Source organism: Empidonax traillii, unplaced genomic scaffold, assembly GCF_003031625.1.
Source record: "Empidonax traillii isolate 1590-97213 ecotype Southwest subspecies unplaced genomic scaffold, ASM303162v1 scaffold9:size3134949, whole genome shotgun sequence".
Classification (NCBI taxonomy): Eukaryota; Metazoa; Chordata; class Aves; order Passeriformes; family Tyrannidae; genus Empidonax; species Empidonax traillii.
This window is the reverse complement of record NW_020955202.1, coordinates 2,566,284-2,783,175: the sequence shown is the minus strand read 5'-3', so window position 1 is coordinate 2,783,175 and position 216,892 is coordinate 2,566,284. Positions and strand designations below refer to the sequence as shown.

At 38.4% G+C, this 216,892-nt stretch overlaps 4 protein-coding genes across 23 annotated transcripts; 2 read left to right on the top strand and 2 right to left on the bottom strand.

The window, feature by feature from the left end:
• Positions 1-32,626: 32,626 nt before the first annotated feature.
• RNF17 (ring finger protein 17) lies at positions 32,627-84,402 on the top strand. Of its 9 annotated transcripts, XR_003571346.1 has the most exons (38): positions 32,627-32,659; positions 33,224-33,309; positions 33,942-34,033; positions 34,677-34,735; positions 35,729-35,784; positions 37,084-37,183; positions 38,255-38,347; positions 39,717-39,814; positions 40,574-40,745; positions 42,072-42,148; positions 44,201-44,275; positions 45,298-45,389; positions 47,061-47,222; positions 48,111-48,300; positions 48,730-48,895; positions 50,189-50,379; positions 50,894-51,032; positions 51,514-51,661; positions 52,361-52,476; positions 53,036-53,156; positions 53,901-54,018; positions 57,180-57,401; positions 58,284-58,434; positions 59,507-59,625; positions 60,244-60,334; positions 61,139-61,254; positions 61,579-61,871; positions 63,084-63,247; positions 64,008-64,127; positions 65,745-65,825; positions 66,489-66,614; positions 67,999-68,109; positions 68,663-68,819; positions 69,765-69,900; positions 71,217-71,406; positions 71,752-71,853; positions 72,748-72,824; positions 84,392-84,402. XR_003571346.1 is itself a non-coding variant. In XM_027884846.1 (37 exons), exons 2-36 carry the CDS (start codon positions 33,233-33,235, stop codon positions 71,848-71,850), a joined length of 4,503 nt encoding a protein of 1,500 aa, XP_027740647.1. In that variant the 5' UTR covers positions 32,627-32,659; positions 33,224-33,232; the 3' UTR covers positions 71,851-71,853; positions 72,748-72,928. The 9 variants fall into 9 exon arrangements, 8 of the variants coding, with proteins under 8 accessions (XP_027740647.1, XP_027740637.1, XP_027740656.1 ...); XM_027884846.1 differs by lacking the exon at positions 84,392-84,402 and having other exon boundaries at positions 38,270-38,347; positions 72,748-72,928; XM_027884836.1 differs by lacking the exon at positions 84,392-84,402 and having other exon boundaries at positions 38,258-38,347; positions 72,748-72,928.
• CENPJ (centromere protein J) lies at positions 73,984-93,635 on the bottom strand. 5 transcript variants are annotated; one of them, XM_027884881.1, is made up of 17 exons: positions 93,540-93,635; positions 91,528-92,034; positions 89,468-89,591; positions 88,383-88,679; positions 87,651-87,795; positions 85,283-85,388; positions 83,371-84,991; positions 80,621-80,753; positions 79,670-79,835; positions 78,375-78,614; positions 77,667-77,766; positions 76,397-76,494; positions 75,635-75,733; positions 75,381-75,521; positions 75,170-75,254; positions 74,962-75,082; positions 73,984-74,385 (listed from the first exon to the last, which is right to left on the bottom strand). In XM_027884881.1, the coding sequence occupies exons 2-17, from the start codon at positions 91,903-91,905 to the stop codon at positions 74,193-74,195; spliced, it is 4,047 nt and encodes a 1,348-aa protein (XP_027740682.1). In that variant the 5' UTR covers positions 91,906-92,034; positions 93,540-93,635; the 3' UTR covers positions 73,984-74,192. The 5 variants fall into 5 exon arrangements, with proteins under 5 accessions (XP_027740682.1, XP_027740692.1, XP_027740699.1 ...); XM_027884891.1 differs by having other exon boundaries at positions 76,400-76,494; XM_027884898.1 differs by having other exon boundaries at positions 73,985-74,385; positions 87,651-87,705.
• A 6,746-nt stretch (positions 93,636-100,381) lies between these two features.
• MPHOSPH8 (M-phase phosphoprotein 8) lies at positions 100,382-122,050 on the top strand. Its single transcript, XM_027884727.1, has 13 exons — positions 100,382-100,667; positions 103,233-103,388; positions 104,290-105,132; positions 108,039-108,135; positions 108,605-108,730; positions 108,817-108,905; positions 110,093-110,233; positions 111,037-111,123; positions 113,028-113,182; positions 117,042-117,196; positions 118,026-118,153; positions 118,808-118,891; positions 119,699-122,050. The coding sequence occupies exons 1-13, from the start codon at positions 100,410-100,412 to the stop codon at positions 119,738-119,740; spliced, it is 2,361 nt and encodes a 786-aa protein (XP_027740528.1). The 5' UTR covers positions 100,382-100,409; the 3' UTR covers positions 119,741-122,050.
• A 2,063-nt stretch (positions 122,051-124,113) lies between these two features.
• PSPC1 (paraspeckle component 1) lies at positions 124,114-184,679 on the bottom strand. Of its 8 annotated transcripts, XR_003571335.1 has the most exons (10): positions 184,181-184,679; positions 182,327-182,628; positions 179,700-179,795; positions 178,468-178,664; positions 173,446-173,530; positions 172,413-172,521; positions 130,976-131,228; positions 127,922-128,024; positions 124,917-125,091; positions 124,114-124,713 (listed from the first exon to the last, which is right to left on the bottom strand). XR_003571335.1 is itself a non-coding variant. In XM_027884747.1 (9 exons), exons 1-9 carry the CDS (start codon positions 184,565-184,567, stop codon positions 139,718-139,720), a joined length of 1,434 nt encoding a protein of 477 aa, XP_027740548.1. In that variant the 5' UTR covers positions 184,568-184,679; the 3' UTR covers positions 135,928-139,717. The 8 variants fall into 8 exon arrangements, 6 of the variants coding, with proteins under 6 accessions (XP_027740548.1, XP_027740591.1, XP_027740539.1 ...); XR_003571333.1 differs by having other exon boundaries at positions 127,922-131,228; XM_027884747.1 differs by lacking the exons at positions 124,114-124,713; positions 124,917-125,091; positions 127,922-128,024; positions 130,976-131,228 and adding exons at positions 135,928-139,747; positions 150,117-150,286; positions 154,384-154,441.
• Between the last annotated feature and the right edge of the window lie 32,213 nt (positions 184,680-216,892).

Genomic DNA, 216,892 nt, shown 5'->3' with positions numbered 1-216,892 from the left:
CTCTGCCTTTTCGTAGCCTCCAGCCACTCCAACACCCAGTGATTCTGCAGACCACAGGCCTACACATCTTGTACCCAGAAGCTGCTGCAGACTTGGAGGTGAGAGAAATTAACAGATCTCTCTCACACACTTTCTTACTTGGCACTTTCACGTTTCTAATTTAACTTCTATCATCTGTTCTCTGCTAAACAAGAAAGGTGATTGCATTGACACAGGCCATCTGTATACTGCAAGGTGTAAGAATGAAAAATCTTCTTCTGCCATCACAGAAAACATTCCAAGGGAGTTAGTTGCGCTTTAGGTATTAGAGTTAAACTTGTCTTTGAACAAACATACATTTGGGGTTTTCTGTTACCTCACGAAAGTTCCCTTCAGTTTTGTCCTAATACTGTGCAACTACATTTTAAAAGAGGCTTTGGAATAACAGGTCTATTAATAATAAGCACAATAAAAACATTTTCTCTGCTTATAAATATCTCCCCTCTGAAATTACTGAAAGTCCCTTGCTGACATCAGCTCTGAGGAATTCCTGATGCTAGTTAGATTTACATCATTCACTACTTAAAGTAGGGGAATTTAGCTAGAATTACACCAATATAACAACCCAAAAACTCCTAGGCTAATTATTTGCAAGCTCAGTACTACATACTTAATTCCAGGAACTGTCATTTGCTCAATTTGTATTTATTTGCATTCTGATTTATCTCTTTATACTTACTTGAAGACTTAACTTTTGTAAATATGAACACATAAAAATAAAATGGTTGTTAGCAATGTTTTCTTAAATGATCTGAAGAGTTTATTTTGAGAGAAGTAAAAGTGTTTGGGCAAGAGGACTGTAGACCTAGGATGACATTTAAGGTGGCATAGAGATAAGTGTTCAAAGGAGGGAAAGAACGTCACCAGAAACTAAGTGAAAAACAAAAACCAAATGCACTATAAAGAAAATAAGGTAGATAGAACTGAAATAAACCTGAGAGGCCAGGGCAGCTTTTGTACATCTCTTTCAGACACCTCACTTCAATGCTAAAATAACCCAAAGACACTCTCTCTCTGCAGATGCCATCAAAGCCACTAGCAATGAAGCACAAGCACCACTAGCCCTGAGAGAGATTTGAGTGGGCACCAATATTACACACCAGTATCTGCAGCACTTCTGATTATAAAAGGATTTATTTCATGACACACCCATACAAGGCTTCCCCACACGCAACCTTTTTGAAGAGAAGGAATGAAGATTCTGCTGGAATGGCATAGCATATGCATACATCATGATTCTTAAGTTGTTTGGCTTCATAATGGTGAAGCCTAGAAGTAAGAAAGGAAAACCAAGTGCTGAGAGATTATTTTCAAAGATGATAAATACTCAAGCACGTAGTGATTGAATGAAAGAGTTAGTATTAAATTAAATTAAACCATTATTAAAACCAAAACATTTTTCAGAATGCTTATTGTTATACATCATTTTGAAAGGTGTCAGGAAAAAACTGGTTTTCAAAAATGGAAGAATTCTTATTACTTGAGTAGCATGCCTAGGACATAACATGTTTGACTGAAGTAACGTGATATTACAGTATTTTAGAAGAAGGGTGAGTTCATTTTATTAATTAACTTGTAATTCTTTCCAAAGCTCCTAATCCACTTTAATGTGATACACATCAACAAAGACTAAACCTGACTTTACTATATGACAAGGAATGCATAAAAGAAACTATATTGTCTTCTGCTGTGTCATTCTTGAAAATACAGGTCTAAAAGAATTGAATTCATCAAAATATGTAGCAGGATACACCTAAGAAAGAACGAGCCCATTCAGATATGATATAACAAATCCACTGAGTGATAATATGGGCAAAGAGAACTAAGTTTTACTTCACTTATATGACAGAGTTCTGAGGAAATATTGGCAATTGCAGTTAAATATCGTTATCACACTGTATTGAAAGACTACCTAAGCTCCACAAACAACAAAATCAAATATGTTTGTGAACCTAAGGTCTGGAAAATACTTTGTTACAGCCAACCCCACATATTCCCTTACAAACGGTGAATCAAATCTGAGATACTTGTGGAATCTTACTCAAATGAAAAAGTAACTGCGCATTCATATGGCAATTCACACATAAAGCAGTTTGGACTAAACAAAACATTTAAGACGAAAAATTATAAAAAATAACAAATGACTGAAAATTGTAAAGAGAATATGAAGATAATTGTTTTACAGGCACTGAAAATAACTAGCTCAAGATACTTCTTGAAAAGGGAGTTCATAGTATTCAGTAACGCTGATGAATAAAAGTATGAGACAACTTAGTCATATGCAAGTGTTTACTCAGATTTTGGAAAAGGTAACATTATGGCAATCCTCCACTAGCCAGAATTATCCCTAATTGTGTTATCAACAGTAACCCACGGGCTTCATATGTTCTGCTATTTTTAATCTTGATCTCAAAACACTAAACTCTCTATTTCAAGATCATGAAAAAAATGTGCAAAGTATGGCTGAGCTTCAACAGAAACTATTTTCAAGGATTATGTTTGAAAAATCAGAATGTTTCCTTTTATTGAAGAAACTTTGATAATAAGAGAGAATTTTCACAGGAGTGCTGACAGTAATTATGGAACATGGAGGTATTAAGCAACTTGTTTGGTTTATTTATGTCATGACAAGTTTAACCATATTTTATGGGGAAAAAAACCTAAACAAAAACAAAAATCAGAAAAAAACTCACAAGGATACAGTTCATGAATCCTGATAAAGTTACATTTACAGTATTATAAATGCAGAATTTTGTCCACTTGCCTATAAAAAAATGTACAGGTGGAGAAGATGAAGTATCAGCTGAATTCATTTTGTAAGAATTTGATAGGATCGATATGGGAGAACAAATAAAAACTCTTAATTGTGAAACACCAAGTGGTAACACCAAAATTAATTCCTAAGAGCCCAGAAATTCTTGTACATGAAATTTTTACCACTGGCAATGTGAAAGTTTCTGAGTCTATGTGTTTCTCTAAGAAGCTGTTCTCATTTAATACAAGTAAATGTCTTACAGAGTAAATGAGTGTGGCACCTGTAACTCTCAAAGCAGCCACATTCAGGTACAGGATTATGTACGCCCACAGGAGAAGAGTAACTTTCCATTTTTCATTTGTAGATAATGAAGTCAGTCACACGGAACCACTCATAATTACATTTCAATCTATGGTTCCTTGGGTTTTATGAAATCAGTTTCTTCTGATCATCTGAATTTACAGGCTCCTGTACCTTCTGGAAAGGAAGTCTCAAAATTTAAACAAACCCTCAAGTTACTTTTGTTTGAACTATTCCTGTTATACCTGGTCAGGAATCACTCTACAGTCCCTATTTGGATTTTAAAACAACTTTTTCATTCAGTGGCTAAATGAAGTGCGTGAAACAGATGGTAGACTATATGAGAAAAACACAAAAATAGCAAGATGTAGAAGCATTCACACTGGGATTGTGGAGGAAGCGTATGCCTCCAAATCCAAGAACCAAGTCAGAAGGCTCTACCTTATCACTGCCAAAACTTTCCAGTTGGATGGGTGGGACCGCAAGTTCTCTTGCACACTTGTGTTTTGGTTCATACTCCGACTAGCACGGTGCAAGAGCTCAGTGTCTTCCTCAAGCCCATTTCAGACCAGAGAGTAGTCCCCTCATGCTGTCATTTCAACTTCATTTAAATGCCGGTAGGCAGAGTTGTAACTGTTCGAAGTTGCAGATGTGCAACTTCTGCAGGTGTGTCAGAGCCTGAAACTGAGTGAAGTTGTGTCCCAGCTTCTTAGCAGGACGCTCTAAATAAGCAAAGCTTTTCATATGGATTTGAAAGCAGTAAAGCATCTGGCTTGGTCCAAAGCTAGAGGAGGTCCATCAGAAAGACCCATAAAGCCCGCGGAAAGCCACTTGCCAATTTCAGTGAGATTTGGATCAGGCTTTTATTGCATTACTTATAGCTCTGGAATCCACAGGGGCAAAGAAGCCCTGCACACAAATCCTTAAAAAAGGAAATAGAAAGGGAACGCCCTGCGATTTCTCATTCCAATTACAAATTTTGAAGCTAAGGCAAATAGTCAAAATAAATAAGTGTTTTCACAGCTGCTCATGATAGCTTAAAATATATAAAACTTGAGTTATAAGTTATTTTTCTATTTTAGAAAGGCATCATAACTTCCGCCCCCACATGCATTTGCTCAGAGAGCCTGCTAAAAGAATATGCCAAGGAAGGGAGTGCAGTGCCATCTGCTAACAGTCAAATAAGACTGGAACAAGCTTAACCCACTTCTTTAAAAAAAATCTTATCTTCATATTGCCATCAATCTATGCTCATCCTCTGACTTGATGTACCTGTTTTCAGTTTCTGAATGAATCCTGGGGTCATGAATATCAGGGAGAATAATAACTTAGGCAACAACATATGGATTTGGCAGAGCTAGGTTAATGGTTGGACTAAATGATTCTGTGAAGTCAGAAAGGAAGAACACTAAGTGGGCAACAAAATATGCCTCCTCATAACTACAGGATTGCACTTACATTTTCTTATTTACCGTTGAAGTACATTTTACAGCCTGCCAGTTTTCAGTGTTGCAAGTCTCTGTGTTCCTCCCGCTTCCTTTCAGAAGTGATTCTGTAACCTAACAGCTCTCATTTCCACCAAGCATTTCTTCATATCATGTGAGCATTTAGGATGAGCTTTGACTTACATATCTAATTTGTTGCTTACTTCGGAGAAGTTTTGAATATTTTGTATCATATAGCTGACTCTCAGAGGAAGGAAAGCTTCCCTCATTGCCAAAGTTAATAAGACACTGGGCTCTGAATTTACCTATCCAGCATTTCTAAACAAGGTTCCAGTGTGGACCTACACTAGTAATCAGACCTTTCTTTTTCATAGTGGGAACCATCTCACCCATCATGAACAGCATCCCAACTGTTCTGAGTACTGCTGATTTAATGTTCTGATCAATGAGAAGAAATCGTGGGACTTCTGCTGCACAAAACGAAGACTCCAGCAAGCTACACAGCCCAAGGCTACAATCAGATTCCTTCAGTGAAGGAATATATAAGCAAAAGCTTATAAGCAAACAATGGGTGCTGCACCCTTTCAGACTTGATTAGCCAGCTTGTGTGATGTTCATGGATGAGCCTTAGAAACAAAAGGCCTGAAGTGCCAGTATTGCCTGAAGAACAGGAAAACACTTCACTATGTACATCATGTGATGTACTGGGATATGTTCCTCTTGTTTTCAGTACTATTATTCTTTCCGGTATTCCTCTAGCTGAAAGCAAGAATTACAAGCCTAAAATTTCAAATGTTCTTAGTAATTTTGTGCCCCATATTTTGGAAGTCATCTGGATGACCTTAGCAAAAAACAAGACAGTCAAAAGTGAAAGAGTGGGTTTTTTTCCCAAAATTATGTGTCTAGAAGAACAGAACTGCTTGGACTCTAGTTGGTACAAGTGACTATTTGGATCACAGCTTCTTTGCCAAAGCATGCACAGTCCCCTCACTTGGCTTCAGGGGCAGAGAGGAGGGCCAAGTAAGCATTTGGGTACAAAGTTTTAGAGATACCAAGTCCTGTACTGTAACCTTGAACATGTGTCACACATTTGTTAAGTTCTGAATCAAAAAGGGGATCAAAAAGGGGATCAAAAAGGGGAGTTGGGCTGAAATTTTATGTATCATTATTTCTTCAGTGGAGGTTGATGTACAACCACATCCTGGGGTTGCTAGATCAAGAGATGTGGGATTATTGGATTTAAAGGTAACAGAAATGCTTTGCAAATTGAAGGTTTGTAAATCTTCTTTTCCTTTAAAAAAGGTCACTTATCAACTCTACTGATTTTAGTGTTGTTCTTAGCTTGGCGTTTCATAAAGGAGAAAAGAATGAAAAGCAGAAATTTACACAAGCAATAGTTCTTGTGATGATAGATGCAATACTTCATCAGAGTTCAGGTACACAGAGAGAAGAAGTGAAATAACTGGAACTGAAACAAGGCAAGGAATAAAAACATCACAAATTTTCAAGCACAGTAAGAATAAAGAACATATTAGAGACCCTGCAGAGACAATGGCTACAAAAGAAAGACTCCGAAAAAAAAAAAAAGTAATCATAGCAGAAAAGATAAGTGTATTTCTTAACTGCATTTGATGGAGGAAGGGCAGGGGTTGAGGAGAGGATCAGAAAACTTTTCTATGCTAAGCACATGGAAGACCTGTCTCAACCCAAGGTGTCAATAGCAGTAGTTATGGAGTGAAAAAAAGAAAGAGTGGCAACAACTGGACAGGACAAGACAGTAGGAACTTGTGATTTTTAAAGGTATTCTCAAGGATAAAAAAGCCAAACAGCTAAATCCTTTAAAACTGCCTCACATCCAGAAAGTAGCAATAGTTTTTACAAAGGTTTTCAAAAAAGATTTGAGGAACTATAAGCAAATAATCTCAACATTACACTGAGGAAATTGGTAGCAACCCTTCTAAGGAATAGCATTAGCAGGTACAGCGAGGGGAAGATCAACACAATCTTCACAGAGGTTGACCATCACAAATCTGCCGAAATTCTCTGATTATACTTTAGTAAATGTGCGGACAAAGAAGATGTATTTGATATAATATACTTCCATTTCCGAAACACATTTGGCCGGGCTTACTGTGAGATACTCCTATAAAAGCAAACTAAAATGGACAAGAGGAAAAGTCCTCTAGACACGGCAACATAACTAGAAAACAAAGGGCAGGAATATTTACTCAGTTTTCATGATGTAGATGGAGTCACTATGAAGCCCTGGTTTAGGGCCACATTGGTCACCATGTCTCTAAAGAGACAGATAATATGTGTAAGGGTCATCAATGTTTGTTAACAATAGCAAGCTGTGCAAGGTAATACAGCTGCCAGCTGACTGCAGAAATGCAGAAGGGTCTTACCACTGAGAGACTGAGGGAGAAAATGACAGATCAAGTTTGGTACAATTAAATCTAAAATTACACAAAGGAGGAAAATCATAACTAAGAGACATTTTTCAATGGTTAATATAGCTCATGTCATATCCCAGGGGTTGTGTCACAGTAATTTCCAAACCCTGTGTGTGGTAAAAGCATCTGTGAAAATTATAAACACCCACCCTGAAATGGGAATCTTGAGTCAAGCAAAATTACCTTTTGGAAGTGAATGACCCTTATTGAAAATAAGCCAGACTCCTGTAGATGCAAGTGGAGGAAGAACTTGGATTGCTTTAGAAAAAAAAATCAGTAAGAGCAAGTGTTTTGCAGCATACTATGTACCAGAGCTGCAATCTGATCACTATATCCACTCAGTCCTCTGAAACACAGAATATCCTATTATTTCACAAATAATCAGTTAGTATCATTCTTAATAGTGTGAATTTCTCTTAAAGAAAATTAGAATGTTTAATAATGAACTGTCTTATTTTCACTTGTGTGTCTCTAGCGGAAAGCAGTATCTTAATTCGACACTTTAGGATGCCACAAGTAAAACTTGAGCAAAATATGTAAGAATAGGGGTGAATAAATATATCTCCTCTTTATTAACAAATAAGCACACAAAAATCTGATTCATATATATTAATTGTAGAAGCTGCCAGACCTTTGACTAGACAAGATGCTCCTAATGACATATCTCAGTGTTTCACAGAAGCATAAGGACAGAAAGGACCACCAGAGCACCACAGAGTTCCTGCAGAGGCCAGTGCTCTCAGGTGATGTTAACAGCAGCTGACTTTCTCCAGGGAGAAGAGAATCTGCTGATAGGGTGAAGACAGCCTTCCAGCTTGTATTTCCCTAAATGCTTCAGAAAAGTCTTCAGGTGAGACGTGCTGAATAACCAGGGGATGCTACATGGATACTAGAAGATACCTTTGAGACTTGTTGCTGCCTGAAATTTGCAATGGAGGATGGAAATGGTTTATTGGCTGTCATGCTAGGGAGAATTTAAATAAGTTTAACAACAGAAGGAAAGTGTGCATGCCAGCGGCAAGGATATAAAAAATTTAAATGGCCAGCTGTTTTTCTTGATTTCATGGTCTTCTCTTTCAGCTTTTAGACACATCTGTCAGTTCCCTTGAAAAGGCTGCCTCATGGAGGGAAGGCTGCCACTCTGCACTTCAGACCCTTCAGAATCCTCTGATAAACTTCATAAAGAACAGAAATTACCAAAAAGGTGCTTGCCAAAATCTGGACAGAAGAGTGTCTACTCTGTCATCTCAGCTAACTGAGACAGAAAAAGTAAGGCCAGCATTCTATAAACTCAAAATTCCAACATGAAACAACATCATCAAATCTCCTTTGAGGAGCTTGGGTCTTTTCTGAGTAGTCACGTTGTCCAAGCACTACCTGCAAGATGCAAGCCCCAAAGCCCTCTCAGAACTGCACTTATGGGAAGCTGGCTTTGGAAGTACGGTCTTTGTTTTAGAGGAAATTGGTAAATTTTTTTCCTCAGTCTGACTAAAATCCCCCAAAAGCCTTTTCCTCAAGAACACCATGGGAGCCCCCGGTGGTCCAGCGGAAAATACACTGCACTGTCACTGCAGAGACCCGGGTTCGATTCCCGGTCGGGGCCCCTCCCCGGGCAGATGGAGCTCGTTAGCCCGTAAGGCAATCCATCTACGTCCTGAGGACCTCACTGCCACCGTCCAAGCATGCTTGGCCCCGGCAGATGAACCTCAGGATTAAAGGGTGGGCTCAGTTCCGCGCACACTGTGTCTCACCTAAAAAACCCAATGCGCAGGCTGGAAGGTGGAAAGACCTTCCCCGGTTCTTCGTTCGCGAAGAGACTGGCCATTCCATGGCAGGAGTAAAGTGCAAATGGGAGCACATAAGAGACATGGGTTTTAGAAAACAGGCCTCTTGTTCACCATTTTATTCTTTTTACTTTTTGACAGCTTCATTTCAAAAAATACAGATTTTTCAGCAATCTTACTTCTCTCTCCGTTAGCAGTAATCAAAACATGAAGCTGAGGTAATAGGTGTTACTTGGAGAAATTCAGAGCAGGTACTACACCATCTAAAATCCCTTGTGCAGTTCTTTATTCTTTACTTTGGACCTTTTTCCTTATTGCAGACTGTATTTCAGTCTTTAGAGGTTTGACAGGTAATATATATTTTTATTATGTGTCCATGGCAACACTTATTTTGTTCTAATACCGTATATGCCACTCTGGCAACAAATTGACAGTGCCTAAACTAATTCCAAAAAATAATAATTACACCTTTTCCCATTGTCAACAAAGAGATCACTGTCAACATCCCCAGCCTTAGCTAATTACTCAGTCCGTTCCTGCGCTTAATTTTGGTCTAAAACTAACCTATTGCAGGAAACATCTAAGCGACTGTAAAGTCTTGTATTATAATGCATTGTTGCACTAAAGAGTCAACAAAATAAGTCTGTAGTGAAGAAAGAAATTAAGTGACTATGAGACCAGAGGACTTTACCAAGGATCTCAGATTCACATTTCAAAAACAGAATCAAATGACTTTTAATGAAGGTAGTGTGGCTGCATTCAGCCTTCTCACACATTAATACAGCTGGAATAAATTCCTCCTCAGTGCTTTATAGGTTAATATTTACTTTCTTGAGCTATTTCTGTGATACCAGTGGGATTTGAAATGCCCCTAGCCATGGCCTCATTCTCATCTAAACAAAGGATAATTAGGTATGCTGATAGCAGAATGTGTTTCCTTCATTCACTGCCTTCTTTTTTGGATCCTGCTCAATCCTTGCATGGCCCAATGCTCTCCTCCAGGTTAACTCTGCCAAGAAAGGATTTTGTTGTACACAGTATATACAGTACTAATATACTGCTAATGCTTCTAAGTCTTGCCTAAATACATGCTATCTCCCATATTCCTTTAGGAGCATGTTTAGCATGTTTTTTCCTGGAAAGCATGCCAACACTGTTCCCAGGAGCAGAGTGACTTCCTTGCCAGGTGAAGACAGAGATGATATTCCGCTTCTTGTTAGGAAGATTAAGTACAAATTAGCAGATCATTGGCAGAGCAGTTCAATGAAAATTAATTAATTCATGTCTTAATCCAAATGGACATTGTTGCCAATGCTGACTTCTAAAACTGGACTACTCTAGAAAATATCCATAATGCATAACCCTTCCTCCTCACTGGAAACTGGATATCTTATTAAGTATATCCTATCAGTGTTAGACTTCTGCACCTTTGGCCTCTCACACATCAGACCAGGTAGAAAGGTGTCTAGCATGATGTTGAAAAGCATATTAATCTTTACTTAGATATTAATGAGGTTGTAGCGATCTGACGTGTAATTCCAGCCCATGCCTCCAAGATAAACATGTGTAAAGCAGTTCAGTCATCAAGATGAGATGATTAAAGATTTTGACTAATTCTATCTGCCACACACCTGTCGTACTAGTCCCATTTCCTACACTTTATTAATGAGTGCACCATTGGAAAATCTGTTATCAATGTTCTTATTATGCAAAGGTCACAGACTGCATTAGCATTTGCAATACAGTGTTTTTTTCTAGAGGTTGTGCAAGTCAGTCACTTGCCAGACAAGCTACCATACAAAGAACCCATCAGCTTTCTCACATTCACTCCTTCCCAGGCTCAGAGCACAATCTATCAGAAGTCAAGTATCTCATGAGCATCAAGAAGTCAGTTTTATCTATACTGCTCACACTTTTTCTGTGACACTCATTTTCTACAAAAATGAGATGTGGAGATCTGAAAAACAGCACAGTTGAAATTATCTAGCTGTCAGCATGTCTCAACAAGTTTCTATATGTTTGTTTTCAGGATGTGATTTTGTGCCTGCCACTAAGTTCTCAAACAAATGTCAGCGTTGTTCCCAAAGCAGCAGAAGCTCTACTCAGAAGACAAATGGGAGGGAACACACAACAGCTTTTTTTTAAAGTTAAAAATCTTTATAGAACTCAGGTCAAAGGATGATGACATTCAGATCTTGATAATGAACATGACATTTTCACAGTTACATTATCTTCTCTAAATGTCAGAACAGAGTATTCCAGTCACAATATATCAGTGCACTCAGAGAGGATTTGCTCTTCCATTCCCTCACAGCCATTTCGTACCAGTTTGACTTCATTTACATTAAGAGAATTGTAAAATAAGAAATAAATTTTTGAAAATGTTTAAAAAAGGAATACAGTAGAGGGATGGAGCAAACAATGATTTCTGAATTTCCACAGGAAACATTTCTCTAAGTAAAATATCTTGGACAGTTGTAAAGACAATTATATTTGAGGAAGAAATCAACTCAGCCGTTCTCTAATATTTCAGACAGCTCAATGTCTGGGGCTGTTCTCAGATGTAAACTAAAACTGACACTTTCCCTGGTGCTTTGTGCCTCTATAAATGACCCTGAAAATTTGAACCAGACTTGCAGAAGGAAAGTTACAAACTGGTAAGCAGAAAATGGAAAGAGCAAACCAAAAAAAAAAAACCAATCCCCAAAATATTGATTCGTCCCCCTTCAGCCCTTCAACCCACTCAGTTCAGAAACTTTAGCCTTTTAGCTCAGAATACTTGTTTAAAAATATCAGACAAATATGGGTACATGGACAGCTAGAGGAACTATACTGCTAAGACCATCTCTCACACCACTTTTTGGTGCACGTGCAAAACCCCTTAGTGAAGCTAACACAGTCTCTGGCTCCTTACCTCTATTTATCTTTGGCACATCACACTATTAGATCCAGAACCTGTAGTACAAGAACAAGGAATAAGAAGGGAGGACTAAAACTTTCGATTTCTGCTTGTTCCCACACCTGTCCCCCATACTGTCAAAACAATAACTCTCATGATGATGCTTTTTACTTGAGTACCTTTTCAAAGGTATAACTAACTAACTAACTAAATATGTAACTTTGACAAACCTGTGTGTCTGCACACAGTGAGAGAAAAATCAAATTTGTGTAATTTGGCAGATGAGAAAGCAGAGAAAACGACAAGGATGTGACAGAGTAACCAACTGAATATGAACTGAGAGTAATTTCATTTTAGTTGAGGGCAACTTAATTTTAGCTGAGAGCAAAACGCAACCTCACAGTGCATTAAGAGACACTATACAGTTGAAGTGGTAATAATTCAGAACATAGCACGTTGTCTGTTACTCACGTCTTACAGACAAATATTCAAAAAGCTGTTCAAATGACAGTGGCACATTGAGATACAGCTTTGTTGTTGAAGAATTAAAAGCATGATCTATTCCGTTCCTCTAATGAAAGGCAAACACAGAGCTTGCTCAGTCTCTAGATATCTATACAGCAGAGAAACTCCTGAAAGTAGATAGATCCTAAAGTTCACAAAGACATCATGAGATTCAATATGTAGATATGGAAACTGGAGACTTTGACCTAAAAATGAGTGGAAACCATTAACAAGGAATTTAAACGATTTCTTATAAATGTGATGTTTTCTTTAATTTACAATATTTAAAACAAACCTAGGTGCAGTTCTAAAAGCTTATAACACTCATGGCAATTAAAAGGTAGCACAAAAGACAGTGAAGAAGTGTAAGAGGGTTTTTTTTTTGTAAATAACTGGTTTATTTAATTTAGCACATGTTTAAATCATGCTTACCATAATTGGTAACAAAAGTTACATGATGTAAAAATTATTGCAAGGAATTTCAAAACTACAGTATTATGACTAAACATGTTGGCATAGAACATATTTGGAACAGTTTGACTTCCAGTTGACTACTCTCTCAAAACCCTAGGCTTCTCACTCCTTCAAGAAAATCACACATTGCAAGCCTATTTCCACAACTGCTCAAATGTATTTTCTCTCTTGAAGATAACCACTAGCAATAGAAATTAAGTAGTCACATTATGTACAGAGAAAAAGTAACAAGAAAATGTCCATTCTCAGATGAGACAAATGGAGCAAAGAAGAAGAGGAAGAAACTCCAACCAAGTTAATCCTGGTCCAATAAAAAACTTCACCTATCCAACAGCTGGACACACCTCAGCAGGATGCACAGATATGAGGGTTAAGGCAAACTGAGATCTCACCACCAGAAAAGTAAAAACTGTGAGCAGTGTCTTCTCCTTGCTTCCATAAATAATGTGAATTGCTTTTGTACAATGAGCCTGATCTGCTCAAATAAGTTCTGCTTGGAACAAAGCATAGTTCTCGTAGATGATGTCTTATATTAGCATAGTTATCAAGATAAAAGCATTAGCTGTTTTTTATCTTGTAAAATATCACAATTTTTGGCATTCAAATTCTATTGTTTACAAATATTAAGTTACTCATATCTGCAATTCAACATACAGTGATGGACACAAAAAAAATACAGAAATAAAAAGAACTGGTAAGTGCAATATTTATTAAAATGCTTTAATAAATATTTTCTGACATAGTCCTTTAGATCTTAGTGGTATTATTTTGAAGTGTTTGGATCACTGGCAAGTAAGTATCCTCATATAGTTTTAGCATTCTCTTCGGAAACCCCTTCTTCATCACTTGTTAGTAAAAAGGAGACAGGAACATACAATGCCTTCCAGGCTTAAAGATCAGCTTTAAATGCATAAAGATGGGGGGTTTTCTCACAGAATTTCTATTTCCCACACTTTTCATTTCTGTCATAATTTTTTAAGATACCCATTTCAGCATCCTGGGAGGAACCACTGCTCATATTGAATGGCAAAACTGCAGACCCAGTTTAGTTTGCAAAACCAGTTTGATCACAGCACAGCTACCAATAACCTTGACTGCATATAGCTATAGATGTATTCAGTAAAACTCACTTGTTAGACTGTCTTCATCGTGGATTCTGACACTCAACCAGTTCATTACCAAATTTATCATTTTGATCCAAATATTTTGTTCTAAATTCTCAAGTATATGGGGAATGCTTTCGAGATGTTACATATTAAGATTGTAGGAGTAGTGAGACCACAAACCCACTGAGAAGGCTACTATAAGATCCCTCACCTAAGCTCACAAAACCTGTGCTCTTCACAATTCTAGTGGGGACAGCTTTAACTAAACTGCTAGAGGCAAATCCCTTGCTGCCTTACAGACAGGCAATTTTACATCAACAGGACAAAACCCTGCTCCCAGTGGATTATCTGCTACAGGATTGATCTGACAATATTTTGTATATCTTTGTGCATTGCTCACTTTTCTAAAGGGCACTTAGTTCCTGAGTGGCTGGTAGCCTCTGGCAGACTCAGTATTTCGAGAACTTTTTCACCTTCATGCAATAAGAAGTATGCTACTCCACTTGGAATTAATTTCTTTATGCTTCTATAGTAACTACTTAATATGGCCTGCCTGATATTAAAAGGTTTTATACAGTCTTCTGTTTATTTATTTTTCTGAACCTTCTCTCTCCTCCTTGTGTTCATTCTTCACCATGAATAAAACTGTTTCACATGAGTTATGTAAGACGAAAAAAGACATCACAGAGAATAAAGACATGGTAAATCTCTTAGTAGAAAAAGAAAAATTAATCCAAAACTTTTGGGCAATAACAGTGATCTTCTCCTTACCCAGTCCAGTCCTGGGTGCCTTATATTGTGACAGTAAAGGTAATTTCCTTCCTCCTATTTTTTTAAATGAAAAATCCATGCTAAACATTAGATTAGATTAGATGATTAGATTAGATTAGATTTCTCTAGCTGCTAAATTTCTTATGTGTGGATTTCTTATAAGTGGAAGGATGCATTTATGAAAATCCATCCCCTTGTGTGTTTTTGTCTCTCCTGCAATGAGCTGAGTGCTGGAAGCCACAGTGTACGGCAACATAACGGTGTTCAAAATAGCTCTGAGAGGAAAGGGGCAATTGTTTCAAAAAGATTCTGTCTTTTGTTTCTCCACAGAGATGTAGTGGAATGCCTTCTTTTCCTAGTTTTTTAAAAATAAAGCTATTAGAGAAAAAAAAAAAAGTGGATTAATTCTCAATACTTGTCCCTCCTAACCTATTCTACCTCCCAGTTTCTTCGGAGAGGTCTTCTCTGGGGCCTTATGCACAGCAGTATTCTTGGGGTATGCACTGCACTGCCCTGAACTATGAGAGCATACTGAGTAGCTTCTATGCAAGCCCTATCAGCTCTGACAGCCAGTACTAGCACGCTGTTGGACTCGTGCATGCTCTCCTCATCTCTCCAGCACAGCAGGCCAGCCTTCATGCTCAGTCCAAGCAGCAGAGCTCCCACCAGGAAAATTATGATGGTGGAAATGCTGAGAGATGCTTTCTGACCTTCTCCATATAGAAAAAGCAAGATACTTACTCCAGCCCTCCCTTGTCCCTTAGGCTGAAAATATCCATCTGCTTCAACTCTGTCACACATGGGAAAGCAGTGCTCACTGCACACTTGTCATCTTGTAATTTACAAATCAGCAGACTCACAAAGGGCCAGAGGAAAAGGAAACCTGTGAAGGTAGTGCTACTAATGCATTGTGGCTCTGTAGGATACTGGGTTACCCCCTCTGTGTCTGGTTTTGGCTGTTGTGCATGTATCTCATCATCCTGTCAGTGCAAGGAAGGGAAAGCTTTTCAAAGGAAATATTCCTAACTCCAGTCCCTCTAACTTTTTAGTTTAACCGAGTGAAACCTCTTTCTCCAAAGCTGCCTCTATGGACACTTCAATTTTGCTGAAAGGACTACATTAATGTTGAAGTGCAATCTTGGAAACAAATGCTCCATCACAGGACCTCACACATAAATTCTCACACACGGGCCCTCTGCCTTTCTTTCTACTGGCCTCAATGTGAGTAGAAGTAGCAAATCTGGGCATAACAAGGACAGAAGTGAATCAGATTGGGTAGTACACCTGCAGCCCAACTTATGGCACCATAAACAGCCAGCTGAGACAGACATGTGGGCACAGGTAAGGAAATCTACAATATCACACAGAACATAATGGCTTGAATTACCCAGGCCCAGAAGAGCTGTGGCTACAGAGCTGTGCCCAAGCTAAAGGCCAAATGAGTAGACTTAACTTCCACAGCCAGCCATGCACCTCCCACATAACGCATGGAACTTTTGACAGAATTCAGCCTTTCTAACATAATTTCTCTGTCTTGCTCTGTTTCACACATTTGTTTCTTATTTTTCTAATTTCTTTCAAAAATGCAGGTAATTTTAAAAATTGCACAGAAAGAGCTGGAGAACTTCCTAATACATCAAGTTAAACAAAAAAATAATGTTCCAAACTAGTGAAGAGAAATTCAAGAAATTAAAGTTCATAATGAGAGCTCATTTTAAAAAACAATATGGATTGCATCCAATATAACTCAAGTTAATCCTTACCCAGGTTCTTTGACACAAAAACAATCTTTACTTCAACTAGATCAGGACCAGATACAAAGCTTTGTTATTTTTGGTAGTGATCGGAGTAACCGCATCAGTAAAAAAAGAGCTTTAGTAAATTAAATGGCATTTCAGGCATTTTTAGAGGCACATTTTATTTTTTACATTATTGAAAATTCATTAGTTATTCATTTTGTGTTGTTTGAGGAAAGCTTTAAGAGTAGTTGTATAAGATTGTAACACAATAGATGAATTAGATGGTGTTGTCGAAGTATAAACACTTTCTAATATTAGTCTTTGCACTGTATTATTTTAAATTCACATGGCTTTACAGAAAGGTTTTCAAATGTGAGAGATGCTGCAATACATTTACGTAGCCCCAGATGAACATCAAGACCTCTATGAATCCACCAATAACCTTTTTTTTATGTGTTAGCATTTTTCAAGGTTGCAGAGAGCCTCACAGACATGAAGCGATTTCATCCAACATTATTTTCCCACAGTCCTAACTCCTCCTTTGCTGGAATACTGTCTTTAAAGTCATCTGAAATAAAAACTCTCTCATCAAAAGCAGTCATATTATTGGTTCAGGTAGGGTATGTACTGGAGTGAAAATAGCTTTATTAGCAGTTGAGAGTTACACCATGGAGGGAAATGCTACAAAAACAAGACAGAAGCCTTTAAAATACAGTGAAGGGAAAGAAGGAGCAGAAAGATAAAAGTGAAGAAAATACAGCAGCAGACCAGATTTTCTCAGTGACTTGCAACTGTAAACAAAAGGCACTGAATATTAAAAGGACCTAAGTCTTTAGTTAGTACAGAAAGTCACGTTCTCCATCTGATTCCCATGGAACCTTCCTACCAATATCAATGGCTAAGAACTCAGTGCTTTGGGGAATTCACTGGTCTGGTTTAATAGTTCTGGCTGCATGAATTATGTTTTGCATAATCAAATTGTGGCATTCGTTATCACAACATGCCAGAGACATTATATGCATAAAAGGGTTTAAAATAATTAAACAGATGTATGCAGAGAAGATCTATCAATGACTATTAAACATTATTAATGTTTAACCTACTGATTCCAGAAGCTAAAAGGACAAACCAGGAAAAGGTGCAATGTGTACCTCTGATGTTTCTCTATGCACCCACTATTTACCTCTACTTGATAGAATCGGAGATTGGGATAGGTTGGAAGGGATCTCTGGAGGTATCTACTCCAATATACCTGCTTAAAGCAACATCATCTAGAACAGACTGTGCACATCTGGGTTTTGAATATCTTCAAGGAGGATGACTTTACAGTCTCTGAGAAACCTTTTCTAATGTTTGACCACCTTTATAGTAAGAAAGCTTTTTGTTATGTTCAAACAGAACTCCCCATTTTTCCACTTGTGCACATTACCTCTTGTCCCATCACTGGATACCACTGAGAAGCCTCTGCTCCATCCTTATTCCCTCCCATTGGATATCAACACTGATTAAGACCCCTGAGTCTTCTTCAGGATAAAAAGTTGTAACCCTCTAAGCCCCTCCTTATATGGAAGATGCTTCAAGTGCTTAACCATCTTCATGGCCCTTTGTGGACTTTTTCCAGTCTGCCCATCATTTTCTTGTACTCTTCCTTCTTGTCTTCATAGCTTGTTTTTCCAATCCACTGCAGTTATCCCATCATGCTGCCTCGGTCACAGTGAGATTTAACCCTGCAGGTAGATGTAGTTTTGTAATTTCCCCTGTTTGCTCCCCACAGAGCTTGCACTAGCATACAGGCACTTCAGAGAGGTACTTGGTCATGCTGATTTAGTGCCTTAGTTCAGTCTTTGATATGATCCTGAAAAAAGGCCGTTTTGGTTCAACCCAGACACTCGCTCACTCTCTCCTGCTGGTGGAATAAGGGAGAGAATCAGAAGGGCAAAAGTGAGAAAACGCATAGGTTGAGATAAAGACAGTTTCATAGTTAAAAATTAATAACAATATTAATCATAATTGTGAGGGGGGGAACAAACAAACAAACAAACAAAAATAAATCCCAAGACAGACAAGTGATGCAAATGAAAACAGTTCTTCACCACCCAATGACTGAAGCCCTGCCAGTCCCAGGGTATTGACCCCCCTGCCCAAACTCCTGCCCCAGTTTTACGATTGACCATGACATCACATGGTCTGGGACATCCCTTTGGTCAGTTGGGGTCACCTGTCCTGGCTGCGTCCTTTCCCAACTCCTCGTGCACCCCCTGACCACTCACTGGTGGGGTGCAGTGAGGTGAGAGGCAGAAAAGGCCTTGACTCTATGTAAGGCCAGCTCAGCAATAACAAAAACATCCCTGTGTTATCAACACTGTTTCCAGCACAAATCTAAAACACAGCCCCATATCAGCTACTATGAAGAAATTTAACTCTATCCCATCCAAAACCAGTACAGCTACTCTTACAAACTGGTGCTGTGAGTTTTTCCCTTTTGCTCAATGTTGTAGGTAGCTGCCATAAAATCATAGGCAATCGGTAGAGAAAAAAAACATTAAAAGGTTATGGTCCAACACCTTGCCCTAAACTAGGGTCAAATATTGTTCCTGAGAAATGTGTTTTTAATATAATCTTAAGGTTTGCAGTAGTTTCAAATACCAATTATCTCATTAAGTGCTTATCTCTCCTTAACATTTGAACTTTTCCACAGTATTTAACCTAACTTGTCTCTGCTTCAGCTAAAGTCTAAATTTTCACTCTTATTTGTGTTCCTTTCATTTTCTTTTCATTGGCTGTGCTTTCCTGTCCCCTGACAAGTCTGGCTGCTTTCACTGGCACACCGTCCAACCAGTCCATCTTTTTCTTCATGTTCTTCCCCAAAACTGGCATAATAGAGCAGTGAGACTTGCCAAACAGAGAAAGTACACTATGAGTCTTTCAGATGATACTTGCCTTGTTCACAATAACGTACTAGTATGGACTCCCATTTACTTTGTGATTTCTAAACTGCATAATTTCAAAATCTTTCACAGAAAGACACAGGCACAGTTGTTAACAGGCACAGTTTACATCTTAGTTGAGGACACCTACTATGCAATATCTGATGGAAGAAAGTGGTACTAATGGTCTTGGGACATGACAACATCTGGAAAAGGTTGCTGTCTGGAGAACAGGTAGGTCACAGAGGAGACATGGCACAGGCAGGAGAGGACATGTTACTTCTATGTAGCAAAGTATTTGTCTTTCCCAGAAACCTATTGCACCATTAAGCACTCAACTCAGAAGACTTCCTGCCTTTCTCTGAAGTGAATCTAACTGCATCACTTTGTATGAACATAGTGTCCAATAGCTATTATCTTCCATGTTATTGTTGAAGATCAAGCCCACAAGAGCCACCCCAGTAAGTGAAATCTGTATGTCCTCATGTGTTTGTCACAAATCGGTGCAAACAACTTCTCAATATGAATAACCTGGTTTTTTCCATGACTCTTTACCGATGGGGTAGCTCCTCTGTTTCTTTCAAAGAGAAAATGTGTTCGGTCACTCTACTTTCTCTGGCCAAAACTCCCACTAATTCAGGTTAAGAGCAATGTGAAGCAGAGGTCCTGTATCTCTCACTCAGTCGTATGCAGTTTTCCAAATGGGAGAAACCAAAGGGACTCCAGTGATAGTGGATCAAGGGTTCGACTTGATGATATCAAAGGTCCTTTCCAAACCATCTGATTCTATGATTCTATGATACTAAAGCAGGTTCACACTAGAAGATGGGTGAAAGCTGCCCTCCTGACTCCAAGGATTTCTAAGCACCAACACTGATCAAAACCAAGTATGTAACAACATTTCTTGAACTTTGCTTAAAAAGGTTTTCAAGTTACATTTTTTATGAAGTAGATCAAGTTTATAAGATCTGAGGGAAAGATTAATATTTAAAAGTATACATATTTAGCTCCATAGGAGCTGTCAAAAGTTTGTGTTTCCACATGTTTCAATAAAGTGCTAATGCCACTGTCTTCTACTGGTCTTCTGGAAGTGCAAAACTTCTCAAAACCAGACATGTCTAAGCTATTTTTAACACAGCAGATTAATTACATTAAATTAGGTCACCTTGTCTTTTAATGATCATTTTCATTTTCTCCTTTGATGCAGCACAGAACTTGAACTTTCCTTCTGAGCAAAAGCTCAGATGAGTATTAGCATTATAGTCAGAGCAAGGATAAAAGACATAAATAAAGGGGAATAGCAGATACATTTGGATTCTGAAGGGAATTATGAATATTACAAAGATACTGTACTATTCAGGCCTGGAACCTGGAACTGAGCAGCTCTGTTCCTCCTAAAGATTAGGTAGGTGACTGAGGTAAGATGTTCACAAATTTAGGTAATCTTGGAGGGAAATCCTTCTATGAAATTAGGTTCTCTGTTCCAAGGAAGAGTTATTACAGATTGTCAAAGTCTTGCTATTTATCAGTCACCTGCAGATTTCTTTGTTGTGGACAAAAAAACAAACAAACAAAAAAAATAAAATAAAAAAAATAATTTTAAAATATTACAGTGGATACTTTATCCTAAGGAGAGAACAAACAGTGATATCCATTAGTCTTTAAATCCCCTTGTTTACTGCACCACTAGACTTTATGTAATTTTGTTTTTCTTCCTGAAATGTGTCTGCCAGTGACATGAAATGATCACAATGTAATATCCTAAATGTTTTCATCGTGTGTAATTATTTATTTTCATGCCATTCTGAAATCCTAGGCAGATTGCCGGCTTGATGATCATGTTTTCCCCCACAAAATACTTACTAGACAAGAGACAAAAGCCTTAGAAGGATCAGAAATAGAAATGTTTACATAACCTGCCACTTGAATCATCTGAAAGCAAATGCTATATCTTATTAGAAAAACACAAACAAGCTTTTTGTGTCCATGGCTTTTTATTAATTGTTTGCCATAAACCTTTATCAACTAATTACTGTAATAATTACAAATAGAAAACACAGTGAAACAAAGAAACAAAGAAAGTAAAAGCCAAGTTGTCTGAACTAATTTTTAATATCTTTGCAAAACCTGGCAAAAAGCTAATATGTAATTCCAGCTAATGTTATTAATTTAATTGAATGCTTCTAGAACTGCAGTTATATTAATCCAAATTACAGTAATTTGCAAATAAATTTACAGTATAGGTCCTAGTTTTTAAACTCAAAAGAGAGAAATCAGTAATAATGTCATAATCCCTTTTATTTTGGGGAAAAAAAAAAAGCCATAATGTGAATATTTTTTAAAATAATATGCTTTAAATTCTCATACCAGAACAACAATTCTGAAGCCTGCCATCAGAGTGGATAAAAACACATGATCTCTTTAATACAGCAGACTGAAAAGCGCTCTTTTTGCTACTCTGCTAAGAGAAAGATACACTGTAAGTGTGCTCCCTGTGGTCAGATTATTTTACCATTTGGGTTGAATTAATTCAACTTTGAAAAGTCAGTTGCTGGATGAGCATAAAGTGAAACCTTTCCTTTTTTTTCCTAGGGATTGAGATTTCAGGCACCCTCGGCACTTCTGCACACTGCATCAAAATCTTGTTTGTAGTAACCAGTTGCACTTTGGTCTTTTCTCAGTCACACTTGAAAGCATTAATAAATCCCAAACTCAGGACATGGCTAATGTGCATGGACAGAATGCAAAAGAACTTGTACAGACTGAAGAAAAAGCTCTTCCAGACACATTATTAGATAGCAGAATCATTTGGGCAGAATTCATCTCAGCAAAAGGTTGTAAGGTAGATGTCCCAATCTCAGCTGCCTCTCTAACCCTCTTATAGCCAGTAGAGAAAAGCAGGAACTTTTAAGTGTGATTCATCAGTCTTGCTTTAAACATCTCCCTGAGAGTGCAAAGAGTGGTTTTCTAAAAGTGCCTTCTCTTAACTAATACAAGAGGGTGGTCAGCTGAATCGTGTCCAGGTTGCACAGATTTAGGAATCCACATGCTTAAAACCTGACCTTTGAGGTGACAGCAAATGCCTATTACAGTTGCAGACATAATAAATCTTCATCACAAGCAGCAGAGAGCTGGTATTCTCCACTTCTCTGTGTCCCATGTCATTCTTGTCATCTTATTCATAACTAATGGTTAGGCAAGCCAGTTTATACATAACTAGGACTATAAAAGGGCTTAAAACTGCACTCGTGGAGTGTTTGCAGGGAACCAGCCCCATTTGGAAAACATTATTCTGCATGGGCATTTCTGCTCAGAATTCTCCTGGTCCCAGTTTTCTTCAGAGCTGGGTGACAAGGGGGAGAAAAGTAAGCCAGACACAATATGCTTTCAAACCTTTCCTTGTGATGTCTTCAAGAATCTTCCAGAAAGAACCTAGTGAAGTCATGCTGCTATTTTGTCATCTTCATTTCTTCCCAGTCTTACCAAAATAACAATTATAATGGAAAGCAACATTAGCTTAACAGTATTCTGTATAAGATTTGGAACTCCTTTTGAAGTTGTACCTTTAAATAATACCACAGGAAGACTGGAAAATACAATGCTTTTATTAGCTTCAAAAATTATTAAAACTTAGAGGCTCTTATCAGTCCTAAGAAGAGTTTCTACTGCTACATCAGCAGAAAACAAAAAACAAGGTAAGTAAAACTAGGTAATATTTTCAGTAGACTATTTTGGGCAGGGATTAATACACTTTCTATCAAGCTTTCTCTCCTTAAGTCTTTTCTTCCCACCTACACCATCACAAACACCACTGATCTTTTCTTTTACATTCTCAAGTAGTCTCTCTCCAAGTCCTCATCCAGAAGCTGTGGAGCCAACCTGTCTTACCTGATGATATTCCTCAACTGCAAACTCCATGCAAAACCCCATCTGAGATAGATGTTTTTTCAAAAGCACCTGAAAAACAACAACAAACAAACACAAACAAACAAAACAAAACAAAACACACACCACAGCCAACTACACTTTCAAACCAATGTGTAGGCTCTTTCCCGAACTCATTAGCAAGTCCAGGATAAGAACAACTTGATTTGGGATTGTAAACATGTGTCCAGGACTCTTAGACCTACGACCTGCTTGGAAAGACTGAAAACAACTGACCACGGATGAACTGATCAACTTTGTCTGGAATGTGACTTAGCTCCACTTTGTAAATACATGGAAATGTACTCTGACGAATTTCTAGCATTTCTGAGTCTATCCTAGAATTTTCCATTATTTTAACTGAAGTCTGCTTAAAAAGTTTGGATTTGTTTTTCTCCTTGTTCCAGTCCCTGCTCTACCACTCCAATCTGGCTGTGTATGTTGTTCAGTTTAGAAGAACAGGTTTCACATTTTCCATTTAGGACTCCAGTGATTCCTGGAATATAGGCAACTTTCAGGGAAGAGCTTCCATGCATTGTTTCAGCCTGACAAGTGTGACCTAAAAAATGGAGAAAATAACATGGAGAGAAAATCCAGCAAAGCCTTTCCTTCGCAGAAGACAGACACTGGAAAATGCTCAGGTTTTTTTATCCCTTGATCACAAATATGTCATAAATTTTCATTTTATATTCTCTAAAATGCTCCAAACTTGAGGCACATTTTAAGTATTCACAAAAAAGTTCTTGTCTGAATTAAATAACGTGCCAGAACAACTACCATATTGCTCTTCATGATTCTCCACTGCATTCCATCAGCAAGTCAACAGCCTATATTGGAAAGATTATATCTTCATGTAAAAGAAGATTTTTCCCATTCTTTATTCAAACAGTGTCATCTTTGCTGAAGCCGACATATTGGCCAATATGTTAATTGGAATGTTTGCCCAACCAGGCAGTACACCAAAGCTCAAAATGTATTTTAGTGATGATATCAGATGATGTATAACTACTTAGTCACTGCTAACACAAATGCACTAGTCACAAATGCCTTTAAACTATGTATTAAAAACTAATCACACACCTGAAATAAGTATGTGTGTGTTAAAATTTTCTTGTATGTATACTTAATTATCTTGTGCCACGGCTGAAATTAACTCTCCAAATCACAGTATTAGTAATACTGTGATAATACTGTAATATTAACTCTGGATTAAACCTTTATTAGATTCTTGGGGTCAGAATCCATCAGCATGGAAACAAAAGCAAAAATATACCGGTCCATACAAAGGGACAATTACAGATGTGGCCATAAGTGGGTGTTTGGAGCAAACATATAAAAATAGGACAGTATGGAATGGTGATTCCTTAATAAAGTCTCTTGCTGTAAGTACTTAAAGACTAAAAGATCTATAATAGATCATGTGTGCACCATCCTTTTTAACTACTTTTTAACTACTGGTCTAATTCGTGGACCATAAAACTGACTGATCAAATTTTAATACATTTATAATCCTGCAGGAAGTAGTTTTTAGTGTTAAATTATGGATTGTTTTCAAAAGTGCTTCTTGCTAATGTAAGTCTGTCATTTTATCCTTTCATCAGGTGCCTTCTGGTTCCTTCATTTCTTAGAAAGAATGAACAACTATGCCTGTCCGTGTTCTTGCAGAATACTCTATCCTATACTCTGTTCATCAGCGACAGTAATCCTAAGAGTTACAACCCATGTAGGCCTTTTCTTACAGAAATCTCTGCATATTTCAAATCATTCACAGTGATTTTTACCTTCAAACACAAAGAACAAATGTGTATTCTCCTGCAAGTGATTTGGAGCAATTTTTATGTGTGATTATCAAGGAAGATAATTTCTGGGAACAGTAGGCAGAAGAGGCATACAATCATATCCTTCCATGGAACCACAAATACAGTGTTTCTTGGATTTTTAATATTATACCTCGTGTAGACTGAAAATTAGAACACTCACAGTCCTGAGAATGTGCCCCATCCACTTAGCAGTCACTTCAAATTTAGATTCTCCATTTGTCACTGATTTCATTCCTTTCTCTTTATGCATGAATAACATAGAAATCTTCAGACACAGAGTACCTTCCAGTAAAATACTTTATCTTTCCTAGAATAGGCAGAATTAATTTGAGTTTAATTACAATGACAGGTATTGGAATGGATGTGCCACAGGGTGGTAATCCTGTTCTTTCTAAACAGCATCACTTTTATCGGTAAAGCAACATAATTCAGAACCAACAGGGTGTGATATTTTCCATCCTAATAGCTTCTCCAACTCCACTGTCTTCAGTTTTGGAGAAAACATTACAAAATAGCCAAAGTAGACAAGGGGAACTGATGGTCAAGTAACTAACTAGCTCGAGATCATACAAGGAGTTAGTGGGGGAATATGGTTCTAAACTGTCATTTCAGCGGTCTCAGTATCCAAGCTCATAACCATCATACAAAGCCTTATGAACTGCAGAAATAATCCATACTCTCCCTTCATCAATACCCATTTTCAATGCATTATGAATCCTAACCACTATGTCCTCTAAATGCCTTCTTAGGAGATCAACAATTTTCTTATGTATTGGTTATAAAAGACAAAGAAGCTAGTGGTTGGGTCTCACAGAGAGATCCAGTAAGGGACACCAAATCTGAGCAGTCCAGAAGGATGCTGGGAGGTTTATACAGACACACATGGGAAATCATATTTGCAACACTCTGCTGTGAAGGGAATATCATTGCATATTTGCACCTTGAAACTACTGAAACTTTGTGTACAGGCACTGAAAGAATACTGCTGATCTTTTCACTTTCATCTCGCATAGGTGATTAAAAAAAATCTTCTAATAAATTTGTTTCTCAACAAAAACATAATTTGATGGGAGTGCTCTTTATCACAGGAAAAGATCATTGCATTTATCCTACCTTCCAGCATGGCCTACAGTGCATAGCTGTTGCCTTAGAAATACCCCACAGGAGAACTGAGAGAAGAAATGTCCATTTCAGGTGAGACATTCTGACTACCCTTAACCTTTGCATACAAAGTCTCAGTGTAGGTGATGGACCAAATCTTCCTTCAGCCCATTTTCCATATGCACCCTCTACGGATACAAGAGGCCATGCCTGTTTTCCAGCATGGTTATGCTCTTGCTAAGCCTTTGCCTCCGCCGCCTCCACTTGTGACAGACAAATCTTCACCTTTGTCTCTCAATAATATACATATTACAGCAAGGGATGCAGATGCAATATGCACATAACTACCTTGGATTCAAACAGTTCTGACAGCATTAACAGATGAAGATGACACCACGAGCCTCAGTGTGCACTGTAAAGTTTACCAAGGAGCCTGGTTCCCCAGGTTACCATGTCTTCACTCTCTTGCAAACCAACTCTGTAAAACATAGCTGCAGCAGTTCTTTCTATGTATGCATGAGCAGAAATACAGTGGTCAAAACTACAGGCAGCCTTTGCAGCACAGTGTATTTCGTTATTTTCTGCAATGTTACATTCCACAGACTATGGAATCACCTTAAATATTGCCTCTATTCTCATTTGGTTTCTGAAAGCAGTGGCACAGAGAGCCATTCTGTTTTTTTTCCTGTAAAGTTTATAGTAATTCTGGACTACAAAAGCATGTATGCAGCTGAAATACCGGCTTCCGAAAAGCTTACCATTTGTCAGTGTTGGGTTCACATGTTATTCAAATACTACTAGTCTCCTGAAGGCTCTATGAACCTTTACTATTTTTGAAGCTGCGTTTTAAAATTGCTTAAGCAGTAAAGGGTGACCTTACAGTTACCTTATATGATAGGGTAAAAAGAAATAACAAGCCTGCTCACCACGTTCCTCTTAGCTATGTGTTTAGACCCTAAAAGCCTAGACTTCCCGTGCCCCCTCCCTCCCCCATTATACTAACTAAGCAATAATTTATGCTCCAAAAATTTAGACAGGAAAGAATATTTCATCAATAATTTCAGAAAGGATTTTTGCTGTGACACCAGGCTTCTTAAAGATCTAAAGAACAAAAGAGAAAGCTTGGTTTGCCTAGAGACAGAATTTCATCTTCAGTGAGACGAACAGTGGCTGATCTGTGAAAAAATTTCAACCTCTTTTACACCTCTCCATACACACAAATGTAACTGAAAGACCCCCAAACTTCAGTGCCCACACAGAGGTTTCAGTCAGATCCCAAAGGACACAGCAATCTCTCTATTTGATACCCATTTCTGCACTGGGGCCCAAATCTGTGTCTTGCTACAGACATATTGAGTTCCAGAGGTTGAAAGCTGAGTTCAGAAAAATATTTTCTCTTTGTTTAACAAGTCTTTATTTCCATAGATCCCTATTTATACTACGTAGTCAAGGTGCACTGTAGTCTTTTCAAGAGCAAATTAAAATTGGGAATACACACACCTCACTACTGGACCTGAAGAGGTGGTGCTTCAACTGTCTCACTTCTGTCAGGTTTTCAGATTCAGCAGCTGAGCACAATGGAGAAGGTTAACTCTGACTGCTACTTCCCTATGTGATAAAAAGGGAAGGAATTTAGGCAAACAGTACTGTTATGCTTACAGTAAAAAGCTTGTGGGAGACCTTTAAAGGATGAAAGCTTGATTCGAGCATTAAAGATATCTTATTAAAAGTCACAATAATACTTTCAACTAAACACTCTTATCCCTATGAATTTTCATGTCATATTTTTACTATTAACATACCTGAAAACAGACTCAGCAGATTTCCTACATTGTGCCTAAGAGAGAAAAAAAAGATTCTCTAGAGAAAAGAATCAGTGTGAGTTCAGTATCAATGCCACAGAAGTACCTAGGACCAAAACCGTCCAGCATCACTATTATAGATTTTGTGTTTGTTTTAACCAACAGGATGTATAATAAGAAAGTAACTGGCATACTTTGCAAATAATTTCATTCATAAAAAAATAGATAAATAATAGCTACTGAATATATGCACCAAATAACCACTACTAAATGGTTACTGGGTATTGGTACCACTAAGCCCATGTAAGAACAGCCACTGACTGCATTGTCAAATGCAAGGGTCGAAGCCTCTCAGTATAAATTATGAGGGAACTAAGTGGTTACTCAACAGCAACCTCTATATCCAGCTCACTGTATGGCTCCAGAAACACTAGTGCCAACACAAGGAAAGGGTGAACACACACCTTGGACAAGAAAAAAAAAACACCTACCCTTTCAGCAACAGCACTGACTTAGATAATCTTTAACTGGTCATAAGAAGTCATTTCAGCCACAGTGATAAAAGCAATGTATTAACTGAAGATGAGTAAGCAATAACTTTCAGTTTTTATTTGAGTGACTGTTGCCATTTACTACAGCTGTAAAAAATAACTATTTATAATGACAGAAAATTCACTGAAGAAAATACCAGCTGTATTGTTAGAGTAGACACTTTGCACATTGGGTAATTCTAGAACTCAAAATCATGTACGTTCTGGCTAAGAAGAAATCTGATGATCTTGAAGTTTAATCTCTTTCACAGTGTAAGTAACCCAAACCTGTGACACTGCAGAAAATAATTATAAGTATTATGAGCCAGAAACAGTGGGTGAGCAGATTAAGTGCATTTCCCTCAGGAATCAGTGTCTCTCTTTTAGACCACCACAGTCTTGAAATTACTTGTCTAACATGTAAACCTCTAGTTGTTAATGCCACGTAATTAATGGAATCATACTTCCAATACATCTGCACAACCTCCACCTACAAACTTTTCTGAATTGTGGCATTTGGCCCCACCTGCAGTAATATAACATGCACACATGTAAGCCCTCACACAGCATTTAGGGAAAAACCCTTTTTCTGCTTAGCATGGCCTATTATAAGAAAAAAAAAAATACAGTAGTGATGACATACCAAATAACCAAGACACACATTTGGAGACTCCATCATCTAAAAAAAACCAAACCCACAAACAAACACACACCCACACACCAAAACAACAAAAAAAACCCCACATCCAACCAACAACAAACAAAAAACAAATCCACACCTGGCCAGTTTTAGTGCATTTAGTAACTGAACTTCGAAAGCAGAAGTTGTTGCTGAGAAAAGGCAAGATAGAGACAATGAGAAAGGAGGATGCGTTATGCACTCGAAGGAATAAAAGCTGCCTGGAAGGAATATCAAGAAAATATGGAATCATAGAATAGAATCACAGAACCCTTTAGATGGGAAAAGACCTCCAAGATCATCAACCTGGCTACAACCTCCTTTCAGGTAGCTGCAGAGAGTAATAAGGTGCCTCCTGAGCATCCTTTTCTCCAGGATAAACAGTCCCAGCTCCCTCAGCCACTCCTCATAAAACCTGTGCCCCAGATCTTTCCCCAGCTTTGTTGCCCTTCTCTGGACACACTCCAGCACCTCGATGTCTTCCTTGTCATGAGGGGCCCATAACTGAACACAGGATTTGAGGTGTGGTCTCACCAGGGTCGAGTATAGAGGGACAATCACTGCCCTGGTCCTGCTGGCCACACTGTTGCTGATACAGGCCAGGATGCCATTGGGCCTTCTTGGCCACCTGGGCACACTGCTGGCTCATGTTCAGCTGCTGTCAACCAGCACCCTCAGGTCCTTTCCCTCCGAGCAGCTTTTCAGCCGCTCTTCCCCAAGCCCTGTAGCGCTGCGTGGGGTCGTTGTGATCCAACACGTGTTTTCAAGCTGCATTTGACCACGACTTTAAAACACAACTGCAGCGTTCACACTGAAGACACCCCCTCTGTTCAGCAGCATCTTTCACACGCAGTTTTTACCACGTCCAAAGCCGAGGCCCGCCCAGGGTAAGGCCATGCTGCCACCTCGTGGGGACTCACACGAGACACACTGACTTTCACACAGCCTGCACTTCGAACAGCACCGGATAAAAATGAAGAAACGTCGGTAATGTTTATAATTACATTCAGAACTCTAACCAAGACAAACCTTCCTATCATTTCCCTTTTCCTGCTACACCCACAACAGGTCTGCCATCAACCACACCCCGCATTTTACCCCCCCCCCCCGGCTGTTCCTCGTTATGGTCTTAAGAAACTGTTTATGAGTTAAATTTTATATGGGAATTAAAACAGACTAAAGAAGAATAAGACAAAAATTTGGGTGCATAAGCCTTTCCTCAACTTGGAAGTAGAAGAAGCAATTTCCAAAGCTAAATACATGTTGAAAAAACACCTTCATTGCAAAAACTGGTTGGAGAATCTGAGAGGAAAGATGACTGGTATTAACAGAACAAGGAGAAGGAAGTTTAGCTCTTATAGGACAGAGAGAAGTGGTTCGTTTGTTTCCTTCTGAGGAAAATTATTTACAAGCTGAATCAGTTTGAGAATACAGTCTGGAAAGTTCCAGCCCTCACAAACAAAGCAGGCACATTCAAGTGTAGATAAACAAAACCAATGCAAGTGTGTCTGATTTGGGTGTTTTACCAAAAAGTAGGTGAGAACCTAGCTCCATAAAACTGTGTAATTTTTAAACTTAACTCCTATTTTCTTCATGCTTTCTTACCCATTGTGCCTGCAATTCTTCTGCCTTTTCAGCAGACAGAACTCTCCTCTTTTGGCTCTTTTCTCCACAGTTACTGTTTGCTTTGGCCACACCAACTGCAGTACTCCCTGCTATTAAGAAAACCTCGAGCAGGGTTTGTGTAACCTGTCAAACTCTACCTTGTTATCTGAGTCAATAAACATGTAATAAACACTCACTTAGTACATTTAAAATTATAGGTGCAGAGTAGATCCTAGTGTTACTGTCTAAAAAGTGCAAAAACATGAATAAACTGGGTTTTGTTAGTAAATTTGAGCATTGGAAAGCTGGTCTAGTTCATGAGTTGGCAAGGGTCTAAAAGTTGCAGTGTGTCTAAATATACAATCACTGCCTGAAGTGTAGCAACAATTTATACACCAAGATAAAGTATTTCTATTTCTTTATTCTAGTCTGTGCAAAGCAGATAGCTGGGTGGTAGCCCACAAAAGGCTGGAAATCATAAAAACTTTACACCATTTATACATTTCAGCAAAGAAAGAAATCAGGATTTATTAGCTTCAAGCTACATCGCTGTTACTGATTAGCATTCTACCTTCTACTGGTTAAATCATTCTCTCTCTTCTCAGGCCCATTAGCCTGCATGCTCAGTCACTCTCTTGAGTTGGTGGATTTTGTGACTTGGTGGGCGCTGAGTCATGGTCGCAATTTCCCCCTACTGGAATTATGTTTTTCCCAGCTGGAGCTGATTCCTGCACAGTTGCTGAGTTGGCTTATTAGTTTCTTCCTTATTTTGGGAGTTCTGCCAAATGTCCTTGTGGCTTGTGAATTCTGCATTCCCAGTGCCCACTTGTCAGTGGTACATCCTTCTCCCCAAGCTTTGTTAACCTGCCCCTGGTTCTGAGATCACTGAAGCGTGTCAAGCCCTCAGCCTTAAACAAGGCAATTCTACTGACAAGAAATTTATCTTTCTAACACCTGGACATCAACAGGGAAAAATCCACGTATTTCTAGTTTTAAAGCTTAGCTGTTTTTTACTAGGTGAATAAACAGAGAGCTGGAGAGTACCATGCTACAACAACTGAAACACAAGTGATAAAACACTGAAAAAACATCTCTTACTTATTCTGCCAGTAATGGAAATGGACATAAAATAAAGTAAGCCCAAAGCATGAACTTAATGGCTTCTAGCCCAGCGTGCTGGTTTTGGCTGGGGTAGAGTTGATTTCCTTCACCACTATGGCTGGCATGGGGCTGTTTTGGATTTGTGCTGAACTGAGTGTTGGTAATATGGAGATGTTTTTGTTATGGCTCAGCAGTGCTTAGACAGAGTTGAGGCCTTTTGTGCTTTTTGTACTGCCACGCCGGCGAGGAGGCTGGGGGTGCACTGGAAGTTCGGAGGAGACACAACAAGATCAGGTGACCCCAAACGGACCAAAGGGATATTTCACACCGTGTGACATCGTGCTCAGTATATAAAGTGGAGGAAAGAAGAACAAAGAGGGGGGTCGTTTGGACTGCTGGCATTTGTAAAGTAAACACTGCGTGCCAGGGGGTCCTGCTCTCCTGCAGAAGGCTGAACGCCTGCCTACCCACGGGAACCACTGAATTAATTCCCTGCCTCGCTTTGCTTGTGCGCACGTGTTTTGCTTTCCCTGTTAAACTGCGAATCAACGCAGTTTTCTGGGCTTTACCCTCCCGATTTTCTACTCGATCCTTTTGGCGGCTGAGTGAGTGAGTGAGCGGCTGCGTGGCACTCGCTTGCTGGCCGCAGCCACAGCCCCGCACCCCGGGAACGCGCTCCCTTGAAGGAGCGCCCTCAGCTCCCCCGGCACAGCGCGGAGGGAGCGGCCCGGGCAGCGCCCGCGGCAAGAGCCGCGCCGCCCCTCCCGCCCGGCCCTGATTGGCTGCGGCCGCGCTGAAAAGGGCCCCGATTGGGCGGCTGCTTTGGCGCGCGAGGGGCTCCGTGAGGCCGCGTGTTCGCCGTCGGCGCTCGGCCGGGCCCGGCTGGGAGTGTCCCTGCGCGGTACGTCCCGCTCCGCCACCCCCTCGGGGCAGGGGGGGGGAAGAAAAAAAGGGGAAAAAAAAAAAAAGCGATAAGAGCGGGAAAGGAGGAAAAGAGGGTAAGACAGTAGGAAAGGGGAGGCGAAGACGGCAAAGGTGCTCGGGTCTAAGTAAATCTAGAAGGGCAAGCCAAGTGGCCAGATAGCAGCAGTCCTTAGGGACAAGAGCTGGGGCTAGCAGACGCGGTGGGTTGAGGGCAGGGCGTGGTTCTGCACCGTGGAGATGCTGCGGTAAGAAGTCACCCTTCGGGGCATACGTGCTCGGGGAAGGAGGTTTGAACACCAGGAGTGGTAAGTTTGGGGTGGAGGAGCTGAGTAGTGCGAGGCAGACCACTCTTCTGTTGCGGTGTTGCGTTTAAAAGATCTCCTCCTCAAGAAAAAACTAGCGTATGTATGCCTTTATGATTGTTGTGTCCGTCTCTTTCCTTTTGCACCTTGCAAAGTGATGTGAATCTGTAATGCTGGCTCAAGTGATGAACTCGGTTATGTTATAGAGAATTTGTCGCGCTTTTTTCCCCCCCCCAAAGTCAGACGCCATGAATAGAAAGAAAGAATTCTGCTCGTTGGATGACAGTAATAAAGAACTTAAGAGAAGAAAAATGAAAACTGTGAGGTATGTGAGTTTTTGAGATTAGTGGCTTTAAAAGTTCTGACTGTACATTTGTCAGAAACTAGAATTGAGAAAATGCAGAAAATAATGGTTGTATTTTGCAGAATTGGAAGTGAGTCTTTTTTTTTTTAATGTATGTGAGTAAACTGCACAGGTTGTGAAAAGTTTTGGCATTTGTAGTAGGTTCACGGGAAAAAAAAAAAATTTTAGTTGCAACTTGTTGAATAACGACTTATTAGGCTACTAATGCATCACACTGATCTGAATGTATTTTTACAAGTAATTAAATCGCTGTTAATCTATTCAGTATATTTTTAGTTAAATAATTACGATGATTATAATTAAAACTGATTGTATTTATTAGCGCTGTTTCTAGTTATTTGAAATACCAGATACAGAGAAGCTGTAGTACTACTTTTATGTATAATGAATTCAGTATCATAGAGCTAAAGTACCTCTCCAGTTAAGACGATAAAAAATTTATTGCTGTGTGATGTGTGTGTGTTTGGTTAACTGCACTTTCTTCATAATGCCTTTTGGTAAAAGTGGGCAAGCTTAGTTCTAAGAGAGCTGAAAGTCAAAATTCTTTTTTCATTGATATCCCTGATCTTAAATCTTTGCTTTTACCTCTGAAGGCAATCTCCTAAGCTATTAGAAGAGGATTTTACAGAACCAAATCAGACAAACAGTGATTTGTGCCATTTGTCAAAAGCTCTGAATGTGGAAGGTGAGGCTTTTGGAGCTTTCGTTTCCAGCAGGCTTTTTGTATGCACTGTTTACTATTATTTTGCATTTTAAGTGGTCTGTTAAGGGCAGAAGATGTGCTGCCACATTTGAATAACACATTGTTTATTTAATGAATTTCAGGTAGTTAAGAAGAACAATCAATGCCTTTTGCTTCCTCTCCTGCTATTTTTCTGGACAAAGCTCTTGACAAGTTTGTTCTAAAGCAAACCTAATTTTTGTGGAATTTTGTGCATGAGTAGCTTTTTTCCAAAATTTTGTTGAGTACATAGTATTTATGTGTGCTTTATGAAACAATTTTTTTCTTCTACCTTAGGCACACTTTTTAAATGTGTGATTTCTTTTTGCCTCCTTTGTGCTTAACCTGTCCTGAATGTAGCAGCAACATAATACAGCTAATGATGCAGATAATACCCTAATCATTACATGCAACTCAGGCTTGTAATTCCCAGATAGTTTCTGTATCTGTATATCTGGAGTTTTATTCCTAGCTTTCAAATTCTGTCAGTAAAAAAGTCAGTGCTCTGATTCCTGTTGACTTGATGAATGCTATCTAGGAGACTACTCCTGCGATCGTGTATTCATGTTACCTCATGGATTAGGATGCCCTGTGCTTGCTTTTACAGCATTGCATGGTGATGTGAAGGATGAAGACACTGATTTTTTTTGCTTCTCTTCTACAGAAGTAAGTTGATCTAAAGCTTTCTGTTCAGTAGTCACTGTGGCGGTTTGAAATAGTGATGTTACAGGATCTTGAGTGTGATTAAAGTAAGCTCAGGTGCCCTCTGAGCTAAGGGTCTGCACTCTGACCACCTACTTGCCCAGCATTTCTCGTTGTGCAGTGGTGTTGTGTAGTGCACATGGGACGTCCAAAGCCTGGCTTTAGGAAGGTGTTTTTTCATATTTCTAATTAGTGCCCCATGTTGCCATCTCTGTTCCACCCTCTTGTCTGCACACAATGTACGAGAAAGCAGCTGATGCATATGAACACTTCATCAGCTCCCACATAAAGATTTCTTTTAAAGAAAATACAGTTTCACTCTGCCCAGGAATACGTGAGTTATGAATGTATTTCTGTTTCTACATTGAAAAAATGTAGAGTGAGTCTGTGTTAGAAATAAAATGCATGTGAGTCTATGTGATAACATGCTAATGCCATTTGTTTCACAGAAATCTGTATTTTGGACAAATAGTAGGTGCTTTTTTTTTTAAAATTTATGCAAAAGCTAGAGTGTGGCCAGAATTTTTGGTTTAGGAAATTCAGATTTAACATTTATTGCAAAATACAGATGAGTCAAATCTCTGGCATTTAAACCCTGCAGTTAAACTTTATTGCAAAAGTCATTTCTAGAGTCTGGTTCAGTAATGCAATATTACAAATTTTGCATACTAGTGGGTAAAATACTAAGAGCAAACAGGAAATCGAGATTCCTTTTACTAGGAGTGCTTTTTATTTATAACAGAGGTGCACTTAATGGCTGCAGAACTTGTGCTTGGAAGCTCTTTCCTTAGATCTCCCCTTGCACAATTTAATAGCTCTTGTTTTGAAGATTGATCTAAGTGAAATAGGGGGCAGGGATGGGTACTGAAGGCGAAAGCAGGTTTATAGAGCATTTTTTCCTGGGACTTGACTGTAACCCTGTATTTGAACTTGCTACCTTTTTCTCTTTGAATCTAGACCAGAACTTACTTTAAATTTGGGCTTTGTGGTGGCAACTCAGAAACAGCAGCAAGGTAAACCTTTATTAAACTTTTTTTATGTATTTAGCTGTCAGACTGTGAGGCGACTTGACCAGGTAAACATTTCTCGACGTTTTTGTTGGGCTCAATTTTTTTTTTTATGTTCTTTAAACTTTACTAATGTGTACTCAGCATGGTTGTCTAATTCTATGGGAGCACATTGAGTACAAATACGGTTTCATTGAGAGGCAACAAGAAACAAATTGGTTTGGCTTGAAAACGTGTGAAAACTTTAAGCACCGTGGTAAATCGTTGATAAGTGTTCAGCGGGAGAGAAATGCCGGGCTGTGGTAGCAATGACTGTAGCATTAAAACGCCTCCTTCCCCCGCCCCCTACTGATACCACTGCACCTTCTGCTTAGGTAACCAGTCACAACTATAAAAAGATCGATGCCAGCGATGTTTTGTTGTGGTGTCATGTCTAAAGTACATTCACTTGCTTAATTGTCGAGTCGATGTGAACCTGAAAGAGGTCTTAAACCGGGTGTCTTTCCCTCCACTGCTATTGCTGTGGACACTAATGTTTGTACAACAGAGGATAGTCCCAAATAATGCTTTCAGATGTGTTCCATAAAGGACCTGTTCTGAAAGGAGGATGTAGGAAACTTAGAAGATAAGTTTGACACACGAAACGTGCATTGCTAACCTTGCCCAAAGTGGAATAGAAACTCAGGATTTCATATATGGCTGTTGACCTCTGCAGCAGTGCTCTCAAGATCTTAGCCTGTCAGAAGGGACGAAATGAACACAGGAAGAACAACACAATGCTTCCTTCCTGGAATGAGGCTGCTTTTATGTTTTTGTGCAAGTCTTGTCAGCTGTTGCAGAAGAGCAAGCATGGGTGATCATACAACTGAATTTAATAGCCTTCCTAAGAGGTTGCCAGTAGATGGTTTTGATATCATGTCGTATATTCCAAAGATTTTAACAGCACAATCGCTATCTGAGAAGAAAAGGTTTGGGCAACAAATGAGAAATTAATCCTGGAACGTCAATAGATGTGGAATTACTCTCACTGAGGATAAGAATCGCTACTAACTATTAAAGTTTTGTTTAGCCCTGCATAAAATTGTAAAATGAAAAATAGTTACTTTTAAGAGGATTCTAGTAGCAAATTTTTTGAGAAGTGCGATATCTGCTGAATATCAGTGTCAGTTTAAACTGTTTCAAAAACAGGTGTGAATGTATTTAATGACAAATTTTGAAATACTCATGTGTGTAAAGTATTTATACAAAGTTTGATATTTTATTTAAAATGCGTAGTTTTTTTCCTTAAAGGATTTTGGTTTGCAGGCCCTTCAGTCACAGTACTGAAGAGAAAACCGTTCATCGCCTGTTTTCTTCAAATTATGGGCTGAGAGATGAACCAGCTCCAACTCCATCAGCTGACATGGTGCGTTAACGCAGAATTTCCTTATATTCTCACTGGGTTTTGTGTATGCGTGGTTAATACTGCACTTCTTAAAGCACAAACCTCTGCCACCTTTAATAGTTTATGTGCTATTATTCCATCTTGTCATTGAACTGATGTGCAACTACAGTGTTAAATAACTTGACAAAATGAGTGCAGCTCAAATCTCTGAGTGGGATCCTAGCTGAAGAGTGTTAGTTGTATTCAGCTGGCTGTGAAAATATGTGTTTTGAATGTGGCTTTTCTTATGGTGTCCCATGCTTTACAATATTGGGTTTGGGACTTCTTTTTTAGTGTTTGAGATGACTGCATGGCTCATGCATACCTCCTTAGAGCAGTATTTCAGGGCAAAAAGGTTGTTGAATGAAGGTATCTTTTTAAACATTCTATTAAATTTCCTAACCTGATCTTTCTGAATGAAGTTTTAGGCCAGGGGAGCTAATGTTGTGGATATTTTAAAATTACAAGAGTAAACGGGAAAGGAATGATATATCCAATGCCAGTCATATTTTCTTCTGTGGAGGTTGTCCTCTACACTGATCTTGAAAGAATCATAACTTGCAGATGTCTGTCATGGTTTCTTAGGTGGTTTTGTTGTAGTGCCCATTAAAGTTTGAAAACGGTTGTCTTGCATCAGCATAGTACTGGGTGCTTACTATGGTTTTGGTTTGGGTTTTTTTCCCCAAATGATATTCCTTAACATTTTACTTTTTCCTAGACTGCAGTATTCCCATTCTTCAGTCTTCCATGTTTTTTGTCCTCTGTATTATAACTTTATTTTGCATTTCTTTTATGTACCTGTCATTTTGTGTGTGATTACACAAGTAAATTATGTGTATTTAGAACACAGCTCTAGAACCTGTTTTGTAAATACTATAATGTAAATATTCTCAGTGAAATTCAGGTGCACTAAGTATTTTGGGCTTGTTGGTGACTATAGGCTTGCTCAGAGTATTAACATGCATCTGTCATCCACAAATGCCTCTATGAGAATGGCAAATGGTTACAGACCATCTTGTCTTTTAGTCATACGAGCAACTTTGTGTTCATTAGCAAATCTTTCCTCAGGAGAACACTGGACAAGATATTGAGGAAGCTTTGTGTATAGCTGTTTGTAATCTTGGCCACTTCCATGAAGCAGACAAGGTGGGTGAAAATCAAATAAATCATGAAATAGGTAATCATATCCTTTATTGAAGGATGTTGTTACGAGTAGGCACACTTCAACATGCTATTTAAATGTGCTTTTACTGCTTTTGTTCTGGTATCTCTTTAGTCCTTCAACTGTTCATGCTATTTCTGTGAATATACAGCCCTAAACTCCAAGCTTCAGCCTGGAGGAGTAGTCTGTAAAGGAGTACACAAGGTAATTTAAAGTTAATAGGTCAATACAAATATTTAGCAGAACCACATGAAACCAGTCTTTAAATACTAAGTCTGTATTTCCTCGGATCAGGGTAAAATTCGGCATTTGGGTTTGCTCTAACAACTATGCTAACTTTCTACTTTGCTTTTTTCTGGATTTAAAGGCAGAAAAGAAATTATAGGGCAACAGGAATAAAAAAGGTAACGGGCAGAATATGCAAAAACATGTAAATCAAGTAATACATTTTTAGCACAGTATAAAACATAGGAAGAATCCTGAAATACCAGATAATGCTGTTACTAGATTTAGAGTCACTTTTGAACTTCATTAATGATAATTATTTCAACTTTAACTCATATTAAATGTGCTGTAGAAAAACTTGCAGTTCTGTCTTTGTCACTTATTTACATTTTATTTGTATTGTAAGAGACATGGGTATATGTAAGTATTTAATGATTCAAAAGCTTCATTCTAGGAATCATGTTTTAAAAACCTGTTCTCCGTTCCCTTTCTAACTTACTTTGTTGCAGTGGCCAGTCTGTCTGTTAAACAAAGCTATGTTGAATTCCTACTGATACACTAATAGAATCTTGTAAAAATGTACCATTTCAGCGGCTTTAGTATATAGAACTCAAGAGCGCAACAGTGGTCTTGAAACAGCTTTTCAACAAAGATTGGAATTGCCAAAGCAGTGTTGCATATTTTTTTCCGTAGTCTCTTCATTAAATGTAACTATAGTGACAAAACTGATGTTTAGCCAGAGGAGGAGTTTATTTTCACTTTATGCTCACAGCGAGCTTTAAAAAACAGTAGAAATCTCAGCATGCTGGTTTTCTGTGTTTGGTGCTATGCTGGAATGTCAAGTAAGGAAAGTGAGGCAGTGGGCCCAAGATCTGCCTGTTTCTTGCCTCATATAGACTGAAGTGGTTCAGTTGAGGAGGTTCCAAACAGTGTCAGGTAACTTGAAATCAGAGAAAACAAAGAGCTGTAATGGGCTGTAAGTGGTTTAAGTGTCACTCTTTCTGTGGAGTATTGATTACCCTCTTACTGTTCATTACTTCTGTTCTGAATTTTAAAAAAAGTCGTGTGAGAATAAAGTCATGAATAATGAAATAATAAATGCATGTTTCTTCATACCAAACAAAATAGATGCTGGAATGCTTGGAGCTGAAAATGAAGCACGAAAGAGACAAAGTTACAGAAGCTGCAGATAAAACTCTTGATGAACTTATTACTCTCCTCTCAAGGTAGTAATTTAGTTTTGTAGTTTAGCACGGGTGAGCTACTTTTATTAAGAACTTGTTTCTAATTCAGGTAGAAGAATTCTTAACAAAATTTTAGTCTCTTGTAGCATTATTTCATAAAACCTGTGTTTTAATTTTTGCGCAGTGTTTTTGCCCTTTCGTTGTGGCATCTTGAAGGTGGTTTGCATGGTTGGAAAACACTAACTTATGCAGCCTCTACTCTTTAAGAAAAAATAGTCATAATGTTAATTTTCTTTAAAAGCTCCATTTTGAAGGTATTTTTAATACCGTCATTAGTGGAGGATCAGTTTAACAGCAGGAATAACTTTGGTTTTTTCAGTTAACTTTCTGCAAATTTTCAAGCTGCTAGAAACCCAGGGACACTTCATTTTCTTATTTTCAAAAATATTTGTATTTTCAGATTTAAGGGAGAGAGACACGTCAAAGCTTAGGTTATTAAAAGAGCCTCTGAGTGGGGGATCTGGCTGAATGTGTTTGGAAATATCAGGAGGCTTAAATGGGAGAGTACTTCTAACATTTGATAAAAAAAATATTTCTCTAAAAAAGTGACTTTTCAGTGTAAACTCTTTTGTGATTCCTCCAGTTATGGAGAATGTGTCCCATGCTTCTGCTTGGGGAAGATGATCTGGTATGTGAGATGTATCCGCTTTGTGGTATGATTGGTAGTTGTGTATTACAATTTGTTTGAATCTGTACAGCTGAATGCATATTAAATTCTGAAAAGTAATGTTTTTAATACAGGAGAAGGAAATTGTTTGCAGAATTGATGGAGAACATCAACAGCTACAGTGCTAGTATTGCAAAAGCCAAAGAAGTCATTGAAGAGAAAAAAAAGCACTTGATTCGTGCCATTAGGACTGCAAAGGAATTAAAATTCTCACATTTTCGAAGAAACTGTTGTGATCTCTCTAAGGTACTTACATTCTTGTACTGCAAAATAATTTATTTTCAAGGAATACATTCAAAATTGTATTGAAAGTTTCTGTGATCCTGGTTTGCTGACTTCAATACTGATGTTTTTGCAGTATTGTATTCTTACCCCACCTTTACACATCTGGTGACTGATGTGATGCAAGAAAGGTGGTTCTTGCCTTGTGAAGAGTATGCTGTCTGAAACAACAGATGGAGGGGGAAGACAGGAACACTGTGACACAGTACTGATCAGTGAAAGGGTGATGTTTTCATCACTTCAGAAGTCTGTCAAATCTTTTCCATTCCAGAGCTCTCGAATCTTCTCACAGAACTGCTCCAGAATTAATAGCCACACTCTCCTGACCCTCTTGGTCCCAGGCCTTTACTTTCATTCCTCCTCCCCATCATATCTGCTGTTCATAGAAGCCTGTGCTACCTGCCATGCTGTATCAGACCAAAGATCTGTCCTGTGAAGTCTCCTGTCTCTGACAACAAAGAGGAAAAAAATGCTGGGGGAAGCATCTAAGAAAACTGGGCATTTAGTGAGTATAGGAAGTTGAAGGTTAACAATTTTAGAATCACCAAGATACATCAGGGTCATTACACTGAACAGATATTACCACCTTCTGTCCTAAGCTTGCGTAGTACTTTCTTGAATGTCTTTGTAAAGCTTGTGGCAGTGTGCATGAGTGTGTACATACGTGCATTATATTATATGTATGTGTTCATATGTGGCAGTGAGATCCACATTTTACTATTTAAAATGAGGTGTACATAAAATAGCTCCCTCTGTTCTTTCAAAATGTGCCACCCAGTTCTTTCATTTGGAACCTTTATAGCTCTTGTGTTGAGAGAAGGAAGGAATAATTGGTTTCAACGTTCTTCTTGAAAGTGTGCTTTTCAAAGTCATGTGCCCTGCATCCATTCATCATTTTCCATATGAAGAAACTGACTCATCTGACACAGAAGTCTAATCCCTTCTTTTTTTTTTTTTTTTTCCTGTCATTTGCTTCCATCTTACCCAGTGTGATCTTTTTGGAACTGGCACCCACCACTGTCTTCTTACTTAGAAATCACTTTCTTCCTGTTTGAAACAAAAGGGGTGTCTGATTTCTACTTGTGCTTACGTGCTAGCATTACAGAATAACAGCCATTAGTTCTTAGCAAGGTAAGAACTATTTGAGAGTTGTCTATCAGCTAAACCGTTTGGTTTTTTTCCGTAAAATTTAAGGTGTCGTGTTCTGGCTTTGTCATGGTGTACATCATGGGAACCTATGTAACCTGCTTTCTGTATAATGGAACCTAAGATTGTATTTCTTAATTTCAGGTTATTTATGACTTAAAGTTGCCAGTTGAGGCTGAGCTCTCAAGAGTGAAGAGTTTGAAGGAAAAAATATTTTCAAGGTAAATGACTGAAGTAGGAGATATTGGGATGTACTAGTTATGTTAATTACAAAAAATATTCATGTAACAGCTAAACAGCAGAGATTGAGCTTCTTCACTTGGAGTTTACTGAAAAACTACTACTTCAGACATCAGTATGAACTCCTCACTAACTATGCAATAGCCTTCATCTGAGGCATCAGGGAGAAAGCATGTATGATTTGCTGCCATGTAAACAAATACACATGCATTTTAAAACTTCTTGACATATTTCTGCCACTTTAAAAAAACTTTCTCCTTCCATTATAAGTAGAAATAAATTGGGGGAATAACAGCTTTTTTTTCTTTTAAGTACTCAATTTCTGACCTTTAAGAAACATTTATATGCTTTTTTTGGGGTACTGATGTCTGAAGAAATCTCTGAAAAATCCCAGTTGCCATGCAGACCTCCCTGGAAGTGACAGATATTTCTGTTCCAGCACTGAGGAAGAAAATAGGTCATGGCTGTGGTACACCTGACCCTAGGCAACTTTTGATCGTAAGACTGGTCAGAGTGCTGCATTAAAGTCCACATTTGCAAACAGTGAAGGAGGGACAGAACAAAGATTGTGCTAGTTTGGAACATCTTTGGGATCCTGTTCCATGTCAGGACATGGAATCACTCTGGGGAATAGAGTGAGGATGTGCCATCAGATTCTGACTGGCACAGGGAAATGTAGCTCAAAGTTGATTACTTGCATGCATGAGCAATTATTGTACAATCCTGGAATCATTTAGGTTGGAAAAGACACATAAGATCGGTGAGTCCAACCATTAACCTAACCAAACCAAGTTCACCTTTACTGTGTTGCTGAGTATAAGGTCTACATGTCTTTTAAATCACGGAATGGTTTGGGTTGGAAGGGGCCTTTGAAGGTCATGTAGTCCAAAACTCCAGCAAGCAAAGACATCCTCAATGGGATCATGTTGCTCAGAGCCCCATCCAGCTTGACCTTGAACCTTTCCAGGGATGTGGCACCTACCACCTTTCTGGGCAACCTGTTCCAGTGTTTACCCACTCTTGCTGTAAAAAAACTTCACATCTGGTATGAATCTGCGCTGTCTTAGTTTAAAACAGTTACCCTTCTCTGACTGCAACAGCCCCCATCAGAAAATCTGTGTGATCCTTTCTGGAAGGTGCTATAAGGTCTTCCCCAGTACCCTCTCCTCTCCAGGCTGAAGATCCCCAGCTCTCCTAGTCAAATGCCTCTAGGGATGGTGACTCAACCACTTCTCTGGGCAGCTTTTTCCAATGCTAGACAAAAATTAGGATGACTTCTATCACCTTGAGTTCTTCAGTTAGCATGTGGATAAAGAAGTCTTGAAAATGGTCTTCTACCAAACTTAGGCCCAACCTACCAAGTCACTACTTTAAAGACAATGTCATTGATGAATCCAAATTTCACAGGAGTCTATTGCAATGCACAAGGGCAGCCTCTCCCAACTTAGAAGAAAACTAAAATGTTGCAGAACCAAAAGTAGGTGCATTCCTGAAAGGGTGGTGAGAGGGAAGCACAGGTGGATGTTCGGTACTGTTTACAATTCAGTTTTCATAAGCTATCAGTTTTTAAAACTGGATGACCAAGCTAAGGATTTGAGTGAAATTATATTTACAATTCTATTAGCCTAAATGTAAAGGCTTGAGCACTTTTCACTGCTAAAGAAAATAGTTAATAGTGTAACAATAAAGAGAAACATACATTTTGGACTTTAGTTACAGTTTCATTCAGGAAGAAAAGAAAATTCTTTCTCTCTGTGCAGAATAATTATTGAACCAAACTGAGTACAAGTATGAAAACAGTAAGTGAATGTTGCAGTACTTTGTGCATGAGGGAGAATGCAAAAGGCAAGAGAATTTTTAAGTACGAATGGGAAGATAAATGAGCAGCCAAATCTGTTCTTCACAGGAGTGGAAGAAATGCAACAGACTATGTAATTAATATCTTTCTGTGCTGAAAAATACCATGTCTCAAACTGTCAGAGTGATTTAGGTATTCATGTCACCTTCTATAATACTTATTCTCTTCTCTTGAGCCTGTTCCTGAACAGTGACGAGATTATATCCTCGCTAGAAAACTTGGGCAAGATTAAATGGGGAATGACAGAAAAGTAAGTATTTTTCTTATAAAAGAGGATATGTACGGTAACTTACCTGTTCTTCTACTGGTCAAGTATTTATTGGAGATTAAATTAAAAAATTGTATATGCTTATGGAATTCTAAGAGTATACTGAATCAAAGTGAAACTTTATACGCTTAGGTCAGCATTCCATTTAGTCCAATTTGTGTTTCAGTTCTGTCACTTTGGTTTTGGTGTTTCACCCAAGTATATTTTGCTGTATCACTTAAGTTATCCAGATTTTTTTTATACTGAGTACTCTTCAACTTTGCTTGGCATGTAATGATACAATCATAGAATCACTTAAGTTGGAAAAGACCCTTAAGATGATGGAGTCCACCTGTAAACCTAACAATGCCAAGGCAACTGCTAAACTGTGTCCCAAAGTGTCGTGTTCTACATGTTCATAATATGTGTAATAGAGATGTTTATCACTTAAGCATATGAAAATTCTTTCATGTAAATGTAAACAAATCTCTTAAATTAACAGCCAATACTGAAATTGTAATATCTTCAGTTTACAGTCTAAATTGCTTTTATTTTATTAGTCCCCTTTATTTTTTTTTGTCTGACAAAAACTTGAGAAAATAGAACAATTGCTGTGAGAGCAGTTGTAGATAAAACTGACTATATTAAGAAAGGATTATTGCATACTGTAATATTTGAAAGTTCTACAGATCAGGATGAAGAGTGTACACTGTTAACATTTTTTCAAATAGTTTGTATTTGTACTTGTGCGTTCTGATCATCTAAGCAGGGCTAGCTCGTGCACTTGAACTGTGCCCAACAGTGTGTGCTGTGTCTGTGCCAATTCTTTTTAGGTTTCAGAAAGCATGTCACTCTTTGTTATCTTGGTATTCAAAAACTTAAAATGGTTTATTCTTAGCTCTTATGAGGTGTTTTCTTGACATAGTGATGCGTTCTTGATAAAACTTCTGCTTTGACTCGTGCTTTTCTGGAAAAAGACTGAATTATATTAATTTGTCTTTAAATAAAATTTTTCTCAAATACAGTGAAGATAATGGACAAGACACATTTATCCTCGGTGACCAAGAAGAAGTGCCTGATGTCATAATAGAGGAAATACTTGAAGATGACTTGGAAGGCAAGGTTTTTTTGTACCTGATGCTTTCAATGTTCCACTGCCAAGCATGATGTTATTTTTGTGTCTTGTATTATTTTGTGTGTTTGTAGTTACATTTGGTTCATACAAATGCTTTAATGATGTCTATTTAAGTTCCTTTGAGCTAGCACTTTTTTTTTTTTTTGTCCTGTTTAGCTTAGTGAAAATTTTGTCACAGCTTCTCTCAGAGGGGTCATGAGTTCAGTATCTGCCTTGATGATTTTTTTTTTTTCTTTTTTTTGACTTGTGGTTGTTGCAGTCACCCTCAGAGTTTCTGATATTGGCTCCAGGAGAATTCTTTTCTGTCAATTGCCTCAGCTTACTGAATCTTTTCCCAGGCCATTGTCCTACTTTAGCTGTGAGTAACAAATAGGTTCCTCAGCTTGTCAGATTTTTCCCTGGACTGTACTACTTAGAGTGTAGCTAACAGGTCCATGGAGGGATCTTTCCCCTCTGTTAGGCTCTTGGGAGACTGAATCTGGAGTGCTGTGCCCAGTATTGGACCCTGCAGTACTGAAAAATCACTGTCCTACTAGAATGAGTCCAGCAGAGCCTACCAAGCTGATGTCCAGGAAGTGCTCAGGGTCTTAGAGGTCTTTTCCAACCGTAATGATTTCATGATTCTACATGTAAGATGAGATAGGTGACTCATCACATCATCAGAGATGGTGACCATGGGTGATCCAGAGCAGCTTGTGCACCTGTTGGTGAAATCGTTCAAGTCATTCAGACGTTTTATTCAGATACCATCTTACCTAGTAGAAATGCCCAGGAGTGATCTTGCGTCTGTTCTGAAGGATGCATTTCCTAAACTTGGAAGCACAGTCCTACATACCCGCTCAGAGTGTTTCAGGTGCCGCACTCTTTACACTCTTTATAGTCCTTCATACTCTTTATATTTCTTTGCCTGTGATCTGTTAGAGTTCAGAGATGAGTGCAGAGGTGGCATTGCTTGAGGATGCTACAGGTCTGTGTGTCTGGTGTGCTCTGGTCAGTCATGCAGCTGATGTGGAATTTAGATGATGATGTCCACCCTTTGCAGGAAGCTTTGTGGTGTAAAATACTCCTGTAAGAATTGGGTTGCTGGCTTCTAAAACCCTCTGACCCATTAACAACCTTTGAGTAGCTTCAGAAAGAGAAACTTGCCTTTTGTATCACCAGTGGATGGAGGTACCTCCAGTACAAAGGATTTGGATGCTTAGTTACAAGTACTGTCTTACATAGGGTCATCTCTTCGCTAGCTTTGGACCATTCCTTTATCTTCATGCATTAACACTGATTAACTGTACAAAAGTATATATACCTATTCTTAAAGATAGGAGTCTTAATCTCTAATTTGCTTTCTAGAAACTTCCTAATTCTCTGTTGGAATACAGACTCTGAATTACCTACTTAAATTCAGGCTGCCAGTTTGTGAGCAGTGACACAAGCCTTTTGTTTTGCAGGGTAGTATTAGGGAGGTAGTTCAAAAGAGCATTTTCATCAGAAAGCAAACATGTTAATAGTTTGAAACAAGTGTGAGCAAGCTTGTCTGATTAAAATCTATTTGAGGTGATGTTATGATTAATATAGCATCAACCAAATCATATGTCTGATAGTATCTGTTGGAGTCACTTGGAGGGTGTTTGATAACTTGTTTTATGTCTTGCTCAGGTTTGACAGAATTGGTGTTGGTAAGCCATGTTATAAATCCCAGCCATTTCTATGTTCGGAGATACTCACAGAGGAAAGAAGCTTTGGCTTTGGAGAAGAAATTGGAAAACTTCTGTTGTAATAAGAGTTCTTACCTCTTACCTTCAGACACTTTGGAACTAGGTAAACAGTTAATTTTTAAAAGTCTTTATGGCTTAAAATACTACCCAACAATATGCATTCCTTAATATCATGCTCCTTTTTTCTCTCCTCTCCCCTGCCCCTTTATATAGTAAAGCAGTTCTTATATGTTCTGGAATCTACAATTAATTGTTTTATAGAAGCATTGTACAGGTGATTTGATAAAGTAGGCTTTTATTAAAACCTATAAATAAAGCCAGTAGAATTAAAGAAGACTCCAGTTCTCAACCTCAGTAGACTGAGTGCGTTGAGTAACAAGAGCAGTTGAAACACCTGGCTGCCAACTTCATGTTTTCCAGCATTAGGTGGTAATGGTTAACTGATAGCTTTTTCAGCTTGTAATGATGAGCCTAGTTCTTTAATTATCTCAGTAAATCAGCTTTCTATCATTCAAGAAACATCCCCTTCTTAGTGGATAGATTTTTTTTTTTTAAATTCGCTGAATAGAAACCATTCTAGAAGTAAAAATACAAGGTAATAATACATTGCTAAATCACTAAAATTATTTTCTAACCCACATAATGATAATGTTGCCTGCTTCTAGAATATGTTTAGAGAACTGATTAAAAGTATGTGATAACCTTATATATTTTTGGCACTTTACTTAGAGGTAAAGAAAGCTTGCCAGTAATGACTTCTTAATAGAAGCCAAACACTTCCTGGCCTTACAGACACTGTAAATGAAGGGGGGGGGGAATTTCTAGTGGCTGTTGAGACTAGGTTTTTACTATCTGTTTGTATTTTAACAACGGCACTTTTACTATGTGTGTGGAGGATGGGAACAATGGAACATTATGCATAACTGTAATAATAGTTCTAGTGTGAAATACTTAATTCTGAATTTAGCCGTTTTTATTTGCTTCCATATAGGTGCTAGAATTTTTATTAAGAGCAAGGAAACTGGAATGTGGTGCCGTGGAACTATCACTGAACTAACTCCCCTAGAAAGTAAAAATCAGAGGAAGCCTTGTGGTCCAATAATATACAAAGTGTGTGATGTTGCATTGCTGAAAGTATTCCTGATTGATGTTGGAAGCTCTGTAGTTCTAACTTTCTCAGGGTATGTTTCCAGAGAGAGGTTTTTGTCTGCAGTTGTTGTCCTTAACTGTTGTTACTCAAGAAGATCTCTACTGAGAAAGTCCTTCCTCAGCTTCTCACAGATAACCAGATACCCAAATGACATTAATATTCTCTACATGCGAATTTTCCACAGAAAAAGTGGCAGTGTATTTAAGTACACAAGTGTACAAGCCTTCATAGGTTGAAATATTTAACTTAAACTTGTGTTGTAAAAGAGAGCACGTGAGTCTTCAATGCTTAAAAAAGAAAAAAGAATTATTGAGACTTTCTAGTTTGTTTCATTGACATAACATTATGCCAAGTACTGCAATAATGACCTCTGTTGTAAGTCTGGGGTTTGGTTTGGGGCTTTTCAGGTATTGGGTTTGGTTTTTTAAGTTAGTACTTCATTTATTCCCATTGACATTAGGTATGATCCCAGTGAAAGGCCTGATCCTGCTGCTCTGCAGACTATTGAAACAGATGACATTTGTCTGTTTGTAAGGAAGTCTGATCAGCGTATTGAGGCAGAACTTGCAACTATTCCTCCTTTAGCAGTACGGTGTTCACTGAAGGATGTTGTTCCCAAAAATACAGTAAGTACAAGCCGCTTGAAATATTTCAGGAGCCTTTTTCCTTAAGATTTATACTAAAGAACTTTAATGTGTAATTTAAAATTACCTTATTTCACTTTAAACAGAATTAAATTTAAGAGTACAGATGTAAATAGATAGGTTGCATTGCTTCCATTGGAAAGGAAACAAGGTTATAGCAGTCTGTCTTAAAAAGCCTCTAGGTTTACAAATACATATTTATATTTGCTTAAATCTCACTGCTCTTTAGACATGTTCTTTTGTCAAAAATAAAAACAAATTTCAAAACTGATACTTTTATTTCATATCTACCTGATAATATTATGCAAGTAGTAATTTTCAGAAATCACCCAGAGAGGAAATGGCTTCAGAGTATTTAAGAGAGTCTTTTCAGGGATTGTCCTTTTCTTAATTAAAATTTTTTGCCTCATACTTAGAAGGATTTGTTCTCTTCCAGTATAATAACAAGTAAAGTACTGTCAACCTTTATTCTATTACAAAGAAAGGGATGTATGTTGCAGCATTATTTTCTTCAGTATTCACTTTTTATTAGGTTTCCTTTATTTTTGCCACATTCACATGGGAAGGAACTATGTCCAATGCAGCTGTGTAGTTCTGACAGTATCGCTGCTGGTCAGTTTGATTGTTGTGGGTTTTTTTTGTTTTTTTTTTTTTTTTTTACCAGTGTATTGTTGACTGAAATAACTTTAATAGGAAAGATCTGAAACAGTTTTCACAAGTGTGGATAAAATGCTTTCCTTATATGTGCTTTCATTTTCTTCACACCTAAAAGTCACAGATTTGTGGTATCAAATGAGAAATGCATTGACTTGATCCCAGAGAAATAAATTCCGACAGGCTTTGGGGTAGACAAAACATCATACAAGATGTTGTGGAGAGGAGGAATGTGTAAATTGCCCAAACTCTGTTGTAAATTTATGTAAAGACGTAAGATAATAAACTTTCACAGGAATTGGGAGAGCAGAAATACAAGTCATGAAATGAAAGAGCATGAGACACCTCTAGTTGATCTATCAGAACAATCAGAGGGGATGAAAACTCAAATCTTAGGAAGAAATATGCTGGGAACTGCAGCCCTTTGATGTGACTCAGTTTCATACAGTTAAATACACTTATTAATCCATCATAAAGAATTCTAGTTAGTGCTGTCCTGACTACAGACTAGACAGTCTTGTGTTCAGTATTTCATCCATGCCTTCTTACTTTTATTTTAATTACCGTTTATATTTTTTGTTTTAGCATTTTCTGACATGTATACAACTTTTTCTAACACAGGGTGAAGGTTGGGGAGAGGAAGCAAAGAAAAAATTTTTAGAACTGGTAAATAATAAAATTGTTTCCATGATCATATTTAGAGAAGAGGATGGTGTTCTCATTGTGGATTTGAGAAAACCTCCATTCAGTGAAACAAGCAGTAACATACCAGCGTCTCTCAAGGATGCATTAGTTTTCTTAGATTTGGCAAGGTACGTGTTTTCCTTTAGTTTATCCTCCTGTGCCATAACTGATAATGGAATAATACTTGCGAAGTGAAGCACGCAGAGAAAGGTCATTGTTTATGTTTGAGCATAACTAGTTATGGTGGCCGGAGCAGTGGGAGATAATTTTTTACTGCATTTGTGTTCCTCAGTTAATTGCTTTTACTTTTGAGGAAAAGGAAATCTGGAAGAAAATGATTTGTCGGTGTGTAGCGGAATCTCACCTTCTACTTTTTCTTTTACGATGTAAAATGTACACTACTGCATCCCAAATAAATGGTTTTTAGGAGCCAGCTGCTATATATTGTTCTTCATATGTTACATTTGTGATGGGAGGAGATAATGGACTGTACCAACTGCAAGAAGGAAAGCTTAAGCTATAAACATGAAACAAGTTACTTTTATAAGACCATTTTGTGATTTTTTTTTTTATGAATATAAAAGGGTTCCTTCTCAGTTAATTTTAACTGAATTTATTTGAGATTTCATTTTGTTTACTTAGGTTTAGACTACAGATTCCCAGTCAATTAGAAAATAATACCGTCTTGCACTACAGTCCACCTAATATTCCAAAAGAAGGAGAAGAAGTCTTTGCTGTAGTTTGTCACATTAATAGTCCAAGTGATTTCTACCTCCATTTGGTAAGTTTAGAAATAAAGTCTTTTTTAAATAAAACTCCGAACAAACTTTTTAATGTTGAGCTGCTTTAGTCCACACTAAATAAGCTGTAACTTCCACTATGTTCTGTCACTTGTTACCAATGTTAGGATTCCTAGAATTAACAGATAATATTAATTCCTACAATCCTCGTTTGGTCCTAGGTTAATTCCAGGAGTTCTTAAAATCCCGGGAGGTTGACATTTTTTGCCAGTTATGTTACATGGTTAATTCCTATGTGTGCATGTCGTGTTTTACTGTTAAAAATGGTGATTGAACAGAGCAATACTTAGCAGTGGTTAGGCTCTTTAATTTACTTCATTTATTCAGAACCACTTCTTGGTTCCGTGAGGAAGACAAGAAGGTACACTACTAGAAAAAAATTATCCCTTTAAAGAGCAAAAATGCTGTGAAAGAAGAACATCAGATGTGTATATATGTTTTGGGGTTTTTGTTTAATTTCAGAGAGAGAACCTGGAATCTTTTCCAGAGAAAATTCAGGAGTTAAATAACCATGATTATGGAGAAAACTCAGAAATTTTCTGCCCAGTTGAAGGCCAAGCTTGTATTGCAAAACAAGAGGATGGGAATTGGTACAGAGCACAGATTATTGGTGAGATTTTGATTCTTTCACTCTTAATGCTGGATTGCAAAATCAGATGTGCTGCTAGATCAGAGTCACACGCTGGATATAAACAGTAACAAAGAACCATTATTTTTCCTCTGCATTCTGGTGCTAACAGGTTCATTAAGTTGGCAGTATTAATCCAAATTCTTTTGCTATTAATAGACTGGTTATACATCTGCTCTTTTTTAAATAAAAAGGAGCAGTATACTTCATTTTCTAGAGATTATTGAAATTCTTTGATATAGTTATTTTAGTATTTCCGTTACTATTACAGTTTGATCTACAGATTTGGCTATTACAGCCAGCCCACGAGTGTATGTAGTGTTGGTTAATAATTCTCCGTAGTAATTCCAAAGGGGATTGAGGGGGGATGTGCCTGTGCTAAGCTCTGTGTTGTATGTATGGGCAGTGTAGCATGTCTGTTTGCTTACATGTCTACTGGGCATGTGTTTAGCGTCCCAGTGTCTCATAAAGTGGTTAGGTGTTAGGGGACCAATATGCCAACACCTTCATTTTGGGAACCTGAAAGGGCTGGCCCTTAAAGAAAATTTTATAGTGAACTATTACACTGTGTAAATGATTACATGGTGGGAAATACCAGTTTTGCTCTGAAATTCTGGTACTTTTGACTTGCATCAGATAACTGTTTCTTTGTTCTAGTAACTTGGGTTGTTTTTCTTGAAGGGCTGCCAAGTTGTCAAGAAGTTACGGTAAAATATGTCGACTATGGCAACACTGCTAACTTACCTCATAAAGACATACGCAGAGTAAAAGAGGAGTTTCTGAGCTTTCCAGTAAAGGTAAATAAGTGCTTGCCTGGATTAAACACTCAAAATTATTAGAATCTCAGTGAGTGAAAAGGAAATAGAGGGTTGTTCACATTCTGAAATAAATAATATAAATAATTAGGCAACTTCCTTTTTGTCAGGTTCTATCATCTGACTGACTTGGTATGTTTTGGGTGTACACCTTTGCTTTTTAGATAAATTAATTTTTAAGGATTTAGAGTTCTTTGAAACATGAATTAACACAGGATAGGAAAGTCAAGCATTCAGAAGGTAAGAGTATCAGAAAAGAGGCTGCTTCTGCAGCATTATCCCATTGCAAGTAAGCATTGATAAAGCAAAGAGAAGTAAGCTCTTTCTATTTCAGCAAGAATTTATCTGAATTTGAGGTTCATGCTCAGCTACTGGGAAGAGAGGGATCATTTTAAATTAAAGCACATAGTGGTAATGTGGAACCAGAAATCAAGGTCATGCAGTCTTGTATGAATGCAAAGCAGAGTTTGTGATTTGGTTGTGATGACATGGTCCTGATACATTTATTATATTGGATACATCATTTTGGGTTATTCCTCAGGCAATCAGGTGTAGGCTGGCTTGTATTGAGCCTTTTAAAGGGACAAATGAGTGGAACAGAGAAGCCAAGAGAAGATTTGAAGAAATTACTGAAGATAAAGTTATGCTGTGTTCGGTTATTGGTAAGCTATCAAGAGTGTATTAATTTCTTTACATATTATTAAGTTGACTTAAATATAGAAACGTGCATTTTCATATTTAAAGTAGTATTTGTTTGAAATGCTTATGTTCATACATGCTGGAGGTAGCCTGGAGTGACTATATGTAACCGTGAATTACTTGGAGGAGATGTCACAGATGTAACAACTTCTGACAAAAGCTGGGTTTGTCTTCTCCTAAAGACCACACCAACATTAGATGATAAAAGTATTCTGGTACATTCAGATGGGCTTGTTTCCATAAGTACTAGCTATTCTTGACACTTCCTGATTTCGCTGGTAGCTGGGAGTGGGAATGCTGCCACTCTAAAACATTGCTCCCCCCCCAAAAAAAGGAATTTCAGATAACACGTACATGCCTTAGTAGGATTTTTCTTAATACTGTTTATTGTTCACATACCGCTCATTACTTTTCATCCCCTATGGAATGGTGGTTTGGAACTCACAGAATAAATGGAATTAAATGTAACAGTTTGTTTCTTTGTACAACAGTATTTTATAGTGATTGTTGTATTTTCAGTGACATTTAGATATGTGCGGAGCTAAACCTCTACATATTGTTGATGTTCAGAATGAATTATTTTATATATCAAATGTAATTTTACGACATTCTGTCTTCTAGTACCATTTATTGCACCTCTAAAATGACAAGTAGTGCCAATCAATGACAGTATAAAAACTAACTATGTTTATATTATTAATTCACAGAAATTTTAGATAACAGCATCTTATCTGTTGAACTCTTCAATTCCTCTGCTGATAATGGGAGAAAGTTAAGTATTAACTGCCAGCTAGTTGAAGAAGACCTAGCATCCTACATACCTGGGTAAATACACTGTACCTAACTTAAAGTATTTGGAAATACTGAATTTGTGTATTGAAATTACTGGCTTCCGTATGTCACCTCCAGTGGCTGGAATTTACCACATTTGTGATAAATGAATTTACAAATCACATTCATCAGCTGGTATAAGCTAAGAGTGTAACTCTGCAGCTTGGTAGTTGAATTCTCAAACTAAGTCTCGACTAACATAATGTGTTGAAGTTGTAATTGACTGAAAAGTTGGAGATTAAATGTTTTCATCATACTTGTAGTGTCCTTAAGTGCCAAATCTCCCAGAAGTGTTCATTGTTAAGGTTCCCATTCCCCTGTAGTAAGAAATGTGTGCGCGTAACCTGCTTCTAAGATAAGTCATCTTTGGAATGTTACTGAAAAACACTTGTGTAACCAGCTCTGATAGCAACAGGAAGAGTTGGGAAGTGTGCTGGGGATAATGAGGCTCATAAGGATATAACATGGCTGCATTTAATTTGCTGGCTTTCTATAGAGATAATCCCTGACCTGTATTCATGAAAATCTACGATTATTCTTCCATTAATAATGTTTGAATACTGGTGGAAATAGATTGTTCAACGGGAAGTTTTTATTCCAAAAGGAAATTCCTATATTTGCTTTTTTCAGGAGGAAGCATAGAAGTGGATTTTCATCTCTTAGCTCAGAAATACAACTAAATTGTAGTAACACTGAATTCTTGTACTTGTCATGGCCACAATTAGTAGTAGGATTTCTGTAAAGTTAAGCAGCTTTATTTTTAAACCTGAACAGCTGAGTTGTTTTGTCACTGTCACTGAGGTATTTTGTTGTGGTGCATCTATACTTAGATGACTGCTTCCAGCATTCAATCAAGGGTATATCATTTTAACATAAGTTACTGTGTAACACTGATAACTTGACTAATATTGATTTTTTTTGGTCACTTACTCACTTCTCCTTTAGTTCAACTGGGGAGAAAAAGAAAAAAACAGGAGCAAGAAAACTCATGGGTCAATATGAAGGCAGAGAAATTGGTTACCAAGTGCTGTTGCAGGCACAACAGACTTAATTTAACTTAGCTATTACTTTGGTACACAAAAAGACAAACATCTATAGCACCTACCCTCCCCCTTCCCCTGGATCAAGTTTACTCCAAGCACCTCTCTTTCCCCTCCTACACTCAGGTTACACTGAATCACTTCAGGGAGGCAGTGAGCAGTGCAGGGGATTGGTTTCAGGGCACAGGAGTTTTTCAGTGTTTCTCCTTCCTTCTTTTCATCCTGTGCTTCAGCATGGATCCTATACAGGCCTCTGACCCTCAGGAGTGGGCCTCATACTTTCCAAAAAACCTTCTGTTCTTATGATCTTGGGGTTCCCTAGGTTGTCTCTTCAGTTCCTCTTCTCTCTCTCCTTGGTGTTTTCTGCCCTTCATAAAATTAGCAGTGCCATCAGCTTCACGGGGGGAAGGGCTCAGCCATGCCCTGGGGAGGGAGTGTTGCAGAGCTACATCTGCCATGGAGCAGCACATGGCCTCTCCTGTCACAGGTCACCCCTTCAGCCTCTGTTCCCAGCTACCAACACAATGCCAAGTGCACCATGTTTTTTAGTTGGGATTATGTTCCTGTTTGGGAGCAGGGGCAAAGGGGTGTCTTGTGGGGGCTTCTGGCTTGCTTTGTTTTCCAGTGTGTGTGGGTATCTAGCTGTTCAGAGATCATTTGTTTTTCTCATTGAATTTCCCATTTGTGAAGATGAATGTCTGCAAAAAGGCAAGACTGGATAATGTAAACTTACTTTAGGTCATTTAGAGTCACACTTGTGACGTATAACACATACCACACATTGTGGTATGACTACCTTCAGTGTTTAATGCTGTTGAGGGATACCCAAGCCTCCTCTGAACTGCATAACAAAAGCAGGAGAACACAGTGCTCTGTTGAAGCTGACTTGCCTATAGGCAAACATCAGTAACCCTCCTCTTGTATTGGGATTGGAGGTAGACCATACAGAATTCCAGAATGAGACCTTGGAGTCTGAAATCCATTCCAAATTGATGGCTTTTTTCCTGATGGATCTGCAATTATAATGCCATTGTGGAGTTAATAGAGAGGGGGTTGTAAGGCATGTAAAATTTATTACATTTGGGAGAACTCTCCGTGGCAGATTGTCTCTCTCCATGTCATAATGCAGACTAGTTGTTCACAAGGCAAGCATATTTCTGAGCTATGTGTGCATTTCTTTCCTGGTTCTACAAGTTAACTGATACCCAGCAGTTTCCAAATACCTGCATCAGAAAGGTTTGCATAAACAATTGTACCTGTGTAGTGGATGATTCAGTACTTAAATATTAAGGAATTTTTTCTCTGACAAAGCACTTCACTTTATTCTCCTAAAGAAGACAGGTGTTTAGGTCTCTGAAAAGAGAAAATAATTTCCTTCCAGAGGCCCAGAAATGGCCAGCAGTTAAACTCCGGTTTCTGTCTCCTTCAGTCAGTGCTGTTTGCAAGAAACCAGTTCTTTTGCATTAAATGTTTCTTCATCTTTACAATCTGTTACAATCTCTGGGTGGCACAATCCATGGAGACTTGTACTGAGGTGGGCTGTGGCTCAAAAGACACACCGGGCAACTCTTGCTGCTGGGCTTTATTTTATCCAATCCACGTAATTTAAACAAGTTTTCGTTAATGTGTTGCCATGCCTGTACTTCATCTAACACTTAGGAAAGTGCTAGCACCAGTTAATGTTGTATTTCCTTAGGGAATGCTAGAAAGGTAATTGTTTTGCTAACGTTAATATTCTTCTGAAAGGAATATTTTCACATTGTAGGAGTTGAATGTTGCAGCTTTTACTCGGGCAACATTGCTTTAGAGAAGCATGATCCTGGTAACTTGATATCTTTAAGTCAGATGAAAACAGTGGGGATCAGCTTTCACTGGCAGCCTGGAATGCATAGTGTTTCCATCTGACATAAAAACGTGCCATGAAACCTTCTAAAGGAGAAAAAAAAATGTTACTATCATGAGACTTTCATAAGTATCATTTATAGATGTTCATCTTTTGGTGGGATTTTTTCCTGCTTTTTAAAGTTATGATTCCTGTCATGTCAAAGTGGGATTATTGAGCGCTTTTCACTTTAAAATGCGTTTAAACTTTCTATTATTTTGTGCTCTTTACAGGTACACCAAAAGTACTGCAGTAGGGCCCAATGAAATATGGGATGATCCTCTAGAAGAAAATCCTAAAAGCTCAGAAATTTTCAATCCTATAGACATGGAGCCTGTGGATGAAGGACTTTTCAGATTGGTTTCTAACAAAGACATACATGGGAGAGTTAGTCACGTTGTGTCTCCTAGTAAAATATTTGTACAGTTGCTGTCATCGGAAGGTATACTGAAAAGGTACTAAACTTCAAAGAACTCTTCTTAAGATGTTCTTATTACAGAGTGGTGTGGTATAGTTAGAATAATGACTTGTGTTGCTATGTTGAGGAAAGTATAGGAACAAAAGACAAGTTGGCGCTATTGTAGTTTATTAATACTTCTGATTCCAAATTAAGTATGTGATCTGGTTCCTGTTTCAAATCAGTTTTAATGTAGTAAGTATTGGGGCCAATGCAACACTGTCCAGAAAGATTGAATCTTTTTGTTCTTTAATCTTTCCTGTTCCTTCATTAGAAGTCTGGTTAAATAATATCAGTATCCTAAGTCATAGAACTACTATAGTAGTAGTCATTTTTTTCATCGTGATTCCAGTAAACTGTTGGGAAGTTTAAAAGAAAATTTCTAGACACAGTGTATCAGCCTTCTTTTGATAGATAGTCAGGTATCATTTAAGTAGTAGTGCATGCTGTTTGAGGACAGTTAAATGGACATGTCGTGGCTTACTGTAAGTTGCTTATTTTCTTACTTATTTTCTTTTTAATTTTTATTTAACTACCTAGAGTTCCATTTAATTAGTCATGACACTAAATGAGCGCCACGCTCTCGAGCTGTCAAGGGAAAACACTGGATCTTTCAAATAGTGCTATATAATGTAGTCAGGATCACTCAGATTAATTCCATGGTTTAAGAAAACATGATGGTTTTACAGAATATTTATCAGGGTATATGTGGTTTGTAGCTCCCACTTCATGTATTTCTGTGTCCTGAAGAAAAACTGCAATAACTGTCTGTCTATTAAACAGCTTCTGAAACTTTACTGTTGTATGCTAGTTTGACTCAATAAGCCCTTTATTCACTCTGTAAAACTTAGCTACTAGAAAAGTGTCCTTTGAATGTTAGTTTACAGGAGGAGATGGCTTCCATTTACAAAGAATCCCAGCCACAGTCTGTGAAGTGGAAAAGTGGCATGCACTGTGCTGTTTACATACGTGATGTGGGACAGTGGCAAAGAGGTCAAATAAGCAGGATTGTCTCCGAAACAAGTGCAGAGGTAAACCTCTTAGCGTAACAGGGTTCATGCTTTATAATTTCTAAACTTGTAAGCGTTCATTGATTAAGATAAGGTCAAATCTTTGCTTCTTACTTCTGTGTTAATATTTTCTCGTATGGTCTCTTGCTTTTCTGGAGAATTAAGTTGTACATCTCTACAAATGAACTGACAGTCTCATCAAAGCCCAAATGCCTCTAGCAGGGAACCTGGTAGTTGAGGAAGGCTCAGGAGGTTGACTTCCTGTATGTTTACACTAGATTTTGGAACATGGTGCAGATTCCCAAGCTATAGTCTTAACGGTTTAGATTGGATTCCGGAAGGTGTGTGAACCTGAAGGTCACGGTAATTCAAATTTAACAATCCTTGTTAAAAGACGGTGCCTGTTGAACCAAGTGCAACACCACAGAAACACATGTAGTCATGCTGTTGCTTGAACCCTAAACTGATGGTGGTGCACTTTGCCATGTAGGTATAACATCTTCCACAGTAATCTCTCACTCAGTGCTGCTTTAAATGTATTTTGTTGCACCAATTTGAAAATAATGAGCATCAGAAAAAAAACATTTTGGGACCAGATAGTTACTTGCTTCAAAAGTAAGAGTGGCTTTGTAATCACACAGATAATCTAGGACTGAGTTACCATTGGTTGTCTCCACCATCAGTGGGTTATGCCCAGGGGTCTTCTTAATAGGAAGCAGAAGTGGGACTTCCTATACTTCTGGTTTGCATCATCTGCTTTCTGAGCCTAAGAGCCCTCAAACAGCTGTTTTAACCACATCAGAATAAAAAACTGAGGTTGGAGGGGAGCTATTTCAGCAATTTTTGGTTTAAAGAAAGGTTTGTAAGTTCATTTAAGCCCCTTTAAGCACAGTTGTGGGGTTTGTCTACTTGCCTATGCTGTGGTAGTCATTTGTATTGAGTGATGAACTATTTCATTGTAAAAGCCATTTCTTGAATCTTGGTAATGATTAACATTTTTTTAACCTCTTCAGGCATGCTTTGAATTATGTCATTCCTTACAGATAACACTGAGAGTGTTTATCTGTTTGAATTTGTTTTTTGCCTGTAATAGGTAGTACTTTATGATTCTGGAGCTGAAAAAACCATGGAGATCAGCTGTCTAAGAAAACTTGAGGAAAATATGAAGATAATTAGGAAACTAGCAATAGAATGTTCATTGACAGATATAAGGTAGGCTTTCCCTTACAAAGATGTGCAGCGTTAGAAACTAATAATGATGTAATTTATTTTATCAGTGTGTTAGCACTGATTATCTAAGATTTGGATGTGGTTTCCCTTTTGAATAAAGAAGAAATGAGGTGGTGGCTGTGATCTTGTTTTTATAAAGGTTTGGGGTTTTTTTCTAAGGGTTGTACTGCATACCAGTAAAGCAGAAACTGTGTTACAGAAATACATAATATTTATAGGATTATAAAGTAGTGAACACATTTATTTCACTGCATTTTTTTTTCCTTGGCTCAGAATTTGAGATGAATCAAATCATATGAAACTGCACAGAAAGTCTATTCTAGACTGTTAAGACAGGTGTCATACTTCTTGAACTCATGGTCCTCCTCACTTAAAAGTTTTGGGGTTATATTTTTTTAATCCTTCCTGTCGTAAAGATCCAGAAATGAATAATCATTTCATTTTACTGTTCATTAATGGAGATCGTCTTTTTTTTTTTTCCTTGAGAGTTCAGGAAGTTTAAAAAAAAAATCAAATTCTTGATAAAGGGGAGGGTTTGTGGTTACGTTCAGGAGATGCCAACTTCTCTTGTACTAGAGGTTATCATTTGTTCTGTGTTAGACCAACAGGTGGAAGCACACAGTGGACAGCAACAGTGTGTGAATTCTTATCCTATTTCCTAACCGGAGTACAAGTAAAAATAATTATACAGGTTTGTAATCAAAACCAGTAGTAGTTATAAAATTTCTGCCAGGCTGTCTGTTAATTCAGTTTTTTTCTGAATATTTTACTGTTAAAAGTCCTCAATGGAACTTGCTTAGATAGCTGTTTGCTGTAGGGAAAAAGGTGCATTTTTCTTCTTTCTGCTCCACTTGTGTTATTCACCAGAGCATTGGAGCAGTTTGGTTACCCAGTGTGGAAAGAACTTAGTCTTAGATATAGTTAGTTACTAGAGAATATTATCTGTATCTTTGGGATCACTGGGTGCTGTCCATCTTTATGGACAGACAAGCAAGATGCTCAGGTTCTTGGTGAGAATGATTTCATCAGTTACCGTATCAGTTTTCATGAAAGATGAAAAGAATCCAGTGCTGTATGAACATCATTAGTAGTTGATTTTTTTCCCCCTATTAATAAAAATACTAATTTAAGGGTTTGATTTGATTAGTGTCTGTTGGAGCTTTACAATATGTAAGAAAATAAAAGCAGTGAAGGTACTTATGAGTAGGTTTAAAGCTCTTGCTGGAGGAAAGCAAGTGTCTGGCAGTTGATTCTAATAAAACAAGGGACAAAAGCAAGGTTTTACTTTTTTTTTTTTTTTTAAGGTAACGTTCAGAGTAGTTGGTAAAATAATGGGAACTGTCACATGGATTAAATAGAATTTGTCTTCTGATGTGGGCGTCAGTTGTTCGAGGATGTCTGATTTGCAATCAGTACCAATAAAGTTAAAAATATGCCTGTAGTTTGGGGGAAGTGCATATTGTAATATGTTGTCCGGCTCTCGCGTTTCTTCCAGGAAACTGATGGGGCATGTGCATTGCCTGTGAAAATTCTTTGCAAAGATGAAACAGGAAAAATGATCGATACTTCTGAATACCTTATTAAACAGGGTTTGGCTCTTAGAAACAGGAGGTTTGGATACTTTTTATATTCTTTCAGACTCTGATATTCACATTGGGATAAGCTAATAGATACTTTAAAAATTTGGATTGTCCTCTACAGCATATGTAGCAACAGAACTCTGTCTTCAGTGAATTTATTTAAGCATAACATTATTAGTTGTATCCATTGCACATTTCAGTTCTCTTAAGTTGGTAGACAAGATGTTTGACAGTATTTTAACATGCATTTGTCACCTTTGTGTGTTTGGGTTTTTACTTCTATTATTTTATTCTTTGGCACTTCTCAAGTTATTTGTCAGTTAATGTATTGTTATGACTTGATTGAATCTTCTAGAACTGATACAGCTGGTGTGGCATGCTCAGTCTCCAAGGAACATCTGAAAGTACACGTAGAGCAAGAGAACACACAACTGGATGGTTATAACTCCAAAACTGCATGTGCAAGAAACAGAGCCGTTCCAGAGGAGCACATCACTGTTTCAGAGAGTGAGCAAAAATCATTCAAAACACATTCAGGAGTGGATGAAACATATAAATCTCCTGCTGTACCTGAAGCAAAAGTTTTTCAAGCCATAGTGAGTTGCATTGGAGGTGATGGAACTATTTACATAATCCCAAAATCATTTGGTAAGTTTACGTAAAGGAAATTATGTTTGTCCGTTAATCTGAGCACTTTGGTATATCAGAATATACCAGATCTGTGTTCTAGTATACATGTTCTATATCAGAACACAGTTCTAGAAGACTCCTTTTGGGAGGGCTGCTGTTGGGAAGGTGATGTGTCCTTTGGCATGAGGGGTGAGGGGCAGGTGCCTGTCTCCCATGGGTAGAGTTCCTGCAGCTGCCTGGCAGAGGAAAGCCAAATCTCCAGGAGATGTCGCTCTGTCCTTAAGTCAGCTCTCCTGTCCTCCCACCATCCCAAGAAATCCAAAAAAAACCAAGCATTTGGATGGGCAGTTTACTTGCCTTTCTTCTCTAGGCAGCATTTGGTAAGGCAGGAGGTGCTTTATTTTATCCTGTTGAAATTGTGAAACATTTTACTAATAAAGTAAATGAAGTAACTTCAAGTAACCAAGATACAATCGTAGAGATTCTTACAAATTAACCTGGTTCTCATATATTACTCAATGTTTTTCCTTCAATTTGAGCTCAGTACCCAAGTTCCTTGGGCTATTTACTTGTGTTGTGATAGACTCTGTACCTCATAACATTTTCTGGTGGAAATTGATTCATTTTCATCTGACAGATGCAGTATCACTCCTCAGTAGCACAATAATATATTACGCTTTAGAAAAATGTTTACATACAAGAACATTAATTTATGTGTTTTGCTCCACAAGTATACTTAACTACTAGATCATACCATAAAACTTTGAAATTCAAAGTACGGGAACCCCACTTGCACAGGACTGAATTGTTCTTGCAGTTAGTGCTGTAGACTGTACCCACAGCAGAAGAGGTCCTGCTGGACACCTGCTTTGTGTTGTTTCATGGTGTCCTACCACTGTCTCTGACAGTCTGTCTTGTTTGTGCTTTGTATGGCTCTTGTATTAGTCCTGCAAAGGTGCTAGTTACAAAATTTATAGACCTTTCTTCTCTGAGTTTAGAATCCAGAATTAAGGGCTTCAGAATTAGAAATGCAGTTTAAGTAGTAAGTTGTCAACATTTAATAGATGTTGAACATACATATTGTATCAGTGTTGGAAAATGTTTTGTAGCAGCATGTGTATTTTATGTTTATATATGTCTTCATCTGAATCTGCTGGGTTTTAGTGATGAAAATACTTTGTGTGAATATGTTAGACTATTTTGAATTTTTTTATTTCCCCCTCACCCAAGAAATTGCACTAAGCAGTTTGATGACTGAAATACAAAATACCTTCAAAGGCCTTGGTCTTCTGATACCCTACTGCTGGAAAAAGGGAGAAGCTTGTGTTGTAAGAGGATCAGATACCATGTGGTATCGAGGTCAAGTTGTAGAAGTCTGCGGCAGTACTCTCCAGGTAAGTTTGATTATGGGTGGGGTGGGAGGGGGGGTGTATGAATATATGCATATGTATGTTAAAAAAAGGTAAATAATCTAATCTCCTAAACTAAACTTAGGATCCCACACCTTTTCATTCAGCTGACTTGACAATGCAGATGCTCATTCTGCTTAAAAGTGTGATTTTTTTTTTTCCTGAATTTCACGTTCATTTTAAAGATGAATTCTGTCTACCTATTCAAGTTGTCACCATTTTTCCCATAGTTTTCCTAATAATGGTAAGTTTCCTTGAGTAAAAATCTACTCTTGGTCACCTGTAAGATGTTAGGTTTTTTCTTCTTTTGTTGTTCTTACCATATGCAGAATGCTTTGAAAACAATTAGGTTTAGCATCTCCCTGCCCTGTCCCCACCCAGAAAGTAGTGGCTCTCTGTTTTGAATTCTTTCTGCTGCACAGGTGTAGAGCTACTTTTTCTCAGTAGCTGGCAATCTTACCTAACCTTTTGAGTCTGCTCATGATTTTTTGAATGTAGGTTTGCAAAGTCTTGATGCTCTCTTAGTTCACAAATTCTTGCAAGAGAAGTTTAGAAACTGGACTTCTAATCTGCCATACCAATTTTCTAATGTTTTCCTTCCACTTCCACTTTCACATCACCTGCTTACCATCACACCATTATTTTTTTCTCTAAAAAAGTGGATGCTGTAAACGAACACTTCCTCTTATTAAACTTTATTGAAATTATTCCTGTTTTTTTAAGTTGAGCTTTGCATTTCATATAGGTACGGTACATAGACCGTGGTTACATAGAGAGCATTCCTCAGTGTCATCTGTATCCAACTACATTTTATACTGGCATTCCTCCATTTTGCATCCCATGTCAGCTCTACAAGACATTACCGGTGAGTAATGGCAAATTTGTGTTAGTAGGTAGCTATTCACATCAATGCACTGTTCAGTCATAGGAAGGTTTAGACTAGTTGCTGCTATTTTTTCTTGCCTGCAAGGCTTCAGAGAAGACCTGATGAGGAGCATTTCAGTAAGGCAGCCTTTTATCAGGAACAGGCGTTATGAAGGGACGATGCTTCAAAAGCAGCTGTCGTGGGAGTTAAAACCTTTGTGAGGCAGGACACTGCAGTAGTTGGCAGGGTGATACTCTGATGTGGCAGTTTGTTTTGTAATAACAATAAAAATTAAGGCTTTGATTTCTTATGCAGAATGGCCAGAAAATCATAGATCTTCAAGTCCTGCAAAAGTGTTTCTGTCGTTCTGAACTCTGCTGTGTAGGAAACAATCTAAGCTAATACAAGTGAATTGTTTCAGGGGGTTTTGTTCATAAGTAAGTGGTATGTAAATAACATCTTCACATATCATCACACCTTGCTTGATTTGTATGGTGCATTTAGTAAATTTGAATTACTGAAATTACTAGCTAACTTTTAAACTTACTTTTAAAGAAAGCCTTTTTATTGCTTTAAAAGCAGTTAAACAGATGAAGAAAGGCTGCAAGTCTGGTGAGGCCAGGGGGGTTTGCAATATCTGTCCTGCTGGTGCAGACGTCAGGCTGCAGGAAGTGCCTGGACCTACCTCCTGGGGCAGGGACAGGCAGCAGACCTGCCTGCAGAAGGTGTGCTCATGTAGGGGACCCTCCTGCAACAGGTGGCTGAGCTGCAGGAGGTAGTGAAAGGTCTGTGTAATTGTCAGGGAAGCTGAGAAGGAGCTGGATAGCTGATTCCAAGTGCAGTCTGCAGTGGACCTGCAGCTGGCAGCTGAACAGCCGAAAGCTCTCCCAACGGCACACACAGAAGGGGTTGGGGGGGCAATAATGCAGAAGAATGGAAGCTTGCAATGGCTAGGACCTGCAGGAAGGAGAGACTTCCCCCAGGGTTCGAGGTGCACTCACGGAGCTGCTTTGGCATTCTTGCAAGCTGACGAGGACAGGTCTGTCACATCAGCCGAGTAAGGCAGCACCATCTGCTCCCCGTGCAGCCTCCAGTACAATTAACAAAGAACAGTGGGTGCTCTCTAGAGAGGTGTGCTGCCTGCTGGGAGCTTGTATCAGGGATGTCACAGGGCAACTGCCAAGCGTCGTACCATCCACTCACTATTTGCTGCTGCTGTTTCATGTTAGCCCCAGAGACAGAGCTGGGAGCAGTCTGAGAAGTATCGAGAAAGGTTGCAGATCCCAAGAGCAGTAGTGAGGTCTGTGGAGCCCTGGTAGTTTTTTCATCAGTCCTGCCTGTGAAAGGGTTGGGATTTGAAAGGGCCAGTTCAGTCTGGTGAGTTAAATGTTTATGCGATTGGTGCCACAGCTAGGGGTTTGGCTGCTTGCTCCGTGAAGTTTTAATGCACCAAATAGAAGATAATTCCTAAACGGTTGTAGAAAAATCAGACTAATGATGTGTGTTTTCAAATAAGTTTGTTTAGCGATAGTCATGTGTTTTCACCTGTCTTAGGAATAGGAAGAATATTACTTATCAGCATCTTAATGTGTGGGTTTCTTGCTTTTCTCCAAATAGGTTGGAAATTTTTGGCAGCAGGATGCAGTAGGTTGCCTTCAAGAACTACTTACAAACGAAGAGGTTGAAATACATGTTGAGGTAGCTTGCTTTATTCATAGATGTGGAAGCTTATTTTTCAGGTTTTTTTTTTCCCCTTTTAACTGACCTTAAGAATAATATATGAAGGAGCATAGTAGTAAATGTATTTTCTTACAAAAGCAAAACTAAACTTGTTGCTCTTGTGACTTGACCTTTATTACGGTTTTCAGGCCTTAAATGTGTCCCTTAGAGGTAGTCACACTTTTTCATCCTGTTTATATTCTGTGTTGTCATTCTGACAAGTAACCTAGCTAGCAACAGCATAAATTCTTCTAAATTCTAAGTGATAAATTTTTATATAGCTAAGTAAGGACATGCTTAAATTTTTATCTTAACATAGGGAAACATCATCTTTATTGCGTGAAAACAAGCAATTTCAGATAGTTTAACTTTTAATGATAATTTGTGAAAAGAGAAGGGTTTGGATGAGCAAACATGGGGTAATATTTCAGTGTTAGAATGAGTAGCTAATACTGCCATTCCAGAGATAGATATATTCCCATTTGTGTCATAACTTTCATTAGTAACCATCCTTAGTTGTTTTGTATCCCAGTGAATGAATATGGTGCATGTCAGCATGAGAGGTTTGAATTTCCTGGTCACTGTTTCTGAAACCTGTCACACTATTACTTATCATATACCTGTTTTGTCTTGCGTAAACAGAAATTACCGGATAACCCAGGGGACAAATTGTCCATCAGCCTGTATTTTGGTGGGATTTCGCTTTCATCCTTCATGGCACACCAGAAGTACTGCGTCGCTGAAGGTTTTCAGGATATACAAAAGGTGGTGAGACTTGTGTGTGTGCATCTATTTCACTGTTGTTATTCCAACATTGAAAGGATTACTCAGTTTGTTGTGACCTCTGGGGATTGATCTGTACTGTTTTTGTGATGTAAACAGCAGTAAGACAAGTACGCAGGTCTGCAGCATAGGAAGTGTAGGTACGACATGTTGATAAGATTGTATGGAATAGTGGGTTGCCAAGAGTTTGTTCTTCCATAATGAAAAGAGATTTTTGCATTCCTGTTTAAAGTCCAGTTAGTTTTTGTGTTCCTCTGAAACATAAAATGCCAGCAATAGGTTAATATTTTTATCACTTGAAGGGATTAGTGTTATTCATAGAAATATATCCAAGGATGGAGATAATCCAAAGTAAATTGAATCGGGTATTTCTGCATAAACCCAGTGATTTCTAAGGGAATTACCTAGGTTCTTTATTCCAAATGTCTGAGATGTTTATCTTTGGGGAAGGATTGAATTTTTACCTGTCTTCATTGTCTTAAATCCTACATAAGTAACTTCTCTGTATTTTATTTAAATTTTGGAATCTGAGGATCAGGTTTATCTAAATTGCTAAGACTCTTTACTTCACTTTTCTTAGTTCTGTTTCAAGCCTGCCAGTGTATTTTTCTTTCCAACATGCATCTTTTCTTCAGAAGATAATTTTACAGTAGCGTACGCTGCTGTCGCTGCAGAAATTGCACATTTTGTTGTGCTTCCTATTGAAGTACGAGAGAACAGGAACTGCATTTGTGACCTGTGATCCAGCTGACCTGTGTGCATCATTTAATGCACCAAGGTTTATTTTGTTGTGAACCAAAAGCATTAATGACATGTAGAATTTCAGACTGTGAAATGCATGGCTCTAAAAGAGGACACTGTGCTGCTGAGAAAATATGTATCTGTACTTTATGTGTTGCCTTTTTGAAAGAGTGATAATTGTAGTGGCTGAGGAGTTCATTTATTCTTTGCCTCGCTCTTAAAGGATAACTTGCTCTGACAAACTGCAGGAACACAGGGGCATGGCATTTAGGGTTATCTGTGCTAATTAATTGCTATAATTTTATGTTTTCTTTATATTTTTTTTTCTCTAAAGGGAATACATTTTTAAATTACAGCATGTTACCATGTCAGTAGGTTCAGATCATTTCAAAGATATATTCTTTGTTTTAAAACTGTTAATTAGTTCTCTTATCTTTTAGCTAAAGCTTTTTAAAAAATACCTCGTAAGTGTTGAAAGGAAAAGTTGATTAATATTTTTTCCATCAAGGACATGTTGTTTATTATTATACACATTCTTAGGTAACTGCTTTGAATCCAGAGTCATATCAAAGCTAGTTTCCATTTTGTTACTAAATGTGATGCTCAGCTGAAGTCTGTCTTGGTCTAGGGGCTCCTTGCAGGAGACACTTGTGTTTCGCGTTCATACAAGTTGCCACCACTACCGGTGCCAGGAAATCCCTTTCCTGTCAGAGTTACCCATTTGGTGTCCCCTAAGGAGGTAAGTCTTGTAGACATCTCGCATATGTAGCAGTCCCATCAAGCTGGTGAGCAGGGCTTACAGTTTTAGAGCGTTATAAAGGTTGCAAAATGGTCCTGACGCAGGTGGTTGTGCAGAGCAGGATCTGAATGAACTCTTACTTGAAATACCTGCGTGGGTGGGGGCAGAGAAATACAAACCATTTCTCTAAAAAAGAGCTTTGAGAGTTAAAATGTTTCTTTTTGGTACACACCCTGTTTAATAAAAAATGAGGCCTTTGGATTTTAATCTGGCAGAACAATACTGATTTCTGTGTAAGCCCACACAATTTTCTGTAGTTCTAGTAGTCTCCCAGGCAAAAGGCAGAATGTAATGTGTGTTGATCAAATACAAGATTCCCATGTGGACTTTAAATTTTAAATGATGAAATAGAGAAGAAAAGGGGGTGAGGATGTGCTGAACCTTTAAAAGATGGGAACAAGTAATCTATTAATAATTGTTGATCACCAATGGCATTTGAAGTTTTTAAGTCATTTTGCAAAAATGGTAACATGAGGGCCTTTTCTTTGAGTAGGTTTATATTTGCTTTGATCCTTCTGAGAACTCTACAAAGCAGCCTGCCATAGACGTAGAGAGAGCTTACAGCAGTGACTCAGAGCGCCTTGATGAAGCCCTGAAGTGGTGCAATAAAATTGTGGAGTGTCTTCCTCTTCTAACAAACTTTGAAAAAGGTACGTTAATGTGTTTATTTTCCCTGTTGTTTCATGTGGATATACCAAAAGCCTGAATTTCTTTTTGAAGAATAGGAATATTTATATTTCTATGCATCTTTAAATAAAACTTTCTAAGAGTAAGGAATAACGCTGCACTATAATCATATAATACACTATAATCATGGTTTTTACTTTTAAATTGAGGCTTTTGTGTCATTCTGTTCCATTGAAGAATGATGGACAGAACTCAGTTTTGATGACATTTGGTAGTAATAGAACTTTTCCCTTAAGGAGGCTGTCACTGAAGCTATAACTGTGAAAAGCTTGCTATTAAATATTCCAAAGACAAAAATTATGTATGGAAAATCATGTAACCAAGGTTTAGAAGCTAATGTGAACCCTAAGGAGCATCATTTTAATTCTAGATTTCTCCATTTAGGTGGAAAAATGGGCTTTAATTCTCTTGTCCACAACTGTTGGGTCTAAAATATCATAAAGTATGGGGATCTAAAATTTTGTGAAGAAAACAGTTACTGCTTGTACTTCGTTCTGCTAACAAGTAAAATTCTGGTTCAGGTTTTAAGCAGCATCTCCCTCATGTCCTCCAGACTTATATTTATTCTCTTACAGATCAATCTTCTTACTAACTGAAATGTGCAACTGAATCCAAGTTAAAAAGTTTTAACATTAAACTGTTGGGATCATTATCTTTACCTAGGAATTTGCTGTTACTTCTCATCATTGCCATGATGAGAAGTGTGACTTAAATTGCATACTAGTGATTGTGAATTGGAGTTCAGAGAGAATTGGGGGATGCATAGAACAAAATCATAGCATGAATTTAAGAAGGAAAAGGAAACTTAATCTCTGTCACACACAGTGGATTTTCAAGTTCACTTTGTACTACTGCATTGAGTATTCTGGGGTGTTTTGTGGTAATTCTTTTTTTTTTTCTTTTTACAGAACTGCCTTGCCTTGCAGAATATGTGGATGGCTTATGGTACAGGGCAAAGCTCCTCTCTGTTATACAGCTTGTCCCTGTTCAGATTCTGGTTCAGTTTGTTGACTACGGTACTTATTTAGTTGCCCCAACAAACAGGTAAATATATTAAGAAAAAAATGCACTTCAAATGTCTGTGTGTGTGTATATATACACTGGTATTATTTTATATGTAGTTATAAATAATTTTACATCTATTATTTCTTTTTATATAACTACATGTATGTTGTTTATAACTCAGCGTTGGATTTCAGTTGCGGAGACAGAAGGTTGGCTGGTTAAATAATTTGTCTGCAGAGCGTGGGGTTGTGCACCTGCGTCTGTCTCAGGTGGTTCTGAAAAGCCCATTAATATAAGATCAGATTTCTCCGTTATCTCCAGTTACTTAACCTGTGAGTAGGCTCAGGAGTATAATCTGCTTCTGCACCCGAGAAGCTTACTCCAAACGAGGTGCACAAACAAATCCTCTGATCCTGTGCGAAGTGCAGTCTGCACAGAAGATAGCTGGGGAATAAGATAAGGGATAGGAGAGTATCTGAGCGGGACACACTCTGTTCTGCTTGGTGCTGAGCAACGCTAAGAACTGTGCTCCCGTGCTGACACAGGTGTCACCTCAGTGTATTAAACACACCAGGCTTTCAGGGTCCCCTAAGCTTGTCTGAATTTCTCATAGATACATATATATACACACTGTATGTATATGTGTTGATAGTACTAGAGTACATCTATATATAATACATATATATATAGTGCATATGTACATATTTTTAATATGTACTGCATACTCACACTGACTTGCTCTTGAGCTCACTGGGGAATCTCCACGTCCTTGCTGAAGATGAGACAGAATGGTATTTGAACAATTTCCTGCTTCACATACTATTAGGGTCGTGGGAGACAGGGTTTTATTTCAGGGTTGCATTTCCTGCTCTGCTTCCCCATTCCTTTGCTTTTGGGATAGAGAGATAGAAGAATGGGAAGACACTAATACAGACCCAAGGTACCTATTTCCACTAGTGTATCTAGAGCACATTCAGGCATGAAGCACTTTGTACCACAAAGGTTTGTGGAGCCTGCAGTGTGATGATTTGTACTTGGATTCCTGTGCTCAGATGTTTCTTAGGCACTGGAGACTCCTCCCCAAGCGCTGTGGTCGGGAAGCAGTTTGTGCCTGGTGGGCCAAGAGGTCTGTAGGATGCTGGACTGCTTTGTGATAGTTACTGTGCTAAGAGCTGGGCCTGCCTCCCAGAGGAATTGTTCAGTCTGACTCTGGCATTTTACCACAGAGCGGGGAGTCTGATCCCCGTTTCTGCCCAGTAAACCTACTGCATGAACCGTTCAGCAGCCCATCCTTACTGAGAGTGGAGCTTAACAAGTGGATTGTTGTGGGCAAACACTTGTCATTTTTGTTGTAGATTGCGTCACATACCTTACTGTCTCCTGAAGTACCCCGCTCAGGCAGTCCGGGTTCTGTTGGCTGGATTTAAACCTGCTCTAGATGACACAAACATGAAAAGAATTCCTTATTCCCCCGAGTGGAGCCTCAATGCATTGTGGGCTATGGTGGACTGCGTGGAAGGAAAACGTCTCTCTGCTTCCATACTTGTGAGAATCACTTTTCTTTTTTTTCCTTTCCCTCCTAGTTCTTGCTCAGCCTAAAATTCTTACTAGCACTCTAAGGATTTATTTTACTGTGTACTCTCGTAATTTAAAACTGAGAACCATTTACTTTAAAGGAAGGCTAAATGAAGAGAGAAAATGATGTGGTCCTCTTCCTAATCCTGCAGTCAGAAAGTTTTTGAGCACTCCTGCTGTTTTAACACCAGTTTTCTTTACTTAAAAACAAAGTACTCTTTGTGTATTAACAGTTCCACTTAAGCAATAAGTATAGCCAGTAAAATAACTAGCTTGAGATTTAAATCTGTTACTGTCAACTCTGTCAACTTGCAGACTCTTTCACCAGAGATCAAAATTTGTTTGTATGGAGATGACAAAAAACTGGTTCATATGAAGCTGATAGAAATGGGACTTGCAGACTTTGACGAGTGACATGTAAGTACAGTGACTATGAACTACAGATTCATACTGTTCTGGAAGGATGATTTCAGAAGTTTAAAGCAAAGTATAAACTGCCAGTAATGTTGGCAACTAGAATTTGTTTTTTAAAAAAATCCCTTCTGTGCCCTTCCACTCTATTAATGAAGTATTTAATATAAAACCAAAAGCTGTTAAAAAAATTCTTTTCATACCATTACTGAAACCCACAGTTACTGGTTTAAGAACTAACAGGTACAAAGAAACAGGAGGCAGAGACCTAAGGTGATACAGCATAAAGAGCCTTTGCTGCCAGTCACTGAGGAAGGTAATTTGCAGATGTGTGACAGTGCACTTTGCCCATATAATAAAAATTAATTCTATTTTAGGTGTTTGATCTCAATGGCAGGTGCCAGTGGTTACTCAGGCAAACATCCATGAATAGCATATTGATGTCCATATATCTGGCAAACATGGAATATTTTTAATTAGGAGCTTTACACTGTGTTATCCATAGAGAATAGCAGAGACTTAGATTTTTAAATTTCTTGACTGACTCTCTCTTATCTAGTATTTTTCCCCCCTCCCGTTTAATAAGCACTCTTCTAATAGATGTTTACAGATGATGTTCCAAACACTTTTTGATCTTGAAATAGTGAAAATTTATATTCACATCTCAATCTTTTTTGACCATGGAGCCCCAAGTATTGTTCTATGATACCCTTTTCACCATGGAGCCCCAAGTATTGTTCTATGATACCCTTTTCACAGGAGTAGATGGAACTAATGTACAGTGGTAAAGAAATAAATAAAAAGCTGATGCTGGGCACAGTTGTTCTAGTATCTTGTTAGAAGACTTGAAGGGAAGATGATACTTTTATTATTGTGACATAACTTCTCTTTGTGTTTCAGGTTTATCTGATGACAGACGTCTTCAGCACCAGTCTAGGATAGGGAGCAAACAGTTGGGGTGGAGGGGTATTACTGTAGTTGTTCACTATGTTTGCATTGTTGCTCTTTTCTGTTTGTGTTGTTACACCTCTCCTTCACTTCAGAGTTCAGGGAATAAAGTTGGTTCAGCATGCATCTGAAAGCTTGTTTTCCTTCACTGCTACAGTGTGTAAGGTTTCTTTGGATGTCTCTATTGTACTAAATCCCCTACATGTAAACCTCAGCCCCTTTCAGTCTCCCCATGGAAGGTTTTGTTCTAGATCATGGAGGAATGAAGACTCCACAACCTCTCCAAGAAACCACTTGCAGTGCCCAGACACCCTCACAGTAGAAAAGCCTCTTGCTGTTCAGAGGGAGCCTCCTGTGCTCCAGTCTGTGCTCATACACACATAGCCTTGCACCACATCTCTTCCCTCAGGCTCCCATGAAAGCAAGGGTACAAAGCTGACCTTAGCAGTGGTGCCCAGGTGTGCTGTAAGGGCACCTTGCCAGGCTAGACAAGCCGTTCTCACTGCTTCCCATGAGTACAAAATGGCATGGACACAGTAAGGACAGAGCTTGCTTTCACTAAGGAGAGAGGGGAAGGGGAGCAGAAGGGACAAGGCAGAGAAAGTAAATACCTTCTACTGTGCAAGGGAATTGATATTTTTTTGGCATCCACAGAAATGGAATTGGAACAGCCAGCCTGGCAGCAACCCTTTGCTAGAGTAAGTATTTTAAAAGACAAGTCAGCTTAAAAACACCTGTGAGGTGGAAGAAGTGGATGGGATGACCTTTGTTAATTTTCTGGTGTTTCTGAGTAGCTTGGAGAATTAACTTGTTCCCCAGTCTCAACCTGTGCTAGCCTTATCAATATAGATGAGCAGTTTATAGAACAGATTTTGTGGTCTGCCAATGCTGTTGCCTCCTAAGTGAGAAACTGAAAAAAAGGGTATTACAAAGGAAAACAAATAGCCTACAGCTGACTGAAAAGGAGTGCTGCCATTCATTTACTCTCTTAAATCAAGCAGTAAGTAAACTGACACCCTGATTCTTAAATCTGGCCACCTGCTGTATTTTCACCACAGCAGGGGTTAAAACAGCATGACTTGGATTGAGGAATCTTCTCTTAGATGTCTAAAATAAGGTAATCTACAGCTATTAATTTCTGACAGCTGATTTTAAAAAAACAGCCTTTAAACCACACCTGCCAGAATACAGAATCAATAAACTGCTCCTTAAAAGTGGGAATGGGGAACAAAATAAGCAAAAGCTCTGATGATGTAGCACCCACTTAAAAATAAATTTATTTTGTAAAAACTATAAACAGTATATACACAGCAAGCGTAAAGGGGTTTCACTTCTTGTTTACAGGAATGTACATTATTTTTGCTGATGTCTTAACATTTCAGCAGTTTTGACGTTGCCTACAACTTAGTGTCCATGATAATATTCCCATCCTTGTCCTTTACTCTGACTCTCCCAGAGCCATACTTTGTTTCCTGCTGTCCATTCATGTACACAGTCTTGACAGAACCGTCTGGGTATTCCCGTCTCTTGAACTGTGCTGTGTGTAGTTCTCTCTGGCCGTTATTGAACTCTATAGTTTTGCTTCCATCTCTGTATTAAAGGAGGAAAAAAAAAACAACCCATACTTTGTAAGGATCAGACATAGGCTTAAGATTAATCTCAGAACAGCAGTTGTGCAAGCCTAAATGAAGGAAGAATTCTAAAAAATACAGTATTTGTGGGAAAATCTGTTAAATATCATTGCAGCTGGTTCATACTCAAAAACCTGTTTCTGTAAAACTGACATGACTTTTTTATACTTGTGAGCCTCTACTGCACTTTCTCTGCACTAAATGCATTGCTGCAACAATCCAAGCAAAAGTTTAAAACTCGATGTTTTGAGCACTATCAGTTATCAGCTGTCAGTCAGACCCATTTTCCAGTCACATTCTCCTGTGTTTTTTCAAATTATGTACAAATCAGAGAAGTCTCCCAGGTCAGGACAATACACTCAGGCATTAAGTCTTTGTCTCCTCCAGGCTACCCAAAGAAAACCCCAAAACTCAAGCAGCTGTACATGTTCACAGTACAGTACATTCCAGTGTAAACTGGTAGATCGAGATCTGTCACCATAGAGCGCCCCCTGTCCCATCCCCAGACCGGGGGACCCAAGAAGGGAAAGCTTACGGCTGAACACGAACAATGGTACCATCTGGAAGGATACTTTCTTCTTGCCCATCCGTAAATAAGTTCTTAATAGTCTGATCAGGGAAGGTAATTTCCTTCTTGCCATCAGGGTAATGCTTCTCTGAAATGTATTTTGAGACAAGATGCTTATTACACAAATACTGTTATGGGCACTAATTCTGACAGTTGGGTTGGATGTTTTCTTTACCTATTTGTCCATTTGAAAACTGCAAGACCTCTAAGCCATCAGAGTATGTAGTATGTGTAGTCTTAGCATCAGCATAATAATAAATCTGCAGAAAACAGTTCAGATTTAATGTAACTAGTGAGAAACTTTATGTTTGTACATGTATTTAATAAGTGTTAATATATATTTAATAAATACTTATTGAAAAAACCTGAAGATGCAGGGTACATACCACTGTTTGATCAGGCATAACCTGCTTCACATCCCCATTGAAGAAGGTTATAGTGACAGTCTTTCCATCAGAACCCACTTTTTTCCACGTTCCATTGGGAAAAAATACGAGGTGACAGCCATTTTTCAAAACTTGCTCAACCTGATGAAAACATTGCAGAGACATCAGTATTGAGCCGTCACACTTTATGTTGTCATTCATTGTGCACAACAGCTGTCCTGCTGAATTTCAGAGTGCCAGGCTCTTTATTTTACCTTTCCATCAGGATAAGCAGTTTCTCTCTCTATCTCTTCACTGTCCACATATGCAGGACCAGATGGTAGTGACACATGAGCTTCACTAGGAGAGATGTCCTGATGACAAAAAAAAACTCAAATCAAGCTTTGTATGCGTTTTTTTTTTCCCCTAGGCTGACAGGTATTTTAGGAAGTGAGAAAGATAAGTGTGGGAAGGCATAAACACAACCTGGAGTTTAAGCAACTAGTGTAATTCAAGTGGAAAAACAGACAGACTCAGCAAAAATTGGATGTCCGTGGTCAGCTGTAGTCTGGACTAAAGTGGAATTCAGTGGTATGTTGTAGCATGGTGCTCAGATTCCTTAAGACATCCACAGTAAGGTATGAAACGAAGTTCCATAAAGCCTGAATGTTACCTACAGCAATTAATGTAAGAAGTAATTCAACTATTTACAAGATCCTTGCACAATTGCCCTACGTGGAGGGCACCTGTCTTTTTTTAACTCTCTTAAAGGGTAAAACCTTTTGCAAAATTCAAAAGAGCAGGAGATTATTAGTTTCTTTCCTGAGCCAAAGAATAATGCATCTAGTAGACCTCGGTAAAACACTCTTCATTGACTAGCCATTTTCTGGTATTACAGTAAAAGTTGAAGAACATAAGAAGGTGAGTCAACCGCCTTATCAGTCACCCTCCAGACACTCATTTAAGTACAAGTAACATTTTCTTCTAGACGTTTTCCTCCCCCTTAAAAATCAAATCAAGATTTGATCAGGACTTACTACCATGAAAGTCTTAGAAGAATCTTCTAGTGCTGTCATTGTCTCAGAGTTGCTTCTGTCATTAGCAGGTCCTGATGCAGGTGTTCTAGAAAGTTTTCCTACTCAGATACATGTAATAGTTAAATTAGACATGGAAATTAAAGTATGGTTTGAGTGTTGCCATTATATATGAGGTCCAGTTGTACAGGACACCTACATTTCTTAAGTGCAGTAGAAACCGAGAGCAGCATATTTATTAGAAGAATCAGCATGTGCCATTAAAAGAATCAGTCACTGCCATCGCTTCTTGTGTCAGCAAGAATCTACAACTGAAGAATCATTGCAATAGGCATAAACGCACTTTCTCTTCTATTTCATCTCTGTAGATTTACAAAGGGTTCCCTCCCTTCGTCCCAGGAATTTAGACAACATTTTAGTTATGCCTTGTAATGAATAAAGTAAGATTAATACAATAACAGGAACTGATCAGCATACTTCTCCCATGTCTCTCCTGTCACATTACCAAAATAAAAACACCTCCAGCTCTGGAACATATTCCTCTAACGTATAACACAATGGTTGGTTGAGCTGTCAGAAGTGTCAAAAAATAGCCTGCAGTTACTTTCCATACATGATTATTCGTTAGGAAGGCAAACAGGCTTTGCTCCTAACTGTGAACAAGGAACACCTGCTACAGCATTGCCCAAAGGATTACAGATTCCGACCACAGAAGATTCAGAAGAGACAGAGCAGTTCCCATGCTCTCAACACAGTCACGTAGAAATTAGGAAGAAGCTCTTCATTGGGAGGGTGGTGAGGCACTGGAACAGGTTGCCCAGAGAAGCTTCCACTCCCTGGAAGTGTTCAAGGCCAGGATGGATGAGGCCCTGAGCAGCCTGGTCTAGTGTAAGGTGTCCCTGCCCATGGCCGGATGGTGGAACTGGATGATCTTTGAGGTCCCTTCCAGCCCAAACTGTTCTATGATTCTGTGATCTAATCAACACCTGCAGCTTGGAGAACACAAATGATGAATGCTATTTTGGATTACAGAAGACAGCTTCTGCTATGCTCCAGACCACCAAATAGGACCAGAAGCATTCTCACTCTGAGATTGGTCTCATCACAGCTTTCTCCAGAATCCCACCCTACAAGGTATTTATCCATATGCTCAAGCCCGTTACAACTATCACTGTCTACGTCTGAGGCGGTGATACACTCCACAAAGCAAAAATTCACATTAGTTTTACTTTAAAGACTTAGAAGAATTCTCTGATCAGAAAAAAATTTTTACCTTTTGCCTGTGAATAACTTTTGCCATTCATTTTGCTGCACTTTTGTACTGGAAGAAGCAGAGATGCAGTTTGACTTTTGGGCCCTCTATTTGGTAGGCACTAAAAGAAAGGGAGTAGCTGTGGTTTACGTGACTTAAAACTGTTCATACAGCATCAACAAAATTTATTGACCAAATGACATGAAAGTTACTGGAAGCTTTTTTCACCAACTATGCATTTTTGAGACTTGGTCAGCAGAAAGGCTTGTGTGATGTAGCCCAAGCTGCACTTTGGAACTCTTCCTCCATCTGCTCCCTCACTACCAACCACTACAGAGAGTTAATTTGGTGCAAGCAATCCAGATTAACAGTTATAGTTTCAAAACTTAATATAACTGCTTTAGACAGTTGTGAACTCCCTGCTTTTTGTGGTTGATCCTTAAGGGGCAGAAGGTCACAGGTTAGAGCCCACCAATGATTTTTCTCTTATAACTGCATCACTTTGAATTTCTAAGATGAGTTCCTCAACAAAAGGGATGTTGCACATTGTGAACATTCACATCTGGAGAGAATGTGACATTAACAAAATTCTCTCTCTGTCACCACTACTGTAGTCCCCACACTAGTAAATTAAACAGCTAAGTTGTAGCTATTGGAATCCAAGCATACGACACAAAACCCATGAGTATTCACATACATATATGTAAAACACCAAGATTAATAACATACAGATTCTGCTCTTTTTAGAGCCACTGCAGAGTTTTCTACTTTCCTCTTGCTTCCAGCAGCTTCTATTTTCTTCCAAGCTTCTAGACGGAACTTCTCCATAATTTTGACTTCTTCTTTTAGCTCCAAGTTCTCATTTACTAAAGCTTCTATTTGATCTTTCAAGCGCCGATGGGTAGTTGACCATTTTGCCTCTTTTCGTTTTAAATCTTCCTGTAACTCTGCAATCTGTTGTTTTAAAGCCTTAGAAAAATGCACATTTATAAATTAAAGAGCTTTAATTTTTTAATATATTAATTTTTAATTTTTTTTAATTTCTAACAGAAATACAAGCACACAAAAGAAAGCACACAAGTGGCAAAAAAGTTAGGTTAACTTAGTAGTGCAGAGGGTGAAAGACAGGAGTTTTCTTCCCTGGAAGAGATTTACCTTACCAACTTTATAAGCTCAACTTTTATCACAGGAATTGTTTTTATTGCTCTCTTGGCATCCTTTACTCTTCATAGATTGGCCAATACAAATACACTTGAGACAGAAACATGAAATCCTTAAGGCTACCCTTGGCAGGGCCTCTCAGAAATCTTGGCACAGGAAAACAGGGAGGACACAGTCACACAAAACACACGTAAATCTGCACAGCCAGTTCAGGCTTTGGAAGTAAGGAAAAATATGTGGGAAAGGACAAGGGAAATCCCTGTGTGGTGTTTAATGTGACTTAATAATCCCTACATCTCGTACATGATACGTCCTGACAATGAAAGAACAAACAGATCCTGTTTCTTACATCTCTGATACCAGAAGATAAAAAATGTAACTCTGAAAATTGTAGATTACTACAGCAGACTGTACAACAGTTAGACAGAATAAAACTCCTGTGCAGTTCTAGTTTGCATTTTGGTCCACTACCACGAAGAAAAACTTACAACTTAATATTTTAACTTCGGTGATTTTGTTTCAAAGTAGATCATTCTATCATAGTCATGAGCAGTTTTTAGTATGGAAATGTGACAAAAAGATTTGCTTGTTCGGAGTTTTTGCCTTAAAACCATCAAACAACCTCGTGAAGACTGTAGTTTGCTTCCTCAATTAAAATTATTTAGATTGGAAAAAACCTTTAAGATCATGGAATCCAACTATAAACCCAGCACTCCCAAGTCTACCCCTAATCCATGTCTACTACTAGTTCCCACCTTGAAATCATTTGTAAACTTTCAACTATGTTAAAACACAGTTGTTGACTGCCTTTAATTAAATTTCCATGTTCCTGCATGGACTAGAAGAATAATATGTTCTAATACCTGAATTTCATCACGTTCTTTCTTATCTGGAATTGCTCTAGCTTCTGTGGCGTATTTTTCAAAAACTTTCCGCTCCTTTTGCAGTTTTTTCATTTCCTTTTTTTTATATTCTTCTATTTCAGCCAGTTCTTGGGCTTTCTGCTGCTCAAAGTCTGCAATTTCTTTCCTATAATTATGAAACAAAGTTGTTTTAGCCCAAATCTACTTCAAATATGGATTTTAAGAAAAAAAATGAAGACTCAGTATTTTGTGGTCATTGATTCCAACACAACATCTGTTACCCCCAGGAAGACTTACCTATAAATGGTATTACTTATTTAAGGAGTAAGAATTGTCACACAGTTAGTGTTTGAAGTCCAACAATTTATATTTTTATATCTTCTAGTCACAAAAGTTATCCTGAATTTAGAAAAGGTTTGGCTAAAATCTTCATTCCCCTAAAAGTACCAGGGAAAAGAAGCTACTAATAGCAGGAGATCCCAAATCAAACATCAGTCAAAGACACAATACTGTTTCCAAACAAAAGTGGCTGTGGTATGAACAGGTGTGGCACGTTTAAGTCATCAGAGGCAATTATTCTACTCTACATGTTGCTTATAAATGCCCCAGTACAAATTAAAAGGTTCTCAGTATGTACAAACATCCAATCCAAAGCAAAAGCATCAATTATGTCAGTGTGAAGATCAGTTCTGCAAGACCAATTTAGGACTGTGTTATCCTGCAGAGAACCAAAGTACACAAATTCTCCCAAGTATAACATTTAATGATATCATATTATCCTAGCAGGGGTTCTTAATACTATAATTTCTGTGTAAGTTTCTTGACCAATCTCCACTGTGCTCTGATATACATGAACTGTTTACCTGTGCTGTTGGTAACTAACTGGACATCATGACAGTCTGTAACATACTATGTAAGTGAATGCACCAAAATATTTCATTTAAAAATTACCTGATATTTGCCAAGGCCTGCTCTCTTTCTTCACGGAGTTTACTTAGAGTTGTGTTTTCAGCTCGGAACCTCTCTATTTCAGCTTCCAATTCAGTGAGTCTCTCTCTCAGTAGCTGGGATGGACCTGTGTTTCCTGTCAAAGCACAGCCAGAAGCACGTTTTCTAAGTAGCATCCGTAAGACTGAAGAAAACAATTATCACATACCAGCTTAAAAATTATAAAAAAAAAAAATAAAATAGTATTTCAGGGACAGTAGTAATATTGTGAACTCTTCTACTATTCAAATAACACAGAAGTTAACATTTTAAAGCATTCTGTACTATTTACTGAAGTACCTCAAATATTGAGTATCCTCCCTGTAGTACTTTTAAGTATTGAATACAGTGGTAATCTTCATAGAACTAAATATATATTTGGAACTGGAATGTGAAGGGCTTCACGTCACACCAGAGAAATAAAATGAAGGCATAAGGGTATAATGAATGTATATGGTAAAAGTCTATATACATACTATATATATGTACCAGGTACATGTATACAGTATGAAGGCATATCAAATAGGGAAGTTTATGGTTGTAAGTTTTTTCAAGTTTTACTTACAAGGAAGTCTGCTCACACTCAACACTGATGTGAAATCTCTTGCAGAAACTGATAATAGGGAAGCTTTTTGTGGGCTTTTTTGCCATCCCAGTTTGCTGTTCAGTCACTACTTAACAAGCACAAGGTTTTAAGTCTGAGTATGCAACAGAAGAGCCTAAATATTGATGTTGCAGTGTAGGTAGTTGCCTTGTTCATCCTTAAATACTCTGAAATTCTGTAAAAAAAACCCTACCCCTCTTCCTGCAAACATCTAGCAGGCACCTTTAAACAACCCTACGCAATCCATTCTCAAAAAAACAGTAAGTAAAAGTAGCAGCTTTCATATGAATCATAGAATATCCTGAATTGGAAGGGACCTGCAAGGATCATTGAATCCAACTCCTGGCCTTCCACAGGACAATCTGAAAAATCACACCATGTGCCTGAGAGCACTGTCCAAACATTTCTTGAACTCTGTCAGGCTTGGTGCTGTGAACCATTTCCATGCAGAGCCTGTTCCAATGCCCCACAACCCTCTGGGTGAAGAACCTTTTCCCAGTATCCAACCTAAACCCCCCCGACACAACTTCAGGCCATTCCCTTGGGTTCTACCCGCCTGCCCCTCCTCTTCCTCTCATGAGGAAGTTGTAGACCGTGATGAGGTGTCCCCTCAGTCTCCTCTTTTCCAGGCTGAACACACCAGGTGACCTCAGCCACTCCTCATACGGCTTCCCCTCAAGGCCCTTCACCACCTTCAGTGCCCTCCTTTGCCCCAGAGCAGAGCAGGACAACCCCTCCCTTGACCAGCTGACCATGCTTTGCCTGATGCCCTCAGGATATGGTTGGCCCTCCTGGCTGCCAGGGCACTGCTGACTCATATTCAACTTGCCATCAACCAGGACCCCTGGGTCCCTTTCCATGGCACTGCTTTCCAGCATCTCATTCCCCAGTCTGTATGAACATCCAGGTGCAGAATCCAGCACTTTTCCTTGTTAAACTTTATATGGTTGGTGATTGCCCAGTCCTCTAATTTGTCGAGGTCTCTCCTCAGGCCCTCTCTGTCTTCGAGGGAATCAATAGTTCCTGCCAATTTAGTATTTAGTATCATTAGCAAATCTACTCAGTGTACCTTAAAGTCCTATGTCCAAGTAATTTATGAAGACGTTGAAGAGCACAGCGCCTAAGATGGAGCCCTGCAGAACCCCACTGGTGAGAGGTCTCCGGTCTGATGTTACCCCACTCACTATGACCCTCTGTGCTCAACCCCAGAGCCAATTGCTCACCCACCACATGATGTGTTTATCCAGCTGTGCTGGACATTTTGTCCAGAAGGATACTGGGAGAGATGCTATCAAAAGCTTTTCTGAAGTCCAAAAAGATTACATCAACTGGCTTATCATAAAAACCTAAACAAAATCCTAAACATTCACTGGAGAAGAGTTTGAAACCAAGATCACAACCTTACAGATAAAAGATTTAAATAGGAGGCTGTGCCTTCACGTTTTCATGGAACAACTCCATTTTTTACGATAGCAGAAGCACAACAGCTTCAACAGGAAGTTTTAGAGGCAGTCCTCTGCAGACTGTAGCCATATAGATGAAATCAGCTTGGGCAAAGCAGAAAAATGAATCCACATTTCCCATATTCCACATGAATTCTCTAGATACTATACTACACTTTAATACTATGGACAAGGCTGCCACTTCCTTGTATTTTATAAGAGGAACAAGCTAACCTAGCAGTGCATAGCATTAACCTACTGTAGTGTAAATGCACAGTGTAGTGGAAAGGGAGGTACCAATTCATTTTTGGCTTGCCTTTCATACTTTCCTTGATTCAGAAACAGCTCCAGATCAAGTTCCTTCAATGAGCTGATCCGACAAAAAACTAGCCTCCAGAGGGGGAAAAAAAAAAAAACCCACATCATAAAATAAAATAAAAACAAAATGTTTTCACCAATTATAGTCATTCTGCAATCTGCATAATTGTCAGACCTGCCATCAAATGTGCAACCAGAGGAGATTTAAGGGGAGAATAGGGCCATTCCCTGCAGCAGAAGTCTGTACTTACACCCCTTGGTGTAACGTCAGGTTGCAGCTTAAGTGCTAGAAGGAAAGAGTTGTAATACATGTCCTCATCAACATTTCCTACCAGTTGCTGTTCTCTCACCTCCTGGATCCTGTTCCACATTTGATTTGGTTTCACGTTCCAAGCGACAGCCTGCCTTCTGTTTCGGTTTCAGTGAAGGAAAGAGTTTCATCATCAGGTTTGATACAGGAGGTCCATTTGAATCACTGTCCACTGCAGACTCTTTGGACATTTCATCTGCTTTCTTTGAGGCAACTTTTCTCTTTATTGCTTTATCTGGGACAGGTGAATCATTCTTTCTGGGAAAGTCCATCTGTGAAGGTATTTTAGTGTATTTTTCAGGTAAATCACTGCTAACATAATTTTCATCAAGATCACTCCATGTTCTTTCATCATCAAATTCAAAGTTACTCCTTATACAGGACACACTTCTGTGATCATCTGTAGCTCTTCTACTCTTTTGCTTTGAGAGTGCACTGCAATCTTTGTCTGACAAGCCAAGGTCAGCATCTCCATTTATGCTTTCTTTGCTGATGTCTGTAACAGAACTTCCACAATCAAAAAATTCTGGATCACTTTCTCTATGGCTCACAAAGGATGTCTTAGCATCCTGGTTGTCATGCTTCAGTGTGGTCTCAAATCTACTCTCAGAATCTGTACTAGTATCACTGTTGCCCTCACCCTTATCTTCATTTACAATCCAGTGATTACTTTTTAAAGCAGGAGCTGTTTTCACGGAAGAAGCTGAAAATATTACATTGTCTGTTTTATTCAATGGATCCTTCACTCTAAAATCTGCTCCTGAATTTGAGACTGAGTGCATAACTAGGCTATTATGTGTATTTTCCTGTGCCATGCAGTCTGCCCTTTCATTTTTCTCAGTTGTGAGTTCGACAGGTAGCGCCTTTACTTGCTGCTGTTTTGCCTTTATGGGGGTAGAAGACATTCTACGGCCTTTCAAAGTTTGCAGATCTCGATCCAAGACTCTTTGCACAAATGAGGAATTACTTGAGAAAGATAATTCATCTGCGGCTTGTTCTAGAAACAAAAACTCATCTAATTCTAGAGTCTCTTTTTCTTTTTCTTTTTCCCAGTTCTCCAGCTTATTCTGAAATGAAATTTCAAAAGACAGTTCCGAATCTTTTACAGGGTGACCTACAGGAGGCTTAGAATTAAAAAGGACACTGGCCAGCTCCTGAGACAACTGAGACTTTTCTGCACCGGGCAATTTGGTTTTGATTTTGCCAGTGTTAGACTTAGCAAATTCTACTCTGTTCTCTTTATTTTCTATTTTGTTATTAATTTCTAATGGGTAATAATCTCTCATCTGTCCATCATAATTTTTTCCTGATTGCATTTTTGTTTCTAATGGCAAGATATTTTCTCCGTTGTGATTCCTGAGTACCACCGTCTTCTGAATAGGGCAGTGTTTTGCTTTATTGGGGTGGTTGTGTTTTTTACATGGTGCAAATGGATTTCCAGAAACCAGTTCTTTGCCAGGAGGCATAGTTTTCTTCTGTGTTTGTGATCTGTCCACTTTAATAACATTTCTGTCATCTGAAGCCCTTTGTTGAAGTTTTGAGGTGTTTTCTCCAAGTTTTGTCATTTTAGACTTGGCTTTAGTGAATCTTGTTAAGCCTTCTCCTCTTTTCAAGAAGGGCCTTTTGGTCACTGGTTTTTGAACAGCTGATCCATTTGCCTCCTAAAAATGAGTAAAGAAAAGTAAACCACAAAATGTTAAAAAGCTCCTCACACACTATGAAGATTTCGTCAAATAAACCCCACATTAGAGTAGGAATTCAGATGTTACATTTCTACTGGATTTCTAATGACTTAAACAAGTGGAATATTTGACACTTACTGTTTTATTTTTAGGAATGCAACATGTTAGCTTTCAATACCAGCAGGTACCCTGTACATTTTTAAAGCACCTATCACATCATGACACCAAACATAAAGAAGAATAAAGTTTTAATAAATATTAATAAATAACCTGCAACTTCTGGTTTTGCTCCAGACGCTGCTCTTCTAGTTGTATCTGCTCTTCCAAGAATTCTTCAAAAGTCTGTTTCTTCTCATGTATCGCAGCTTTAATAGGTCTAGTGTAATTAAAAAAATATATATATAAAATAAGCCTATAACAACTCTTATAATTCCTTACAAAATAAATATGTTTAACATCACTGCTATTCAAAGACCTAAGGTGTAATTGTATAAAAGATGACAAATCATGAGGCGTTTCAGTCCTTAGGTTAATCTGAGAAATGCATTTTACCACTACGTGTTTATCTTTTGAGAAACAGTTTATCAAACCCCTGTGACAGTTAATACACATATATAAAATATATTGTATGCAGCTTTTCACTGTCTTTCACTGCTTTTCCTAATGACCCTTTCTTTTGGTCAAATCACCCAGCTTTCACTTGTAGTTTAGTCACACTGCCAAGCTCTACGGTCTCACCTTCCCACTCAGGAATGCTATTGAGATCATGTTCCCTATCTCCCTCTTTGATACTCCTTCTCCTTCACAGCAGTACTGGGTCTGGCTGGGATGCAGTGCGCTGTTTTCATAGCAGCCCATATGGTGCTGTGTTTTGGGGTTGTCACTACTACACACTGATAACTTATGAGCTTTGAAACAATGCCAACTACTACTGTTATTCTATCAACTCCATATACAAATCTTTTACCATACTGTAGTGCATTGACCTGGGTGGATACCAGGCACCCAGCAAAGCCACTCTATCACTCCCCTCTGCAACTGGACAGGGGAGAGAAAATATAACGAAGGGTTCATGAGTTGAGATAAGGTCCAGGGGAGATCGCTCATCAAATATTGTCACGGGCAAAACAGATCCTAAGTGGGGATATTAATTAAATTTACTACCAACAGAATCAGAACAGGATCATGAGAAAATAAATCTTAAAAACACCTTCCTCCCTCCTCCCTCCTTCCCAAGTTCTACTTCCTTCCCCCCAGCAAGACAGGGAAACGGGGAATGGGAGTTATGGTCAGTTCATCACAGTTTGTTTCTGCTATGGCTCAGAGAGAGAAACCTTTCCCTTGCTCCCTGTGGGGTCCCTCCCACAGGAGACAGTCCTTCACAAACTTCTCCAGTGTGAGTCCCACGAGCACTTCTTCACAAACTGCTGCCACGTGGGTCACTTTTCCACAGGGTACAGTCCTTCAGGCATAGCCTGCTCCAGCTTGGGTCCCCTAGAGGTCACAAGTCCTACCAGGAAACCTGCTCTAGCATGGGTTCCTCTCTCTACAGGTCAGCAAGTCCCTGACAGGACCCTGCTCCAGCACGGGCCTCCCACAGGGTCACACCCTCCTCTGGGCATCCACCTGCTCCAGCATGGGTCTCCTCCACATGCTGCAGGTGAATCTCTGCACTTCTGTGGACCTCCATGGGCTGCAGGGGCACAGCTGCCCCACCATGGTCTGCACCATGGGCTGCAGGGGTAACCTCAGCTCTGGTGCCTGGAGCACCTCTTGCCCCTCCTTCTCCACTGATCCTGGAGTTTATATTGTTGTTCACATGTTCTCCACACTCCTCTGGCCACAATTTCATCTGCACAGTAACTTTTTATTTCTTCTTAAATATGTTATCACAGAGGCGTCACTGTCATCCTTGATGGGCTCAGCCTTGGCCAGGGGCAGGTCCATCCTGGAGCCAGCTGGCATTGCCTCTACCAGACATGGGGGAAGCTTCCAGCAGGTTCTCACAGAAGTCACCCCTGTAGCCGCCCCACTACCAAAACCTGGCCACATGCATGAGAAGGCTTCTGCCACAAGCACTGTCATTAGTTCTTAGCCATATACAGACATTTCACAGAATCACAAAATGGTTTGGGTTGGAAGGGACCTTAAAGACCCTCCAGGTCCAACCCCCCTGCCACGGGCAGGGACACTTTTCACTACACCAGGTTGCTCAGGGCCCCATCCAACCTGGCCTTGAACACTTTAAACAATCTTCACTCCTGACTAAAAGGTCACAGCCTTGCACTCCTCCTTCACATTACCACTTTCAGCACCTAACAGTGGACAGGAGGCTGTAATAAACTGGGAACTATAACTGCTTATATACTGAGCTCTACCAAAACATGCTTCTAAGTTGGCATTACCCCAGGTTGCACACACACCTCTTCATCCAATACACAACATCACATCTTTTACACCACAAGCAATTTCAAGCAAGAGCCTTTCTTATTACAGGTCATCACAGTACCCAGAAAAATTGAATCCTTGGTTGAGAAAGCTACACAAACTGAGAGCATCTGAGTCTTCTAATCAGGACTCAGAATTCAATGAAACTCGTATTATTTGGTAAGAAATGCATAATCATGGTCTGAATTACCTTTCCTCTGTATTAGTCCGCAAATGTTCACCTCTGCTGCAATTTTCAGAGAGATCTCCACTTCCTACACATGAAGAATCAATGTGATTATCTTCACTCTCTATTAATAGTTCCATCTTTTTTTCTGGACACCATGTGTTTTTTCCTATGAAAGTGAGAGAATTTTCTTTTTGTCTCAACAAACAAATCAGTTTTCAGCACATACTTTAAGCAGCATTCAAGTCAGATTAAAACCAGAAGGGAGTTTCATGGCAATATCATCTTAATTCCTACACAAAATAGTCCTATGATTTCCTCAAATTAATTCTTATTTGAATTTGCACTTTCTTTTTTAGGAACATTCTGTTATGCATTAAAAAAATTCCACAGACTTTAAATAATCCATTCTGATTAGTTATCTTCTTTGCTATTGTTAATGTGTTGCTTAAAAAAATTACTGAACAAATTTTGATGTCTGCTGTACTGAAGAGCTCTCTTATCAAGCTTCTGTTTCCCACATCTGTATGCATAAATTGAGAAGAATTTGATTTTTGTCTCATACTGCTTTTAACAAAGCTCCCATGGACAACAATGGAACACTCTGAGGTCTGCAAGCTGTCAGTAAACCAACCAACAAATCAAGTAAACCAACAGAAAGCAGAAAATCTTCAAAATAAGCAGTATAACATTATGCTTAGTAACTACAAGGGGAAAATAACCCATCACCAATTTATCTTTCCATAAATGACTAACCAGTAATGCATTTGTCTTCCTTGTTGTTCAAACAATTTGGCCTTTTCACAGGCACACATAGACCTTGCTTTTCACAGGCAGACACTTCTGAAAGACTGTTCTTCAAAGATGAGTTGCACTCTTTGTTGTTTAACTTTTGTAAAGAATCACTGTCTTGTGTATGTGAAGAAACAACTGGAGCATCAGTTCTGTCTTCAAAGATATTCTGACATCCAGATGATGGCAACTGGTGTAAAGTTGTTAAGCCTGCTGAATGCCCAGGTCTTAGCTTTTGACTTTCAGCTGTTAGAGTATAGCCTTGAAGTTAGAAGGAAAAAAATGGTTGTGACATTGCATTTGTATTACAACACTATTGTTCCACAGGAGAAAAGAAATGGCACTGAGGAGCAAGACTGATCACCCAGCCTCCATTCTTACATTACTGATCAAGAATAAGTGATTAGGCAATCTTGATTTTGTTCTCCTAAGATAAGCCCAAAATTAATTGTCTCCAAAAATTATTTAAATCAGGTTGGACTGATACTGCCAAGAGAAAAAAATACTGCCGCTCAACTCTAAAAGCTTTTTCCAGCCAAGAATTGTCCCCTTTCTGAGCTCACAGAAAACAAGACTGGAAAACTGATACAGGCTACGAGTGTTTCTTTTTAAACACAGATCAGCTTTCTAGTCTAGTTCAGTTCATCACCTGAACACGATGTGTGTGAACACAAACAGTGGGGGACTACTTCATTTGGCTACACTGCAAATTTAAAGCAATCAAAAGTACTGTGAGAAACAGCTAATCAGAAAGGAAAGTAACTTGTTTTATGCTTTATAATTAATATGAGTACTTCAAAACAAGGACTCCCATCATAGTGCATACTGATCAAGTTACAATTGCAGTTGTCATTTTATAAAAACAGGGCGGTATTCCTTCCACGGCAGCACTCAATTTTCAGGCACTGAGGCAACGCAGCACTTATCTTTGATTAATCAAGTAGTTTAAGATGAAGAACACAGAATACACTTCGAGATTTTAACTGGAAAATTAGATTAAATTTTTCAGTTTATTCAAAGTACATCATATGCTTTTTTTCTCAACTTACCAAGAGCTGCTGTCTGGCCAGATACCATGCTAAGTAGCTTCTGCTGTTCTTTCATTAGCCATTGAAGTTGCTCCATCTGTTGTTTCTTGAGCTGTTCCTGTTTCTGTCGTTGCAATTCCTTCAGCTTTTCAAACAAAAAAATAAATGTATTAGAGGCTAAGTTTATTTAGAATGTACCACAGGATTAGCAGCATCAAGACAGCAGATATTTATTGTTTTAAAGATGCTCCATTAGGCCAGTGTAACATAGAGAAAATTAAGAATTTTTCTATCTGAGAATACAAATGCTATTTCCAGTTTACCCAATTAACAGTGCCACTAGTCTTTAACTGATCAATCTGCAAAAAACAGAAATCAGAACATTCATTTCTACTGCATGGGAAAACATTTCAACCCTGCTCTTTCAATGTTAACTACTATTATGCTGTGTTTTTATTAAAGTATTAAATACTTTATAATAATTAAAGCTTTAGAAAAAATTTTTTTCCTCTCTCCAAGGTCTCAGCTACAGTGAACAATACTGATGCAAGGGAACAAGAGAAGGGAAAGAGCACCGAGCAACATTAAGACTCATGAAGCTACTTGAAAAAAAAGAATTAAAATGCTGACTAAATTCAGTAATCCAGTCTTCATTTTCTCGTGCAATACCAACTTCGAGGATCATATGAAGGCATGGCATTCTGTACCCTACCAAACCACAGCAACGGATGGTGGGCCTCTGTGTCATCTTTGTATCTCCCACACATCACATACAAATGTGCCTGTTCCAGCTCCTCCAAAGGAAAGGCCTGATGAATTCCTTCCACCAATCAACAACTGGACCACAGCTGTCATTCAACAGGTAAGAAAAAATTCCCTTGAATTTCCCTTGTAGTCCCAGTATAAAGGCATTATGCAAGTAGAAGTTCTGAGCTAGTGATCAAGATCCAAAGATCACCTGAGTCTCATCTCCAACCCCTTCACTTAATAAATTAATCATACTTCTACCTGTTCTGATAATAATATCCTCAGAAAACCAAACTGAAAAGATCTCAGGCTGTGACTAGCATCAGATTATTTTTTTTGTTATAGATTGTCAATGACTTTCCAAGACAGGAGATTTAATAATTGCACTTAAGATACCAGTTAACCAGCTAACATTTGTCCTTTAGCCACTGACCGATACTGCTGACAATATGTAAAAAGTGAATAAATATTTTCCTATCATGTAAAATACAGGACAAAACTTTTATAGCACCAGGAAAGTTGTGGAATTCTACTCTAGAGACACACACCCTCGCTCTCTCTCTCCAGTCAAGTGAACAGACACAGAGATTAGTGCTGATGCAGCTGCTGGCAGAGCAGACAAGGAAGTGAGAGAGTTCTTAATCCTTAACCATAAGATCTATTAAAGTGCTGCTGAACACTTTTAGCTAACACAATTTGCATCTAGTAATTGGGAAGAGCTATGAGTCAACTTACAGACACTTACAGTGGATTAACTGACATTCTTGCATGAGAAAAAAAGGTAAGTAATATCACAGCATTGTAATTCCAAATCTTTTTGTCCTGATGTCTTGGATACTGTAGCACATTCAACACTAACATCTCTCTTCATTTAAACGGAACCAGGTATATCAGTGCTCACACCTACTTCAAGAGCTAACAAAAGATGTTGCTATAGATACAAGAACATACAACTTCACCACGCTGTGAATACCTGTGGTGAAATACTACCACAGTAATGACCAGCACCCCATTTCCACAGCTTCAAGTGAAGAAACAATGAGACATTGTAAAACTGTGTGCACCTTTCCAAGTAAAATGATTTTGAGAACCATTCAGTTTTAAACTGGAACCTGTGCCACCTGGAAACAATCGCAGTTAGATTCTCAGTAACTGCACATCACGAGGAGGACACCAACTTTTATGTGCACCTAACAGTAACTTAGGACTCATTCTTTAATCTTGATGTGGTCTATACATTGCAAGGAGTTTGCTTACTTCCAGAAATGACAAATCATCTGCAGGAAAAAACTATATCTTAATGGATGCACGTCAAGGAATTCTAGGACTTTTACCTGTTCAAGCCTTTGTAAGAGTGGGTCGCTGTAACTGGATTTTTTCTGACCATCCACTTCGCCACAGACAAAGTCTGGTTTAGAGCTTTCCACATTACATGCTGCAGCTGGAAAAGATGTTCCAGTGGTGTATTGCTGAAGTGTATGAGAGCTGCCAGACTCTTCACACAGGGAGTCATCGCTTACAGAACAGCTGTCTGAAAGATGCAACACTTCGGCAGGTAAAGCTGTGATATTTTCAGGTCCAGGTAACAAATTTTCTTTCTTGTAGTTCAAACCAGTAAAACCAGGATCTAATAACACTCCAGCACGGGAACTATTGAACGTCCAATGTGCGATGAAGTTTTGTTCACCACTCGGACTTTCAACAGTTGGCATCTTGTAAATGGTACTCCACTTCCTTTGCTGATCAGCATTAACAGAACAATATGATATTATCTAGGGTTAGGACAGAATAACTTTCAAAGTTCCAGGTACTCGGTATGGACGGTTATCTACTTTTAGCATCTAAAAATTAAGCAGATAAACAAAATAAGAAATCTACAATAAAAGATTCCCAGTGAGTTACCCTCTTATAACCAATTTGGTGTATTTATAAAAATACGTCACAATCAATAGAAAGAACTTGGACAAGAAGTAACAAAGACTTTCTGTGCAGAAAATCAACATAATCCAAATCTTAATCGTCTTACTTATTTGAGTGCAGTTAATATCATTTCAAATATTACAAAGCTGTGTATAATATTCTCTTCAGTAGTACAGAGAGGGATTCAGAATTTCTTTTAAACACTTGCAAAAGAAGACAAGTGATGAGTTGAAAGATTTCGCCCACAGGACCTTCATATTAATCCAAAGTTTCAAATATGTCCGTCAAAATACAAACATTTTACTAAGCATATTTCAATTCAATTCTATCATTTTTGTGTATTTTCTCATGGAAACCCTACAACCATGCCGCCTGTTAGTTTCTTTATCCCAAAAACTTTTTTTTTTTTTAATCCATCCAAAAGAAAGTTTGAACACTGCAACACATCCTAAAAGTGCCATAAACTATGAATGAATTCAGGTAGTGAGGAGACTCAAAGTGATTTCCTCACTTAGGAAGAAAAAGAGACAGAACTGCTGCTGATGACGGTGTGGCAGCAGGAGCCGGGCCACTCAGCCCTGCTATCTCAAACTAGCCCCAAGGGAAATAACTCTCTGCCTGTGCATATAGTGTGCCAGGGGGGGGAACAAAGAGGAAAGAAGGGGCCAGGGACAAAACCAGTCAGTCACAGCAGCCCTGGCTCAACAGTCCTGCTGATCAGGAAATAACTTTATAAAGCTTCCTCGTTCCCAAGGGATCAGTTCATGTCAGCTCTCAGTTAATTTTCCCACTGTAAAAAGGGTTATGCTTCCAAGCAGAGTTTGAAAGCACGACTGGGAGAAACAGCGCAATTCCCTTACTGAGATGTTTTCCGGCTGCCTTCTGTTTTGAGACTCTACGGGAAGTTTCTCAGTGAGGTGCAGATTCCTGCAGAGGCAAATTCAAGCCCTCAAGGTCCACGGTCTGTTTTACCCGTCACCTTTCGGACACCCTCTGGAGGCTGCCTGCCAGTCTAAACCTTCCCGGGAAGTCCACGGCAGCAGCACCTTCCGGAGGTGCCAACCGGAGGAGCCGGCAGGGATCGGGACGAGCCGCACCGGGAAGGAGAGGAGGGACAAAGGAACCCCCGCAAAGGTCGACGGTGGGGAGGCGAGCACAGCCACGTTCCTCAGCCGAGCCGAGGGGTCGGGCTCAGCGCCCTCCTCTCCTCATGGACACGGATACCGCCCTCACACGGGACGCCCTAAGCGCTCCCGCAGTGCCCGCTGCTCCCCCGGCCCCGAAGCACCCACACCGCGACAGCTCCGAACCACGGTCCCTCGCAGGTAGCGGGGCGGTAGCCCCAGCCCCAGTCCCGGCCCCGCTCCTCACGGCGGTGCCGCGGCCGCGCCGTCCCGGCCGCCAGCCCTCTCCTTCGATTACAAACCTGCCGCCATCGCACAGCCTCCCGGCGCCACAGGCGGGCACCGCCCCGGCCCGCGGCGCGATGGGAGCTGTAGTTCGAGCACTGCGGATCTGCCCGGTGGCCGGGCCCAGAAGGCAGGGGATTGGGACTACAGCTCCCGAGAGACCCCGCGGCGAAGAGGCCGTTAAAAGGCATCAGCAGCGAAAGCTCTGTCCGGCTTCTGCCCGGGGCTGTCGGGGCGGGAAGCGGCAGCGGGATTCGCTCCGGGGCTGGGAGTACTCCTGGCTCCCGAAGGCGCTCCACAGGTCCGAGTGGCTCCTGGACCCTCCCCGATGACGGCCCTCTGCGGGGCGGAGCGGGGTGAATCTTGGGTCAGCGCTGCTCTGCTGCTGGGGTGAGGCTGCCGCGGTGAGACTTCCAGCGTGAGGTTTCCACCGTGCTGTTCCTGCGGCCATTCGCACCTTTTAAACTTGAAATAGCGGCAGGAACGCAAAGATAAGTAGGCAAAAAGCAACCCCCCGGCTCCCCGACGTTTTGTGCTTTAGGCATGCTGTCACTGAGCGAAATTAGTGTTTTCCTCTAAACTCCAGACAGGGATAGAGCATCACGCTCCGGTGTGTCGCCGGCTGTGTCCTGGTTCCGCAGCTGTTGAGGGCAGGTACAAAACCGAGCTCTGGGTTGTACAGAGCCTCATCCTGTGAATTTGGAGAGGCCAAGTATTCTAGAGCATCAGCTTTGTCCAGTTATCTCACAAACAAAATTACTAGGCCTAAAGTCACTGTGGAAAATTTACATCATCAAGTAGGTTTTTTCAGAAATGGCCAGTCTCTTCGCGAACGAAGAACCGGGGAAGGTCTTTCCACCTTCCAGCCTGCGCATTGGATTTTTTAGGTGAGACACAGTATGCGCGGAACTGAGCCCACCCTTTAATCCTGAGGTTCATCTGCCGGGGCCAAGCACGCTTGGACGGTGGCAGCGAGGTCCTCAGGACGTAGATGGATTGCCTCACAGGGCTAGCGAGCTCCATCTGCCCGGGGAGTGTCCTAACCGGGAATCGAACCCAGATCTCAGCGTTGACAACGCTGTGGTTTAGCCACTGCACCACCAGGGACACTCTTTTTTCAGAAATATCAATAGAGTAAAGGTCTTTACCAGTGACACTGATAGAAACCCTCTGGATGAGATATGGGTGTGGTGTACTGGGATCCAAACATTCATTAGTAAAAAGAATTTATGACCTGAATGTTTTGATTTATAAGCATATGTTCTCTTCATGCTAGTTATTAGCAGTGCATCTGCATTAGCAGTTTGGCTTGGAGCAGTGATGCAATTTTAAGTCAAATCGAGAGCTGCCTTATGTTAAGTTCTCAAAGTGGTTTTGAAGTTTGCCTTTAAGAGAAAACTAAACTGGGTACTGTGCTTCAAATAAGCTTAATGGCGGCATTGTTTTTGGCTTTGTTCTGTCTGAACCCACCCAGTCATAAGACCGGCTAGCTTGCATTTAACACTCATTTATCAATGCTGGGCTCTGAAACCCAAGAAAGCCCCATGACATGATGAGGAGCTCATATACTGTCTTAAGAAGTCAGTGTTCTGTGTAGTGTTCTCATTTACCCAATGATTATCATTCTAACCAGCTTTTAAAATAACTTTACACTTATAAGCATCCAGGAAAACAAATATACATTGAGAATACATTTTAATCACTTAAACCAGATGCAGTCATTTTCTTGTCACACATTCTACTCATGTTTAAATAAAACTTTCCCAGCCTCTCATATCTGAGAACAGTTTGTCACAAATGACATGAAGATGATTTTCATTCGAGTTGTTTTACAGACAATTTAGACTGACTGCTGAGAAGAGCAGCACTCCCCCCACTTTCATCTCCCACCTGCCTCCTCATCACTTCCACTGCTACAGTACTTCTTTCTGTAAATATTGGCTGTAGATTAGAGGGTAAATTCTATCAGAAAACAGATCTGGATTAATACCAGCCTCTCAGTTTGGGGGGTTTTGTTGTTCTTGGGGGTGTGGGTTATGTTTGTTGCACTGGGTTTAGTCTGGATCACTTTTCCAAAGTTGTTTTTAAATGTTGCGGTGCAACAGGGGTTTTTTTTAGTATTTGTAGTCACTGAGTGGAAACATGAAAAGCAGTTTACATTCTTGAAAAGGAAAGTTATTTTATAATGGTTCAGTGTGAAAGGGGGACTGAAGAAGAGGTTGTTCCAGTCAAAATTAAGGTAATTCCACATTACTAACAGCAGGTATTAGCAGCAAGAGATCAAGACAAGAGTTTGCACTTAGTTCAAGCCATGATTTTACTGAAAATGTAGGTCACACTAAATTTTCCATGTAATTAAACAAAATTAATAAAACTGATTAAGAGATGTTCTGGATGGATTTGATTAGCATGCTGATAAAGTGGGATTTGTTTTGGAACTTCCTAGATTTGCAAAGAATATGACAGACTAGTCAGGTGGATAGTGGGAACGAAAATTTTCGCAGCCAAAAAAAGTATCTTCTCTCTTTAACAAGAGGGCAATGGCAATCCTTGAAAACTGTGTGTTCATTATTAAAATGAAATTCTTACACATTCAGGAGAAGAGCTGGCTGAAAGAATCCACGAAAAAAGAGTGCAGTAGTTCATTTTGTGCTTAATCATGAGGACCAGATTTATTTCAGAGATCTCAGTAGGAAAATACCAAGTGGTGCAGGTGTTGTAGAGTGTTAATCTTGTCTTCATGTAGAGAAATAAGAACTGTAGAGATTACATCTACATATTCAATTTACATTTTTAATGCATGTGACTCCGCAGCACTGAAATGTCATATAAAAAATGAAGAGCTATATTCTCCCTCTACAAAAGGACCAGGGAGGTTTTTTCCCTGGCTAAAATTGCCATGCTGTTTTTCTTCTCTCATTGTCAGAGAGAAGAGAAGGGGAAAGAGAGGGGAAATTCTGAATACGAAAATGCATCACAGAATTGGATTTTGGTTATGTTATTGTTAACGCAAAGGATTTGATTACAGAGTGAGGAAAAGATGTTTGTAGAGTCAGTAGTCTGGGATATTGCAGGGGTTTTTTAATTTAAATATGGAGTTTTATTTTGAATATACATTGAAAATGCAGCATGGATAGGTCAACAAGCCTGTTTGCACGATATACACAGCAATCAGTGGGCTGTGTCAGTACTGGCACATTACATGTCTAGGAATGCTGTGGCTGGCTGGTGTGCCTTGGCACACACCTAAACAAGTGAACCCCTTTGGTCATCAGGCCTGAGTGTTTGTATCCAGCCTGCCTAATGGGAATGGTCATCAAGATGTTCTGACTCCCAAACCATACCCAGACACTGGGAGGATATGAATTGGCAGAAGTTTGAAGTATGATGAGGAACATGCTAATGCTTTAACACTATGAGCATTCACATGCCAGTGACTGGGAGTTATTTAAGATTATCTAACTTAGCACTGGAGGCATAATGTTACTTCTCGTTTCTTCTGCTGCTCGAAAGTGACATTTATTTACTCCTTCCCATAGCTAACAATTGTGGCAAGCACTTAAATATTATGATATTAGAGCACTTACCTCTAATCCACCTTGGGGAGATGGTAATGTTCTTATTACGTATTCATAACTTAGAGAAGACAGATATTATACCAAATAAATAATGTTTTGGTTGCATATGTGGAAGGTGTGTCATCTTCAGAAAGTAAAATTGCCACAAAGCAAAATTGAAACAGCAATTCCAACCTTACTGTTATTGAAGGCAGTGAGAAAAGAACTGAGTCCAAAGTAGGGACTCAGGTAAAATAAAATAAAAATTAAAAATATATTTTGATACGTTTATGTTGATATTTCTGTAAATTAAAAAAAAAAAAAAAAAAACACCCCCACCACCAAAAAAAAAAAAAAAAAGGCAGCCCATTTCCCCCATCTGCTTCAGTGACTTCTGGAGGTTACTCTCATTATCTTAATTATGTAGTGGAAGATAAAATAATAAAATTATTCTTTCTTAATTTTCTGTATTCTGTGTGTATGATTTTATGATGCTGCTTTTTTTTTTTTTTTTTTTTTTTTTTTTTTTTTTTTTTTTTTTTTTTTTTTTTTTTTTTTTTTTTTTTTTACCCTTTATCATTTACCTTGGAAGTTGATTTTCCACTTTTCCATCTGAGTGTATACCTACAGTCTGGCTTCTTAATACCTGCAAAGCTCCTGCCAACTCAACAGGCATTACTATGGCTGAAGCATTGTGATTTTTTTGATTGGGGATTTTTTGATTATTTATGATCATAATTGTTTTCTTTCCTTGGTTCACACAGGTTTTTGCAATCCCGTCCAATTTGTTGTTTTCAGAAGTTCTAAGCATCTCTTTTTCATGAAAACCCTTGGGAGAGCTGAAAAATCAAGATAACTGAGGCTGCTTTTTGTTGACTTGGAAGCAGTATTGTTATAACTGTTTCTAATTATTGAGTTAAAGGAAAAAAACCAGCTCCAGCACTCTGAAATCTATTACCTAAGTGCAGCTTTCACTTTTAGAGATGGCTGTTCAGTTACAGGGTAGGTATTTAGTTACTCTGTGGGAACGTACTAACAGTTAGACTTGGTCTAAAAGTCCTGATGCCAGAGGATATGACTACACATATATATCATAATATGAAGTCAGCAATAAGGGAGGAATAAGCCTCAGGCTGCACAGGTAGCTGGCCAAGCTATTAAAAAATTAACATGTAACCAGGCAGCAAAAATACATTTATTGTGTTGCTTCCGTGGAATTAACAAAGAACTAATAAACATCTTCATAACATATCAGTGTTTTCAATCGGATGATTTTGAAATTCCTACAGCACGCCTTAAAATGCAGACATTTTTCTCCTGCACTGTTTTTCTTATCGATCATAGGTCAATTTGTGAATACATAGGTCAGTTTTGTTAAGAGAAATGAGTTCTCTCTTATTTTCCTGCTGTTACTCTGTATTCTCATTTCATGCTGATGAAAAACTCATTTTGTTTTATACTGGACCAAACACTGAAGCCTAATAACCAAACCAGACTAACGGTGATTTATTTTTATTTAATGGGCTTTTCACAGGCGTTTAGTGAACACATTACATCTTCTAAATTAAGGAAAAGAGCTTTGTACTTGGTGATCTGAGGAAATATAGTTGGAGACAGCGCAATGGCTTGCACTGAGGCAGGATCAGTGTGTACAGAACATGGTCTACACTTGTTTGTCCATCCTTTGAAAATACTCAGAAGCAGGAGATTCCACAGTACCATAGGTAATGCATTATACTGCACTAAGGGTGGAGTAGATGATACACTTGGTCTTGTAGAGGAAATTGCCAAGAGGGATATCCTGACATCCTTCTGTTTCCAAGGTGTCCTGAATTGTTGTTTTCGTATGTGTAAGACACTGGGTGTTTTAAGTAAAAACACAAAGGCAATATTTGTTCTACACTTTCTATTTGAGAAGAGCTAGGACATGGGCCTCTTAGGAACTGGAAGGACTTAATATAGACAATGATGAACTAGCTTCTAAATCTGCTGGTTAGTCTTTGCACGACCAATTGCTGCATTACGAGAGTTACCTTAGAAAGTAAGTGCTGGCAAAAATATGGAGAACTTCTTTTTCCTACTGCTGTCACTGTTGCAACAATATCCCGTACAGCTATGTGTGGAAGGTATACATTCATGCTAAAGACTAATTTTAGTTTGAGTGATGTGTGTTCTTTAAAGACCTGTTTCTGAAATACAATACATTAACACTCTGCCTTTAGCAAAGGCGGTGGAATAAGCAAATAGGGTGTGGTTTATTTGCTTTTGTTACAAGACTTTTTTTTTTCGTCCTGCATGTTACGTAAAAAAAAAAAAAAAAAAAAGCTGTGCTTGCCAATTACTGTAACATAATACTATGAAATTGAAAACGGTTCTTTCTCCTAGTGAGAAACCCTACTAATGCCACTGTAGGACCTTGTCCTGTGGTGTCTGCATGCATCTTCCTTGTGCATTTCCCCAAAACACCATCCACCCGAGGGCAGAGGATAGCTTTGGTTCAACAAGTCCAAGTGCAAGACTGAGAGATGAACTAACTGAGTGCAGCCCCGTGAGGAAGGAGTTGTGGATGAGGGGTGGGACATGAACCAACAGTGTGCACTTGCAGTCCAGAAAGCCAAACATATCCTGGGGCTGCATCGTAAGTGGCGTGGCCGGCAGGTTGAGGGAGGGAATTCTGCCTTCATGAGACCCCACCTGGAGTGATGGGTCCTCAGCACAGGGAGGACATGGACCCGTTGGAGCGAGGCCAGAGGCAGTCACAAAGATGCTCAGAGGGCTGGGGCACCTCCCCTTTGAAGACAGGCCGAGAGTTCAGCCTGGAGAGGAGAGGGCTCCGGGGAGAGTTCACAGCACCTAAAGGGGAAATAAAGAGAAGAGTGACTTTTTTACACGGGTAGATGGGGCAAAGGAGGAATGGTTTAAAACTAAAGAGGAGAGATTTAAATTAGACATTAGGAAGAAATTCTTTGCTGTGAAGGTGGTGAGGCGCTGGAACAGGCTGCCCGGGGAAGGTGTGGATGCCCCACTCCTGGCAGTATTCAAGGCCAGGCTGGATGGAGCTCTGACCACACCGGAAGCTCTCCCCTCTCCCCCAGCGGGAGCCGTTGGATCCGGACGATCCCTGAGGTCCCGCCCAGCCCCGCCTCTCGAGCTCTCCTGTTCCCGCCCCACGGGGGGCGACAGGGCCTGCGGGCACGGGGCCCGCCCCCCATGCGTCACGGGCTCCCAGGGCGGTGATTGGCTATGGCGGCCGAGGCCCCGCCCTCTCCCCCGCGCGGCAGGGGATGTCGCGGCCGCTCTGCGTCGTTGTCGCTTGAAACGCGGCCCAAAATGGCGGCGGCGGCGGGCGGGAGCGGGGCTCAGGCGGCGGCCAGGGTGGAAGGGAAGCACGGGGAGGAGGAGACGGCGGCGGCTGCAGCGGCCGAGGATGAGGAAGACGGGGAGGAAGACCGCGGCGGGGTGGGCAAAGTGGCGGGTGCCGGCGGGGAGGCTCGCGTCGGCGGCGGAGAGAGCGAAGAGGAGGAGGACGTGGACGAGGACGAGGACGTGTTCGAGGTGGAGAAGATCCTTGACGTGAAGACCGAGGGGGTGAGTGCGCGGATCTTTGACACTGGGGCGGGAACCGCGCGAATACGGCGATCCCGTTACAATTGTAATCCAAAACTCGTTGTGCGCAGCTTTTGCAAGGAAGCTTTTTGCCCCTTACTCCAGATTCAGTCTCCTCCGCCAAAGGTGTACCATTACTACGTTTGTTTTTTATTTTTATGTCCATTGTTGAATTGCTCTTGGTTCTTACGGCTAAACTGCGGTAGTGTTTTGATGTGAAATGTTTGAGAGCGGACATAGGCAGGACTGAATATAAAGGAGAATTTAGAGGTGGTTTCAAGGTATGTTCAGTGCGACCGTGTTCACTGGGTTACAAAACGTGTGAAGACCCCTTAAAATAAGAGAGACTTTTTTCAGTTAAAATAACTATCTGTAGTATCTTTGCATTGTTTAAACAGAAATAGCAGACCTTCATTTCTTTCTTTGAAAGCAACCTAGACTGGTTGAAGTTCTTTAAAAATTTGCTGAACCTCAAATAGAAAAAAATAATTAAGAGGGTTTTTTTTTAAGATTTTGTGTCTGAAAAAATTTTAAGTAATTTATGATTTTTATTTTAGGCTTTAGTGAGGTACACGATGCTATAAAATTCTGCCTGTTTTGTCTAAAACATCCGAGTTTTCAAACCTTAGGTTAGAGAACCTTCAGATCAGTAATTTCTCAGATGTTTTTGGTGTTATTGCGATATACGTGGTGTACCTTGTCTGAAAAACGTTGGTGGCCTAAGAACGTTATGCTTTTGGGATAAAACAATATTTATAGCTTTCGCTGTATGAAGTTTGGTCAGCATAAGTTAGGCTTGAAAACAAGAGGATTCCTTTTTTTTTTTCATTTTCTTTGCCCTCTTCCCAGCGATGGAACTTAAAATCAATAGGTTTAGGTGGTAGTGAGGCATGTGATTCCACAGACGTTTAAAGAGTACCAGAGTACGTCAATTGCCATCTCCTGAAAATGTCCTTGGCATGTGCTCGCGAAAATGTGTCTTGCTTCCATGCTCTTCCAAGCAGAAGGTTCTGAGCTGGGTCATTGCAACAAGGTTCACCCAGCACGTGTTGATTGTGGCTTTGTGGTGTGAGCTCCAAATGCATCAGGTCCTCTCTCCACTGCTCTGCAGTGGGCCCGTGTTGCTGTGCATCAGAAGTGCAGGACAAGGCAGGAACTCACTCCTGTTCTAACTTCCAAAACGGCTGGGAAAAGCTGTGTGTTACCTTTTGGTGGGGTATGTATCACACAGCCTGCTTCAGAGTAGTGGTTCCCAGCTTGCAGATTCCCAAGTCTGAAGTCCAGGCAGGTAGACTGGGTTGGCCATTGCCCAGTTCAGCATCAGTGTGTTCCTGTGTCACAGTGGCAGGAGCGTGGGAGCCGCAGAGCACTGCATGGAAATGCTCTTTTCAGGCACAGTCGTGATTTTGCTGGACCTGATAGTAGTGGTAGGATGAGAGGCTGCACTCCTGGGTTGGGATTGGGCTGGGGAGTTAGACCTGTGGATAAATGAAACATTAACATGGCCTACTTAAGAGAACAAGCAATGAAAGTTTGGAAATGTATTCTCTTGGTATGTCTAGAAAGCTTTTCATACTGCATCACAGTTAGACTAAAACAACAGGCTCCGGAGCAAGTTGTGATGTTCAGTGGAAATGGGGGACCTTAACTGCTGTTTAATGGCATGGTGGTACCCCTTTCCATAGGAGTTGGTTCTAGCCCATCGCTAGTTCACATAGAAGCTACAGCAGTATAAAAATGCTTGGAAGTGTTCTATTATTTCTAAGTGAAATAGAGGGAAAAAAGTAAACAGTATGGAGTAAAATAATGTTGACAGGCGAGTGTAAGACGGCCTGTGTATCTTTAGTGTGGTAATTATTATCTTTTCTTCATTTAAGCTGCATTTTTGTGTCACTCTCCATGTATGGGATGTAGAATCATTCAACTGCCAAATAGTCTTATGTTTCTGTTAGACTTCATCATATCAAGCTTTCTCAATTAATTGAAAAAGAACTTCTACCTCATTTTGTACCTGAGTTGCAAGGTTGTGTAACAGTAACTCTGCAGCTCACAGAAGTCCTGCATCTGAAATGAATAACCCTGTGCCCTGGGATTAGAGGTGAGAGTCCAGCTAGCTAGGAAGAAGATTTGAAGGAAAGGAGGTTGGAGTACCAACAGACAAGTAACTGAACATGAGTCAGCAGTTCTTGCAGCAAAGAAGGCCAGCAGCATCCGAGAATGTAGCAGAAGATTGAGGGTGAGGATGCTTCCTCTCTAATCAAAGCACCTGCTTTACTATGTCAAGTTCTGAGCACCCCAGGGCAGAAGAAACATGGACATAGGATTATGAAAACAGCTGGAAACTAAAAGCTGGGTGTGCTTTGCCATATAAGAAGAGAATAATCGAGGGAGATCATGGTGGTATCTGTATCTGTTTAATGGGAGGATGTAGAGAGGACAGTCAGATCCTTCTCAGAGGTGCACAGTGAAAGGATGAAAGAAACAGTGGACACAAGCTGGATATGGGGAAATCTGTGTTGTATTAAATGTGGTGTTTTTTTCTTACAGGGTAAAGTTCTCTATAAAGTACGGTGGAAAGGTTATACCTCTGATGATGATACTTGGGAACCAGAGGCTCATTTGGAAGACTGCAAAGAAGTGCTGCTTGAATTCAGGAAAAAAATTGTGGACAATAAGCCTAAACCTGTTAAAAAAGACATACAGGTGTGTTTCAGCTTTCACCTATCTTACGCTGAAGATGTATTCACTGTCTAGGCTCTGCTAATAGGAGGATAGAGAAGGGAAGATGTTTGGAATGTGGAATTAAGAAGACTTAAGGAATCTCCTTCATCTAAAATTATTCTGTTTCTTGTGAAACTTAATGTTGTTGCTGTTCTCTGGTAGGGATTTTTGTTAACTGACAAGTTTGCTTGTAGACTCTGAATCCATCCAAAGTTTATTTCCATTTTTAATAGGATTACATAAAGGATGTATGACCATTTTAATTTGGTTTTGACAATGTAAATAACCCCTTTTCCCTACCCACATGGGTATTGTCTTGTCAGTGAAGCTGGGTGGACTGCTCCAGTCACCCTGCTGCTTTCTGTAGCAGATCAATGAATTTTTACATGTTGTCATTTAAGTTTAGTAAGAAAGGTATACAGAAAAATTAGTTGCAAGAAAGCACTGTATGGCTTTTTCTTTTCTCCTTTTTAATTGTTCACTCAGTTTGAAAAAGAAGTGGAAGGATCTTTTTTGAAAAAGGGTGCCCTGCTTCTGGGAAACTTATAGGTAAATTTTACAGGATCAGATTAAGTATTTTTGGTGTAAAATGGGTCAGATTTAGTTATGGATTCTGGTTATTTGGTGTGTAATTGATTGTACTTGACTTGTTTATGTGTTCATTCTTATCCAAGCAGTTAGTAATGTAACTTGGTCAAGTAAGCTAGAATTGTATTTAGAGATTTTGCGGTTTGGCAGTGAGGAATGATCTTGACAGTGACCAAAAGATTAGAGTGCTTAAAAATTTACTTTTCCCAAAGATGACCGCTACCAGTTTTGTAGACTTCGCACTAATATGATAGTTTATTGTGGAAAGAAATATTTTTTTTTCTTTACCTTTTAGAAACTGTCTCTAAACGATGATATATTTGAAGCAGAATCTGACAGTGACCAGCAAAGTGAAACAAAAGATGATGTTTCACCAAAGAAGAAAAAGAAGAAGTCAAAGGATGTAGAGGATAGAAGTCCAGATGATCCGAAGAAGAAAAAGTCAAAGTCAACAAAGCTCAAAGAAAAACCCAGAACAGAACGTGAAAATTCCTCAGAGGCTTTGGTTTTTGATTCAAAACCAAAAAAAAGGACTTCAGAAACCAAGGAGGACTCAAAGGACCCAAAGAAACAAAGGAAAGAAGATACTAAAGAAACCAAGAAAAGAAAAGGTGAAGTTAAAGATTTAAAAATAAAAGCTAAAGAAGATTATAAAGAAAATAAAAGATCACTGAGGGAGAAGCATGGAGATGTTCAGTTTGACTCAGAATCAGGTACTCTAGATGAGACATTTTCTCAAGGAACTGAGAATGAAAACTCAGACTTAAATTCTGAAAATAAAGATGAGAAGCAAAAGGTGGTAAGCGGAGAAGAGACACTGGAACAAGAAAGTGATGAAAAAGATGCCAGTGCTGATAGGCAGCTTGATGGATCGGCAAGTAATGAAGATGATAGTATTGATGCTAAGGTTAAAAGAAAGAAGAAAAAAAATCAGAAAGAAGACATTAGAGAGGAAGGTGGAAAAATGGAAATTCAGGATACTTACTCAGAGAAGAAAAGCGTATACAAAAAACAAACAGGTCAAGAAAAAGTACCGGGAGAGTTGGAGAAAGTGTCACCCGCTCCTTCGCCAGTGCAGAAGGGTGTGAAATTGAGTGCTGATGAAAGGGTGTGCAAGACCATTGACTCACCTGGGGAGGTAAGCAATATTGAAGTATTAGGGTGGGTGCTGAGGATAAAATCAATCAACTCTGAGGTACAGGTACCTCAAACAGTGACTGTTCAGGATGGCAAAGACAGAAGTACCAATTGGAAAGGTGTTGAGCTGCATGAAGCTAAAGAAACACCCACTGCACAATGTGTAAGAGAGACTGGAGAATTTCTGGATTTGGAATGCTATAAAGGGGGAATGCTTTAGGAGAGAAGGATGCTTTTAAATAGGAAAGGGTAAATTTCTCCTGTTTGTTATGTGTTCTTAGAGTGAAATCTACTACTCTTCCAGAGCGTGCTGCTGTTCTTAGCTTTGTTCCTGCCCACCTTCAAGAGTTGCCTGAGTTTGACTTTTTTCTGCTTGTGTAGTAAAAGGTACAATCTTGAGCAATAATCCATTCAGCACTGCACAAAGAAGTGCACTTTTGAGCTGAAACACACACTTGATTTCTCTCAGACACCAGCCATTCCATTATAGCTTATGTGCAATAGCACCTAGCTGAGTACTGGAGTGCTTAAATCACTTCTAAAACCAAGAGTCCCAGGTAATTGAGGAGCAGTCTTGTCTTGTCAGAATTCCTGCAGTGCTTGTAGAAAATGCTTGGTTTCATGACAGAGTTTCATAAGAATTAGAAATGTTTTACCTGTTGTAAGAAATGAGCTTAGCAAATACAATACTATTTGTTTTTCCTTATTTAATACAGTAGTGTTTTAAAGAAAGCGGTGTTGTAAAGGCGAAAGAAAAAATTCTATGAAAAAAATAATTTTTTAAAAATGTTTCTGGGAATAAACTTCTTTCAGCTGTTTCAGACTGTTCTAATACAGATTGGAGTTCATAAAACATTGGCAGCTCAGAGAAACCTTGTTCTGATTTAAGAGGATTGCAGCCAAAACATCTTGATACTTAGTGCATTATATCCCTCTTCTGAGGCCGTAATTCTGTGATGGAAAGTTTCTTCTGTAGGTTCATCAGTGGTCCTCTGCTTACGATTGTGTGTATGGAGTAGGCCACCTTTAACATAAGTAAATTGATTTGGGGACAGAGAATTCCATGGCATAATCTCAGAGTAGAGCTACACAGAGGAGTTTTTGCAGGGTCTTAGTGTTGAAAGCTCTTGAAAACAAGCAAGTACTATGGGGCATAGCCCAGTTTCAGAAGGTAATTTAATTACCTGGAATGGGATGGCCCTTTATTGCCCAAGTATTTTACTCATCGTTCAAAGTTATAGCATTTATATCAGAGAAGATAATCAGATCAGTCTTTGGAATTCTGTTCTGTTCTATTTACCAGTAGTGTCAAAATCCTGTCACTCTGCACATAACAGCAGATGAAAGTGGGTTTGCTTATGGCTCTTCAGCCAGCACTCTCAGTGGGTTGTCTTTGTGCTTTTCTCGTGGTTGTGCTCCATGGAAGGTCATGTTCCAAGGCACCAAAGAAACAGGGAAGGCATTCTGCTCTTTGCTTTTTTTGAGTTTAGGAAGCTTAAACACTGTTTTCAGGTTAGTTACTCTCTGGGGCAGCTGTGGACTCATAAGGGTAGGTTTGGTGGAGTGTTCTGGAGGTTTTTTATTCACTATATTGTTGGCCCAAGCAGATTATTCTTTTCAAATAAAATCATCACGTAGGTTTCAGCTAACTGCCTTTCCTTGTGTAACTCTGCTTATAGAACCACCATCATGTCAATTTATAGCACAGTATTCTCTGTTTGGAATCAGTTTGCGTGCTGAACCTTTCTTTTTGATTGACCTCCAAAAATAAATGTGTATGTTGTGCATCTGATCAGTATTAGAAATCTGGACTAGAATTTGGGATTACTGATTTTGCCAGCCCCACTGTAGCCAATATCAGGTTAGTAAGTTACGGGTTTCCTCCTAAACACCGAGCATTTGCCAGGATTAGCAGCCATGTGTGTTACTAGTTAATCGCGTCAGGGATCAGAAGCTGAGGTTTTGTGGAGGAAAGGGAGATGGTGAGAAAGAAAATTAAATGTCTCAGACCTGCTAATACATGAAACTAATGTATTTTGACTAAGTTTTTTCCTACGTCAGAGAAACGGTAGCATTTAGTGATAAATTCAGTCTATAGTTCTTGTGAGGATTTCTTTTGGGGCAGTTTTTCAGAAAGCCAGTGCTATTCCAGGTTAGTGTTGGAGGCCGATACAAAGCCATGCCAAGGGGCCTTGTCCTACCTACTTAGCACTTGAATTTGCTGTCTGAATGGAGAGAGATGATTACAGGAGGAGAAAGGCAAACTTTGATACAGGCAGTTGAACTCTATTTTGGCAAATTTGATTCTCTACAACAATTTTTTTTCTGTGATGTTGGGTATTGCTAAGCTGGAACTTCTGTGTGGGTGAGTTTGGGTGGATTTTTCCTGAGTGTCTTTTTCACAAATTACTGTCGCTGTAACATTCTGTATGTCTAAAGTGGAAAATATGGAGCCTTTTGTGTCCAAATTTCAAGTTTTCTCAGTTGCTGTCATAACTGCTTTGAATATGATGATGCAAAATTGTTAAATAGTTTGAAATAATTACATTTTATTCAGGTTCAGTATTTGAAACAAATGAAAATTCATAATTTTGAATTTCCTTCAGAATACTGTTTTTGTCATGTGTGCACCTTGTGCCATAAAGCAACCTTGCGTGGCTGTGATGCAGTAAAAATATTAATTGAAGTTGTTCTGTGCTGGATATAACACCTCTTCTCTTAGGGAAGAAGCCTTCGCAGACTTAACTTCTGACTATTAAATTATTTTTTTAGGAATGTCCACGAGTCTGTTACGTACAGGTTTCAGTAGTATTAACTGTAAATATATTTTATTGTTGGAGTGGTGTAAGAAGTTTATTTTCCATTTTTACTCTACCACTGAAATTTGATGTCTGTTCTCAGTATCAAGAGAAAGAAGCAAAGAAAATGGAAAGTAAAGAAAAATCTCAAAGAAAAGAGTCTGAAAAAGAAGAAAAAATTAGAAAAGAACAGAGGAGCCTAAAAAGTAAGTGCTAACTGCTTAAAAGAGAGAAGGTAACAACCCTTCAGGACATTCTCCTCTTACTTCTACAAGGGTGGGTATTGTATGGTTTTGTAACACACACACCAGAAACAAGGAATTCTGCTTTTATTTTATGAAGCAAAAGTCTTTTCACTAGAACTGAATTATTTGATACACGAAGAAAAATATCTAGGTTGTATTTGTTTCCTTAATAGTATAATGGAATATAAGTGTTACTGCTCTTGATCTCAGAAAAACTAGATTACTTTATTCAGGATGATTTCCTTCAATACTCTGGTGAGGATGAACTGAGGAAAACTGGGTAAGTCCACCTTTAATAAAAGCTGTAATAGCAGGTTAAGCTGCTGATCATTGAAGCAATGGCAAGCAGTAGTTTGGAAATTTAGAAGTTATTTGTTACTTATTTTCACTTTTTTTTTTTTTTTCATCCATAAAATGAAATACATGATAGATGGCAAGCAACAAGTCCTGAGTTTGGGTATGGACATGCAGTTAGAATGGCTGACACTAGAAGAATTCCAGAATCATCTTGATGGAGAAGATGAGGATCACGTATCAGTGGCACCAATATCAAGCAGTGAGTATTTGCCGGAAGAAAGTAGTTTTTCTTAGCTGACATTTCAAAGGGAAATATCCTATAACTGTGTTTAATTTATTTTCTAGCTCGCCTGAGGGATGCTGTTAAAAGTGGAGATTACATGACAGTGAAAATGGCACTTTCTTCAAACGAAAAATATAATCTGGATCAGGAGGTAATTTTTCAGCAACAGAAGTGTTGGAAGGGAGCAAGAGGGAAGAGTACAAATTTGGATTTGTTTGGAAAGTTTTCCCCTTTTGTGTTGTAGCAGATTTCCATCTCACCCTGGTAAAAAAGCACAAGGTGACAAACGGGAGTACAGACTTAGAAACTTCAGTATTTGTTATCCATGTCTTCTAAATTAAAAATTGAGTTTGATAGAACCATCGCAATAGCTGGATTTGCAGCCAATTTGCCCGCTGGGTTTAACTGAATATTTAATGTGGAACTTGGCATGCTGAAAGGAATGATAACCATTAGGTCAAATGGCTAAAATATGTAAAACATTTTACGTGGAGAAGAAAAAAATGTAAAAACAAAACAAACAAACAAAAAAAAAAAACAAACACAAAAACCTGGAAATTTGGTCTGGTACACTGGGACCACTGCACTCCATAATTAGTTTTCTTCCAGTGTGTCATCATCTGTTTTTTTGCCATCATCTGGGTTTTCTTTCAAGGATCTATTTTCCTGTCAAATAGTACTGTAGTTCCATTTTTTTACTACTAAAATCTCTGATACCAGTATTTTCACTGGTGATCTTGTGTGGTTGTATTGTGTAGCATTTTGAGAACTCTACATTATGTTAAGGCTTCTGCAGTATAGTAGAAAACATGATAAATTAACTACTGAGGCAAGCAATAGTTCTTTGAATTGCAGTGTCTGGTGGACAGTGTGGGAAGGAGTGAGGAGACTGACCACTCACAGAAGTGTCTTTGTACTTACACTCTAGTAAAATCAAGAAACTCTGTAGTGGTAGCAACTGATTTGAACCATAGTGGTTTTTTTTCAGTGGCTGCTGATTTTTATTCCCCACTGTCTTACTGTCATGCCCACCCTCAAATACCTTACTGCCTGGCTTCCTGCTTCATTCTGGTGTTCCTCCTCCTTTTTCTGGTCCCTAGAACGTTACGAGTTTTGCAGATGATGGAGCTCAGACTGAGACCTCTGGACCGGAGAAGTGGGAGGTGATAGTTTGTCAGTATCTGGCAGCAATGCATGTGTGAATTCTTCTGCCAGGGAGGGAAATCCTTGTGAAACCTGTTGACACGCTTGCAGTTCTTGTCTTGCAGCTTTGGTTTTTCTTGAAGTATTTAATTTTTTTTATTATTTCTTTTTTAATGGCAATGATTCTGGTTACAGGATGCAAGTGGAATGACCCTGGTAATGCTTGCTGCTGCTGGTGGGCATGATGACCTTCTGAGAATCCTAATCAGGAAAGGAGCTAAAGTCAATGGCAGACAGAAAAATGGAACAACAGCGTTGATACATGCAGTTGAAAAGGTTGGCTTGATTATCATCATATTTGTGGTTCTTGGCTCTTCTACTTATGATTAAGTAAAGGTGGGACACAATTTTTTTCCTTTTGATGACGCCTAGAAGTGGTTAGCAAGATACAGCAGGGTGACCCTAAATACATGATTTCAACAGCGGTGGTTACTGTAGTGTGAATAAGTTCTGATCAGAAACTCTACCCTGAGTAGAGAATATCATAGGAGGAAAAGGGGAGGCAAAGGATATCTCTGAACTTTAGTCTGTCATGGGAGTTGAAGTTCCTGTGTTAGAAGTGCTTGTTATGTTCTCTGGCTACACAGGATCCGGACTGAGAGAGAAGATCTCTGATTAAGCAGGGTTTACTATTTAAAAGTTGGGCGCTGGACACAGTGGCAAGGTCTTCTCAAACTAAGATGAGCTGAACTAGTAAAATCATAGTAAGTTAGAGGTGCACGGGTGGGCTCCTCTGTTCGGGTTGGTTTGTGTACTTTCCCACGTACAGTATATAGAAGGCCAAAAGGGAGCTTGATTCCAGTTTGATGACTACTGCAAACACACTGCTTTCTTCCTGTGGTATTCATTATTGCAAGGCTTAGAAAAAAGTAAGAATTGCAAATATTTACAATTATTCTACGTGCCCGAGTCTGAATTGTTCTTTATTAGCCATGGGAGAGAAAGGTGTTCATTGTCTAATGACTCGTGTTTTGAATTTTAGGGGTGGATTTTAAGTAAAGGTCATTTAATATCCTTAAACAAAACCAGAATATTTTTTACTTACTTGTCTTTTGGGTTTTGGTTGGTTTTCTTTTCAGAATTTTTTAACAACAGTGGCTATTCTTCTGGAAGCTGGGGCGTATGTGAACACGCGGCAGAGCAGTGGGGAAACTGCCTTAATGAAGGTAAATTCAGTGTTTGTCCTGACACAGTTTAATTGTAAATACTTTTGGCAAACTAATAAAACATTAAAACGTATTTGTAGAGTTCAGTGAGGGAACATACTACACTGGAAATAACAATACTATTCATAGTTACTCTAAGCAGTGTTTTTTTTAATTCTTCTTTTTTTAAATGTACTGTAATATCTGAACAATAAATGCAGATGCTGTCAAGCATGCAGTGCTAACTGTGGCTTATCATCTTCTTCTGTTGTTTGGCTCAAAGAAGTGCAGATGTGTTCTTTAAACCGAGATAATCAGGTTGTCAGCAGGAAGAGAAAAATTCCAGAAAGGAAAATTTTTCCCTTGGGTGTTGCTGTGATTGACACTTGTCGTTCCATTGCAGGCCAGAAATAAAATAGCTGGTTTTCAGTCTCCTTCCCACTGCCTGTTCTGCACCTTTTCCCCCTGTCACAAAGGAATTTTTTTTTTTTATTTTGTTGTAATGGGAAAGTTCTGTTCTCTTACTAAGTTTTTCTTTATACCAAATAATTTTGCCCAAGTTCTCCTTTGGATAAACTTGCTGTATTTGTATGTCGGCTATTTATGCAGTTTGTTTGCAGGTGAGTTACAAAAGCTTTTCTGTTCAGACAATATGGTGCTGTTTTTCTTCTACTCTCTGTGAGGCTTAAGAACTGTGGGGATTTCACATTTGCTCTAAAGAGAACAACGTCACACTTGTGGTTTTCTCAGTCACTTCACTCTTCAAAATTTGGCTACCTCCATGAACCTCAGTTTTGACCTTCACTGTTTTTAAATTTTTTGTTAGTATTTGATGCACAGCTGGACATACTTTGTAATTGGCAGCTACAGTGACTTACTGTGGATATTTGTTTTGCTATACAAGGAGTAGGATCTTCACTTCCAGTAACTTATTGGAACGAGTTTAGCCCTGCGTGGATAAACATATCAGTGTGTTTATTGCACTCTAATGTTAGGAGTTGGATCATACTTTTTAACAGAGTGGGAAAAAAATCTTCGCACTTAATTCCATTCTGTGAGGTGGTGTGGGATTTCTGTGTTTTTTCTGGTTTGAGGGAGGCAGATGAGTTGGTTTATTAATGGAAGATTATGGATTGAAGGCACAGATAAAAGTTCAGGGTGGAAACAAATTTCAGAAGTTAACTTCTGAAAGGCCTTGCAGAGATAGAATGTTGTATCGCTTGTGCCTTTCCCTAAGTTGTCTGAGTGAAGCATTTGAAAACAAGAGACCAAGAGCATGTGCTTGCATTCTTCAAAGTAACACTTTTTTTAGATTTCCCTGTGCTTTTGTCAAGTCTTTGGTTGACATGCCCTGAAATTCTTGGTGTAAGCAACAGTGAACAGCCTTGGACACTTCAGCAGTGGATAACAATGACTGTCTAACAGAGCTAAGTAATGATCTGGGGCAAATTATGTTAATTTATTGCACACCCAAAATACCATTTGAACTGAGGTGCCTAGAAGCAGGCACTTGGAAGTGTTACTTTAGTCATTCCAAATAGTTCTGCAGAAATATATTTATTCAGGTAAACAATTGCAAGGAAATTTACAGTTACTGAATTCCAGCAGATTACATGCTTTCACAGAAGCTTGCTTTATCTATTTTTTTTTTATTTTTTTTCTAATTATATCCACTTGGTAATCCTGAGCATTGCTGCTTGTATGGGATCAGGTGTGCAGTATGACCTGGATAAAGTTAAAATAATTATGGAGTGTGTTCCCGAGTTTCTGGTTCTGTTACCAACTACCTAAACTTGTCTTCTGGATTGTAACTAATTTTGGATTTTAATTAATTTCTGTAGTTCTGGTTCTTATCACATTATGCTGCGTTCTGACAGGGATTTGTCATTGTTTTCTATCCTTCCACCTTCTCCCTTTCTACACAGGCTTGTAAAAGAGGGAATTCTGATATCGTGCGACTTATGATTGAAAGCGGAGCAGACTGTAACATTTTGTCAAAGCATCACAACAACGCGATGTATTTTGCCAAACAGTGTAATAACATACTGGTGTATGAACAGCTCAGGACCCATTTGGAAACGTGAGTAAACTACTTTGAAGTTGGTAACAACTAGACGTCATAGTTTTGGTTGAAGTTACGTGGAAGAGGGGGAAATTTCAGGAAAGAAAACAGATCTGATTTGGGCAGAAAGCTAACTAATAAATCACGTGAAATTAAAATTGTGTCAGCTACCAGAATCAGCATACACTTGCTCAAATACTGAGTAAAAAGATGGAAAGGAGGAAAAGGTAGTTAGTAGAAGATTCCTTAAACTAGAAATATAGCAATCATGAAAACTAAAAAGTGTATAAGCAGTGGACAGTTGAGTGTAAACTCATAGTAGGGCATGCCAAATAAAATAGCTTGCTGGAAAGCATAGGAAGAAATCAAACAAAAGAACACCAAACAAAACCACTGAAAAATTAGTGCAAATAGTTGAGGTGTTGTTGGACCTTTCAAAATCAGCTGTGCACTGAGAGTGCCAGGGATAAAGCTTTCGTGCCAGTACATGATGGAAATAAAAATCTTTATCATGCAGCAGAATGACTGAAGAGCAGTGCAGTGTATGTGATACGTGAAGTGTTGATCTCATATGGTCATGTAAAAATATACTGAGCTAAACTGAGACAAAGAGAAGGAGCAAGCTCTTTAAATATCGGTTTGGAGGAATACTGATAGTTACTGTATCGGGGCAGAAAATCAAAACCAACAATCTGTAAACTTGGAGAAGACTCAGGCAAGGTCTCAGGACTTCTGCAGCGGGTGAGATTTTGCCATGAATGTGTAGTTAGTGCTGGAAGAACACCATCTCAGTGCAAGATTCTTTTCTTGTTTCATGAGGATTTAATCCTAGTGATTTGTGATTCATCAACACAGTGAGATAGTGTATCAAATGGTTTGTAGTTCAAGCTCATTCTCTTTTTGTGTTTAGAGAGCCCTGGCTGTTTTCTGCCTCTGATCTCTTGCATTTCCCATCAGCTGACATCTTAAATCTGTCTTGACAGAAACTGCCTTGTAATGGTCCATGTGTATCTATCAAAAAACACCTGAAGTGACAGGGCAAAGAGGGTGCAGTCAGGCTCTTACCAGTAGTGCCCAGTGACTGGACAAGGGGCTGTGGGCACAAACTAAAACACAGGAGGCTTCCTCTGAGCATCAGGAAACACATTTTTACTGTTGAGTGTGATGGAGCACTGTCACAGGCTGCCCAGAGGGGTTATCAGGTCTCCATGCTTGGAAACTTTCAAAAGCCATCTAGACGGGGTCCTGGGCAACCAGCTCTAGGTGGCCCCTGATTGACAAGAGATACTGAACTAGATGACTTCCAGAGGTCCCTGCAAGCCTCAGCCATTCTGTGTTGTGATTCTGTAATTTCATCATAAGGGAGTTCTTAAGTTCTTTGTAAGGGAGTCCTAAGATTCCCTGAGCCTTCTCTTCTCCAGGCTGAATGGTCCCAACTCTCTCAGCCTTTACTCTTAGGAGAGATGCTCCAGTCCCTTCATCTCTTTGTGAGCTTTCATTGGTCTGTCTCCAGTACATCTCATGTGGTGAGGAACCTGGAACTGCACGTGGTACTCAAGGTGTGATCTCCCCGTTGCCGAGTTAGGGGAAAGGATCTCGTCCTGTGACAGTGCTCTGCCTAATGCAGCCCGGGATGCTGTTGGCTGCCTTTGCAGCAAGAGCAGATTGCTGGGGCAGGACTTTGCATTGCTCCGTGATGAACATGATGAGGTTCCTGTCAGCCCATTTGTCCAACCTGTCGAGGTTTCCTGTGGATGACGGCAATACATGAGAAGGTCCCAGGAGTGCCAGGTCTGTCTCATCTGTGGACATGCTGAGGTGCACTGCCCCCTCATCCAGGATGATGGAGATGTTAAATGGGACTGGACCCAGTACTCACCTCAGGACTGCAGCAGTAGTGACTGGTTTCCAGCTAGATTTTATGCTCCCGATTTATGCTGGAGTAATGTGTTCTGATCCAGTTTCATACTGGGAAGAAAGCATTGTGGAAGTTTTTAATGCCCTGTAAAGCTTGCCTGAGGTATTGTAAATCACTGCGTAGAATTTTTGTCCTGAGCAGATGAACACTATAAGAAATGTTTTTCTTCTTGTATGAGGCTAAATGGAAAAAAAGTGCTAAAAGCATAAAAACTAATAATAATTTTTCAAGAATAGAAAGCTTGTTAAAGTGAGCAGGGACAGCTGAAGTGGATAAATAGAGTATGCTGGTTTTTCCGCAGGGAAGAAAATTGTGACTTGTGAGTTAAGGTTTTGAAGGCAACAGCAAGCATGCAGAGAAGCATCTGGTACCTGCTGTTCAGTTCACTGACACTTTGTCACTCTTTCACTATTTGATGCTTTTTTTCAGTTTTTTTCCTACTTAACATCTTCCATTTCGCCTAATCTGAATAACGAGTTTCGCAAGATCTTGACCATGTAATTTTGCCAGAGAAGTGACAGTCGAAATTAAATACCGTTAGTTGCAAAGTGATGTCCATGGGATATTACTGTGATAACGTGAACTATAGAGGGAGTAACACAGCTCTTGCCAATTGAGGAAGCTTCTAGACTCATTACCTGAAAATACCAGTTCAGTGTTTCTTGTCAGTCAAAAAGGAGGATACTACAGTAGTAGTGGAGCTGAAAATAAAATGATTGAAAGCTCAAAATCTAAAATCAGAAAACAACAGCGGAAAATAACCCAAAACCATGAGACAGGTTCTGCGGGCCCTCCTAGTAAATGATTTAGTGAGAGCTTTGAAGTGGAGGAATATTTTTGCACAGAAAAACTGAATTATGGATCTCGTTGCAGAATGCTGTGGTCATGAGTGCATGAGAATTTAGAAGGGCTTAAGTAGATCTAAGGAGTTGTGATTTGGCTGTAGTCTCTAGTTTTGGATACCTCTAAATCAGATTGCTGGAAAATAGGACAGTGTACCAAAAAAAAAGACAACTGTTTAATACAACTTTGTCAAGCAACTGGAAACTAGGCTAGATGGCTTCCGGGCTCGCTCTGGCATGGCAATTCCTGGGGTTTCTTTCCAGCTAAACACTTAAGTTTTAATTTCTGCAGATGATAATCTTGGCTAGCAAGGCAGGACATTTTGCTCTGAATAATAACGGAATAAAAACTGTAAAGCTGCAAGAGTCAGGACCTTTGCTGTGCACAAGCTTTTAAAACCCATTTCTGACAAACAGCTTTCCCAGGGGGATCACCGAGTAACCTGCGTGCAAGGGTGCCGTTCGTTAACTTGGTCTCTTTGAAGGCTAGGCTGCTCACTGCCCCCACCTCCCCAGCCTCCCAAAAAAACAAACAAGAAAACCTAACTTGGCTATTTTCTTGCTGCTTTTCCCCCGTGATATTTGTAGAGTTTAACTGGGAACTGCATTTTTGCAATAGTATTGACAGTAAAATTATACAGGGACTTGTTTATTTTTATGTTGTACTTGCAGTCAGGTTGATAAATCAGCCAGGTGGGTTTCTGTTTAGCCACCAGGTAGAAAGTGATGTTTAAGGGATGTCTTTGTACATAAAAAGCCTTCAAAATATGTGGCTAAGTGGAATTTTTTTTAAATCTGCTGCAGTGCCTTTGTTTTATTTTTGTGGACCAATAAATGAATTTCACAAACAGATTGCTGATACTTTGGTAATAAAGCATTGGAACCTGCTGATAAAGTATTTTAGTAACAAGGCAGTGGAATCAGGGGTTCATCTATGCATAAATGCTAATGATTAAGGAATTCACTCCTGAAAATCAGGAATCTAAAAAGGTGGTCTGGCTGCTTTTTTCTTTTTTTCTTTTTTTTTTTTTTGTGTGTGTGTGAGCTCTCACTGTGTCTATGTCTGGTGAAATAATTTACTATGTGAAGTACAGAGCTCACTTGTTTGGTCTTGCAGGCTCTCAAAAGTAGCAGAAGATACCATCAGGAATTACTTCGAAGCTCGTCTTGCTTTGCTGGAGCCGGTCTTTCCAATTGCATGTCATCGTCTCTGTGAAGGGCCAGACTTCTCCACCGATTTTCACTATAAACCCCCACAAAATGTTCCAGAAGGTAGGAGGCTCGTTGTTGTGGTGGGGTTTTTGTTTGTTTAAAAAAGGTAGAACAATGCATTTCAGTATGTCTTTAGAGTCTGCTATGCAAAATTATTTTTGTAAGACGTTGCAGTAAATTACGTGAAGGATGCTCTGATCATGGAGCATAGGGAGAGCAGTTATACTTTGATGTATCATGGGTGGGCTTTGTGTGTATCTTTTTTTTAAGCTTTTTTCTTTTTAATTGTCACATACTCAGCTTCTTCCTGTTCATGGCTTACATTGTAAGTGACAGGCATTATAGGAAAGGAGTGGTTTACCTTCATTCTCTCAGGAATTCAGATACTATACTCTCTTGCTTGGCTTAGATTTTTTATGTATTAAAATGAGGCATTTGTGGGTATTTAAAGTTGCTGCTTGAATTTTAGTGCAGTTCATAAGGATCTATAATTGACTGGGCTCAGTTTTCTGTTCTCTTGACTGGACCCAAACCAAATTAAATTCCATAACTCTCTGTAGGTAAACCTGAAGCCACAGAGGTGAACTGTGCTGAGGATTGCTGTTTCAATTCTGCATTCCTTTCTAGTAGCCACATGAAATCATTTCTGCTGCCAGAAGACCTTAGCTTAGTGACCAAGTCAGTTGTTTTCTGGATCCACTGGCTCGGGAAATAGGATTTTTGCATGTTGCTTTGAAAATCCATTGGGGTTTTGTATATTCCATATAATGGTGTTTTTTTAATATATACATATATTTGTACCAAACTGTCTTCAAGGGTTCAGTGTAGGCAGTTCTGAATAATGGATCTCATTTCAAATTGATGTGACTGAATTGCTTTTTCCTTTCAGGATCTGGAATTCTTCTCTTTGTTTTCCATGCAAATTTCTTTGGTAAAGAGGTCATTGCTCGGCTTTGTGGACCATGCTGTGTACAAGCTGTGGTTTTAAATGACAAATTCCAGCTCCCTGTATTTTTGGTAAATCTTTTTGTATAACTGACTGTAAAACTACTTTATAAATTCTTCATGGATCTTCATAGAGCAGCCTGAGAAATCTCAGTGCTGTAATTTGGATTTTGAGTAGTGTGATGAAACATTTTTTTATTGTCATATGGGTTTTTTTAAAATGAAACCTAATTTTCTTTGTCTATGCTCATACTAGATTCTGTAAAAATTTACGACTTTAAAGGCTGGACAGCCTGATTCTAGGTTTGAGCAGTAGATTGGATTAAATGCCCTTGAGAGATCTCCTCCAACCTCAACCCGTGTGTTTCAGGACTTCAGAACTGTGGGTTTGAAAGGGCTGGTGAGAGCTCTGAATTTAAAGCTGTGCCACTCTCAAATTCACCTAAGTCACATTTTTGACCCAAATAAGTTCTTAATATTTTTTAACAACCTACCTCATAGTTCTAATGATTAATTTCTGGGTATTTTTTAATCTTTTAAATGCACTCTGCACAATTTGAAGTCCTTTTTGTTTTCTCAGTGGTTGCACCAAAGGTTCTTTGCAGTATAGACAACATTCTTTCAAAAAAATGCACTGTGAAAATGTTGTGTTTCTATGAGTCGTCTCACAATGCTCTTTTAGCCATATCCTGCCATTAACTTTGTCTGTTTTCTTTTTCCTTTTAGGATAGTCACTTTATTTATTCCTTCAGTCCTACTCTAGGTCACAACAGGCTTTTCATACGGTTGGCAGAAGCTCCTACTGCCAAGGTACAGAATGTTCTCAAAATTAAATGTGCATATTAATTAGTTGTCCAATAATTTTTCCAGTCTAAATCCTTGTAGTTGTATGTTGCAAATATAAAACAAAGCGTTTTCCACTGCCTTCTCATCCCACTTCCCATCAGTTACAGTTCCATCCTGTGACATTGCCAGAACTCAGGAACATTGCCAAGAGTTAGCTCTGTTGTAATTAAATGTTTTATGGTGCAGTCAGAGGATAAACTAATGTTACAGCTAAACATTTTCCCCATCTATATTGTGAATTTAATGATTGAAGGATACATGGAGTGTCCTTTTTTTTTTTTTTTTGCATACAGATGTTTTTGCTTGTGCGTTGGAAGTATTTACTAGGGTGTGCACTCAGCTTTTAAATAGTCTGTACAGTCTGTTGCATTTACAGGTGGCTTGAGCAATACTCCCCCCCCTACCTGTTGCAAATTTACATCAGTAAATTTTCCAGATTTTCAGATTTAAAAGTTACACTCCTAAATTTGATTTATTGTGGGTTTTGGGTTTTCTTAAGGGGAAAACGGTGTATTCAGATGGAAGTATATATCTGTCTAGTTCAGATTTGGGGCTGACTTGTTCAGACACCACCTCTATTCGACTGGAATCTATTTACAGTCCCTTGATAGTTCAGCAGGGCTACTATAAACTGATTTTATTAAAGACTTTGTAAGTTATTTTTTTCCTTTCTCAGTCACTAGCAATTTCTTGTGCTGTTCCTACATAAGTGCTTAACACAGTAGTTACAGATGAACAACACTGAAATGAAACCTTTGTTTGCTTTTGCAGTTAAAGCTGCTAATAGGAGCGTACAGAGTGCAGTTGCAGTGACCTCCAAGCTGCGAGCGTGTGGAGCGGACTGACACTTTTGGATATACTTCTGATTCCTCTATTCAGAGACTGACCAAGCAGTTTGGAACTTCTTAGCACCATTCTCTTAAGACTCGGTTCCCAGGTCACTGTTGCTCACTGCAGTCACGTAGGAAAGTGTGTTGGAGAGCAGTTGAATGTCCTGCAGTAGTGGGACAGGGTTGTCAGCTTTTGTACTTTGTACAGATGTAGATGTAAGTATTTGTGCTGATACATATAATTTTGTTTTTCTTTAACTTGTGGAGTCCAGACTGCATATTTCAGCTTTTCCACAATGTGGAATGGTGCATATAAGAACTATTTAAGGTAACTACATGAAATGTCTTTTTTAATAGAAGGATCTTTTTCATTTGTAAACTAAAGTTTTCTACTTACTCTAACGTTTCTATGTGAAATGCAGAACTGTCATATTCTTGGAAATTACACTTTAAAATGACTGCATTTGATTTAATTTTGAATTGCTGAGGGCTGTGTTCTGGTTTAAAACTGTTCCTGCCTCCCAATGAGACAGCAGTTGTGCTTAGAGTGATTCGCTTTGTTCACACCTGCAGACTTAACCCTGTTAGTTCTGAACTAGGACATCTGAACAGGCTCAAGTCAAGAGAGAGTTGCAGTCAGGTTCCTGGTTGTATCAGTGTTTAAAGCTATTTTTGTATTAGAGAAGCAGCTAGTAGTTTTGCAGACATCTTACCTTTAAGGTCTTAGTCAGGTGACATCTGGAAAAACAAAGCTGAAAATAGCCAGCTGAAAACAGCAAACCAGAAAACGTGTGACTACCTTCAGTGTGGAGGCAGTGCTTTTTGTAGACAAGAAGATACATAGAGAATTTCAGGTGTTCCAGCCTGACAGATGAGAACATGTATTGACCTTTAATTCAGAAATTCAGTTCCTCAGTGCAAAGAGCTGCTATTTTTTTTTTTTTAATTATTATTATTTAAATGACCCATTTTATCAGATGACAGCAGTTTTGTAATGGTCTTGTGCTGTAAAATACAAATGTTAATACTTCTGCATGGAGTATAGAATATTTTTCTTTGTAAATTAATTAACCAACATCTTGAAAAGTAGGGAAAAAAGAAAACAAGAAACCTAACCAGATTGTGCCTTTGCTGTTCTAGTTGCCACGTGTAGTTTACATGCCACTATGTGCCTCTACTATTAGCAAAACTATTGTGCATAAATTCTTAAAGTATTTGAGTGCTCATCATCACAATGATGCAGATGTATGAATTACCCTTCACAGAACTGTGACTCCTTAATATTAAGTTCAATTAACGAGTTTCTAATTTTTGATTTTGAAAGTTTTAATCTTTCCTATTTAGGAGATGCCAAATGAGTAAGGAACAAAGGACACTTGCAATTTTGTGGAATGTCACATTAAGCTATATAAAACTAGAACAGCAACATGACATAGAAATACTCATTTCTGTTTTGATTTGGAATAGTTGCTTATCTTTTTGCAGACGGTATTGATAAGATGTTAACAAGTTTGGGTTTTGTACAGACTTGGTACCTCCACCTCTGTGAAATATGTTAGATACCTCACTTTGCCAAGGGTGAACACCTGAAACGCATGAAAAGCTCTGTCTGAGCATCAGGTGTGTCACTGCCAGAACCTGGGACTTTGTAGTTGTAGTTGTAATTTTAGTCACTATGCATAACCCTGGATGAGGAGTAAGGAAAGGGGACACTCGTGTTCCCTTATGCTGGAGTGACAGTTTTCATGTTCGTGGCTCCCCTCCCTTGGTTACTCTGGCACTCCACATGGAGTAGCACAGTGTGTGTGCTCCTCTGTTGGGGAAATGGTGGAGCCCTTCAAAGCGGGGATAAGAGGTTTTTGAACAAATGTCCTTATGATATAGATGCTATTTAGAAACTGTTGTACAGTCTAACCTAAAAATGTCTAGTAATGCTCCAAGAGTTGATATAGCAAGCAGTTTGTCAAAGGCCATAGATTTAGGGGGTTTGCTTTGTCTTTTCTCTTGAGGCACAGGAGAGGGAGGGAGGGAGTTCGTTCTACAGGACATGGGAATAAAATTTGGTTTTGGGATGCTTTTAAGGTATGGATATTTTGCAGCTTTCTCTTTTAGTTGGCACCATAAATTCAGAATCCCTACCGAAGATGCATAAAAGGCGTATGAAAAGCTGTTTGAAGCATGTTTTTGTCTGTTTTTTTTAATCCCATGGTTAAAAAGTGTTTTGGTGGACAAAGGCTGAAGAGAAAGTAGCTACAATAAAAAACAATTTTTTAGGCAATGTGGAGAAATGCTTTGAAGTACTTGCTCACTTCCTTCTTGCTGCATCAGCAGCTACAGTTCTTATGAACTGCAATGGCAGTAAATGGTTCTGAACATTCAGGGTTCATTATCTTCCCCTGTTTCATCACCAGCACTTGTGTTCCTGGCTTCTCTCACAGGTCCTGAGGATTGGTGGGTGACGCAGCTGACTGTGTCACAGGTCTTCTGTGCTTTCTGCACACATTTTTCAAAAACGAGATAGGTTCTGATCAGTCTGAATTTAAGAAAGCTGTTCCAGCGTGTGGAGGAGACAGCACGGAACGCAGCTGCCATCTTAGCAAGTTAGGATTGCTCCAACTGCATGAGGACTGTCCCAAAATGTTCTGCCCTCTGTACTTGATCTAATTCTGTTAGTGTCATTTGCCTTCCCATACAGCACTGGAGAACAGCTGTTGTAATGTCTTCTTCCTTAGGTCAGTCTGTCAGAGTGGTGGCAGCCCAGGAGCACGGGAGCAGTGATGACCCTGCATGGCGCATTCCTTTAGCACTGTTTAGTTTTGCTGGAGTCCGTAACGGAGTCTTGCTTTTTAAGAAAGCAAAAGAACTACAAGGGCCACATGGCTACTGGTGCAGCCATGGGCATGCACTGGGGAAGATATTTTTCACCTTGTGAATGTCTTAAAAAGACTGAGTGAAGGACAAATACAAGTTTGGAAAAAATCCTAAAAATAGCCAAAAGACACCACAGATGACAAATTTGTGGAGGACTGAGGCCACAGGAAAAATTAATGTTTAAAAAGGATCTTTTATTTTGAGGGAGAAAAGCCCACTTAGGCCTGTTACAGCAGTTGCATGTCTTACACTGAACACAATTATCCATAAGGGAGAAGAGCTGCTCTCCCAGTCCCAAGCAGTTACAGCAGAGCCCCAGCCTGTAAAGGCTGTGCTGACATACGAAATTTGATTTTTTTTCAAAAAGGCTTTACAAAGCTGGGTGAGACAATCCGTCTGGAAAAGCTTGCACGGGACATATAAAAGCTTTGGAAGGTCCCATAGTTCTTTCTATGAAGAGCAGGATCAGGATCCCTAAAACCACAAGAAAGCCCCACAGACCAGGTCCCCTGCATGCACCCTTCCTGAAACAAAATGATTCCCAGAAACCCCCCAATGGTTCCACAGTGCAGGGAGTCCAAGTTTTTATAAGCAGTATGATGCAACACTTCCATACACTGAAACTACGATGCACCCCTAAGATGAGTCTGGCTCCATATTCCCTACCCCTTCTCTTACACAGCTGCATTAAGAATATCTCCTAGTCCCCACCACCTCCTGTTCTCCAGCCAGAACAAACTCTGCTGCCCATCCCTATGGCTCCTGTGCTCCTAACTTCTGGTCATCCCAGTGGCCTCCACAGGACTTGTTCCCAATATATCTTGTCTTCAGGAGCCCAGAACGGGTCACAGTGTACAGTGTTGCAGCTGCAGTCTCAGACATGCTGAACAGAGAGGACAGATTGCTCCTCTGGCCCTTGCTCAGCTGTGCTCTTCTAATGGAGCCAGAATGTGGTTGGACAACTCCATCTTCACTTGTCCTTTAGGGCCCCAGATCAGCCTCTGCAAAGCTGCTTTGCAAACAATCTGCCCAGGATAAAAACTTGTATTAATTCAGTTCCCGCTGCAGACTTTGCATTTGCCTTTTTTGAACTGGGTGGGGTTCCTCTCCAGCCTTCAATTCATGTTCACTGCCTTGTTGATTTCAGGAAATAGAAAGTAAACATCCTGTAATTTAAACAGTTTTACAATAGCTACAGAAACACTGAAAAAATTCCTGATGATGCATTACAGGCCAATGTTAATCACATCACATAAAAATTAATTTTTCATTACTCATTCATGTTTTTTCATCTTTTTATTGGGCTACATTAAGACAGTAGGCAGTTGTAACTTAACTTCCAGCTCAGCTGGACAGAGCTCAACTGAAAGCTTACTGCAGCTGTGATCTCCCCTATGGTTAATAACCCCAGTGTTATTTCCTTCCAGTTCTTTTCAGCTGGCACTGGCTTGGATCATTTTTCTCTTCGTAATTAACACTTCTGTATTCTTCTAAACTACTGCAGCATAAATCCAATCCACACTACTGGTTTTTTTCTTTAACCTCCACCCCTTTCCTATGTTTTGTCATATATTTTAGGGCCTGGAAGTATTTTCTCATTCATTTTAACTCTTAAGGCTTTTTTTTAGTCCAAAAGCAATAATTGAAACCAAGCAGCAGTCTTTTAATATATCATTTACTCTTGATTCTTTTTGTAGCATGTACAACCTTTAATCCTTTTATCAAACACTGTTTCCTTAGAACTATTTCTAGAAAAAGAATCTGCTTCCAGTGCAGTCTACATAGGGCGTCGTTACCTCAGTTACACATCAGAGCTGGCCAACATCAGCTTTCCTATGAAATGCTGGACTTGGCTTCTCCCTGGGTACCACCATCTGTGCCAGAGGCTGAAGACAGTGGCATCACAAAAGCTGTAACTCCTCATACAAGAAGAAGTCTCTGGAACCTCACAAACAGACATGGTATTCACGTTTGTCCAATGTGTCTTTTCCAAGCTGGGATGTTGGTGGGGATGCACCACCTCCAAGGCTGGGTCCCTTCCTATCGTTTCAAACAGCCCTTTTTCCTCAGGTCTCACAGGACAGTCTGCAAGCAGAAGGAAAACAGCTTTAAGTGAGAGTGATCAGCTCACCCCTCTCCTCCATTCAGGGAGGTGTCACAGATTTAATTACTATTTTATTAGATAACAGCATTATTCGTGTGCCCAAGAGCACAGAGGGCAGTGAAGAAAAAACTACATGTTAAGTAGTACAAAGAGCCCAGTAATCGAACACAAAGGAAACTGGTACCATCACAATAGTCACAGCCACTGTTAAGTGCTCTAGCAGGTGACAACACAATTCTTACCCCCGATGGTCCTTGTAACTCCAAGGTGAAGAGCAGCATTTTGCACATCATCACTGTACAGCAGAAAGCCACCTTCAGTTTTCAGGGTGCGCAGCCACCAGTGGCTTTCATTGAAACCTAATGCAGTCAACGGAAAGGAACATTTCAGGAAGTTAAGTACGATTCAGGCTGAGGAGTTTTAAGAGATATCACTTAAGTGATAACTTCCTTGAAAATGCGCTTTTGTAATCAAAGTACAGCACATGTGAAAGCAAATAATAGAGCAATGCATTAACAAGTACAATTGGATAAGGAGCTGAGAAATGCCAGCGCTTTCCCAGACAGCTCTCCCCAGAAGTTACCTGGAATTCTCTATGTTCAGGAAACCCAGCAGCAGGCAGGCTGGGCCAACACTTTGATCTCCCAGTGCATATCCTGGTATAACAGGACTGCGCACACTTATTTCAGAGCTGAAGAAAGGAATGCAGTTGCAGTGACACACGGAGGCCAGCTCCTGTCTACAAATAATGCTCAGCAACAAGTTCAGGAAGATCCAGCTGAGGTCACTGACTTGGCTCACCCTTCCAGTCTTGTGCATCTTTTTCAGTGTGCTTTGCACGCTCTGTCCCAAATACAATGTTATCCATTCACATTTTTATCTGTCTTCCCTCAATGTTTAACACAATTTCATAGGCTATTAGGCTTTGTCAACCAGGTTCACACTGCAGTCTGAGGTGCACACACACAAGTGCATAATGGGGAAAGAGGAAGAAAGGATTTTATCACTCCATTGAGACAAGGAGTTGTTATTTAGCCAGTCAAAGAAACACTTATATATCTCCAAGGAACCTTGGCCATCCGCTTTTCCCTTCACAGGAAGGAAACTCGAAGTTGAAGACAGAGAAATTCTGAGATGCCTGGGAAACCTGCCAAATACAGAGGCTCCCAAATGTTTCTCTTGCACAGGAACACTTGATACATAGGAACAAGTTAGACTGAATTCCCAATGGCTACATGGTCAAGACAAAATGTCCCAAACAAAATGTATCCTGAATAAAAAAAAATCTTTTGAGTCAGACTCAGAAAAAAATAAGTGTTTTCCTGTTACTACTGCTTTTCTGATTAAGAGTTTTAGCTGCTTATCTTTTTTAGATTTTGTGAGTAAATGCTTGTAGCTTTCTTCTTTCCATAGCCTGGCTTATATTACACATTATTGTGTGATTATTTTTATCCTGATTTTACTACAACTAGAAAATAATAGGGGACTCCTTTCTAATGGGCAAGGCGAAACTACAGACTGAGGTGCACAACAGTTTTTCTCACCTCCTCGGTGCCCCTCCCAGTATCAGAAAGGTAATGGAGTCCAGGTTAGGGAACACAGACTGAACATAAGTCACATGTGTTCGGCCTGATGGGATGCAACCATGAATGCCACGGGACCTGGCTGTTGGCATTGCGAGGCCACTCCATTGTTGACAGGGCATAGCAACTGCGAGGGGTGTGAGGACCTGGGGAAAGCAAGTGTCACTCCTGTTTTGAGAGGGGCAGGAAGGAGGACTCAGGAAACTACGGGCCCTGGGGAGGTGATGGACAACCTATTCCAGGAAACCATTTCGTGACCAAGAAGGACAAGAAGGTGGCAGCAGTCAGCATGGACTTACTAAGAGGTAATTTGTAAATTCTTAAGGATCCTAACCTGCTAGCCTCTGTGATGAGGTGACCAGTTCAGTGGACGTGGGGAGAGCAGTGGATATTGTCTGCCTTGACTTCAGGAAAACTTTTGAAACTGCCCTGATATCTCCATTGACAAACAGATAAAAACTTCAGGCTCACTAAGTGGACCGTGAGGTGGACTGAAAACTGGCTGAACAGCCAGACCCAGAAAAGTTGTGGTCAATGGCACAACGTCCTAGGGGCCAGTGAGTAGCAGAGTACCCCTGTACTGAGGTCATCCAGCGATACCTCAACAGGTGGAGAAATGGGTCCACAGGATCTCATGAAATTCAACAGAGGGAAATGAAAAATCCTGCACCTGTGGAGGAATAATCCCAGGCACCAGGACAGGCTGAAGGCCAATTAGCTGGAAAGTAGCTTTGCAGGTAAGGATCTGGTGGTCCTGGTGAACACCAGTTCCAAGAACCACAAGAGCAAAGAACACGACCTGGCCACAAAGGCGGTCAGTGCATCCTGCACTGCACTACAAAGACAGCTGCCAGCTTACAGAGATGATCAAGTAGTTTGACCGCCCTGCGCCATGGACTTTTTACACGTAATTGAAAAATAGATCTGAGTCCTTCTACTAGGCCAAACAAACAGAGAAGAGAACTAACCCAAATTCATCTTGCTTCACCAGTAGAACTTGCACATCTTGGTCAAATCCCATCAGTGTTTAAAACTGGTATTTTGGAATTTCAAAACTGTCAGAAGTACTGAACCGTAAAACTGAACTGCATAAAACTCCCTTTAAAGCCTTCCTATCTATCAGTCCCACCGAGATGCTGCCGACAGCCAGGGCAGATGGCACCACGCAGCTGTGTGTACTCTGAACTCTACCCCAGGTTTTACAGAGCACATGGACACAGCCTTCCAAACCAAGCCTACTGGCTCATGCCAAGGACTGTTCAGAATCAGAAACTACTGTATTGGTCATACAAGCAAACTGGATTCTGAGTGCAGTGTATCAGTAACACCCAGTAGCTCAGACACAGCATCGTATTAATGCTGCACTATGAGTTTTGGATGTAAGACACATGACTAGCCAGAGTTTGAGTTGACATCTAGAGGCTGTGTACATATACTTCAAGTCCTTTGAAAACATGTTAACACATAGCAGGAACTACATTACCTGAAATAAAGTATTAGTTGAAGTGTGGAAGCAGAACTACTCTGCATCTAATCACAAATCTGAACAAAGAGAGGGCTCCTAATTTCAGTAACTGCTGAAAAAAGCCACATTCCTAATACGTACCTTGTACTAAAACTTGGTTTACGATTCCCTTTTGTGTGCTTAAGATGCACAAGGATTCTGCACAAGCCAGTCTTCATCTGCATTTTAAGATTCTAATAGTAACCTAAAAAACAAGGAGACAGTAAATAACTATGACACTTCAAACAAATTAGAAAATACAGCAGCTAATCTTTTCAAACACCCATAAATAATAGAATTATAGAAAAATCCATTTATTCTCTACCCACTCTTACCACTTGTTACTACACAGATTTGTCCCTCAATTTTAATTTAATTTTTACTGCCTTAGCAGTTAAACAGCTGTTCTAAGAACATTAACAAGTTCCTAGATTTTCATACTTGTGCTTGGAGTGGATTAAGTGCAGTTCTGCTCCAAAGAGTCCTGAGTCGTTTCTCTTCAGAAGTTTTCTAAAACACACATACTTCATGTGACAGAAGACATACTACATGTTGTCTTCTAGGCCTGTCAATGCACTTGGCCAAAGTGACATTCCATCTTTGCCACATTAGTGCCACTACAATAATCAGGATCCCTGCACACAACACTGAGTCATTAAGAACTAACTGCTCTCACTGCAGCCGCCTCCTCCTTCCACAGCCTCCTGTCAGCTCAGTTACCCACATTTATAAGGGGCAAAGCTGTATATCAAAATAATACAACTAAACTAAACTGGAGTGAAATGTCCCACTATATAATATAACATCTCAGACCAGAACTGCATACAAGTGTCATTAAAATACATTTTAATGCTCCAAGCATTTGATACAAAAGTTTAAGACTTTTTTTAATTTTACAACTTCTGAAATAGATCTGCTTGTATTTGTACTAAGTGCAGTTGGAAGAACAGCTAGTCCTAATGGTATTTTATTCCTATTACATTCAATAAATCATACTTAAAATTACTGTAATTCCATTAAAAATGCTGAAATACGAGTCTTAATAAGGGTATGCATCTTGAACTCTGTGTGTCTCCTCACAGAATCATGTGCAAATAATTATCCAAAATGTTTAAAGTGTTTAAAATTCAACAGCTCCAAGCCCCAGCCGTTCAGGGCTCTCACCTATACGCACACATTCCCTCCTCCCCCAGTTAAAATCACCTCTTCATAAATACCTCCAACTTAAAATAACATGTGAGCACTGCAAGATTTCATAGGCTTAACACAATCCACTACTCAGGCACAGAAACGTGTTGTAGAGCCCAGGAGCCCTAATGAAATGCCTGCAGAGAGGTACCTGGAAAGATCCCCAGCGCAAAGAGGTGAAGAACTTTGTATGTTCTCAGATAAAGATTTCTTAAAACAATTTACCAACATCCTGTGGTCCTGTTTGATCATAAAACTTAGCACACCCTGCAAAGTGTTTGTTACAGAAAGAATTCATTTGGAAGGGCACACACAGGTAGCACCTTTCAGGCTATCTTCACTTCAGTAACAGCCCCCAGAAAGCAACTGAGAAGTGACATACATGTAAATTACAACAGCCACAAACATTTACAATAAAAGTAACATTTACCTTATCAGACACAGCTGAAAACAGGCTGAGACTCGCAGCTCAGAATAAATACAAAGTTGGCACAACTTGTGAGTCCTATTAAAAGTGCTGTTAATTTATCATTTTTTCCATTTGATTCCTTTTCATCTACCCCAACTCCCACTCCAGCTTGGTGCAGCTTGCTATCTATCAAATTTCAAAAGTTCCGTTATTTATTCTGTACTGGACATTCATTAAGATGGATACCTTATTCCTAAAGCAGGAATTACACTAACCCTTTCTAACTACAGCTATAATTTTGCAAGTCCCAGGATTAAAATCACTTGGCAGGTCAAATGCAATAATGGCCAGTGATAAATTGTCTGTCATGGGGTCCAGGCTGTAATTGTCATCTGGACAAGCATTTAGTGACCTGGGACATTACCTTCACATGGTGAAATAGATGCAGCTATTGATAACTATGTACCCATCTTAAAGGGAAGTCGTAATTACAAACTGCACATCTTTCAGTCTCCATTTTAATACGAAAAAACCACAATAATTAGTTTTCCCCCCCATCAAGAAAGCTAAAGCAACCATAGGCTTAACACAGTCTTTCCAGTTTCTGTAACAGCCTGTGCATATTACCTGCTCTTGGCCACCTAGACTAACTAAAGAGAAAGCAGTGAACCATATTCTTGGCAACTAGTAGATATTAGTAATAGTTGTAGGCACATAGATCTGCTATGTTTTTGAAGATAGGCCCTGAAACCAGCCAGTAAGACTGCTGGTAGTGTTACAATATGTGTGGTTTTACTAGGTCTGTGCCTGTGCTCTGTTTCTTCAGGATTCTCTCTCTACAAAAAATTAAGATCGTATTAACCTATACATACCCTACTGTTTATGATTAACAGCAATGACTTTGTTAGACCTGAACGTATCCTCACAGCCAGGGATGAAAAATGGATTTCTAAGAGTGAACAGGAACACAGCAAAAAGATATTTTCAAAGTAACAGACTCTGAATTTTGATTCTTACGATAAAACTTCTCTTTTAATTAAAGCTCAAACTGGGAATGGTGCCAAGCAAAATGAATCTGAAATAGTCTAAAAGGCTAACAGCATGATACACATACTTATTCTGAAGAGAACAGATGCATCACACATGAACTGAGTGATACTGTGCCTATATTGTTCCATCATCAAGGAAAACTGAAAACCCACTCCTAAGTTCTCTACCTCAATAACAAATATCCAGCATAACAGGATATCTGCACTACTGTCTTTCCAATAGAGAACAGCTGTGCAGGACAATCTCCAAGCTGACAGCGCTGCACACTGAGCAGGGACAGCTGTGACACTTCAACACCCAAGGACAGTTTACATTTATCTTGCACATTCATGTTGGGCAGCTTCATTGGCTTGACTGACACAACAGGCTTTGAGATTTGTTTGGGTTGGAGTTTTTTGAGATTTTGTTTCTTTAATTAACAGGATTTTTGGTGGCCACTATAACAAAGGGCATCCCCCCTAAATTACCCCGCATTTCCCCCTTTATTTTAGGTCTGCTTTAAAAATTACCTAACACACAACAGCAGCGTGGGTAAATTTTGACTTCCACTCAAGTGACCATATGGCATTTTGCACCAGCAGGCATAAAGTATCATTTTGAGAGTAGCGGAACCACTATTCATCACACAGAAAGGAAGAACTCCAATGCTGAGCTGTTCTCAGGAAAACACACAATCCCTTGTGTCCACTTATTTGGGGTTTCCAAAGGGAACCCAGGACGATCCGCAGAGCTGTGTTCATGTTTGCTTTTGTTCAGGTTTACCTATCAAAAGGTAACAGATAACAGTGTTGGCTGCTGACATACTAACAGAAGATACAGTGCTACAAACATTCTTAAATGGCCAAGCAATCTTACCCTCCCCATTCATCATCTAGTTTTCCCTTAAGTCTGGCCAAACCTGCTTATCTTGAGTAGCCCCTGCTAAGGACAATAAAACCATCAGAGAATAAATTGTCACCTGGCATCACTGCATGGCTGCCAGGGATTATAGGAGACAATGTAATTTTCCCCAATCTCACATTTGCCAAATTCTCCCTGTAGGAGCATATATTTGCAGAATAGTAGAAGCAAGTAAGCATTTAAGGAAAAAAACCTGTTATCAAATTTAGGCTCAGAAGGAGTATTAAGTTCCTAGAAATAAAAGGGCGAAGACTACTTCAACTGAGCCAGCAAGGCATTCAAGTCCCTTGACAAGATTATTAAAAATATTTCACAACTTTCAATTTATAAGCTGTAGGGTACCTGAAGTTAGCATGTTACACAGAATGAGCAATGTGATTGTAGTAATATTCCTCTTCTGGAATTAAATTTCAAAAAAGAACAAACAGTGACACTTTCTAGCGGCCTGTCAATAAACCCATGCCAGTGACAATACTGTAATTCAGGGACATTTGTTTTTCTGTTTTGCCTGGACTGCAATACTTCACCATACAGAAGCTGGACTATTTCTTCAGTATCTAGGGAATGATGACCATGTCTGAAAATATTTAAACATAAAGGACAAAGATTTCACCTGAGCAGCTTCAGGGAGGTCTGAATTCAAAGATACTGACATTTGTGTTTTATAAACTTAATAAAAATTGTTCATTTACAAGTTATTATGTTCCTAGATGCCATGCATTTAAAACAAAAGGAGGATCCTTTTTTTCTGTAGTAAAAGATGCCTCATGATTTCTAAGAATTTTGGATTTGAGCAGCAGAAGGGAATGAAGTCTTTAACTTCTTAACATCACTGAGACTTCTACCACGCACTATAATTAAAGTGTTATATAAATATATATACATTATATTTTTTGCAAATTCTTGCACACTGCCAGGCTGCAGTCAAAGTCACTAAGACAATCCTATATGAAAGAGCAACTCAATCTCGTATTTTTTAATACGGCCCCCTCCCCTATACCGCTGACATTTCCATATCGAGGAAACTTCAGCACCAGAATAGCTGGCTAATCACTGATTTTCCTAATTAGCCATTCTACCTATGTTGTTATTAATGCAGCAAAAATATCTTCAAATGTTCAGATTTCTACTTTCAATGACTGCGTTTATGCTGAGCAGTTTGGAAAAACCTCCAAGGAACGGTATGGTTTTCTCCATTCAGTACTCACATGCCCTGTTACATGAATGTGAAGTTCTGAGCATTTTGTGATGCTTTCCATTGTCACAAACAGCTAAAAAGTACAAAATTGTTGAAGAAGCAAGGGAGTAACCCTTAACCCTCATCATCTTTCACCTAAAAATAATGACGTATAGATGTGACTTCACAAAGAAAACTCAAGAAACCTGACAGATCAAAACCATCTGAAACTGCTGCATCACTCGGCATTGGAAGCTACAGATAAAATCTCATGAGCTTGTTTTGCCAGAGTTCTGTAAGCCGAGGTCACCTGTCACAGAGACTTACAGAATGTGAAACAAATTTAGAAAAGTCTGCTTGTAAACAAGTTAAGCCAGCACAGCTAGCAAAGAATTAAGTAGTATCAGTAGAGCTCTATTACTTTAACAGAAGTCAGGATACCATGGTGCTACACACTGTGCAAACAAGTTTACAATTATGCAATCTGAGATAAGAGAACTAAGATTTTAAAGGCATTTAAATATGCACAGTTCTATTAATTTAGTTTTATTTCAAAATATTGTTTTAAAGTAGTAAACATTAGTATGGGCAAAGCCTGATACAGTTTTCTCAGATTTTAGAGTTTTAAGACTACAGAACAACAGCATATATTTTTATTATATAAAAATACTTAGATATAGTTGAGATGTGATGACCTCACTAGTTTAAGGACATTTTGCGTCTTCCAAAAACTAAGGGTGAATCTAGTTTCACAGGAAACTCTCTAGACTGTGTATAGTCCAACTGTCTCTAATTTAAAATTTAATTTTAAAATTCCTCAGGAATTGTGAAACTCACTGATACACAGCTTCTGAAGTGTTGCTTGGCACAATTTCACACAATGCTCCCCATTCCCTCCTGTAGGGTTCCTTACCTGTCAGATTTGCAGCAGGTGGCAGGTTAGGCCAGTGTCCTAACTTTCTCTTCCAAAATAATGACAGCAGAACTGATTATCTTTATGAGGCTAAAATCTCTGAAACCTTTAAGACTGTGCTGGGAGAAGGGTAGGGCAAGATGTGGTCATACAGTCCTTATTATCAGCAACTCAAGATTCACTCAAAGAGCTTTCATCTTTGCTGTGCTTCATTTGAAAATGTAAAATTTATCAAATCTACTCAATACATACATCTATATTGAAATGAAATCTAGTAAGGAAGCAAGCATTCAAATACCTAAGCGTGTAATAGGGTTTAACACAAAGTTTAATAAAGTCAAAACTTTATTTTGATGACAGAATCAATCACAGAAGGGTTAAAGCTGGGACCTCTGGAGGTTCTCTGGTCTAAATCCTTGGCTCACACAGGGCCACCTAGAGCCAATGCCCAGAACCATGTCTCCAAGAGTGGAGACTCCACAAGCTCTCTGGGCAGCCTGTGCCGGTGCTCGGTCGCCCTCACAGTAAAGACGTTTCCTGATGCTCAGATGGACCCTCCTGTTTCTGTTTGTACCTAAAAGATTTGGTACTTCATTGTGGCAATTAAGTAACCTCCTTCCCCTGCTAACTCTACTGGGTGATAACTTCTAACTCAGATTACATCATAACAAGTGCACAACACCAATTTCTAGCTTCCGCCACAATAAAGTTATATTTGGTAGGAAACAGAAAGTGTTACTTTAGATATGAAATACACAGGAAATGGAATCTTATTTCAAGACAAAGACAAGGGAACAGCAGTAACCATAACAAACTGCAGGGCATCCTGGAAATGCTCTGTCACATATTGGCCCACTGACTTACCTGTTTACAAACAAAACCACACAGCAGTGTTGAACAGAGAACCATTTCTCACAAAAATTTGTCTTGAGGAGAAGAAAGCATTTACAGATCTGTTTCAATATGACATAACTAGTCCTTGCAACAAACCAAGTCTGCACTTGCCCAGTCTAAGCAGATTATTATTAAGACCAGGGCTAAAAGTTGAGTGTAATGCCACCAAGGAACCTGTGAAAATTTTCAAGACAGGGTAAGCGGCAAACTCAACCACATAAAACTGAAGAGCAAAGATTCTCTACTTGCTACTACTGTACAAGCTCCATTGTCTGGCAAGCTGCGACTTAAACTTGTTTTTTTGTCCTTTTCTTGCACAACTGGACATACTGGTGATGCTGCACTAAAGCAGGATTTATCCCAGCTTGCTAGTACCATCTCATGTTCCTCATATTTTAGTGGAAGTCACTACTATCTGCAAGATAAAATTATTCTTCCTACCCAAAATGAAATAACTTCCTGAGTGAGTATCAAACATTTTAAAAAAAGCATTAAGCCTTAGGTCTCATACACAGAGCAAAGGAAGCACCTACTAATATGTAACAAAGAGGACTGAAAAGCACTGTATTAGCAATAATTTCAAGTCAGAATAACGGATCAGGCATTTCAGAGAGTGTTTAGAATGCTATTAACCCTTCTGCCATATACCCCCCATAAAAGACACTCCAGTTGGGTACCATTTTCTTCACTTTAGAGAACAGTATAAAGGCCTCGATGATGAAACCCCTTTGCACAGGACTAAGCCAAGACCACATGGTAAGAAACAGGTAATTTCCTTTTGTTATCATCTCACATGCAAAGGCAGTCAGTTGACATTATATTCAAGACTAAATATTTTCAATCAAAGAGACTGATTCTTGGTACTATTTTTCATAATTGCTCATTCAGATTTCAAGATGGAAACTCATACTACAATTCTCACATTAAAAATATTAATTTTAAAATAAGTTATCAGAATTATTTCAGATCACAAATTTGCAAGTATCAACACATTAATGAGACAATGGTTACAAACAGACTAAAACATAAAAGCTGTTACTTCAGTTACCTGTTTGTGACTTTTGATGTACACAAGGAAAAAAATATCCATTCCAGCACACAACAAACATTATTTGCAATGTCTTGAAAAAGAAACTCCACATAAGCAAGCAGCAGCTTCTCCAAAGCAGTCCACATTTCAAACTGCCGTTCTGCATACCGATGCATCCATTTCTTTGAAACGTTAACAGAATATCTACCTGTTATAAGATCCTTTCACACTACTTTTCACAGACCACCTTCAGAGGTCAGTTTGTTCTCACATTCTGCTCAACCTTCTTGCTTCTTGTATCTTTATTTCCATCTTATTTAACAACTTATTTTGGTCAACTTACATTCATTCTGAGCTCTGCAAAATCTCACATCTGATCAGCATCTGACTGCTTGGTATGCTCTCACAGGATATGCTTATGCATAAAGTTTGAGTGATTCTAGTTTACACCAAGCTGTGTAAGCTAAAATAAAGCAGATATAAACATAGTTTAAAGGTGATCCTTACGACATGAAGGGAGCAGTTTTCATATCTTTATTACAAGTTTTCATATCTTTATTACAAAATCAGGGAGTAAGAATTATCCAACAATTCAGTTTCTGTAGCACACCTTGAATTATTAAAGAAATTTGTATCACTGACAGTAAAAATATAAACAGTTTGTATTTTTGAAAAACTTTCTACGATATTTCTTAAGTCTCTACTCAAGCTTGCTCAGATCAATGCCTAATGGAGAATACCACATTTCTAATTAAAGAAAAGTAGTATTTCGAAGTGCACTGCAATGACTGAAAAAGTGTAAACTAAGGCAACTGTAGCTGGCAAGAGCTAATGCTGATTTAAGCACCTCCTGACTATACCACTCCAAACCCCCAACTGTGGTGGCTGTCACTGTGTAACTGGTATTTGCTTTGCAGGAAAGACGAAGATTTTGAAAAGCATCCTTGTAGCCATAAAGGAGCATGTGAAGCAACTGCTGAAACAACCAAAGGCACTATCATATTCCAAGTTCTGGGAAGGCTGTGACAGTCATGCAGCTGTACACACACCCACTCATCAGACAAGCTACCTAAGACGCTAACTCTTCAACCATTCAGATTTACCATTACGGCAAGATAGTTATGTTCTTCATAAACTTGAATCCTGATAACTCTATTCTTGTTCTGTCACAATCAAGGCAAAGATGACATTTTCCTGCAGTAAGAGCAGGACCAGATTTGGGCAGCACCTGTTTTTATTCAGGAGCTCTCTAAACTTGCAATGGAAGTCCTCTATTGGAAGCATCGGTACGTAAGTTATACATGTTTGGATTCCAGCCCTTTCCCAGCACAGTTTTGTCTTGTATATTTAGAACTTTCCCTGCATGTCACTAACACAGTTTCACCTTTTTTTCCTTTAAGGTCATGTAGACAAAACCTAAAAATATAAGAAAATAAAGCCAACTCTCCAATAACATAACTCTTCTCCACATCTTAATGAAACACAGGCTTTCAGATTTACTTTGACCATTACAGCATGTATTTTACTTGAATGCTTACACTGGACTAGTTTTATTTATAGCAAAACTCTGAAACAACATTCAAGAATTTTAGATAAAATTTATAAGAGTCATATTTGGAGTTTTTAATTCTATGAGAGTTTCTGAATTTTCAGATGCTGCAAATTGAAAGATGAGGTCAAACCACATCTTCCTGTTTTTCCACAATATTAGCTCCCCATCTGTAAATCTATGAAGAGCACTTATCTACTTTTACTTTTCCATATTAGTATTTCCACATACCTGTGAGTTTAGAAAGGATAATTACTAAGTTCTCATGTATTTTGTTACTCAATTATTGTGTTTATTTACACAAAAGAGAAACTTTGAAGTTTAATTAATCCAGATGAAAGTCCTTTTTTTTTTGCCCCCTTAGGAAGAGATAATTCTTTTTAATGACAACAGATCAAGAATACATAAATTATATTCATATACTTATAAAGCACATAGAGATATGTAACAACCTCTCAAATCATATAAAGAACTGTTTTTACTGTGCATCTCACATCTGATGTTTTTCTTTAGCCCACTTCCATCAAGTTCAGACTTAGAACCCTCAAACAAAACTTCATACAGCTCTTATCTTCCACATCATAAAGAAAATTTAATGCTTTTACAAGAGAAGGAAACCTGGAACACACAACAGGAAACAAATCCTTAAATGGAATGGGTTAGGATAACCAGAGCAAGCCAGTAACAAGCTTCAAGGATTAACGATTTGGCCCAATCCTATAGTGAGTATGTCACCTTACATCTTCATATCCCTTTTAAAGCCTTGGAGATGTTTGCAGAATTTTCACCATAATCATAACAGAAGTTTAGGGTTGAGGCACAACATCCCTAATGTCTAATCAGTGAAAGATTGAGAAATCAAATAAGACCTTTAGTAAAATACAGTTTTTCCACCTCTTTAATGATACATCAGTTGGCTTCCTCCACATTGGCAGTTTTGAATATACAAGGTTGTTTTAAAATTTTTGATTTTTTAAAAAAAACTATCATATAAAGAAGATTCTACAATACCAGTTTTCCCAACTGATGCCTCAAGAATGAAGCAACATACATTAATCAACCCCTTACCTCCTCCTCCCTCAAATATCTAGATGAACACTTTCAAATCTGTGAGTACTTCTATGACTACCCACAGCAATAAAGCAGAAATGCAAATATAGTATCGAGGTTCTGGGCAAAACACTGGTATGCTCAAGATCAGTTTTTATCCAGCTAGGCCTAAAATTAGCAAAACATAATACTAGTAACTACTAACACTTGAATTACCCTGTTTGTGATATTCATATTACATGCCATCATCTCCAGTAAAGTACATGTAGCTAAACTGCCAATTCTATTTTTAAGATGCTAGCAATTAATTAATACTTGTAACTGGGTAAAATAAGACAAATTATATTTCTTACTAAATCTCTGTAACAAAATTTCACGTAATGGTCCCAAAGAATAAAAAATGCGTGCCCAGTAACATAATGCAACTCAAAACAAGAGCATGCTTTCTCCACAGATTTGTGCTTTCTCTGGCACCCCAGGGGACTGGCTTACTCTAACTTAGTTAAAAAGTTTCATTTTAAAAACTATGAAACTCAAACTTGATTTTTTTTTTATGTTTAATACAACTTGAGGCGTTAGAGTACTATTCAGAGCATTTGGAATTAATTTACTGTCTTATACACATGTTTAGGATTAAAAGCAGATGGGAACTAAACAGATTTTTTTTTTTTACCTTTAATATTAATACTGGAGAGTGAACTAAGCAGGAAAAAGTCTAGAATAATCATGCAGGAAGTATACCAAGTGTTTTTATTCTCCTGAATCAGCTGCCATTTTAGAAGCAGTAAGAGGCATACAGGATTTCTATTTACTCTCCTAATAAACACTTTTTCATTACTTGCTACTTTTTCCCCATATGCAATAGAAAAAGTGTATTTTGCTCAAAACATGCAGAGTGAACACAAAGCAGAAAGGAAGCTCAGCAATGAAAAATTCTCCTAAACAAGTTACATATTACAAAACAAATGCTCTAGAACCCCTGTTCTAAACTCTCTTGCATTCATCAATGTGAGTAAAATATGAAACTGTACACAATTGTGATGCAAGAATGATGGTGAACTTGCATTAAGTGGTATTACAAAAACTACACAAAGACTAACATGGCAATGATAAACTGACACATATCCCAAAATGGTTCTAAAAGCATAGCCATCCCAACTGGCAAGTTGACATAATTTTCACTTTTCAACCAGCAATTCAATATATGACAGTTCTTTCATACATTTTCTTTACAAACTCTAAACATTCCGTTTTTGAAATGCAGTAATCCCACTCTTCACACACTAAAGCAGAAACTTTATTTGCATTATTTGGCACAGCTCTGGTTCTGGAAATGTCAGATGTGGAACTGCTACTGACACAATGCTGAAGTTCTAGAAGCACAATGTTCCAAACCGGAACAAAACTGAAGATGAACTACTGTTTCATTATTACAGTTTTCCTTCTGTGCCTTCTGGAAAAGGCTTTTGATTTGAAGTTGATTAGAACTGGAGCTGCGGCTTACCTTTCACATGCTCTTTCCCTTGAAAGCGAAACATAATATATGGAACAACACAGTGCTATTGTGTTAAAGAATGAAGAATGTTAGCATTTTAAAAGACAGTATTTCCCATCTTTTTAACTGCAGTTTACATATTTTCTTCCAAGAAAAAGTACATGTGAATAGTCTTGCTTCTTTAAAGCAACTGTGTATAGCATCTTTCCTGGAGAAATCACGAAGAACACTATTTTCCATATTTTACTGGCTTGCATGTAACCTTCTTGGCAACTGCAGAAAGTGAACAGACAGGTCAAGCTCACACAAAAAAATTTGGCTCAACATTTTAGTGTACATTTTTCCTCTTAGACTAATTATCACTCAGGATGTAAAACATAACCATGTTATTAATATATCTAAAGTCCTCAACATGCTTCTTATTTATTTGTTTTAAGATATATATTTCTCAGAAGTACTGAAGATCCTTCCAAAGTCACTTAATGAGAACATACATAAAATTACATTCTGTGTCTACAGCACAAACTAAGCTATCTCTGCACAGTTATGAAGAGTCCTGCTCTACTGCCTGCTCCCTGATCTTCTTTCCTTGCACCCGGAAATGAGAAGAATTGTAACTCCCACTGGGTCTCCTTTACCCCACTCATTGCCTGGGCACAGGGATGCAAGGGGGACACAGAGCAGGCAAGAAGCAGGACCGAGCAGCAAGGAGGGCAAAGGGCTATTCATATCTGCAGTAAATGCATGTAATGAAGTATTTGAAATATGCACAAAAGTATTTCCGATTTGCCATTAGCATACAAATATTTAAAACCTTTGGAAGCAGTCTGAAAGACTAATTCCAGCTGGCAATTCAAAGACTGCTTTCTACAGTACTGTGATAGCTGGTTTATGCAGAAAGGATTTCTCACAGAATTTTACACTAGATAAAAATACTTCAAGCTTTAGTAACAGCACTGCAGAATAAATCCTTTTAGAGCAAGGAATGAACAGTAATGGAACTTTTTTTAAAAAAAGAAACACATTAAAATGCCCAGAACATCAGGAGCAAACAGATGCAAAAAGAATTACAACAAATCCTTGTGGTTTTTTACATATTTCTAGATTTATTACAACTCCTCTTCCACCTTGCTTAAGCATTTAAAAAGGGAAGACCTGGTTTGCACTGAGATATTCTGGGTTTGGGGTTTTTTTGGGAGAGGTTTTTTGTCTAGGCAAGGATTTTTTTCTTTCAAAGATTCACTGATAATAAAATGACATTCCCTGTCACACAAATAAAAAACTGATCGCAGTGAAATTAAGGCAAAAAATTAATGAAAATACCTTAATCCCATCCCATCATTACTAACAAATATGTACTATTTTATTTTTCTTCACCACGGTCTTCTGTTTGGTGCTTCTCTGTCTGACACAGATGTGAGACTGGAGTTTCACTGGTTTGATGAGAGGCTACCAATCTTAAAATCAGCCGTTTCATACTTACGACAACATGATGTGTGTATGCTGTATACAGTTGCTGTATTCAGCCACAAAACCAAGCCCTACAGAACAACTTCATAACAACACAGAAGAAACACAGCCAACTGCAGTGACCCCACTCTAAGCCCCAAAAATATTAAGTATTTTTAGAACAAGAATTAAATTTCAATTTTTCTGCTATTCCTTGGCCATTTCCACAGCAACAGACTCAGTTTAAAAAATCCAAGCATGAATGTACCTGGTATTTCCACCTTTTCCATTAAAAATTAGTTGGTTCGTGGTTTTCATGTAGAACAAGATTTCAAGTTACTTTTGTGAATCTGCTGTAGATATAAAATTGAACCACACTTCTCCCATTTTATTACATTACTTTATTCCCTCTCTCCCATTTTTTTTTTTTCAATTTACATACAGGACCCTTCACACTTATTCCTGTTCCAGGATCTACACAGTATTTTTTCACTTAAAGGCAAGAACAGTATCTTTATTCTCACTGCAATTCTTTCAAGTCAAGCACTTAATGTCCCGCATACAATTAGCATGTCAATTCAATCAAATTATACAGCTATGCTTTACTCTACAGAAATTGAGATATAAAAGCACACTAGAAAACTAGGAACAATGGAAGCGCTAGACAAACCGTTTACTAAAACAAATGGAAAAACCTTATCAACACATGTATGTAGTAACACAGTCAAGTTCTTTTTGAATCCCATACCTCTCATTACGAGCATTTTGTTCTCTACTCAAGGGGACCACACACAAATCAGTTAAGTTTTTACTTGCATTTACAAAATTGGTTTTTTTCTTTCAATGTGATTTGGGTATATAATAATCGTTATATGAAAGCAGGCGTTCTTCTGATGGTTTTACCTGCACGTATGCTATGCTTATCTCTGAATTAAAACTTTTTTGAGTAGTTCCTTGAATTAGGGAAAAACGGTTGCTGTTCCAAACTCTTTTCTGAAGAAATCCATCTTACTGCTTTTAAGAGTCAGGCTGATATCACTAATAAGAATACCTCCAAATTCCAATCTTATATAAATTTTCATAGCATTTTAAGGAAGTTCAAGATGGAAAAGACCTATTAAATCTATCCCACTAAAAACTAACACATTAAGGGTTTGTTTCCATGCATTTAAAATCATCAAAAGTACTGTTTTCATGAAAATTTAATGTTCCGTTTTACCTATTTAGACATAGATAATAAACTTCAGTATTTCATGGAGTACTGTGAAAACACATCTGAAACGCCTACAGCTCTTATTTTTTAAAAAAATTTTATGGAAAAAAACCACGAAACTATTAACAAAACACCAAACCGGTGAGACCACCTACCATTTCACAGTTTATCCCAAAAGGCAACAAAACCCCAATTCATGGGAAAATTACACCTGACATTAGGTATTCCTACTTTTTAGTCAACCCCTTTGTTTTTAAGTTCTCACAGTTCAATACCCGAATTTTTAAGAAAGTAAATGCTTTTGGGTTACCACAGTTCAACATTTTCCACTAAACTAGCACTAAATAGAATCATCTAAAGTAGTAATGCCCAATCTCTCAATTTCCCATAGACCACACTCACTTCCCCTCCTTACTGTTCACGAATCAGGGAAGTTTGGACGGATACTCCCTTGTGCTACAAAAGTGAGCTAACAGCCCAAAGAAAGCATCAAATCCCAAGATAATTCTGCTGTAAATGACAGCACAGTGCCATTATTAATAATTTCAGGGCTCCTGAGAAGACAAATTTCCCCCAGCCTTGGACACAAGCACAAGCTAAAAAAAGATGCTCGGATGCAGACTCTAAAACCACCTACAGATTTGCACCACTTCAAGTCTCAGGAATGGGATTTAGAATAATCCCTTCACATTTGTGGTTCAGTGTAAACTGATTCCAGTCACTACCCAGCCTTCCTTGCCATTTATATAGTTCAATTACAGTTTATTTTGACTTCTGAAGGGCAAAATTATGATCCAACTTGTTGTAAATATATATAAATTACACAAAAAAATTAGTTTCTGCAACATGCATAAGTAAAATGAACTTCATGCCATCAGAGCACACCATTCATCTGCTAAACATCTCAGCTCCAAGAGCATTTTTTTCTTTAGAAGGTCTAATGGGTTTTGGTTTTCACTTGAGAATCTGCTTTTAGATGGCTTATTTCAGCATTTTTGAGCCAAGTTATCTGAAGGGAGATTGTGACCATTTAGCAGAGTGTAGTTCATCAACGTCACTACGTTTTCAAAGAATATGCAATTAAAGATTATTCTACATCAGACATCAAGGTGGAAAAGGGAGAAAATTAGTTTGGTATGACATTTTAAAATACGAGAGCGTATTTTAAATCAGAATGCTCCTCAAAGGTGGCATGCTATAAAATCCTAATGGATTATGGTTAAAATTAAATTAATGCAATACTTAATTCGTAGTCTTCTTGCCTTCTTTTCTAGTAAGAATCTCCAGTTTATGGTGTCTTTATGTACAAGTGGGTAAAATATAAATGGACAACAAACGAAACAAGGAGAGGAATTTTCTTTCTAGGTAATCCATAGTAATTTGTATTTTTCTTAGGAAATAAATACAGTAAAGTATATTTGAATCACCACCAAGTTTCCTAAGATATCAACATGTTTTATCTAATGAGCACACTGGACAGCACTATAAAGATAGTAACTCAAAACCAAAATGAATTTTTTATTTCTGAAGTGCCCAAGAGCTCCCTTTCAAATGACTGAAATGATGAATGCAAATGCAGATAGACGAGCCAGATTTTGGTAGTGGCATGTTTTCTTTAACTTAAATGGAATCATAAAGCTTTGTTGTTTTTCAGTATTCGAATTGTATCTCACATGAAAATTAAGCAGTTTAGACTGAAATTTCAGGAATATTGTAAAAGCTCAAGAGGTACGTTACAAAAGCAAGTGCATTGTTGTTGTAGATTTCATATACATTCCATACCTATTTGTTTCAGCACAGCGTACAGCAAAGAGTCAGGACTCCATTGTGCTTTCTACTCAAGCAGAGCAAAGGTACTTAAAAACTTAAGTAAATGTGTACATCGAAAAAATTTTAAACTCATCAACCAGATGAGGAACAAGAAAAATCAATCCCTTTGGTGCAAAGGCAAAACCTTCGAGAAACAACACTGCTTAGGAAACAAACTGAGATTGTTCCTTTTTTTAAGGAAATTAGGTGTTCATTGTACAGCTAGAATTAGTTACTAGCACATTTGGCAAAATGAGAAGCCCTCCCTTTAGAGTTGAGCTGTGTGCAATCAACACGGACAGGATGCCCTAAGAAAGCTTTTATTAAGAGCTGAATTTGGCAGTGTGTCATCAGCTACAAAAGGCATTCTCCGTGAAATCTTTAGTGTGCCCAAAGTCAACATTTCAGGATTTATTTGTTAGGACTTGGTTCATGGATACTTTAAAGATGAGATGATTTCTCATGCAGTAAAGACAGCTGACAAATCCACTGCTACCGTGCAGAGGTTTACAGGAAGGATAGCTCACAGCTGTGGAATCACTAATATTAATTAAAATCTTCAGTAACTTTCAAGTACATACATACACCTCCACTTGCTACCAAAAATGCAGTACAACAAACATGCATTTAAAATAGCATGAAGCTAAAAGGAAAGTATGAACCACTTTCATAGACTCTGTTATGTTTAATGTATTTCTGAAATATACTCAAGACACTACAAGGAGGAGCTTATATATAAAAAAAAATGCACAGAAGTTAGCTAAAAGGCCTGAATGACACTGCCTTTTCCTCTGAAAAAAAAATGAACAAATCTCTTGAATCTAGTCAAATTATATTTAAAACATATTCCTTGTACAACTTTATAGTTTAGAACTACCAATTCACACCAATGCTTTCTGAATTCCCTAAAAAAAGGACATGGCCAGAAAAGATGAGAATAAAGTAATCTCATATTGGGACACCTTACTAGACATCAATGTAAACTGCGTTTTCAACTGAATGCAGAATACCAAAGCAGAGAGCTTAAGTAGTTGCTACATGCAAACACTGGTTTACACTAGTGAGAAAACAAAAATTTTCCGAAAGTTGAGTTTTAGGACTAGTGTGCTAAGTAAAACCACTTGCAGTTTTGGTTGCGGTTTATTTTAAGAATGAGTGACATAATGTGATACATAGATCAAGTAGAGGAAAGAGTACTTCAGACTCTGAGCATAACTTGCTATTGTATTATACAAACTATGAAGTGTAGCACGGATCTCAAATCAAGCAAAAAATGATAACACTAAAGAGCAAAAGGCTTAGCAGTTACAGATATCACAAGTGAGGACCTATACATAACTCCTGTATTCTATGAAAACAATAGCTATCTTAAGTCCTATAACACTGACAATTTAAGTTAACAGTGTACTTCCAAAATTCCAGCAATGCTGCAATTTTCTTGTTACCCATTTGCTCAGTATTAAAGCCACCAACACTATCACTGCTACATTAACAAGTAACACATACATGCCCTCTCTGCTATGTGCACCCCATGCTCAGCACCCTTATATCATTATAATTAGGGTACCAGGTTATCTAAAATCAGTTTTTAATCAATTTAGTATCAGTATTCATGCAGATAAAATTAAGTCATTTCTATCTCTGAAAATGCAAGTGAACTGATAAAAACAGTTCTTACATCCCTACTTACTTGCCATTACAGGAATAGAACCAATAGGTCTTTTCCATCATCTTCCATGACTGAGAAAATCAGAATCATAATAAGCTTCCTAAACGTCTCAATCAGCAAGTCTATCCTGAGTTGGGTATTGTTCAAATTCATCATTCTGTAAAACCTTTATGAAGAATACTCACACAATCCTTCTAAACGCATATTACTCAACTATAAACAATCACTTATTTTCACTAGAAAACATGTATTTGCTTCCCTATTAAATAGTTATTCATTGATAACAGATGTGTTTCTGTTCAACCACTGGGGAAAATGTATACTTTTTAATCATGATGCACTACACAGTGCAAGGCTTCAAAACCAGCTTGCAGAAATGTCTCCTTCCTCACAATGGCAAGATACTTCAACCATCACCAGAACACAGATGTCACAACAAATTTTCTTCTGCATAAGTACGGTTTAAGTAAATTCATTCATTTGTTACGAGTAAAGCATACATGCAGATTCCTTTCCAAAGTTTCTTTTTTTCTTTCCCAGGTTAAATTTTGTAAAAACTTGTTTAACAGATTATACTCTGTTGATAAGTCTATTGTGACTAAGTTTGCAATGGTGCACTGAGATGCAAATACACAGAATCCTTGAGAACACTTTGTATAAAATTTTATGCTCTTCCAAAGTCGAACAAAAGCAGCTGTGTTATAAGTTTTTCATAGTATGTACTGCACCATGCAGTTTAGCTTAACAGATTCACTATCAAGAATGGAACTTTCCTGACACATAGTAGAAACTACGTAAGAATGAAAATGATGCCACTTATAATTAAGCATAAAATTATTCTCACTCAGTATTAGTAATAACATTCCCAAAATACTTTCCAGTGATTTTTTTTATTGTTATCAGATAACTGCACATTTTACAGCATAGTCACACATTGTATTTTGCTAGAGTCACAAACACATTGCCTTACATAATGATCCGCATCATTTCTGCTCTATACTACAAAGCCTATGACTGAATACAAAAAAAGTTTTACAAAAGAAACTGTTTTAAAGACTACAATAACAATAGAACCGTTTCCAGATAACAGCTAAAATTATAAAGGCATATACTGTATAGTTTTACTGGAATTTCTAAAACAGTAAGGAATGAATTCAGATTTAGTATCTGCGACGCTTGTTAGGTCCTTCAAAGTTGCCCCCCGGGTTTCCTCTACCAAAGCCACCAGGTCCACCACTCACGGCACCTACACCACTCATTGGCGGCTGAGGAGTTTCAGAGCCCGTCCTACTAACCAGAGGTGAACCCATCTGTGATGGACCTCCTTGAGGGAATCTCTCATTATGCTAATACAAGTCCATTTGGAATATGCCAAATATGAGTTACAACAAAAACCACAAGTGATGTTGTCATGGAGTTCAGCAGATAGTCCAGCAGAATCAGGATCACACATAGAAGGAAGAAAGGAGCAATTCAATTAGTTATTATGGGAAAAGAGCTGGAAATTAAAGAGTGCTAATGTTATGCTCCAACTTTGTAAAGTAAATTAAAAATTAAAAGCAATACTTAAGACCAACTCTGGTGCTAAAAGTAACTTCATCCTTACAAGCACATCTGAAGAATATATATTCTATATGTAACAGAGGAGACAGCAAACAGTTTTATACCTGAACCCTATTCTGCCTTAAATACCAACTACAATGCTTCTCCTTCTAGAAAAATGAGACACAGAAACACTGTCAAACTGGGGGTGTGGGGGTTGGGGTGTCAGCTTTTTTATTTCCAGATAGAGCATATTTATTCTTTTAATAGCAATATAACATGAAGACTTCTATACCCACATATCTGTGGATACTTCAAGTCCATGCTACCTGGAGTCAGTCTTTTACACAGCACTTTAGAAATCTTTATTTAAAACTTTTAAAACCCTGTCCAGATAAAACTTCATTAGTCACAAAATGCATGACTGGACTATGCTTAATTTAAAACAGGTTCATATGTATCTAAAGGTCTTCTGAAATATCAATCTAGGATAAAAATCCAGGTAATATTCCACATTTATTTTCCTTAGCTCTGTGCCTAATATTAATAAAGGTATATATGCTTATACAAATTTATTTGCTTAGCATTTAAGACCTAGAACAGAAAACATCCATCTGAGTACTTACAGTTCAGTATTTATAAAAGTGTTTAAAAATAGAACTCCACATGGTGAAACTTAAACTCAACGTAACATAAACCATTAAAAGCATAGATACATGGTACAATCAGATCTGGAAATAACTCCTCATTCACCTGTTGAGGACAGTTAAGCTTTCAGAAGAAATTCCTTCTGTAGAGAGATCTACATTTACTGCCCAGGTACTCAGAGTTCAACAAGGACATTCAAGACCAGCACTTTATTTGTAGGTCTGAATCAGAAAAGAATTCTTCTGAAAGCCTAACTCCAGAAAAAGCACCAGAGTTCTGCAGTTCTGAAGTCTGCTAGTTCACATAGGTATTACTAAAAAACAGCATTAAATCTATAAAGATAAAAATATATGCAACTTATATCATGGTTGTATATACCTCTTTGACATTGAATAAGAGAAATGTTACTTCAAGAGCTGCATAAAGAATTACTTCTCACCAAAGAACCTTTAAATCTGCAGCACTGGATAAATATGTTTTAAAATTAACTCAGGCCAGTTTGTTAGCAATGGATATGAATTTCAACAAATAACTTATCATGTACTACTGATCATTTTTACCATTTGACTTTTGGGCAGAAAGTAAAAGCCCTCTTTCCAACAAGGAAACCTCTCTCCAGTTAATGAGAAAACTTCAGTTATTAACAACTTACACTAAAGTACATGGGGGAAGCTACTTTGAAAATGTTATACTCAAAGACAATCTATGTTTCAAAAGACTGCAGTGGAACAAAAAGATTACTAAGACTTTCCTCTTAAGACTTCAAAAAAACATTCAATTTAAAAAATTTAATTTTTATTTCTGGTCTATAAAGCATGGTCTCCATATCCCTCACTGGAAATTAACTGTTACAGTGTTTTAGTGGAGAGTTCTCACAGGATCTTTAAAGTGTCTTTCCAACAGCAACAATACAATAAGGCTACGCCTTTCTGTAGGGGCCTGCCTTCCAAATTAAAAACCTTTGAAGTCCAAAATTAAGCAAAAAATAAAACCTAATTTGTCCTTCAGAAGCATGCAGAAGAAAATGGAAGTAAAGAAATATTTTTTAAAAACATGCATTTTGAAGTGTCAGTATATTCCCTACATTTCCATATCTGGAATGACTTTTTGTAGAAAAACAACAGTTTAAATTAGATACCGTGATTTATGATACCATGTGCTTTTCTGTGCACCTCTTTTTAAATGCCTGTATAATCACAAAAGAATGTTCTAGAGGTGACCAATAACACAGTGGTCTACAGTAAAAGCATCTCCAAAACCAGTATTTTGTGAATAGCATCTTCCCTACTTTGTGAGAAATTATACAACTGATAAAATGAGCTGGTTCCTACAACATGAAGTGAGACCCTCTCCTTTTTAATTTGTAAAGACCAGACTCATCACGTATTTAGTGCAAAATCAAAATCTCACTTTTCCTCTAAGAAACAAAATTTTTTGTTTAAACTTCATTATACAGATTGCTCAATCACAGATAGATACTGTTGAGAAGGCATATATAAAAAGATGCAGCTACAAAATGCTTCTGTGTTTCAATAAAACTATAACAGAATCACTGTTAATACTATATACTCCTTTATATCACACCACCAGTAACCCAAATATCTATTAACAGAATAGTACTGAAAAAATATGTAAAAATCAGATTTTAAAGTGATATAGTTGTTTCTCTACATAAGACATTACAGTTAGGAAAAGTAACTGGCTATGAGAACAAAGCAAAAATGGCTAGTGCTTTAACTGCAACCCAATGGCCCATTTCTCTTGATTAAAAATTCCAGATGCATACAAGATATTCCCTACCACCCATGGCAACTGGGCAATACTATTTTTCCTGTATTGATACGAGAGTTATTCCCAACAGCTGTTGCCATATTGATTTTCTCAGTGGTGTAATTACTGTCACAATCTCATGCATTTTACATTGTTAGAAAAGAAATAGAGAGAACGCTAAAGTTGCTTCAGAAAATTAAATAGTTTACACAAAGATATCTTCACACTACATAGCTTTCAACATTTAACCGTTCATCAAAACCCCTGAAAGCTAATTCATAGAATTTAGTTTTACAAAAGAAAAGAATAGGAAAAGTCTAAATTTACAGATTACCGTTCCTAAGGTAAGTAGAATTTTCATAGTAACATCAAAATATTGCCCTTCTGTGTTGTAAATTACTTGTATGAACAAGTTTTCTCAATTACTTTTAACAGATTCAAAATCTGTAACGTTCTTATTCAGCGTGAAAATACCTTTGGTAACAAAAATGGGCCATGAGACATGACAGCTATTCAAAGTAATTAAATTTGTGATACGTTACCACTGTTCCATTATCTGGCATCATTGGTGTTCCCATATTTGCAGCTCCTTCTGGTCCCATGGAAGGACCAGGACCCATTGCAGGGCCAGGTAAAGTTCCTCTGTTGTTCATATTCATACCCATCATTGGAGGAGGGCCTTGGTTACCAGCAGGTGCTGGGCTAAACGCATCTATGCAAAACAATCTATACTTAGAGCTGTCCTATCTTAATTTTACAAGAACAAACAAACAATTTACAATATTTTAAAAGCCAAATGTACAAGACTTCAAATACTTGAAATAAAAAAAAATATATATATATTCTTTGAGACTGTACATTTATCTCAATCATCTGCTTTTAAACAGATTCTCAATAATCCCTATTATTTTGCGTTACATAATTTGCCTCGTGTTTGAAAATCCCAACCTTTATAGCTTTACAGGTGTACAGTTTCTGTGCAGGAACTGAAGCATTCATACAGCATATATATGCAGTATTACGGACCACAAATGGGCAAAAATCTCAGGTCATTTTACAGATGGTGGCAGCTATAAGGCAACTTGGTTCTTTAGGGATCACAACACAGGAAAAGTACATTTGCAAGTACTCTTCTATCATTATTATGCTAATTGTATATAGTGTACAGTAAAAGTAATACCAGAGATGGTACTTAGCTTCACAATAACCTATTAGTAATACAGCACAAATAAAATCATGCATTTAGCTGTAATTTATTATGGGAAAAGTAGCAGAAAACTATGGGAAATTTTGCTAGAACCAGAAGTGACAGAACAGTCTCCTTCAAAACTCTGATTCAAAGTAAGAGGCAGAAAAAAACTTGGAAAACATATTTTGAAGAGATCATTTAGCTATAATATTGCACCAGGAAACACCACTCTGCCAGTACTCATTAACATACTCAACACGTAGGTAAAAACGCCTTCATAACATTTTCTCCTGTTGTTATAAGAAAGGAAAAAGTCTGATTATATAGCTCACATCTGCCATTATGAAATATCATCAACTTCAAGACTGGTGACGATGCATTCTCTTTCCTCCCTCCCCCCAGACAATCCATTCTTTTCAATGAAAATCCATTTTCATGGAACTGTGCATCCAAAACTTGATAATGGAAGAAGACGTATCTTTGGAATCTAGCCTACACTTAAAAGTCTGATATTTTGCCAGACTACTAAGCTTGTTATTTTAAAAATACACCCTCTCACTTCTCATCACGACTGTCCTTCAGTAACGAATATACAAATGTACATCATTGTAAGCAGGCCATTCAGCACAGAGTACTATGGCTACCTGCAGGTACGCAAAATTACATCTGTATTACCTGCCTTGAGTACACATATCACAACAGTCAGTGAAACCACGGCGTGCAAGATATTGCTGCTGAAACTGAAGACCTGTGTTTGATCATTATGCCAAGTGCAAACTGTTTAGCAAAAACAATCCATGCAACACAGCAGCACCTGTAAACTGCTGAACAAGTTTACCAGAAGAGAGAAAAATCCTATAATTTTGAAAAGCAGAACTCCTTTGAGCATAGCAATAAAAACCTCCCAGACCTCTCCCTACGACACTAACTCGAAACATAAGTATGCTCAAGTTGGATGCTTCTTACCTACCCACACAAGTGATTAGTTCATGAAGTAGATAGAAGATTATGCTATAATTCAAGAGAATCACCCCAAAATTGGTTTTTAGTATCATCCATTCAGCGGCTAAGTAGAGAAGAAAAAGCAGAAGTCTAAACTGCCAATATGAGAAGAAACCTTTCTTTTCAGAGGTTCTTCCTACTCTGCAGGACTATCATGATGGCAATGATCAGCACAGGCAGTAGCGCCACTACCTAAATGCTAAATTAATTGTTACTGGTTTATCAGCCTAAATAAACTGAGCCACCTGGCCACATACAGGTAGCATCACCTATCTGTTAACTGCAACACTGTTCTCATGCTCTGTATCATACAAATGCACCCATGGTGCTTCCAGGGTGACATATGGCAACCTATACTATGACACCTATAATATTAATCCTGTTTCGGAGAGTCAGCTCTAACAGGAGGAAAATTCCAGAGTATAATACAAGGAGAGAGTGGTGTCCTGTACGCTTTCAGCAAGAGGCCACTATACCACTTTAAGTTTAAGTCAGTGGTCCTCCAAAATCCTCCTAGCTCCAAAAGAGACGCTAAAACCTAACAACTTGATTGCCCATTCTTTTTGGCGGGACACTGATGTTAGCAGTTAAAATTTACAGGACCAGGCTTAGTAACAGATGGAAAGCTGTCACCAGTGTTCATGCAACAATGCACAGACACTAAAAAACAAAAAAGTCTTTTTCTGCAAACTGGAGGGCTGAAAATGTACATTATAAATGCCTGAACTGCACATACCAAAGTTTGCCACAGCTGGCAACATGCCAGTCAATAATCCCCATCAGTGCAGACATAGTTCCCCCCAAAAATTCTTTTTTTCCATATTGAAGTTTATAAGCTGCACTTAGCATTACATTAGATCCAGCTAAGTGCTATGATGAAGTATACAGATTCTCCCAGAACTTGTCACAGAAAACTGCAAGAAGGAGCAGTTCTGCACAAGTCAGCCCAACACGTATTAAATCTGCTTTCTAATAATATAATGCAGATATTTCCATTACTGAAGATATTCCAGGTCTCTACTGTCCCACATGATGAGAAGTTGCAAATGGCACAGGCAAAGGTCAGTTAAAAATAAAGTTACAATTCTGACAGCAATGCTGAGAACGGATGCTAAGGTCAATAACTAAAGATCTACTATTTAAAGGTCTACTGTAAGGTTTTGGGATCAGATTATTTTGGTTGTACTCGTGGAGTTGCTAAAATACTAGAGAAAAAACAAAATCTCTATAGTGAGCTAACCTAAAATCCAGACAATTTGGTTATGTATTTGCTATGGATTTGCTATGGATATTTTAAAATAGCTGCTCAGAGTTACATTATCTTCTTTTGGAACTACACAACTTATTTCTGAAAGTATTAGGTTTAAAAGCTAGAAAACAAGACCATGAACATCACTGTTAAATGTTAAAACCTGGCAAGAATAAAATACACACTTAAAATCTGGTTGTAAAAAGTGTATCCTGTGGATTGGGACAACAGGGAGAGTATCAATACTTATGAAGTCTCTCAGTTAAATGAAATTTTCAAGTATGCTGCAATGATATGCAAAGGTACAACTATAAAATAAAAAATTTAGTCACAATTTATGCTTCAGTTCATTACTTATAGATAACTTCACAATGTCTTCCTTTAGAATTATTTTTCAAGTTTTTCATCATCCACAAAAGAAAAAGCCTGTTTCTATATTGCAGCTATAAATGTGTCTCAATTAATAAATGCAAGGAAATGGTGAATAATGTATTTTAAAAGCTGAACCAAGCAGATTCATTAGTCTATAAGATCCCATTACTCAAAAACGTCAAGTCCCAATGTTTACTAAGTTTCAGATGTAACTTCAAGTTTTAATACAGAAAAATAGTTCTATTACTTTTCCTTAAATTGTCATCTTAATTTATTTTAAATTACCATTAGGAAGTTTCTGATAGATATATATTGATGGTTAATACAGTTTAGTGAAATTTGGTATTTCTGAAGAAACACTCTAAGTTTCAGTCTTGTTTAAAAGCAGATATACTGGATAAGTAAGATTCCAAACGGTTTCAGTCTGCATATATGGAGCAAGCACTAATTACCATACTTTTCTAGATTTCACAGTAACAGCTCTTAGCAGTGACAATATTTAAAGTCACAAGAGCGAACTGAGAATATTTGCAAATACAGATTTGCAGTAAATTAGTAGAACACCAACCACATTATTCTTTAACCTCATCAAGAACTTGCCAATTTTGATCTCTCCATCATTTCACTGCATACAATCACAGTACCAACTTCTCTGAATAGACAGTCCCTCCAAAAGAATGCCAAATATTTTTTGAACATAAAATTCCTCTTTTGCATGAGATAATTTTGAAAGCATCGCCTTTCTCTGATTTTTGTTTTTCTTAACTTGCACATCTTATTTTTTTCCCATGTATAGACAAAGCAATACAATAAAGATACACCTGGCGGAGGGGGAGGAACCTGTTTGGAAGCAAAATATGTGAGATTTTTTATTTCCTAATATTGCTTACTCCTTTTTACCAGCAGTTGTCACTGATTAATAGTGCTTGAGTAACATGTACAGTCCCAAAGAAAAAAAAAATTACATTACAGAAGCCTTTTTCCTTCAGATCCCTACCTCCCATGTTAATTGCTCCACGAGGACCCATATCACCCATTCTCATTTCCTGTTCTCTCTGAAAGTAAACATAGTTTTCATGATCAACCTATCATTCTTAGAACTTAAAACATTGCCATTTACTCCATAAAAATAAAAGTGTTAAAATTTTCAAAAGTTTCCATTGATTAAAAATAGTACAAGGAACAAAGTTAACTACACTCTCTCATTTTTGTAATATCAAATGGATTAGTAAGTTCAATATAACAATGCTGTACATTTTTGCATGTTAAAGATTAAATATCACAAGTTTCATTTATCATATGCAGCAGTCTAAAGCTCCCAAATAGTTATGTGATCAGTTTAAAAAAAAAAAAAATCCATCTTCACGCAGTGTTTTTTACTAAAAAGAAGTATATTTACAATTTAACTGTAAATAGAGAAGTCTTATTACAGTATTGCCTAAAGGCCGTGGTTCAGTAATAGTCAGTCTGGTTTCAAGATTCAGAAACACTTGTGCTGACTGGAAACCAAGCTCTGATGTGTTATATTATGGTATATAAACTCAATCTGCCAGCTTGTCTTTCTTCCAATAGTTTTGACTTAATCTGGTGGTAGAACATGTTCTGATAAATGATATTACACTACTGATACATTAGTTCAGATACTGACCACCCTTCTGAAACCAGCATACAACTGTATTATATTAACAGAAACTATAACATGCATTTATACTAAACGGACAAATAAGTCAAAGTGATCCAGATTCAACTGATGCTCAGTTACCCAACAGCAAAAAAGAGTTCTGACATTGCTAATCATGAACCACGGCCTGCTGTGAAACAATACTCAAAGGATAAGTACCCAGAGTGGCAAAAAAATCATCACTTAAAGGAAAACAAATTATACTATCAGAGATAATTTCAAGGATTTTAGTATTACTCTTTACATCAAAAGGATTAAATAGAAACAAATTCACAGTTCAAAAGAAAAGCTGAAGAAAATTTTCTCCTTAATTAAAAATTTTCTCCTTAATGTTTTACAAGAATGATAACATGTATTCTGCTCGAGTGAACACACGTGTGCTAAGAATAAGCATAGCAAAACAATTTACCTCATTTTGGAAATCATTCCACTTATGATTTAAGAGCATAAGTACAGATGCACTTTGAAAACAAATCCAAATACTAGGTAACAAATCAATATATAATCAAATTTTACATGGAAATATTAAACTAAAATACATTCATAGGATTTTTACGGGTTCACAAAACTTCACTTTGGTCAATCATATTTGGGATGCCAAACATGAGTCTTCTATCTCCACACACTTCAAGTGGCAGACACCATTATTTGACAGAACAGAATCAATAATTTTGTAAAAATACCCTGTTATGGGAAATTGCCGTAAGATAAATAACAACTTTGTTTCTAGTACTCATAATAACCTAGAAAATGTACTTAAGAAGATTACACACTATTTTCAAAAGAATATGGCTTAGTGTGGAGAGGAAAAATAAGGCCTGGTAACTAAAAGACAGATGCAGGTACTAGGGTCCAGCTATAAAAGGGCACTGATGGAACACTAAGGAGGATCTCTTCTTTTGACCCTAGAACCCATGTTAAAAATTTATAGCAGAGCATGCAACTACTTTGACAGACCTTTTACAGTAACATCCATTGGCATTGTAAGTAAAATCATCAGCCCCACTAGGATCAATCAAACCATAAGCTGATAGCAATGTCACAAAATTAAATACAACTTTATTGATATTAGTCTGCTTGTACATCTCAGCCCTGATATGAGGAAGCAAAAAAGTGTATCATCCCTAATGTCAATCCCTAGCCCAAACTGACAGAAAACCACCACGGCTATCAATTTTCATTAGTTAGATTGTGTGTGCACACACACAGGCATGTGCGCAGGTGTGACAGGACATGCCACAAGAAGTTGTGAGATACTCTTTAGCTGCAAGGCAAAGTAACAGATTTTGCATTAGTGCACATAACTTACTTGATTCATCTCAGATTCAAGTTGCTTAGTGTTTGGTCTTTTTTTAATGTGACAAGTGCCATATAAAGTAGGGCCAAGTACAACACTGCCTAGGTAAGGATGTTAAGTACAAAGCTGTAAAGCTACACTAGGTTGCTCTGTAAAGCTTTAATGTACACTTTCCTTAAAAAGCACATTACCTCCTAGCAATAAACTAGTTTTTTTCTCTGCCTGAAATGGTACCAGTCTTCAGCTAACCACAAATACAGCAAGACAGGTAGAACTTGCAATTTTTACTTTTTTTAGTCTAGTCTAACATTTGTAACAAAACCCATGAATTAATTATTTGCTATTTTTTTTTTAGCTTTAACTTTGGTGTTGAATTACTGTAGTATAAAAAGTATTTCAGCAATAGAATCAAGATCCATAAATGTGCCTTATGATCTCTACTGCCCATATGTTTATCAACGTGCCTGCAAGAACTACTATTTTTATTCCTACTGTTGCACGTTCATAACTTATCATGTTCCCTTGAATTTCCTGTCAGAGAAAATACCCAATTTCAAATGTTAACCGATAGTATGTATCATTAATGTCATTAAATGATCAACATATTAGCAATTTGTATTTGCAGGAGTCCAGATGATAACAAAAATTCAGTCCTATCACACACAGATCATGTCCTAGACAGCTCTTTACTATGTCATCATAAACATGTTATTGCAGGTAAGTTAGGTCAACTAACCCATGGGTTTTGCCCAAAATACGGCAGAGAAAGGACTACCAACAGGCAGTTCGACAGAGTAGCCGAACCAGTACTGGTTGGTAATTCGAGCCCACCTGAGAGCTTCACTTTTGGATAATCAAGTCCTTTGCAGAACTCAACAATGAGAGTGTTACCTTCTCAGAGCTTCTTTTCCTCACTATATGACTGCCCATTCTTCTGTTGCGTAGCAGCTGCTTCAGTCCCTTCCCAAAAGACACCCATAACTACCCATAAGAGGGAGTTAAAACTGAGCAGCAAGAGAGCAGGCTAAACTCTTAATAGAAATATGTGGGTGATTAAGAACCTCTGAAGTCACCTGGTACCTGGGAGAACAACTTAAACTGGAAGAGAACAAGAAAAATAGATGATATGCATCTAGATGATATGCAATACAGGGGGAAAAGAAAGCCATAGGACAAAGAACATGTAGTAAAGTGTATGGTAATCTTTGAGAAGATCAGAAAACACAACAAAAAGTCCTGTTGTAAAAGCACTGTTTACACAGTTCAAAAGAAAGTTTTCCAAATTACTTCTGTTGCAGGATTCTTATATAATACTTCAGAACTCACTAATGCAAACAACGCTCAAGAAGGTCTCATCTGAGGACTTTGCTTTTAGAAAAATTGCTATGATGGAAAATACAGAATTATACTTGCTAATTGCTTTAGATACAAGCATTAACAAAATTTATTTCCTCATAATTCCAACTCATTTTAATGTCAATTGTAAGAAGTAGATCTGCACCAAAATACTGAATTCAGTTTTCAAATTATACATTTTACATTTAATATAGCATGGATTCTCCCTCTTTTACAAATATTAGAAACCAGGTATCTCGAGTATTTGAGGTGTATCTTGCGCAGTGTTCTTACACCTTAAACACCACTGATACAGCAGTCTAAGTACACAGAGAACTGCCAAGATGATCCTTCTGTTTTTTAAAAGTATTAGGCTATTTTTAAATTCATTCTACAAAACCGTGAAACCAAATGTTTTAAAAAGAAACCCAAGAATTGATATAGGAGAATGTATCAGATGCAAGTCCCTTCTCATAGCAAAAGGAAAAACACAAATAGTCATAATGACCTTTTTTAATAGACAAAGCAGTACTACTTTTTTCCTGAGAAACAAGCTTTGCAATTGCAGCACTCCAGAGAAAATTAAAAACCTTGTTTCCAAACGATGCAATAGTCACGGCAACAAAGCTATCAAAAAATTATGATATGAAATAAATATGATATGGAATATTTTACAACAGCAAAAACCAAGATACCAATGAAATATTAAGATAACACATCATACAGTTTACAAGTGTTTGTGGCCGGGAGATACACTTCTCAATTAACATGGGACTATTTACTCCCCTTTCAGCTAAGGAATGGTGACCACAGTACTGCCAAGACATGGCATCCAAAAAATGCCTTAGCAAAAAAAGAACATATACCCTATAAACTTGCACACGGTAGTTTAATTAGCACTTTATCTAGGTTGTATATGTAGAGTCAAATGTAATTCATAGTGCTGTTGATTATCACTTGTTTTCATTAACATGGAAATCCAATTTGTGTCTTTATCAGACTTTATACCTGTCAAAACAGGTAGTAATGGCCAGTCTTCGTGAACGAAGAACCAAGGAAGGTCTTTGCACCTTCCAGCCTGCGCATTGGATTTTTTAGGTGAGACACAGTGTGCGCAGAACTAAGCCCACCCTTTAATCCTGAGGTTCATCTGCCGGGGCCAAGTGAGCTTGGACGGTGGCAGCGAGGTCCTCAGGACGTAGATGGATTGCCTTACAGGGCTAGCGAGCTCCATCTGCCCGGGGAGGGGCCCTGACCGGGAATCAAACCCAGGCCTTGGCAGTGACAGCGCCGCAGCTTAACCACTGCACCACCAGGGGCACTCTGTCAAAACAGGTATGACATTTCTGTACCTCTAACTAGAATTCCTTACTCCCTTCTAGTGTGGTTTATTTTATTAAGTTCTTTCTAGAAAAGAAAAATTATTTCTAAAGACCTCATCAGGAGGTAATTGTAATTTACTGAAAGATACCTATATTTTAATGACATAAATCATACAAGTTACTAAAATTGCTAGTTGGAAATCAAAACTATAATTTGGGGGATAGTTTTGATTGTGTATTATTTGTCTTTTCCTCAGAATGTCTAATTCACTCCAATGACTAATTCACTGGAAGTTAAGCTGCTAGCAAGATGTTAAAGTAATAAAAGCCTTCTCCTCTTCCACCAACCTTCTTGTCACCTTTCCCTCTTTGACTTGTTCCTCAATTAAGATCCGCATGTAAGATACAAAAGTTACAAAATCCCCAAACAGTTTGTTTTATTTCACCACATGCAGTAATAGTAATTTTAAATTTTAAAAAAAACCACGGATCTTTCAATTCTGTGTATTCCTGAGCACTGCAGTCTACATGCAGAGCTGATCCCTCCTCTGAGCTGGGTGTCACACTAGATGATTCCAGAAATGTTATCCAGCCTTAAGTACTCAAAAACTCTATGAACTGAGTGACAGCTCCCACCCAGGAGTTTGTAAAAACATAAGCTCTCTTACCTTGCGGAAAACTACACAAATATATTAAACTAGATAACAACTAAAGTAAATGTAGCTATAAAACATATAGCATTCAGTAAACTAAAGAGCTCTGTTTTTAAATAGGAAGCCTAATAAAAAGAATTTTCACTCTGTTTAATAGCTGTCAACTATTGAATCAGAGCTCAACCTCCAAGAAAAACATCTTAAGAGGGCTAGAGGAGATAAAGGAAATTTACTCCTTAGTGACTCAAGTCATGAAAAGAACTGATGGAGATGTCTCACTAAGTTCCAACATAAGCATAAAAAAACCTATCAGTAAAACCATGAATACACACTGCATGAAATACATGCAGATACATATATTCCAGTAAATGATACAAACTGGAAAAACATCCCCAATGGCAGTAACAACTATAATCAGAGCTGCTGACAATAACAAAAAAAAAAAAATCTGATTTTCCCTTACAGAAAAAAAATATTTATTAGTCCAGTGCATTAATTAAGTATTTCCATTATTTCAATAAAATTGCAAAGGAAGCATCAATTTTTATAGACAGGGGAATTTCTCTTAAAACTAATTAACAGCAAAAGTATAGGAATGTATTTGGGAAAAACCTCCATGCATTATATCTTCACTTTCTGCATTTAGTTCTGAGTACAAAAAGTCTTCTACTTCCGTTAGGCCTCATTTTCCTTCTGCATCAGTTGCTGAGTATAGTCCTCAGCATCTAAATCCCACAGAAAAAACCCCTCCAATCAAACAAGTGTCATTAAGGTACTCAAAAACATTTGCTATTCTAAGCTGAAGTTATTTTTTAAAAATACCAAAAAAATTATACCTTGAACCGTGTTTTAAAATACAGGTGTATTTTAATAAAAACTAACACTAAATTCATATTAAGGTGCAAGACAGCCACCACAACATATTAAAAACATCAGTCAACATACCTAGTAACGTATACTAGTGTATTTTACACAGATTAATAAAGAAATGGGAGGAGAGTACTCCATTATTTAACTCCACTAACTACCAAAATGCCTCTCAGCACATCACCTAACACTAATACTGTTAAACACAGGGATGAATTGCAGTTTTGTGTGTGACAGAGAGCACACACACACTCAACACTATTTTACAGATTTAGAAGAAATGGTTTTCAAAAAGTTACGTATTCTCTCACATCCACCTTAAGACCAGCTATTTCTGATCTTTACAAAATGGAAGATGGTTCAGGATCTTTGTTCAGGCAAAGCTAGCTTCTACTTGCCAAAACATACAACCTGCTGGGTTGGGTTTTTTTTTTGACAGTATGGTGTTGAACAACTGTGAACCTTCCCGTAAGCTTTGGTTTTGCCATTCTCCTACAGCTGGATGCAAAACCCAATCTGAAGCAAACCTGACTTTCTTTCAATACATTAATCCTCATGTGATGTTTAAGTCAGGTCTGTACTGACATTTTTGGAAAAGGAAGCAGTTAATATTACTCACATTACAAAGACCTTTAGGGGACACCTCATAGCCAGCAATATTCAATAATCCCCTGAACGAAAATACTATTTAATACACAACAGCCAGCCACTAGGCTAATATTTTAGAGGTAAGCCCACCTAGTGGCCCCTCAAATTTGTAAGCATCAAGGCAAGTAAAAGATTCCAGAAACTGAAACACATTTTTACTAAACAGTATAATGTAAACTGCATTGTACAAGCTGGCATTCATCTATAGCAGTTGCCAAGTCCTATTAACGCAACCTGATTACAAGTGTTGAAAATATTAAAGAAAGAATAATAATTACATTATTAGTACTCTCAAAATTAAGAAATACTTTTTCTTAAGATTAGTTTTAATGTGATTTGTAAAATTTTTAAGTATTCCTCAAAGTCTAAACTGAAGGACAGTCAAGCCTCTCTTCGTAAGAGATAATCCAGACCCCTAATAATCCTCGTGGCCTCCACTGGACCCTTTCCATTAGCAACTCGTCTTTCTTGAATTGTGGAGACCAGAATTGAGCACAGCACTCCAGATGTGGTCTCACTAGGGCCGAGTACAACTCAAAAATTTCAGTCAGCTGCAAGTGGCAAATACCTTAGAGTGAAACCCATCTGCAGTGAAAAGTCACTCTCACTAAACTGTTCAAAAACTGTGAGGTTTGTTTGTGTTTTTTTCTAAGTTTAAGTTTAGGGTAGAGAGGAAACTACATAAGGAAAGCAGTCCAAAATACATGCAACTCTCAAACTGTTAAACTTGAGAATTGCAATCTTGTACAGTAAATAGACAAAAGCCATTAACTAGAATAAAAGCACAAATAACTGTATTTTCATTCAAAAGCTTATGTGCCTTTAAAGACTTTTTATAATTTAAGCTGCAGTGGCTTTGTTTTATACAGAACTCATACTTCCAGAATGCTGTATTACAGGTCAAAAATTCAAACTACAATCCAACTTATTAACAAGTTAACTAAAATAAGTCAAGATTTACCACAGAACCTACTTTGTTGATTACAGAACTTGGTCCTATATTGAAATTTGTGTCTTTCCTGCTTCATTATTTTGTCTTGCAGTTACTTGTTCCTTCTCTGAACTTTAATACTGCATTTAAACCACTGCATTAATATATCATTATTTCTGAGCTTTTCTCCCACCTCTCCCATTTCCATTTGCTGTAATACAGTAAAATATTGTATATACAATGTCTACAAAATAAAATTGACTAAAAAAGTGTCTCATTTTCTCATAACCTGTGGAAAATGTTATCCATCACACAAAAAGATTAAATGTATACAGAAGGCAAAATCAGGCCCCAAACAAACTGCATATATTCAGCAGTTAGGAACAAAATGCATGTCTTTTAATGCCACACCTCTATTCAATCATCTTTACATCATTTAACTCCAGGTAAAGGAAAATCCTCACTGCTTATGAAGCACTCTTTGGGGATGTAACTGCAAAGAAGGATGCTTTTTCCAAATGCCTTTGCTGTTGATTATTTGAGAGAAAACAGAAACAGATATTCTGTCAAATTTCCCCCTTGATATAACAGCTAACGCTCACAAGAAATTTCAAAATGTGCTTCTCAAATATTTTAAGGTAAAATTCAGAAATAATTTTTCACAAGACAAAGGTGCTTAGAAGGTAACCACTTTTAACAGATCTGGAAATCCTTTGAAAAATAAGAGATAAGAATATACTAATTTTTTTAATAGCAACTTTCTTATTACAACATTCTGTCAATTAATCTGGTTCTGCTGGAGTTAAGAGCCACCTTAGATCCATGGAACCAATATAGGAAAACGATTTCTCCCATTTCTATTAGCTTCATTTTTCCAATGACAGTAAAGAAATTAAAAACATAAATTAAATACAGATCAAGAACTGAACACAAGTATTTTTTCGAAGGCACTTCACTGTTTACTTACCCACAAAACTACTCTCTGGAAGAGATGTCCATCACATCACCAAGTTCACAACTGAGACATGTAATGCAATTACACTACATCCACAATATATTCACATCTTCACAGTCATATTAGAGAATTTTATGCTGCATTTTAGAATTATTCTGGTTTTATTTGAGCTAAAGAAATGTCATGAGAACAGGTAAGTATCAAAACAGACCTCCATGGGAGCACCGAGTATACCTTACTTTCACAGAATAGACTGCAGATGATTTAAGATGCACTCCACAATTTACCCCGGTGTGTGTGCTCTTGAAGGGCTGCTTAACTGATAACAAAGACTGGGCTAACTGTACCATCATGCACAAATGCACTAAAATACTTAAATGAAAATCAGGTGTTAAAAACAATGCTGCATTTTAGATTTCCCAAATGTTAAGTTTTCCTTGCACAAAAAACAAATCTATACAAATATTAAAATAGAGTGAACACTGGGTTGATTCAAAACAACAACCTTCCCCAAATGATTCAAAGATGAGATGTAGTGAAAGTCCTCAATGTTTACTTAGAAGAAAAATTAATCACCTAAGAATATCCTTTATCATGAAGTGTTTATGTAAAAGTCTAACTACTTATTAATTGAAGTGTCAACAATAACACTGCAAAATCAACTTTAAACACTTTAAAAGCAGCACTACTTACAGTCACAGTGCACTAAATCTGTCGCTTTGCCAGACTTTTGTATTAACAATTTTTCCTCACCAAGAAGATACTAGAGATGTTGACTAAATTATAACAAAAAAAAACAGTCCACTTGTAGTTGCTATGCTGTAACTCATCGAGTTCCCAAGTAATGAGAACATGCAAGTATTTGTCAAAAGAAGCTGAAAGCCAAAGTTTTTGAATGCTACAAAGAGGTCCTGTAGGAGAAACTTCTAACAAGCAAAGAGTGTCTTTTATATATGTTACGGATGTTGCTTACAACCAGAATAGTTCAGTTTAAGATTTTTTCAAAAAACTTTTGGCCTGTCCACAAATACAGCACATAAAACATAGAAAAACATGAACAGAGAAGCATCAATGAAACTTTCTGGCATGAAACCAGGCTCCATAATCTTCCAGCTAGTAATTTTTACAACCTGTAGGCCAGTTACTGCAAAACTGGAGCAACACGAGGTAGACTTGAACGAAGATAGATCTTTGCTCATTTATTCATTTGAATAAATGAAGATCTGACTGAGGAAAACAATACACTGTACCGGGCAATTCGCGTATTTGCATCAAAGTTTAAGAAACTGGTCATCTAAACAAATCCAAAAACATTAAGAAACATTGCTTTCTAGTTAAATATCCTGACTCAAGTCCACACACAGTAACTCTTCAGCTACAGTGTCTGCTTTCATCAAAAAAAGACTAGTATTTTATTTATGTAGTACAGACCCAAAGGTCAGAATCATGTTAGGGACACAATGGGAATCACAATCAATAGAGACAAACAAAAATAGCTGGTTCTTACCCAAACATAAAAGTTCCCCTATAGTTAAACAAATGTTTAACTATAAACAAATTCAGAAAGGGTGGGGGGAAATGAACACAAAGACTCGATAAGTAAATAATACTTAGAAAGTGTTATAAAAACCAGCACCTTGTACAGAAGAGAAACAAAGTCTGAAGAACTTAATTTCATGTCTTTTTTGGATCCTTTATGTTAATATATTTAGAAGAGACAACTACACCAGCTATCCTGCCACAAGAAGATACACAAAGCTGCGTTCAGGAACTCTACTAAAAGCAGTGTGCTTTGTGTCATGTATAAAACAAAACTAATACAAACACTTTTTTCATCCTACACAACTCTAGGCCTAAATTAGTGAGCCAGTAGGCACTGCAGGAAATCGTAATGGTGACAAATTTTTTTAGTAGGGCCTGTTGTGACAAGACAAGGGCTAATGGTTTTAAAAGTGAGTAGTTCAGACTAGATGCAAGGAAGAAATTTTTTTACAATGAGGGCGATGAAACACTGGAACAGTTGCCCAGACAGATGGTGGATGTTCCATCCCTGGAAACATTACAGATCAGGTTGGATGTGGCTCTGAGCAACCTGATCTAATTGAAGATGTCGCTGCTCATTGCAAGTGGGGTGGACTAGAAGGCCTTCAAAGGTTTCTCCCAAACCAAAACTACGTTTTTAAGGTAATATTCAGGAAAAGTCATCTTTAAATGGCAAACCTTAAATATATTTAATTGACTCTTGAAGTGTTAGTTTCTATAGAACTCTGCATCTGAAAAGTTACAAAACAACTCTACCAAAACTGATCTTTTTAACAAAAAACACTACTTATTAAAGATGCTAATAAATCCAACATCTAGTCTCTGGAAAATTAAAGTGTACTTGATGTACCTGATGTAATAGATTTAAAATCCATTTTCCTCATGGAAGACAAAAGACAAACACTAGCTCTGGTAATGAGATAAACCTACTCTCACAAAAAGGCATGTGAAACATTCAGGAGAAAAATTATAAATATATTAATAAAAAAAACCTTTAGCCTGGTGCCAATAGACAGGGAACTGCACTAAGACAAATTAATTTCTATTCTCAGTTTGCTGCATTACCACTATTAAAATTTTCTCCTCTGTGAAAGCTACTGAAGCAAAATGCGAGAGGCGAAGCAAGAGGTCACACTAAAAAAAAATTTAAAATAATTTATTAAAAAAAAAAAAGCACCCACAACTACTAGGAAGGCACTGTCTGTAAGAGACAAACCAGACCTATAAACAAGCTTTTCTCACACTATACAACAGACCCTTTAACAGGTTTCCTCACACCAAAAAACACTATTTCACTTATTGCTTCTTGGGTGTTTTCCTCTTTCTTTCAACACAGACCCTTTGAATAAAGACAAACTTTTCTAACTGGAGGAACTTATTTTGGCTGCAAGTCTCAATGCCACCAAGTAAGATCTGATGATTTAGACAGGTGGGTGAGTCCAAAATAGGTACCAAGCAGACAACTGAAACTGAAAGTTAGTTTCTTCTTAGTCTGGGTAAATACGTGTACAAACTCCAAGTCAAACTTAACTCCAGTAGCTGAGGAAGAAAAAATGAAAGTTATTAAGGCAGATGTTAATTTTATCTTCTTCAAAATATACATGGCATTTATCAAACACATTACAAAAGCCTTATTCTTACTTGTCAGAATATAAAAAACTGAAGAACTCCATATTTGAGGAACTTAGGTTGGATAAGCAGATTTTTTTAAACTGTGCGCAGTAACAATTTTTTGAAATAATATTAAAATATAGGATATAGACTTATTGAATCTGCTCAATAGATTTTATCTTTTATGATAAAATTGTTACGCAACATGAAAAGCTAAGTATGCAAACAGAGTATACTACAAACAAGCATACCAGATGCATTTGAAGTCTTTCTATTAATAATTGAACAAAAATGGCATCTGCTAAAGCTGAGGCCTCATTAAACATCAAGACTGACAAAGACAGATGACATTTTGCCATTACATATGAAACATCTGAAAGGTTTTTAGTTTCTTGATCATCAGTCTTACTGAGGGAAAATAAAGTTACAAACAAAACCAGATAATCCAGAGAACATGGAAAAAAAATTCCTTATCAATTACTGAAGAAGAGAACAAATCTGGAAATGCTTAAAAGCATACTGCAACACCTAATTTCATGCTAGAGATTTACGCACATTTAATAGCACATGAAAGTACAAAAATTACTTATGAAGTCACTTGTTCTATTTGCAAGTTCACACGAAATATATATTAGTATTTTCTAAAGTGCTTTGTGCAAACATTAGAAAATTACTGCAACAGAGTAAAAGATTAGTCTCCTAAATATAACACAAAAAAAATTTATCACATCGCCTAGATACTCACAATTCACACACACAGAAATACAAAATTATAAATTAGGTATTGTAACAATTTTTTGCTCCATTACTGAAAAAATTACTTTAAGCAGCATCCTTGAGTTACAAAAACTTAATCTAGAAAGTCAATTATGAACCATCCTAAAATGGTCATAGAATACTTACAACCAAAAGACATCTTACTCCACATCCAGCTTCAGTTTATGTATAAAAGGACTTAATTTTTTTTGTAGCACAGCTACAAAAAGATGGTTGAAATTCTGCATTGATTTTCATGCAATGTCTTTGCATACTAAAACCAGATGCCAATTAAAATAATTTTTTCTACCTGACAATGTAATTAAAAGCTGAAAATAACGTATTTAGTTTCTGAAAATTAATATTTTAAGGCCTGTTAAGAAAGTATTATTCTTGCCTAAAGTAACGAATTTAGTATCTGAAGCACAAAGGAACAGAAGAAACACATGATTTAAGAATCGCTCCATTGGTGTGTATCATTGTACTCCTGCAAAAATAAAAATAATTTAGTGCTACTGCCAAAACTAGGACCACCCACAAACCCATAAACTGCATATTTATAAACTGCTTGTTCAAAAGCCTATGGCATGTTGCTTTATGCATAGGAAGAAACTTGATCACTGAAGTAAAATCACTGCCAAGAAAAGCATGTGTTGTCAGGGTGGCGTATTTTAGTTCTATGTTTAATGATCTGCCTTTCTCCAAGCTCGTTTTACCTTAAAAGGCTTTTAAAGTGTCAAGCATGAGCTACTGCTTTCACAAGTATGTATGCTGGATTGCAATAAGGAGGTAATTCACGTCTCCCAACCATGCTCTACAGAAGAGCTTTTATAAAGCAGCAAGAAACAGAGACTTTATTTATACAACCTCACAAAATGTCATCAGCATCAGCTGCACTACGTACACTAGGCTGTCAAGATAAAATAACCAACATTTATTATTAGAAAACAGATCAAATTTGAAAAGATCCTTGAAAATTTTTTATTAATTTCACTGGGCATCTTGCCTTAGTTTAGAGTAAGGTAGGAAATGATCCCGTGAAAACTGAAACTGCTTACACTACCAGAACTTTTGAGAATACTACTGTTAGAAGGTGGGATAAAAATACAGTTCTATTCACTTGAGAGGTACAAAGTGCAAAAAACTACTCCTGAATTACAGAAGTCGAAGGAAATCTAACAGTCTTGTTTCAAACACGTTTAATGCTTAACTTGCACACGAACTTAGACGTGAGGGATAAGACATGCCTCAGTAGGCTCCATAAGGTAAGAAATGGAAAGTTACATTTATAAATGCTCCGAAGAAGAACAAAATTCTCAGAACAAAAACTAAATATGTTGGGCATATGAAGCTATGAACTTCACTCTTGTTTTGCAATGTGCTTCTTTACTCCCTTGCTCTCATCTGTCTTACAGCTTTTGATACAAGTCCACTACAGTCTCCACTGTTGCAGCAATCTCCACTGCTTTAGTGGCTGCCACTTTATGCTGATACTTACACAAGATACTTGAGCAGCAGTGCTCCTGCAAGAAAAACTGAATGAAAGCAAAACAACATCTACAAATTATTCCTGAAAAGACTAGGACAGTAAAAAAAAAAAGTATTTAATATACAAAGTCTTACATGAAAGAACATGAAGCATTCAGAAGTTTAAACTCATTTCACAGGAAACAGTTCCTTATATATGCAAGTTAAACTTGAAAAAAAGAAGAGTTTCCACGGAGGGAGGAGGGCAAGGACATCCAAAAATCTCAACTCCCTCTTTAAACCATCAGTAAGAAGAGCTGTAAGTTGGTATCACAGCTATTGTTTTATTAATCTATTTCACAGAATTAAATCTGTGCACCACAAAACTAAGACTACAACTCCTACATATTTTAGTCTCTCTTGCAGATACATGAAAACTATTTTAATATACTACATCCAAATCACTCTAAGTTGGTGACATGAATAAAAGTATTTCTTGGAACTGGAATTATTTGGTGAAGAGGCTCCAACTAAGATTTAACAGTGTAAATCTAAGCAAGTGATTCCCAACTGGTTAGTAACCACTGCATGTTTGAATAATTAATGTATTACCAGCACTCAGAAGTACTTTTTAAAAAAAATACTTGTGCTGTTGAAAAATAAAATATTGCTTCCAATCACTATCAGCAAGATCCTCTTTCAGACAGAGGAATGTATGCAAAATAAAAATTAGCAAAATACTACAGGAGAACAAGTTTCCCAAATAAGGTACTGTGAAATCAGAACACATATATATTGAGATATAACAACAGATTTTAACTAACCAACTTTTAGAAAGCGAGGGAAAAACTCTAAGCAATATGTGTTTATCAATAACTTATCTAGTAGAGATCACAGAACTAGATTAGGAAATTGTTTAGGCATCATTAGGCTGTCCATTACATTAACAATCAATGCAATCAAATTTCTAATGTACATCACCAGAAACAAGAATGCTTCAGGAAAGGAAATTCCATCCCCCCCTCCCCCCAAAAATACTTTTATCATCTGTAACTAAACAAAGTAACTGGTCACTGCATTAAACTTGATTACAGAATGCTTTTTAAAAGTAGTTACACTTAAAAGAATCAAAGTTTAATGACTTAGGGAAAAGATACAGATAGAAACTTTCAACAGGAAAGCCTAACACTGCAACCCTATATGAGAGGTTCCAGCTCTCCTTGTCATTGCACTTACCATTTATCTTCCTCTTTTAGACTGAACAGTAAAAATGGATAGGATATAAGTGAAGGAAGCTTACTTTTGAAAGCTTTTAAGAAACAAAAACAAGGATTAGAAACAATTATTATGGTCCTTCTAAATACATGGTTGACAGGAGACTTTAATATGTTATAAGGATTATGCAAAAGAGTTTATCAAGACCTGATATGATAAAAAACTATCCACCAGTATAAAAAATTGCAATTCTTATCAACAGTCAACTTTTGAACTCTTAAAATAGAGAATAACTTTTTCAGTGTATGTACAATGGTAATCTGAGACTAGAAGTAAGTACCAGATAGAATCTGTTCGCAGCAAACAAGTATTAGCAAGAACAAATAAAAACAAATCAGTTGTATAAGAAATTCTAAATTGAAAACAGACTTGATGTATCATTTTGCAGTCTTCAGATATAGTTCACAATTTTTGTCTGCTGCAAAATGCAAAGGCTTTTTCAAGTCCCACTCACACTACGTAAGTACAGTTATCTAAAAAATGTTGTAACAAACACCTATAAAATGACAGGCGTGCTTAGTCACAGAGCTGCCCTGATTAGAAACTGCTGCTAAAGAAAGTAAGTAAACACATCATTTTCAATTTTGTTTCATTCTTTTTTTAAGTTTCAAAGAACATTAGAAGTAAAATATACGTCAAAACATGACCGAGATACTAGTCTAGATAAAAGGTTTTTGTCATATATTATTGTATATTCCACTTCAACTTCATATGACATTTAAAAACAACACCTGTACTACATATTCCTTTACACATAACTTTCAGCACTTTTAGAAGGGCTGTTACTGCACAGATACAATATATATTCTTGCAGTGCATAATTAGTTCCAGATGAACCCAGCTCAGTGGGGATGCTACATTCTTCCAAACCATTCTTCCACCTTTGCCTTTCCCCTCCAAAAAACTCAACATATAAAAGTCACAAAAATTGTGCACAGTGATTGAAATGCTTTCCATTCGAACCGCTCCTCTTCCCTTCTTACCCTACATTTTTGCCAAGTCCAGCACACCAACTTGGAACAGTTTCTATTTACACAGAGTTTGGAAGTTAAAAATGTAGATAAGCAACAAGGATGGCCAAACTGTGGCAAGCAATTCAAGCACAGAGACTAAATAACATTATCTCAAGAAAGATATAAGAAGAAAAGCAGTAAAGGTTGCAGTGGCCAACGTTATCTGGTTTTCCCCAGCACTCCAAGCTACAGAATATAGCCTACAATCTCCTAACAACAATGGAATCTGAGGGAGCTACTGCTACCCCAAGCCTGTGGGTTGGCTCCCCAGCTCCCTGCTGGTGCAGTTCCCTGCAGCGAGAAGCACGGGCCTCACACAACAGGCACAGGAGGATTTGGACAGGTAGCTTAGAGGGTCAGAAAGTCAGGCGACCCTAAAAGATGCTACATTAAGATATTAAGGTGAAATGAAATTTCACATCTGGCAGTACAGAAGTCACAATCAGTAAGTACTATTTCTAAATTATATCAGGCAACTGTTACATGCTATTTACTAAAGTATGTTTAATAATATTTGGAACCTGCTAGTAAAATCAAAGTAACTATTTTGCTTTCTACCAGTCTTTACTAAAAACACTAAGAGGCAGAGGATGGGGAAAAATGTCCTGCTAAGAGCAGGAAATAATTTATTTTCTAGCATCTCTTAGGATGTCTCAGAACATATATAATAAATTCTTTGCAACCATACAGAAGATTTTATGGTATAGAACATAAAATAAGTATTTCTTCCACAAAAACAGAAAGTAGCTGAGAAATTAGCAGCTCATTTTTGATTCACATATCAAGTTGTACCTGTGAAGGGGAGCAAATTTCCCTCCTGCAGACTACAGTTGTTACAGTAACAGAAAAGAGCATTGTGTGAATCGCTTATTCATTGCTTCCTCACTAAGAACAGCTGTAACAGTAAAAGGTATCCTACTCATATGAAACTAAAGCATTTGCAACACAGGTTGCTTTCATTTAACTGATTTGGTTGGTAGAAAGAAAGCATATTCCTTCACCAAAACAGATCATCATGAAAATTTAGAAGCTGACTCCTCTGATACCACCATTTTGCTAGTCCTGCAGAGGCAGAGCATATCTAAACTACTAATATAAATAATGTAGATATTATAGGAGAGGACAAATTTTTCCCCACCTTTATAATCTTTCAGTCTCCTTTAGTAAAGATTTTTATGTTTTCCTCATCTAGTTTTACAGTAAGTTCAAAAGGAAGAGTGATTTTAGGTTCCATTAACACTGCCTATTTTGTTTCTGGAGTATATTATTTTTCCAGTAAGCATAAACTAAAACAAGCAATTCAAACAAGCTTAACAGCATGAACTGGTTTAATATTTAAACCTTCAGGGAGACTAAGGCACCTCCTCATGAAAACATCATTGATTCCCATCCCCTTTCCCAAATAAAAAAAGAGAAGTTATCTAAGCAGCTTAAGGTAACTGAAGAGTTACATCACCAGCTTCTGGGGAAAATGACAGTGATGTCATTAAGTGATGTCATCATACAAGAGAATAACTACACTACTGAATATGTACCACTTCTCTCAGGAGAATGATGGAATTCTAAATTAGAAAGGGTAAATATGAAGATGGCAATTCAATAGCTAATACAACAAATAATACAATAAAAAAATTATTTTGCAATTTGGACTTTGATCATAAAATTTGACTTACGTTGTCCATGAAATTTGGCTTAAATCCTCCCTCCTGCTGACGTCGTAATTCCTCCTGTTCCCTCTGACGGAGCATCTCTTCTTCACGACGTCTGTGTTCCTCTTCATGTCTAGAATATTTTTCAAAAATTATGTCAGCTTAGTATCTTGACCTGCGCATGCTTGTACTCAGTCTCAGGACATAAGATCACGCATATAAACAAAATTGCCCTTTTTTTTTTTTTTTTTTTTTTTATACAGTGTAAGGCACTGGTCTATTCCACTTGATAAGCCTGAATATTATTGAAGTATTTTTAAATTTTTTTAAATGGTAATTGCAATACCATTAGATACTATATGTAGTCATTCAGGTACATACTGGTAAGCAGGTTAGAACTTTTTAACAAGTCACTGTGGATTAAAACATTTCAATACTGCAAAAAGATACAGTTTTAACTCTGAGATGTGTTTGTGTTGTTCTTTTTTTCTTAACATTTATTGTGATATTTAACATAAAAAGTATAAACTTTATCAGCATGATGATACTATGTCTATTTTCTTGAATTTTAGCAGAGATATGAAAACAAATATTTGCAGTATGTCAGAACATAAAGTGAAATTACCCTCCAAAATCCCATGGCAGACTATAAAACTGCAATGCTACAGTTCTATATGCAGATCATCTGCCCATAAATCTTAGAAGCATGTTCACATCTATTACAGCTATGCTGCAGTGACAAGGTTAAAATAAATATGAAACAAAAAAGCTATGTTGGGACATTTCTACACTATTTCGAAATCTCAGAAATTTACAACAGAACTAGTGGAGCTGATACAAATGAAAAAATCAAGCAAAACTTGAAACTGTTGTTTTACATTAGCATTATGTTAACATTATCATAAATAGCACATATTATGCTTTTGAAAAGCCAATTTTTAGCAGCAGAAACATCTATTCAGTATCAATAGCAAGCTCGACAAGCTGAAGTATCTAAATTCATGCAGGCCTACAGTCGCTGCATGCTACACCTTTGCACAGTAGAAGACAAAAATACCTCAATTGTATCTGCTTGCGTTTTTGAAGTTCTTGATTTCGAAGTTCTTCCAAACGCCTCAATTCTTCTTGACGACGCATGAGATCTACCGGGATTAAAAGTGTATTTAAATATAAAACCTGTCAATCAATAGGGTGGCAACATAAAAACTGCTATTGTTGTCAGATTACAGTTCTAACATTCAAATTTTAAACAAATTCATCAATGCATTTAACTCTTTCTTCCCATAAAGCTACGAAGAAACACACTGGATCCATGCCTCACAAAGGCAGAAATGAACAGGATGGGCAAAGCCTCAACAGCAGGTCATGACAACAGAAGTCCTCAAAGAGCAGAAAAACCTCACAATCCCTTACATCACCTCCTGGTTTTACATCTGGGGCAGGGCACCAATTTTCTCGCAATGCCGCATACTGCTGAAGTCACACTACCAAGTACACTACACCTAGTACACTAATAGTAAAAGAAATATGGACTTACTTATACTTTCTACTACCTATTGCAGATCACTATATATGGCATGCATCACAAAATGAATTTCGGTGCATGAAATCCAAATCTCCATGGAAATTTATCACATGACTCTATAGCAACTTAGAAATTACTAGTATTTTAACTCCCACCAGAAAGGAAGAGCCATAGCCTCTTTAAAAGCACTTAAAATGCTCTTAAATAGCAGGGCACAACTCACAGTTATTACTTTTGCTGACCAGTCACATCATGGATTCCTGCCTGGAAATTTATGCTTTCTTCAAAGAAGACTAAATCTACCTTTTGTTAGGAAGCAGTTCTTTGTCTTTTCTAATTTCAGAGTATATTGGCCACAAGACATTATTTATAGACACCACCAGGAACATTCCACCCATACAAAGTATTACACATTTCTCTACGCATTTCTTCGCTATACTAATTAAATAATCTTTTTAGCTATGCAAATCACTTTCCTCAAAATTGCATCAACATAAATTATAACTTAAAATTTTACTTTGATATCCCAAAACTACAATGACCAGTATATATTGCCCAAATATCATGTATTTGTTTTCATTTCTAGCAAAGATTATCAGATTTTTACTCTCACAACATCCTTATTGACATTAGAAGTCCTTTCTCAAACACATTTTGTAGGATTGCTTTTTCAATCTCTTCTGCAAAATGCACACATTTCACAGCTGAATAGAATATGACTACATTGAAGATTCACTCAAAACACAAAGTCTGAGGACCACTTCTTTCCAACAGTGCTTACCATAAAAATCCTGGCCACTGTTACCCTGATACTTCAGGAATTCCACAAGCACGCTATTTTTCCTTTTAAATAACCTTCAGAGTATTTCAGAGTGCAAGTGTATTCTTCTTTTGAAATGAACCTTTAGGTTGCTTCATAGTATTAGAAATTAAGGACTGACCCATTCTATACTCAACACTGTCCACTGAGGGAAACATGTTTCCTTTTCAGTTCTTTGTTCTTTCACTTTTATGTGGCATTCCCTATTTCTCGTGCACACTGGCATAGGATTTCTCTCTGGTACAGATGCTTTCTCTCCATCAGTAATGGCTACAAATTTATCATTTACTGCCCTTTGCTCTTAAGGTGTAGCACACTACTTTTCCCACTGCTGTCTTAATTTTTTTCCATTGCATAGTTGTGATTATTGCCTTTGCTGAAATTGTTAGTATTCTAAAGTTCAACATAGCAATTCAAGATTCAGTAGCATTTGACGACAGCAGAATCTTGGCAGAAAGCCTTATGAGCCAAGGGAAAATACTTATATACAGGTTTGGGCTGTGCCCAAGAGCCAGTCATATTAAAAGCTCTGCAATTATGGTAATTCTTTACTGACTTGTATTGGACACAGGCTCTTTCTCTGAACTGAAAAAATGTGCAGTAAGGCAACTGTGGGAAAAAAAAAAAACAAAAAGCCTCTGCACTTTCTTGTGTATTTGTAAAAGGACAACATCTTCATTTTATCCTCATCCTTCCACATAGCAGATGGAAGAAGGTAAAAGCGTACTCACACCTCAGAAGTTAATCCTACAAGTTGGAATACCAACTCCACAAAGACTTTTAAGCAGTTTTAGCTGCTGATTTTTTAGATTCTAAAAATGGAAAATAAATGCTAAGCTTCCACTAATTGATATAAAAGTTAAGCTTCTGCTTAAATTCGGTCATGCTTTCCAGTATTTTTACAATCTACTTAACCATCCTTATGAGAGAATATTTATGAAAGTTTGACACATACCATCAGTATGTAGATCAGAAATATCATGTAATTTACTTACACATGGAAACACGTATTCTGCTTTACAAATTACTTCTGACTCAGTCTGTCAAAACATGACACTTAAAAGTGAAAAATTACACATATCAAAAGAATGAAATCTACCTTCAGTATTAATACCACACCACACAAATCTGAATACTTAAACCAACATATTCCAGAGTTCAAGTCCTACTAGTTCTCATAAAGCAGTTTCTACAAAACCTTCACCTGCAGGAGTGTATGAACCAGTAAGCTCATCCTTTCATCTTCTTTTTAGCTCCTACACAATTAAAATATTGCATTTCATATTTCATAATAACTAATACATCTTTAAATCTGACTTGGTGCATCAGGTATATAAAAATATTAATTCTAGGTTCTTATGCCTTAGAAGTTTCATTGCACCTTTCTTAAGAATCCTGTGATGCAATCTCATTAACATAATTAATATTCTTGACATGGCATAAATCCCTAACCCCTAGATCTTGGAAAAACATCTGCAGATGAATGAGCAGAAACCTAATTAGCTGAACAAAATTCCAAGTTATTTGGTACCAAGAATGTATTCCACTAACCAAACTGTGAGGGGAAAAAAAATCCTCCTCCCATACTAACAAAAAGCACATTTCCTCACTGGAATATTAGCACCAAATGCATTTATGTTCTGGTGGCTCTTTAATGGAAGGAGTAATTCTCTTCCTTTTCCACATAAAAGCGGGACTTAGCTGATATTCCAAAAGAGGAATGTCTTTTCCCTCCCACTGTACTTAAAAGAAACTCTAATATCTACAAAACACATCTAAGTTGTTTTCCCATGTTATACCGCCAAGAGCTTTTCTATCTTAATAAATAGGCTGTCACATTGTCTCACTTAACATAATTAAGGTGTGATAATTTAAGAAAAAGTAATCTCTAATCTTGCCCTCAAGTACAGGCAACAGGTGAATGAATTCTTAGAAAATTAAAGAGCATGAGTTCTAGAACTAGACCATTAACACTGTTAAATATTAGCATTTAGGTAAGTCAATGGTAAATTTACCCAACCTGTACCTTCAGCACTGAACCATCTTAGGAAATATCAATCACACATAAACACAAAACTAAAAATATATGTCTCATTGGAAAGGGAGGGCTGTATGGTGTATTATAGGCATTGCTGTTATATCCTATTAACATGCACATTGGTCACCTGTAAGATACACCTATGCTTTCATACAAACTAAACACTTAAACATTTTTTCTTGGAAAATAAACCAAGAAACAACGTGACAGTTGTTATTTCAGGTGCTGCAAAACAATTTACAATGTTACTATGCTCTCTATGAGATCTTATGCTTTCTATGTTATTATATATATAAATTATGGTTTTAGTAACTATGCTCTGTCTAAGGCCTTATAAAAACAGCACGGCTTGAAAGACAGGCTAAATAAAGTTTTTCCTAATGACAACTTTCAGTTGCAGTAGTTTTAAGAATACTACATAAAAAATGAAGTACATTTCTTTAAAACTCCTTCCCAGTTACGGAAATGTTTTAAAGCTTATTTTTGTAGACTCTGTGCTAACATGCAATATATTCAAGCATTTAGGTTCTCTAATTCCACCAATCTAGTGAATACTCTAATCTACCTCATAAACTTTCATATATTCAAGCATTTAGGTTCTCTAATTCCACCAATCTAGTGAATACTCTAATCTACCTCATAAACTTTCAGTGTCTTCAAGTAAGAGGAAAGAAATTAAAACAAACCAGTCCCACACAGGGAAGTCATCCTATTGACAAAAATGTCTGGTTTTAAGTGTAAGCTTTAAGTAAAGCCAAGTAAATGCAGCAGACAACTTCTGACAGTTAACTGAGTTTAGGTTTCAAAATGCATCGCTACTTAGAATCTCATCAAGTTCACATCACTTTGAAATGACAAGGCATTCTTATTCGGTCTATCAAGCTACTTGTTCTACTGTCTTATGATCTAACACTCTCAGGGATAAGAATTTTTTTAGGTAGCCATGATCTCCCTTTAGATTTAAAAACCAAAAACCTTTAGGACTTGCTCTGCTACTGTTTTCTCTGCCCAAGAAACACAAGCTTCACCCTGCTCCACTCGTAAAGACAAGGCTTGAAAGCAATTGGCTAGAGGACTTTTTGCCCCCAACTAGGAGAAGACAAGATGTTCAAACAATTACAAAAAAGGGATACATAATCTTAAAATTTGAAGAACAACAGAAATTCATGGCAACTGTGTGCTATTTTGAGTTGTTACTCAAAATAGAGTAACAGTCTTCTCAGCTGGGTCTCAAAGGAAAAAAAAATAACATTAGCTACTGGAACATTTAATATCATACTAGAGGTGTACAAAACAGTTACAAGTACAAGCTATCATTTTATTTTTTCCTGCACATGACCAACAAATAGTACTCAGTCCTATCTAGTACCACAAGAAACATAAAAAATGGAAAATAATCATTACTGATGAGTATGAAGCTACCATCCAATTACTTTACATGAACTACTTAACTAGACAAATTTAGGTGAAGAAAACAGACCTAGACAATCACCCCTTTCTCAGTTTTTTAACTCATTTCTGCAAATCATTGAGGAATATGTGTAAGGAGAAATATTACCTCCATTTTCTCAGTTAAATGCATTTAATTAAAGAGTGGCTGGCAAAATCTCCAAGTATAACACACAGCACAACATGCTACACAAAAAATAAATCTGTGACAAAACAAATTTAATACTAGTAGATTATCCAATATTACCTTGCCTCATTAGCATTAACTGATGCTCATGTCTAGCTGCTTCCATTTCTGCCTCTAGTTTCTCTTTGGCTTCTCTAATGTTCCTGTCGACCTGTTCACGTTGTTGCTTTTCCATCTCATCAAGAGCCTTCCACCGTGAAGCATACTCAAACTCAAATGTTCCAGGCTGAGCAAAACGTGGAGGCTGTTCTCTTTCCCTAATAGAAATTTTGCAGGTAAAATGTACAGAAGGACACATTTAGATCAACAGCTGCAACAGCCAGAGAATGTAATAAACAATCACTTCAAGTGCAGATCTGACTTTACATCAACCTGACAGATGACTGTTCCAAACCAGACAAAGCTTAATTCAGCTGTTAAGTCAAGTAACAAAGTAACAGAGACAGTTTTCCAAAAATTGTCCAAATAAAGATCTGTCCCATTTATTTAAGATAAAAATTCATATTTACATCAGTACAAAATACTAAGTTGCAACAGCAGATTAACTGTGTTCAGCCTTCTAAAGCAAGCAGTCAATTCATAAAACCAGTTATTTAGATAACTCTCAAAGCTTACTAGACAACTCAGAACATTAGCCAGAATCTGTACACATTAAAAGGTGTTAACATTTAATTTCCCATTCTAACACTAATACTGTACCTAATAGTCAAAAATTTTTAGGAATTGGTATTCTACAGCCTTACCAGAATAAACACTTTAGCTTCAAGCAACACCATTTTTAATGGCAAATTACAATACTAAAAATAAGTATTTTCAGATTGGGTGACTTCTACCTCATGATCAAGACTCACTTTCTCATGTCATGCTCAAAGTTTTATCTGAACTATGGAAACTGCAAAGATGTATCCTCCACTGACTTTGCAAACAGTTAAGGGGCTGTTCAGAGAACATAAAAATCAGGGCATACACAAATCTCTGCAGGATTAGACCACACCCCTGATCCATAAAAGACTACAGCTTGTCTGACAACAAGGTCCCACTGACTGCAGTGTAGGCCAAGAATCTCTCTACTTTAAAAACACACAGAATGTAAAACTAACAGGCCAAGTCTCAACTTTACTATGATTAGGAAATTCTGGGAAGGTCCTTTTTAATCCTTTGACACAAAACAGCATGACATACAAAACACTACTTCCTGCTACTCAAACCCCAAAATAAAAATTAGTGTATATTTATCAAGGTAACTAAGTACATAAATCATGTTTTATAAAATAAAGGTAATCACAACTTACTTGTGGTACTGTTGTGTTTTTTGCATTAGCTTCTCTGGGAGTCCATCTTCATCATCAAATTGCTCCATTGGTTCTACAACAACAGGTCGAGGTGTTCTGGAAAACATTTCCAATATAATAACTGAATCATAGATCAACCAGGTACAAATATTTTAGCATTTTGAGGAAACATTCCAGAAAGCTAATATGTACTCTATAATTCCTGTATCTTGCCTTAAATCACAGAATTTCAATGAATCCCAATTTTAAGAATTATCTTTGAAAATAATTGTTTCTATGCCCAAAACCAGCTGTTCAGCCCAGAAACCCCAACTTACTTGACACAGTTCTGTTTGCTATGAAGGAAAGATTTTGTTAAAATATCAAAACCGTAGACTAGCAATTACAACATACTTAGGAAGGAACTACCTTTTCGTTTCCATCAGTGAGGCAACACAGGGGCCATGATTATACTGGGAAAGCCTCAAATTCAAAACAGAATAACACAACCTAATCTGATATTTCTACAGACCTTTAGAACTTAGTTTTGAAAGTTTCTCTACAACTGAAAACAGCTTGCTCATCTGGCATTAATATTCCAGTGATAATTAGAAAGACATTTCTGTTTAAGTTTAAAAACCCATTCTTTTAACAACCATACATTCACAAATCAGAATCCTAATTTACCTTTGAAATCGCATCCTTGAAATGTAGTAACCAGAGGCAAGTATTAGCCAGTACTGACAGAAATAGCAGTATAAGAATCCTGAACTGTGTAAAAAGCTCTCTGCATCAGTATTGGGAGCAGAGCCCAGAAAACATAGTTTAAACTGCTAGAAACACTATTTACAAAACACTAGCATTCATTTGTTACATTCCACATCTTTATCTCACTTTGCAGATCATAACCCACCACTTTGGGCATCAAGTCTAGATTAAAAAGACGAAGTCTAGAATCACAGGGCACAGCTCAGTAACTGTTCCATCTCATGCTATCTGCATGGCAATTGATGAGAGTTCTGCTTTTTAAATGCAACTGAACTGTGGCGCTAACAAGTTATGATTCAAAACAATTTTAAATCTAGAGATTAATGTTTCAAATGTCTAGTTGCGATCCACTTAACCCATGAATTTAAAGATTTTCTTCTGATCAGGCAAAGAGTTTTCAGGTAATAAATGTGAAATTTTAGGCTCTGAAGCCAAACATAAAAATATCACGGCAGCAGATTCATGCTAATTATTTTTGCAACTGTGCTTTAGGGAACACGTCAGACACTTAAGCAAGACAAAGATCAAGTGCTTTTTATTCATTCAGGCCACAGTTAGATGGTCAATTCAACTAATCTATCCAGCTGGTAAAATACAAACACTATCCCTCATCACATCCTGGCTTATTTTTCCCTGCCACATCTTTCATGCCAAAAATAACACTCATGTAACACTGGACTAGATTAGTTCCCTTGTTCGGCTCACCACACTTCCATTTAAACACTAATGCCAAGAAAACCCAGGAGATAAGAACAAATTGCTGGCACCTCCTGATAACAGCAAAGACCTATTCAGATTGAATTTACTACGTAACTACCATATCAGTTTAGTGGTGCACAAGATTTATGAGATTATCGCAAGAAATAGGAGTTCCAGACCCTTTACCCACCTGCAATCTCCTCCTGATAACATTTTCTCCTGCACCTGACATTAGCAAGCACCATCATGTGCTTAAACAGGCCAAAACGAACCCAAGAAAAACTGAATGCTTTTCTGCTGTTTTAGCAAGCCAAAGAAGTTTATGGAAATATCATGAAGTTCTCAAGCTGATAAAAGATCAACAGCACAGCCAAGGCAAGAAAAGAACTACAAGTTCCCCAATTCAATGGAAGCAGCTTTCCAGACTGCAAAATCACAGCCTTATTTTCCCAAATGAGAATCAGAAAAATAAAAACTAAAAAAAAATCATGACTATTCATCATTTACATAGTTTTTGAGAAAGCATTTGAAAATGCCACTGTGAAAGTGGTGAAGTACAGCACTGAACAACTCTCTTCAGCACATACAGAAATAAGAGATGCAAGAGAAGTTCTGCAATTTGCAAGTTTGCTTGCCCTTGAAATAGAAGTTTTCCTGAGATCATTGTTATAAACCTCTGCAGAATCTCAGTCTTCATTTAAAAACAACAACAAAAAAATCTGGCCTTACAAGACACAAACAAAATTCTGAGATAGAAACACTTTTCTCCGTCTATGGAAAGATCAGCAGTGTTGTGCACTGCTTTGTTAAGAAATAAAGAAATATTATTTTGTCACATTGTTACTGGGATCAGGAAGACTGCAATCAATGAAAATTAAGTCTCACTAGAAAAGGCCATTCTATGTAGAGAATATTGCATGTAAGCAAAAAAATGCTAAATTTTGCTCTCAGATTCTCATATGGTAATAAGAAATCTTATCAACAGTAAGCAGAGAAAGATGGTTTTCTTTACCAAAAAAAATCAAAAGTATTTGGAGTATTCATGTAAAACACCTTAATTTCTCATCTCATGGCTTTCATAATTATCTAAAAAAAATAAGAACTAGGAAATGCCCATGAACGCAGCTTCTGTTCACACCAGAAAGATATACACAAATCCAAACAAAAGCCTGGGAACTTACGTTGTTAGTAAGAATGCCCCATCACTGCATCTTTCTAGAGCTTTTCGTGCTGGAGGTTTTGCTGCAAACTCTACGAAACCTTTTCCTGTAGCTCTGCCACGATCATCTACTACAACAACCGCTCTTTCCACTGGCCCGAACTGAGAGAATGCTTGTTCCAGCAGCTCATTAGAAACCACAGGTGAAAGATTCTTGACAGTTAAGGCAGCTCCATGTGTAGCAAATCGAATTCGAAGCGGTCTGCTCTTCAAAATAGTACCATCAAGTTCTGCCTTCGCTATTTCAGCCAGGGTCCTAGATTCCTTTATCAAGATATAAAATATTTCATAAATTTTAATTTCAAAGACAACAGATGCCACTTTCAATTGCCCCCCTCAAGAAGTAGCAAAGTTGTTTTCTTTGACTTGACCACACTGGCATCAGAGTTATCCAACCTTTTTTCCCCTCTAATCAAAACAAAAACCACCACCAAAGTTCCTGTCCTCTGATCGAAAAAAAAAAAAAAAAGAGGCGTTCATCATCCACTATGATTTATTCTAAAAAATTACACGCATTCATTTTTGTTGCACATTTGAGGACTTAACAAATTTCCATTTTGACAGTGCTGCCCCATAAAGGCTTTAAGTAGAGTTGAACATCTGATGCTTTTTCGTATTTACCTACTCAGATATTTATATTCTGCATCTCTAGCTCCAGATAGCAGGAAACAGTAATTTCAAAGACTACACTACAGCATCTAAGGTGGTTTGGGTTGGCTTCTTGTTTTGCCTTTTCGTAAGTGAAAATATCACACTTGCTCTCAATGAATGTCCAATTCAAATTACATCAACAAATGATGAAATCACCTTCTTTCCTCACTTCCTCTCACCTTTACAGGCTTTCTGTACCCACATCCATGAGATGGTGTGCATGAACAACTGCTTTTTCTGTTCACCGAGACTGATACCCGCAGTCACTTAAAGAAATTATTCTTAGATCTTTCTCCACAGTTCATCTGACTAGGTAAGTTAATATATATATACATATATATACATTCTCTAAACATAATGGAAAAGGGAAGCTCACATAAAAGCTCTAGCTAATCTATATTACATACCAAACTGGGTAATGGCATATAAATATATCGCACTTCCTCCAGAAAATTGCTGTTTCAGGCTGGGGAACTCTCAAGGTAAAAGATGTATGGCAGAATGCCACAAGCATTTTAAGATGACAACCAAAAATTAAAAAATTGCTAACCAGTAAAATATATGAAAAAATCATATGTAGAGACCCCCAAGGAACTGTAAACCTATTCCCAGAATTATATAAACCGGTGCATTCTAGACACGGCAGTCATGAAAACCAATACTGCATATTAAATTGACATTTAAATACAATCTCATAAACTTTCCGGATGATTTCTATTTTCGCATGCTCAACTCGAGCACGTTTGATCAAATATTGTATTACCCCTACAAATCCAGTCTTATCTGGGCACAAGTAATTTAAACAAACCAAGTCCCCCGTTCTTTGCAATTCCGTGATTGTATGTTCTGTTTTCACGACGTGTGAGCAGTGGTATTTCGAAACAATTCTGCCCAGTGCCGACGGGTGAGGCGGGGTTCGAAACGCCAGGGGCCGGGAGGGCTGCTCAGAAAGCAAGGCTCTGGCTTCGATGTAACAGGAGAGGGGGGATAAGGAAGAGGCGGAGGGACCAGCGCTACCAGCGAGCAGAGAGAATGGGAGGCAGACACTGCCATTTTTTTTACACTCGCCGAAAAGGAAGGGAAGGGGGCGGGGGGCAATGGACCGAAGCGTCCCGCTTGCAGAGGCTGCCCCTGGGCCACCACAAGGGCTCACCCGGATCCTTACCAGGCGGATGAAGCCGAAGCCACGGTCCCGATTGATGAAGACCTCGCTGGGCTCCCCGTAGCGCTCGAAGAGGCGCTTGAAATCCTCCTCGGTAATATCAGTAGGCAGATTCCCCACGAACAGCCGGCAGCGCTGGGTGTAGCTCTTCTCGCCAGGTTTGAGAAAGCTCTTGATATCGATGGTGAACCCACCCTCCTGCTCCTCATCTCCGCCACCTTCTTTGCTCGGCGCCAGCGCCATGGCCGCCGCCGCCGCTTCACTCTCTGCTTCTAGGCCCCGCAATCCTTTCAGATTGCCGCCGCCGCCGCCACCCCCCACCATGCCCAGCGGCGCCGCTGGGGAGCTGTTCTCGATCCGCACTTGCTTCAAGTTCCTATTCGCGGCCATATCCGCTCCTTCCCCGCCGGTTCTCCCCGGGATGACGCGGATCCCAGCTCGGCAGCCGCCGCCTCCGACACTCGGCCGATTCAAAATGGCGCCGCCGCCAGCCCCGGCGACTGGTAACGTCCCCGAAGAAGCCCCGCCCAGCGGCGCCGCTCCCGCTCAGGGCCGTGGCGGTGCGGCTGCCGCCCATGGCGTGCCGTGCTCCTCCTCTCTCTCGGCTCCGGCACACGGAGCTTCGTATTTGCCTCCGCAGAGGCAGATGTGTGCCAGGGGCTGCGCTGCCTGAGGGGGATAACCCGCCCGGAGGTTCCCTCGGTGCGTGACCCGCCTTTACAGAGAGCCGGCGCAGCCATGTTGCGTTAGAGCAGTGGTCTCTTCAGCCCGTCCTCAGGCAGAGGAGCCCCTCGAGGATTCTCTCCCGAGGGAAAGGCAGGTGGGGTGCCCCGGCGGGGCGTCTGGTCGCTGCGGAGGAGGGAGGCAGGCGTGACACGACAGAGGCTGAGGCGGCTGCAGGGACAGCCGCGGGAATCACAGAATTACGGAACCACTTAGGTTGGAAAAACTGAGGTCGTCGAGTCCAACCTCTTACAGAACACCAACATGCCAACTGGACCATGGCACTAAGTGCCACGTCCAGTCTTTTCTTAAACACCTGCAGGAACGATGACTCCACCACATCCCTGGGCAGTCCACTCCAATGTCTAATTGCCCTTTCTCTGAAGAAATCCTCCTAATGTCCGAACTAAACCTCCCCTGGCACAGATTAAGACTGTGTCCTCTCATCCTGTCAGTAGTTGCATGGGAGAAGAGACTGACCCCACCTGGCTACAACCTCCTTTCAGGTAGTCATAGAGAGCAATAAGATCACTCCCGAGCCTTCTTTTTCTCCAAGCTAAACACTCAGCTGCTCTATATAGGGTATGTGCTCCAGACTCTTCACCAGCTCTGTTGTCCTTCTCTAGACATGCTTCAGAACCTTAGTATCTTTCTTGTAGTGAGAAGCCCAAAACTGGACACAAGACTCAAGGTGTGGCCTCACCAGTGCCAATTACTGGGAGACAATCACTTCCCTAGTCCTGCTGGCCACACTATTTCTGATACAGGACAGGAAGAACTACCTGGGCACTGCGGAGCATGGGAGGACCTGCGGATGCACAAGACAGGAAAAATGTACACTGAGACAGATGTAGAAGACAAATCTCAGCGAAGAGAGGCCTTGTTACATCTGCTTCTTCTGGAACAATTTCCTACAGGGCAACAGCTTTCATTATAAAGGGGATGACTTTCTTCTGAGGGGTCTGAAGTCAAACATTTCCTTCCTCGAGCACCCCTTCTTGTAGCAAAGACTACATGTATCTCTCATCTGCAGCACGAGACTATAGTTTGCTCTCCTGCTCACCTGTAGGATGCCCAGTTGCCTGGTTTGATCTGTGTGCTTCAACCAGTAGTTCAACGAGAGCATGGTTTCTCAGACAAAGAGCTCATTAGTTTTCTGGTTGCCTCATAGAAAGCCTGATAATCCATTCTTGGCTCAGTAATTATAACATAGTAGCCTAAGCACTTTAGGTGCCCATGTAGCTCTACATCACACAGGGGAACTCCTGGATGGTAAAGCAAGACTTAAGGGGAAAATAACCATATTATTTGTTTCATTAAAATAACAATAGCACTGAAAAAGTCAAGACCATCTCATTATGTTAATAGTTACTTCAGCTAGTGCATGGCATGTAGTGTTCTTTGGAAAAAGCAATATTAAGCATGATATTAAAGAACAAGTTAATTCTACAACAGGCATGAATCTGTTGCTCAGTGGTTTCCTTGTCTGTTGGGGAATATTTAAGTTCCTCTGTCTTGTTTTTCCATATGAGGTACAAGAAAGATCTCAGTTCTTTTCCTGCTGTCTCTAATCTTGTACCAGGACCCTGAGAAAACACAGCTTTATCAGCCCACCTCTTCCTGAAGTAGACTCAGATGTAGGGCATCAAGCTAAACCCAGATTTAAAGCTCTGAAAATCAGTAGAGGAAGGATATCTACTCATAGCAAAGGCAGGAAGTCAGGCAGTGTAGGAACATGAGGGAGCTATTAATAGTCCCTAAAGCTTAATCATCTTGACTGTCCAAAGAGCTATGATTTATTTGTAGTATATTTAGGATGCAATAATAAGTGTTAAGACAGAAAAGAGCTAACTTGCAACAAACCAGTAACTCTGTAAAATGGGTAAACATGTAAAGGGAGTGAAACATATGTTAGAAATTATGTGACTGTTCATTGTAGATGTATACTCATCAGTAGATGAGAAAAGGGAGATGTGAAGTAGTCTGCTTGATAAGTTTTCGCCAGTGCCATGTAATAAAATTGTCATGGTTTTCAAACACAGATTTCCAAATCAGGTTAGTAATAAAAGCTGTAACCATCTAAATATACAACCATAATTTCATGTGTATTATAAAAAAGTCAATAGGAGGAGCAAGGAGTGTTTACAAATTCCACACTATTCTTACCTTTCCTTGGCTGAAGCCATGTCTCAATAGAAAATGATAGTGCAGTAAAATAGAGCAATAAAATTCCCCAGAAACAGGAAAATAATTGATGTATCTGAAAATATTTATATTTTGTCGTGTGCTCATGAATTCATACATTATCTTCATTGGTCAGATTTGCAATATAACCACAATGCACCTACATGCCCTGTTTAAACTTTTTAGTGGAGGAGCTATTTGCACACGCCCCACGGTCAAACATTTAAGGGTAATGTACAAAAAGAACTCAATATCTGCTATGCTCAGTCACTTCCTTTTGTTCATTTACATATCACTTCACATTTTACTTATTCATCACAACAGCCCCAGACAGTTCATCTCCCTTACTGCCCAGAGTCTTTGTGGCTTGATGATTGCTACACCTTGCCACTCCCACCAGTTGACAAGTAAACATTTTGAAAGTAGACAAAATGGGACCCTTGAAGTTCTTGTTCCAGTGCTTTCCTTCTGTTGTAAACATCTGCTGACATTTTTATGACTTAACTAATTCCAATTCATATAATGGGAAAAGTTCTGCTAGACTGTTCCAGCCACTATCTGTAAGTTTGGTATTGTTATATTTAATATTTTTTATGCAGTTGAACTACATGAAAGTAATTGCAGAAGAGTGGGGGAGTAACAATTGTGATCATATGGTCATTTGTTTTCACTCTGTAGTCCGAGCAGAAAACAGGAGCAGAATTGTTAAAAGCACCAATATTTTTCATTTTGTGTGCTACAGAGAAAAGTTCTATTTGGTGTATGCTCAAGTGTTCATGCTGTCAAGAAATTTGGGGGTTTTGCCAAAACACACACCATCTAGCCATGTGCCATAAGAGATACAGCCAGAAGCAATTGACCTAGCTTTTAATTTTCTGTATCATAACATTACTTTTCTGCCAAATATCAGCACCCTGCTGAAAATCAGGGAGGCGTCAGACCTCTAAGAGAAAGTCATGACAGCTTTTTATGCTGCAAACTTGTAAATGCTACATATCTTGATCTGCAGATAAAAATCCCAAACTATTTGTATTTACCCTTGAACAACTTCAAGCTGATTGCCTGGATGCCAACACTGCAGTCCTGACAGCTCTGTTAGTGCTGAAGCTGGCTTCTCAAAAGGCTGTTGAAGCTTACTGCTCAACATATCTCTGGAATCCCAAGTTTATTTCTTGTTGCTTCCTAATATCTGCAATAAGTCACAGTTCGGATCAATACTTGTAATTGAAGCTACAGTGGTAGACCATGACAGAATGTATCAGGGAGCACCAGAACTGAGAGGTAAATTAGAGGCATGGAAGAGGTTGATCCATGTGAGAGGAGAAGGGAAACAAGGGAAAGCACAAAATTCTGCACTGAAAAAGAAGGGAGTGGGATAGGTAGTGATTGATGGCCTGAGACTGGGATCCTATTCTGAAGTGTGAGGCCAGGGAACTGAGGTACACCTCTCTGCATGACCTAACGGAGGCGGGAGCTGCTGCTGCTCTTCATCTCTTGCCATTAAAGGCAGCGTTTGCCTTCAGTTTTGCTCATGGCAGCATTGGGACAAATTAAGCTTGGTGGGTAGGTATTGGTCTCCACTACTGAGCTTTTCTTACAAGTTGGTTAAGAATATTAAAAAGACTAGCTGTCATAGCTGTGCCAACGAGCCTGATGGTATAAACATAACGGTGTGGAGGAACATTGCTTAATGCAATCTGAAATAGTGATGCATACTTCGTAATCATCCGAGGATGACCTCATTATGTTACTAATAGAGTATTGAGTGGTTACGACTGTCGTTGCAGTGCCATCTGGTGACAAACACTGGAATTATCACTAGAACTTTATTAGAATAATCCAAACAAAAATAAAGATGAAAACCCTATAATAATATTATCTTGTTGGTCCCAGATGGACAGCACGGCTTGGATTTTCTATTTTTAAACTTGGTGAGAAAGCCTTCTTTCTCTGTTCTCCTTTCTTAATAGTATAATTCAACCACATACGTTCTTTTTTTTTACATGGATTGACTTGTATATGAACCACATTTACAAAATCTGGTTAGTAGCCACCTAAATACATGCTATATTAATAGATTTTTTAATGTGAATTGAGACCAGTATTTCAGAATTAACCGTGTGCGTGTAGTCAGTATTATTCTTTAAAACAACATTGGTCTCAAGGAAACAAGGACTGAAAACACATGAAAACAGATTTGTCTGTGAAGGTGTACTTGCCAGATGGACATTTAAGCTCGGCAAAAGTTACCTGACTTTTCCAAAGCTACTTTCTCCACTGACATAACCAATGCATACAATGCAATCCTTAATGAATATTTTTCAGCATATTGTCTTTGCCTGTTCTGTAAAAGAGTGACAGTTAAATACTAGGGCAAGCAGGAAGTTAAAGCCCTAAAGCATTCCACAAATATATTCAGCCCTTAATTTATCTCTAAACAATCATTTGATGTGCTGTCAGCACATCAGGCAATAGAGCTTCACTTGGGGTTTCAGTAGGATGTGGTAGATGGCCAATGGTTGGGGCTTTTGTTGTCTTTTACTCCAAATCATCTCTCTTACAGTCTGTAGTGGAATATATTTCTTGCATTTGATTATTTGTATCCTCGCTGATTAGCTAATGTATTCTGTAAGTTTTCTTACATGATTCTTCTTTCTGCAATAATTTCTTCTGATTTTCCTTTCAAATTGGAACATAAGGCTGTTTCTCTGTGAATTGACTCACTCTTCCACAATGCCACCGTGGCTGAAAATGTTCTGTAATCTGAAGAGTGCTTATGATCTAGAAAGGTATGAAACATTCCTTTGTGATCTTTATTTTTGCTTTCCAGTTCTGGGATTGGGTTTTGTGTTTGGCAAGGAAAGAAGTTTAAACTGAAAAAGGAGTGTGGGAACTCAGTTTTCAGTAATTCATGCAATACTTTTACCTAAACCTAAACCTCTTTGGTCTCACTCATATCTGTCAATCATTCTTACATCTAGACAAGAAACAGTTTTTATAATCTTTGAGCATTTTCTACAGGTCAAAATATTTTACCATCCTGAAAACTCAATAACCTAAAAATTTTACCTAATCAAAAATTATGAAATAATGAACAAGTTAGGTGAATTGAAACATTGCTTTGACACATTTTTTAATATTTAACTTCAGGTAGAATGTGATTTGTCTGTAGCATAGGACAGAAATTCCAGAACTGCCATAACAGAGAAGCCTCAAGGCCTATCTCATTCATTGTACTATCCTTAACAGGTAGTGGATATCAAATATTTTTAGGGGAAAGTGTTGACCTGTCTAGGAAGTAGATGTAAGTAGTAGATGTACAATATTACTGTAAAAAAAAAAAAAATTGAAATTCATATCAGAAAATTAAGTTTAATTTCATATTACGTAACCTGGCATTAAGTTGTTTTTAACTTGTTATAATTGCTATTGCTATTTGTTAGTTCAGGTGTATGTCTAAAATTATATTACACATAGATCAGATTTTAACATTTCCTAGATATCTATTACTTTTGCAAAACTCTGAGAATCTAGGTTTTGTGAGTGTGGCTGTGCCCAGCAGCAGCATTTACACTGGTCTGTAGAGCCACTTGCTCTATCCCCTGACATTTCTTATTGTCCCTGTTTTATTTCTTACTGCGGGGTTTTTTTGTAACACATTACTCTGCTGCTTATATAGCCACGTGTCAATGGAATGGGGGAACTAATCCAGCTAAAAGAATAAAGGAAGAAGGAGAAGAGGAGCAAGTGAAAGGTTATTTAGCAAGCAATACCAAATAAATGTGGTATTACCATCCTCTCCTCATCTCAAACAGCACCTGTTAGAGGCTTCCTTTCATCTGAAGGGAGGGCAGAAACACTCCTTTAAGTACTATCTCCATCCATATTTGGAATTTGGAGGTATCCGTCTTCATGAGCATGACAAAGAGTCTGTCCCTGTGACACCCTCACCTGAGGAATTTGAGGAGATTCCACTGCAGTTTAAAACGTTTCTATCCCTATGTCAGCAATCTTTTGTGCAAGTCTTGCCAGCTTTCGGGTACACTGCCCATCAAAGTGGACTTGACCCAAAATAGTAGGCTGAACTGGAGTAAATGACACAGGAGTACATATTTCTTGCTCCCAGCTCATCTTAGGATTAAGGTAAAATTATCTTGTCAAGAAAGGCAGCTCAGCTACCAGGCAGGCAGCTGAGAAATGTAACACACTGAATCATGATAGTAAAATTAACAATAAACTTTTAGCCTAGTGAAAACTTTAATGTAGACCCACTTTTTTCCCCGGATGTTGTAGTCTGGTAATAGTCTGGTATAGCCCATTTTCTCTCTTTTCAGACCAGAATAAAGAAGGCCATAGGCTCCCCAGTTATTCTCTCAAGCAAGCTCTTATCTCAAAGTAAATGAAAGGGTAGTTTAGCTCATTCAGCAAACGAATACAATAAACTGCTCAACATGCCTGCAGGTCAGGCAGCCTTGCAGTGATAGCATGGTCTCCAAGAAAACCTCTTGCACTTAAAGACAACCCTCCTGTAGCCAGCCAGCTTCTATTCCTGCTGGAATCCCATTGAAACCTAGTGGCATGGAACTGTTGCCCTGAGTGCTTCCCCGCACCAGTGATTGATTAGTTACAGGGCAGAATAAGCTGCTCCTACAGGTCCTTGGTGCCACTCACACTGGATGACAGCTACTGCAGGTCACTGGTTAAATCTGTAGTGTAGCAAGGTTGCTTCATTGACCAGCAATGAAGAAATCTGTTAGGAATTGTACTCTCCTATACAGAAATTTAAGATATAAACAGCACATTTTACCAGCTTCTAGATGAGACAGATATATAAGCTCCTTTTGTATTGGTGTGTGGGTTGTTTTTTTTCTTGGTATGTTTTTTCCTAATATTAAGGACTGTAAAAGGAATTAAACTAGGATTTCTGGTTATATGTCAGACCAAACAAAGGCAGATACTTGATGCGAACACATTTAACACATCATCTTGTGACCCAGGGCCACTTATTTAGGTGACTATTTTCAAAAGCTCGTGACAAAAGCTAGAGACTAAAATCAGTGGAAGCCTTAAGTACTTACAACCTTCAAAAATAAGGCCATTTTTTATGTAGGTGTCTATAAGGCATACAGCCTGCAAAATCTTGATCTTAATATCTCCATTTCTGCACTGGGGAAAATGTTTACTTGCTTCACAAGGGTAATGTAATGTAATATGAATTAACTTTTTAGCACTCTGAATTCTCATATGAAAGGAACTCTTCAAGTATAAATTCCCAAGATTAGTAGCATATTATCACACACAAATTCCCAGATACCCTATGGCAGGAATGTGAGCAGGACAAATCCCCAAAGCAAGTGATGTTCATTAGGTGTTCCAATTCTGAGAAAAACTGGGACACTGTGGTCATTTTTTTAATCAGGCAACGGACCAAATATACTGCTTTGTAGGAACAGGACTGGAAATAATAATAATAATAATAATAATTAAAAAATTAAAGCTAGATATCCCTACCAGAACTCTGCAAATCATGTGACCACCTGATGCCTCCCAGAAGCATCCTCCATGCAACCTGTTTTGCCATGTACAATGTACAAATCAAACTACATGCAAACCTATCAGCCCAGAGTGTTTTAACAGTGGGACCCACACGAGCCTGATCCTCAGCCAAGGATGTGTGTTTACTGGCTAGGGATGAATGCCTCTATTAGTATATATGGGAAATTTGAAAATAACGTGATGATGCAGAAGCACCTGGAACCCAGTGGCATTCCAGGTTCCTGGAATGTCCAAAGTCCTGTGCCCCATTCCTTCGAACTTAATCAAACCTGGAACTATAAGGCCACAAACAGTTGCTAATTCAGCTTTTTGAAGATGACCTTATTTGGTGAATACTCAGTGGAGAGCTGCAACCAGAACACTTGAGACACTTTTTCTCAGACTACCCCAATCCTGACACACTGTGCTGAATGTGATGGATGCAGAACACAGTGAGGAAAGTGTTCTCAGATACGTACACACACTCTCTAAGATATGTCAGGCATCAATGAAGCCCTAAAATAGAGAGGGAAAATAGACTGGCTGGAGTCCAGGTATGAAGGGACACTGCTATCCCTGAGGTGTGTAAAGAATAGGTCTGGTGAGAGAAGGTTGCTTATAAAAAGTCAATAACTTTATGACTTTTACCTGAGCTCTCTGTGTCAAATAATGTATCTTTTCTCAGTATTTCTTATGAATTAAATAAATTAAGAAATAATCATCTCCTTGCATTTATTTTTCCTCTTCCTTTCTCACATGATCAAGTGGAATCTTTATATGATTTGGTTCTGGATGAGGTCACCCAAACGTGGCTGGTGGCCACACTTAGACAAGGTACCATGCGTTGTAGCAGAATGTAAATGGTTTTGCACTGGATAGAATTTGAGCACAGGCAAAACTGGTCATAAAGGCAGCTGCAAGACTGAATAGCAAATACTGAGTAGGGACCTGGAGTGCTGTTAGGCAATTTTGAGCCATTAAGGTGCATTCTTTCAGGAGCTAAACTGATTAGCTTTGATTAGCTTTGACTTGATAAGACTGACTAGAGAACAGATTCCCTATTTTCAATTAAGAATAGTAGAAGAATCAGGAAGATTATATTGGAATTAAGACAAGATAAGGCAAAGGAGACTCTGCTATAATCAGAGAAACAGACCTGATCTTGGGTACACACAACTAAGCATCTAGTGAGTTCAACTGTCACTTTGTTACACTGAAAAATGCCAAAAGGCATCTTTCCAAGCTGCACTGTCATATGAGTCACAGGAGAAAGCTACAGATACGGGTCAATAATAGGAACAGAAAGGAAAATAACTGAAGAACGGTGGCATCCAGCCCACTTATCAACACAGATAAGGCCAAGTCTAGAACACAGATGATAGAGAACCAAATGCAACATAACATGCCCTTATGTGGAAGAAAGAAGAAAGAAGGTGCATGACTGTGAAGTCAGATAATATGATGGCACCCCCAAAATGCCAGGCAGTGGAAGGATTGTAGGAAAATTTATTTCCAAAATCAAGAGCACTAGGCTTAAAAAACATTAACCTTAATGGCATTTCAAACACTGGACCCGGGGAAAGACATGTCCCCTGTTATTCTCAGGGCTTTTATCATCCCTGGCCCCTCCTCTGTGGGGGCCTTCAGACACATCTACAAAGACTCATCTTTTTCTCATACCAGGGAGAATTTCTCTGGAATATTGGAAGAGAAAAAACCTAAAACTTTATCTGGGAAAGTTGCCTCTTCCAGGCAGGAAAGTCTTCCTAAGCAAAATAACCCCTGATCTTCTCATAATAAATCTTACGGAACAGTCTTGTACTCTTACAATGACCAATGTGAGTAACCAGCATGTGCCAACCTGCAGAGGAAGTGCACTGAAAGGATGAAAGTCTTCATTTAACAGCATGGCAACATCACCCTCACTGCTTCCTGTTTCTGCTGCGAGTGAGAGATGCCCAAGACAGAATGCTGGATGATGGGGAGATGGCTGGCCAAAATACCAAAATAAGTTGAGGGATGAAGCTATTACCTCTGGCATGGGCTGTAGATGAGTTCCCTCCACTCCAGGAATCAGTGAATGTCCCTATAAAGTACAGAAGGATGAACAGTGGTAAAAGGAAAAAATGCTGCAATAAGCACAAAAATTGACAGTATTGGAGTGGACAGCAGAGTGAGCTGGGAGAAGGAGCTGGGCTACACAAACAGCAATAGATCTAGCTGCACTTGTAGTAAGTGTCCATGTTGGTTTTGAAGTGGGAATTACTTTCATGCATTTTCATGTGTGTGTTAAAAAACACATGCAATTCTCTCCTTTATTTTACATCCCTACAGCCTTGCCAGCATTGCACATTTCTTATTCTAATCTCATATCATCTTTTTAGAAAATGTGCTACCATGGGTTACCTTTTAAAATACTCGTTTAGCACTGATTCTTGTTTAATTATTACTTTATTTTCTGTTATAACTGGAGATTTATCCATCAGCAGAGGCAGGCACATAAAGTTGCCTGTGAGGAACTCATGAATAATTGATCCCTTCCACAAGGGATCCACATCTTCCAGCCCCGTGCCATTGTTCCCAATGGATCAAGCTCACAGTCCTGCCACACTGGCAAGCTCAGCCCACCCTCCAGCCACAAAGCCACTACAATCTGCAAATGGAGGCCTGAGGGCAACAGCAGCTTCCTTCCCTTTGAGAACTATGGGAACTGGATGCCACTTTTTAAGAGGGCTCTGATCACTGCAGCTTCAATCACTGCGCAGGGTGCGCCTTTATCTCTGGGAGTACTGGGAAAAGGTTGTCAACAGAGCACATCCCCACATATGATACTGGAAGGATGGCGGTGATAGATATCCCAGTGGTTTTCAACAGTACAGGAATCTGAACCATCCTCAATTCCATATTAGGGCAAAATTTAGGAATAAGCCTAAACATGGCATAGATAACCTTCAACACAATCAGTTTTAACTTGTAGGCTAAGTAATTGATTTACCCAATCCTATAACTGATTCGTACACAAGAAGAGAGCATTGAAATATTCAGAAGTATATTCTCTTTCTTATGTATATGGTAAATGGATGTTCACTCTACACTGATCCATCTGTACGTGCCTGGACATGTCAGCGCTGAGAGCTGTCTCCCAAGATGGGATCCCCTCTGCCAGCAGGACTAAGCATCACTTACCTTGATGATGACTTGTACAGGATTCCCCAATGTGTATTTGCTCTTTCAGGACACTTATCCAATGGACAATACATTTGAAAGATAATAATGTCATTTTTCTGTTTCTTTTTCAATTTATTTCTTTTTATAGACCACATTCACCGTATCTTCAGCAGAGGTGTTGCAGTCATCCCTGCCTAGTGATACCTGGTGTCTCAGTGGCTGTGAGTGTGTTGCTCTAAAAAATTGGTGATGGACATGTCTGTAAGACTACACATAATATTGGCTACAAATTGATACTGTTTAGTAAGACAGCAGTTGCCAGAATGTCAGCTGAAAAATGCTGGGTTTAATTTAAAACTTTATTGCCATATTTCACACTTTATACTTAGTAAGAACTGTTTCTTGCCAAGTGAACTTTGAGAAGACCATACTGTGCAAAATGGGTGAAAAATGCACATAAATCTGTGAACATACATTACAGTCCATCCAGACAGTGTGAATGTTTAATCTAGAGAAGAGCTGCCTGTGAGAAACACTGTATTTCCTGTTATAAAATATTATTTGTGGTTTTCAAAATCACTCCAGGGAAGCCTATCCCAGCACTGTTAGATGCAAATCCTTTTGAGAGTGTGATAAAAGTTTTGGTTAATAAAGAATTAAAAATATATATTCCATATTCTGGTATGAATCTTTTACTTTTCCCAACAGATATGTTTGAGCATCAGAGGAGCAAACATTACGAAAAGGAAAACTTGAGTACTTTGGAGAAGTGTGGGAAAAGCTCACTTTATACAGAGGAGTGCAGTAAGGCCATCAAAGGCAACCAATATTCTCTTTCTAAACTTGTGGAAAGACTAGAAATGCAAAACTTACTCTCCAGGTAGCTTAAATTAATGGATAAATGGTACAGAGAGATCAAGCTTGAATGAAGTTTCAGTGAAAAAATACCTTCAGAGATTACAGAGTTCTTCTTGATACCCAAAGTTATTCAATGTAGAATGACAAGAATTATAATAAAAAGTGGTTTAGAGATCACCACTACACTGTCAGCTAGTTGTTCTACACAGTGAAATAATGGTGAAGGAAGAACATTCATCAGCCTGCTTTTTCTTGGAGACTAAAGTTGCTGCCAACATTGACATTTTTATAGGAGCATGTGTTCTGCCTTTCCATTTGTCTCCATTCAGCACGTTTAAAGACCTATATGGAACTGGTCACAAAACTACCTATTTGCCTACAAAGACACTCTGATATATATATATATATATAGTATCCCAAATACCAGGTGTTCCAGACAACATGGCTTTCAAAGTTACACATTTCTTCTTGGTTACAATTACCAATCCACTTCTACTCACATTCCAGATACTGACTGGGAGTAACTGCAAAGTAACAAGTAACTGTGGTTACTTAATTGACTGTTAAGTGGCAGAATATTACATATTCATTTACTCAACTGGAGCTGGTACATGTCTCCCAGTTTCCTGATTATTTCGCTAGAATACATTGTTGCTGACTGTAGTTAAATTTGCAGTTCAATTGGTTCAATCTTCCCTATAGAAACTGTTACTGTTACAGCTGTAAACTGTTGTCAGCACAATTAAGCTTTCATCTATATTCTGTCTTTAGTCCTATATTTTTTTATTACATTTGTTTGACTTGAAAAGTTGGACAGACTAGTTTTGAATTCCAGATGATGGAAAAAAAATCATAGTGCAGCACTGGCATGTGGTTTAAAACTGCTTCAACCTAAAATATTCAAGTTGTATAGCACTCTAGCCACTCTAGCGTGATAGCCAAATACCTTGTAGTATCTAGATCTCAGCATCCACTAGTTCAGAGGGATCTCTTTCCATCTTACCTTTGGGGTGGGTTTGTGTGAGCTCAGGACTGCATTACCTGGCTTCCACGTTTTTGATCCAATACTGTTGTCCTCAAAGGGGAGAATCACAAGATACCACACGGACGACAATGGCATGTTAATGTCAAAGATGAATCACCACCTGTCCAGGGATGTGGGGGAGAAGTGGGGAAGGTTGCTGAAAGTAACCTGGGACTAATTACCATGGTAAAAATTACACCCCTGAGAGAGAACCTGACATGGTAATGTCAGACCGCCTCTGTATAATAAACGAGTCACCAACTGATCCATGTACAGAAATGCACTGGCCAAGTTGATCAATGAACAAGTTTTGAGTAACTTCCTGTTTGTTATACTTATCTGAAAGCCTGCAAACTCTCCAAAGAGAGGTGCTAGCTTTGTGAACTACTGCCTAGCACCTCTTTGTGTGCAGAATGCCATCAAAGGTCAAAAGGTGGATCTCAGCTCTGTCCCCTCATTGACAATCAAGCAGAGGAAATGTGTCTTCAGGGACCAACAACTGGATTTAATCTGTTTGTTTTGGTTTGGTTTGTAGTTTTAATGAAAGCATCCAAGTAACAATTTCAGTTGCACTGTATAAAGATTATTAACGAGAATGATTCTGAGCTAAAGCACTGTGAAAATTACTTAAACAGGGACAGTTTCAAGTAAAGTTTCTTTCTCACAGTAGAATGTATCCCATGGAAAGTCCATTGTTTAAACTCAGGGCAAAGGAGTTTTTGGTGTGTGGTAATTGATTGTACGATCACATTATAGATCCCCCAAAATTTATCAGTTTTCTAACAGAAATCTAAAATTAGTATATTCTATCCAATTTAATTTTCTAAATATATAGTTTGATTTTGGGCAACAGTAATTTACAGCTGCCAGCAAATTCATTAGGATCTATCAGATACCACACTTAAAAATCAGCTGCTTATTCAATGTCTATCTTAGTATCTCATTCTTAGCTTAAGAAATAACATGACAGAAAATCTACCTGATCTAAATAATGCGTTCTAGAGTTTTTCTAGGACATTGAGAGTTAACTTTATTTAGGGTAGGATTAAAGCATAGATATTATATCCTAGTGCCTGCTGTCTACCTCCTGGAATAATATTCTTTAAAAAAAATCTTGGACTTGTATTTAAAAAGCAAATTTCTGGTCATGTGGTAGTGAAGGAAATACTGCAATCATGAATTATGTATGACTGACTGAGGGTGTGTAATCTCCAAGTCTAAATAAGAAATGTGAGCAGAAACTACAATTTAGTGGAAGAATTCTGTGAACAGACAAAAGAAGTCACAGATAACCTCTTTCAGACTAAGACGCATACATAGCTTGGTTACAGAGGAGTATTGTCTATGCATATCTCTTCCTCCTCCTGCTTCTTCTCTGAAGGAGATAAGTATCCCTGTAGGCACTTCATTGTTCCTGAGAGGAGTCATCCCCAAGGGGGATCCCCATTAGGCCTGTTACCTGTAGGTAACAGAATTGGTGCTTAGGCACATGGTGTGATTCTTGGGGTTGTCCTGTGTGGGGCCAGGAGCTGGACTTCAAAGATCCTTGTGGGTTCCTTCCAGTTCAGGATATTCCATGATTCTATGATACTCTTCTTCCCAGAATAGTGGGGAAGGCAACATCTGCCATCACTACTCCAGCAGAGAACCCACAGCAAAGCTAACTAGGACCCTATATCCTGATATACCTTGACTGCTTCAAGGGCCCCAAAAATGTATGGAGAGTGCATTGGGATTTGTCAGACTTTTAGGCTGAGAACTTGCTGATCCCCACTGACGCATAAGAAGGAGTAAGGAAAACTCTGAGTCTTTGCAGCATAAAAAATTATAAGATGATGAGGATATCTTCAAATAAACAGAACCCCCAAGTGTTCATGGTTAGTATCACTCACGAATCTTTGGTCTTCACCTGATACTTAGAAGATGAACACCCCCATTTCTCACTTCTCTGCTTAAATACTGTTCTAAAGGACTGTGTTTAAAGACCTTTAAATCCTAGCATATGATTCAAATTATGATCAAATTGGAGTAACAGATTGTATTATTTTTCATGGAACTAGAATACTAAAGGGATAAAACCTGTTGTAAAAGGACACAGATAAGGAAATAAACAATACTACAGATAGTAGAGGGACATCTTATCCTGAAGATCTTTGTACAAAGAATTAAGGAAATATGAATGGGTGTCATCACTGTGGGAACTTATTATAGATCAGTAAATCAAATTTGTAGGTAATTGTGGGCATGTAGACAAATGATCTGGAGAAACTATTTAATAGCAATGTAGATTATTACTTAAGCTTATTATTTCTTGGAAAAAGAACAGAGTGGGACACAAACTGTCCAGTCTATGAAAACTTTTTGATACAACATGAGAAAGCATCTTGAAGGAAGCTTCTGTAAGATACATTTTTAACCAACTGAGGAACTAGTTGAAAATGGCAAGTTAGGAGAACACCTAGGAAGGAGAGACTAGGAAATAGGAACTGAGGATCTTTGAGAAAGTAGAAGCAAGCATAAATTGGAAACAAACTGCCAGTTCCTTAATCATGTACATACAAAAATGTGAACTCTTTCACTGTATAAGACAGACAGACCAACCTGGTTAAACTATGAGTTCTTCTTAAACAAGGAAACACAGAAAGTGCAAAGCAGGCCAAATTACCAGGGAAGAAATAAAAATACATAGCATAAATAAAAGGGACAAAACTCAGAGGCCAAGGCACACAAAAAGTATTCAAATACATTAGCAAAACCATGAATATCATGAAAAGAATTAGCCCACTGATAAATACACAAGAAAGTTATCAAGATATCTAAGAGTTGAATGCCTTTTTTTTGTATCAGCTTCCACCACCAAGGTCAGTTGCAATCAGATGGTAGCAAAAGGTCCATAGTTAAAGAAGTAAGTACTCAGCCAAGAATAAGAAAGTATAGATAAGAAAATACTTTGAATTGTGTGGTCTCAAATTGCCTGAACCTGAGAAATCTCAGTCTAGGATGTGGGTGAAGTAGTTAGCACCTATTTGTAACAAATTCTAAAAAGTAATGAGAGATTAGGAAAAGGAAAGCATTTAAAATGGGGGCAGGATAAATCTGGGAAATATAAACCAATCAGTCTTTTCCTGTAAAAATGCTGGAACTAACTACTTATAAGAATCAGAAAGAACAAAAGTTACAGCCAGCATAAACCAAATCATAGCAAGCTAGTTCAACTGTCTTCTGTGTCAGGTTAATGGGTCTTATAGATAAAGAATGGTTGGTTGGTTGATCTTCGTTCACGAAGCCCAGCCATGATGATGATGATGATGATGATGTGAAAGCCTAACAAATAACCTAGAGATACATGACCAAGATGAAACAAACTACTGTAATGCAAAACTCTACTAATAGTGTCATTATTGACTGTTCCCTGTCTCCCACTGTCCAAGTGGGAGAGTGGACATAGTATTAGGTGGAGTCCTGCAGGGGCAGGGTCCAGTATTATTTATTATTTCAAAAGGTACCTGAGTAGTTAAACAGATAATCCAACTTTGCACAAAAATGGGAGAGATTTTAGCTGTGTTCAGTTAGGATTAGAATTTCAAAAAGTAGATGAGAGAAATCATCTGGAGAAAGAAAAGGCTATAACTCAACAGGGAAAAGATGCAACTTTCGGGCAAAAATAATCATACGTAGAATGGTGAACAATTAAGTGTTTGGGTGACTGTTTTGCAGAGAATGATGTGTATTGCCTGGTGTATTGCCAAAATACAATGGTGTTATAAAAAACCCAGCAATAGTGGGATGGATAAACAGGAATACAGTCTACAAGACACAGGAAATAGGCACACATTATATGGCTCTGCAGACTCTTCTGATATAATGCTGTGTTCAATTCGTGGCACTGAACAAACTCATGCATCAACTAGCAAAAGTCCAGAGAAAATCAAAAGAATTACTAGAGCTGTAGAAAGTCCAGACTGAAAGAAATTAGGAATATAGTCTCTTTGCATTTGTTCTGAAAAAGCAAGATTCAAATTGGATGTTAGAGAAAACTTTTGAATGTTGAAGGTGTTGAAGTGTTGGAATAAAATTCATGAGGTTGTAGAGGTTATTTAAAAACAAGCTAAAGTTTTTAAGAGCGGTCCAGGAATGTTAAAGACATAATTCATTTTGCATTGGGCTAAAGTAATGGGCTACATGACCCTGAGAGATCTCTTTTAGCCTTATTATTCCATGTTTTCTCCACAACCTAATTAGTTCTCTGAGATTTCAGCCTAGTGAAGCGAGGATAGGATCAGTCTCTGTCCTAATTACTCCACCTTTTCAAATTGCCGCCAAAATATGTTCTTTTTTCCCTAATGAAAACTGCTTGCTCTGATGTTTTTAGCTGTAACTGTTCAGTCATAATATTTATTTTCAGTATCCTGTGCATTAAGGATTAGGACATCCTGGTGAGGTCTTAAATTAAGTCCTGCAAACAGTATTGATAGAGTGTGTTTTTACAGACAGAAGATTATTGTGTAGGTAACTAGCCTGAGCTAGCTAGCTTAATACCATGCAGGAATGGGAGCACAGATTGCTTTCTCAAATGGCTGAATGAATCATTTCACTAATCCATTAATGGCAGGAGGGTAAGAGGCTGATGTGTCACTTTGATACCATTTCCTCCAAAAGCAGCTGGAACTCTTCATATGTGAACTGAGCCATTGACACTTATTGTCTGTTCAGAGAATTCTTCTTTGTGGGCCTTACTAGTTTCACTATTTACATTTCTTTGCAGAGAATACTGAAGACTATTTCAGACACCTTTTGCACCTAAAAATACATCACAGTAGTTGAAATGGAATTAATTATTCATCCTCTGATCAGTATCTGAAAAGTGCCAGAATATTTGTCTGATGTTCTAAATAGAGCTGGTATGGCACACTGTCACATGCTGACCCCTTCTGATCACTCCATGTGCACAGACTGCTACAGAGTAATTAGCCATTCCCAACGGTGCAAGACGGTTTCTTTTACATGTATTGTGGTTGTGATTCTCCTTGACTTTGTAGTTTCTATTTGCAGAAGATAGATACTAGGCTAAGTCTGTAATGACTGTCACTTTTACTAGTCACAGTGGAATAACGGTTCTGGCACTTCACACTATCTTTGGTATATTCTAAACTGTAATTTTAAGCAAATAAAGATGGAGTAAGTTGTTCACTTGAGCAAGTCCTTTTTCTCACTATAATAGCATCTATATTAGCCAGCACTAACACACTTCTGATTTCACATTGCATCTCTTTGTTTCCACAGAATTCCATTTGTGCCATACACAACAGAGGAGCTGTTTCTATTTGTGAATCTTGATAATCTCACGTGCCATCACTGATGGAAAATGCAAGAAGTCCATTATTCTGTTGGTCATTACTTTTTATCTCTGTACTTTTATCACCAAGTCTTTGAAAATATTTGTTTCTCTAATTAGTCACCTGCCATTCCAGATGCTCCATTTTTTTTATTACAAATAAGGGTGGAAGGTCCATGTTGCACTGCTCCTAGCTTCCCTCCCAGTCTCACATTAGCACCCCTGCTGAGGTGCATTCTTTCTATCATGTGGTGGATAAAAGAGGCCACCCGGATCCAACTATCACTCAACAAAGGTGCTATCTCCAACCCTGAAAATTAAAATTTGTAGATGTTAACTATGATGTAAGTTGCTTTCCATATCCATACTGGTGATATTTTTCCAGTTCTCAGAACTTCTTATCAGTGCAAACATGGGTGGGTTCTACACAGCTAAGAACTTTAGAGTGAAAAATATAGATGCCTTCAGTATCATCTTAAGATACTTAAAAATACTGCTTTTCTTGCCTTCAGAGGAAGATGACAAGTTATATTCAAATATGTACTATGATATTAAATGATCATTTTAGAGTAAGAAACGTAATGACAACTGGAAACTTTTGTCTGCTGAGACCAACTCATTTTTTCTCTACTGTATAATATTTCATTTGAATTTAGCTGTTCTTATCCTGTATTAGGTAATGGAGCTGCTTCAATGACTGAAATTCCCAGAAACAAACTGTAGCAAACCATACTATATAGTCAAAATGTGTAAAAACAGCTTTTCATTGATGGAATTAACATTTTCAGTGCTATTCAAAGAATCACAGAACAGGTGTGGTTGGAAGGGAGCTCAGTTGGACATCTGATGTCCAACCTCCTTGCTCAAGCAGGGCCATCCTAGAGCACATTGCACAGGGTTGTATCCAGATGGTTCTTGAATGTCTCCAGTGTGGGAGGCTCCACAGCCTCTCTGGACAACGTGGTCCAGTGCTCAGTCATCTGCATAGTAAAGAAGTTCTTCCTCACATTCAGCTGGAAACATTGCCACACATCCACAGTAGAACTTCTACTTTGTTTGGTTTTAAACACTTTGCTCTCTTCCCTGTAAAACCACTCTCAGCTGTATGCAGCTGAGAGCTGCTGTTGTTCACTTGTGCCACTGAGAAATCCAAGTAGCATCAATGTGTTTAAGCTTACATCCTGTTGTGTCCTCCAGTCAGATGGCTCTGAGAGTCACTTTCTGGACTAATAGCTCTGCAGCTGATCATAGCAAGTCTTGACAAGCAGACAAGTTAGAAGATGATCCTAGAGCTTGCCTCTGTATTTAAATGAAATTTACCTCATACATTTCATGAGCACTGGAATTCCTTGCTGTTCTTTGCATTTCAGCTGTAATCATGATCACGACTTCTGCTCTTGAGTTCTTACTGGTATTCCTGAGATCTGCTTTCTGCCCCTGCAGTGTTTCCCCTCCCACTCCAGCAGTGGCACTTGTGTTTGACCAGATCACCCCAGCCCTCTGCATACACATTCTTTGCTTCCTTTCATCTTTGTCAGCAGACATACACTCGACTGACTACTTAATGTGCTAAATCCTTTTACAATTCTGTCTTCCTAAGTTCAGCACCTTCTTTGCTTACAATGAAAACCTGTGGGTTTTGCTGTGGCCTATTTGCACATTCTATTGCTTGTTGAGAAATAGTAGGTGCAAATATTTTCAGCTAATAATACACATATGGTTTTAAGTGTTTTAATTTCTAATGGTACTTATAACTGCTTTCAGTTTTCATTGGCTTTTGCTAGACTCAGAATAATGCTTGTCAACAGCTGATAAGGAAAACACATGCAACATTTCAGGCAAAGAAGGTTGGCCTCAAGATAGTATTATTAATCTTGCATATAAACAGAGAACTTTCCAAGCAAACAAGAACTTCTATGTTTCTTTCTCTATAATGCAAAATATACCGGATTATCTCTGCTCCCTATTCAAGCAATATTGCATTCCTGCGTTTAAAAGTCCTGTGCTACGCAGAAAACTTCATAGTGATTTTTTTTTCTAAAAAGTCAACTAATTCTCTTTTTCTCTGGAGTATTTTTTTAATGATGAACATACTTGAATATTTTGCAATCAGATACTATCAAACGGTACATGATTACTTCATTTTATAGCAAAGAAGAGTAATCATGGTTCCCTGGGCCAATGGCAAACATACAAGAAAACCACTATCTCAGCTGGGACATGGCTGGGAATATTCAGTACATCGGCTTCTAAGTGACAGTTGGAAAGTGAGAACACTAAAACAGGAAAATGCTGCTGTTTCTCTACATTTTTCTTTAAATGATCCATATTTAATCTGAAGTTTAAAATCATCAATGCTCAAGAAACACCTGGTTTAGGATTTCTAGAAATGAGGCAATTGGGAGTGGTAGGAACTCTGTGAAGCTTCTGAACCCTCCTCTGAGACAGTGAAAGAAAGAAAATTAAAACACTTTTGACTTTTACTCCATATACTGAGAAAAGTGCATCTCTTAGAATATACAAGTGAAGGGTTTGATGTTAATTTAATTTGTATCATCCAAGTTCCTGTTTACCTCTCTGCTTCTAATTCCAGTTTCAATTTTGAAAGCATCACATTGTATTTATACATTTATCGTGATTATGATATTCCCATCAGTGACAGACTTGATACAGAATTCTGTATCAAAATTCTGAACGCACACATTAATCCACACAAAAATGTCTGAATTTGTCCAGTAAATCTAGATATTGTAAAATACCTATCTGAGTTTGCATCTAGGTAAATGCGAAGAAAATTAAGCCACTTGCTGTTTGTTGCCAGAGGAAAATCAAACTAAGAAATGCAATCCAATTCATGAGAAATAACTGGTCAACTAGTATTAACTGCTCTTTGTAAATAAAACACAAGTTTTTCCTGCTACACTTATCACAGGATTTAATCACACTTGAAAAGCTCTCTGAAATGTGTAATTGCTACAAAAAACCAAAACCAACAACACAAAGCTGCTTAGTGGAAAATACAATACCTCTGTTTAGTTAGTGAGTTTCCCAACAGCTCTGGGTGTTGCTTTGTTTACCCCATAAGAAAAATTGATAATAAAGTCAGTTATTTCTTGACACAATCCCACCTTTTTCCAAAGAAATAAAAATATATATATTCTGAAGAATATAGAACAGTTTAATTTTTCTTTTATAGCAGAAGAACAAGAAACGGATGATAACTGTTCTTTAGCAGTTCTACATTCTGAATTCCTTTCTCTCCAGTTTCTTGATGTGCCATCTACTTATGTATAATCACATCTAAATAAACAGTAACATGAAACTCATCTGCCTTCCTCTGCCAAACTAATTAGACTACATGTACTTTAAGTGTCACAGGATATTTTTCCATTTGTCTTCTTAATTCTTGATTTTAGTTAAACTACCTGGGCCCTATTATTGAAAAAAGGGTATCCAGGATGGCTTCACTGATAGAAAGACAGAAAGTGCTATTGTGTCTCCTCCTCTGAATGAATCTAGAATAGACCCTTGGGTGCCTAATCAACATGGAATGAAAGACTTTCTCAGAATTAATTCCCATGTGAGTTACATTAGAACTTTAAGGGGGGAAAAAAAAGTGATTAAAACATTTGTAGTGACGAAGAATTCATACCAAAGCTTGATAAGTAGTTCCAATGCAGCCTGTGCCTTTCTTTTGTTCTGTTGTGTCTGACCTCCACATTTAGGAGCTCTGGTACTACCGAGCATAAATTTCCCATGGAAGAAATGTCAAATAAAGTTTGGATTTGTACAAAACTAAAGTCACATGAGCTTCTCAGTACAATCATAGAATCATAGAATCAGCGAAATTGGAAAGGACCCCTGAGATCATCAAGTCCAACCCTCGATCCACTACCACAGCGGTTACTAGACCATGGCACTAAGTGCCACGTCAAGTCTCATCTTAAAAACCTCCAGGGACAAAGAATCCACCACTTCCCTGGGCAGCCCATTCCAATGCCTGAATGGTGTCTCTCACTACAGATTGGCTTTGCTTTCTTCAGACATCCAAAAGTTGGACATTTAGAATAAGTAAGCACCAAGACTATTGTAAACAGTCAGTGGTCACTCCGGTACTGGTCCACAATTTCACCAAGTACAATTGTCATATAATTTCCCTACCACCGTTTAACATTTTGTTCTTTATACATTTAAGGACTATAGTGGTTCTCTTGCCTACAAAAACAGTGCTGAAGAATCATGTTTCAATGTGACCCAAGTAACACTGGCCAGCATAGAGCCCCTGAAAGGTGGTAACATAACTAGAGTCAAATATTCCATTTTTTAAACCAGTAACATGTATCTGTTGACAATTTTCCACTAAATTAAAGGTCTACAAACTGCATAGAGTTAGAATTTATGGCATTTGGCATTGTTGTAAAGGGATTTTTCATAAACGATACTTCAATTTCAGATGAAACTTTGTCCTCTAGGTTATCCGGTTGTAAGCTTCCTGTCTCACATGGCACATTAAAGTTCTACCTCTTCCTGAGACTGAGGGGAGATCTCTTAACAGTGCTGACGTCTTCTCTCTGGGGACCAGCGATAGAACCGAAGGGAACAGCATGAAGCTGTGTCAGGGGAGGTTTTGGTTGGATATTAGGAAAAAGTTCTTCATTCTTCACCCAGCGGGGAAGAGCTGCTGGAGCACATAAATGTGAGAAGATATGCTTGAGGGGACTGAAAGATTACTGAGATAAGGAAAGGATGGGAGCTAGAACAAGGTTTCAAAGAAATAGGGGACTAGGGTATAAGCCTCAAATGTGCCAGGATGTGCATTCACAAACTGGAAGTTAGGACATATATAAATTTACTTCAACAAGACAGAATTTCTGATGGTTGTTTTTTCTGGATTGCCTTTTAGAAAGTTACCTCCTAAAAGTAATTTGGAAAGTTTTAAGAATACAGAGACTAAAACATGCAAAAATTAGAGAGCACTCAAACTCAGGTTCTTGTGAAAACTTAATTCAAACTCCTGGAATATATGTATTATGATAGTCTTTTATGTGTGAGATCCCTACTATCTGCATCACAGGCCATTCCTTACTTCAGTACACAGGACACCCAGTGTTCAGCATAAGAAGAAAACATAGAAGATGTGAAGTAGCCTGTTGATTGTATGCCCTTTCCTCACCTAGTACAAAAGCTACACAGTGCAGTGACTGAGGTGGATGATTGCAAGAAGAAAAAGTTACTTGTGTTTTTTGGACAGAAGGATATCTCCCAAGCAACTGGATTCACTCGGGATCCTGTGTGAGGCTGAAACTCATTTAATGCAGTTTTGGGAGAGGCAATGAGAAATAGGTATTTTTCACTTTCTGGGTATCCAGCCTCATGCTCTGGAGACTTCTCAACTGCAAACAAAGTTGATGTTAGATGTGATTGCCAAATGAAGTGTTAAATTAAATGCCATACACTTGACAAACATAGCCACCCAAACAGGCAGTCAAAATAACACATATTTTTGACATTAATATAATTGTATGCTCTCTTTGTAAAAAATGGGGATAAATGAAGTAAGGTTTATAAAGCTGTCACATGCTAGTGATAAGTGTCAAAAGAACCATAGAACAGTAGAATATCCTGAGTTGGAAGGGACCCAGGAAGATCATCAAGTCCAACTTCTGACTCCACACAGGACAATCTAAAAGTTAAATCATATATCTAAGGGTATTGTCCAAACCCTTCTTGAACACCTACATGCCTGGGGTCATGAACACTTCCCTGGGGAGCTTGTTCCAGTGTTTGTCCACCCTCTCAGTACAGAACTTTTTAATATCTGATCTGAACTTATCCCAACACAGCTTCAAGCCATTCCCTTTTGTCCTCTCACCAGACACCGGAGAGATCAGCATCTCTCTCTCTGCTCCCACTCATGAGGAAGTCGTGGACAGCAATGAGGTTAGTACGCTGAACAAACCCTCCACTGCTCCTTGTAAGTCATTCCCTCTAGTCCCTTCACATCTTTGTTGCCCTCCTTTGAACACACTGCAATATTTTTATATCATTCTTGTGTTATGGAGCCCAATATTGCAGACAATACTCAGGGTGAAACCACACCAGTACAGAGTAGAGCAGGATAATCACTTCTTTTGACCAGTTAGTTATGTCAATTATTTCACAGTTGGCTTTTTAGAACTGAACTAAAGTTGCATGGGCACATAGGAAATGTTGCATTTCCTAACCTCTAAGCATTTGACTTTGTAAACTTACTATTGCTTTGATTATTTTTTCACATATAACTTATTTATTTATGATGAGCAAGAATGGTTTAGAGCAAAATGAAGAAAAGTTTGTAAAAGAAAATTATAGTTTTAGACTAAGAGCAAGAGATTAAAGGTAGGTACCTTAAGGGATGCTAGAAAGTTAAAAGGAAATGATGGACCTCTGAAGGACCACTGAAATAAAGAGAAGACCACAACAGATCATCACTGGAGGTGGGGGTGCATCAGTGAGGGGACTGAAACTGAGGATCAAGCATTGGTTAATGCAACAAAGAAGGAAGAAAAATTTGGGATATGTGAGAAAGAGGCTGTAGTATGATGACAGATGTTTTAGTTTTCTGCTCACAAGTCAAAGTTCCATTTTGTAGCCTTTCTAAAGGAAGAAATGGTAAGATCAGTAAGGAGTCTCATCACAAAATCTTAACTCTGTGGAAAGTCGGGTTGGATCCTTCCCACTTGCAAGGCTCTTGCGGCACATATTTTGAGTCTCATAGCAAGGAAGGGACAGTAGTGTTTAGGATAGTCTTCCATTTACTTTATACTTTAACAAAGCCCTGGTGTAAAGATCGTCTGGTAAATGTCCTGACTGTGTCCTGCCTGTGTCCTGCCCTAACTCATTTTTCCAAATGGTCTTTTAGCACATAAAAGAGCTAAAAGAGCAGTGTGTTAATCCAATCCGAAGGTAGTGGTGACTACCTCATCCAACAGGAAAGGATAGGTTGCCTAAAAAAGCAACTTTGTTCATTTCTAGAACAGGCTCAGACACTGAATGAAACTGAAGAAAAATGGCTTTGATTTGAAAATGAAAAGGTTCACAAAAAATTACTGTTTCTTCTAATTTTTGCCTGCGACATATACGTCAAAATATTGTCAAAACTATCATCACAGTGATTTGCAGTAAGAGAATCTTATTATGATCTTAAATAATTTGACTTTTAAATTAAATTTGCTACAAGAAATTGTTTTTAAAATGGACCAAATTTAAGTGTTACGAAATAAAATTCACTTCACAATTTCATATTTTGCAACTTTGTTTTTTTTCTCTCAGACAGCTCTAAACAATGCTAGTAACTAAGTAAAAACTACATTGTGGATCTGAGTAAGATAAAGCAGAAGCTAGACCACCAGTCAAAAACTACTCATTCTTTTTCATATATGTAGCATCACTTTGATTTGTGCAGGCTAACAGTGCTGTTTCAAAAATGGGATATACATTATTCCCCTGTGCTTCCCACTGCACCCCCTTATCTGGCACTATCACTCTTCTGATTGCACATACAGCAAGATCAATGTATTGGTCCAACTGAAAATTGGCCAATTTTTAGCTGCATGAATGCTCATGTCAGCATAGAAAGGTGACACAAATTTATAGCCGGTCAATGTAGCTCTGTCATGCAGCAACGTGCCTGTGATAAAACCACACACTAAACCTCATAGAGTCTGATCTTGAATATTCAAGTTCCTCAGTATGAGAAATACCAGGATAATAAAGGAATACCACATGCTAGGTTTATTGGAAAGAAACAAAGGTGAAGTTATACTGAAACTTGCTCTTTCAACACAAATCCCACAGGAGATCTTCCACCTCTTAAGTAGAAAGTTTTTGTTTAGAAAACTAGGAAAGGTTTGATTTAACAAATCCAGTACTTAAGATTTCTTATCAAACAGTTTTTGAGACCTTCTAATGAAAATCTATAAAGAAATTGGATTTAGAAAGGATAGGGAATTTTCTTTATATATGTGAATACACACACAGGTGCCACTCCAAAGATAGGTTCTGGTAAGATGAGAAGCTAGGTTCGCGCAATAACTCCCTCCTCCTGAAATGGAGTCATTCTCTCCTCCTTCATTCTCTCCTCAGCATGCTCTTCTGTGCTATCTTTGTGGGGGCTTTGGTACCTGGCTGACACATAAGTCACTTCAACTCACTAAGGTGGCAAAAAGCTATTCACCTTTTCTTTTTACTTAATTGGTTTAGTAGGTTGGAGAACAAATGTTATTAACGGTGGCAGGGCCCCAAATATAGTCATAGCTGACAGCTTTTCTCAGCAAAATATCACTAAACCAACATGAAATGATGCTATTTTAGGCTGGGAGTTACAGTCTGAGGACAGTATAGAAAAACTGGTTGTAGAAAATGATCCTGAAGTTGATTTGGGGCAAATTGCATGGAAAGAAATAAAAGCTGGTCTGTATCTAAACTTTTTGATTTCATTAGGCAAATTTTGGTAAACTAAGAGACCTAGTTAACCAAGATAACAGAACTGAAGAGGTCGGAAGTTTGAAATGAAAATCATTTGCTCTTTCTTTGAGGGGCAGGTGCTAACACAGTTCATAAAAAGGATAATTAAGTAGAGAGCTTTCAGGGAAAGAGGGACTGACTAGCAGAAAAGCTTTGCTACACAGTGCTAAGCAGATTGCATAAGATAAGATGATATTTTCCAGAGCAGAATGAGGGAAATGGCAGCAGGTAGTACCAAACAGGAGAGTGTCAAATTGAATAACGTCTGCTAGTAGATTTCTTTGGGAGTTATTCTTGGGAGTGATCTTACTCTTTGGCAAAGAATGGAAAATAAGCTTATTGGTTCAGCTGGTTTAACAAAACTAGGCAGCATCATCAACACAGCAGCGGTGGGATGTCATATGGAAAAACAACAAATGACCTTGATGATTGAACCAGTGGAAACAAAACAGACTGCTATAACACAAAATGCAAGGTCATGCACTTGGAGGCTAAATTTTGCTGTTAATGGAGAACTCTCCCAGTAAGTAAGTGGTGTAGAAAAAGAACATACGTACTGTTAGAAGAGATGGTGGTTATCTAATGTACTTGTGCAAAAAGGCAACTGCATACCCAAGACTGCAATATTTCATGGAGATATGGAAATATTGATGTACTGTCCAATGTAGTAATTCAGCCTAAAATGAGATGCTATGGGAATTTGAACCCACATTTAGACAGATGTGTTCAGACTGGGGGGGCTAGTAGAATGACCAGTGGAATGAAGATCTGTTGAGCAAGAAGAGACTAAAAAATCTGTGTTTAGTCAAGCAAAAGGAAGGCTGAGAGGGAATATGATTACCGTCTATAAATATATCAGGGTTAAACACCAGGGAGAGAGAAGAGCTATTTAAGCCAAAGCATGAATATTGGCACAAAACCCAAATGGATTCTTGAATAAATTTAGTCTGAAAATTGGAAGAAGGTTTCTAACCACCAAAACAATGAAGTTCTGGAACAGATTTGCAACAAAAGTAGGGGGTAAACATATCAAACTACCATTAAGATGGAGCTTTAAAAGTTTCTGGAAGGGATTAGATGACAGTTTCCTGTTATAGCAAGAAAGTGGACTCAGTGACCTAGGCAACCTCTTCTGGTTTTAAGATCCTATACTTTGTTTTGCAGCGTCATTTCTTCTCCATAAAGACAAGAGATTTATCCAACTAAAACTCTCAAATGTTTAAAAATTAATAACAATTATGTTGCAAGTAGATTATATCGATTATTTACCCCTCCTGAAAATTATTTCAGAAGAATAATTTGTTGGGTATTAAATTATTAGTTTTTACAGTATTGGAATGTCTTCTGTGGGAAATTGGCCAGTTTAGAACATAAGTTATCATTTACTTCTTCAAAACTGAAAGATAGGATGTGGCATAAAGGTAATTTGAAGGCATATTATATCATGAAATTAATAGTAATCTTATAGGATAGTATATATTGTCTCATTATTTCATCTTTTCAAATATCACTTTTGGTTAAATAAGCTGCAAATTAAACAGCTGAATGCAATCTGCTTATAGATACCTATTGATTTGTTTATAAATATTGTGAAATGTATATGTAGTTCAACAACCATAATGAAAACCACAAGTAATGTTTTGCACAAAGCATTTTTTCATTTCTTAAAATTGTATGGTTTCTCTAATGTACAGTACAAACATACACAAATATATGGTATCATAGAATCATGGAGTGGATTATGTTGGAAGGGACCTTGAAGACCATGTAGTCCAACCCCACTGGCATGGGCAGGGACATCTTCAACTAGATCAGGTTGCTTAAAGTTCCATCCAACCTGGCTTTGAATACCACCAGGAATGAGGCATCCACAGCTCTCTGGGCAACCTGTTCCGATGCCTCACCACTCCCATATAAAGAAATTTTTCCTTAGTATATTTTCATTAAGAGCTTTAGTCTATAAAGAATAGCTGCTATGCCTAATTAAAACCACAGACTGGAACACTGACAGAGGGAATATTACATAATAAAACCAAAATGATCAAGCTGTTACCAATCATAGGTGTTTTAAGATTCTACTTTTTTTGGTTGGTTGGTTGGTTGGTTTTGTCTTTTAATCTCTTTTCCATCCACTACTATTTCTTGAAGTTGTGTTGAGCAAACAACTAGTAGACCAGAATTAGATTAAGCCATGACTAAGAGAACACATGTTCCATCAACCAATACAGTTTGTCCACATCTTTCTTCTTCATGATGGTCAAGGAAAACTGAGGCTAATTCTGAAGCTAAACCTCAATAAATTGAGACAAAGAAGAGAGATAAAGGACAAAAAATAAAGGAAATATTGGCAGAAATTGTAGTGGAAGAGAGTTGAGAAAATAATAAAATAAAGAGGATTAATCAAACTGTGCAAAGCAGAGATTACAAACTTTGTGGGGCAGGACAGTATAGAAGCCAATGACATTTTTGGGGGGGTCTCATACTTTACAAAGGATTGCACTTCATTTTCATGATCACAGGTGATGAAAATACACTGACATTTCTAAAATCTTTATCTGCACTCCAAAACCAATTTTTCCCAAGCCAATCTTCAAATCAGTTATAATAAACTGTGTTCTAAAGGGTTTCATGACCTTCTTCTGCTTTCCGAGTGTTACATGTATGAAGTAGTGATAGATACCTTGTTCAAGTATTTCCTCTTCATTCCTCAGAACTCTGTTCTAGACACCTTGTTCAAGTATTTCCTCTTCATTCCTCAGAACTCTGTTCTAGACACCTAAACAATTAGGTTGCTGTACTCCACAACAGCGCTCAGGCAGAAGTCCTTCAGTCTAAGGAAGACGTTTCCTTCTAACTCTGGACCACATGCCACTATTCTTTATCACAGAGAAACACTGCTGATAGCAGGAGGTAGCTTTAAACTGTGTTCATCCTGTTCTTAGAATATACTATGCATCACTTGAAGGTTGGCTTGGTAGTATTCTTAAGATTTCTGCTCAAACATAAACTCTTCAAAATATGTCCGATTACTCCTCCTCAGTTCAAATACAGTTGACTGCTCTTTGAGGCAATTTTATTCCATGACAGATAGACAGATGTCACCCTTCCTATAAGTTGTTGAACAAATGGTTGGTTCAGCTTTGTTGAATTTATCTACCACCAGTCAAGACCTCTGATATTTTTTAGTGAAGTTGCTGACATCAGGCCTGTCCCTGAAAGCAGTGGTGTGGAGCCTAAAAATACCTATATTTGAGGTCTGTGTTGTTCATGAAGAGATTTTGCTGCTTAGCGTTTGAGCCAATGCTAACTATTTCAAATCATAAAAAGAATTGCTCTATATGGATTATTCTTAAAAATAATCAGAATTATATACGAGTTTACACATTATACATAGATGAAGAGGAATTTACATAAGTGCCTGAATGTTTTTGTCCTTTTTCCTGGTGTCATTTAAAAAAAAAAAAAAAAAAAAAAAGGAAAAATTATTTCTTTTTTTTTTTGGCTATGTTTGAAAATACAAATTTAAAAATAGGGTTAGATGTCTACATAGGTACAAGGGTTCTCTGGACTTATTAAATGTTTATATATAAATACATTTCAATACAATTCCAAAATCGCAATAAAAAACATTAATTTTTTTTTTGAGCTGTATAACCTTAGACATTAATGAAAATCTTCTATTGCTACATAATAGTTCTAGATAACATCATTAGGTAATGTCTCTTGTGACAGCAATGGTAAGATGAAAGTGTCCATTGGTTACTTTTTTAATGACTAATAAGTGTGACAGGTTTCTTTTAATGTGTTCTGAATTACAAAACCACTTTTTTTTTTTTTCACCATCCATCCCTGGTGCTTAAGCCCTCTTGAATTTTTTTCTGAACTTTAACATGAATGGGCTTCAATGTTGAAATTTTAACAGCTGTCTGCTCACACACACAGCTAGACAGTGTGGTGCCGTAGAACAAAGTATCAATTTATAGGGCAACTTGGAGGAGACCTTCAAAATGGGTGGTGATGCATCTCCGTGGCACTTTCTTCCTTGGAAGGGTCTGTGTTAGAGCTGTTTTGCTATCAGCTCACATCCTTTTTATAAGGCATGAGCAAGGTGCTGCCAACCCTGAGGTAACTCTCCCTCGACACTAAGTACCCCTCCCCAGCTTCATCTGATGAGTAGTATGTCGTGGAAAAAAACCACCAAAATCCAACCGACCCTGAACAACAAAACCAAACCCACAGTGATTCCCATCAACACATAGTAAGAAAGTAGATGATTCTGGCTTGAGTTGTTGACTGGAGCCTGTGTCTCTGGGTGGGATCATTAGGAAAAAATTAGAAGTATTGTTGTGACAGTGGAAGATAAAAAACTTCTGGTCTCTCCCACACATAAAAATTATTAGCCAAACACATCAAGGGTGGTGGAGAAAGGAGACAGCCCTTGAGTGACTCCTGCGCAGCCCCAGAGGAAGGCTGTCCCCCGGGAGGCTCGGGGATGGAAATGGCGCCAGCGGCTGAAACCCGGCTCCTCGCGCACACAACAGGCTCTTTCTCTCCGGGGGACGCTGCTCCGCGTGGTTGTCAAGGACTGATCCCGGCTAGATGAGGCAGGGCGGGTATCGCGCTCTCTCTCTCCCTCTTCTGGGCAGAGGAGGATGGTTAAATGGGGCAGAGCGCGGTCAGCGCGCCACACGGGCGGCTGCGCTCTCCCGGTCCTCGAAGGAGCGGGCGCAAGTGCCATGGCCAGCGCGGGGGAAGGAGCCGCGCAAGGAAAGTGCGCATCCTCCATTTTGGCGGAGGGCAGGCGGAGAGTTGGCTCCCGGCGCCTGGCCGTAATGCTCGTCCCCACCCCGTAGCACTGCCGGGGGCACCCGGCTCCTCTTCCCGCGTGAAAGGCGGGCAGAGGCTCTTCTAATGGACGCCCCGCTGCGCCTCGGTTCGAATTGGTCCCAAGCTCCCCGCAGCGGCTTCCGACAAAATGGAGGACGCCACCACTGCCACCGCCACCACCACCACCACCACCACCACCAGCAGCTCCTCCAGGAACCATGTCGGCGGCTGACATGGCGCCCTCCCCCGCGCAGGGCGGGGGCAGCAGGCGAGGAGGCGCTGCTCGGTGGGGCAGGCTGCGGGGCGCGGGCCAGGCACCCTCCCTTAGAGACGTGAACTCTCCCTTTTCCCTCTGGGAGCGCTTCCATTACCCCATGCTATGTCCATCATGGATATGGCCCCAGGCTCAACGCCCTGGTGAGGGAAAGGAAGGAGCGGAGTAGGACCTCTCGTAGGACCATTGCCAGCCCTATGGCTTGGCGGCGGGGGACGGAGAGGGAGAGGCAAACCCGCGCCCCACGGGCGGAGCGGTGGCGCCCGCAGGGACCGAGCGCAC

Bases quoted from the DNA above. Each gene is read 5' to 3' on its own strand.
- RNF17 (XM_027884802.1), top strand. From the start codon at position 33,233: ATGAATAGAAAGAAAGAATTCTGCTCGTTGGATGACAGTAATAAAGAA. The intron at 48,301-48,729 runs GTATGTTTCCAG...CATTGACATTAG, and splicing joins GTAGTTCTAACTTTCTCAGG to GTATGATCCCAGTGAAAGGC. The intron at 66,615-67,998 runs GTGAGACTTGTG...GTCTTGGTCTAG, and splicing joins TTCAGGATATACAAAAGGTG to GGGCTCCTTGCAGGAGACAC.
- CENPJ (XM_027884881.1), bottom strand. From the start codon at position 91,905: ATGCCAACTGTTGAAAGTCCGAGTGGTGAACAAAACTTCATCGCACAT. The intron at 89,592-91,527 runs GTAAAAGTCCTA...TTGTTTGAAAAG, and splicing joins TCTTACAAAGGCTTGAACAG to CTGAAGGAATTGCAACGACA. The intron at 76,495-77,666 runs GTAAAAATTTTT...GTATCTGAGTAG, and splicing joins AAGTTATTCACAGGCAAAAG to GAAAACTTTCTAGAACACCT.
- MPHOSPH8 (XM_027884727.1), top strand. From the start codon at position 100,410: ATGGCGGCGGCGGCGGGCGGGAGCGGGGCTCAGGCGGCGGCCAGGGTG. The intron at 105,133-108,038 runs GTAAGCAATATT...TCTCAGTATCAA, and splicing joins CCATTGACTCACCTGGGGAG to GAGAAAGAAGCAAAGAAAAT. The intron at 113,183-117,041 runs GTGAGTAAACTA...TTGGTCTTGCAG, and splicing joins CTCAGGACCCATTTGGAAAC to GCTCTCAAAAGTAGCAGAAG.
- PSPC1 (XM_027884738.1), bottom strand. From the start codon at position 184,567: ATGGCCGCGAATAGGAACTTGAAGCAAGTGCGGATCGAGAACAGCTCC. The intron at 172,522-173,445 runs GTATTTTTGTCT...AAAATATTCTAG, and splicing joins CGCAAGCAGATACAATTGAG to ACATGAAGAGGAACACAGAC. The intron at 146,961-150,116 runs GTAACGTATCAC...GACTTGTATTAG, and splicing joins TGCCAGATAATGGAACAGTG to CATAATGAGAGATTCCCTCA.